We start from the raw sequence: 288,358 nt of genomic DNA on the forward strand, positions 1-288,358 counted from the left end.
CTCCAAAACTTCCAAAATACTTATCCCATGTTAAAGACCAAAGTACAAATCCCAATAGAGGTAGAAAATGGTATAAATGAAAGTTTATTCTCCATGGTGGTATGTACTTTTAAATAGTAGCTTTCTGTAGGGAAAATAACCATTTATCTAACCTCAGTTGAATCACTGTGATAATTGGAGCATCAGGTCATGTGGGAAGAAATTTTTGAGAGGAAGGAAGAGTGAGAGATAGTCCTTAAGAGTGGGTATATCTTCGTGTTACCTTCAAAATCACACATATACTGTTTTCCAGTGCCAAACAGAATAGTAACTAAATTGAGAGCATACCAATCTTGATCTCAGATGACTAATACATTGGCCATGCCCTATTGTATAACATTCATTTTTTTTTCTCTTTCTCATTCTCTGCATAACTTTCTTATTTCCCTCTGAGCAACTTTGGTATTTCCTTAATCTCCAAACAGCGACTCATGTGTGCTATGTAACACAAAGGAAATACATGATCGAAATGAAATGAACATAGCAACTATGGTGTTATTTCCTGACCCATGTTTGGGAAACAAAAATTGTAAGTAGACAGTGATATTCACCCAAGCATCAATTTCACCTCCAAATCCAACTTGTCATACCTTTTGGAAGAAGCAACTTAAGAGATGACAAAGAATATTAGAAAACACTGTAGGTGAAGAGAAGTACCGATGCCTTTTTGTTTAATTCTCTCTCAATGTGCTGATGAGGAAACTGGAATCTGAAAAGTTTGCTAATTTGTTTGCTGTTAGTGGATGAGTCAGGATTACAGTTTCAAATATTGGATTGCCGAATCTTTCTGCCACATCATGCTTCCATAGGTTGGCAACAATAAAACTAGGCCATAAGATTGTTTTAAAGCATCATAGTGAGGCCTGGACAGTACAGTACAGTACAGCATTGAAAAAAGCTCCAAATAAGTTCTTCCAATGAAATATTATTCATGGCCCAGGAGATTCATAATTTTCAAACTCCTGAGGTAATTGCCTTCTGCATCTCCCAGCCGTCTCAAGTTGTGTCTATTCAGCTAAAACAAATCAAACTGAAATCCAATTGAACTTGTCTCTTTGATGACTTCAGTGACTGCAGGGGTTCAGTCTGTCTTATCAAGAATTGCTCAAAGCCAGGCTTTTTGCCTGAGGAATGGGTTGACTTGTAGATGTGGTCATGACAAAAAGACAGTAGCTTTGAAAAGTCTGTTCAGACTTCCCAGAAACTTTGTGAAGTGAGTGCTCACCACTTAATATAGAATCAATCTTGTACATCTCCTCATAAAGTATGCCCTTGCAATCAATTTGTGCTTGGCAGTGGTTAGGGTATTAAGCCGGCTATCTGTCTATCTGTAGTTATCTATCTTGTATATATTTCTATTTTTGTCTTGCCATTAAAATAAGACAATTTTTAAAAATTCCATTAAGTCTCAATTAAGTGCTCTTTCTATATATTTTACTATTTTTTGTTTCTTTTTCATAAATACTGTCATTAATGAGGTGAGAGAAAAATATTGTATCGGTAATCTATCCGTCTGTCTCCACATGGTATCTCATTCAAAAGAAATGACAACCTAATAATCAAAATGACTGAGCAACTATTTAAATTTTAATTGGAATTTTAAAAAATCTCCAGAGTCCTATTTACGGATAGTACAACCCTCCTGAACTCTCCTTATTACCTCCAAAGCTTCATTCCTTAGAGTTCAGTTATCACCTGCCCTATAAAGACCTTCATCTCTCTCTTAAACCATCCCTCACTTTAAAACCCAGCTACAGAGACTTTGGTCCTTCTCATCTTTTGTCTTCAGGTGCTTTCTTCTGCAGAGAGTTGTTTGCCTTTCTCAGTATAAATCAATTCAGTCTGTCTACCCCTCTTGCTAACTTGCACAAGTTCAGGAACCACTGTAAAGTGAACAGGTGTTTTTTTTTATTGTTTGTGTTTGCAAAGAAAATAGACAAGATTCTTGCATTATTCAATATTAATGTCTTTTTCTATTACCTATCTTTTGATACTTCAAGTTCTTTTTCTAGAATAAAGCAAGATATACATCCACACATCAATTACATGATTCTGTATTTTATTCACTATTTCTATGTTTCCATGTCTCTGTTTGGGTCTGGGCATTCTGCAGTATCTATACATCATCCAGTAAATGTCATATGAGGAAAGGAAAGCTTGAATGAGTTCTGTAGAATAAGGTAAAATGTGAATTAATATAATTTTACATATGAGTTTCTGTGTCTCATTCTCAATTCTGTGTAGCTACATCTGAGTCTAGATTCTCTGATTAAATAAAAGAACAGAATGAAGTTGGACCCTTGCCTTCTGTGATCAATATCCAAACAATTAACCCAAACAGATAATCAAACATAAACAAAGGAGTTAAAATGATAAAATTAGAAGAAAGTTCAAGGGTAACAAGAAAAACACGTGATGGCAAAAAATGTATGAATTGGACTTCATCAAAAACTTGTGCAATCTGTATTTGGGGTAAAAATGGGAGTTCATAACCCACTTGAATCTAATGTATGAAATATGATATGTCAAGAGCTTTGTAATGTTTTGAACAATCAATAAAAAAATAAAATAAAAAAATAAACTTGTGCATCAAATATAACCAAAAAAGGGAAAAGACAACCTTCGAAATAAGAGAAAGTATCTGAAAAATCCATATCTAATAAGTTTTTAATATTCAGAATAACTAAAGAAGTCCTATAACTCAATAACAAAAATACTAACAACTCAATTAAAAAAAACAGGTATTGACTTGAATATATATCTCTTCAAAGAAGATACACAAATGGTTGATAAATACAAGGAAAGATGCTCAATATTATAAGTAACAGGAATGTGAATGAGTTACATTTTATAATGATGTACCACTAATATCTATGGCATTGATCATAATTTAAAAATATGGAAGATAAGAAATGTTGGCAAAGATATAGAAAAATTGGAACCATTGTATGTTGCTAACAGAAATGTAAAATGGTGCAATTATTGTGGAAGTTTCTCAGAAACACAAACAGAATTACTATATGCAAGCAATTTCAATCCTTGATATACATTCAAGAGAATTAAAAAGAGGAAGATGAGTAAGTTCAAGAGACCTTCTGTATGGCATTGTACCTATTTTTAACAATGCTGTACTGTGCATTAAAAAAATTCATTAAGAAGGTAGATGTTAAGTGTTCTCATAATAGTAAATAAATAAATAAATAAACCAAGGGGCACGAATAGATATCTGTACACCAGTGTTCAATTGTGTCATTAGCTGCAACAGATAAAAGGTACAAATGGTTCACGTGTCCATCAGCAGGGGAACATATGAACAAAATGCGACATAAACATACAATGAAACCGTGTTCAGATAGAAAAAAGGAATGAGGTTCTGATACATGATACAAGATAAATGAATCTTGGAAAAATTATGCTAAGTGAAATTAGCAAGGAAGGACAAACACCACATGGTTCTGACTATGTGAATGATCTAAAATAGGCAAATGCATAGAAACAGAATATAGGTTAGAGAATTCCAGGGACTAGTGGGAAATGAGAAGAGAAAGTTTTAGAAACAGACTGTGGTAATGGTTGCACAACATTGTGAATGTGGTCAGTGCTACTGCATTATACACTACGGTGGTTTGAATGGCTTATTTTATGCTATATACATTTTAAGATAAAATACAATTTTTAAAAAACTGCTTGCAACGCAGTTAGTGTAGTTTTTCCTTTCAAGAAGATAACATTAATTCTTTCATCTTATCAGTCTATCAAGACAAAGGTGGGCAGTTTTAATAATAAGTAAATAATTGTATTATGATGCTGACAAAACATTAAAATTATTAGAAAAAATAATAGAAATGAAATGATTCACATTACATATATAATTACAATAATATAAATATTATAATAATAGGAAACATTAGGGTCATTACCAAGGTATTGAAAATGAAAGTTGGCTGAAATCCCTTGATGGGTCAAGCAAGGCCATCTGCTAATAATGAAGAAGAAGAGTTGCTGATTAACTTGTACAGAAAAGTGTGGAACCATAGGAAGTCAATAAGCAATAAATAGAATTGAAAGCATCAGCAATTTCCTGTTGTTAGATAACTTGAATTTTGCCTCAAATTTAATTGACAATGTAATGTTTAAAAAAAAATACTCAGGACATGAGGTGCTTGGTACTCAAAGGCAAGTCAGATAGCCTTCACGTTGAGGATGAAGGAAGGAAGGTGAGGGGATATATTTAGGAATTTCTGTCTGCTAGTGATTATCAGGCTGGACTGAGCATCAGAAATTGTCTCACAGACTTGTTCAAACACAAATTACTGGGTCCCACCTTAGAGTTCCTGATTCAGTTGGTCTGGGCAGAGTCCAAGCATTTTCATTTCTAAGAAATGCCCCAGGACTGCTGTGGCTTGTTTTCTGAGGAACCACCCTTAGAGAACCACTACTTTCAAAACCTGCCAGGAGTTGCTTCTGCTTGTGACCTCTAGCTCCTCTTCCTCCATCTTCTCTGCCCTGGTCTTGAGCAGTGTCTTCTTCTTCCTCATGGCACATTGTTTGCTTGAAATGCAGGGCCTTCTATTCTTCACCAATAACCTATGCAGACTTGATGCCGTCTCCTTTGTAGGAAAGACAATTGTTTTCCACAGTTGAGAAATAAGGAAAACCTCGGTCACATTAACTGCTTGACTACAACTGCATACTCTGCCTATTGACATGGATGGGATTTAGGTCTCTTTACTCTCAGTCTCAAGTCCTTGTGAGTAGCATACACAGAGCTTAAAGAGGTCTTATCTAGAAAAAGCAGTGAGTAGGAGCAGAAAACATAGAAAATTAATTACTGAAGAGTAGAAATGAGACTTTTTTTTTTTACACTCTCTTCTGATTTTCTTCTTTCTGGCAAAAAATGAATAAGTTATGACACTTGAGTGCAGGTGGAATGTGTCTCATAAAATCAGGCTGACTTCTGGATGGTGATGTGTCTGAATAACATTCCATGAGTTGATCTCTCTGAGCTTCCAATGAAACACAGTTGCACCTTCATATCCATGAGTTCTGCATCCACAAATTCAATAAGCCAGGGATCTAAAATATTTTTTTAAAAATTGCCTCTGTGCTGAACATGAAGCATAGTTCCCTTTACCTTCTATTGTTTTTTCCTAACCACTACAGCACACCAACTATTTGCATAGGGTTTGCTTTGTACTAGGCATCATAATTCATCTAGAGAAGATTTAAAGTATACAGATTAAATGCATAGGCTATGCCTTTTTATTTAAGGAACTTGAACATCCTTATATTTTAGTATCCATAGAGAATCCTGGGACCAAGTCCCAGTGGTTATAAGAGATAATTCTACCTGAAGATTGAAAACCAAACCAAACCAAAACAAACCTGGAACATCAAAAACTGAAATAAAAAACAAGTGATTGGTAGTATCCAAGAAAAATTTCCACTAATTTAAGACTTATAAACTGAAATAAGAAAAAATCCATCTGCAGTTGATATTAACAGCAACACTGCTCAAGGGCAAAGCTTCTGATGGGCATGGTGGGCTTCCAAGGATATCTCTTCCCATGGCTGTGGTTTTCCATCTAGATTTTAAGTCTAGAGCTTTTCCAACCAGAAGTCCAACTGGTCTCTTTCTGCCTCATTAGTTCCTGGGCTCATTTTGCCCTCCATTTACTGTCCTTCCATTATCTTCTGTCCCCACATTCGTTCCAAGATGAAAATCCTCACTATTGAAATTCAGGTGTGAGTTGTATCACCACCCCTGAAGTTGAAAGCAGAAAGGGTCAGGGCCAGAGAAGCTGAACAAGTAGGACCCTATTGGAGGTTGTGGCCAACAAGTTTCTAGAAATGAAACACACACACACACACACACACACACACACACACACTGTTTTAGATGATTCATGAGGAAATTCTCTCTACATTAAAAAAAAAAAACCAACAACCTTGCGCCAAGAATACTGATTTGGAAGTCTTCACTTAAGTCAATTTACTTAGGAGTGTTTATCTACTATTTTTCTAGTTTGATATCTGACAACAGGATTTTAAAAAATAATTGAGATAATAATTAAGAAGAAAATACTCACTTTTTTTCTCTCTCTCTCTCAATAAATATAGTGATTTTCTGGAAGGTAGCTTTTATTTCAAGGATGACTAATAAAATAGGTAACTGTAATAATATGCAGCATAAAAGGAAAATCAGTATCCAGAATTAAAGCATATTTGGGGAAAGTACTATAAGCAACAGACATAAAATTTTCAAATGCATTGGTTTTGGTGTTCTCAATAACATTTGAGAAACGATGACCTCTAAGAAATGAGAAATGAATAATGAATTGATAAAACTACAGTTTGAGATGAGAAAGAGCTATATGAGAGGTAGATATAAATAAAAAGCTGATGAAAATGATACACTCTGCTTGTAATAAAATTAAAACTAAAAAGGCAGAAGTAAAATATGGATGAGAACAAATAAGGACACAGAAGCACTACAGAAAATTAAATGAGTGATGTGCAAGATGAACTTGAAATACTCCTCATGGAAATGTGGAGGAAATGAAGGAGGTGAGACACAGAGAAAAGGTGAAAGACTCTGTAAACTTTAACTGGAACCTGAGGCTCTGACAACCTTCCCCTCTCTCTACTCCTCACCAAAAAGATGCAGAAGGAGAAGTAGAAAGAGGAGCAATGGTAGAAAAAGGAGAAGAAGGCAAGACAAGGTTTTAAATCTGGATAGGATGCATTTTAAAAAATATATTTTTGTGTTCAGAATTCTATTCACCCTCCAAATTGTTGAATGATTGTGTAAGAAATGGTGAACCATAGAAATTCTAAGAGCCAGGTTTGTGCTGAGGACAATGGCCTATGGCAACTGACCATTAGTTTCTGAACCTTGAGCCACCTGAAAGGTGCAGGCTTGGGCACAGCAGCACTGTGTAGGGCCCAGAGTTTCCCATCTTAACTCTGGCTCTTGGTGAAAGTCTAAGTGAAGATCCCTGGGAGTGAGCATCTTGAATTCAGACCTTCAGGAGTTGTACAGAGTTCAAAAGCACAGAGACAGAATATAATTAGACAGAATCAGCAACAGATATATATTCCGAGAACTGAAGATCCTAGAATTTTCAGATGTAAACTATAGATTAATGATACATGAGACTTTGAAAGAGATAAAGGGCAGAAACAAAAGTGTACAAATAATAAGAGAATAACTAGACTTTTGAAAATGGAACTTTGATCAGTGATATCCAATCGTGATATTTAAAACTCAATGGATGATTTAAACATTAGTCATACACACGTCTAAAACTTAAAACAAAAGACTTACATAGATCTTGACGAAATAAGTAGCAATAAAGAGAGGAAGAAGATCTTAAAAGTAGGCAAAGAGAAATGATAGCTTTATAAAGAATGCAAATCAGACTGAAGACAGACCCAAAAGCCACAATAGAAGGCAGATGACAGTGAATTGACAGGCTCACAATGTTTGAAGAAAACGCCTGTCAAGTAAAATTGCATACCTCCCAAATAATCTTTCACAAACAAGAGAGAAATGAAGACGTTTTAAGTGCTTCAAAAGTGATGGAGCTTATTCAGTAATGAATTCTCTCTATAGGAACTTCTACATATGAATAGAAAAACAATACAACAGAAAAAGTGGGCCTCAGGTGCTTGTTGGGAGAAGGGGAGACATTTTTATGTGCTTTTATGTATTTCTAAATATTCCATAACATCCATGCATTTTTAGCATAAATCAATGTCAGTTTCAAATGTATGTCTTCTTCAGATTGGTCTCTGATTTCTACCTCTCAAGGGGAATGCATTAGAGGAAACAAAAGCCAGAGAAATAATGTTTTGCTCTTGGATGGAACCAACAGAGAGGAAAGCATCCTGTGGAGAAAAGATTTTATTCCTCTGATACAAAAAGGCAATAGAAATAATTTAAGAACAACAGCAAAACTGTTGGCTTCCCCACTATACACCATCCTGAGCCCAAGGATGGTCCATTGTGACACATACATTTGTAGATGTTTGCTACTTTTCAAAGCATTTTCTTCTATTATCTTCTCTATGACTTGGGGAGTCATGCAGGGCAAAAAAATATCATTATTTCTGGTTTGCAGAGCCATCAGAGGTTAAGAGAGGTTACATCTTTCCTTCGCTTGCACACTTTAAAAATGGCACAACCCAGACAGCAGCCTTTGTTTTCTTCCTTCATGTAATTCTCTCTCCACCACATGCATGCACCGTGTAGAGGGACTGGCCTTTGTTATCATTCATCCTGATTATATGACTTTGGGGAAAATTACAGTTACAGTGTTAAGAATTATATTCCAGTGAGTTCTTAGGCTTCATACTGGCCCTCCAAATCAGATGTTTGGGGGGAATAGAACAGCTAGTACATTGAAAGAGCAGATTTTCAATGGGGAGCAGCATAATAGAACTTTATTCTTTCTGTCATTGTTCTTCGAAACCCACTCTTTGAGCTCAATATATCTCTTTTTTGTTTCCATTTTCCTTGGGCGGGTCAACTAAGTCTTACTCTTTTTTGGATATTAAAAAAAATCTGTAGACTCATTGATTACAAGAATAGACTCCATTTTTATAATCAAAGTGCCCAATCCAGTTTAAATATCAGAACTCTAAACTTGATCTCTGTCAAATATTTGCCCCTCCTGTTTGATCTGCTTCCAGCAAGGCAGCCTTCAGTGGTGAAAGAGCATATGTGCCAAAAGGGCTATAACTGCCTGTTCCTACATCTTACCTGTCCCCCATCCCAGTGCAGAAGTTTACACTGACTCTTGGCTAGAGGTCTAAGTGGGGCCATGTGGAGTAAATGGGGACAGAGTCTTTGCTGTCATACCATCGTCTGAGGTTGATTTTCTCTAGTTTTATTAGACATTTATTTATTTATTTGTTTTTAGGTTGATTTTCTCTAGTTTTATCAGATATTTATTTATTTGTTTGTTTGTTTATCTATTCATTGGTACAAGGGATTGAACCCAAGGGTACTGTAGCATTGAGCCACACATAGGTCCATCCCTTTTTTATTTTTAAATTTTGAGGCAGGACCTAAGTTGCTGAGGATCCTCTTAAATTGCTGAGACTGGCCTGGAATTGACCATCCTCCTTTCTCGGCCTCCCTCCTGAGCCACTGGGATTACAGGTGTGCCTGGGTTTAGCAGGTGTTCAAAGCTGACTCTCTGGATGGTGTTCAGTGGGTACTGCAGAGGCTCCTCCCTGGGACAGTGGGGCTGCATCTCTCTCAATGTGGACAACAGCCCTTCCTTCGGCTGGTCGCTGGGGATGGTCTTCTTTGCATCTGGATCTGAGAATCCACCTTCCGCTTTTTCTGCTAGGATGGCTTCACTTCAAAAAGAAGTGCTTTGGGATGAGGTTTCTTCTAAAATAACCCACAGACCAGCTTCCTCCTCTGCGGCTCTCACCTCCACCAAGGCAGAGACATTTCTGCCCTGTGGCCACAGGAGGCTCAGATGATTTGCCTACAGACTTCTCCTTCCCTCGCCCATCAAGCATTCAGCTCCAGCCTCCACTTCTGCCTTCATAGTTTCTGAGACACAGGACAAAAATCTGTCCCTTACGTCCTCCCAATTTGTAAGGGATGTAGCTCAAGGTCTAGAAGGGACCCTCTTTAAAAACCCTCTCATTCTTTTGAAGTGGGGCAAAGAGGGAAAATACCACAATTGTCTTAAAATTTGAGTTTGAGAAACCCCTCTCTAAGAAGAATCATAATTTCTTTTTTCTAGCCCAGAGGTGGGAAACATGTGTCCCTAAACCATTTTTTGTAGATCCCTCTTGCAAGTCCTGGATAAGTGCCCCCTGGGAATACTGTAATTAGTTGGCCTTTATTGTTTTCTTTTTCTTTTTTACTTGGGAGCCACAATAAAACCTAGACAGAAAAAAACAATCCTCCTTCTTTTCTTGATATTGAAGTCTAACTGAAGATTTAACACTTGTGGGTTTTAATCCTAGATTTTTAGAAGCACAGCTTTCAACCAAGTTGAAACATAAGTAAACATCTACAATAACCTGGCTCCTTTTACATAAGTTTGCCAAAATGTTACTATACTATTTAATTTTCATTATTAGATGCTTCAACAATATACTGAGTAACTTTTTTTTTTTTTACCATGTAGCTACATTTCCAGCACTTTCTATCTTAGGAATTGGTCTAACTAAATTGCAGAAACTGTCCTGGGACTTGAGAGCTTCCTGCCCCAGCCTCCCATGTTGCTGGGAATACAGGAATGCGCCACTTTGCACTGAAAGAATATCTTTTCAAAACCTAAATAGACACCTCAAACCCTTCACAAGTACCACTGATAGCTTCTCTACACATTTGTGTCTGCTCATTGTCATCTATCTAGGAATATAACTGTCAGCTACCCATGAACCAGTGGTTTTCAATGTGTCACCTTGAGAGATTTCAAACTGAATTAATGCCTGGGCTTCACACCAGCCCGATGGAATCATAATCTCTGGGGACTGGAGCCTTTGGGCATTTTTTAAAACTCCCCCCAGCTCATGTTAATACTCATGCAGAGTGGAGAATTGCTACTGTGAGTTCTCAAAGCTGGGATGTAATTTAAAGCTCATCTACAATCTTCTTTATATCCACATATTAAAAAGGATCCACTATTTTTTTTTTCTTGAGTGATTCTGGTTTTTCTCTTGACCGCTTCATCCCAGACAGGATTATGGATCAGTGAATCACAGAGTGTGTGGGAGACCCAGTAGGAAGGGGCTCAGCTACCTGGGCTCCGAGGCCCAGGCTTTTCTCTTGGTGATTTATTTTGACTCATGTGGCAAGGAGGAAGAATGGAAAATAGATTCACTTCTCTGAATTTTTACCTATGGGAAGAAAAATCCCTCTTAAATATGACTGTGAAAAGATGATGATGGTAACTCAGAAGAGATAACCATTAAATCTTCAGGAATTTTGAGAGCTAGTTGATATTATATTGTTAACTTGACATTGACCATGATGGGAATATTTGGACCACCGAAATCAATAAAATCTACAAATAAGGTTTCCTCTTCAACCCCACAGAGCTAGCCATGGAAACTTCCCCAGCGATCATTAGCTTTAGGTGTTAAAAAAATGATTTTCACACTATTCTTAGTTTCAAAGTTTGAGGCAAATAATAGGAAGCTTTACAGTTGGTGATTCCCTTTTCTCACTAAATCTGCTAGAAATCTACGGATAAGATTTGGTGTTGTTTTGTTTTGTTTTAACCAGGGATTGAACCCAGAGGCACTTAACCACTGAGCCACACCCGCAGCCCCTTTAATTTTTTTTTTTTTTGAAACAGGGTTTCACTAAGTTGCTTAGTGCCTTGATAATTTGCTGAGGCTGGCTTTGAACTTGCAGTCCTTCTGCCTCAACCTCCTGAGCTTCAGACATTACAGGTGCGTGCCACAGCACCCAGTTTATGCAAACATTTTTTAAAAAGATTTATTTTTAAATTGTAGCTGCACACAATACCTTTATTTTATTTATTTTTATGTGGTGTTGAGGATCAAATCCAGGGCCTTGTACATGCTAGATGAGCGCTGTACCTCTGAGTCACAACCTCAGCCCCCACATAAGATTTTTATAAGACAGGAAAAGAAGATAAATCAGTTGTCATTGTAGTAAATTATGTTCTTGCACATATGATTTACCCAAGTGTATTTACCATAAGAAGGTACTATACCATAGATGCTTCCTGACTTATGAATCTCAAGTAATGCCCTTGAAAAAATCCTGCTTTCTTAATTAATACCCACCTTCTGTGTTTTTCCAAACTATGCATGAGCAAGCATTGTTTCCATTTTCTAAATGTCATGTTTATTTGTTTTGTTGTTAATATGAGGATATATTTAGGTAATTAAAAATGTCTCAGTAAAGTATGGATAAGCAGCATTTCTCCTCTGTAGGCTAGGAATTCATTATAAGTGAGACTATATTATGCAGAATTGCAATATTGTATAAGAACATGTTGACTGTCATAAACAGAAAGTTGCACCTGATGAAGGCTCTGGTGGAAGCATTCTGAGATATCTGATACCTCATCTACCACCCTCCTCAGAATTGTCTCTTCTGCCAGATAAACTTAAAATATGAAATTGGTTTATGTAACATTCAACAAGACCAAAAAGTCAGATAGTGTCCGCTGTTTAATATGTAAGTAATAACTATGCTACATTCCAGTGGCAGATTAAAATAAACAAAGAAAAAAACAAAGCTTAAAAATATCTTGACCTTGACTTTATTAAACTCGAATGCTTCATAACTCCTAAGATTCCTCATTTCCAGCAAGTTTCAAGTACCTGCTGGCCCAAGTCTTCCTGCCTAAACCCCTTTTTTCTTTTTATCACATACCTACTCCCTCCATCTCTACAAGTCCCTTGAGTCAGTTTTCAAATGACTTCCCAGTGATCACCACCATTCTAGTCCCCTTTTGCTGCCTGCTACTCCATGTCTAGAGCTCCATTATGATCTGTTCATCCATGCCCTTTATCCCACCTCCTGGGCCATTTCAGATGCATTACAAGGACTTTTGTAATGCATGGTCATTAGCCATCACTTGAGATGCTCAGTGCTTCACTCCTTGTGCCATGGTATTGACATAGTTCCTTAGAGTAGCCAATAACTGATCAGATACTCATACAAGCTGATAATTTTAAATAATATCATCCAGGACAACATTGAAATAATTTGGAGACATAACAGTCATCTGGTATCACCCAAATGCATCCAAAGTATAGAATTTCTCTTTGGCTGTAAGGGAGGTCCTTGGCAAATTCACAGATGGATGGTGAGATCTCTGGCGAAGTTAATTCTTCCCAGATAATGACTGTGCCGGTTTCTAAAAACTGCTTCAGGCAGTCATATTCTCAGTTTATGACCCTGGCATGTGGTAGGAGACACAACCATATATGGAGGTCTTTTTAGATAACCTCACCCAATATACACATCCAGATTATGTTTGGAAATCTCTTAAAGGTTTGAGTCCTATTTTTAATGATTTTTTAAATAAATTTTCCTATTATTTTTTTAGCTGTTGAACTATTGCATACCATTTTATTTGGGAGAAACCATTAGTAATAAGAGAAAATTCTTAGGATATAGCAAATAAATAGGAAAAACCAGTGTTTTTCATTGTTCTTAATGATTATAATTATTAAAAAGATCCATGGTGCAGGCATGATCTCTGGGTGGTAGGTTAGTTATGTTTATTCTCTCAACTTTCTAAACATGAACATAAAATGGTGCATGAATGGCCTTTTATTATAAAAGAACTGTTGGTTTCAGATAAATTCCTGCACTTCATTATCCATTCAATGAGCAGTTCTTGTATATATGAGTCAACACAACTCATGTATGAAACTAGCTGAGTCTTAAGTATCTATTGTGTGTTGGCCATGAGATAAGAGAACACTCATTACCTGGAATTCTTCCTGTCAATTTCTTAATACCTGAGAGTCTTTTAATACAGGACTAATGTTGTTCTATATTTTGGGTTAATAATGCCCAAAAACAATCCCATAGAGAAGCAAATAATAAATAACACATCCAGACCAAGGGTCTATATCAAGTATCCGATGGACTTGAATTCCTCTTATCACTCCCCTATCCCCCAGATGGAACACTGGACACTGCAGGAAATTGAATCAACATAAGGATTCCATTCTCAGGTAGTCAGTGACGAGGAGGACTTTATACCTGACACCAAAAGTTCACATCCCTTCTACCCACATTCTCTTATCTCTCACCTGGGTATAGGTTTTAATTCTAAATATAAATTTTTTTCTAGCTATATTCCCCCCCTGTCTAACTAACTGCCATCTTATTACCTCTCCAGAACTTATTCCACTGTCTCTTTTTAAAATTTTTACTATGATATTCCATCTGCTGTCACTGAACTGGAATGTCCCCAAAATGTAAAGCAAGTCCCACAGGGGTTTGCCTCAAAGAATCATTTACCTGATAAACAGTAACTCACAAACTGGATTTGAATGCCTCTCCATTAACAATAAAAAGTAAAAAGCAGAAGAAGAAAGAAAAGAAATAAAGAGAGACAGAAGCTTCCCTGGCTGGCACTGTAGGCTGGTGAGAATCCTCTCATTCTTTATCTAGTGAGTGAAAGTTACTGTTGAAGGAGCTGGAAGATCTCACCCTACATGACAGAGCTGCCTGAAATTTTTCTGGAGTGAGAGATTGGACAGAGAGGAACTGGGAGGTGCTTTCTTTAAATGATTTCCCTATACAATGTTTATAACTGGGATATTTTGCATGCCAACATGCTTGATAGAGAAGCAGCCCCTCTTCCTTCTGTGGGCAAGTGGAAGAACAATTTCAGATAGGTGAAGAAACAACATTATTTATTAAACTAGCATTGAGTGGCTACACTATGTCAGAGTTTGTGCTAAGCACTGGGTAAACTGAACTGTGGATAGTCCCTGACAATACAGTTTACCGTGTGGTAGAAAAGACAAGGATTAATAAATACTCACACAGAGACATTGCAGCTGGGTCTAGGGCTATGGAGGAGTGGTCCTTGACACATGAGAACTTACACCTCAAGAATTTGTTCTAGCAAAAGTAAGAGATTCTTCATTGGAGATCTGCAGAGCAAATCAGGGATTATTATTATAGAATAGGACATCAAGGATTGAATTAAGGCCAGAGGAAGAACTTGTGAGTCCTGTGTAAAATCCCTGGGGTAGGAGGAAGCATCCCTAGCACTAGAGATTGAAGGAACACCATGCTGATCGAAGCAGGAAGACTGAGAGCGACAGAGGTAGCTTCTGCTATGCAGGCAAGTGTTAGGGAAGTTCGTTTTTGTAAATTTTTTTTTCTTGTATGTGTGTGTAAGTGCTGGAGATGCAGTCTACCAACTGAGCTCTATCCCCAGCCCCCATTTTTGTAATTTTTATTTAGAAACAATTTGAGGCTTATAGAAAAGATTTAAACATAATACAGAAATCTCCTATTTTCTTTCACTCAAGACCCCCTAATGTCCCATGCTATAGAATCATGATGCATTGATTAAAAATAGAAAATGAGGACCTTGGGCTGTAGCTCAGTGGTAAAGTGCTTGCCTCACATGTGTGAGGCACTGGATTTGATCCTCAGCACCATATAAAAATAAATGGAGATGCTTTGTGTTCATCTGCAACTAAATATATATTTTTAAAAATCTAGAGACTAGGATCAACATTATTTTAAAAATTAAGAAATGAACATCAGCACAATATGATTGACTTAACTGGAGGACTTTTTTAGATTTGAATAATTTTCCCACCAATGCTTTTTGTATACTTCAAAATCCAAACCAGGATGCCTTGGTTTTTTAATCATAGGGTATTATTGATCTCTGGTCTGTGAGAGTTTGTGAGTTTTTGTTTTCCTTTATGACCTCGGCTCTTTTGAAGACAGCTGATCAGGTATTTTGTAGAGTGTTTCCTCTATTTAATTTGTGGGTGTTTTCTTCCCACTAGAATGAGGTTATGGATTTGGGGAAAATATTCTACAAAGCAGTCTTTTTAACCTGGCATCATACGAAGAGATACATGATACCAGTATGACAACACTGATGATATTAAGTTTGATCACTTTATTAATGTAGTAGCATACATTAAACCTTCTTGGAGAAAGAAACATCAAATATTTTTTGGACAATGTTTAAAATATCCACAGAAGTGAATGGATATTTGGAGGAAAGCTTTGAACCTGCAGAATGATCTTGATTCTTGAAGTGTTATCAATGCATTTTAGTGTGTATTAGTAAACTTCATTTGGAGTACTTATTTTTGTGGCAAATATTTATTTTCCTATCCCTTTTATAATTATTCTTCTGAATTCTTCTATAAAAATGTGTTCCTTCTCCCCCAGTTATTTACTTATTCAGCCATTTGCTTAAATAAGCATAGACACAGGGAATATTTGTCTTATCTTGAAGTTATAATCAACACTATCTTTATCTACTTTCTGGCTCAGGTTGTATCAGGATTTAGCTCTTGTGAACTCTTCTAGATTGTTTCCTAGGTCTATATTTGTTTCCTAGAGGATGTTTTCTTTTTACTTTACTTTTTATTTTAATTGAAAATTAATGATTGTACATATTTATGGGATGATATAATTCAATACATGTTATTTTATTTAATTGACAAGTAAAGATTGTATATCTTTATGGGATGTTATAAAATACATGTTTGTGACTTGTAATGATAAAATCATGGTGATTAGCATTTCCATTTCCTTAAACATTTATCAGTTCTCTGGGTTGGGAGCCTTTGAACTCCTTTCTACAGTTCTTTACAAAACGTATATATTCCTGTGTCTTTGGAGGGCACTGTCATTTTTTTTTTTAAGCAATTCTTTGTTCTCTGGATTACAAATGTTGAACTAAGCATTTACGTCAAGGGCAAATCCCACTTTTTTGTTGTATATCAACCATTTTATATATATTGCTGAATTTAACTTGCTATTTTGTTTAGGACATTTTAAAATATATGTTCATGAGACATATTGGTCGAATTTTCTTTTTTGTAATTTATTTGTCTAGTTTGGGTTTGGGGGTAATATAGATCTCATTATATGAGTTGGAAAGTGTCCAATTCTCTGCTATTATCTGAGGGAAATTGTGTAGAATTAGAATTAATGAATATAGTAATTAATATAGTAACAGGGACTTAATTTACTCTCTATCAAGCAACTACAAAATTGGACATATATACATATTTGTAAATATGTATATATATATTCAATATTTCAGTTTCAGATAGCGAACATGAGGCAACCCAATTATCCCAGAGAGAGTAAAATAAACCAGGTGAGCCTTATGATTGCCCCCAAATACTTTCTAAAGAGTACTCAGATAACAACACATTGTAGGGAAACCCAATCAGAACTCAGTGGCCTCTTGTACGATTAAACAGAACTCAGAGTTCATAAGGGACATGATTAGTAGAAATCGTAGTGTGTATGTGTGTGTGTGTGTGTGTGTGTGTGTGTGTGTGTGTGAGAGAGAGAGAGAGAGAGAGAGAGAGAGAGAGAGAGAGAGAGAGAGCCCTACAGATACATTCATCTGATACCATCCTGTTTTCTGTTAAGATCTCATAAGAGAAGACCCGTGAGGAAATTTTAGCACAGAGAGAAAGCCACTAGAAGAAAAGAAGCAGTCACAGTGTAATGACTCCATAATGCTTGGGATATCAAATGGAAACTTCAGCAGATTTAGTCTTATATAGTGGAGAGAAATTAACCATAATCCAAGGATTCTTCCAGAGACCCAGGGAACAAAGCTTAGAAAAACAACTGTGAAGTGGGTTAAACTGTTTCCATTTAACTTAAACTTATCCCAGAACTAAGTGAGTTTAACAAGGCTGCAGGATGCAAGAAAATAAAGTAAAAGATCAATTTTGATTCTACATACTAAAAATGAACATATGGACATGCACTTTTAAATGCAATATCCTTTATAATTGCTCTGAAAATAAAAACACATGTAAGTTTTAAAATGAAAGGTAGACATTTGTGTGGTAAAAACAATATAAAATGCTAATAGAAGGCCTAAATAATCAGCTAAATGCACCGTGTTCTTTATTTGGAAGGCTCAAAACAGTAAAGGTGCCAATTCTCCCCCAAATGTATATACATGTTTAATACAATTTACTTCAAAGCCCCAAAATGACTTGTGTGAATATAAGCAAAATTATTATAAAGTTTAAACGGAAAAAATAGCTAAAATTATTTTTAAAAAAATGAGTAGGAGGAAACAGTCTATTCAGGGTCAGTACTCATTGCATATGTGCAGTGTGTAAAGATCAATGAAAAAGAGTTGAGCACTTTGATATATGCCTATCTAATGTAAGAAAGTTTTTGCAACAAATGGTACTTTAGCAATTGTGCATACATAGGCAAAACATATATTTCAACCTCAGTCTCACAACTTATACAAAAACTAAATATGAATGGATCACAGACTTAAATGTAAAGTGTAAAATTGTCAAACTATAAAAGCTTTAGATAAAGAATATAAGAGAAAATTAACCTGTATCTAGTGTTAGGTGGAGTTTTTAGATTCATACTCAAAATTTTATCCATAAAAAGAGTAATTAATGAATTGGTGTTAATCCAGGCTTTAAAAATTGATCTTCAAAATATCCTCTCATGGATGAAAAGATAAGCTATAGGCTAGAAGAAAATATTTACAAACTCATATACAACAAAGTACTAATATCTATACTACAAAAGACTTATCAAACTTAAACAGTAAAAAAATATGCAATACTATTAGAAAATTGTCAAAATGCACAAAAATCATTCCACCAAAAATGAAATGTCACATAGCAAACATGCACATGAAAATTTGTTAACATCATCATCATTGGGGAACATTCAATGAGGTATGACTACATGCCTATAAAAATGTCTAAATGAAAATTTATAAGGAGAGCAAGTGCTGATGAAGATGCAGAGAAACTGGTTCATCCATGTTTTGGTGAAAAGGTACAATGCTATAATCATTTGGAGACTGTTTGTAAAACAATTGCTTGACAATGTCTTTGAAAGATGACATACAACCACCATATGACCTAACAATAGCACTTCTGGCATCTATCCCAGAAAAGTGAAGACCTGTTCATCCAATGCAAATGTATATAGTAACTGTATTTGTAATATATAGAAGCTTAAAACAACCCAGATGTCCTTCAGTGGTTTAATGCTTAACTGAACTGTGCTAACTGAGCTAAGCTAGCTTAATTAACTGTGCTAACTGTGCTAGCTATGCTATCTACTATCCAAATACACAAGAACAGTCTGGTAAATTTCCAGAGAACTACAATGAGTAAAAAAAAAAAAATCCAATCCCAAATGATCACATATTATATGATTAATTTATATATCATCCTTGAAATGGCAAAATTATAGAAACAAAGAATAGATTAACAATTGCTAGGGATTAAAGAGGGAACCAAAAATGGGAGGAAAATGAGTGAGGCTATGAGGGCAACATGAGGGACCTGGTGGTGATGAAGTGTTTTGTGTCTTGAGTGTATCCATGTCAGTGTTCTGCTTGTGATATTGTACTATAATATTTCAAAATAGTGCTATTGGGGGAAACTATATATGTTACACAGGGTCTCTCTGTAGTGTTTCTGATAAATATATGTAAGTATAACATTATTTAACAAAAAATTATTTTTTACATAATATGTGACAATTGTGCAATGACAGATAGAGAAACATGTAAGTGTAGGATCCTTACACTATACCTGAGTTGGTATACATTAGAGCAGTATATTGTAAACCTGGAAGTACCTGTTAGGAAAATTAAATAGTGAGGTATATATAATAAGATAATACAGACTATGAAATTCAATCATGAAAGTCAATCAATGTAAAGGTCTAAAAAGAAAAAGAAGAAACAAGAAACAGATGAAAAGAACTATTAAGTTGGTAGAATTAACCTTACTATAACAGTGAACAATTGTCAGTAGTCTAAATTAAACAATAAAAGGCAAGGATGTTCAAATGGATAAATAAGCTAGACCTCATTAGAATCTATTGCAAAAATCACTTAAATATAAATAGCATCTTGTACAGCTACATGTGTATATAAACCCATTTAGATATAAATAAATGTAAATACACATTTTATTTAAAAAATGATGAAAATACATGTTATGCTAATATAAAGAATTTATATTAGTTTTGCTTAATCTAATAAGATAGTCTAGTTTTGCTACTATCAATATATAACACGGAGTAAGGAATATTACTGGTGATGAAGACTGTGATTTCAAAATAAAAGTTCATCAGAAAGACATAATTCAAAATTTTTATGAACCTAATAATATGCCTTCAAAATATATCCAGCAAAACAGATAGATCTGAAAGGAGAAATGAACATATTTATAACTATATTTGGAGATTTCAACAATTTTCTTTCAATAACTGATAAATCAAGAAAATAATTGAGAAACTATAGAGAATACAAATTATCAAGCAAACTGACTTAAGAGAATAGCATATTTATATTCTTTTCAGAACATTTACCAAGAAAGACAATGAGCTTGCCCATGAAACAGGGTTCAATAAATCTGAAGTGATTGAATCCATGCAAAATGTGTCCTTTGACCATAAAAGTATTGAATTATAAATTAATAATATTTGGAATGTTCAAATATTTAGAAATAACATAATGTATTTTTGCATAATTTATGGGTAATAGATGAAATAAAAATGTAAATTAAAATATTTTGAATCAACTAAAAATGAAAATAAAATTGTAAAATCAAAAACTGTGTTGGATGCAGCTTAAGTAATATTTCTATTCAGTAAAACATTGTATGCACTAGCGTACTCCTCACATTAAGCACATGGTAACACTAAAGGATTTTGATGTCAGTAAAAGTAATAATGAAAACAAAATCCCAAAGTACTCACACTTGCCCAGACTTTCAACCTTCCACCATGAATGTTCAACAATAGAAAAATGCTCATTTCAGTTATTTAATTATTTCAGCTCCACTCTTCTGAAAACTATTCTTAATACTCAATGAAAACTTATGAGACTCCTGAAAATTGCAAACAGAAAAGAAAAACATGGTCAAGAGACAAAGCAATCAACAAAACTGGACTTAGAGATGGAGTTGAACTTTCAGGTAGGTGTTTTAAATAATAATGTTTGATATGTTCAAGACTCTAGTAGACAAAGCTGATAAAATATAATAATGCACACAGAATTTAAACAGAGCAGCCAAACCATAAGAAAAAAATCAAAAAGAAATGCTAGAAATAAAAACCAAAGAAATAGATATAAAGACTTGGGACAGAGTCAATCCAGACCCCAAAACTCAGAGAAGATCTTTGAATTTATGGATTTATCAATTGAAATTACCCAAATGGAAACACAGGAGAAAGAGAGAGTGAAAAATCAAAAGACCAAAAACAGAGCAACTGAAGTTGTGAGACAATGTCAAAAGAAAACATGCAATTCTTCCAAAAAAAAAAAAAGAAAAGAAAAAAGAAAAAGAAAAAGAAAAGAGAACAGGGTAGAGGAAATAGTTTAAGAGAAAATGGCTGATAATTTTCCAAAAAGAAAATAAACCCAAAACAACAACAACCACAAAACATGATAACTTTAACTAGATATACAAGAAACTTTTGTTAAAACCAAGAAGGTTATAAACAAAGGAAATAAAATGCTCACATACTTACCAATATACTTCATGTTCCATTAGTTCAAAATAAAAAATAAACCCTATATCCTGAAGATAGTGAGAAGTCAGAATGATACATATTTACAGAGTAAGGAGAGAAATATAGCAGGATTCTTGTCAGAAATTATGCAAGTCCATAGAAAAGTGATCATCATGTCTACAGCACTGAAAGTAAAATGTTGTCAACCCAAAATTTATACACAGTGAAAATACTTATGTAAGTGCAAGAGACATGACATTCTTTAGACAAACAAAAATAAGGAGTTCACCGTCAGCAGACTTGTGCCACAGAAATGCTTTGTAATATGGTTTTCAGGAAAGCCTGAATGTAACAGATAAAAACTTAGATCTACACACATACAAAAAAATTCCTGGAAATGGTTAATATGAATATAAATATAAATATGTTTTAAAATGCTTTAGTTGCTATAAAAGATATTTTCTTGCATAATATATAGATAATAGTAATACTTTTAGAGTTTAAAATTATGAAGAAATAACATGACAATAGGATAAAAATAGAATGAAGGAATCCATAGACATCAGTAAGATTCTTATACATACAAAACCACATAGTATTATTTGAAAATGTTGATAGGTTATTTGAAAGAAGCTATATTATAATTAATTAAAGCTGCATATTGTAAACCTTAAGGTAACCATTAATTGCTTAAAGAAGTATTAATAATGCCCGGTGACAGAGATTATGTGAAATCTTATGAACAGCGAATTAATCCAAAAGCTTTCAGGAACAAAAAAGATAAATAAAGAAATAAGAAAAGGAGCACATAGCATATTTATAGAAATTCAACTCTGGTAAAAGGAAATTGATCAAAGTTATGTTTTCATGTATCGACTAATGTGCCACAGTGAAAATCATCATTCTGTATAATTAATATGCACCCAAAATAATGATTAATTAATTAAAATCTAACTACCATGAAAGGGAGAGAGAGAACCATTTCATGTAATTCAACATATAAACATAAATAGAAAAAAGTTTAATCATCTCAGTAAATGCAGAAAAGACATTTAACATTTTTAACATTCATCAAAAGTAAAACTCAATAAACTTGGAAGAGAATTTCCTCAACTTGATAAATGTGTGTGTGTGTATATACACACACACACAAATATACAATAAGTAAATAAAATTCTATTATGAGAGACTGAATGTGTTCCACCTACTATCCAATGCAATCAGAGAAGAAAAAGAAGTAAATGCATGAAAATTTTAGATAAAAAATAAAATTTCTTTTGAATGTAAATTGCAGTTTTTATAACATAATTTTATATTCTGCATCAAAAATTCTAGAACTACTAATTTAAGGTGGCAAAGACACAGTATACAGGGTCTATAAACTATAATTATAAATCGAGGTGGTGAAAAAAACATACAATAGCATTCAGAAACATGAAACTTTATGTATAGGTTAACAAAATACTTGCATACGCTGAAAACTTAAAATCACTGATTAAAAGATTCAAAAAAGATTTTAAAAATGATGAGTCAAAGAAATCAGACCTAAAGACATATGTGTATAATGTCATATTTTAAAAATTCTAGATAACAAAACTATTTTAGTGATGGAAAATAGATAAATGGATGCCTAGGAACAGAGATGTAGATTGAAATATATTACAGAGACATGAGAAAACTTTAGGAGTAATAAAAATATTATTTTAATTGTGGTAATGGTTTTAAAGTGTATAAAGATTTCAAAATTAAATAAATTTTATACTTTAAACATATATGATGCAGTTTATTAAGCATCAATTATCCCTCAATAATCTTTTTTTAAAATAATAAAAAATAATAATTTTTTAAAAAGCTGTGTTCCTTTACAGGTCAATTTGCAAATGAAATCTGTATTGATTGATTCTTAGCCAGCAAATATTATAAATGCTGCATTTGTTAATGGACTTTGAAGTGCAAAATTAAGGAAACAAAAATCTAATCTAAATTTTCAAATACACAAAATACTTCTTGATTCTGCTGTTTGTAAGGTGTGAAAGTAAAATTGTTATAAATGAGAGATTCAATTACGTGAAAATAAAAGATCAAAAAAGTCTGATTTGAGAAAAGGTCAATTCCCAAGAAATGCTTTTGCTGATGTAAATATGCTATGAGGAAAATTAATCTTCTTTTAGCTTCTACCTATGAATTGAAGTTGCCAGGAATTCACTGCTCAATTTTTAGCTGATTTAGAATTAAAGCAATGTAACTTATTGTCTTTTATTTGATTTTATTTCTTGTTCAGAGCAGCTTTCCATGACTGGAGCAATGGAATTTATCCTAGCTATCCATTCACATGCAGTATGGAATTAAGTTTTAAAAAGAAGACAATTCAGAAATGCACCAAAAGAGGTTCTGAAGCAGTAAGACTCACATCCTGTCCAGATACCTGGATTTTTAAAAAACTCTATTGGAGATGTTGATTCCCCATAATGATTGGCAGCTATTATTTTTGAAAAATTAATAACCCTGTGTCAAGTTGTCTGTGATTTTTATTCAAAGTTAGGAAACCAAGATGGAGTCTTTAAGGAGTTCTTTAAAAGTTTTGATTCAGTGAAGGGACAAAAGCTAGTCACATTTGGGTGGAAAACTTAGAATATAAAAATAATAGCTGATCCATAAAGATCTGGAAAAGGGGGAAATATTTTGCCTGAGAATACTTATTCATATGTAATTGCTTCATCATAATGTCTATGCTTTGTTGATAATTAAAGCAGAATCCCACCACCTTCGTGTAATCTGCTCTTTAACTGATTCTTCACACTCCTGTTCTTCAGTAAACCTAACAGTGGGGAATGTGGACACATGAACCATGAGGTCAATAGAGAGGCATCACATATTGCCTGTTTATACTGAATTCTGATCTCAGACAATAAGAACGATCAGTCTTGCCTTTTTAAAAACTAGTTTCATCGTTTATTACTTTTTCTTACAATCAAAAGAAAAAATAATCACATATTTCTTTTTGTACACTAATTCTTTACACTTCCATTCTAATAATGTTGAAATTAACTATAATAAAAAAGACATCCCCAATATGCCACAACAAAATAATAATCACAGTCACCATTTAGAATGGAACTTTTTAAAGAAATGTTCCCATACAATTATGAAAACACACATGAGCATTTATAAAAATAAAGTCAAATACCTTTGTCATTATTTTTTTTCCTTTTAATACTATGATAGTTATTTTAATTGATTCTATTAACAGTTTTAAATTTTTACTGTTCACCTTGTTTCCTTAGTCAGTTGTTGTTTGCATTTATTTTAGGGTTATTATTGAGGATATTTTTGTTACATAGAACAGATATGTTAAAAATGGTCCTCTCCTTATGTCAAATATGCCACAAATAAAAAATTTATTCTCATTTACCTGGATATTTTTGCTCAAAATTTTACTCAGGGTATTAGATAAAACTCTTAGTGTATGTTGCTAAGCATATGTCTTTTTATTGTTAAGTCAAAGTCAATTGTTGGATATACCATATTTTTATCCTCTTTTAAAATCTTGATAGCTATTTTTCAAAGATGGCGAGGAAGGTGGAAGAACAGTCATTACTAGTTACTGGACATTGGTTAGCCAAGCACAATGCTTGGCAGTTTATATGCATTATGTTCACAGGTCCCCATGAGGAACCTCTGAGAGAGAAACTGCTTTTGCTCTGAATTTAAAATTGAAATAACTGTGACACAGAACACATAAGAGACTCACCCAACTAATGAGTGGTTGATCCCAAGCGTTAACATTCACTGTATTAATACGGTGCCCCAGATTTGAAGAACCATGAAATACTCCTCCTTTACCGACCTCCAAAAGCCTGAAACCATTTGCTTCTATAGTTTTTCACCACTATGGTGACAAATGATAAAAGGATATTCCTAACTGCTACATTTATAAAACCAAATCCTTCAATGACATCAAAAAAATCATAATTTCATAATTTCAACCTATGATTTTTAGCATATCCAAGAAACACTTTGAAATTGTTATCATTTCCATAGTATTTTGGCATTATTCGCTTTTTTTCTCCCCCTTTCCCTTTTCACTCTATCTAACAATTCCTGTAACTTCAGACTTCTCTATAATTGCGGAGGCAGAAATATCCACAGTTGGCTCAATACTGAAATCTTAAATAGGGTTGCCATATTTAGCAAAGAAAAATGCAAGGATGCATTTTTAAACTTGTATTTTAATTGAAAAACAAAGACATTTTTAGTGTATTTATGCATCATGAAATATTTGGGGCAACTAATACTAAAAAAATATTTAGTGTTCATTTGAAATTAAAATTTAACTGGCTGTCCTGTATTGGATCTAGTAACTCAAACCTAAACTGAAGCAGTGTAGTTTCAGAGACTTCTCCCAGATGAGAAATAATCCAGTGTGTCCCAGGCAAATAAAAACATAAGACATTATTACAAATAATGCTTACTGGGTTTGTTTGTATAAAAAGAACATCTAAAGTCTGCAATTAAAAATGTTTTCTTTCCTCCTCCAGGAGCCCATTTTACTAATCCCCCCTCCCAAATACTTCAAAGGGGAAAAGAACAAAATATCAAGGCACCAATCCTAGAATGTATAACATAGAAAGAAGGACTCATAAATATGGACCATGCCTCCTGAAGTGCATAAAACAGTGTGTTGGGGGCATTATTTTTTCCACAACTGCCTTCTCCCCTTTTCCTACAGTCAATTATGTCAATTTTGACATAAATCTGGAGATAGCAACTTTGCAAAGACAACAACATTGTTTGCAAAAAACCAGCATGACCTACCCAGGGTGAGGAGTTCCTTCTCCTTTCTCTAAGCATAAAACTGATAAAGGTATCAAGAGAAGATAACTGGAGATTCTATTGCTTTTTTCTTTGGATTACCCTGAGCATCATTAACTCCCTTCTGGTACTAGGGCCAAGTCTCTGCCTCCCAGAATGAGGACGAGGCTCTCCAGGATAGCACCGTTATTCAAAGTTAGCATGCCGCTCGATGCAGTCTATTTAAAACTTTATTAGGAGCTTGGATTCTTCCTCCCCTATAATTTAGAAGGCAGATCAGAGAGGCAGTTTGCTCTTAAAACAATGCAATTGTGAGTTCCCGAGCTGTTGTCAGACTGACTTCCCTTCCATGGAAAGTAACTCCCTTGATGTATGCCAGAGATCTGTACCCCTAGATTAATGAGAGAGGGTTTACATAGCTGGTACTTAATTCTGGAACTTTAAAAATGGTGAAGTGGTGGTAATGGAAAGGGTAGAGGAAGGAACCCAAGTAGCAAACAGAAGCCTTGGGTATGGTTCCCTTTTCTCAATCTTGCTGCCCATTAGAGGTGTGGCCTTCTGTAAATTACTCACCATCTTTGAAAGTCAGTATGCTCTTCTATAAGGTACTGAGGCTTGACTAGAATATTGCCAGGATTCATTTGAAACTAGAGGTCTATGGCATTTTACATTAGCTTTCTGTTTCCCTCTGGATCCCTGTGTTTTGCTCAATTCTTCCAGCTATGCTACTGCTTGAGCAATACTCATAAATCACAGGGATCACTGGCTCCCTAACAACTCTTTTAGAAATCCTTATGAAACAAACCAGCCTAAGAAATAGCAAGGGCTGCTTCCTTAAAGGGCCTCTGGGAAGAAAGGTAAGGATGTATAATTCAGAAACAAAAAAGGATGTATAATACAGAAACAAAAACCAGACCCAAGGCACTGAAGTGAGAAAATGAAGAAAGAGGAACTTGATCAAAGCAAAATATGCAGATAGTTGGGGAAAAAAAGAGATGAGTAAGAGAAAAATACAGACAAATGTTACAGTAAGACAGGATATGTATGACAGGCTACTCTTTCATGCAGTGGTAAAGATGTGACACAGGAAAAGAGTGAAAGAGATACAACAAGGAGAGAAGAACAGGTTCAGGCAGCAGAAGTAAAACTGAGTTCACTCTGGCAACAGAAGGGCTATAAAGTTTCCTGAAATATTCTTGATAAATAAATAAAGCATGGAGATTCACACCTACCAATTTCCATCCATGGATTGTTGGGCTATAAAACAGAAAAGAGACAGGAAGGCAAGGTAATGAGTGGGGTGGAGTAATTAGGCAGCGGTTCATATTATGGAATGGCAGAAATTAGTCATGTTGCAGTGGGGATGTAGAAGAAATTATGGAGGGGAAGCGCAGTGATGTGTGTCTATACTCCCTGGGAAGACGGTGAGAGAGCAAGTTACTTAGGTGCCCTTGAGAGTGTTGGAGTGTTCCAAATGTCTGATAGTTGAAAGATAGAACTCTTTCCAAGATCTTTACATACTTTCCATTGACAAAACAGAAAGAATATTCAATTTGAAAGAATAATATTCAATGCTTGGGTAAGATTTGATGGATTTTTTTCCCCCATTGGACAGCTGATGGGTAGCTGCTTCCTCAATCTGTACGAAGAAGTGAGTTTACTCGAGCTACAGGGACATTTGGCACTACGAGAGAAAGTCCCTTCCCGAGTGAGATGCAAGCATCACATGGTCATGAAGAGGATTCATGCCGCAGTCCAGCTGCAGCAAAATAACTGGGGGGTGACGAGCAACTTGTGTAGATTGATACAGCAGGAGAGGGAGCCGTTTATTGTAGGACAGGAGGGGTATATATACATTACACACAGCTTATCTTAATTAACATAAACTAGATACAGCAGTCAACCAATAAGGAATCTCCACACTTAATGGCCCGCTGGCTTTACTTCACAAACCACTCCCTCTGGCAAAATGCCAGGCACCATCTTGACTTGTTCACAGACCCTAACAGATTCAGATCATGCATGTTTCCCTCCTTTCTTTCTACTCAATAAGAATATTTTATTACTATATTTTCATTCTCCTAGAGGTAAAGATTGGGACATATTTTCATTTGATCAGAAGGAAAGGAAGTAAACCAGGCATGTAACTTTGATTCTTATTGATACCAAGTGCTAAAGAATTGTTTGAAAACATGATATAAACCTAAAATATGAGGACAGGATAGGAGCCTTGAATGTACATGAATATGAGGTAGAGAGCGGAATGTGTGGTAGAATAAAAACTATGAAGATTATCATTTTCTATGTGGCACCATCTCACAGATCAGTAAAGGAGATAAGTATGCTTAACTCTGTAGCCCATTTTGCATATAGATATCACGTTCAAGATCTCTGGCTTTACTGATACCTGTTAGATTGGGGAAAAAAGTGCATCAAAGTCAGCCAATACTCTGAAGCCCATAATGCAAATACATCTGGCTTAATTAGCCCTTATCTCTGTTTAAGTTAACTTTTAAGATCGATAGCTAGACAACCTGCTATAGAGAATCCAAACTCTAAGCACTTAATGAATTATTGGTCCTAGAAAATTCTGTGTTGAAAACTTATGAAGAAACAAAGCTGGAAAGAAAGTCTTGGCCTTAAGTTCTCATTGACTTTTAAACAAGAAAAAAGACATTTAGCAAAATGAAATCATGGCAAATTAAATAAAAGAAAGAAGAGAGAAGAAATATTGAAATGGGAAATAGGAAACTTCAGAAAAAAACTTCTAAAAGTAACTGAAAAGATAAGCAAATACACATATACATATATATATTCATATTGTAATAACATGCTAGCATTTTTTTAATCCATCAAATAAATAAAAAGTGGAAACATATTGAGTGCTGAGGATGAGGAAAATAAACTTTTATATCCAGTTGATGAATTTTTGAAGGCCGTATATCTAGTTCCCTTCAAAAAATGCATACATATGGAAACTTAGAAAATTTTAAGTGCATGTGCATTTGAAATAGCAATTTATTTTTGATAAATTTCGTACATAATTATTATTTGTGCTCTATATGAGTACATGCTCTCTCTGTCTCTCTTTTTCTCTCTCAGAATCTTATCCAGTTGTCAAAAGGAGGGAAAAGAAGCTGAAAAGTACAACCTTAATTCTGAAATTAGTGGGTAAACCACTTTCTCCCCAGAGTAAAAGTTGAATAGAGATGAATTATGCGGAACATGTCTGAGAAGGTGGGTCTGAATCACACTGCAGATGGCTTTGAGTGTCAGTCTAAACAGGACGAACATCACCCAACAAGAAGCCACTTATGAGTTTAGAGCAGAAGACACATTGCCAAAGTGAAGCTCTAAAGAACAGCAATTTGGAAGCGATATGAAGGAAGAAGGGACTAGAAGCCTTTGGGGTTCTATTTGGAGGTCTTGTCAACATGTACAAGTGAAGTAAAAGTACCCTATAATATATATTAGTCATAGGAATAGGAAAAAAACCCTCTAAGACCTAGTTTTAGAATAGATCGTAGATGCCTGGAGATGACTGGAGGCTGGATGATTTTTTCCCTGATATTTCAGTTTGTGTAATAAAAAACCCATCCATCAGAAACATAAATGTCACTAAAGAACCTTGTTGTGGGAATTAAAAGGGATTCAATTATATGCTGTGTATAAAGTTTATTTGTGTCTTGGTCATTGATTAATAAACTTTATGAGTTACATTAAAAAATCTATATTTCCTGCCTATAAGTGGAAATAGGATGATTTACCCAACATTAGCCAATACCATTCCACTGCATTAAGAGGTGAAAACCAAACCACAAATGACAGCAATACACGGGAAAGTTCACAGGAAGCGCCTCCATTCTTCATACTTACATTGTATGATTTTGGTTCTAACAAGTGAAAGAATACAGCAGAGCTAAAATTCTGAAAAATTTACAGTAAAGACTTCTATTTTAAAGAAAAATAATATGTTTTATTGTTGTATATTCTTTCCTATTTACAAAGTCCTTCTAGACATGTTGACTCCTTTGAATATGCACAATCCTTTGAGCTGAGGATACAGGGGTTGACAACATTGTTGCCCATCAGGAGGCTTTAACTCAGAGCCCAGTGTCTCATGGCTGGTTACTGGCAGATCTGGTGGGGCCCAGGTCTCTTTCTGTGTATTTACTAAATATGTACCAATATGTAATGACTATCAAGTTATAGTACCTCATAAATCATTTCATAGCACATAGCACATTAACACATATGCTTTCCAGAAAAAATTATGATTGCATTATGAAGTTTATGTAACTAACTACATATCATAGCTGCTATGTGTGTGTGTCTCTGCATATTCTGGCTCATAGACGATGTGTTGCTCCCTTGGGCATGCCCAGCAAGGATAGCTGTCTATGGTACTCACTGCTTTCCTAGGCTGTAATGGCAGGCATAGTGTCATCATTCTCCCATACCTTATTTCATTTATTTATATTTTGTCCATTTTGATGTATATCTGAGAACAATTTCTAGAAACTCAACCATAGCACAGCAATTTTTCACATGATGTCAAAACTAATCATGAAACTTTGTCACATCTATACCTCCAGAGAATGGATGAAGCTGTGTGATGGTTGATATTTCTAGATGTCTCCTGGAAACTTAATGAGGAATAGTTACTCTGTTGTTTGCTTTCATTTTCTGCAGTTCTGGGGACCAAACCCAGGTTCTCCTACATGCTAGGCAAAGGAGTCATTACTTTGGAAGTTATGCTAAATGTTGTCTTTCAGTTTAGGAAGTGGTGAAGTTGGGTGGAACATCTCAGGGTGCACATAATCTTTTTCATTTGCATTAGACTAGATCTGCCAAGAAGCAGATACTTAAATGTATTTGGATGAATTTGTAAAATTTATTGGGGGAGGAAGTGGGGGAGATTAGAAATGCCTTCTTTTAGACAGGAATGAACATGCAACGTTTCTGGAAGGTGAGAGGTGAAAGATAGGAAAAATTAGGTAAAAAGAATCTTGGACTGTATCACAGTTGTACAAATGGTTCTTCCAGTTTAATTTGGAGTCCTTAAACCAATGCCACCTGCTGGAGCAGTCTGTCATTTCACCAGCATGGTCCTACTTGGCACCTTTTGCTGTTCATCAGGAACAGTCTATGTGAACCATGGACTGCATGGATCCAGACAGACAGAGCAGCTAAGGTAAAAAGAATCTAGTCAATGTGTGCAGCAGAGAAGAACATATTTGTGGGTCCAACAGTGGTGGTGTTCTTCATTCCCCTAAAAGAAGTTGCTCTGAAATATTTGAAATTTTTATATTCTTAGTTGTTCTCATCTTACTGGCCATGAAGTTCAAGTGGACCATATATTAAATCTAATGTGCCATTTTTAAAGCAATTAGCTGGAATTATTATGCATGTCAATTAAAATCTACTATTCATTTTTGGTATCTATACATGGGTACATAAGACAAATCTCTATAAAAACATCAAATATATCCTAGTATATTAAATACATTGTGCCTATCATTTGTTAAAACTCAGACTTTATAAAATAAAGTTATCTTGACAAGCCATATTGACATCTCTATAGTAACAGGACTAGTCAGTGGCTCTTGGAAGACTTCTTAAGATCAATGGCATAATGATTATCATTTCCCGCAGTGTTTATTAAGAGCTTCACAAATAAAATTTAAAAGCAATAGTTTCTTTTTACTTATTTTTTTTCTTGTTTCAACATTACAGAGGAACCTCTGAGTCATAATCAAAGAAGGATATCTAGTCTTTTAAAGAACAAAATCAAAATAATGCTTGGGTAAACTAGGAGGTGTGTGTGTGTGTGTGTGTGTGTGTGTGTGTGTGTGTGTATGTGTGTGTGTGTGTGCATACGCACGCACACACGCACGCATGCATGAGCACACACACATGCACATGTGTGTAAAAATTATACTTACATAAAATTTAAGCTTAGTTATTAGTAGCCAGACTTGTTCTTGAATGAAAATGAACACAGCAAAGGTCTAGGGGCTAGCTCTGTTGAGGTCTAGTAACAGGTGGTCTTAAGTGAGTCATTTTAACTGTTTTAATCTTCAGTTTCTTCACTTAGAAAAGAAAGAATTACTCATATGGTTTCTTCATGTTTCAAAAAAGGTCAAATGAGCTGTGAGGTCACCTTGGAGTGCCTGTGAATGTCCATGAGAAGACAATAACTAGAAATGGTGATAGGCAAGATACACCATCCTTAGCGGTTATTCATGATGTGGTAGCATTTTTCCTTCAAGGAGTTGAGCAACCTCCTGAAAGCAGATCTGAATTGTCTTCAAGTAAAACATACATAGAATTCACCTATGTGTACACATGAACTTCCAAGAGGAGAGATGACCCTTCAGGTACTGTTCTTGACCTCCGGTGCACAAGAGTGAATAAAAATGGATCTGCTAGGCAGAGTCTTTGTTCTCATGAAATGTACACTCCAGATAATACTACATTGGTGGGTTAGCTTGTGTTCGCAGGAAATGCATTTTTAAATAAAAATTTTTGTATAGGAAGTTTTATTGAGAATCATCAGTGTGAAGGAGACAGTGGAACAAGAAAGTGCAGAAGGAAAGGTTAAATGGAGACTTAATTGTAACAAAGACCTCTGCAAAACCCAGAGGTGATTCTGGAGCAGGAAAGTACTTTCCACTGACCAGGTATTTGATGTAGGCTGCAGCTTCTCATAGCCAGGGAAATTTCTGGAGGAGTGAATTTGTAAACTGTGATGGTGGGCAAGAAACCTTCCTCACAGGTTGGAGAATTAATGTCTCAGTCTTGCAGGGTTTTCTGAGTGGTGGATCACAGCATCCAGTAGGGAAAATGAATATATGCTATGTCTCATGGTGTATGCCATGAAACAAACAATGCAAATCCAAGCATTAGAAAGTCTGAGGTATGGAGGGGGATTTCATAGAGAAAAGGCAATATTATATGTTGAGAAGACACTTGAAATAATAGCAAGGAGACCTGTAAGAGCTGAGTCACATGAATAGAAGGTTAATTTGTGAGACATCAGGGAGCTGGTAACGGCAAAGATTGTGTTATGTAGTCATACCTACCAAATACTGTGATTTCCGCCTGAAGCCAGGCCTTGGTGAGCTAGCAAGAGAGAGTGTCTAAACTCCTGAACTCCTGGGTTTATATTCCAGTAGGGGTGTGGGTGGAATATATGGGGCAGTAAAGAGTGAAAACAAATATAAAGAATTATTTTCAATAATGCTCAGCACTAAAATGATAATTTCTGAAAGGATAAAAATAGAAAATGAATGGGGTAAATAGGTATCTTTAGTTTGCATTATCAGGGAGATATATTTGAAAAGGCCATAAGACTGAGACTGGTGTCACCTAAAAATGACATCATGACTGCATGTAGATTATTGAACAATGTAGAAATTTCATTCCATTCACACCTATGAACTTTTGTCTCAATTAGTAGAAAGTAGCCTGTGGGAAAATTTGATCAGTAATTGTTACAACCTCATTAGCTGGCTACAAGATCCTACTGGCATGACTCTTGAAGAAAGCCCAACAAATTCTGGGGTGTACATTTTTCAGGGGATGAGACCAGAGTCTTAATGTATCCCAATTAATTACATTCACTCTAGGAATGCAAGGCCAGTGAATGTCCAGCAAACAAGACAGATGGAATAGGTCTAATTGAGCCACCATTTGTCAATTTTTCATTAGTTTACTTAATTAGAACTTGGTGAGTGAGACTAAGGCAATCTCCTATGTGAGTCAATTAACTTCACAAAGTTCCAGAGTCACTGAGAAAATTGATAATCCAAACTAACATTCCAATTCAATTCATCTCGAAAATGCTTATTAATGATGTATCATGTTTAAAACACAATGCTGTACAACAAGTATACTAAGATGATTAATATATGGTTCTTGTTCCCAAGAACATTATCAGAAGATTAGAGAAGGTAAGTATATTTTAGAAAGAATAGGGCACCAGATTGACTATGATAAATATTATGGAAGTACAGTGACTAGTCTTTAATTATTAGACACTGCTTTTGATCATGAAGAAGATAAGACAATGAATTTAAGATGACCCATTAGCAATACTAAACTTTAAAGAGGATTCCTTTGGCAGAAACTATCAGTAGGTGGAAAATAGGACATTTATGAATTTACTTTCTAATTCTTTTTGCACAGATGCCAACTATTGTGGATTAAATTATGTTCCCCTTTCCCCCAAAATTCATATATTGAAGATTTAATGCCCCGTATTTCAGATTGTGACCTCTTCTAGGGTTGGGTTTTTTACCAAGATAAAATGAGGTCAATAAGGGAAGCCCCAAACCAATGATTGGCATTCTCATTAAAAAAAAAAGGGAAAAAATTGGAGAGAGACTCTCATACAGTGAACCTGAAGACGACCGTGGATATAAGCCAAGGCAGAAACCTGGAGTGGACCCTTCTCTCACAGTCCTCAAGAGGAACCAATCCTGCCAACACCTTAATTTTTGGAGTTTGGACTCTAGTACTATAAGACAATATGTTTCTGCTGTTTGGGTCACCCATTTGTGTTTTGTAGGTACAGCATCCCCCCAAAACTAATATTCTTGTGTAAATATGTTCTCAGCTAATGTCTTAAGGAAGAAAAGAACTAATTGGCTAGTGCAATGGTTAATTCAAACTCTTACATTTATCTAGCTCACACAGAAATGAGAGGTTTGGCAAACTTTATTTCAAGATCACTGAAGTTGATCCCCTCAAGTGCTGTATTTTTTTTAATTAAAGAAATTAATATTAAAGATGTATTCGAAATTTAATTAATATAATTCAAACTTGGGATTATTAGCATGACCCAAAGTGTTTCACCATCTTGAAATACAGCCAAGGGCTTTAGGGCCATGGGGCTGAGAAAGTGTGTGTTTGGGTTATGGCCTCAGACATCTCTGCTTCCTGAGTTGCTTAGGGTAACTTTTAATCATTGTTGTTGTTTTGTTTTTTTATTCCCTCTCGCCAGGATTCTAGTCATCTATTAACCTCAGTGTCTGCATGCCTGCTTCCAGAAGCTCCTTAGTCCTTATCACCAGACACAGTTAATTGTCTGTTGGTTGGGGAACAGTAGAATTGGTAAAAGTTTTATATAAAAAGAAGAAAAAAATGGGTCTGTGTTAATACCTGAAGAATTCCCCCCCAACAAAACATATATTTTATTATTTTTAAGCATCTATTTTTAATGCTCAGCAGATGTCTGCTTGCTTATTTGCTCTTCTGGGTTTATAGTTATGCTCCAAGTCTTGCATTTGTTGGGAGTCTGTCTTCTGATGAAGAAAACAACTGCTTTCCTTTAGTCCTAGCACATACGGGTAGCCAGTGTCCTGTTCCCACAGAATGTAAATCATCTGCTGCATGTCTATGTGCCCTGCAGATTTAAGATGTGTCTGTGGAATGTGCCTCTTGTTTATGAACATGCAGATTTGGAATAACTTAAGGGGAAAAGAGCAGTAGCTGATTTTGGAGAACTGCTCTTTCTTATCTAATTCTGTGAACGTTTAATTCATATAGAAAAGTCTCTTGTAAAGAATTTCTATCTTGGGGTACAAAGTCTTTAAAGCCTTATCTCTGGATTGGATTGCGGTAGGGGCAACTCCACATTTCCTGATGTTTGTCCTGATCCAGCTCTAGCTCCAGCCCTGCACCTGCTATGTCCTCCCTGCTTGCTCTGTTGATCCGCCATTTGTCTCCCGGGCTTCCTGCCCTTTGCTCCTCCTCTTCTATGATTGCTCCCTAGGCAGTCGCAGCCTTGCCCACGGCTTCAATTACTACCTAGGAGCAAATGACTCACAAGGTTATATATCTAGCTTAGACCTTTACTTCGAGTTCCAGATCTGTATTTTCAACTGTCTTCTTGTCACCCCTCCTTGTTTGTCTCAGAGGCCCTTCATATTCAATACGTCCAACATGAAACCTCCTCTTGAGAGTTTTATTCTCTTCCTGTGTTGTAGCTCCATAGAATGACATCACCACTGTATGGTGTCATCCTCAAAATCTCCCTCTTCTGCCAATCATATCCAAGCTTCACCGAATTTCATAAAATCCACCTCATCAACCACCGTGAAGTTTGCTGCCTTCTTTCCACCATTATGCTCTGGGTCAGAGTCGACATGACCTGTCAGTTGGACTTGAACAATGCCACATTTATCTATCCACATGTGCTTATGAATTCTTCCAGCCCTTTCCTTCTCACCGAAGGCCAGGCAATATTTTTGAAATGCACTTGATTATAGTCATCCTTCCCACACCCACTTTCATCCTGCAGTGGATTCCCACTATCTTCATTGATGAGACAGAATTCCTATTTCTGGCAATAGAGTCACGCAGGGCCTCCCTCATCCAAGCCTACCTGACCCATCTTCTTTCATGAAGAATCATTTAAATCTCATTCCTTCACTGCATCTCTCAGTTGTCCTTGCCTTTTCTACTGTCCATGTGTTCTGCCACTACAGCAACATTTATTTCTATTCTTTACTCAATCGATTCCTACCCATCTTTGAGATTTAATTGAAGCCTCATTCATTCAAGCAAATCTTCCATGACTCCCCTGGCAGGTTCAAATCACCTTGCTGTGTACACCCAGAGCAAAATAACAATTCTATCACATTCACTGCATTTTTAATTTTTCTTTGAATCAGTGTGATTACTAGCTAATATTTTATCTTCCTTTCCAATTCAATTTCTATCTTTGATTGCCATTTTATCCTGGGTGTTTATTGTCCCAAGATCAGGAATATTGTAGTTGTTGAATAAATATTTATTGGGAAAAAAATGCAACAAGATGAGATTTCAATGAATGAGAGGTCCCTAAGCATTGGCTTCAATATTGCGAAGAGAATCATGGAAACTTCAGTTAGGGTATAAAGATAGTGCCAAGAACCTGAAAAAAAAATTGTAGAGTTAAGAAATAAGGTGGGTCCTTTGTTGGATGTTTAGGGTTGGATTTGTAGGATATCAGAACTGCTTCCAACATGTACTTTGACTTTCAAAATTAATATCAGGATTTGAAGAAACAGAAATCATTATGCAAGAAATAGGACAGGGAAAACACTCCTTGTCAGAGCAATTCTTCATGCGCAGACTGGGTTCAAGTTGTGTGGCACTATCTTAGGGCCTGAATGGCACCTACCTCAAGCTTCTCACCAGCTCTTTCCTGTGTCTGAAACATTACTTCTCTGGACTTGACCTCTCTCACTTATTATCATCCTCCAGTCTTTGCCTGAGAGTCAGTTCTTGAGAGTCATGACTTCCCTGCCTAATCTTTACCAGTCAGAATAGAATAATCTGTAAGGAAAAAAACTATTTGTGGAATAAGATGAGAAGGCTTCCAGGAGCTTCATGTAGTAATCAGTGCAGAGTCAAAGATCAGCTCACAGGGTGTCTCCAAGTGGCTTCAGCAAACCTCAATTGGGGGGATTTGATGTTGGGGGAAGAGCTACTTATAAATGGAGGGAGATTTGTATTTTCTCCTCAGTTTCTAATTAGCACAATCACTCCCCAAATCTCAGAGATGTTGGCAGAGGCTGACATCATAGAATAATTGACCAGCTGAACTTATCCTGATAATCTGCTGTGGAGGACTATGTCCTAATCTCTCTCCAAGGTTCTGACTCAAAGCTGGGAAATATAACCTGAACTGTCCCTAGTGCTGAATGTTTAGTATCAGCAAATTTCTTTCCTTCTGTATCCTTCTTGCTCTGCTAGGTGGTTATTGTAGTCACCATAATTGACTGAGAGTTTTGGACAAAATATTTGGCACAATTATAGTACCATTAATATACCTGGAAATTTGTAGTACTGAAATCATTCCTTTGACATGAGTCTCATGTGCTAGTTTCCTATGGTTTCTGCAACAACATTTATGGCCATAAACTTGGTGACTCAAAGCAATGCAAATTTACTTAGCTCAGTAGTTCAGAAGTCCTACATAAATGTCACTAGGCTAAAATCAAGGTTTCACTAAGACTATGTTCCTTTTGCAGGCTGTAGGAGAAAAAAAACCAGTTTTCTTATATTTTCTAACTTCTAGAGGCTGCAGGAATTCTTGGGTCACAAGCCCCCTCCATTTTCAAGGTTATGGATGGCCAGGCTTCTCACCTCACATAACTCCAATATTCAGCTGTCTGCTTGGATGCCCACTTTTAAGGTTTCTTAGGACTGCATAGCACCCCCTTCAATAATGTGAAATAATCTCTCTAACTTAAGGTTAGCTGGTTAGCAGGCTTTATTAGAATTGTCACCTAAATTTCTTGTTTGCTATTTTTGAGAGAAGCTGGAAACATATTCAGTTTTGTGGACATCTTAGGGATTCATTATTCTGCCTCCCAAAACTGATGAACAGCCGTGAAGGATAGGGAACACCTGTAATCCCAGTGGCTCAGGAGGCTGAGGCAGGAGGATCACAAGTTCAAAGACAGCCTCAGCAAAAGCAACTCAGTAAGAGCCTGCCACTAAATAAAATACAAAATAGTGCTGGGGATGTGGCTCAGTGGTGGAGTGCCCCTGGTATCTGCCCCCCAATTAGCTGATGAATAGAAATATTGCAGATTATAAAATCTATGATAAAAATGGTCAAAGAAGCAAATGAATAGCTTCTCTCTGTTCTCAGATATTTCTGAACATCTAGAATTACTTAGGATATTAGGATGAACATCATGTCTTTTTACAGATTAAAAATAAGTGAGGCAGGAATGAGTTAAATGACTTATCCATTGCTATATAATATCGAAGAATTGAAACTGGGATCCAGGGCATTTGAGATTCTTGTTGCATTCCATTTAGGAAGAGAATTTATTTTAAAAACAATCACCACAAGCCTATCAAGTAGTACTTTTTGTTTTAATTCATAAAGGTTTAAGTTAGCCAGGTGCGGTGATACACACCTGTAATCCTAGTGACTCAGGAGGCTGAGGCAGGAGGATCACATGTTCAAAGCCAGCCTCAGCAACTTAGCAAGACCCTGTCCCAAAATAAAAAGATAAAAATGACTAGGAATGTGGCTCATTGGTTAAGCACCTCCACTTTCAATCCTCAGTGCCAAAAAAAGGAAAAAAGTCTTAAAGCTATAAATTTACATTACAAAGGTAATTTGACAGTGTAGAATAAGTTCATTCTTTGATGCTGGCCAAAAGAGCATTCCTACAAATATGTAATGTAAGATGTAATATAAGGAGTATCCCAATGCTCCGGGTGGCCTAGTTACAAGAACTTCATGTTCCCAGGTGTGGGTAAGTATATAGTCGCCACTGTAGCGGGGCAGTACTGTACGCAAAGTACATCCTTTCTATGAGAAGCCAAAGCTCACCATTTGAAGTGCGTCTCCTTCCCAGGAGAGGACATAAATAGACACATGTTTGAGGAGTTATTTTTAAAGGATTCCAGATGATAACTATTGAGGAAAAATATCAACATTTGTGAGGATGGAGGCAAATACAGGAGCAGGGGAATGGAGGCTTGAGATCTACTTCTGAATATCATTCATCTTCAAATCTGTGTTGTTTGAAATTGTATTACGGAATATTATCTATGCTAGAGAGCCACGTTTATTCTTTGGGGCTAACTGAAAGCTAAACAAATACTTTGCGTGTTTATATACAGTCACATAAAATTGCTTAAAATATGCTGTCTCCCTAGCACTGTTGTGCTTTGTAAAACAGGCATGGGAGATGCTATTTATATCTTTAATAAAGCATTTAGATTAATTTTTACGGTTCACCACGGATCCATTTTGAGAGAGATTGGGGTGCACTGGTCTGAGGTATTAGTCTGACCCTCATCCTCAGTGCTGTGCATTCCAATCCTCTCTTCCACTGTGTCTCAACACCCCCAGATTACTTTGGGTACATTCTTTTTGACTGTATCATCAGGTTTCTAAAGAGGCTGTGTTGTCACTACACCAGGGAGACAGTGAGCAAAAGAAAAGAAAGAACTAGAAGATTTTATGGACTATTTTTGTTTTTAATACTTCCCTTCCTTAAGAGCTGTATGCAAGAGGTTTACAATCTGCATCTTGAGGAGCTGATGTCCGTGCTGTAGTTTAATGAAGGAACACAAAACAGCAATGGCTCCTTGTCTTTCTCTGGCTGTTCTTCATCTACTTTCCCATCTCCCATGGAGCACTTGGGTGGCCATGATGAACTGGTTCTTTGGTATCTCTCTTAGATCATGAACATCAGCTCCATTAGGACATCCACTTTCACTCAGTAGATGCCTTTCCATAATTTCTTCCCATGTTCCTCTCTCTACTCCAATCTCTTTCCATCAGATGCAATCATGCTTAGAATTTATTCCTATTTTACAGTTTTCACTAGTTTTTAATTCAATGCTTTCCTCTGAGTTCACAGGTTACACTCACTAAGGATTACAAACAAAATCGTCAATCAGCAGTTCTGTAAAAAGGAAAGAATAAAACAAGACGACATAGCAACTCTCACATTCCTAAAGTGACATCTTCCCTAAGAAGTCATAGTAAAGGAAAAAGAAAAGTTTTTAATGTGGTGGGATTTTTAAAAATAATATGTGAATAATGTATTTTATGTTAATATGTATATCGGTGTCTGGTCTAAATTAATGAACTCGATGATGAACACTACTCATATTTTAGCAAGGCATCGGGATTTGACACAGGTGAAAGAAATCAGCCACAGGCCAATTTAGTCACATGCTTATCATCAATAATAATGCATATCAATAATAATGTGTCAATAATTCATTTACAAATGCTTTGACAAACAGGATTTTATTTAATCAACATTACAATGCTGGGACAAGATTTATATGTTATTTACCTTTTATGGAACTAAGACATAAAGTGGGTAAACATTTTCTCTAAAGTCACGTGCATAGTGATTGGTGAAATTTGAGCCTAAACATGGCTTTGCTGTATGCAGAGTTTTGAATCACATCTTTCCCACGTTTGGGCCCTAAAAGCAAGTCTACTATTTAAACCTTTGCAGTCTTCTACCTCCTGCCCCTTGCCAAGACGACCCTGCTTTTGAGATGATGACACAGATTCTTTCTCCCCAGCACTGTTTGTAGGATCTGGGTGGCTTATTTTCCATGTTCACCTTGAAATTTGCATCCCTTCGCTTTCCTCATTTTTTTTCACTTATTACTATGGGCAAATTCTGATGCAAGATGCATAGAAACCTGAGAGAGCACCACTAGGGATTACCCAGCAAACTAAAGGCATCTACTATGGCTCATTTCTTAGGTTCATCCTGTCCTCAGAGACCACATTCCAGTTCTTAGTTACATTACCCCCACCTCCCAAAGCCATTACATAATTAGAACAAGCTCTAAGGACCATAGCCAAGAGTTTTCTCAAGAAATTACAATGTCCATGTGCCAGAGACACTCACTGGTAAGCAAGTTGGCTTATCACTTCTAAAACATACAATTTTAAAAGTAATAATAAAAGAAAAGAAAGAGCTACAAAGAGGTTGGAAGACTGGAAATACAGCCTAAAACATAGCACCCTGCACAAAGAGCTTGTAGGAATGTTGCAATCCTGTTCTAGACTTCTCCATTAACTGACTGCAGAAAGTAGACATGGTACTCAGTGATCTGAGATTCTATGTGTGCTATAAAGGGTGGGCCCAACCTTTTGAAATATGGTCATTGATAATATCTTCAATATTGGAGGTATTTTCCTGATAAAAAGCTTTAAGTATTTTAAGGATCACTTCATCATCCAGAGATTTTACCCACACAATCCAACTTGTTGTAGCTTTCAAAGGTAGAGTGTAAGTCAGCTAGAATCCACCTCTGGTATCAGCCCCCTAATGTGGAAGTATCAAGGCCCTTTCCTGAACCCTCCATGGGTTACATCAAGGATTTTATAAAAGATACCTAAAAGCAACATCTTTGTTTACGTTTTTCTCCTCAGTTGGATCTTTAGCTTCTGAGTGGCAGGGAATCTTCCTTATTGCTTTTGTAGCCCTAGTGTCAAAGGGAATATTAAGCAATATATAAATATCTGTCAAACTAATCCCAATGCTTCAGATTTAGGGTAGGCTCCTGAGCAATACTCATTCTCAGAGACTGGAACTGGTATTCTCAGAACCTCACTTTGCAATTCATACCACAAGTAAAGGAAAGTAAAGCAATGGCTGCTTCTTGACACCAAGAGTTGTTCAAGAAAGAAGTACTTCCAGGGTGCTACCATCCAGCAGGAGAAACTGTCTACCCGATATCCTGGCATCAATGAAAGGAGAGTGCATTACGTCATCCGTGGAGCCCTAAGGATAGGTTTTTCAGTTGCTATTGAAAGCATTTAATGATTACCAATGCAAGCTTTTGTTGCGACCTTTTAAAACAAACTCACTGTCTAAGAAAATATTTGTCAATAAAAGCCTTGTAGGAATGGCACACATATTTTAATTGTGACTAGGGCCTGGCCTTGTCCCCTTCTGTGGTGATACATAGACTACTGCCTTTGAGGTTTTGTAAATGAGGTCCTTAAGCCCAACACCTAGTCACCTTGCTGATTAAATGAGGAAGAAAGGACAAAATATCCAGGCTGGGTCTTATTAGGCACAGTAAATCAGCGAATTCTTTAGAGGCCACTTCCTTTGGCATGATTAGAGGAAAGAGTCTGTTTTAAAAGCGAAACAATCTATATGAATTGATATTAGCAGTCCCCCTCAGTTGAGTCTTGGCAAAATGCTACTTTCTGTATCACAATGATCACAGTCACTTTCAATAAATAGATTGGATCACATTTAGTAAGAGAGCTGTCATGTACTATGATGGCTCACAGGACACATTCTTTGGCATAGCCATTTTAAGACTAACTAGTATGCTATATGATCTAAGCCATTACAGGAATTCTCATGAGTGATTAGTTCACTCTCAACTCTAAGTAAAGCAGGTTTCCCTACAGACTAAGATTTTAAGTATTCCTGGATGACTCCTTCCTGCACAAAGAAGGACTAAATCAAATAATTTGGAGGCTCATGCATATAAAAGAGTCTGATGGGACCTTCACTTTGAACTTGCTAGAACGTTATCTCCATCTGGGATTCCAGCCTCTATCTGAGATTGCGAAAAGGAGAAATTTAAGCCTTTTGTGAAAATATACCCAGAGATAGATGTTGGAACTTTTCAGTTCATCCTATCTTAGGGCTTTACCTCAGAAGGAGACCTGAGCTTTACCTCATGGTAGGGGAAACTCATTCACATTCAATGCTTCTCTAAGAAAATCTGCATACCATATAGCCTTTCCTTTTTTGTATTCTTAACACAGATTTATGACCATTGCAATTGCTTCATATTTTGCAGGGTGGTGCCCCTGGTCCCCTGTCCTTTTCTGCCTTCCCAATATTCCCTGTTTGAAAAAAAGAGTTTCATATTTTAAATATTTTAGACTCAGCAGCAATAAATGTTTTCAGGCTTTGGATAACAGTACCACTGCTAAGACAGGAAGAGTTTAAAACATCTGTGATGCCAAACTTCAAGAAAAAGGAAAAGAAAAAAAAATAGCAAAGCATTGTTTGTCAGACTGTCACTAAACATTGTCACTCAGAATCAGTCCCATTTGTAAATGAAAATCTCTATTGCAGGGTCTGAAAAAGAAAAGCTTAGGATTTTCTAGGAGAAAAAAAAAGAGAGAGAGAGAGAGAGATCATCTTTTCTAGCTAAAGAATAGAAGCTTTTAGATTATTCCCCGGAAAGGTTTATAGGGAAAATAAATAACTCTAAGAAGAATGGCATGTCTATTATGCGGCTGTTATTAAGATTTCAAAAAACAAGGAGGGATACTGCAGAACCCATTTTAAGTGGTGATTGTCATCTAGTGGAGATCCACTTTTAACCCAAGATAGTTTTATTTCAAACCGAGGTCAAGGAAATGAAAGGTTCTTTTGGCATGCGTCTGATAAATCAGGCTGCTTTTGCCAAACCTCCTGCTGATAAATCCTGTGTTTCCCTGGTTCAACTCTTAAACAGTTTGTGAGAGTGGGAGATGGAGGACAAGGCAAGATCTCCTACTCTAGGCTCAATTTCCCCATCTAGCCGTCACCTTCATTTCTTAGTTCCTTGAAAATAGAAAAACATAAAAGGCATCCCTGCCATACCTGGTGGGAAAGCACTGGAGTTGAACTTGTCACCCTCTTAATCCTCTTAAGATGACAGAGCACTGATTTCTACATCTAATTACCGAAGCCTAATTATTGCTGCACCGAAATCAACTTGGCACAAGAAAATGTGTGCCACATTCCCAGGAATAAGACCCACTGGTCTCCTTCTCTTCGTGTTAGTGGTGACCTTATTTACAGTCTTGTTCAAAAGCAAACTTTGTCAGAGATTCAAAGTCATCCCTTACAGGCATCTTAAGCGCAAGCCTAAAATGGGTGTTGTGAGAAGGTGGGTAATGAAGTTAGGCTTCACAAGTGGAAATTACTAATTTATTAGAGTTCTTTGAGATGGAAAATAGGCATGTAGATAAAGGAAAACCCATAGATGCATTCTACAAAATCTTTAAAAAGCACTTTTGAAAATGTTCCACACTGAGAGTTACTAATAAATGTAAATGCTAATTCCTAGGGTGAAGGAGAACTCTTTTATCTCAGAAACTAAAGTTGCTTAAGATATGAATATAAAACGTTCCAGAACATGCATGATTATGATTATTTCTTGTATAGGAAGAAACCAGAAAGGAAAAGAATGAGGGTCCCTGGAGTCAAGTTGTGATGAATTATGTTTAATACACCTAGTTCATGATGTTAATGAGTGGCATGGTTCCAGGGGCATGACTCACTACTAAATACTTTGTGTCAGTAGATCATGACCATGACCCAGATAGCTTTCTTTTAAAATCTTAAATCCCTGTTTGAAAAAAGAGCTCCGTATTTTAAATATTTTAGACTCAGCAGCAATAAATGTTTTTCACATATTTTCATGTGTGTGTGTGTGTGTGTGTGTGTGTGTATGTATTGAGCTAGGGATAGAAACACTCTATCACTGAGCCACATCCCCAATTGCCTGACATTTTAGAACTAATTTGTTCTTTGCCAGGCACTCTGCTGAGAACTTTATGTGAATTAATTATATTATCATCATTTATAAAACCATACAGATATCACTGTATCCATTTTACAGGTTAAGTAACTGAGATACCAAGCAGTTAAATGATTTTTCCAAAATCATGAAGTAAGTGGCAGAGATCCAAGTACGTAAAGTAAAATTGTTCTTAATGAGGATGTAGGAGAAGAAAATGAGCAGTATTGATGATTCAGTCTGCAGTGCTTCCCCAAAGACCTTAGGTATAGTCACTTCTATTGAACATTGTACTTCAGCTAGGAACATATTTATTAGCCTTCATCGGCTATTAATTTTTTGGAATAGGTACCACCTGTTATTAATATGGCATTAATTATGAGAAAGAACATAATAGCAACAAATCACTGGATTTTCCTCTCTATTTACTGATCGGGAATCAGTTCCTTTTGTTTTGCTTTTGCTTTGGGATGTGTGTGTGTGTGTGTGTGTGTGTGTGTGTGTGTGTGTGTTTTCAGATTCAGGCAATGACATAGGTTTATGGAGGCTTAGTAAATAGAAACAGTGAAATAAGAAGTGAAATCATGGATTTATTTTCAAAAGTGAATCAAGTGTGTGTGTGTGTGTGTGTGTGCGTGAGAGAGAGAGAGAGAGAGAGAGAGAGAGAGAGAATCAGATTATGCTGTGGACCTGCACTGGGAGAGGCTGGGGATAAGATTGATCAGAGTTGTCCTTGCTTTTTCATATGACTCTTAACATCTTCCTGTTATGGTAGGATATGAGTGTGGACATTGATAGTAGGTATAACGTGATATTTTATTTCAGGATAGCATTAACTAAGCAAAATCAAGAGTCTGTCAGATTCTTCTTGGGTGATAGCCATGAGTTAACAGAAAGAGCCAAACATTTTAGTGTTGAATTTCCATGAATCATTGAATCTGTATTACTGTATAACTCCATCTATGTAGGTGTTTCATATGCATGTCTTCTCTCACTGATAAGATTAGAAGCCTCTAGAAAACAAAAACAGTGGCTCCCACTATTCTGTGCCCTTTAACATCCAGCAAAGCATGGACATCAATAATTAAATTGAATTCAATTGTAATATGTTAAATCATTAATTGCTCCTTGTCTGTTTTTGTGATCTGAAAGGTGATGTGTCCCTGTCCGTGTTATTCAATTTAAGGTTTCAATCCCTTTTCATTTAATTTAAGTTGAATGAGAGAAAATGCAAACTACATGGCACATCATGTATTAATATTAACTTCATATACAAAATATTTTCACAAAAGCAAGACTTCCTCTTGGCTATACTTTAGAAAAATCATATCATTGTACCTTTATCAGATTGGTTAGTAACTAAAGATAATGGGTAAAATTTCTGGAAGGAATTTCTCATTAAAATAAATAAAAACCTAAGGCTAGTCCTAATACAAAAAGTTTGCATACTATTTTTTTCATGGACATTATAAATTCACCAAAGCATCTTACACATTTTGTAGGCTACTTCTCATTAAATGAAAAAAAAGGGGGGGGGAAGCATTTACCAATGTCCCAAAGAAATAACAATCTAAGTCAGCATGATTATATATTTACTACAAAGTACAGTGCATTTATTCTAACATTTCCCCACCTGGAAAAACTGGGCTTAAGTATCTTCTGTAATCAACAAGCAACACTTGCATTCGTCCCAAAATGCCATGTCACCTTTGTAGCAATCAGACACTTGCTGGAATGGGACTTGGAAGTGGTGGTGGTGATTGCAAAGGTTCTGATGTAGAAACTGCAGATGGAGAGCGGGGCTCTGGGGATGGACATGGAAAGAAGCAGAAAAGAGCCTGGAGAAAAGGCTGTCATATTTGCTTGGAAGAACCGCCAAATCAGAGAGCAGAGAAGATTTCATTGGAGGAGCTCCGTCAACGGCAACTAATCCTGTCATATTGAAAGCAAATTGTAAATGTTCTCTCCAGAAATTGTCCGTCCATTGCAGCTAATCGAACACAAACACATGAATACAGACACGCTCCTGCTGTACCCAAGCCGAAGACCGGCACAGAGACCTACTACAGTGAGCGCGCGCGCAGACACACACACACACACACACACACACACACACACACACACACACACACACACACACCAGCTTGCGGGTTGGCCAGAGCCTTGGAGTCTCAGATTCCACTAGGAACTCCAGAGGGATTGGAATAAGTGTTGCTCTCCCCACACTAATTACTACTTCCCCAGGCACTTTAGTGAAGAAATGAATCCCGCCCAGCTCGCCGGCACATCCAGGTCTCGGTTCTATTTTGGTCTCCAGACTTATCTTCGTGAAGTCCAGGTTTGAAAGTCTCATTTGCTTCTTTTTTGGTGGTTTGGTGTGGAGGGTGGGGGCAGCATCAATTTAACTCCAGTGTAAATCGCGAACCTGTCCCACACTGTCCAAGTGATTGGGACCGGTGTGGGGTGCGCGACTGTGCTTGCGCGCGCGCAAGCCCCGCAGCTCCTGCCAGAGCCTTTGGGTCCGTAGTCTCCCCGCCTCCCCCGCCCCACCCCTCCAGTGTCGCGGCGCCAACTAATCTTTGCCTTTTCTCTTTCAAGATCAAGGGAGAAAGCAAGGCGGAGGCTGGCTTTGGACTCTAAGCGGTGGGCAGCTCGCGCCAGAGCGGCCGACCCAGAACCCGCGAAGGGCTCCTTGCTCCAGCTAGCCAAATCGCAGCCAGGGGTGACCACAGGAGCTAAACCAACAGCAGGTAAGAGCGCCCCAATTCTCCGCTTGCTCACACCAGGGACCCTGGTGCGAGGGGTTTCCTCCCAATCTCCCTACCCTGGACACTGAGAGGTCGCGGTTTTCGGGGAAATGGAGGGGGGTCCCTGACACTTGCATATTTTCCAAAGGAAACTTTAGCCCCTGAGGCTTGGAGTTATGAGGGCAGCGAGGGTCGGTCTAGAAAGAAGGGGGAAATGAGGCACAGCGCAGGGTGGGGGCGCGATTACGCGGGTCACGGAGTCCGGAGGAATGTGGCGAAAGCAGCGTGGGAGACCCGCTGCCCCGCAGCATCACTCCTTAGAGCATGTCATTCTCTCCACTGTCACTGAACCTTCTCCCAGTCAACCCCTCAGCCCAGATGCCTTCATGGAAAAGACTAGAGAGCTTTGCTTCTTCCGCCCTCAAGCTCCTTTCTGCTCGGGGTCTGACCATGTCGTCCGTGCGTTAGGGTGGAGGCCCTGCTGCTCCTCTCTCGGTGTTGTCCCTGACTCCGCCTTCGGAGCAGCCCCTCCAACGCAGGAGAGAGGGTTGGCATTGCGGTCCCTGTATCAAGGCAAAGGGGCAGGTGAATAAGAATGGGGGACGGTTTCCAGGACAAAAGAGAAGGAAGCCTTCAGCCACCCAGTCCAATTTGTGAGGGGCGCACGAGGTTGGCCACTGTAAGACGGGGTCCCAGCTCCGAACCGGTGAGGTTCAAGACAGTGCCTGGGCTTTGCCACCCAACTCGCGGTGTGGACTGGATCAGCCCACAGGGCCATGAGGTCGTAGATAGGGAACTGCGCCCCTGAATGTTCCTCGCTGGACCTGGGCAATCCCCGGTAACTTGTAGCTTTCGGAACCCGCGAGGTGCGGACGGTCCAAGCGCAGTGGCGCGTAGAACACGCAGAAATTCCACCTGCGCTCTCTGCCCCGCGCCCCTGGTGTGACCCCGGTGGAGTAGGTGGAGGTTTGCCTAGGAGAGAGCTCCCGTAGTGAAAATTCACCCAAGTTATTGACTCAGAGTGGGCACACACCCTGAGCTTCCGTGCTCCTTCAGCACCGCAGACCTTTCTCTACTTCCTGCGAGTCGCTGTCCTCGAGGCTGCTCTGAGCCATCAAATCATCCAAGGGAGGGTCGACCGACCCGCCAGCCCCTGACTGTGATCCCAAGACTCTGGCATATATGGAAATATCCGCGGAGAGAATCGCTTGAGAGGAGGGAGGAGAGCAAAAAAAATGGAGGTAAACGCTGAAGGCAAATAGAACTGCCCGCTGACATGTCACCCAAGCCGCCCTCTTGTGTCCTTATGTCAGTTCACGGCCACGGCATGTCTGTGACTGCAGCTATCCAGGGCTCCAAGTGCCCGCCCAGGAGCGGGGAGCCCTGCCAGAGAGTGGCGCCTCCGGTTCTCAAGCTTGAAATGGAATCCCCCCACCTTGACTTTCTCTTTCCATTAGCTTCTGTTTCTTTCTTTCTTTTCTTTTCCTTTTGTTTTGTTTTGTTTTTCTTGCTTTTTTCTTTGCATTGGGTGTCTGTGAGTACTTTGGCAGGCTTGTGGTGTGTCTGTCCCCTAGTACACTCAACCAGAGACAAAAACACACGTCCCGATCCCCACGCTCTGCCTCATACACGCCAGCGCTCTGTGCACAGTCTGGACAGCCCGGGGCATCTGTGGCCAGGGCACCCGCACGGTTTCAGACTCAGCCCCGCACAGCAGAGGGGAGCCAGCTGACTCCAGAAAGTAACTCTGGAACGACTAGAAAGGCCTGCAGTAAAACTATATTTGGATGGGGAGTGTGGTGGGGGAGGCTCTGGGAGGAACAACTCTGCGCTTCCCCTATGTAGAGCTTTGAGTGCTCCAGAGGCTGCTGTACCTCAGGCCTCTGTCCCTACTGCACAGGCCACTGGTTGTCCCCTCAGAAGCCCACCCGAGGGGGCAGCAACCTTACTCTAGCCTGCCCAGGGAAATCCAATGGCCTAGTGCTGGGGTGCGCCAGAACCTCTCTTTACTCTTTGCAATCCTGTGTCCCTGGATTGAAGAAGCTCTAAAAATAAAGCAGGTCATAAACTCCAGGTTAACTAATTCTGGATTGTAAGGTGAAGCCCTTCATATTGTAGTTTGCTTTTAATGGGGATATGTGTATAAACAGTCATGATAAGGATATGGTAGAAGATGGGCATGTGTGTGTATAAAATAAGAATTTTCCTTTTTAAGTAAATAATAGGGATGATGATACTAGGAACCAGTACAAACCAGTAACAGGCATTGGGCATGTGTGTATCATCATTGTTGGGGAATGATAACCAAGGCACTGATGATTGTAGAAGTAAAACCACTTGATTTGGCCAAGAAACAGTTTCATGCTGAGAACTCCATTAGGCTGCAATTCAGAGAGTGGACTTTTGAGACTCTGGTCAAAAGGATGGTAAAATTCTGTGCCAGCAATATCACAGCTTTGCAGGCTGGGCAATTAAGGTCTCAAGAAGTAATGCTAATGCCATAATAGTTTTCTATTGTTATTAAGAATATTAATAGTGGTGCTTCAGTTGTGGAAATATAAAAGATAAGCAGCTTCCCATTTACTCTGTTTGCTTTACTGTACTAAATAACAGTTCCAGCTACACTTAAAATTAAAACTTCTCCTTAAAAGATATAGGGACTCCAGCCAGGTTGGTTTGTTTGAAAGCTCCGTGAATGAGGTGAGGTGGGCATGGTTGAAAGTCCTCGGACTCAAAATTCAGAGTAGACTGCCTGACAGATGCTTTGTCTTCTGATAAAAGCAAAAGGCAATGTTTGTTTATATACGTGTGCCTGAGGGTGCCTGGAGGGGAAATGGAATGAGAGAGTAAGTGGATTTGAATATCCCTATCATAGTTCAAGTACAAGAGAACTCAAAGAACATGTTTGCAGCTCTTAACTGACTTCAGAGACAGATGTGGAAGAAATGAGCAGTTCAAACCCAGGTAAAATTCCTTTTGGAATGATTTCCCAGATTCTCTCAATTTGGGATGACAGAGATGGCTATCATCACATTAAAAACAACAACAGGCTGGGGATATAGCTCAGTTGGTAGAGTGATTGCATTGCATGCACAAGGCCCTGGGTTCAATATCCAGCACTAAAAAACAAACAAACAAACAAACAAACAAACACCCACCAACAACCAACAGGCTACATTGCTCTAAATGTGATGTTGGCATCTTCTAGACAATCTCCAAAGTCAGGCAGCTGTATGCATGTTCACTGGGCAGTTTCCCATTTCCAATCCTCAGCAGCCAGCCACCAGGACCAAGGGCACAAGAGGGATGGATGGGCAGCTTCAGAGGTAGGAAGAAAATAGCACAGTCACCAGCCTGCTGGCAGAGAGGGAAGACACGGAAGGCATAAATGGCACAACCATCAGTGGAGAATAAGCTGGCTAATTAGAAGTCACTCTCTGACCCTTGGCAATGAATAAAGTTAAAACAACTACAAAGGAGGAGGAAGAAGAGAATACAGAATAGAATGAGAGAGAAAAGAGGAGGGAACAAACGGGAAATAGGGGGAGGAGAGCAGGAATCTGTGGGTGTGCTGTTTATTCACAGTGCAGGGATCATCTTCTGTCCCTAACGTTGGCCTTCTTTAGGTTATTGTGTGAAGATCCATTGTTTTCATATTTATTTTTTAGTTATAGGTGAACACAATGTCTTTATTTTACTTTATGTGGTGCTGAGGATCTAGCCCAATGCCTCACACATGTTAGACAGGCGCTCTTCCGCTGAGCCACCACCCCAGCCACCCCCATTCTTAATCTTAACATTTCTTCCTTTTACTAAGCAACATAGAGATAGATAAACATTTTATTACACAGTTTGCTTGAAGGGCTGATCTTCTTCATTAAAAGTGATACTGGAGTTGATCCAGTATTTTATGATGCGGGGTCTCTGTCACACGCCTCCTTGTGTTGAACACTGTCAATATCTTCCTTGTGGCTATTAACAACTGGCTTTTGTTTCCTATCATCTGTTCCCATTCTGTTTCCCTTTGGCTCACAGAGAAAATGTTAGGACTCCTTTCATTAAGGGTCATCAATTCAAGTGTGAGGACTACATCCCCAAGCTTCTCTGCATTCCCAAGCTTAACTGACTGGGTTGGGTTGTGGTGTTGGTGGTGTTTGTTTTATGAGGGCGTGGGAAACAGGTCATCTTTCATTGGGCAGGTATCTTCAGAGTATGTCATAAGTCTCTGGTACCATCCCAATCAGCTTACATGAATTATATTATGTGTTTTGTTAGTGCTCTATATTTCTTTATCTTCACAACTTAAGATTGTGCCAGGCACATCCTAGGGACTTATTTTATCTTTGTTCACTGAGTAAATTGATTGTTTGATTTGCTCATTTCATCATTGCAACAAAATTAGAAGCAGCTGCTATTTTTCTGATTTTATAGGAAAGGAAACCAGCATTCAAAGGGTCCTAGATCATACAGCCTGTATGATGCAGCCCCTGCATGCAAACACAAGCCTGTCAGACTCCAGTCTTCACTCTTGTACTGTGCTGATTGGCTCTCTATACATAGCTGTATCATTTGTTTCCCCCTATGTTTAGGGAATGCAAACTGTTGTATTCAGAGTTCAATGACGTTCTACCCATCTGTTTAATTCAACTTTGCATGTTCTTGTTGGATCCCCTAAACCCTAAGCAAAGAAGATTCAGTGCCAACAAGATTCTTAGTTGGCACAACATGCTTATTCTATTTAGTCAGTGATTGCCTCCGGCAGGGGAAAACAAAGGCACCCAAATTACCTGACATTTTGGCAGATGCCATTTCCACTTCTCAGCTATACTGAGATATTACTGAATGGATTTTGTTTTGTCTGAAGAAAAAAAAAAAGAGGAATTTTGGTATCATCCAGTCGAACTCATGACAAGTGTTGAAGTGGACAAATAGAGTTTCCCAAGGTGACACAGCTAACCAAGAACTGCGCAAGAACACCACATGCCAGCTTCTAGTCTACTGCCTCTTCATTTGGCCATGCTGAATGAGCATCTCTTTCTTTTGGGGGCATTTAAAGTTCTGAATTTCAGTGGCTTCATTTACTTTTAATTAGACATTCTTGTCCACCTTTCCTTTGAAAGGCATAACATGACTTTGTGAATTGCTACTAACAAAAGATGAGGTGGGTTCCAGTTAGTTTGCCTCCTTCTACTCCTTATATATTTTTGTCTTACTTTATTTCATTTTCTTCTTTCGTTATTCACATGTTCAAGCTCCTTTTATACTATGACCTAAATATACAATCATCTTAACTGGTGCTGTTACCATGGTAATGTTTCATGGTAGATAAGGGTATACACTAAAAAACCAGTTTCTTTCATTAGTAATGGAATTCTTTCTCACCCCACCCCTTCCCCCTACAGTCACGCTTTCGCTGACTGATGCCCTCTGGTGTTCAGTAACAGGAAGCACATTGATTTGGACAGGATAAGGACATTATTTTTAAAGCTTTGTGTGTGATGGGGGTTGCCGGGTGAGGGGGTGCGGATTCCAATTTCAATTACAATTTGAAGTGGAAAGATTTTTAATTAATATAAGATTTTTAATTAATATAATTGAAGCAAGGAGATTACCATAAATTATTTGTTTTTGCATTGTTTAGTGTTATATAGTGTGTAGCATTCTAGACAGTTATTGCAAAGGGAGGGATATTTGTATCCTTTCATACCTAACATTGTGAAAATGTGTCTATGGGAGAAATAAGAGATTCCACTGAGATATCTCTTAGAGGACCCAATAGAATACTATATATGTTTCAGTCTTTAAGACTTCAAAATGTAAGTCTTCTCTCTTTAGAATGGAAACCTTTTTCTTGCGGGAAATATTTGGAAGCTTTATTCTTTCTACGATTATATGAACAATATGAACTCTAATTTTAATTTCACATTATTTTTAACTACTAAAGATATAATAAACTGGAAATGAGGCAGATGTACTACCAACAGCTTTTCATTCTTCCTCACACCAAAGTGTACATTCCTCTAATCCAGTAAGTCTATCCCTGAGATCTCTATAGGATCTATCCTTCCACTCCATTGGCACATCTTTTCAGACCTTTAGCACCTCTTGCATGGACTATTACCAGAGCCATATGTTTCTAACTGGTCTCCCACCCTTCTGTCTTTCTCTAGTACAATCTAGTCTCTCAATGCTAGAGTGACCTTTCTAAAATGCAAATCTGAAGATGTAATTTTCTTGGGAAAAACTTCAGGGTTTCTTGACTGTTTTGGATAAACCCTGGTGTAACTCACTCAAGATCTGCCATAATTGAGTAAAGCTATTTGCCTGATGGGTCTCACCTACCATTTCTTCATTCTTCAACTGCACAGGAGGTAATACTCATAAAATAGCTACACTAGTATAATGACTGGTACATGTGTCAAAATATTTCTTTTTATTCTCCTCCTCTTCTCCTTCTTCTTTTTCATGTAACTTTGTGTGTTCACTGTATCAGTAAGCAATGGTGAACTGCATACTTGCTATTATATATAACCTGTATAATGATAATGTAGCTTTGCTGGCATTTAATATCCACAGAAATCTTTTGGAAAGTGAAAATGTGGGTTTCTTTTTTTATTTTAATGAGCTCTGGGGATTTGGGTGAATCATATTCCTGGATTAAACTAAATTATTCACAAAATACCAATTCTAGGCAACTTAGATGATTTTATCTGGTGCTCATAACAGATAACAACTAGAAGTTGTGAGGGATATAGAGGAGGTCTCAAGTGAAAGCAGAGGCCACATGTTTTACAAATGATAGCACTATTCATTTAAATATATCAGCAGTAGGGAGAATTGACTTTTTTTAACATTTCACTGTCTTTTACCCAATTTTTGTCACAGTTTATAATTCCATTAGTATTCATATTTCTTTTTTTTGTATCAGAGAAGGTATAAACTTCTTCATGGGTTAAATACTAGTTTAAGGTCAGATTTCCAGCTCATAAAAAATGGAATAGCAACAACAAAACTGAAGACCTAAATCTTTCAGATAAATAAAAATAAATAATAAAAGCATGGCAACAGGGCAATGTTTTGAAGCTATCTGTATTTATTTGGCTCAAAAAAGCAAGACCTCTCTTGCTACATACCCTTGAGTGGTGACACCTTGCAGAAATGAAGATTCTCTTTAACAGTCAATATTCATAGTAGTTTAAATGACAAGATTTTGAATTAGTGAAGTCTTCACTATCTTCTAAGAAGTCTTTAAAAAACAGATTAATTCACAGGTTAAGGAGCTAAAATACTTTATTGCTCTTGCAGAGATTATGAGTCAGCAAGTTGAAGATGACTCCCAGGAATCTAGATTTTTTAACAAGCACCTGACATGATCGTGAAGTGGATAGTCATATTTTACATAATTGTAGAATGATAAATTGGAAGCTAAGGGCCATTGAAGAGGAAAACAGAAAGCTCAGCTCCATGCTGGTTCTCCATCCCTAGGTGCACCAAGGCCCAGAGAGAGAGTACTGAGTTGTGGCCGGAGACTCTTTGATTCCCTAGGCAGATTCTAATGTCAGTGATGAATCACAGTTCAGGAGGGCAGCCATAAATAAAGATGCTTCTCTTCCATTTTCTATGGAACCTACATACCTATTTGTTTGACTGGAGCACAATGCCACCTGCATATCTTATGTCCTTAGTCCTAACTGCTTAAGAAATAAGTATGCCGTTTTCTTTTCTAAGACTTGATTCATCTTTTCTCTTCCACAGTCCTCTTCTTTGTGTATCTTCTCAGATAATAAATATCTTCATGACTCTGAAGCTCCTCTGTGTTCTCTTCTATACAATGTTCTGTCTAGATTTTCTGGGAGACCTAGTTGAATGGAGCACCTGGCCTTCTTCCTCGTTCTCTCTCTCAGCCTCAGATAGGGGAGGGACAGTGTATCTGAGACAACTGTCATAAAGGTGAACAGGGATGCATTTGGCTGTTAATATTGCAAAATGTTGGAGCACCATGATTATCCTGAATAACACATTGATATAATATCAAATCTCCTCTATGAATCAGAACATTGTAATAACTTTTCTTGATGTTATTGTTTACTCTTAATCATCAGGATGATTCTTCTGTTTTAATAAAGCAAAGAATCTTTTTCCTACCTCACCATCCATGCATGCCAATAAACAAGATGAAATTCTGTAGGAAGGCAAGCTTCTTGTTTCTTGATTATTTAATTAACTACTAAGGAACTCTTTACAAGGGTCAAGACGGGGAGCTAAAGAATTACCTGAAGGATAATTTCCCTCACTTTTCACAAAAGCTAAGCACAGAACAATTTGATTGATAGGAGAAATTAAATAAATTTCATACACAATTTCATGTTGTTGAACTTGTACCTTCCTCAGCACTGTTACCGTGGGAAGAGTTTCTAAACCAGCATGAAACAGGGAAAGAGAGGAATTACACTTAATTGTATTCTTTGGAGGACTTCTGGTTTCATTTTAGGGAGAAGATACAGAGCAACCCTGAGACCAAAACATGTTTCCCAGGTAGGTCTGCTGCTTTCTTGCTTTATCCTCAAAATTACTTTTCTACCAGATTTTATCAGTGGAGTGTGCAGTTGTGTCTTCACATGTAAGTCGAAATATTAGAACTTTTCCTTTTTTTTTTTTTTTTTGGTCCTTAGTACTGAGTACTGAGGTGCTGAAGGAAAGGAGAGTTCTGGCTGATGCAGGTTGAACTTCTCTTGTCTCTGGTGAATAGGTGTCACTCAAAGGTAAACAAAGAGGTCCAAGTTTGCCTTTAGTTTAAAGGGAGCATGGATGGATATTTTGTGTGACTAGATATTTCCATATAAAGGGAAATTTCAGAATTTTGAACAAGATAATCTTCTGTGACAATAACAAGGACCAAAGAAAGATGAAATGGCATCTACTGTTTCTCATGTCGACAAAATTTAGGGTCATGGCCAATTCTTTACACGTATTTCCCCTGTCCCTCCCACCCAGTCTCTGTGATGTCTGTTTGTTTATTTTGTTTCTGGAATCTGGACTTTGGGGCTCTTTCACAGTAAATATCTGGGTCTCAGTTTTAGAGTGAGTTTGTAACTTGGGCATCAGACCCACATCTAATGTTAAACATCAGTTTTTAAATAGTATTGGTTTACTTTACTTATCACAAACAGCTTCTTTAAGAGGCTAATGTCATTATATTGTTTGATATTTAATTTTGATAAAGTCAAGGAAAAACAGGGAATGAAATGAAATGAAGGTAAGTCTCACTCTCCATCAGTGTTCAGAGAAAGGAATTGGGAAAAGCAGAGTTTGTTTGAGAGGGATGTGTCTCAGGTGAGGTTTAAAACCACCATCTTGGCCACACACCTCTTTACAGACTTCACATTTGAAAGTTTGACAGGCTTCAGGGTCTCCTGGGAGCTCTTTCTGGGCATGGAGATGAGACGAGTCTCATATATATAGGATGTTTCTGTTGAATAGAAAACCACCAAGTGTGGGTAAAATGTTATTGTTTAATCTCTTTCTATTTCATATTGCTTTATCAGTGCTGTTGTTGTCTAAATTAATCTCTCTTACTTAAAGCTAACCTCTGCATGGCAGACACACGAAGAGAAGACTAAAGGACCTAATTGTTCTAAGGGCTAAACCATCAGCAGACAAATTCTGCCCCTGTTTACATGTCCCTTGTCAACTCCATTTGTTTGTATACCCCAGATCTCCTGAGAATCATTAGTGTCTATTGGTAAATGATAATACCAGCTAATTTTTTACAATTAATTGAAATTTCACACTCTTACACTTCAATATCAGTCAATATTTTTACATACTGACACTTTTAATCAAGGATTATCTTTCACAAGGGAGCTACAACAGGGCCCTAATTAATTAAAGTGATAATTGCTTCTCTCTCCCTCGCAGTTTGTTAGTTACATAACACATTCTGAAGGAAATTCACATCTTTAACATTCCTCTTTAAAATTTACCCATTTTCAAAAAGATTCTTCAGCTTCTACCTCCTTAAGAATTTACTGAAAATTCAAATTATTTGGGTTTTTTTGTTTGTTTGTTTGTTTTAATTTTCTACCAGTGGTACAGAAAGGAGGTCATATTTATTTTCCAGTGAGTTTCCACATTCAAACAAAATAAAATGACATCTTTCTATCACTGAAGTGTTCTGATTGAATCCCAAGAGTCATTTTCATAGAAGAGAGAGTGGTAGTCAGTGTCTCCCACTTTGATGTTCTCTAGCTTCTTTTTGGTTCTTTATTACAGTGCAAGTTCCCATGGCCCATTTCTTCTGGGTGTTTTTCCGTATCCCAGTCCTCAGCTCCTTAATTGGCCCTGCCTCTTTTTAGCTTTTTCAGTGTGTACGTAAGGTTTTCTTAAATTTTCCTCTCTGTGTTGTTCTCATCAATTTAGGAGACACCAAATCTAGATGCTGTCTCTCATTGGCAGCCCTGCCCTCTTCTCCCTTAATAGATATTGCTCTCACTCCCATCTTTTGGCACCTCTTGGTATCTGACATGCATTTTCAGAAATAACGGATGGCACTGCCAATATATGAGCTGATTTCCCTAAGTCTGGGAATTCCAGAGCCTTGAAATCCCTGCACTATATATTGGTCAGATTTTCTAAAGGTCATCCCTGTTTGCTTCTTTTAATTAAATTAGTGCGACTTTTTCGTTTCCCTCGTAGCAAGCATTTGACCACATTCTAAAATTATTATTTCTCCCAAACTCATGTGTTCTTACTTCACATTTCTAATACAATTGAAATGAGACTTGATACTGAGAGGTCAGTTACCTTTTCAAAAATTTCCCCTTCTATGTAATTATGGAAAGACATCTTTTGGCACTTTCTTTTTACAAAAATAGACTTAATTTTTTTTTTGGAGCAGTTTTAAATTTACAGAAAAATACAGTGAAAGACACAGACTTTCATAGACTGCCTGTTCCCATGCATGCAAAAGTGTCCCCTATGATCACTATGCCCTAGTATATTTGTTCACAGTCCCTGAACCCACATTGATATGTCATCATGTTTACTTGAGGGCTCATTCTTCCTGATTCTTTTTCTCTCTTTTTGGTTGGAGATGGGACTTCACCCCAGGCTGGTCTTCTGCCTTTAAGTGGTCCTCCTGCTTCAGCTTCATGAGTACCTGGCACGACAGGCGTATGCCACTGAGTCCACCCAGGGTTCACTCTTGGTGTTGTACATTGTATGCATTTGAACAATGTGTAATGGCATTTGTTTATCCACATGATGATGTGGATAAGTGTCTTTCCACTTCCCTAACTCCTGACATCCCTTATTAAATCCTTTTACCTTCTCCACAGGTTAGTCTTCTCTAGAAAGTCTTAGATGTCAGACTGGCTTCTTGCACTTACTAATAAGCATTTAAGTCTGTTCTGTGTCTTTTCATGGCTTCATAGTTCATCTCTTTTTAGAACTGAATAGTATTCTGTTACACTAGTTTTTCCTTTTTTAAAAATCAGTAACGGTTTTCCTTGTTCCTTGAGGATATATTTTAGCTGTATATTAGAAAATGTATTTCCTTTCACCATGCATATTATTTCATTCTTGTACTAGATTTTCCTCTAATCTTTAATTTCCATGTTCTTAAAATATGTAACTTTCCAACAATAATCACATAACTTGTGTCCTGAATATTTTAATTCTCTCTCTTCTTCCTCTTCCTTTAATATACCCTCTGCCTAATTCAGTACTTAGAGGGAGCACTCTCATTTGGAATTACATAGTGTTCATTAAACTAGCTTTATTTCCTCATGAGGATGTTGTTGTTATTGTTGTTGTTTTTATAAGTTTTTAGAGTAAATCAGGCAATAAAATTCTTTACCTTTGTAGGATTGAAGGATTTAAATGGTTTGTTTACCCAATTTGGACAAACTATTCTGCTTCCCTTGAATCTAAATTCGAGAGGAGGGGAGGAGAGGATGTCAAGGAGCTATTTCTTTTCCATTTCTCCTCCTCAGTTGATCTCCCAAGACTCAGCAGTCATGGTCATGATGAGGATAGGATAAAAATGCTGGAGACCTAGAGGCCAAGACCACTGCATGAAACAGCACACTGACCCCTAAATGAGAACACATAAATCTTAATTCACTTTACCATTAACAGATAGGGAACTCTGCTTTCTATTTGAGAAGTAAGAGAAATCCTACTAGCTCACTAGTGTCCCCTGGGGTGTGCCCTTTTCTCTTCCCTCTACCTTTAGGAAAATTGATGTTATTTAGTGTGTTGATCTAGTCATCCCAGCTGTTTAGACACGGGGTGTGCACAGGATAGCTAATGACACCCCCTATTTAACTTGACTTTAACATCTTCACTTGGGCCTGTTCTTTGTCTTACACATGTACTTGATATTTCAGCTCCTTCACACAGCAAAGTTCTCCTGATAGACTCTGATTTCATTAGGAGAAGCCTATTTCATGAGAGCTGGATTTCAATGTCAATTATTTTTCTTTTTCTCCTTTTATTTCTCCTTCTCATTTTCTTTTTCTTTATTTTTATTTCAGTTTTGAGTCTTATTCCTAACTTTATTCTTGGCACAATAAACATTATTTAATGATGATTTTAAATGATGTTCTGCTAAGAGTTTCAAGTTTCCTACTATTCCAATCTGCCTCTGTTAATTTCCTAAGTTGATGTTTTCTGAAATAATTCAAAGAAACTCTTTCTAGGTAAAATTTACCTTTCAGAATTAATCTTTCTTTCTGACATATTTTCTCACTTTTGAAAGCATCACTGCATCTAAACCTCAGCAGAGTTTCCTCAGCCTGCCCTTGTAGCGTTATTCTGGTTAAGCTGAATCCGATTAATCTCAAACACATGAACTTCCAAAGACACCAAACTCTAGTTTTTATATATAACATATATTGAAAAAAAATCTAGCCAGAAACTAAACTAATCACATATGATTTAAATAGATCTTTCCACATATTGGGGATAAATTTACTACATTTTCTCTTCTTACATGATCCTATCTAAGAGATATGTGACAAACGATGAAAAGAGGTTTACATTATGAAACTACGTACCATTCTGAATAACTTGCCATGTGTAGCCTTAAGAATAAAACCTGGAGTATGGATTTATTTGTCCTTTTATTTACTCATTCACTCAGTATTTTCTGAACATTTTCTTCCTAACAGTGTTTGTGTCCCACCTTGTCCCTCGTGCTGGGGCTGCTTGCTATCTTCCTATCACTAGGGAAGAGAAGGCCCACTAACTCCTGCAAACACAGACTTAGCACTACTTGATAACAGCACTACTGCTGTCCCATAGCTATGGTGGCCCTGTGCTCTCTTGCAGGGTGACTTCCATTGGCCACCACTTTTTAGGAGCCTAGAGAGAGAAGGTTTCCACAACCCCTTTCCCAGGCTACTTCAAAGAGAATTTGATCACTGTTAGTTTATCTTTTCCCTCTGCCCTCACAGACTCAATGGTTTAGTGGAGTGTTCATCATTTTATTGTTTGAGACCTCTGCTTTACAGCTAAGGAGATGTTGACCAAGAAACAGTGGTGGGTTGTCAGGAAGGTTACCACGATTCAAGGTGATGGAGTCAGGAGCTGAGCCTGAACATCCTGATGCCTAACCTTAATTTCATCATCCACCATGACTAAGCTAATCTTAGAATTTAATTCCTCCTGAGCAAGACGTGATTCTATAAATCCTCCTTATTTTCTTTCTCATTTGTCTGGGATTTTTTTATTCTTTTTCTAACTCCTATGTTATTTTTTTCCCACTGATATTTCATCAAGGTATTCCATGATTCAGAGCTAATATATATATATATATATTTTTGGAAAAGCTGGGATTCAAAACTAAGAGATTTTCAAAACTTTAATGACAGCTTTGAAATGGTGCTGATCCCTTGGAACATGTGTTAGCCACTAAGCCAGCCCTGGTTCAGCAAGCAAAACTCTATGGTTTTGGAGATATCATGTAGTCATTTTTTTTGTTATTGATTTACATGTAAATAATTAGAGTTTTTATTAATCTGTATAGTATTTGGACCAATAATTTAAAAAATAATATTGGTGCTCAAAAAAAACCCACAAGACCTTTTAGTTCATCTTAGTTTCATGAAATCAAGAATAATTGAAAACTATTCCCTGTAGATGTATTACTGCTTCAGAAATCCTAAGGAAGGATAATAGACTAACTCTTATAAAACTATATCAAATTCAACTTCTTTCTTCTACTTTCTCATTTCAAAAATTGTTAGGAAGCTGTTATCACTGCTACTGGCCCATTTGTAAAAATTGTCCATGCACTATCTTTGCAGTGAGCAAAGGAGACAAACTGGAATGCAGTATTTTGATGTCATCTCTCTTAATTCTTTCAATGTATGTTTTCTTTCGAATAGCAGATGATTTCTTTCATGAGTCCTGTAACCATACATATAGTTAGTTTTGCCATTAATCTTTTCAAAATGAAATGTTTGTACTTTGGGTCATCTTTTTGCTTTGCTTTTGATCTGGGGAATGGGAAAGGAGAAGCAGTTGGTGATGAGTTGAAGACCTGGTGTTGTCTGAGACACTGAGTATTTCATGGTTCACAGACATTCACGGTGAGGTGATAGATGGCTCTCCCAGCCCCCTGTCACTTACACTGGGAACGTGATGTGCTTCTGGGGAATGTTGGGAAGGCACTTGTAAAGCTATTTTAAGAGGCATGTGGAACTGTGAGAGGATAGGGAAGTATGGGAGAATATGCCAGAAACCTTGTTTGTAAATACCGTATTCTCTTTAAGGGCTACTCTGTAGCAAAATCAAAAGGGACAGCTTGCCAGGAAGTAAAGCTGCTTATCTTGACTCACTAGGAGAGAATTCCACACTCAATGAAGCCTGAAAATTAAAATTGAAACATTTCAACGAATGACAGGAAATTTGTTTTTCTGTTTATTTGTTTTCTGTGTTTCTTACATGCGCTCCCAAATTATAGACTGGCTTGTGACATTAACGGGTACCAGTAATCCACCAAAAGACATATAGGACTTTGTTTTCAGAGAAACTGCATTTGAAGAGACTGAAAGTTAATTTGCTGCCATCTTTTTTAAGGAAAATGTTTCATTCATCTTAATGTAAGTCCACAGGAAAGAGGATTTGGACAGGAATGGCAGTTTTTCCTTGGAAGATTGAGCCTCTTCAACTATGGAGCAAAAGAAACAAATATAACTCAAAGTTAACCTTTTTTTTTTTTGTCTATGAAAGCACAAGGATCCAAAGACAATTGGGGTACAGCTTTCTTGCAAAGGGGAGCAGGTCTTGGAAGACCAATTCCATCTCTGCCTGGAAAAATAGCTTCCAATTCAGAGGTGTTTTATGTGAATATAGATAAGGAGGATATCATCTATACTTAAACCTAAAAAGATTATCTTTCATGTATGTATCATTTTCAATCATTTTAAAGCTTATTTTCCTTTTTCTTGCTATATTCAGTCAGTCCATTACAGTATGGAAAGCACAAGGTTTTGTAAGGGATAGATACTGCTGCATTAGAAATATTTGGTTATTCACTTGTTCTCCAACGTTTATCGCTACAAAATTGGGTGCATCCAGGTACTCTTGCTAGACATCTAGAATTCAAGATGAGGGATCGTAATTCTATGCCTTATAGTCTATCCTAGAAGATAAGGAGAAAAATAAATGAAACATAACATATGGATGCTAGAGGGAACTACGAAATCACCGAGGAGAGGGTGGGACTAACCCAGCTGAAGCGTGGTTTAATAAAGCAGTAAAGCCAGAGTAGGGTCTTACTGAACTGACAGGAAGCAAGAAGGACCTCTCAGAAGAGGCTGATGCATGGTGCCAAAGCATCAGATTGGAACATTGCAAGTCCTGCACATTTTTCTCACAGCCTAGGGTCATCAGGAGGAGAGCAGAACATTAGGATGGTCAGATCATAAGACAGTAAACAATTCCAGAAGTTTGGAGTTGCCCTGTCAGTTACTATGTGCAAATTCTTTCATCTAAAGGAAACATTTTACCTAAGTGTTATGCCCTGCACTCTTCTATTTCATTTGACACTCACCTAAGAAAGTCATAGAAAATCTGAAAAGAATCATGACAGAGAGGATTAGTTAGACTGGTAAATAGCAACACCTAGCCTGATGTCTGCCAACCGCACAGTGAAACACATGAAAACACAATGCAAGTTTTCTATTCCTATGATTTCACCACTCATAGCGTCAAATGATCTGACGTCAAGTGATCTGGCTAGATCACTGGGACCATTCCTATGTGTATCCTAAAGCAAGTGGCCAAGGTATTGAAGGAAGCAGAAAATGTATCCCATTGTTTCTGATCCCTTTGGAGAAGTAGGTGCACAGATAACTGCCTCTGGTGCACTTTGAGGAATAATTTCAAAATTGGGAAGCAATGTGCCCTGACATCATGTGGTATGGATAAAGAGAACTTGCTTTACTTTGGTGGTTCTAATAAAAAAAATCTTGCCTCCTATTGTCCTGCAAGCATCCCTCCTCAATCAGGTGTCTCAGCTGGGTGTCAGAATACATGCCCATTATTCCATTCTTGTGCTGGATTCCCACTTTCTTGAAAAAGTGATATTTGTGGGTTAAATACGGGTTAAAATAAGACTTCATTTTTTAAAAAGCTATAATTTACTATGGAACAATACACTCATCTCCTCTTTTCATTTTTACAAAAAACCCAAAGGGTGGTATAAAGAATTGAGGAAAATCAAAATTACTAACATCTTATGACTTGTCCAAGGTGACACAGCCTAGATGCGGTCTCATCGACACTGTCATTGACAGAAATGCCCTGAATGTATAACAAAATTAACTGGCCACTCATCTGTGATAAATCCTGTAGATGAATTTTGGAGAAGTTAATTAAGAGAAATGACTCTGAGCTTTTCTCTTGAACCGCCCCCAAACTTTTCTCTAACCCCTCAAAAAAAAAAAAAAAACCAGAGAATTTCATGGTAAAATTCAAACCTCAAGGCAACTATTTTGCCTTCCCTCCTGAGGAGAAAGAGGATCTACCTGAAGAGAAGAGAAAGTCTCTGGTGCTTGATCTCTGTGAAGCGATTCCCTTGTGAGGGATACATAAAGCATTTTGTTTTATTTTACTTGAAAATAACTTGTGATCTGATACGTCCAGCTTTACACTAGAAGAAGCAGATGTGGGGAGGAAATGTTCTTTGTCTTGGGAGTGTTCTGATGGCTACTCCTGATTTACAAAGACAACTCCAACTTGGGGATCCTTGGGACAATCCACCAGATGCCTCTTTTCTCGAGGCCATGGTAAACTTTCCAGATCTTTCTTACTTGCTCTGGCTCTGTTAGGTGTGTTTCTTTATTCTACAAAATTTAAACAGAATTTTATCAATGAGCTGTCATTCCTCACAGATAAGCATAGAGTCAAGTCACAGCTTTGTCTATGAGTCCCTTATATGAAACCTAAGAAAGGTCTTAGTCTCTTAAAATAGAGAGAGGCCAAATTACCCCTCTTCCCTCTGCTTCGGCTATCAGTACACATCCTAGTCCCTGCTCTTTTCTGCATGGTGGGATAGGATTTGGAAAACTTCCTGGATCAATCCGTTCTTCAGCCTAAAGTGAGCAGTTGACCTGTGATGTTGGGAGTTGTGAGAATTCATTGAGAAATGTTATAGCAGTTTTCCAGAATATAATTATGTATATGAGTAGCAAGAACATTTTTCAACTCAAATAATCTGCATTCGACATTCCACATAAAAGGTCTCTGGAGTAGGGTATGAATTTTGAGAAATGAGATATTAGCATTTCCTGCTCAGACTCTGTTGACAATAACTACGCTACAGTTTCCTTTTATTTAGCATGGGTTATGACTTCTTTTATTTCCTCCAGCAGGAAAATCACAAGAAAGGTTACTCTTGTTTAAAAAAAAATGGCTCATAAATTGCAAAGGAATGTTGATATGCCAATATCAATTGAAAGTAATTATTTATTAAAAAACAACCATTCAGTCTTATAACCCAGTTTGCAGTGTCCCCATTTCCTTCAAAATTATTGTTCTCCAATATGAATGCAATACTCCAGATTGAAGGAGAGGTGTTTTATGTTGGTGTGAGAGGTGGCATGCTCAGCTTTCAGTGAGTGGCTTTCAGTGTTCTGGGGACATGTACAAAAGATTTCAAGCTCCTGTTGAGCTGAGGAAGAGAACAATGCTCTTATATTTCTTAACATTTATGACTTTCACATTTTTGCATCTGTTTTGTCTTGATAATCTTGGAAGATAAGGATTATGTCTGATTTCCAGGGGAGGGACAAGAGTAATTAAGAGTTTGCCCAATCTCACCTCCAACTCAGTTTTCCCAACTCAAGTGAGGTACAGTTCTCCAAAAAAAGAGCAAGTTTCAGGCCAACACTCATCCTGAAGCTTCCTCATTTCTATATGGACTGTATTATTATCTGTACCTCTTACTTTGAGATTTTTCATGGATAAAAGACATTGAAAACATTTTGTAAATACCTACGTGCTACGTGGTGCATGAAGCATACTACAATTGTAATTGCTACTTACAGTGATTCAGCTTTGGATGAAACCTCTGGTGATGTTTATTTGGTTTGTTTAGATAATAGCACCATTATAAGCATGCCATTTTCAGAACCTTTACAATTAATTTTTCTGTATCTTTTCTAACTCAGGGTCGTAGGTTAAAGTTGTTTCCAAATTATCAAGAAAATCCCTTCAAAACTGAGATAACATGCTCCTAATCTTGAAGAGAATTAATAAATGTCTAGTTTGCATTTAAATATGATTTTTGGTAAGTGCCGACTTATATCTTGCTGATCAGGGTTAGAAAGGAGGCAACTGAAATGTGATCTAGGGAAAGGTGTGGGCACAGGCGTCAGAACTATGATATCTCCTTGACAGTGCTTCATGTCACTGCCCTGACACAGGAACATGCTTCTGTGTGTGTGCGACTAAGAATAACCAATATATTGATCAGGTATTCTGGGGATAACAAAGTGTCTGGACAAAGAGTATTCTGTGACCGTTGGCTACATTTCAAATTAAGTAGTTTTCCTTTGCAGAATCCCCAAAGAATGCCAGTGCTCAAAAGAAAATTGCCATGTTCTGCAGTTGTGAGAACTTGTGACTCAGAGGCAGAAAGATCATGAATAGAAACGGTCTATTTACCGGGGTGTTCTAAGGAGAAGCCCCAGAAGGCTGCCTTCATTCTGGTAGCCAGAAACCTCAGGTTCTGCTCCGGTGAGTAACAGAACCGTATGGTGGTGGCTTCTGGCCCCTAAAAGAAGCCGGGTCATCACCCCAGCTTTATGCACATGAGAGAGGCTCTGACCCCTGGTTTTATGCAAAGACAGTTTAGAGCAATTAAAACTGCCCTTTACTGAGTACATATGAAAATACCACTGTGCTGTGGGTGTGTGTGCATATCCTCAAAGTAGCCCTTCCTCTGCATTTGTCCCCACTCTGTCTCCTTATCTCTCTCATGTCAAGAAATGGCACCACCATCTACTAATTTTCTAGAAAACTTAGAACCCATTTCTTGGAAAAAAAAACTTTCTCATTTTAGTAAAATTTTGAAATTACAGCAAAGATAGTACAAAGGCTTCCCATGCACCCATCACCTGGTTTCCTCTGTTAAGCTCTTGTTATACTATGATATAGTTAACACTCATGAATCCATATTGAAACATTGTTAGAGGCTCTACTTCATTCAGATTTTTAGTTGCTACTCAATATTCTCTTTCGGTTTGGGATCCTATCCAGATACTACAATAAGTTTAGTTCTTGTATCTCTCTCCTCAGGCTTCTAGATACTATGACTGTTTCACCATGACTGACCTTCTTTGTTTTGGATAACCTTGACAGCTTTGAGGTGTACTGGACTGGAATTTTGTAGGATGTCCTTCAATTTTGGTTTGTCTGATGATTTTCTCATGGTTAGACTGGGAGGAGGAAGCTTCAGGAAAGAAGATCAGGGGTACCTGCTCTCCATGGGATTTATCACTTGATAATGTTTAAGCCTGACCCCTGAATGCAGTGTTCACTGTGATTCATATTTGACTCTGCCACCCTGCTCCTTATTGTGGCCTTTAGTGCATGACTGAGAACTTCTCACCTCTCCTATCTTATCTTGGGCTGTTGCTGCTTTAACCAGATTTCAGCCACGCTTATTTATCTCTGAGCTTCTTGGGCACGATTTTCCCTTTTCTGCATTAAGGCTTCTATTTAGAGTATATGGTTTATGTTGTTCCTCCGGTGGAACACTCCATCTTGCCACCTCTGCATGAGTGCCATGGCAAGCATCTTAATTTTCAGTTGGATCATCTGCCACTCATAAAAAAGCCTTTCTAATGAATCTGGTATAAAATCATAATCTTGGTTTAGGAGCCTTTAGCACCTTGTCTGTTTACTTTCTAGAATTTAATACAGGTATTTACCTAACTTTCACTTTATGTTTTTAAATCTCAGTAGGAGACAGGCACAATAGCTGTCTAATTTACCAATGTGTTCTAAAATCATGTCTGATACATTAGGTATTAATATCACTTGACTAAAGGAATCAATTGCAGTATCTTAGATTAAAATAAACAACAAACTTGCAATTGAAAAATGAAGGAGGGGCTGGGGATGTGGCTCAAGCGGTAGCAGGCTCACCTGGCATGCGTGTGGCCCGGGTTCGATCCTCAGCACCACATACAAACAAAGATGTTGTGTCTGCCGAAAACTAAAAAATAAATATTAAAAAATTCTCTCTCTCTCTCTCTCTCTCTCTCTCTAAAAGAAAGAAAAGAAAAATGAAGGAAAAGCCACTTGTACTGGGTATTTCTGATGATACCTTCTACTTAGGAAAATCTCTTTGTGGCCTCAATTATTAACATTTGGTAAATTGTGCTTCATTTAATACATTTAATGCTATCTCTCCTCCTTGCTTTATTGGATAAATGAATTGAGAGTATATTTTAAGAAGATAGAGAAAACAAGATTTACTTTCTGTGAAAAATAAAGGAAAATCATCCTATAACTCTTCCATAAGGTGGTATTGAGGTCAGATGCGTTCGCCCATGCCTGTAATCCCAGTAGCTCAGGAGGTTGAGGCAGGAAGATCATAATTTCAAAGCCAGCCTCAGCAAAAGCAAGGTGCTAAGCAACTCAGTGAGACCCTGTCTCTAAATAAGATACACAATAGGGCTGAGGATGTGGCTCAGTGGTCAAGTGCCCCTGAGTTCCATCCCTTGTGCTGGAAATAAAAAAAGATGGTATTGGTCTCTAGAGACCCCCTCTGGGTTGTCATACTTGATGATCCCTGAACAGAAAAAAAAAATCATACAAATGGATGAAGTTCAAGGGGAAGAAAATAAAGGTGCCTGGCATAAGAACAAGGAGGAAGTCAGACCTACATACCAAACAAACAGAGCAAATAAGCAGGTGCCCTTGAGGTCATCTGGACTCAGATATGATAAGGACCCAAATACCAAGAAAGGGAAAAGTTGAACATACTTAAAAATGTCTAAGGGTCTCCTCTGCTCATTGCCATTTAGGTTCTGACTGCTGTCCTTCCCGACTCTACCAACAGTGTAGCTATATTTTTCTTAATTCAGTGATCTTGGGCTGCTTCATTTTTGATTGAGGAGGGGAGCAGGAATCCTGCAGTGACTTATCTGAAGAGGCAGGAAGCAGGTATCCTACTTCACCTATCCCTCAGCATATCTTCAGAGACTCGTTGGAATAGTCAGTGGCCTGAGTTAAAATCATGTTATCATCAGTAGTTGATCAAAATGACATGGAGTTGAGAGGAGGCTGTCAATCCATGTCCTTCTGCCACTGGTTCATAGGGAGGCCATGGAGTCCGCCTTCATGGTTACCCAAGCTAATTGCTGCCTGAGAGGTTGCCCTGTGTAGGATTTTTACTTCATCAAGAACTTCACTAAGATCACTAAGGATCTTGACTCCTGGATCCAACCTTGAATCCAGGTCTGTAGAAGACTGCTTTCCTGCAGTCCTCCATGAATGGAAGTGTAAGCATTTTAAGGAAGCCTTTCACCTGATCACATAACCACTTCTGCTTAGTTTCCATGTGTTGTGCTCAGCTTAGTTTCCACCACCTTCTGAGCAGAGGGAAACAGGAGGTGGGCAGATGGGGTTGTGTATTTATGGGCTCTCTATCTTCCATGAAATGATTATAATCAGTCCCTGGTCCCAAACTACTCATCCCTACAAATAGTCCTTATTATTTTTTTCCTGATTTTTTTTTCTTTTCATTCTACATTTTCAAATTTTCTTTTTTTCCCCAACTATGTATGTTCTTCCCCTTATCTTGGCCTTTAAGTCAAGGGTCAGCCCATAATAGCTTTGCTTTTACCCTAGGACAATAATCTTATTTATAGAGGGCTTTTGGCTTTTCTTTGTTCTATAATAACCAAACTGTCCTTAGCTTGGAGGTGACATCCCTTCATATGAATCATTGGCTAAAACCATAGGCAAATGCAAAACATTTTAGAAAGTTAAAAAGAAAAGCATCTGGGGCTGGGATTGTGGCTCAGCGGTGGAGTGCTCGCCTAGCACGGGCAGAACAGGGGTTCCATCCTCAGCACCACATAAAAATAAAGGCATTGTGTTGCGTCCACCTACATCTAAAAATATAATAAATATATGTATATATAAAAAGAAAAGGATCTAATCTCTAAAGATCCTTTGTGACTATTGTCTATATGAAATAATATCAATGATAAATCAACATCATAAGAAGTATCTAAAGGGTGGCATGTGAATAAAATCAATCCCAAATAGTATATAGGAAATGTAATATTAGATTTACATTTACCCTCAGAGTTAAACATAATGAACTTGCTCTTTATACATTTTTTAGAATTCTGTATTTATTTTTAAACATGTATAACATGTATGGACTTATTTTTCAATCAGAAAAATTAGTGATCATAACTTTTTAAAACTCTAAATATTATGTATTCTACTATATCATGTAAATCTTCAAAACTTATATGGATATTCACTTATCTTTAGACATTTTTCAGAAAAGACTTTACTTTTTCAGTAAGCATTGATGTCATTATTGTTCATTGGGAACACACCAAATTAACAATGTGAAGGTTATTGAATGCGTTTGTTATGCATTTAAGCTTGCTTAAAATTTTTTTTCTGTTGTTCCCTTTTCCCCAGATAACTATTCCACACTTTGGGGTATCCATTTATCTCTTTGATTGTTGAGATTAGAAGATTTTTCTAGGACTAGTAAAGAAAATTGGGGAAGATTACGTTATCTTTATGGATTCAAATGTAGAAACTCAAATTTCTATCTGTGATTAGAAATCTAATACTTTGTTCTTAAATAGGTCTCATCTCAAATTTGATAAAATTTATGTGTTCTACAATGCATAATTTTGAATATGCTTAATAAGAATCTAAGTCCTGATAACTTTGCAAAGTGCTCTTAAAATAAAATATATTTTAAAATCCTCCAGTTGCTAGCAATCCAGGACCTAAGTTTTCTTCTTGATACACACTTTGAGTTGTACATTCCAGATCATTCCATTCCTACTTCCATTAGCCCAGGAGTTCTATTTAGTGTAGAGAATTGATGATTTTATGAATCTTTTTAATATTTCCACCGGACTAGCCACGTTGTTTCTATCTAAGTTTAGTTTACAGCTCTTCACATGGATTCTCTGGAATTAAATGTAAGAATTCAGTTAGTTAAAAACAAATGGGGTTCTAGTCTTGGCTTGCCCATTCTCCTTTCTCTTCCTTGATTGCAATAGCAAGATTTAACCCATTCAAGTATTTCTTCTGCTATATGCTCCTTACCTCTCATCCCTAAAATGATATTCCCTTGGGAAATCCCTTTTTCCTTAGTGTGGTTACTACCATAGGAAATATAGATCTGATGCCAGAAAGTCGGGGAATATGGAGGAGTGCTTCTGCCCATGCAAGTCTTGAAGTTGTGAACCACCACTGAGATGATTAATTGGATAATTTTTCAGAGAGCTGGAGGGATGGGTGATGTAACTTTGGTTGGGGGTTGGGAGAGGAGGACTTCCTGAACAATGTTTCTGTGAGGAATTCTTGAACATGTCATTTCTGGGACATAGCCTATGCTTCCTATATGCAAGGGCTTCCGTGGTGTAATGAAAACAGCTTTGTTTCCCTTTGAAGTTAGTATAAGAAAATGAAAACATTTGAGCAATGAGAAAATTTTCCTTTATGTCTTTCTAAAAAGAAAATAACAACAACAGTAGACTTCTGCAGAGAGACAACACATTCATCTTGGTTTCAGTCTCCTTCACCAAAAATAAGGGGGCTGAATAGGTAACTTTCAAAAGATCTATGAGATGATGTCCTTCAGAGGCATTTGGAAAGTCAGTTTCGGTTTTCTATTGCTAAGAAAAGCCCTGCCTACAATTATTTGAGAGATAGAACCTAATTTTTCAGTTGCTGTCAGAGGTTATGGTAAATATTTTTTTCCCTAAATTTTATGGGTCAAGAAAGCATTCTAGAAAAGTTTTCCTGTGCATCCAAAAGCAATGCCTTCATCATTCTGATGGATTATTTTGTTTTAGGTAGAAAATGGTACGTTCCAAGCTAGAATCTCATTGACTAAACTGTGAGCCCCCTCAACCCAAAGAGAAATGAGATCTTGGCCCTGTTATGTGTAGTGAGTCTACCTTGTGTAGTGTGTGAACAGGGTATGTGTGCAGGCTAACAGGTGAACTCAGAGTGATTCTAGCTAAAAATAAAAGAATTCAAGAGCACTGTGAGAGTCCTACAGTCTCAAAAGAGACTGAAGAATCATTCAGAGGAACTTGAAGTGTTTGCCAAATTAAAGTAGCCGAGTGTGACCAGACAAGGATGGTAGGGGAGGCATGGTGAAGCAGGGCCATGTGGCTGGGCAGGTGGGCCATGGCAGATTACCAAGAGACTTGGATAAAACTTAACAAGGTCAAGTTTTGGGAAGTGGAACATCATTAAAGGGCTAATCAAGGAAGAAAAAAGATTGACTTATGTGCATGAGAAATGATTCTGTTTGGGGAATGCAATATCATTTGTAAAGATTGAAAAGAGCAAAGCAAAATGAAGAACTGAGGTTAAACTGGGTGATGGCTTCCAAGCTAAATTAATGCCAATGCAGTTGGCAAGGTGCGGGCAGATTAGAGAAATATTAAACAGCAGAACTGACTGGCTGCAGCTATTAAGTATGTGTGGTCATAGTGTTAGATTGGTCCTGAGGAACAGTTAGATTTCTACAATAGGTAACTGTGCAGATGGAGATAGTTCAGGTCTCTTAAGAAGGATCATTAGGTTACTTGTAAATGTGGAGTTGAGTAAACTAAAGCATATCTAAGAGGAGAGTAGTGTAAGTTATTGGATGTTCAAATCTCAGTAGAGAGATCTGGATGGAGGACATACATGTACTAATTGCCAGTAAAATCAGCTCTCAGTATCTGCAAAGGATTGGTCCCAGACACCCAAACCCTCAAATGGCTAAGTCCCTTCTATAAAATGGCATGAAACCTACACACATTCTTTCACATTTTAAATCATCTCTAGACTACTGATAATATCTAACACTATGTAAGTCATATGAAAATAGTTGTTGTACTGTATTATTTAGAAAGTAATGGTAAGGAAAAAGTCTATGCATGTTCAGTACAGACAGAATTTAATTTTATATTCAATCTGTGCATGGTCACATCATGGATATGGAGGGCCAACTATACACAAAGAGCAAATTGCTATTGAATTTGTATATTCATATGTAAGCAATTTATTTTCAACTCATGCTTGTTACCAACTCGACAACTCTCTTGCTGGATCTCTTTAAGAAGTAAAATTGCCAAGTAGTGATGAACAAAGGCAGATTTGCAATAAATGAGGTCCTGAAGTAGAAAGCAGTGTTAGGCCATTTTTCTTAATTGAAAACAGTTTATCTTTTATTCATTTCCTTGCTTTTTGTTTTATGTCTTTGCCTTTTGAATACTATAGGTATAACCCAAAGTATAATTAAAGAGCAGTGGATCACACCATTATTAGAGCCATTTTTAGCAAGCATTAATAACAGTCATGAGAAGTAAAAACAGACACTGCCTTTGTGGTGTTTCTCAGGGGAGAGCTTATATTTGCATATCTGCTCGTCTTCATTTTTACTTCTGTGTAAACTGAATCAATATTTTTCTTCACTTTGGGTCCTTTGTTTATGTCTCTCCTATTGTGTTTTTTAACTTTTTTAAAAAATAAGAATGCTGATCAAAAGAAAGTAAATGTCATCTGTAACTAAGCTCAACATGCACTCTTAAGTTTTATGTCCACTTGCATTATGTCTAATGCAGTCATGGGCCAGCTTACCTGGAGGTATGTATTTCTCTCCAATACTTTGGTATAGCTACTGATGTCAGCAATGGCCACTCTGTATTAGCAATAAATGAATTCTAAGTAATTTTATTTCTGGTTATTATATGGTATAGCAGAAGGGTTGAAAGTGAAATTTAACAGAAAAACAAGACTCACTTAGAGTTAACAATGAATTTTATGAAATAATTTTCTCAAAATTTGCATATTTATTATGGTCCATACCAATGGTTATGAAAATTTTTATCTGATAATCTCATGTTAGCATTACTTGGATTTCAAATTAAAAACAAAGATTTATCAATGCCCTCTTATTAAAGTGTCACATCTTGATAACAGATTATCTCCAAAGTCAAGTACTAAATACAAGCATTTATAAGATTGTATAGGCCATATCAATAACTGATTTTTATTACATTGATTTTAATGCATTCGGTTAATTATTTTGCCTTGTTAATTCTCTAAAATTGTGGGTTGAACTGTGAATTGTTTTGCATTGTTAATTCTCTAAAATTTATGTGTGTGTATGTGTGTGTGTGTGTGTGTGTGTGTGAGTGTGTGTGTGTGTGTCACTAAGTATGTGTGGTATTCTGTCTGTGACTCTGTTAGGGAGAGAGGAGACTAACATGCAGTGACCAGTTCATTTTCAAGGTTGGAGAAAGGAGTAGCTGACTAGAAAAGAATAGCTGACTAGAAAGGAGTAGCTGACTAGAAAGGGTTAGCCCAATCTTGATACATAATAAATAGAAAGTTGGATAAAGGATTCACTCAATACATATTGAGTGAAGTGGGTTCTGAAGGTACAGAAATGATGCTATGATGACCACACAAAGTAGTAAATTAAAAGACTAAACATCATTTATTTTAATTGTTAAAGAAACTATCAAGACAGACATAATGAAAGATTTCAAAGAGGTTCAAATTTGTCTGCTAAAATAAAAACATACATAAAACAATTATGGAAGAATAGAAAATGTGAAAGAGTTAATAAGCTTATAAAAATATTGTATATGAAGCTAATTTTATGTGACATAAGTTAATTTGCCTGATTTGTGATTTATGTTTAATTTATGGTTCTATACAAATTCAGATTGTGACAGTCATAATTCTCAGCAAACTTATACTAAAGAATATTAGATAATTAGAATTTCAGTGTTGTGATTTTATTTCTCGTGATCCCTCATAATTTAAAAATCTGTGTCATTTCAATAGCGTCTTAGTGGGCATGGTCCACTGTTCCCAACAAGAGGACAATTTCATTTCAGAAATTTTATTATATAAGTATGTTGTTCTTATAAATTGTTTAAATAGTGCTTTAGTCAGCTTTTCATCTGTGACCACAAGACCTGAAGAGAACAACTTGGAGGAGGAAAAGTTTGTTTGGGCTCATGGCTTCAGTCCATGATTAGCCGACTCCTTAATTCTGAGCATGAAGTGAGACAGAACATCATGGCAGAAGGGTATGACAGAGGGAAGCAGCTCAGAACAAAATATGAACCCTAAGCCATACTTGCAGTGACCTTCTTTCTCCAGCCACATACCTCCTGCCAACAGTTCCCACCCAGTTAGTTCATAGCAGTGGATAAATCTGCTGATTGGGTGGTAGTTCTCATAATCTGATTACTTCACCTCTGAACAGTGTCTCACACATGAGCTTTTGAGGAATACCTCATCAACCATAACAAAAGTAAACTGATTTTGTGTTGAAATCTCATCATTTAGCAAACTAAAAATTACCCCACAATTGGGCATCATGAGGTCTTCCTGTTGTAATACAGCACTAACCCTGGAGCATGTTTAGCACCGTAATAATGTGAATAATAGATTTAATGTCAGAAGACTCTCAGTCATTAATTTCAAATCCAATGGTTTTTTTTGTAGAGAAGCTATCAGGGAATCCATATTGATCTACATCATTTCTAATATCTGAATGAGATGCATAATATGGAAGATTTTCTAGCTATACTGCATCTTTGTATAATTGTTAGAATCAGAATATTCATAACTCAATTAAATCTAAGAAATTAAAGATATAAATTTGATGTAAATTTATTTATATCAATAAAAGTGGTTTGAGTATATTCCATTACTGCCTTAGGAAACACTAAAGCAGACTTTTATATAGAATATTAGATTCTGTGTCTTTTTCCCTAGTGATTTTATATACAGAATATTACAATTTATCTTTAGCCATATTCCTTTCTTTGACTCAACAATCTGTTTTTAAGAAAGTCAGGACCTTTTTCTAAGTTAATATATGGAAGGGAAGATTCAGAGTGTTATGGATTAGGTGACAAGCAGTAGATATGGGTACATTTCTTTGTTGCTTAAAAAGCTTGTTTTCATGCAAATATCTCTAGCAAATTCCTGAGGCAAAATAAATAAGTGAAAATTATCTGATCAAGAAGAATAATCTCCTCTAAACAGGAATGTTTAGTTTTTATTATTGTCATTATTTTTCCTTTTAGTTTCCCAGGAGGCACTGAAGACTGTTTAAAATAAACACAAACTCAGAATCCTAGGGAGCAGAATTTTGTGTGCATGAATGAAGAGAAGAAAAGCAATTCTAAAACAAAAAGGCAGGGTTCTTTCTGGTACTATCATTGCCAGGGACATTAGTATCCCCCTATTCCTTGACTCTGAGGACCTGAGAGCAGTCAGGGCTTCACAGCGGTAATATGTAGAAGGAAACAAGGATCCCTGAACAACTCTTAAGACCAACCTATGTGATTCGACTCCTTCATAACACACAACCCTTCTAATGTAAGCCAAGAGAGGAGTCAAACCAGAATGGCGCTGCTCTTATCAGTGATTACAAACAGGTTGGCCTGAAAAGCAATAAAATGGGGGTCACAGTGTGGAGTAGTAGCATCAAATGACTTTGGCCCCCCACTTTCCTTTACCTTGGGTTCTCCCAGAAGCAAGATCCCACTTTAATTTGGGAAATGTGAGAAGCCAACTAGAGAAAAGAGAACACCAACAGGAAAAGGGAGGCAGCCAGAAAAAGGTTTTTTAATGAAAGCTGGGTACCTTAGAGGGTGACGGAGCTACAGACTGGAGAAACTCTATGAAATGGTTTCAAATCACTCATAATCATCTTGCCAACTGCGGAAACGATTATTATTTGAAATAATCATTATTTAAAGATTGCTCCTAAGGGTTATAAATTTGGGGGATATTTACAGCTTTGATTAGCAGAAGGCAGACAAGGCTTCCTAGGTTTCTGAGAAAGCTCTCAGATGTGGAGAACTTGTACTGGCATATGGAAGTCAAGCATGATGAAAGATCTGGAAGATACAGGGCTGTGGGCTACTGAGAACATTAGCTACATACTTCTAATCATAACAATAATTTTTCGGTTTTGTTTCATTTTGTTTGTGTGATATTGGGGATCAAACCCAGAGCTCACTCATGTTAGGCAAGCCCTCAACCAGTGAGTGACATCCCTAGTCCCTCACAAATATAATTTGAGCTGCGATCAATATGTAGGTATTTATTGCTTTATTGTATAGATAGAACCAGATATTTCTTGGTTTCATGTGTCATAGTATATAACAGGTCTTTCCAACCCCTGGCTGGAGTCTGGTATCTTAATATGAAGCTGGTGCATGGAGAGAGTGAAAATGCCCCTTTCAAGAACCAGGCACTACAGATTTGCATGAAATAAAAGACATAGCATGGTGGCCCTGATTCTTGGAAAAGTAAAAGGTATGGGATTTACACCTGCATTCAGGTGGAAGAAGATTAAGGTGATTCAGATCCACAGGGTCTTGAGGGGCAGGTTATCAAAATCCATGTGGCTTTGTCATCCAGGGAGGTTTGAAAACAGACAGACAAATGCTGACCAAAAGTGAAGAAAAATATTCCATTATTCATCTTACACATACTTATGTAGCATTCCTCACGTGCTGGGCCCTGCACTGCAGTGGATCAAACAAGCCAGCTGGCTGCTCACATGTCATGTAGTGACACAAATATCTCTGATCCTTGGATCCCTCCAAACCCAACTTTGGCCATTTCTCTTTCATCATTTTCTCCTTCTTTAGAAACATCCAAATACTTTTTGATCCATTTGTTATAAGAACCTAGCCCTTTGGCTTTTTGATCAGTTCTATTCACTAAAATAATATTCATAATTTCTTAAAACTATAAGCTTTAAAAACTTACGAAGATGTGCACATCATCATATATATACCTCACAAAAAATATTGTCATTTCCAAATAATACATGGAGCAGCATGGGCTCAGAAGCTAAATGATTTGCCAAGACAATGCTGTTTATCAATTGCGAGAGCCTCACGATGTGACTTTTAGTCCAAGTTTTTTGGTGTAGGGTGTGTGCTCATCTCTAACTATGTTAAGTTGTAACCCAACCAGGTGAGGAGGACTCCAGATAGATTATGATTAATTTCTCTTTAATAAAATGCTATTTTGGTTACAATGAATCAGATAAACAAAAAATTGTCTTTAATACTTCAATTTCCACTTCTCAGATCATTCTTTCCATGGCTTTTATCAGACTTCATGATTTCCCTGTACCAAAGCCTATTCTCAGCTCAAAATAGGAAGTTCTAACATTCATACTATGACTTATCTATCATCTTTTTAAACTTGGTCTGTTTGTCTATCTTTCTATGGTTTATATTTTTCTCATATTCCTATATACATTATCGTCTATCTAATTTTGCAGTGAATTATCATTTATTAAAATAATCAGAATTAATAATTGAAATGAATTTCAAGAGTTTCAATTTAGGTAGCAACTTCATAAGAAGTAAGAAAGAAAGCTGTGATATCTTCTAAGGATATTCCTTGGCTTTTTTGTTTGTAGGTTGGCTGGTTTTTTGCAATGGTTGGGATTGAACCCAGGGCCTCATTCATGCTAGGCAAATGCTCTACCACTGAGATATTCCCTCAGATCAGGACATACACGTTTTGTTTTAATTTTTTCTCTCTTTCATTAATTGAAAACTAACAGATAGTTAAACACACCTAGAAATTGGAAGTAGGTGGGAAGCAAGTATTAAATGCAATCCTTTTCAGATCTTAAGAATTCACACCATATATGCAGGTACTTTCCATATGTAATGTGGAAGGGTAAATTGTAAACGATTAGATCCTTAAAAATTGGGTTGAGTCCCATTCTTAGCTAGGCATCCTTTCTCTATCGTGAAAGTATGATAAGTGCAATGAGATCTATAGATGTTGGATTTTGAAATTCCATAGCAAGATGTAAATGTTTGGCCACCTAGTGCAATTTCCTGTTTGTTGTACACCAGCCATATGGAAAACAATTTTGTACTCTTTAAACCATTACAGTAAGATAGACACTACTTGTAAATTTTTGCCAGTTTTCTTGTTCATTCTTCTTAACCAAAAGCAAACTGTCCAAGCCTGGGATTAATCTGGAGTCTGCAAAATAAATTTCATAGCCAGAAGCCTAAACAACAGGCCTGAAATGGCCAACGGCTGGAGGAAGTTCTGACAGAGAAGACAAATGGCAGAAACTCATTTGGGTTTTAGACTAGGTGCAGGCTGTGTGTTCTTCAACCAACGATGGTGAAGAGGAAACCCCCTCACTTTATGGAGGCCTGGCCTGTTTGGAAAGTTCATTGTTCGACACCATGGATCTCCAGGTGGGTCACGTTTAGAGATACACCAACCTGGAGGACTCCATGCTGTTGAGCTGTTCACAAGCAGCGGATACTTCCAACTCCATCTCCCCAGGAACTAAATTGGCATCATCCATAGTGTGTAAGCACACCTCCTTCAAAAGAAAGCTTACTCCTCCCTCTTTCAAAACTGGGGACAAACAAACTTCACACCTGTGCATCAAAATAATAAATGCTATTTTTGTGGATATGATTAAAACTCATGTCACACTGTACTCTATTAAGATGAAAATAAGTGTAAAATGATTTATCTGTTTAAGAGCTGATTAGAAATAATAGAAGTATAATTGGAATATTAACTTGTGAATTTTAATTACTAATAGAATGAATTTTAGTAATAGGTGAGTAATAAGCATATAAAATAATTTATTTTTTTCTAGAATTTCAATGTATTGGACTTCTAAAGTTGGTATGTCAGCATATTGTTCATAAATAAATATGTCTTTTTATTTTCATTTAACATCTATTTAAATAAGTTTTGCTATATATGGTTGATAATACAGTAGTCCCCTCTTTCCCACAGAGATTAGAATGTTCTATAATGCCTGAAATGGCAGATAAGTACCAAATCCCATATACACTATGATTTTTCCTATTTAAATCTTGCAATGATGAATTTTAATTTAAAAATCTGGCACAGTAAGAGATAAACAAAAATAACTAATAATAAAATAAAATAGCTATAACAATGTGTTGGTTATTTAAGACATATGAATTATTTATTTCTATAATTTTTCTAGTTAATATGTTCAGACCATGGTTACCCTGGAGTTAGTGTGGGTAACTGGGACAGTGGAAAGTGAAATCCTGGACAGGGGGGACGACTGTGACATTTAATAAGTTGAAACAATCATTTTTGTGATGATTTAATAAGAATTCTATTTGTCTTTCAACAGTAATATGGCATTGATATTTGGTTTAAGGTAGGTGTTATATGTTAGAATGACTTTTGTCAAAAGTCTGGGGGTTAATGTTTGGGGATTGTCTTATATATAAGATATTTTTCTTATTGGGATTGTTGTGTGATCTGATATTAATTTCCCTAATATTAACACATTTCTTAATTCCATGGTTTAATTTTCTTGTTATGTTACTTCTTTAATGTACTGTTGAATTCCATTTGCTGCTACTTTATTATAGCTTTGTGCATCTACATTTACCAGTGGGATTGAGATAAAGTGTTTGTTTTAATTTTGTGTTATGTTTGACTTATATCTCTATCAGAGTCACATATGTAAAAATTAATCGGTGGCTCCTCCTTTTTCCTTATGCTGTTGAAGAGTTTCTTGCCATAAAATGAAATTGATCATAAATATTTGAATGCCCCATCCTATAAACATTAGGGGAAAAAGTGCAAACTCATTCTTACAGAGATTTTAAAAGAGAATCCTTCCATTTTTCTAAGTCATTTCCTTATTCAAATTTTGTGTTTATTTGTTAATTTTGGCAAATAATAGATTTACAATTTTCTCAAATAATTGTGCATATGACCGTTAAATTGATTATTCTCCATCTTCCTTTTTATTTTCCTAATTTTCTGGTTTTCTCATGCTTTTTAGTAAGGTTTTCAAAATTATGTGACTTTTTAAGTTCCTTTATTATAATTCCATTGGGATTTTTTTCTCCTCTTTTTGTAACTTTTTTTTTTCAATAGAATGCTTACTTCCTCTTCCTTCTGTTGCCTTTCTTCTTCCTTTATTCTTTGTTTAATATTGAAAACATTCAATATTTGTTTTTGACAATTACTTTGGTCTCAACCAAAACTTTAAATGTAGCCTGATTAATAAAAACATAGTCTTAGAATGAAATGGGATTAGGTTTGAATTCTGACTCTGTCAGACATAACGTGCAAGGAAATTTTGCTACCATTTCTTCATTTATGATTTAGAGTAATCACACCTACCTGATAGTTCTTGGTAAGATTAAATGAGATAATATCTTCAAAAGTGTGTAATACACTTGCAGCAAAATCAAATGTTCAACACAAATAGCAATATTTATGGTTTGTTTTTTCTTTTGCCCTGTTAATTATTTTAATTATTAAAATTTCAAATTCCAGGGGTTTGTTGCTTAGATGATCCTCATTTAAAATTTTATTTATTTATTTATTTTTATTTATTTATTTTTTTATTGTTGGTAGTTCAAAACATTACACAGTTCTTAATATATCATATTTCACAGTTTGATTCAAGTGGGTTATGAACTCCCATTTTTACCCCGTATACAGATTGCTGTATCACATCAGTTACACTTCCACTGATTTACATATTGCCATTCTAGTGTCTGATGTATTCTGCTGTCTATCCTATTCTCTACTATCCCCCCTCCCCTCCCCTCTACTCTCTCTACCCTCTCTACTGTAAATCATTTCTTCCACTTGTATTATTCTTCTCTTACCCCTCCTTTCCTCTTATAAGTAATTGGGTATAACCCTGAGGATCAACTTCCATTTTCATGCAATTTCCCTTCTCTCTCCCTTTCCCTCCCACCTCTCATCCCTGTTTAATGTTAATCTTCTTCTCTAGCTCTTCGTCCCTACCCTGTCCTTTGTTGCTCCCCTTATATCAATGGAGTCATTTGGCATTTGTTTTTTAAGGATTGGCTAGCTTCACTTAGCATAATCTGCTCTAATGCCATCCATTTCCCTCCAAATTCTATGATTTTGTCATTTCTTAATGCAGAGTAATACTCCATTGTGTATAAATGCCACATTTTTTTATCCATTCATCTATTGAAGGGCATCTAGATTGGTAATTTCGTCCAGAGAATGTGTTCTTATGACATCTATTGTTTTGAGATCGTCTCTGTTTCGGTCTTAGTTGGATAATTGAAAATTCTTTTCTTTATTGTGGACCAGCAAGTTATGCACACACATGAACATACATACATGTGCAGCCACAAAAGTACACATATGTCATGCATATTCATTTCTCATATGCATTATAGTATTCATTTCTTTTAGTTCTTGGTTTTTCAAAATAAATGTGCCTGCATGGTTGCTATATTTTTGGTCCTTGCAGTTACTGTATTTGAGTCAAATTCTGTTTTTTAAGCATATTTTGAATTTTATACATAATTATTGCCATTTTTATGTTCTCTTTAATGCATATTGCTTATAACTCCCATTTATTTAAACTATATTTGAATCTCCTATTTCTTCCATTTCATTTGCCTGGCAAAAATTTACTACTTTTTCATTTTAAAAATTTTTAAATCTTTGCTTTTAGATTGATAGCTTCTCTCTCTCTCTCTCTCTCTCTCTCTCTCTCTCTCTCTCTCTCTCTCTCTCTCTTGCTTTGCTTTCATTTTGTACGTCTTTTATGTTTCATTTCCTCTCCATTATTGTGTAATGAATTCTCTTTCTCTTCCTCAAAATAGTGGTTTGAAAATTATATATCCATTTGAAAATTTAATTTGTTCTTAATTTTACTTAGAAAAACTATATTTCATCATTATTTTCCTGGCAACTATCTAAAACATCCTTGGGTAAATTTTTTAATTAGAATTCATTTATTTCACATTCAATTTTATGTTTTTGGTGATAGAATATCAAAGAATGAAACTATTGCTGTTAATTTTTAATACTTCATTATTTATATATACATGTGATTTCCTTTATTCCAATATTTTCAAGCAATTCTTAATACTGTACGATGATTTTTACTTCTTGTCTCATTGGTTTCTGTGATCACAAGTCTTTATATAGCAGGATTGAATTCTAAATTCTTTTTCTCTGATTCAACTTCTTGTAAATGATTTCAACATTTAGTTTAATTTTCACGAACTTAGTACTTCCTGAGCCAAGGCATGTGTATATATCTTTTTCTTGTTCTCACCCATGAATGCTTAGATGACTACAAAAATCTTGAATCCAAAGTTTTCTATCTTGAGGACAACAAGGGTTTCATCACCAGTTTGTGAAAGTGGAGGCAGAACATCAATTGCTTCACTGTCTCTCTGGCCACAAAGTAGGATAAATGGTCTTGAAAGAAGGTGGGAATGGGTCATTCAATCTAGTGGGTGTCTGTACAAAGCATCCCAAGCGCTCCCCTTCACCTGTCCGTCGAGTTACCAAGAAGTAACAATGAAGGAGGTTCTGACTTTGGGAAAGTGTTTTCATTTCCACTTTCACCCTAAATCTCTGATTCTTTTATATCCAGGAAAGAGTACTACTAAAAAAAAATGAAACTGAAAGTTTCCCATTGTTTCTCTCTTGAGCCTAGACCCAGCCTGTGCAATATGTTTGTGCAATAAACTCTATTTCACCCAAGACACTTAAAAATAGGCATTACCAGGCTAGTGAAAAAGAAGACAACAAAAAATCTAAAGTTCCAATAAAACCAACCAACAAACAAAAAAAACACCTCATTTCTATTTTCCATTCTGGGAGTTCAATCTCCCCAGACTAAGCAGATGCCCCTTGAGAGGGAAACAGAAGTCCCCAAGCTCTGGTGCAGGGCTGGGTCATTCCATCCCTCACCCAGTTCTTGTTTCTACTACCCCAACCACCTTCTGCCTTTCTTTGGGTGCTTCTCCATCTCTCCCCATGGGAGATTTGCTCCACTTCCTTGGAGATGACAAGAAGGATTTATAAAATAATTACTTGAGTTTATGATTGAAGCATGCTTATCATCTTACTAGTTGGGAGATAGTAAAAGAGTCTTATAGACATAGAGAATCATAAAAATAATAGCTATTACATGTTTGAAGAGTTCATATATTCTAGGTCATTTACATTTACTATCTTAGTATTTACTGTGGGAGATGACTGTTAGAATCATCATCCTTTTTGGGGGGAGACAAGAAAATTGTCTCCAGTGGTTTGCTCGAGACCACACACCTGTGAAGTGATAGCCACAGTTGCAGGGTGCTTACATGCAAGTACTATGCCATACATCCTCAACAGGTTAACACTTTTGGACTAAGGACAGAGCAAGATGGGACATAAGTACCAGGGTTTATTCATAAATGAATTCATATTCATACCCTATGATTGTGATAGAATTTATAAATTGGGTTTTTAGTTATAGAGGGTGGGAAAAATTTTACAAGTTTGTAAAGTGGGTAGCTGAAGCAGATGACTGGTAGGGGTGAGGCCACTCTCCCTTACACAGCTGGCAGAAAGGAGCATCCTAAGACTTGTTAAAAAGTTTTCTCTTTTCTCTTTAACCCTGGCAGTCTGCTTCTGTGCATTAGCTGTTTTGAATGATCAGGTGTTATGACTTGTTCAAAATGAATGGAACTGTTCTGACATTCAAGGTTGAATTTCTAACAAAATCCATCTCTTTATCTGGAAATTGAAGTTATCTTATTTATGAATATCTTCTAAAAATATAACCAGAACATTGATTCTCAAGATCTACAAATCTTTCACATGTTAGTGAAAGAAAGAGGTGAAATAAATATGAGAGAATAAACTTGCAGGATCTAAGATAAGCCTGCATCTAAAATATAGGCGAGAGTGTATTAGTAGACTCAGAACTAAAAATGCTTTATCACCTACTTACAACAGCATGGAACAACAGAGAGAATTTTAAATTCTTTTGAATTATAAATTTTCGAGTTTGTTTTCCCAAGGAGTTGACAAGTCTTTGCCTTGATTTTTCTGCTCCATATTTTTGTGTGCTAATTGTGTAATAACATGCTTAACATGCTGATCAGCCAGCAGCACACAGGAATCCCACTGGAATTTCATCTCATTGACTCAGGCATGTTTCTGGGCTCAATAATTGCTTCCAACTATTATTATTTTATTCATATGGCATACATGTCAGCCTTTGTAGGAAGAGAAAAGGAGACGATAACACACACACAGGGACACAATCTTGTTTTATGAATCATTCACAATACATCCAGTTATCTTGTACAGATATGTACTCCTTTTAGAGGACAGAATAATAGATAATAATATTTACTGATTACATTTTTAAAAATGTGCCAGGTCCCAGCTTTCTAAAAAGTTACCGTACTTAACCCTCAATATAACTCAATGAAACAGGTACAATTTTATGCCCTCTTTATAGATGATTAAACTAAACAAAAAGAGTTCAAATGACTTGCTCAAGGTCACACTACTTATAAATGTTGGTCCAAGGATTTGAATGCAGAAAATTCACCTGCAGAGGTCAGCTTCTTATTTATGATAAACTTTATCCCAAGAAGAACCACAATGTGTGTATCCATTCATGAACATGCACATACAGACATACCCTGGCACAGTAAATATATCCTTGACTTCTCTGGCCCTTTGAGCATGTTTACATGGAGGCTCATGTGCAAACCTATCCAAGCACATTCTTTTAGAGATACTTCCTCCTTCAAGTCAAGCATACATTACTGTGACCCTTTGCTTTCTTCCAGTCTTCTCACTGAATCTCTTCATCCCACCTCACAGAACTGTCACTCCGTGACGATGGGAATTAATTTTAATACATGAAAAAAGTCTCTTCTTTTTCCTCCCAGTGGGAATGGAGTTGCTATTTAAGCCCTTGTATGTAGCTGACACAAATTACATACACTCATGGAAAACTACATTATAGCATGCAATTTTTGTCAGAGAAGGGGTGACTTTAAGATATTAAAATCATCATGTAGAGAAAAAAAAATCTGTCCAAGATAAAATTATATAGAGAGATATATACACACAATATGTAAAAATACGTAATACATTTTATATATGCAAATGTATCCCTGCACACACTAAAATTCATGTATGTTCAGTATGTGGGTGAATACTGGCAAATGTTTGGGGTTTTTTTGGTTTTGTTTTTGTTTTTTTTAAACCAAGTCAAGAGGTCGAGTTGGTGCTATGGTCAGAGAAGTTTTAGTACAAAAGAGCAAAGACAACATTGTATTTAGTTTGTTGAGATAATTAGAACACACAAAAACATATCTGTATAATAATTTTGTTCTTAATATCTAAAGTGTTGTCCCTTCCTGGTGTATAGTGTTATTACTTGATAACTACTCAGCAGATATTGATCACTTATGGTTTTGATTAACAGAGTAAATTAGTAACATTCTCTGTGCATGTGAGCTTAGTGCTGCCTTTTTTTCCCTGGGAGTTTGAACTGAAGCCAAATAATTATTGTTGCAATAAGATAGATTTTTCTGTCAGGATTTTGAATCATCTCTCAGAACTTTAAGGTCCTCATATGAAAGCATTGATTGTTTATTGGCTCAGCTAGTACATCTGTCACCTGTCAGTTCTGTAAGATGTGAGAACTGTGACTCTCTTTTCACCATTGAGATTCCCAGAATAAAGCCTTCCATGTTTACTAAAGTGGGACATGAAAAGGAGCATGACTGGAGGTGTGTGGAGGCTCACGCACAGCCAAAACTACTGTCACATCCTCTCTTGTGTCTGTCTTGTCATTGTTACTATTTTTCAAGGCCACTAATGTTCTGTGAGTGATGAGTAGTTTCTAACTCCAGATTGCATCGTTCTTAAGTTTTGGTGTAATTAATTAAATTTAAGTGGTGTGTGTGTATAGGAGAGAGAGAGAGCATTTTGGTGCCAAATGAAATCATTGAAATTATTGTCACTCCATGGTCATTTGAACTGGCATCTGAAATTTACTTGCTACTTCATAATTTAGTGGATCCAATATGTAAATTGTTACTTTATAATTTAGTTGACTCAATAGAGAAATTCTGTTCTTGAGTAGTGGAGCTGACCTGTATTATTTCTGTCACTTCTAGAGAAAACTGGTTCTTTCTCATCAATTCCATTCAAATAGCCTTAAATAAGGAATAAAACAAGAACAACAAAAAACTTTATTTATAATGATCCTAAGTTATTTATGTGAGGAGAAAATTGATTTTTACAGCAAATTAAGAATTAGATTTTAGCAATGATGTGGATGAATGTAGTGTTGTGTTAGTTCACAGAACTAACTCCATAGCAAATATAAAATCTAATATATCTTATATAATAATATCTTTAATAATATCTTAGCAAAATAAACAAAGAGACAGGGATATTTAGTGCTTGCTGTATACTTACACTTGGCTACGTATTCTAGAGATAAAAGTATTCTAGAAATTAGATACTATTATCGTACTCATTTGTATTTGAGGAACTAAGGATCTGAATCTGAGCTAAATAACTTGCCCAAAGTTATATGACTAGTCTCTGTCAAGGCCAGAACTCAAACCCATACTCCTTTCTACCACAATGAGCTGAGTCTGATTTATTTGAATCCCCAGGCAATATCTTCATGTACAAAGCAGTTGAAAGAAGAGAAGTAAGTGGCAAGTTGTATTGGGTTTCAGAAAGCACTTAGCAAGTAGTTGCTCTCTAACTATAACATGTCTCAGTGTAGTCAATTTTCTTTCGTTTCTTTTTTTTTTAAAGACGTATTTTATGTGTTCAATTTTCTTTTCCTTTTTGCATAGTACTTAGGACTTTATTTGTTTATATTTTCTTATTTATATAGTCTATAATATTCTCATCAATATGGATTAGCAAAAGCCTTAAGGAAACTTAGTAGACACTGTGCACAAGAGTAGAAAATGTTTTTCAATAGATTGCACTGAATTCCTAAGTGGTCATCCATAATATTCTCCCATATTTCTAAATACAATACAATCATATTAAAATAACTACCCTTATGGGATAATATTTTAAAAATAAAGTTATAAATAATTGGCTAATAGTGAATACTCATTTTTGTTGTAGTATTTTCTGTTACAATTTTGTCCTCACAATAGGAATGTGATTAAAGACAGATATTAATTTTTTATACCTTTCTAAGGGAATGCTGATAAGGCAGTCATTTTAATGGGAAAATATTTTTAATATTACAAAAAATATAACTGAAAGTTTTTAACCTCTTCTCCTTCAATAATTTTTATGGTTTTCTTTAAGCAAGATGTGTCTAAATATTTACTTCTCAATATTGGATGTGGTCAAGGAAAGAGTGGTAATTTGACTTGTTTCCATCCTTCTCCGTTGGCCAATACAAAAAAATTTATTGATATATATAATCAGTTATCTTAGATTCTCTTTTGTAGTTCCATTGATTTGACATGTTTTACAAGTAATTTATTGACAATAATATTTAAAGGATAAAAATCTATGAATGGTTTTCTTCTTCGGTAAGTTACAGCATTTAATGTGTATTTTAATCATAGTGGCTAGAAATTTAGCCTAAAGAAAAAAGTGTAATTATATCTATTGCTCATTAATTTCCAACTAGACCCAAGTGATCCTTTACCCATCTCAATGCATCAGGCAGGAACAGAAGTGTTGCTTGGAGAGATATGAAGGTAGTAAATCCTGCTCCCTGTCCTGAGAGTACTGTGACCCACTGCCTTCTTCCAGTCTCCTCACTGAACTCTCTTTATCCCACCTCACAGAACTGTCACTCTGTGTCGGTGGGAATTAATTATAATACATGTAAAAGGTCTCTTCTTTTTTCCTCCCAGTAGGAATGCAGTTGCTATTTAAGCCCAGAATGTCTGGCTCTTGGTATAGCTCATTAGGTGGCTAAAACAATAAGAATAAGACCAAAACCTAAAGCATTCCATGGATACAACTCATGAAAAGTTAACTAAAACACATGAATGTGTATCATTACTACCAGGACATTGCTAATAGATCTTAAATAAATGTAATACTAACATACATATTATTAAATTTATTTAAAAAGTTTTAATATATCCTCTGTGAAATGGGCAATAAATGATGCCTGTCTCATAGAGTTGTGCTGTGAAATGAACTAATCTGACAAGTTCAATGTGAGACTTAAGGCACAATAAATGTTAGTGTAATTTTTATAGTTTATTTAGCTCATGTCTATTATGTAGAAGAGAAAAGAGAGGGTAAAACCTAGAATTTAAATGTGAAACTGCTTTTTATATCTTATAGAAAATAAACTTATAAGTAATACATTTATAATATATGAAATTCCTGAGAAAATGTCAAACTTAATGAATATTCAATATTTATCCAAATAATTCCATAATACAAAGCAGAATATTCTATTAATCTGGATGATAAATGTTTTTAAACATCTCCCTTGTAGCTGGCATCTTCCTGATTGAAAATTTCAGACTAAAAATAAAATAAATAATGTATTAGCTTGGTTATTATTCAAGGTGGCAGTATATCGGTTTTCTATTTCTACAGAAAAAAAAAGTTATTCAAAGAAATCCATTTTCAGAAGAGAAAACTTCTTTGGAAACCTTGCAAAAGTAATCTCTCAGTTTCTCTAGGAGGTCTCAACAGCACATTTCGCTGGTTTTGAGGAGAGATTCTGTCTCAGCTGATATCCACAGCAAATACAGCTGAGCTATCTCTGTCCCCAAAGATTGGAGACCTATAAAAAGTCACTTTGTTGAACACATAAGAACCAGCTCCCATTTCTGTGTGCCTCCTAGTGCTTATCACCTTGGTGGCATTTACTTGTCAAAACAATGCTATGAAGCTGGTATTATGAACAAAACTGAAGTCTAGAGAAATGATAAAATATGTAAATGTAGATCTGGGGTTCTGACTGTTAACACCTTTCATTTCCTTTCATAGTTAAATGCCCCCCACATCAGGTTTATTTCTCAAAACTAAATCTCCAAATATAGGTATTATAGTTACTATTGAGACTAGTAGGGTGTTATATCAAAACAGGGCTGGTTATCATTAATTATTATGTTATTGTACTGAATGAAAAGTCTTTCTGTTATTGCAAAAAATCCACAAATATAACAGGTGAAATCTGAGATTAACTCCTTTTCCCTTCCTCATAACTCCTTCTCCTGTTTTGCATCAGGATTCCAAAAATACACATAAAATTGCTTACCACCTCTTCCTTTTATTTCACTTCATTATTGTTCCAATTGTTCATCTCCTTTCCTGGTTTTCATACCATTTTTCTCCATTGATTATGCAATCACTGAAATGGCAATTTCCAGCTCACCTACTCTCCAGTTGATTGCAAAAGATTCATAAAACAGCATCTAAGGAAAGGTTATAGCTGAACAAAAAACAATTATAGTTTTTATTTATTATTGCATATTAGAGTGGTTAGTGAGGGAATAAACACTGTCAGCCTGCTTACTTCAAAAAGGCAGAGTGGGTCTCTTTGGGGGTACTGTCCGGCTTTCATGCTGGTGCACACCTGGAAAGACTTTATCCCCCTCACGTTCAAAAGGGGCATCATGACCTGCACCTGGAGCAGCCCATGAACAGAATCAGAAAGAGCCCTTTAAAAATAAAGGAAATGAGACAGAGTTAATAAAGAAAGGGAACAGGATGTTTCCTGATTCAAGTGCTACCTTGAAGATATGTTGAATACTTTTTAAGAAGCAATGGGATTTTTCAGCCTGTTTCCTCATTTATAAAATCGAAATATTAATCAAACATACCTTTTTAAGGGGAACAAAGGAAAAATTCAAATAATAGCTTTTGGTAATTTGTAAATTATATACAAACATTTGTTATTATAAAAGAAGTAGCTGTTGCTAAGTGAATGGCAGACTAGTTCTTCAAGAAGGACATTTAGTTCTTCAAGAAGGACATTGGTTCTTTTAGATAACTGGATGATTTCTGGGCATAGAAAGAGCTGTGGTCCTATAATTTTTGAGGACTAGAGAGAGAGATTGATGTACTCACTCCTGTATCCACACTATATGTAGAGTATGACTTCCAAACCCTCTGGGAGTTGCTGGCACCATTAATTCACATACAGGCGTCTACTACAATATTGACTCCATTCATACAAAAATTAGTTTGAGAGAAAAGGAATATATTCAGTAAGAGGTATGTCTAGCTAAGGCAAGGTCCATTTCTATAATGTAGGGAAAGAAAAATACCAGGAGAAATGGTAAAGTCAAGTAACTGGCTTAGAGTCACACATTTCAGTTATGCATTCAGTCTCAGGTTGAATGGGATTAATGAACCAAGGCTGTACATGCATACCATCAGATTAATTTACTGAATAATTCACTGAGAAAAGTCTGGCCAATTTTCAAATGCTGAGACTCTAATGAAACATTGATGTGACTAATTTACCTCCCCTGAATTGACTGATTGGTTTTAAATCGAAATGATCACTAATTTGAGCATATTGATCTCACTTTATGTCATGGACATTATTTAAACAATCTCAAGACTTCTGAAGGACTGGATCATGTTTTTCTCTATGGGGAAACTGAAAAATCTTATAACCTCTAAACCAGAATTTCTCCTCTAAACCCACACACATCAATTAGCTTCAACTTCCAACTTCCGGTCACAAGGAAATCGAGAAAGGATTATGTTGGTAGAAATATGCAAAAGTCTCAGGGATTCTGGGAGGAAGGTTGATAGAGGAGTGCTTATCATTGTTATTCATGGTGGAACTCCTGTCCACACTGTAGGTGTGCTGGCCTCAGTGAATTCTGTATAGCCTGACAGCAAACAATACAGCAAACAAGGGTTAGGATTTCCATATGGAGACACATTTTGAAAAGAAGAATCGAAATTTTTCATTTAATTTAATTTTGTCTTCTGTGACAGATTAAAAAGTATCGTAGAGAATCATACTTTCTTACACAGAAACAAGAGCCAGCAAAATTAGACATCGCCTGGATTATCACATTCCTCTCATGCCAAATTACGCCATTATACATGAGCGCTCTTATTGATTGTTTTTGCATTGCAATTCTTAATACACCTTTATACCACAATTTATCATATCTCTGTTTATAAGGTATGTTGACACCAAATTCACCTCTTCATGCATGTATTTTGTATAATGATGACCGTCTCCTTCCACCATCCTTGCTCTTCCCCTTCTCCCTCCCTTTCCCTCCCACCCCTCTTTCCTATCTAGAAATAATCTTCCTCTCATGCTCTCCCTCCCTACCCCACTTTGAGTCACCCACCTTATATCAGAGAAAACAAGTTCAATATTCTTGTATTACTTCAAATCATTGTCCCAACTGCGTTCTATACACTGCCATTTAAAAGTCCCCCTTTTTTTTTTTTTAAATAAAAACCAGTCTCTCTTCTCAGATGCTGCTCCTGCTCTGCCAAGTGGTTCCCATCCATGCAAATCAGAGCCATTGCAGTCATGTCCTCCAGCCTCTCCTGAGCCCTGGGAGGTATCCCGGGGTCAGAATTGCTGTCTCTTCTCTCCAAAATCTCATTTGCTCAAGCAGCAACTTTGGTGTCTTTTTGATTGACTTTTTGATTTTTTTCACGCAACGCAGAAGTCCTGGTAAATTTTGCCTCACCAACATTTCTCAAATTCCTCTGCATTGATACTGCCACTGCCTTGATCTGGCCCCACACCATATTTCCCCTACATGACATATTTCCAGGCTATCTCCTGGACCTGCTCTTTTCCACAGAGTAACTAGCATGATCTTTTGAAAATGAAAATCTGTTCACCAGCTTAAAGACATTCTTCTGTACTTCTTAGAAAAAGATCTGAGACTCCTTTATGTAACATTCAACCTTCTGAAGGCTCTTCTGCCACATCTTACTCTCCTCATCTGTGTCTTTCCACACTCTGTCCATCCACACCCACTCTCTACAGTTTACCTTACTCTTTCCTTTGTGGAATCTACCCCTACCGTGTCCTGGCTTTCCTCTGCAACCTGGCTTTCCCTTACACTCTCTCCAGCTGGCCTAGATATCCACAGTTTATCTTTCAATCATTCAATTTGATGTGACTCTCCTGAGAATCAATCCCTAGCCCTGACCTCAGTCACTGGGAGCAATTAGAAAGTTGTGTGGGCACTCAGATATTATTACCAAAGGCTCCGTCTGTTGAGTTGATTCTTCTTTCCTTGCACCTTTATCCTGATAGATAGCCTAATAAAAGACTGTTTGGGGTTTTATACTTTACAAAGGGATAAGGGAAAGTGACTCTTTTATATATTTTCTGAATCACTTGAGCCTCAATGTACTTATCTATCAAATAGGGATTACAATAGGATGTGTCTCAGAGAAATGTTATGATTAAATGAGCTATCACATGCTAACTGCCTGGCATATATCACCCTTGTGAACCTTAATTACAATGTCATTTGGTACATCTAGTAGAGCAGAGGGTCATTAGATCATTATTAGAAGTCTGAAATTGGGTTTAATGAAAGATGCTTTCTTTGTTATCAACCTATGCATCTGGCAACTACATAAAAACAGAGGTCATAAGTGAACAAATAAAAAAATAAAAGCTAATAGCCAAACAAATTGCCATTTTTTTTCCTGATAATGTCAGGAGAAAGGTGAAATCCCTACCAAATTTCAAGTTCCGTTAACCAAAATAGCATGGTATGGACTATTCACTCTCCTCTGTTCCAGGAAGATGCTCCCTGCTCCCTCTGCACAAACTGATTGGAAGATCCGGGTGGAGAATTTCCTTGTTGGTCATGTACTTGATGAGATTTTCAGTATAACCAGTTGCTCAGCCAATGTTAGGCACAGAAAAATTAGTGGATACTTAGGAAGAACTGGCCCCAAACACAAACTGATTGGCACTGAATTAAGGAACAGAAGCTACAGAGTAGGATGTGTGCTCTAGCATTCAACTGGAATGTGCCTGTGACAGGTGTCCCAATGACATCTTTATGAGTGTTGACAATGACTTGTATTCTTACACAAAAGACTTTCGTAAATTCAAACACTGAAATTCTCGCCTCCTGTCAATAGACAAGTTGTAAATAATTTCTAATCCATTCCACCTAAATACAAGTTTCCTAAGAAAAGACATTTATGTATTTGTGTGTCTATGTATTTGTGTATTTATGTATTTCTCTATGAAATCCCCCCCCACCCCCAGTGATATTTTAGCATGAGGTTTTATGTTTACATTTACTCTTATACCTTGTGGTTGATTATCATAAATTCATAGATTTATCAGTGGAAAAAACCCTAAGCATTTATGTAGGTAGAGTTCCCATACAGCATGATCACCCCTCTGTCAGCTCTGAGCCCTGGACCTTCCCTGCTGGCCACCTCCAGGGCAATTTCACTAGTGCTCACATTCAGCTCCAGACAGTTCTAATGGTTGTGAAACTCTTTTTTATGGTGAGGTGTATCTTGTTTGTGACTATTTTTCACCTAAATGCCATGGTTTCACTTTATGGAATAATGCACAGTATTTCTGGGAAATAAAAACTATTAATATTTTAGTTTTTATTCCCCAACTCAGCCTCTGTATTTGGACCTACTCTGCCATCATTTTGTAATCGTTTGTGCACTCATCCACCCAGCAAACATTTATCAAGCTTTTACTAAATACAGAGTATTGTGTATGAAGTTGTAAGGGATAAAGGCACATTAGACCTGATGATCTCTTCCTGTAAGAGGCTAATATGCAGCCATTTATTAAAGTCCCTCTTAAAATGTGTGAGTCTGAGTGAAATGTATCACTCCTCTGTGCTCCGAGCAATGCTGACTACAGTAAGACCACTGTTCCTAGGGACCTGGCATCTTTATTTCTATTAACAAGGGCTGTGTTTGTGTGGGCATTATCCTTGCCTTTTAGACATCAGGCTGCTGGTCAAATAAAACTCACGCCTCTCTTTATCTCAGATGAACTAGATTCTGTCCTTAAAGTATGTCTAACTATACAGGTGTTATTAATTCCATGTAACTTTGGGAATTTATGGCACAATAAAGTATCACAGACATAATATCTTAGAATGAATTTAGTGGTTAGTAAAAGGTAATCTCATATCTCATGATATGTCAGTTGATGATTCTTTTATTTTGTTCAAAAAAGTACAACAATTTAAAAAGTCTAAACAGCTTCTCAACATAATAATAATAAAAAGTTGTGTTTTCACATAGCCACTCATGAACCTCCAATATCTACTAAGAATGGCAAGATCCCATTCATGGACTGAATGCTGGGAAACTAACCATTGTCACCCCTTGTAGCAGCAAAACATTCAGGACTTTGGACTTTTTTTTAAGTTGTAGTTGGACACAATACCTTTATTTTATCCATTTTTTTTAAAATGTGGTGCTGAGGATCGAACCCAAGGCCTTGCATGTGCTAGGCAAGCACTGTACCGCTGAATCACAACCCCAGCCCATTGACTTTCGACTTTTAAAAGGCATTTTTGCCTTACTTTCAGGTCTGACTTCAGCTCCTAACATCTCTTTTTTTCTCTCCTGATGTCATGCCGACTTTTAATATTCCCTTGTTTTCTCTTAAAACTTTCAGTGAGGGCTTGCCACAGGTGAATGCCCCTTTTCCTTGTCTCCTAGAAGGAAAGTGCCTGCAATTTTTAAATCCTGGTTCCAGGCTTTGATCTAGTTCCCCTATTCCTTATTTATAAACTAACTCAGACTAATTTTCTTAACGCACATATTTTAGTTAAAGTCTAAAAGTGTGGAGATGCTGTTCATGAACTGATGCTGTTCATGAACCTGTAAAATCAGACAATATTTTGGTGTCAGTGCATGGGATGAAACTAATGACCAATATCTGTCCCAAGGTAGAAATCCATACATTCTGTCAGACAAATCGGTCTTTATAACTCTCAGCTCTTGGACTCTGCACCTTTGAGTTCTTCTCTCCACACATGACAGTAAATAAGCTGGGAGCCCATAGTTTCCTGTCTTATAACTAGGCAGTGGGGTTGGAGCTATCGTGAAAGCTGTAGCATGAAAAGGAGGTGATGGGACTGGGTTATGTTCAGGGAATGAACTATCTGTGGAAGAGAAGAGCGCTCCAGGAGACTGTGGCATCTGTCCCTGTTCCTTTGCACTGGTTAGATTGTACTCTGCTGTGAGCATCCAGGAAAAAGGCAGTTATTGCGCTTGCAATGCCTCCTGATGGTGCTCCTGCCGCAGCTGTCAGATGTATGGAGACGTAATTGATGAAATTCTATTTATATCCAAGGATAAATTTAGAAAACCAAGCCATGCTCCCAACTAGCATATTTAGTGGATCCCCTAATTGCAATCTCTACCAACCAGGGACCAAAGTATTGTTTGCCTTGACATTTGTTATTAGTTGTTTCACACCTTGGCATGTGCTTGCTTACAGTGGTGCAGGAGTCTAACTTTTCAGGTCCAACAACCTGGGTTCCAAGTTTGACTTTATTGAGGAATAGGATCTTAAACAGGTTAATCAACTGCTTCGTCGGTTAAATGAAAATAAAAAGACTCTACTTACAATGTTAAGAATGAGGATTACAAATTCTATATTACGTAAAACTTTTAAAACTGCCTGCATACAGCTCTCTGGAACAGAAGCCTTAACATCTAGATTACAATATCAGGTATGGCATTAAACTATGGGGAAAATAGAGGGACTTCTCTGAGCTTTCGTTTCCTGGTGTATAAAATGGGGGGGTGTGCATGTGTTATTATTTTAAATGCTATAGTTTCTTTTAGCTCCAAAGGTTATCTCCATCAGTTGATGGGTCCCTAGAGGAAAAGAAAAAAAAAAAAAAGAACAAATGCAGTCTTATGGAAATTGTATTTTAAAAGATTGCTCAAGGAAACATTAAGGTCATAGAAAGTTCTAATGTCAAAATATACAAATTATAAAATAAGTAACCTAGAACGAGGCATCTGTGGATAGCATTTCCAAGATAATATTTTACTCAAGTGACAAGCCATTTGAAGTGGTCTGGGATCAAGTTCTCTTGCTTGGAGGAAGCAGGTATACCCTTGAAGCTTCCATTAATAGTAGCAAATTTAAAGAAAACTATTGGACTGGGAATTCCAAAAATCTGTGCAGAGAATTTTGCCACGTCACAAAGACGATACCTTTTTACATGGTGTTATTCAGGTGACAGTGATCTTTAAATTATTTACTTCTAGGCTTATAAAATGAGCCTGGTAAACAGAATGATGAAATTTAGGCTATTTTTTGATGTACTCTACGTAGTCTGTGATACGAACGATTCTCAGTAGTCTGAGTAGCGATCTGGCTCTTCATTTTATATCTCAGTTCTTTTTCCAGAAACAAAGCTGTTTCTTATTCTATGGTGTTGCTGGAAAGAGCTTTGCACACAGTGGAAGAAGAAGGAGAAGAAAAAGAAAGAGGAACAAGTTTCTATAATGGTCGAACCTGGTATCAAATCCCAACTTTTGGCCTGTGTGACCTTGGATAATTTAGTTAACCTCCCTGAGTCTTATAGTTCCCATAAGGATGTTGAGAATACAATATCTTCTTTAAGAGACTCTAAAGCAAATGAAATACTGGAAATATCTGACATAAAGACGTGAAGGATGTGGATTATCAGCAATTTATAGTGAATATTTCCTGAATGTGAGGGGGTGAGGTTTGCATGCTGGATACTATGTTGATCCTGGAGCATGGACACGTGCTTCAGAGCACTTCGAAACAGCAGAGGAAACAATGTTTTTAATATTCAGCCACTTTACTTGTATTCACTGTAAATAATGAAAGTGATTGAGTTAGTAGCATGCTAATCCAGCTGCTATTTTTTCTCAGTGAGATTATTTAGTAAATATTCTTTGGAGGAGAATTCACTCATGATTTCAAGACTGTACTGCAAATGGTCTGCAGCTCCACCATGCTTGACGGTATTCTATGTTGGAAAGAGCTCATGGTTTTAAACCAGATATCTCATTGGAATACTAAGTGAACAATTTATTGGCCTCTTGGGGTAAAACATTTAACCGTTGAGAATGTGTAACTTGAGATGGGAATAAAAAACAAAAGTAGTTCCAATCCAAAGCACTGCTGAGAGGCTGAAATGAGAGGATTTATTAGGAAGCATTTCATGAGGAGGCAAGGCTTTGAAACATTGATAGTGATCATTGCCATGGAGGGAGGACCTCAAGGAAAGGGCTGTTCCCCCTCCTAGGTTCCCTGTGTTCATAAATCATGAGATGAAGGACACCTCGCTTTACCCTCCCTTCACTAACTTGCTCTCTGGAAGCAGCTCCAGACTTACTCATTGAATCAGCCAGACATCTAATGGGTATTTTGCTGCACAATTTTTGTGGACACAGCTATACACTGGAAAAGGAGGTGATATGTTCTGCCTGACCCACCAAACTTGCCAACCCATGGAAGCTGGAGGAGACAAAGACATACAGCAGTTGCCTCTTACCCTATCCTAGGATTAGGCCTCTGAAGAAGAGGGAGACCCACTTTGACCACTCTTCCTTTTTTTAACTCCCTTTATTTCTTCCTTCTTGCCATTATGATCTACATTCTTGTCAAATCAGAGCTGCCAATCAGATGTCAGCATGAAACAGATGGGTCTAGTAGGTGGGAGATGTTAATTTGTGGATTAATTGAACAAATTGGGGGCATAAGTAGAATATTTGGTAATTTTTTTCAAATAATAGAAAAATGAGAAACATAAGAGAAACATTTATTAATGAGAGTGAGGTAATGAAATTCCAAGTTAGCCAGGAGAAATTTCATGATTAAAATCATGACCATGTCAGTGAAAAGTGAGAAAGGAATAAAGAAAAAATCAAAAAGAAGAATAAATAATCATCAAATAAAATGGAAGGATTAATATCAAGTTTGTTAGTCATTATACGAAGTATGAGTAGACTGAATAGCTCATTAAAATCAGAGATTGTCAGATTGTATTTGAAAGAGAGGTTAATACCTGCTTGTATGATAAACAAAGGTAAAGCTTGATAATAAAGAATGGGCACCAGTGGCAGCCATAATCCAGTTGAATTTCAGTTTCTTAAAAAATGATTCTGTTCTTATAATGTATATTGGAAGGAACACAGCCCTGGGGTATCTGGCCTATAGAATTTCTGATCTGTATGCTTCATGTTTTACATTGATGCATTTATAATTATATTGAATAAGTATAGTGGAACTCACTTTCCAGAGACAAAATTATATAATGTGGTTAAGTGAGAACTAATCGTAGATACAACTGTGATTCTTTTAGATTCTTATCACAGCCTTTCTTTATTCACTCTTCTGCCTCAGAGGTGTAGTTAGAATCTATTTGAGCTGAAGTTATATCTCAATATGCTCTGCTTACTGACTTTTACTTTTTTTTAAAGAGAAAAGAGAGAATTTTTAAAGAGAGAGAAAGAGAGAATTTTTAATATTTATTTTTTAGTTTTCAGTGGACATAACATCTTTATTTTATTTTATTTTATGCCCTGACTTTTACTTTTGTACAAACCATGTAAAAAAAAATTTACGACAAATATATATTTAGAACCTAAAATAGATTTTTGAATGAAAAGGGTATTATTAACTCAGAAATTAAAATTCCAGATTATTTTCTGGCTACTTTTTATTATCTTTAGTCTTACAGCTAAAATTTTCTCTTAATATTGAAAAAAATACATTTGGTATTGTACATTGCTGAATTGCCATATTGATAGTTGGCAGTAAAGATTCCAAAAGTTGTGTGTCCACTGCTTCTGGAATCTAGTTGGCAATGTAGAGGATCAGGTCCCAGACTCTCTGAATCATACTCTGCAGGGTAATATGTTCCTCTGCTGATTTATTTCTACATTACAATTTGAGAAACTCTTCTCTGGAAAGTTTTACTTTAGCTGATATATTAATGGTGCAACTAAAGTAGTCAGTGCTTTATTTGTAAATAAAATAAAATAAAATAAAAAGACAAACAAACAAATACAATAAAAAGTAATCAAAAATGACTTTTCCCATATTCCAGATCTCTGGGCATTTAATAGGGTGTCAGTTACAGGAATTATCCTAGTTTGTTACTAAGATCATTTAAATTTATTTTGTTTTGTTTCTCAATGGCGTAGACATGTACATGGTTAATATAACAAATATATAAATAAATATACAAATATAAATAATATAACAAATATACAAACAACCAAAAATTTCAAAAATGGGTTTCTTTTGGTAAGACAATTTAGGATATGGAGAAGCAGCATTACTTTAGATTTTTATTCCACACTACTCTGGGTTAAACTACTTTAGGCACAAAGACAAAAAAAGATCTTTGTTCCAGCAAATGCACAGTGGGAACAGTTGAAACCAGGGAGAGATAAGACAGTAAGCACAGCAGTTAGGTGATAAGGAGTTGGATTCCTTGAGCCAGCCCCAGGCCTCTTGAGCAGCAGGCACAGCTTAAGGCAGCAAACAGAAATGGCAGACCTCCCTGAGATGTGAAGATCCTTTGGGGACTGCCAAAGAAGAGGCTAGGTGCATCCTATAGAAACAGCTGACCAGTGACATTTGATTATAGATCATACCAAGCACCATAGGGCACTAAGACAGTTCCCAGCACCTCCACTGAATCCGAAGATCCTTCCACAATCGCTCACTGTTCCCTCTGGAGTGCCCTCTGCTCCTGGACAAGCCTCTGCTTTCCCCTTTGGCTCACATAGTCTACACTTACCTCCTGGATCTGATCGTGGAAGACTGTGTTTTTCTTCTTAACCACTTTGTTGAGCTGCTTCCATTTTCACACCTGAAGAGGTGACTAAAAGTCAGCTCACAAGTCCAGATGCCTGACTCCCAAGAAAATAGCCAGGACACAACTAAAATTCCGTAGGTTGGTCAGATACAAACTCCCTCTCAACGCTCAGCCCTAACTTGGAATTTGTGTTCAGTGGTGTCTCAGCTTCCTTATTGTTGGTCTCAGGACCCTCTATGGAGGCGCCACAGAGGACAAGGGACCAAACTCTAGGAGTTTTTTTTTTTTCCAGGAGCTTCCTTTTCATCTATTTTATATATTGGCAATCTATGGAGATTGCATTTGGTAAAATACCAATAATAATAGTAATAACAACAGATATAGTAATCTGGTCCCAAATTAAGAAAGCTATAGAAATAAAAAAGGATTATAAATATACACTAAACAAGATAAATAACAGACCAAAGGGAACAGATCCTAGAAAGATAAATTAATGAAACTGATTAAATAAGAACTAGAAAATTTGAACAGATACGTGATAAGTAAAGAGATTTAATGGTAATTAAAATTTTCCATAAAAAAAATCCCTGACCCAGATAGCTTCACAGTTAAATTCCATCAAATCCTTAAAGAATCAATACCATTTTTTTTAAACCAAGTCTTAAAAATTGGAAGTGGAGAGTATATTATCTAACCCTTTCTCTGAGGCCAGAATAAACCTTTATATTTATGTTATATTGGTTTTGACAACGATGCCAGGAGAGTTCACTGGGGAAAGAATGTTCTACTTACCAAATGTGCTGGGACAACTGGACATTCACACACAAAACACTGTATTCATGTCATTCCTCACACCACCTACAAAAAATTAAACTGGTCATAGACTAAATATGAAAGTTATAACTCTAAAACCCAGAGGAAAACATTATAGTACTGTGAGTTAAGCAACAATTTCTTAGATATAACACAAAAAAACACAAAAAACCCAGAAAATCTCTTTTCTTTAAATTGAAAAGCAATATTTATTTCAAAACAAAAAATATATACATAAAATGAGAGGAAATATTATAGATCATATGTTTCCCAAAGGAAGTTATATCGAGGCTATATAAGTAATTCTTACAATTTATTGATGAAAAGATAAATAGCCTAATGAAAAGACAGGCAAAGGATCTGAAGAGATATTTCTCTAAAGAAGGAATACAATGGTCAATAAACTGACTGTCATAATTATAAGTAATAATGATGGTCAATGTCATCAAACACCAGAGAAATAGAAATCAAAACCACAAGAAGATACTGTTACACACATGCTGAATGTAGAGAAATTTGAGCCATCATATGTTGTTGGTGGGAATGAAAAATTTACAGCAGCTTTGTAAAACATTTTGGTATTTCCTCAAAAACTTAAATAGAGAGTCACCATATGACTCAGTAATTCTATCCTAGTGAAGTGAAGATGCATGTCCAAACCGAAGATGATCCATGAATATTCATGACAGTTTTGTTCATTGCTAAAAAGTGGAAATTACCCAACTGCCCATCAACTAATAAATAAAATAAAGCCTGACACGTCCATGCAGTGGAATATTATTCATCAGGATAAACAAACACAGTGCTGATGCATGCTGCAGCCTGGATTAATCTTGAAAACAGTGAGCTTAGTGCAAGAAGCCCAACACAAAGGGACCACTTCAATGTAATTCTATTTATGTTAAATTCCAGGGCAGTCATAGCCATAGAGACAGAAAGCAGAGTAATGGTTGAATAGACTGGTTGGTTTGAAAAAAAAATACATTTAAATCATTTCCTACAGCTTTTTATATTTCTCTGTCAGTATCATTATTCTAGTCATCAAACCTTAAATTTTAGGTCCTTTTATATCCCTCTTCTCCTTTCCTTTCTTCTCTTAGTACTAAAGTAAGTCAATCTTTTTGAATAATACTTTAAACCCATTTCTTACTTTTCATTTATATGTCCACAGTAATGTTTAATGCCATTATCACTCCTTTTTTATAACTCTTTTTTTATAATTTTATTGGTGCTTTACAGTTATACATAATGATGGCATTTGTTGTTACATATTTGTACATGCACACAATAGAAAAGTATAGTTTGGCCATTATAATTTCCTAGTATTTCCTCTCTCCTCTCTTCCCTTCTTTTCTTTTAGTATACTTATCTCCCTTGGATTTTCATGTCAACTTGCTTTTCCTTTTTTTTCTCTTTAACTTCCATGTATGAAAGGACTCATATGACATGATATTCTGAGTTCGGCTTTTTTTTTGCTTTACATAATGTTTTCAAGTTTCATCCATGTTCTGCAAATGACATAATTTTATTTTTCTTTAAGGCTGAATAAAACTCCATTGTGTATATATCCCCCATTGTCTTTATCCATTTAACCATTGACAGACATCTAGGCAGGTTCCATGGTTTGGCTATTGTAAGTTGTGTTGCTATAAACATGGCTATGCATGTATCCCTGTAATACAATTACTTTAATTCTTTAGAATAAATACTGACGAATGGTACAGCTAGATCATATGAAGGTTCCATGCGTAGTCTTTTAAGAAACTTCCATACTCATTTACAAAGTGGTTGTACTAATTTATAATCCTACCAACAGTACATCTCCTATATCCCCTATATCCTTTCCAGCATTTATTGTTGTTTGTACTCTTGATGGCTGCCATTATAACTAGAGTGAGATGAAATCTCATTGTAGTTTTGATTTGTATTTCCCTAATTGCTAATGATGTTGAGTATTTTTTTATATATTGGTTGACCATTTGTATTTCTTATTTTGTGAAGTGTTTATAAAACATACACTCTCATTTGCCCATTTCTTAACTGGGTTATTTGGGGTGTTTGAGGTGTTAAGCTTTTTGAGTTCTTTATATTTTCTGGATATTAATCTTATGTCAGAAAATTAGATTACAAAGATTTTCTCCTATTCAGTAGGTTGTCTCTTCATATTCTTATTTGTTTTGTTTGTTGTACAGAAGCTTTTTGATTAGATGGCATCCTATTTATTAACTCTTGGCATTATTTCTGAGCTTTAGGAGTTCCTAGTGAGAAAGTCATTGCCTCTACTTATAAGTTGGAGTGTTGTGGCCCCTGTTTTCTTCAAGAAGTTGCATAGTTTCTGATCCTAGGTCTTTGATCCACTTTTATTTGATTTTTGTGCAAGGTGAGAGAGAATGATATAGTTTCATTATTCTACATATGGATAACCAGTTTTCTCAGCATTATTTGTTAAAAAGGCTGTCTTTTGTCTGATGTATGTTGTTGACACCTTTGTCAAGGATCATATGATTGTATATGTGTAAGTTTGTCCCTGTGTCTTCTATTCTGTACCACTGGGCCATGCAGCTTTTGTTACTGTAGCTCTGTAATATAATTTGAAGTCTGGTATGATGATGTCTTAAGCATTGCTTTCCTGGCTTAGAATTGCTTTGGGTGTTTTGGATTTTTTATTTTTCCAAATAAATTGTATTCACTTATTACATGATTACTTCTTAAATTGATGACAGAGTTGTTTTCTAACTACCTTCTATAGTTTTCCTCTTTTTAATTAGCCTCATCCTCCTAAGGACTTTTCCAGCATCTAATCACTTTTCAAAAATCTTAAGCATATCCACATTGGAATAAGATTCAAATTTGTATTTTTGCCTATCTTTGGCCTTCTATCAGCTATCTTAAATTATATTTATTTCTAGCCACATCCAATTTTTTCCTATTTAAACAATTCAGTCCTACCATTTTTCATCTCCACCATCCCCTGGCATGTTAATTATGCAGTCTAGAGTTGATAAATGCCATGTGTTGATATGCCCAAACTCCCTAGCTTGGTGGTTCTGAACCTTGTTTGGACCTTGAAATAATTAGTCTCCTCCCAAAGTGCTTTATAAGCCTGAGATTCAAAGCTTCTGATGTCATCAGTATGGAGTACATACTGGGCATCGAAATATTTCTGAAAGTTCTCCAGATGATTTTAATGTGCAATCAAGTTTTAAGAACCTTACCCTAATAGTGAATTCTTTGCAACTTAGACTCACTCTGTGATTCATCAGACACTTAGCACTCTGCACAATACCTAAAATGAAACCAACTGTACTTAATAATAGTTGAACAACCATTCCTTTATTATAAATCTTTGTCCTTCATTATCCCTTTGATTTTATTTTGAAGAAATAAAAATGATTAGATTTGAAATTTTGAAAAACGTAATGTTGACATAAAAGTAAGGTCACAGGATTTGGCTTTGTAGTACTTTGCCAAATCTCTTTCACAAGAAGAAGGGAATCGTCACATTTCAATTGATATTGACATTATTTACCAGGGATACTTTCTGGAGACAGAGTCATCTCTTGGGGGCATCGGTTCCTAGTTCTATCAACATTTCCCCCCTATGTTATGCAATGTAGAAATAAGAACATACAAGCAACAGCTCTTGTCTTAAACGGGGCTACAGTTTGGTAGCTGAAGTACAATTTAATGAGCCAGGTTTCTGCCAGCATCCTGTTTTATTAGTGATATCTCTGACACTGGAAGTGTCCTATTCAGTATTAGGAATGCCCATTACCATCACAATCCCTTTGACAGTGTGGGAGGGCCAGCAAAATGAAACACAAAATCATACTTGAAAGATCAGGCTTGGAAAAGTATAAGTAAAATTGTCATTATTTGTAGATAATGTGATCCTTTACAGAAAAACAGAATATAATCTCCAGATAAATTATTAGAAATAATAAGGAATTCTGAAAGGTGCCTAAGCCAAAAATTAAAATCCCAAAGTCAAATTGCCTTTCTATTCCTTAGAAACAAATAACCAAAAGTTTAATTGCCAAGAAGACATTCATTGCTATCATGTCAAATATATCAATAAATTGGAAATAAGTTGTTAAAAATTGGAAGGACATGAATAGGCAAAATTATAAAACTGTGAGAGGCATTAATGAAGACCAAAATAAATGGGAATCAGATTGCATTCCTGGCTAGGGAGACAGTATTTTAAACATACCATTTCTCCCTTAGTTGTGCTTTACATCCAGTACAACTCTAATTAAAACCTCTGTTCTGGAGAAAAAAATAGTTTCAGCTATGAGAAGCGGCTGTGAGGGGTTGAGAGATGAAAGAGTGAGACAGATGCATGCGGGTTTGCCAAGAGGGAACTTATTGGGGACCTTACACAGAAGTGTAGCTTGGGTGGCAGCAAGACAAGGTGGATCCCCAAGATGTGGGTCAGAGGGAGGGGGCTTACATAATGTCAGGGCAAAAGTGACTTCATCCCAGCCAGAACGTACCTGGTCTATCTCAAATTAATATCATGACGTCAGGCACATTCCTGGCAAGGATGGTGCCAGGGTCTGCTCATAAAGCTCCACATACCACTCTGATGATTTTGTTTATTTAAGCATGACGGGAAACTGTGTGGGGGAAAACTGACCAGGGTTGCTTTGGGGCAAGCGTGGCAGTTATGACTCAAGATGGCTGCAACCAGGTCAACTCGGAGGCCTCCAATATCTCATAGGAATTTTTATGGACTTAATAAAGAAAAATCTAAAACTTCATGGAAGAATAAAGGGCCAGAGAAACCAAAGACTTTTGCTCTACCATATATTAAGACTTACTATGAAGCTATGTGAATTAAGGCACTGGACTCCTATGTAAACATAAACAAATCAGTGAAAAAGAAAGAAACTGACACCTCAGAGACAGAACTGTACATATTTGGATAGCTTTTTTTCTTATAGATGGTGTGCATCAATTATGAAAGAAGCTGCCTAACTCAGGGGCTGGATGAGGTACTAAAATTGGGGAAGTATGTAGAGCTCTGGTGGGAACCAGTAAATTAGACAATTTAAAATTCAGCTGAGTTTGATTAAATAGTAGGTAGTAACAGGCACTTGGACACCTGATGGCAAAATTGAAATGACAATAAAATGTATGCAAATTGTCAGTCTTCGCTCTTGGGTTGTTCTCTCAGGGAGCAGGTGTTAGACGGCAGCCTTGGTTGTACTGTTGGCTTGCCTGGATCACCCCACCTTGCAATTCTCATATTCTGATGGGAGATAAGTTACATTGGAGGCAGAGAGATTTCCTCAAGTTCTTAGCATGTATTATTATTATTTTTTTATTATATAGGAGCTGGACTTGGTACAAGTATCCACATGTGTGTTCTTGTCCTTAGAGAGTATGAGAGATTCATCTAGTTAATTCTACAGAAAGAATGGATTTAACCCAAAGTCAGACTTCACAAGGCTAATCCTCACTGATATTCACATTGACCTACAACCAAGGTATTCCCACTGTCCCTCCCACCTGCTCTCTAGCCTTGGGAAAGTAGTGATTAATTCCATCTTATATTACAGCTTCACAATAATTGGGTAGGGTGAGGATTTTCCATTGATAGTTTAGCCACACAATACAAATTGCTATTCAATACACCTACATATATGAACTAGTACACCTTTCCATGACTGCATGCTATCCTAACATGAAGTGATTGCTATTGTAGATCATTTAAATGTACTGTAGATTAAAATAAGCTTCTACTCAAATTGAGAAAAGGAGAGCAAAGGGAATAATAAAATGTCTCCCATGTTCAGGTCTAGCTTCTGCATATGAGAGGAAACATCTGACTCTTACATTTTTTAGTCTGGCTTATTTCATACAGCATGATGTTTTCTAGTTCCATCCATTTACCAAAAAGTCATAATTTTATTCTTCTTTATGGCTGAGTAAACTCCATTGTGTATATATACAATATGTTCTTTATTCATTCATCTACTTTGGGTATCTGGGATGGTTTCATAACTTGGCTGTTGTGGGTTGTGATGCTGTAAATATTGATGTGCATTGTATTGCTAAAGTATGGTGATTTTAGTTATTTTGGATAAATGCCAAGGAGTGGTATAGCTGGATGGTTCCATCCCTAGGCTTTTTAGTTACTGGCATACTGCTTTTCAGAGTGGTGGCACTAATTTGCAATCCCAACAACAAGAACAAAAAGTAAAAACTACATGTGTCACATCACCTGGTTCTGTAATTAAATGTATTAACGTGGTTAATAGTCGTCTACTAAAAGGTCTGTTGATTGACCAATGTAGAAATTGTCTTTAAATGAATGGTAATTCTAACTAGGAATCAGAAATAGCAGATTATACATCAGTCATAGGTAAATAGTTTAAGACCATCCTCTGTGTGTGTGTGTGTGTGTGTGTGTGTGTGTGTGCGTATGTGTGTGTGTGTGTGTGTGTGTGTGTGTGTGTGTGTGTGTGTTTGAGTGGAATGTTGGAAAGATATGTCTGTGCCTGAGTTCCACCTATACACAGAAATAAAGGGTGAGATAATATAGACTTTAAATACAGTCTCATTTTCTTTGTTTTGCTTTTCTGAATTTTCTAGATTTTCTTCAATTATTTGGCACTCCTGGTAATCAGAAACAAAAACCAATGATAGTTTTCAATGTTTTACAAATGTTTTATCAGCACAAATTAGCATTTTTCTTCCATATCATCCTTTACCCTCTGTTTGCTTTCTCTTTAAGTGAAAAGGCTCTGAAGGCATCTAGGTAAAGCTGCAGACTTTGCACTGCTGTCCTCCTGTAATCTGCTCTGTTTCAAAGAGATCAAGGTCACACATGCCTTCAAGTCTCAAGATCACACCATTCCTATCCAACCATTCACATAAATAGAGTTTCTTATAAGCACAGAGTTTTAAACCAGGAGGCATTGCATTTCATCACATCCTGAATACTAATGTACTTGAGCTTTTCTTATTATCTCTAGGCCCAACGACATAAGTTTTGACTAGAATAAAAATAGATAGCTTTCAATACTTTTTCTGATTTACCTAGGATCTACAGAAAGAGTGATCACAGTTTTCCATGGTCACATAAGTGAAGTTATCATCCTTAGTGACTTGAACATATGGGCTTAGGATGGTTAAAATAACTTACAAAATTAGGAAGGATTCTGGGTCCTATAAAAAATTATTTTATCCTCACTCTTAATTCTTACATGTGAACAAGAAGCCAAACGGAATGGAAAAATACGCTTCAGAATTTAATGATTCTAATATGCAAGCCACCTTTTCTCAATTGATTTCATTGAATATCAGGGATTTTTTCTCTGATCTCTCTTGCATAAAGCTTCATTATGTTATGGTACATTCTCCACTTGGTCACCCTTTCAATTGAATAAGCTAAAAATAAAAGAGATGAAGCAATGACTGAGACTGCACTGGAATCCAGCCCCCAGGATAGATTGTAAGCAATTTGAATTGACATTTGTGTCATTGTCAAAAACCAACTGCTTGCTTCAATATAATTAGGTTTTCAAGTTGGTTGATGAGAAGACGAGCCCTGTGCACTTATCCAAATGGAGAAGTGTAAAGAATTTTCTTTTGATTGACATAAATATATGTAATAGGCTTGAAAAAACAGACAATCAAGTCTGGAGATAAGAGTTTCATGGTTTTGACATCAAACATGACCGTTACATCTCACTTAGAAAGGGGAAGTGGAGCCCATTTTCTTTCATCACATGGTCCATGACATTTTGAGCTTAGATTTAATAGGAAAGGGTCTCCTGCAGTTACTTCTAATTGAGTTTTTCCTAGTAAAGAAGAGGAATCAAGCCTGATGGCTCTCCAAAAGCAAGTGCTTTAGCATAATTGGATCCTTGGGCTTCACTCTTCTTCATGAGGGATAGGTGGGTGTTTCCAGGGTTGGGAACAGGCCAGCTAGGTGGGATGGAGTCAGGTGACCTGGCCCAAGCCTCCTCTTCCTGTCCAAATCTGAATACTATCTCTGCACACTACTCTAGAAAAGCCAATTACAGAGGTGGTTCTCTTGCAGGTTGTTGTAAAGTTAATGGCTTCAGAAACTTTTAGAAGGAGAGTGCTCAGGAAGCAATCCAAAATTTAAATAATTCCTATTTGAAGAGGTAGAGTAATTAAAGACAAGGATTTTAGCTTAGGAACTCTGCCTGTTTCCATTCACAGCCACATTCAGAGGACACCTCCTAATATGGGTTCCACTTAGCCATCACAGATGGCAACCTCCTTGTCCCCATGAGGATGTAGCACAGGAGGAAAACTGCCAAGAGGTCTCTTACAGGACAATGATGTCCCCATGTTTCCTCTAACAGTAGTTGTGTTTGGTTTTAGAAAGAATTGCTTTTTATCTCTGCTTTTATAGGCTTATCCAGGTGTGGCTTCATTAACTTGCAGCTTCATTCAGGGTTTTACTGGTCTTAAGAACAATAATATGAACTTGAGTTAAACAGGTTCTAGTTCCAATGTTCCAATCAACTCAAGAGAATTTAGGGAAAATGCTTCTTAAGCTTCAGTGCTTTTTATGTGTGAAGCAAGACAATGTTATTTACTGAACTCATGTGAGATTGTGAAAGGTAGAGGAGAAAAATTACACAATCTATGCAAATATTATTTATTTTCCCTTTTAAAATAAGATTGGAATGGAAATATCAAGTAATTAATTTTAAATGTTCAATAATTTGACTCTAACAAAAATAATTAAAATACGACTAAAAGGGCTTACTATCTATAGTTTTCAAATGAGAAGAAAGTGCTTCATGAAAATCAAATAAGTTAAGAAAGGTCATATCACTGCTATGGTGGGAGAAATAAAACACATTTTTAAATATATTTTAACAGAGCATTTGATGAAGTTTCACAGGAGAAAGTCTACTTAAAATAAAAATTAAATGTTGTGAAATGTAAGAGAATTCATATAAAGAAATGAATAGCCAGTTAAATAAGTATATCAGATAAATATTGGTTGTCTATCAGTGTTGCTCTAGCCAGAGGTTACAAGTTGTGATTTTATGTTGTACTTGGTTCTTGCACTTTTTAATACATTTTTTTAAATTTCCCAGATGAAATCTGTAAAATAATAACAGTTGAATAGGCTAGTTTTAAAAATTTGAATCCAGTTGGATTGGGCACATAGCTCAGTTATAAAGAACTTGCCTAGCATGCTCAAAGCCCTGAGTTTTATAGCCAGTACCAGAAAAAAATAATTAATAAATAAATTTTAGAATAATAAATGTAAGTCACATCAGTAGGTTTACTAACGAGCCAAAAATAACCAGGTGAGGGCTGGGGTTGTGGATCAGTGGGAGAGAATTTGCTTAGCACATGCGAGGCAATGGCTCAATTCTCAGCACCATATCAAAAAATATATACAAATAAAATAAAGATATTATGTCCAACTACAACTAAAAATATTTTTTAAAAATAACCAGGTAATATTTAAGTTAGCAAGTACAATATTATACACTGTTTCAAAAATTAAACCAAATAGGAAAATATTATATAGTAATTTTTATTGAAAGAATCAATGCAGGTGACAGCAAAATTAACAAGTCAGTACTGTGAATGAATTTTTTTTTAAGACAGGGTTTTTCTGCATTGCCAAGTCTGGACTTTAATTTGAAGTCCTCTTGCCTCACCCCCCCACCCCCAAGTTGCTGGGATTATAGGTGTGCGATTAGCCACTGTACCTGGCTGACTCACATGCTTTAAAACATAAATACAATCTCAGGAGGTAGCCTGAGTAGGGAGCAGTAGCAGTAATGTCTATCTCTTTGATGGAGAGCCCCTCAGAGGAAATTTTATGGAGAAATTAAGCACATGGACATTAGAATTAGATCACCTGGCTAAATACTAGCTTTGCAACTGTCTGCTAGTTTGGTGACTTTAGAAAAGTAACTTAATCATCTTCTACCTTCATCTCTTCAACTATAAAATGGAGTTACCATTAGTTCATAGCTGACTGAGGCATTATAAGGCTTAAGATTCTACCCCAGGTGTGCAATACTGGCCCTGCCTGGCACAAGGTCAGGCTTTATGGTTATCAGTGTGAAAATCTGGAATCACAAACCAAGAATGGGGCATGGTGTCTGCACCCTGGAACATGTCCAAAGAGGCAAGAAGGATGGCATTAAGATGATAATAAATTGCTATTTATTGAACATTTAGTAAGCTCTAAAGCAAGAAGTAACATTTATATTTAACCTCTTAAAAACTCTTGAAGTTAGGTCTAATATTTTGATTTTGCATATGGAGAAACTGAATTAGATAGATAGATATAATACAACTAAGTGATAGAAACCTAGTTGGTTTTGAAATACAATTTTCTATTAATTTAAATAACGCTTATTTGAGGGCAGGCTGACAAAACTGAAGTTAAACCTGGACAAGCAATGGCCAAATAAAAGCACATTGTCTCCTAACATTTGAAGGACTGTCAAGTACAACAGGGCTTTGACCTTGCCTGGCTAATAATATAGTCCTACAGAAAGTTTCCAGGCCAGGGCTCCAGTTCATCCCCTTATCTGTTCAGGCCTGAGTTTACTGCATTAACCTCTTATCTGAACCTCATTCCACTAAGCTTTTCTTAGTACAATGCATCCTGCATCCCATTACAAGATTAATCTTTCCAAAGTGCTGCCACCATTATATCAGCCCTCTGCTTAAGACTCTGCAGTGGTTTCTCCATAGTTTTCAGGATAAAGTTAACTTGGTATTCAAGCTCTTCTATGACCTGATGGCAACCAACATTTAGAATCACTGCTTTTAGGATCAAAAGGTACCTCAGACATGACGTAGAGCTCTCATTATCAACTGGGGAAAAAAAGGCTCTATAATGTTTCATGATTTATCAAAAACCTCTAAGTAGACAAGAGAGGACCATGGATTATTATCCGAGTCTCTCTACCACGATTGTGGACAAGACATCCACAACTAAAGCAAAGCAAAGCGAAGTGCATTGTCCTGGATCACAGGGTAGGCCATGATTTCTTCCATGCAGCCCACTATAAATAATGCCTTCTGTAGTTTCCTTCAAACCTATTAATATATTCAAACTGATGTGCTGAAACATACATACATCACAGTGGGCAAAGTCAAGTGAGGAGTGAGGTAGACTGAGGCTCTTGATGTTACTGAGATTTTTTGGCTTCTTGTTTGATTATTTGCCATTGCTAATTTTGAGACCGTTGTAAGGAAGAAGAGAAACCCCAGTTTTAATGAAGAAGTTCATGATTTAGAGGGTTAAGTTCAAATTCTACAGTCAGAAGTCTATGTCCAGCTCTGTGACCTAGGGGTAGTAAGAACACCTCTCTGAGCCTTGGTTTCCTAGGTCTAAACAGGGACTTTCTTATCCTTGTGGATCTCTCAGGGAAATAATTGAACAACTGCTTAGCCTTTGGAATCAGAACTGAGTCTCAGAGGAGGGGGGCCATTATTAGAATCAATCCTATGAAAACCCAGTGTTGGTTTTCCGCACATTTAAAGGATGAAGACATTAAATATGGAGTATTTGAGCTCTGTTGTCTTTCTCTTATTGGAACCCACTGTCATCTCCTGGAAGGTCCCCAACCTCTGCAGCAGCTGGGAAGCTCCATGAGAAGGATCCAGTTCCAGAAAACCTCAGCAAGCATTTTCCTAACTTCTGCTTCATGGACTGGGGAGAGCAAGACTTTGGGTTCCAGCAGTTTCTGCAAGCTCACCCTCTTCTTTCCCTTGGGAAGTGCTCGGTCCTCAGGACCCATGTCAGTCCTATTACTAAAACTCAATAACAAACAGGGCGCCCCTGCAGGACTCAATTTTTAGCGTGCCTATTTTGAAAGATAAAACACAGTTTTGTCAGGAAGCCCAAAGTGCTGTTCTCTCATTCTTCCAGAATTGGCATCCTTTCTCTGTGATGTCTGGCGTTTTTTAGTTCTCCTCTTGTCCTTTTGCCCTTTCGTTTAACACATCACTCCTTGACAGAGGCTCACCTTCACTGTCGGGGAAGAATAACCCCAGGGCAGGCTGCTTTCTCATCAGCCTCTGCGGTGCAGAGGATGCAGAGAAATAATTTCGTTTTTCCCAAACGTCTTTATCCTCTTTGATTTTGCACATGCTTTGCTGGTTTTCAGGCACGCACTGGGTGACCATGGACGATGCACAAAAGAGTTTGTTTTTAATTTAGCTCTTTTCTTCTCCTTCTTTGTCCCCTTGATAATGTGTCTTTGTCCTTCACATCCTTTCCTAACCTCTGACTGTCAGAATTTTCATCCTTGACTAGGAGTTGCATGTTCGCTCACATTTCCATTTTAATCGTGACCTGCACAGGTTGGAAGGGAACTTAGAGGTCGCCAAGCCCAGCTCACACAGGGACTACTCCATCTTCAGCTCATGCAACAGGCAGCCTTGACCCTTCCTTTAGAGTGTTCCAGTGTCAGGAGTCTCTGACACTACAGCCCATCCCATTACAGGAACACAGCATCATCAGGGCTCTCTCTTTTACTTTTTATTTTATTTAATTTTTTTAGCTGTCATCTGTCTCTTGGTGACATCTAACCATTACTGAGGTTGTCTCTGGAGATGTACCAAAGAAATCTATCATCTCTTAGACAAGCTATCTCTTCTCATGTGTTCCTTTTATTTCATGCCTTTAACCTTTCCTGGTATATTTGCTTTCCTTGCTGTTTCTTTGATTTCTGTTGGAAACTGAACTCTCCATCATATTTTTCCCCAAAATTGAGAATGGAAGCATAGCTTTCTGTCACTGAAATAGCACTTTTGTTTCTATCACTATTACCTTTTGCATTACAATATGAATTCTAAGATTGCATTAATTTATGCATCCACGATACATCATGTTCTTATTAGGGTTATAAGAGTTGATATCTCATCCACCAAAAGTTGTTCTTTTTTCTGAACTAGTGGTTCTTTAACTTGATATTATCTTCTGGAAATATTTTAGAGCAAGAGTAGAAGAGGTTCTCTCAAAGACCAAAAACTGGGGACTAGCATCAATCACACTTTCAAGGTAGGATCATGCTTCTACCTGAAATAGTGTTATGTGGCCTGATAGGAACTTGGTAGGATTAATGGAACAGAGGTTTCGATGTCCATAAGCTTCTTATGGAGAGCACAAAATATCTTAAAATAAATACCACAGCAGAAGAGAACATGCATATTCATGAACACTAGCCAAAACGTTGGCTGACAGACTTCTCTCAGTTAATACATGGAGATACCACCTGTCCATGTGCACAAAAGGGGAAACCTGGGCACATATTCAGACAGCAGTGCAGGACAAATTTGAACATGACTCACAGCCCTGTGGCAGCTAGCAGGACTATCAGATATGTGGCTGTGCAGTTACTGAACGCAGCTGCAGAAACAGGACCAACATGGCCCTTCAAGTAAGTTTTCTACCTTGAAACAGGGTCTTCTGTCAGTAGGGAATGGGAGAAGCAAGTAGAGAAGCAGTTACAATTGACAGGCTGTTGAGCAGGCTCTGCATTGACAGCTGTCTTGGCATGAATATCTAGGTTCAGATGCGTAAAGGGGAGGTATAAGAGGAAGATGCAGACCATAGGGTGTCAAGTGTGAGGGGTGGTGTGTGATTGGGCAGGAAAGGCTGACTAAGAGATATTTACAATAGGAATATTAGGGGGAAATCAAGACTTGACATCGGCTATTCTCAGACACATATGTAATGTGGGAAATCTTCCAGAAGACTTTCTCACCTCAACTTACTATTTGCCTGGCCAAATACTAAACAATTTATATAGTTTCTCAGTTAATCCTCACAATTGAATAAGATAAATATTATAATTTTGTTGTTTGTGAGGAGAAAGATAAGATCAGAATGATGAAATAATAATCAAGATTATACTACTACTAATTCAAGATTTGAACCCAGCTAGAAATAAGATCAAAAGATGTGAACACTGTCCCATGAGGGTGTCCAGCTATTCCACAGTGGCCCAAATAACCTCCAACAGTTGGCTCAATTATTTTTTATCTTGCATAGATTGTATGATCATGGAATGAAAAATACAAGCTTGTTGAGACGGAATGAGAACCAGCCTGGAGATTTTGAGGCAGAAATATCTGTTCCAGCTTTGATTCTAGATAAATTTGCAACATGCAAATCATTCAACTCTATTTAAACTCATTGGCCTTGAATGACAAATGGGAAGACCAGCCTAATTCGGGTGTCATTCTGCATATCAAGTTACATAATATATATCAAACTTCTGTAAGATTTCGAGAAATGTATGAATGTAAAAAAATACTTGGAATATATAAACAGAAAAATTTAGGGAGTCTGATGTTGGAAAAAGTATTAAAATAGATGATATAAGTTGATAAAAAAATTAAAATTTGCAAATCAAATCAATACACTGTACAGAGTAGCAGGAGGTCCAAGGGTACCTATGAGGACAAAGCCCTTCCCTCAAAAGGTTTATAGTCTTAAAAGCTACATTGGTGTTATTGCTAAGTGTCAGAAAATTTAACTTTATTTTCAGCATGTATTTATTTGTGAAAAACTGTCCCATTCTTAGATTTCTTGTGATTAAAAGTACAGCGGAGGAAGCCAAGTGTTTTGTTTTCATTCACTCCCAATACAGAATATGTGCTGTGGCTTGCTACCTGTATTCTCCACGCTGTATTATATTCGAACTTACTGCAGGTAGAATGTTGCTGCCCACTTCCAAATCACTTGAATGCGGAAAGGCAAAAGACTTTTATACTTAGTGTAGGATCTAGGCCTGCACTAAGGCAGAAGTAGGAAAACCTTTCAGGAGGGAGCATTTTCCTCCACAGAGAAAGGAAACAACCTCAAAGGCCACTTTCTAGTTCACTCTGTCAGATTCTGGGTCCTCAGTTCCAGACCCAGAGAATGGCAACCAAAGGACTCTTATAATTACTTTCCCTGGTAGCCTATATGCCTGAAGAAGCGATTCCTGGACTCCTTCTATTGAAATTTCTGCCCAAATAAAATCTTCCATTTTATATTAACAAAATCATTTTTCTTCTCATCCCCAGTAATATGTCAATCAAACCATCATTGTCTCCAGCAAACTGAGGATGGATTTGACTATTCTCATGTCCAAGGCCAGCAAGTAATTTGGAGCATCATGCAAAAAAATGCAGCTGTGGGTTTTTGGTCATATATGTGTGTGTGTGTGTGTGTGTGTGTGTGTGTGTACGCGTGCGTGTGCATATGTGTGTGTGTGTGTGTGCATATGTGTGTGTGTGTGTGTGTGTGAATTAGGAAGAAAAAAATAAAAATAGAGAAATATATGATGTACATAAAAAGTATCTAGTGCCTCTTTTCCTTATATCTTCTCGTTTCCTTAAGACCTAGGGATGGAGAGTCAATTTGAAAGACAGAAATAATGTCACAGTCAAAAGGTGAAATTGTGGGGAAGAATACAGTAGCTGAAATATATGAGTTTGTTTCTTAATTTCATAACAGAGGTTAATGTAGACATGCTGTAAAATAATTATTACAGGTTTTTCTCTAAGGGATAACAGAGTTTTCACCATGGAAAAATTATTATGTTCCTTTCATCATTGCTGGTTTGGCCATCTGCCCAGGAGGCCTCTTCCACTATATCATGTACCTGTTAACCTGATAGGAATTCCTCCGGCTTGGGACTTCTGCTAAGAAGCTCTGCTTCTTTGAAGAAAGTGATTATCTCCATTAATAGTAGTATTATTTATAACTTAAAGGTCAGGATACAGGGATTAAGGAACTAGAAGCAGGTGGAATTGATGGGACCAGGTGGTGGGGTTAAGTGTTGCTAAGTTGCCTTCCACAGAGCCAAGAGAAAAAGTTGGGTTCAATTAGAGGGACGTCATCGGTGTCATGAAAGGATGATCAGGACGTTCTCTCTTGATAACCTCAATTCCTAATAATACAGGAGTCACGAAACACTTGTGAGAACTACAAAAACATGAGGCAAATAGTGAAGGTTTGAAACAGCTGCTAAGAACACTTGGGTGGAGAGATGACTGAGGAGGATTCTTCTTATCTTAATCCTGGCTCCAGTCCTGAGGCTAGATAACTCTCCACAGCAGCAGGCTGGGTTAATCCTGCACTGAAGCATCTACAATGATATTGTGTGCAGAACACATTCTATATGACTGTGAGGAGCAAGTGATCCAAGCCCACTGATGGGTAAGAAAACAAGCTTTAGAGTATTGTCTCGGTGGAGACAGAGATAATTGAAAGAGCTCGTGGGAAAATTACTAAGTGGATGGCTTAGCAATAAGGTCTTTCTATAGTTAAGAAGTCAGTATAGCGGAATAAGGAAAATGGGGAACCAGAACTCTAAATTGGAGACAGAAAGGGGAATATTAAGGATCTCAAAGAGAGAATAATTTTGATTTATAAGTAGGTAAGACTAGTACCAGTGAGAGAGGTTCACCGAAAGTGAGTGGGAATGAAGATAAATGGAGTTGAAGAGTCCAAGAAATGCTAGTTTAGCCATTCATGGGATCTGCTCTGTGGATCATTAGATCAACCGTGTGCTTAGCGGTAGCAGAAGCACAAGTCAAAGCCAATAGATTCTGAGAAAGTGAGTGAGGGACCAGAGACTTGGTGAAAGGGCAGAGAGGGAAGGATTCAATGGCCAGAATGTCACATTATTTTTATTTGGCTAAGAGGGAATGGTTTGAACAATTACAGAGAAGTGTGTCTTCTCTGTACCACAACTTGGGGATGCAGAGAACGAGAGAGTGAGCAGTCTCCAACTGGTGACGCAGAGGCAAGTCCACCCACAGTGGCCCCACAGAGGTCTCAGCACAAGAAGGGAAGGAAAGCAGCTGTGGAAGGCAAGCAAGAGATGAAGGACATCAAGGACAGGGAGCAAAACAGAAGGACCTTCTAGAACAATGGTTGTCTGTGCTTAGTCCATGGAGACAAGAGATAATTTCTCGGGCAAGATGGAATTTGTCACCTATGTCTTATTGCAAAGAGGCTTGTATTAATATGACAAGAAAAAGAAGTCAGAACTAATATTTATCACAGTGTAGGTATCTCATTTAGTCATCAGAATGACTCCAGAATGTGGACATATAAGTATCCTCACTTTTATAAGAGAGCAAGATAGAACCTCAGAGATGCTGTAATTCTTCAGTTATTAATACAAAGTTGCTTAAAACAAATTCCAAACCCATATCTGTCCAATCATTCTTTCTCTTCTATCAACTAGAAATAATTAATATCTAGTTCCATATTCATAACTTCTGGATTAATTGGTGAGTCAGTTAGTTTTTGAGTCTAGTTCTTTATCTCAAAAAAAGAAAGAAGCAAAAATATTCACTTTACCTAACATTCTTTGACATTTTAAATGACCAAGCAAGATATTTGTAAAACAACCTAAAATAAATATAGAAAACTGTACATGCACATATTGATTCCTTTTTTTTACATGACTCCTAATTTTTAGACCCTTCAAGCCTTACCAATATAGGTAAATACACTTACACATTCATCCACGATCTTTAAATGTAATGGTTTTCTGTTATGTAAGTTTATACAATGAGGAATAAGATGCAGGAAATAGAAATATTTCCCTTTATTAGACCACATTGTTTTATATAATGGAAAATTTCTCTGGTAATTTTTTTTTTAATTTTTAACCACTGAGCCACATCCCATCTCACTCTCTGTTTTTTTTTTTTTTTTTTTTTTTTTTTTTGAGAAAGTATCTTGCTAAGTTGCCTAGGGCCTCACTAAGTTTCTAAGGCTGGCACTGAACTTGTGATCCTCCTGCCCAGCCTTCCACGTTGCTGGAATTTACAGTTCTCCAGGAATTTCTGTAGTAAAAGTTATCATGTTCGTTCATCTTATTTTCAGCACCTGGTATTGTGATATTTATTTGTTGTCACATATCTAGTGCAATGAAAATGATTTATGGTGATCCTCACTTGCATTTATCTGATTACTAGTATAATTAGTAATGATGCTTATAATTACTAGTATAATTAGTAATGGTGCTGAGATTATTTATTTACTTACTTAAATATGTCCTGTGAAATATTTATTCATGTCATTTTTGCATATTTTTCTATTGGGATGATTGCACTTTTCTTCTAGACCACTTCATTTGATAAGTGTAGACTTTGTATCAATAACATGAAGTAAGGTGCTCAAATTGACACAAGGATTTGATGGAAAAGACTGTGCTAGAACTGAGCAAGCCTGACACTCAGACAGAACAATTGAGAGTCCTCATCCTCTCAAGTGGGTGCCTGGGTGAAGCTTTTTGCCCAGGACTACACAGAGTATCTGTCTAGAAATGTTCTTGTTACTTCAGCTTCTTTCTTCCAATAGAAATGAAACAGAAATGCACCACGCACATCAAATGTAAGGGAACCCTGTCAACCGTGATGATACATGAACTTTGTTGTCAAGCTACTACTGGCATAGAAAAGGTAATCAGAAGAAAGGAGGGAGAATGTAGATTTGAATTGAAACTTTGTGTTTGATACACGACAGGCACTAGAGAGGGGACACTTGGAGCAGAAAGTAATAAAAAGTGACTGGCTCCAGAGGCTGGCTGGCTGGCAGGCCAGCGAGAGGAGGTTATATTACTGAAGCTTCTCCCTTTGGTTTCACTCTATGTATAACACACTTGACAGTTTGCTATTCTTCCCGACTCTGATTGCATATGAGAAAAGAGGGAGTTAGGGGTTGGCATAAGAGCAGAGGACAGAAGATGACTTGCTGTCATTCCTAATAATGGCTTCAAAGGATCACTGGGACCTGGGATCAGAGAAACCTATAAAGTGTAATGTTTCCCTGAATTTATTCCTTCCCTCATTTCCTCACTCTGCTCATTCATCCTGTGAACACCAGATCATTTTCCTTGAACAACAGGCTGAGTGGAACTGGGGAAGAAAATCCTATTCTTTAATTGAAATGGCCTCCTATGGTCTATATGCATTCTTCCCCTTTCTTCTTGTTATTAGCTTCCCAGGTTCTGCTGCCCATTTTTCCTTCTTGCTCTCTCCTATTTCTCTTTTCTTCAGTGTTTCTCAGATGGAGGAGACTTTGGTGTCCCTGGAGTGGCCCTCATGTCCATGCAGGCTTGTCTCACTCCCAGGTCAGATGCACAGGGTCCAGCCCTGCAGATTCCTATGCACTGAACTGAAACCATAGATCCTCAGTGTGGAAAGAAGCAGGGATAGCTCAGGAGAAGGACCCTGTGGTGTGTGGACAGATTGCCAGGACAGGGCAGGAATATATGGGAAGGATTAGGGGGACTGGGGAAGAGAAAAGGGCAAACAGACCATAGGGAAATTTTGAAGGCATCACTGATCCTTTTCCAATATTTAGCACAGGACAAATAGCTCTGCAATTCTCATGTGACAATATAAAATATAACTGTGACATGTCCTATCACTACAAGTAACAAAATATTCTGCTAAAAGCAATCGTTTAATTTCTTCTTTACCTTTGTTCATTTTTTGCCTCTCCTTATTTTTGCTATTGTTCATGTGTTTACTTTATTGATTTATAGACTTAATTGCGCCATTGCCAGAGATGTTATGATTCAGCCCTATTGCTTTACACAGGAGGAACTGAGTGCCAAGGGTAGTTTTCAGCTTGCTTATGTTCTTAAACCATTTTCAATATTGAAGTCTGGTCTTCTGGGTCTAACTTGATATTCTCCACTCTCTGTGACCAGAGTGCAACTCCAGTAAACTACCTCCCAGAATCTTCCATAGCATCTATATTAACATCACAAATCCTAATCTGTTACATGCGATTACTTTTCTTGATAAATATTAAGATAAGTACTTAATCACAATTATGTCAAATATCAATTATTATCTATGTTTTCTATTTCACTTCAGTAAAGCTAAGTACAGTTTGGATGTTCAGAGACTGAGCATCTAAATACCCACATTCTCCAAAATCAGTTGCCTATATCAATACCACTGACTCTGTGGTATTGCCAAGTGGACCTGGAAGACTCTTCAATAGAGTAGTTGCCCTCTGTAACAACCTACCAAAATGCAGTTACATACAGATAGCTTTTCTGGTGCATTTTTTAATGATTTTTTCCCCAAGGTCACAAATATCTCACCTATATGCATAGTGAATATATTTTACTTATCCTTGGGAACACGTACTTAGTAAAATATCACATCCATGGAACATTTAATTATTGCACAACATTCACCCAACATCCATTTGTTGAATACCTGCCACGTGTATTCTGATAGGCAATGAAAATATACAAGACAGACCTATTTTTCCCTCAGAAAGATAGAGGCAGTGGCTGAAATAGACAGGGAAATCAAAAGTTTGAATCTTTAAGATTTAGAGGATGAGTCAAGTCTTTTTAGGCAGACAAAGCAAACCAAGAGGAGGAAAAAATAAGTAATACGTAAATAAATAGAGATACAGTGCCTGCATCTCTGGCCCTGGGTTGTACTCCTACTTCCTCTCTAGAGGAAGTCCATCAACAATGTTGACTGACAGTGGGGACTAGAAGATTAATCGGAGGAGAAGGACAAGTCTCACACAAGCACATGCATTCTGACATCTCCCTACCAGTGTCTTCCATGCCTTCCCCATCCTGGTGACAGTGGAGCGTGGAACTGACCTGGACTAGTCAACTAAATAATGAGGATTGACTCAGTGGAGAAATGGACTTAGCACAAGGAGAACACCCAGAGCTCAGCTGCAAATACCAGTCAGAAACTTGGTGCCAAAACAGACTCTGAGCTGGCACCCTGATGAGCTGGAGAGGAGAAGAGCAAGGGATCCGAGGCCACCCAGGTCCGGGTCTCCATGTGGGAAGTCTCCGAATCTTGCCACGCCTTTCTTCCCCATCCCCTGTCTTTCCTTAAGGTTCCAGGGACTTGTTCATTTTCATCTAAATCCATTATAAATTCTCATTTTATTTTATTTCTTTTAAACTTTAAGGCTTACATGTTTTTCTTTTTTGTGATCAGCGGATTTCCTGTTTTGAAGTATCTTTGAAAAAAAAAATTTTTTCCCTGCCATGAACAGTGAGTTCATGGGACAATTAAAACCATAGACCAGAAACAAGGGGAAACATGTAAGTCTTGAAAAGGTGGGTAAATAAACAATGGAAATATACAAGACAGACATTTTGGGTGAGCCGGACACGTCTCATTCTCCACTCTCACCACGCTTCAGCTCTGGACTACATTCTGGATTCGCCTACCCTCCAGCAGCCAATGAGAGGCACCAGGAGATGATCTGAAAACAAAAGAAGAGTTAGTATTGCTCATTCTGAAAGGTCTCTCCAGATGGCTGCATCCCTCTGCGGAAGCCTGCAGCGCCTGTCAGAGGGCTTCATCATAGCACGGTGCTTACCTTCCCGGTCACCTTCAGTCCTGCACGTGGTAATGACCCTCCTGGCACTGTACCCTAGGATGGGCACCTTTCTTTCTGGGGTCCTTTGTGGTAGTATCCTAGAGCTCTGTGGTCGGAGTAGGATATACAGGTCTACCCTAGGAATAGAAGTTCTAGGAAAAAGGAAAGGTTTCTAACTGAACTGTACAAATCAAGAAAGGGAAAAGGCTGGGGAGAGAGGGCTAAGCATGCTACAAGAAGACCCCGAGGAACATTCTCTGAGTATGCTTGTCACACTGATCCCTTTCCTTGACCTCTGTCCATGAGAATTTCCTTCATTAAGGAATATTTAAAGGCTAAGTAGTAGCCAGGAAAAAAAAAAAAGAGGTTATTCCTTAATCAGCAAAACCATAAATGAAATACTTTTTAAAACCGTAGTATGTCACAGTGAGTCATGGTGTATCAGAATCTGCATAACAACAAGTTTTATAAATTCTTTAACATATGCCATGTATTTATTACAAAGGGAAAAAATACTTCAGCTAGAATCCCTTTTCAATAAGAACAGGTCTCACAGCTGCTTCAAGTGCTTTTCTCCCCTTTCCAGCACATTAATTGAAATGGAGCAGGCCTTGGTCCCTGTGATAATTTTCATTTAGTTGGATGTTAATTATTTTCACGGGTAGGGGAACCCCAGGACAAGCCATTTTTCACAGTTACCCTTCTCACTCTACTAGTCTCCATTTCCATTTAGCCACAAAAGATCTCAGGGTCTTCTTGTAGCATTCTTAGCCCTCTCTCCCCAGCCATTTCCCTATGTTTTTCTTTAACATTAGACCAATCCTTTTGAGAAAAACATTCACCTTTCTGGTTATTTTCTCATGGCCAAATTCTAAAATATGTCCTGACTACTTCCTTCAAGAGTCAAGGCATTATATAATCCCTTAATACCAGTGCATTAATTAATTCAGTTTTTATAAATAACATGACTGACATAAATAATAATAATGTGAGTGAAAATGGCACTGTAAGTAACTATTCCATTGAGGTTTCTACTTGATATTTGTTTACTTCTTTGGAATATTCCTGTCTTCAGTCTCCTACTTGGCTCTTTATTATTTCCCTAATGGCAAAGTCTGAATTCCAGTGACAGAATAAAATGGAATATCTTATACCTCAGGCTTTGTCAGCATATTGTGCCACAAAGTCCAACCACGAACTGAATGTATTATCCATCCATGGACATGACAAGCATGTTTCTTAGTCCACTCTGTGCTGCTATAACAAAACACCTGAGACTGTGGTAAATTACAATCCACAGAAAGTTATTTCCTACAGTTCTGGAGGCTGGGAAGTACAAGATCAAGGTGTTTAGTGAGAGATTTCTTGTTGCATTGTCATTTGGTAGAAGGTAAACAGGTCAAACAAGAACTCACTTCAGTGAGCCCATTAAGTGATGGTATTAATTCATTCATGAGAGTTCTGCCTTGTGACTTAAGTACCTCTGAAAAACCCCACCTCCCTCCCAGCACTGTCACACTGGGGATGAAGTTTCCACCCATGAATACTGGAGAGAAGATAAGCACTCACACCATCCCTACTCAATTCAGCTCTACCATCCATCACCATGAGTGTTCTGGCCTTGTTCTATCTTCTCAAGGAGACACACTTCATCCTGTTAAGCAGCTGGAGTCCTAGAAAAGGGTCATTAGTCTGAGCAGTTGGTTTTGCATAATTTCAGATGAAATACCCTCGTACACTGAAGATTGAACATTTCCTGTATCATTTGGTTCCAATTTTGAAAAATATTATTGTAAAGCTCAGTTGATATCAACTAATGCAGTGCTATTCTCCTGATACCTGATCCCCCAGTTGGCCTGTTTCACAGGTGTATAAAGTGTTAAACACATCACGATCTCAACATTCACTGCACCCGTTGACTGCATGTGTGAAGAATGTATTTGAGATTCTTCTTTATTTTATTTTACCTGAATAAATTTGTGTAGATGCACTAACTGTTAATTATTTTTAAAAAAACCCTCTCTTATCCTTATACTTCTCCTGATGTTAGAAATGATTCAAAAGTAAACTCTCTAAATTCCAGTCCACCCTGATGTGTATTTTGGGTGGTGAAATGAAAGGGACTATAATTGTCACCATTTTACTATTGCAACACAGAGAGTAGAATTTAAAAATAATTCTGAACAAGAAAAGGGAGGATGATCTCGAGAAAGGAGAGAGTCTATTTCAGGACTCTGGATTGGCACAGACTATAACATATGGTCTTTATGAGAGAAGAAAAGGAAAGGATTGTTAGCCAGTGGCCTTTTTGTTTTGATTCTTCTTTGGGTTTTGCACTTTCTTTTTATATATACTGTTTCTTTTCTGTTGGAGCTGTTTTTTAGATGATCTTTAATATAAATATACTGTTTAATGGGAAATGCCAACTCTTAGTCATCTAGGAAAACAACAACAACAATACAAAAACCCACTCCATTCTGACCTAAGATTAACACATATAGATAAGTATAGATAGCAACAGGAAGCCCAGATTGAAAATAGAACTCGTTTCTGAATCCTCCATCATGGAACACCAATATATAACATAGTTGGCATGGGGCTTAGCCATTGCAAAGGAAGACAGGGAGTCTCCCCCACATAACCCACGTTCCCACTCCCCTCTGCCAACAGCATTTGAACATGGTTAGACTTGTTCTTCTGTTGTTAAGCATCTTAATATTATCTGTTATTATTCAAGAAATGGGGGCTGCCAATACATGACCTTTAATTCAAATCCCTTTGCCTACATCTGTACAGTCAGTTGCCGAGAGAATTTTTAAACGTAAACCAAAGCAATGAAACAGCACACACAGGGGACAGGAGAAGGGAATGGGATCATAGGAAGGTTCTTTTTTCATGTTGGTATTATTATGACACTTGTTTTGCCAGAGGCAGAAGGATGACCTCTTTGTGCCCTGACCCCTCAGCAGACAATAGGCATGCCTGACTTGAGGCCCAGTTGTGATGTGACTCTCCTGCTTCCAACTCCCCTCAGGAACACCTAGTGGAAGAAGCAGTTTCTTTGGCCTCGGTTGGCAACCATGTAAGCTGACCCTATAGGGTGAAAGGCAGAATCCTACTTTGATTTGTGCTAGTTCAGTTCACAGGAAGTCAGGCACTCACCCCAAGCAGGAGGCCAGGGATATGAATGGCCATTTCTGTTCCTTGCCCAGCATGTCTTTTGGAGATAGCTCACACCCCTGCTGGTACAAAACTTGTCACAATGTTTTCATTGTCATTGTTTTGTTTATTTTCCTAAGATAGATCTAGTAACTGAGGAATCAGGTAGTTTCATTATTGGTAAAGTGTTCGGCGGGTTCCAGTTTTCAAGTTATTACTTAGTGATCTGATGCCTTTGCAAATGAATTGGAAATATCCAGCTAATGGACGCATAAATCGGAGAAAGAAAATGAGCTTATTTGTTTGCTGTGCAATGACATCCTTAATATTCTGAACCATATTAGATTATTCTTTTTTGGCTATTGCTTAGGGATACCTGAGAAATGAGTTAGGATCACTGACAAGTGGAGAGCCACCAGGGGAGGACATAGGTACCTAAAAAAGCCACAAGGCAAATGCCAGCACTTCTGTTCCTCTGTGTGGTATTAAAGCATCTGGAGTCCATTCATTTCTCAGTCAACTTAAAAATTTTGTTTGGTTTTATTACTGAGTGGACTAGATGTGATGTAGAATTCTGCAAGCAAGATTAAAATATTATGACTTCTCAGTAACTTCATTTACTAAATAAAAAAAATCTTCATATTTAGAATATAAGGGGAGTATTTTATTGAAGGCACATCTCTAATCAGTTAAAACATTTTGTCAGCTTAGGAATTCCTAAAAATCAATTCACTGCTGGGCACCGTGGTGCACACCTGTAATCCCAGCCACTCGGAAGGCTGAGGCAGGAGAAGGAGATCGTGAGTTCAAAGCCAGCCTCAGCAAAAGCAAGGCATTAAGCAATTCAGTGAGATCCTGTCTCTAAATAAAATACAAAATAGGGCTGGGGACATGGTTCAGTGGTCTAGTGCCCCTGAGTAACCCCACTCCTCCAATCAATGTACTAAGAAAATACAACTGAAATTTTAACTTTTTATAAACCAACATAGTTTAATGGCTGAATATTTACCATTTAATGTACTAAGAAAATACAACTGAAATTTTAACTTTTTATAAACCAACATAGTTTAATGGCTGAATATTTACCATTTAATCTTCTGATTTAGAAAAACAGCAATCACTCACTGTGGCTACTTGAAATTATCGAATCTATTCAATTTTGGGATTCATTGTGTGGCTGGTTACCCTGACATCATTTTACAAATTTCAATATTTCAAATTTCAAATGAGAATTTGGCAAATTCTTAATGTACTGCACACCTGTGTGCTGATGGGAAGGAGCAGTTGAGAGGGGAGAGGACCCTGGCCAGATGCATGGGAGGACGACAACTGTGAGTAGGCGAGAGAGGAAGGCATCCGGTGGATAGGCCGAATTGCTGCCAGGTGTGAAGACTTCCAGCCAGCAGCAGCCAGCAGTCTGTGGGCTCTGGGACCCATCGCTCTGTACCAGAGTCCACATGGAGAGCATGTGAGCTTTCCTTTCTTCATTTCTATGTTTCTTTGGAAGAGGAGGGATCAAGGTCATCTGTCCAGGGTGAGACTTGGGTAAGGAACTGTGGGGACTGCAAGAGATCTCAGACCCGTCAGTGGAGGTAGGAAGTAATCAGGCCACCAGCTCTGTCCTCAACACAATGGGTCACCAAAGTTCTAAAACTTGACCCGATGACCCTCCATATCATCTGTCTGAGGCCGACCAGTTGACCTCCTGCCTTTACAGATATCTGGAAAGGTGGCTGAGAGACCATGTGCTTGTGGTGGGCCCTGGAGACTTTGAATGCCTTCTGAGATAGGCTCTGGTATCCTGGGAACAATGACAAGGGTACCTCTGCCATTGCCACTGGTCCTAGTCTTATTGCCTGCCCCCGCCCCCAGCCCTTCTGGTCTCTCCTCTCTTCTCCACGTGGAATGACCCTCTCCTTTCCCACACTCCTTTCCTCTTTCTTCTCTCCATACTCTCTTTCTTCTACTTTCCTTTCCCCCTTGCTTTCCAGACCTCTTTCACTGCCTCTTTCCTTTCGTAATAGTCTCTGGATACCTCCCTCAGTTTAAAAAAAAGAAGTTGGAGAATATAGTCATCAATAAGTTTATACGTTACAACTAAATGTGCAGGTGCTACTGTATTCGTTTTCACACTATATTTCAAAGTATATTTTTAAAGGAGGTTTTGTCCTTCTGCCCCAAATCAAATAAAGCGATTGCAGCAGAAGAATAAGGAGAAATTTTCTTACAGGGACAGAGTGCCTGATAGACGTTCAGAGCAGCATGTAGCTGCAGTATGTAGATGCAGCAGCTCCCTGACAGGTGAAAAATGGAAAGGTTGATGAGACAGTTATTGGGAGAGATTAATAATATTCTCAGAATGGGAAGGATGTGCTTCAATGTGAAGGCAGAAACCAGTGTCCATGTTTTCTAGGCTGGATATTTATGCAGTGCATGATAAGGGGATAGAGTGTACATTAAGAACTGTATTCAAGGCCTTCTCCTGGTTTCCAGAAGCTTCACACAGCGTAGTTGCTACCCAGGGCTCCCTGAGGCTGTAGGTGGAGGGCAGATAGCAAAGCAGAGCAGGACCTGGGTTCTACTCTCTTCTCTCATTCCTCCACATAGCATCACAAATCCACCCCTATTAATTTTGGTTAGCATTCTTTATTTTTTCAAATTCAAATATTAAACTGTCCCTTTAATTCAAAGTGGAAAAAATAAAGAAATGTAATTTTTTGAAAAAGCAAGAATTTCATTTACTTTACATCAGTTTGGAAAATATCCAATACAAATTTAAAAGATATGTTTCACCTGCCAGAGAATGACATTATATTTGGAATAAACAGCCAACAGCCCTATTGTACAAATCCAAAAAGTTCTAATGAAAATAGAACTTGAAAATAGAACTACTGAAAAAGCTCAGTGTGACTCAGGTTCACTCACAGAAAAATAATACCCCAAAGGCAACAAATGTTTATTAAGGGCTTGAAATATGATCATATGGTCTCTAGGGTAGTAGGAATTATGGCAGATATAGTCTTGATTTGAAAAAAAAATCATGCACTTGTAGATAAATTGAAAACAGAAATTATAAAGAAGATTTGATACAGTTGTGATTAAGTATTTAATATTTACAAAGAAGGAAAGCTATTAAAATATAAGATCTGGATTTGTGTTGTGTATGTAGAAAAATGAGAAAGGCACAAACCTGAGTGGGGGGAAGATATATATATACACACATACACACACTAATACACATATGTGTCACTCAAGTGAGACTTGGACAAAGGCATTGATTATAAGACTTCTCCAGATGACTCCAACATGCTTTCAGAGTCATCTAGGCCCACTAGTTCATACACGGAGTTTTGCACTGACTTCTGCTATAGCAGAGGCCCAGCTAAGGTTTCTGGTTGGTTCCAAATGGGACAGAAGCAGCTTTTCTTTTGTTGACACTTAGGTCTTCTTATTGTACTTGCCATTTTCACACTGTACTGAGAATTTATTTTTTATTTTTACTGGGTTGAATTTATATGGCATTCGGTCACTGATGATGTCTATTTTATTCACAGGACATTCTTGGTTTGAAAATGTGGCAATTTGCTGCTGAGTCATATGTTTTTGTGAAACGGCCAGCAAGTAATTCTTTCCTAAGTTGTGCCAGAGGGGAAAAAGTAAATTCTGAGAGTATAACATTTTTATTAATATTTAATTTTTAAAAAGTAGTATTAGCTAATTTCATTAAGCAAAAGTTAAATATGTCTATATCTATAAATACATACATATATATTATTTTATATATGTATGTATTTGTTGATATTGGGGATTGAACACAGGGGCACTTTACCATTGAGCTACATCTCTACCTCTTTTTACTTTTTTTTTTATTTTTTATTTTGAGATAGGGTCTTGCTAATTTGCCCAGACTGGTCTTGAACTTGATATTCTCCTGCCTTAGCCTCCTCAGTTGCTGGGATTACAGGCATGCGATGTAGTCTTTAAAAATTAAGAGATAAATTGAAACCTTTTTCTAAATGTATTATTGCCAGTTAGCAGAATACTTTTACTTCAACTTGTTCCAATGCTTACAGATTTTGTAAGTAATGAAGAATAGCCAAAATCTTAACATTCTATGACCTCTGGATGCCTCTTGAATGGTGTCTGGAACCTTTGTGTTAAGGTCCTCAGTCAGCTTTGGCAGTTTAAGGGCTGGGAGCAAAACAGTTCTTAGTTGCTGGCCAGCAAAATATCAGAAAATATTACAAGACTAGTCAGCATTGCCAAAGCACTTTCTTCTTTCTTTGTGTCCAGTCTCCCAAAGGAAATAATGGATTCCTACCTCCTTTTCCTTTGCAGACAGAAAAACAGAAGCTGCAAAGTCCAGTGAGCCAGAATCAGCTCTGCCTTTGCAGGCTGTTAAGGACAGCACACTGTCCCCAGATGTCTGTGACACATGCAGCAAGGACCTATTCTCTTTCCACTATATGACATCATCTCAGTTTCCTTCCTTTGACTCCCTTTTCTGACCAGTGGAACAACTATATTTAATATGATAATTGAAAACAGTCTATTTAAAGTAAATAAAACTATCAAGTTCCTATCTTAACACTTTTTCCCTTCTGAGTTTTTAAACATGATTTTAATAGATGACCTTCTAGTTACTACAAAGCCTTAGAAATAATGAAAAATTTGTTGAGACGGACTCATGATGGACATAATGCCATGGAAGTTATACTCTGTTTAAATAATGCATTTATAATATAAATAGTGGAATGTCTGTGTAAAGAATTAACTACAGCAATGAATGAACTAATACATAAAATATTGTGGTGGGCCTTTACATTATAATAAAATATTAGAGAAAAAGAAGAAATGGTGTTTAGGGTGATTTTTTTTTCCCTTTGCAGTGCTGGGAGTGGAACCCAGGGCCTTGTACATGCAAGGCAAGCACTCTACCAACTGAGCTGTATTCCCATCCTTATAGACTTCCTGGTAAAAGCCTCTTTTAATTCTGATATTCAAGTTGATGCAGAAAAAAACCCCACATTAATGGTTAGAGAATTCAGATCTTCATATATTGGTTAGAAGGCAATGTTTTCTAAATAGAGATCATCTGAAATCTAAAAGGCAATATTTTGTTTTAGTGTAACTTCCATAGTTCAGAAGTCAAGAAATTAGTGAGTACTATGATTGATGAAAACAAATTAGTGAAATTAAAGCAAAAGGAAGTTGTCAGAGAGAATGGGCAGCCCATTTTATTTTGCATAATAACCCTAACATCTTGCAAAAGAAATTTCAAAACCCAATAGGCATACACAAGACTTCAGGTCCATGTAATCTGAAAGGGAAAATAACTCAAAATAAATGGAGGGAATTCAAAAATAAATTGCTGATAGTATAATTGCTAACAATTTTGAAGAAAGAGAAAGAGAAGTTCCTATAGACACAAAAATAAGTGCAAAAAGTATTTTCACTGGAGTTGATATCACAATATAGTCCTTGAAACCCAGCTTCCAGGTAGTGAACTGCAAAAACCATGGTATGATGAGGACATGTATCAAAGGGCTACAAATACAAATTTGGGTATGGAACACATAGAAAAAAATCCATACAGATGACAGATTAATGAAAAATAAATGGATGACACGTGGGGTTGGCAGAAAAATATTTGAGAGGAAATATATCTAAATAAAAGAGACTAAAGAGTGTGTCAAAGTAATACTCAGCCTTTACTTGGAGAAAGGGCAGAAAGAAACCCTTTTTCCCTCCCTTTAGAATATGCTACAATGTTGACAGAGTACCAAAGGGAACTCAGATAACTTTGTTTTGCTGCTACATTTTTCCATGAAGTAGGGTGTACTTTAAACTAGAAAGGGCAGAATAATCATTGATGCCAAAAAAGGAAAAGTTAGCATAGAAGAACTTGGGTGGTTTGAATCACTGGCTTATAAATGTTCATAATTTACAAAATAAGAAAAATAAGAATAATGCAGTGATTTTATTTCATAAAAGTGTATTTAATTTAAAAGTGTTCTTTCTTCTGCCATCATTTATTTCATTTGTTTTTGTAGATTTCACATATTTTTCTGTTTTTTATACCTTATTTTATTTATTTACTTCTATGTGGGGCTGAGGATTGAACCCAGTGCCTCATGAATACTATGCAAGCCCTCTACCATGGGCTATAATACCATCTGTTGTTTGTTTTGTTTTTGGTGAAATGATGACAGTGGTAGAAGAGAGCTATTTGTGATATCATTATACGATGAAATAAAAAAACTGGTAACGTTATATTGCTTACAAATATTGTTTTATTGGTTCATAAAAATCCAAAATCCCAAGTAACTAGAATTTTCTTTTGAATTTTTAAAATTCTTTTTGAATACCAGAAGGACATGACATAAAGTAGAAAAGGTGCATATAGTGGCAGAGTATTTTGTTTGTCCCTGTCTTTTAGCTTCTTGTCCTTTCAGTTTCTCTACAGAAAGATAAGCATTATAATTTTACTGAATTGTCTATAGAATTCTGCACAAATTCTGCAATTTGCAAAAGGATGTCTTTTTTTTTTTTTACAAATGTTAACGAACACAATTGCTTTTACCTCAAAACATTCTCGTGTGTGTGTGTGTGTGTGTGTGTGTGTGTGTATTTTGTGTGTTTATCCATCTATCTCTCAGGAATTGAGAACCATTATCTTGATTGTCTTTTAAATTAAACTTACATATAGATATTAAAATGATTAATTGTTGTATTTATAGAATCGATATGGAAATTTCTTGAAAAGTCTTGGAGTATGAGATCTTATAGAATGAAACAGGAAAATGTTGATTCAATATTTTACAAAGCAAAAAGAGAATGATTTGAAACCTGTATACTGGTGAGCTTGATACCAGGCACAAGTTCTATGTTGAGATCAATGGCTTAGGGACAGGTTGAAAATTAGGATGTGGTAATGACCAGGTATATCCAAGAGTTCCTAAGAATAAACCAATAAAAACCTCATCTAGTTTTCTAAATGGCTACAGCAGAAGAATATCATAGGTCCTATACATTTTGATTGTAACTTGTCAGGTGGCAACATATTTTAGGATATGTGTTTGTGCAACATACGGATAGTAGTAGGATAAAGAGCAGCTCAAACCGTATTGAACAATTTCGTCTATATTTAAGATTAATTAATTACCTCTTAGAGATTTCTTACCCAATTTTAAGGGTAAGTTTTTACGTGTTAGCATTTTATCAATGCATTGAGGGCAAAGAGGTTACGATTGGCAAGTTTCCAAATAATGCAAAAAGGAGACGGAAAACATAGGAGTCCAAATTTGAGAAGATCTTGGCATTATAAGACAATAAGCAAATTAAAACAAAATTGAATTTTAAAGAGATCCAAACCATTGACTATCCAAGTATATGAGAGTGGATCTAAGTTAATGATTCAGATAGAGAAAAGTCAAGTATTGTTCAAGTTAATCACAAATATATTCTTTGAAACACATTAAGCCCTTCTGGTTTGAATATTGAGACTTTAGAGATAAAAGTTCTCTTTTTTTCTTCTAGTATGTCTGCCCTTGTTTTTCATTTGCTGTCATTTCTATTAAACCTTATACCTTTTAGTTCCTTTGCCCCTGATCACCTCCACGTCCATATCCAGTGCTTAGTGTTTCTATGAAACTATAGTTATTCTGAGTGATCTTCTATGATGTTCTTTCATGATATAATCCCATACATGTCTATCTTTTTAAATAACTTCTGTACCATTCTTTTTCTGTTGAAAATTTTCTTCACACACACGTGCATGAGACATTGTGGTAATTTGAGAAGGAAGAAAAGTACACATTGGATTTAATGTTTTATCTTTCTTTCAATTAATAATTTATTATTAAAAATGTTAATTCTTTATATTTATGATACATATGATTCTTATATGTATGTATGTATGTATTATGGGGTTATTAAATCAAACTAACATATCTTTCACATCACAAACTTATCATTTTTTTTCTGCAACGGATCTCGGAAATTAATTTCTCCTATTTAACTGGAAGTTTATTGCCTTTCACCACAGATCTCCCTGCCCATCCAGTCTCATCAAAATCTATCAAATAACATTGCTGGTGGGACTGCAAATTGGTGCGGCCAATTTGGAAAGCAGTTTGGAGATTCCTGGGAAAGCTGGGAATGTAACCACCATTTGACCCTGCTATTGCCCTTCTGGGACTATCCCCTGAAGACCTTAAAAGAGCATGCTACAGGGAGGCTGCCACATCGATGTTCATAGCAGCACAATTCACAATAGCTAGACTGTGGAAACAACCCAGATGCCCTTCAATAGATGAATGGATAAAAAAAATGTGGCATCTATACACAATGGAGTACTATCCAGCAATAAAAAATGACAAAATCATAGAATTTGCAGGGAAATGGATGGCACTAGAGCAGATTATGCTTAGTGAAGCTAGTCAATCCCTAAAAAACAAATACCAAATGTCTTCTTTGATATAATGAGAGCAACTATGAACAGAGCAGGGAGGAAGAGCAGGAAGAAAAGATTAACATTATACAGAGACATGAGATGGGAGGGAAAGGGAGAGAAAAGGGAAATTGCATGGAAATGAAGGGAGACCCTCATTGCTATACAAAATTACATATAAGAGGTTGTGAGGGTAATGGGAAAATAAACAAGGAGAGAAATGAATTACAGTAGATGGGGTAGAGAGAGAAGATGGGAGGGGAGGGGGGGAAAGTAGGGGATAGGAAAGGTAGCAGAATACAACAATTACTAATTGGGCATTATGTAAAATTGTGGATGTGTAACCCGACGTGATTCTGCAATCTGCATTTGGGGTAAAATTGGGAGTTCATAACCCAATTCAATCTAATGTATGAAATATGATATGTCAAGAGCTTTGTAATGTTGTGAACAACCATTAAAAAAAGTCATAAAAAATAGGAATTGGGTTCTAAACAATTAATCCTAATGCATGTGAATAAACTATATGAATATCATGTGCTATGAGCTTCAATAAAAAAGCAATTAGTTTTGACTTGTGAAAAAAAACCTATCAAATAGCCAACAGAATAGGAAAAAGTGTACACTACTGATCATCAGGAAAATAAAAATTTAAAAGGGACAGCACCTCAGAATATCTCTTATGAAAAGGACTAGATAACAAGTTTCGCTTAAGTTATGAACCCCTTCCTCCCACACTGTTGGCAAGAATATAAATTGGAATAGGGACATTGGAAAACAGTATTGAGTTTCTCCAAAATAAAACCTGAAAATAGAATCACCATATGATCCAGAATCCCTGGATTTGGTGCATATATCCAAAGGAACTAAAATCAATATGTTGAAGACAGATCTGCATTCCCATGTTTATTGTAGAACTAGTCACAACAGTCAAGATATGGAATCAACCTAAGTTTCCACTAGTAGATTAGAGGAAATAACAAATGTACCATACATACACAATGGAATACCACTCGACCTTTAAAAAGAAGAATAGCCTATCCTTTGCAACAATACAGATGAAACTGGAGGATATTATGCTAAGTGAAATAAACCAGGAACTAAAAGACAAACGATACCTATTTTGATCCAATATCCACTAACATAAACTACCAAACATTAAGTGTGTTACATAATCATGAGTGATAATGGCAATTTTGCGCTCAGGAAAAGAGCATCAGTAGTTCTACTCAACAGAGCCTATTTGAATATTATATTCATTCTATGCATAATAATGTAAAAACAAAGTCATATGAAAAATGCATAAAGAAAGATGTTTTGCTTGGAAAGAGGCAGCCATAGTCATCTTCAGTTGTTCAAGAAATGTTACGTGAAAGTTAATCATATCTTAAATAGCTACAAGAAGAAGACCTAGGATCAAGTTTTAAAAAGACACCATTGTTTCATAATTAATAATAATTTGTTAATAAATAAAATAAGGCCTACTGAAAGGATGAAGGAACTATTTCATAGTTGGAAGTTTCCCAGCACTAGAATTATGCAGAGAAAAAAAAGGATGACTTATTATGAATATTTTCAAGAATCCGACATTTATTTATCAACAGTACCCTGTAAATTTACACTCTTTTTCTGTTTCTTTGGGTTTCATAGATTTTACCTGGCATTCGATTAAAATTCGCTTTCTCTTATTTGGATCCACCTGGTTCATGGTTATCTACTTGGTATGACCCATGACCTTGATCTGAAATCTTGGTTCCATGCATCTCCCAATTCTTGACTACTTTTCCAATGTTGACGTTGTGCCTTGATAGCCTCCTGTTACTAACATCATCCCACTTTGAATTTCTTACATGATTCCAAACTTCATCCCCCAATCACCACCAGGTCCATGGATGGTTCGGACTGTGCCTGGCTCTCCTGGTTGTCTTCTGCTTGGTGTTTTCTACCGTGTCTTGGTTCTGAGAAGAGCTACCTCTGCATACTTACTGTCTTAAGAACCTGTGACCGGGCTCTGCTTTCCTTCCATTTTCCTGTGGTTTTATGCCTTTTCATTCCTCCTAAACTAACACAGGTCCCCCTCGTACACTAACCTTCCATACTGCTACTTTAATGATTGCTTGTCTTCTCTCAAAATCACTGTCTCAAAACCAATGTTTGCCAATAGTTATGGGATGCAGTGAGGATTCGTCAACTCTGGCTGCCACCACAAAATACCCCAGGCTGTGTGGTTCAAACAACCAAAATTTATATGCTTACATTTCTAGAGTCTGGCTGGTTTTGATCAAGGTTTTGGCCAATAGGGGTGCTGGTGAGGGTTCTCTTCCTGGCTGGCGGAAGACTGCCTTTTAGCCCTGTCTTCAGATGGAAAACAGACCAAGTCTTTGGTGTCTTTCCTTAGAGAGGCACTGATTCCTTCAAGTGGTCCTCTCCATCATGAAATCCTAAACCAAGTCACCTCTCAAAGACACTATCTCAAATACCATCTCATAGGAGGTAAAGCTTCAATGTATAAATTTTGGGGAGACATAAACATTCATTCAACCTATAACAAACTGTTATATATAACCACATGATGATGTGGTTCCAAATCGTATTTCTAGCTTCATTTCTTTGTGTTCCCTTAAAAAGCCTCTCTGCTTCAACTGCATCTGTATTCCTTCCTGAGACTCTTTTAGCTCTCATTTTATCTCTCTTAAAGATCTGCCCCCTCCCTTTTATTCAAAGTCTACCCATCATTAGTTTATTGTATTATATTTCTCATTTTACTTAACTTTCCACATGGAGTGCCAACAGCACTAATCATGGTTGTGTTGATGTTTCCACAATTACATTGCCATTCTTTTTCATTCTAAAACCATATCTTGGATTTCTTGGTACTGAGCATACAGGTTTCTAAAAAAGTAATTGCCGATGTGATTCATCTTCAGACTTTTCTTCATTCAACAGCATTTAATGAGCACCTACATGTACTAGCAGGTTAAATAGAACTCTCCAATGATTTGATTTTTAAATTGGTCATTTGATTCTTAAAATTTCAACTTTCCCTAAAACTTCTATGTGAATACCTTAGAGGAAAAAGTCCATCTCTCTTTTCTTCTTTTTCTTTTTAACTTTACACAAACTCTGCTTCACTCTGGCTCACTGGAGACTGTCGGGCGATGTTCTTCGTGCCCAAGCCTGTCAACATTTTTCTCTTCAAGTTCCACTGAGAAAAACGTAAATAGAGAGATTAAGGTGTCCTTTTAACTTCCCCAAATTTCAAAACATCTAAAGGAAATAGTTGGTAAAATAAGACAAAATAAGTTACTTACTTCTTTTTATCCTCTGACTTCAGTTTCTGGCAATCATATGCACTGAATAATTAGCTCAAATGCAGAATGAAATAATTCTCAAAGACAATTGCTGATATCTGCCCGCACAGAAACTGAAAATGGTAGAATTAGAAACATATCTCAGATCTCAGATACTGCCTCGATCAATTTACCCATTTGTTCTGTTTCCCAGTGATGGCTTAGAAGTCTATAGTAGAGGTTAACATGGTTGCTCTCAAGTAATAAAGTGACCATAAGTTAGATAGTACCTACTGATCCTATACCACCCACCTCAGACTTACCTACATGCCATATTTTAGACACACAGCTTTAGTGAGTTGAGGGGGATAACTTAAAGACACGCTTAAGGAGTTTAGGAAAATCATAACAAAAAAGGTAGTAATAAAAAAAACAGAAAGAAAAACATTAAGGAGAAGAGGATAGATTTACTTAATAGCTAAAAGGAGGAGGAAAGAAGTATAGAGGGTTTCCTACCTTGCTTTCATGGATTTGGTAAAGATCTGAATACAAACTACAAGACAAACTAAAAAGCATCTTGAATTTCTCACAGGCTAGAGGATCTTTTCACATCCACCACTTGCACCTGTATTTTCGGTGTTAATCTTTGAAGGGAGCAGTCAAGTGGTAAAATCTCTGAACCCTCTGACTGATGTTGAACCAAAATAACTATGTGAAAACGGCTGCTTTGTTTACATGATTCTGAAAAGGGCAAAATGGTTTGACGGTCTTTTTCCTGATTGATCTGATATTTGGACATCATGCACACTGAGCCTTGGAGGAATAGCCAGGCAGCCCAGCCATTTGGGGGATTGTCAGCATGACTTTTTTTATATTCTCTGGCTTTTCTCCTGAAGTTCAATAAAGGCCATCTTTCAGAATCACATAAATCCACTTACAGACAACAACACAACAAAAGGATTTATGCTCTTTAGGTGAGAGTGAAATGTTTATTCATTTTTTTTTTAAAAAAAAATCTCCTTTGCCTTTTGCCTTGGGCAAAGTTTTGGTCCCTGTGTTCATTTTAAGCTTCCCTTGAATCTGTCCACCTTCTTTGAATCTCTACCTCGTTTTGTCCAAACTAGAGGATAACAGCGTCTATTACTTTATATATCTTGTTTCCAGAAACAATAGCCTCTGGCACTTCCATTATTTATTCTCTCTCCTTCTGTCAGTGACACAACGGTCTGCTGCTTGCCAAGAACTCTGCTTTTCCAGACCAGTGATTCCGTTCCCTCCAGCATTTTCTCGGATTTAATTTCTTGCAAAGAAAAAAAAAAAAGGATATGGTTGATAGTTCTGTCAAAAAAGGAACTCAGCTTTGAATACATTAGGCTGGACCTTGGAAAAATCCTGTGTCTGACATCGAAACTGTTGATGAAGATGTTAGTGTGGTCATGATGGTTGCAGGTAATGGTGATGGCGATGATGGTGGCCGTGGTGGTGGTATTGATGGTATTGATGGTGGTGCTACTGGTAATGGTGATGGCGGTGGTGTTGATGGTGATGGTGATGATGAGGATGGGGATGGGGATGGGGATGGGGATGGTGGTGGTGATGGTGAGGGGACATGATGCTTATGATCCCTATTTGTTGGTCTGTGTGCTTTTCCTTCTGAAGAGTCAGGAGTTTGGGGGATAATTTGATCCAATTGTAGAGTAATGGAGAAAAATATAGCAAAAATGTAGTAGGCTAAAGTGACATCAAATAAGTACAGTCAGTGTTCTATTATTTGACTGATAATCTTAAGACTGGAAAATAATTCAGTTGCCCGTGCTGAGAATAAAACATTCAACAGTATTTCACTTTTACTTCTGCCCTGGCTGCAGTTTCATGTTTGCATCACTCTCTTTTATATGAGAGCTATTTGCAAATATAATTAAATTAGATAGTATCTAATGTTTATGCCACCTGAGTAAATTAGTCTATTTGCCAGAAATTGCTTACTGAACATTCTCCCAAAACTTCTCTCAAGCATTCAGAGCTTATTTTGGCACTGGGAAGTTACTGGACAGATTCAAGGGAAGCTGGTCTTGCCTATAGGTTGAAGTATTTTAGTGAGAACTTATAGTATTCACTTATCCTGAATGTTTATTGAACGCCTTTTTATGTGGTAGATGCTGAATCAAACAGAGGAGAAACAATGCTTATCTCGAATACTAATGGATGACATAGAATTGCAAACTTCACAGCACAGTAAGAAATTTATTAAAATAGACTTCCGTGAGGTACAGAAAAACAAGAGGAAAGAACATCTAAGTGCCACTTAGTGGGCAGGCAAGGTTTTACTTGTGAAGAGATCATTTTAGCTATGACTTCAAGGGAAAATTTAAGCAGAAAAACCTTTTCAAATATAAGAAACAGAATCCATATGAGTATATTGGCGTGAGTGCATATGGCTATTTTACAATAACTGCAGCCATTCCAGCATTGCTCTGGAGCAGTGGAGTGTGGGAGAAAAATCTTTCTGATTTCAGACAGCACTGGGAGTCAGTCACACCACATCACATGGAAGTTCTTATAGGCCTTTCTATGTGAAGGTTTTATCTTCTATCAACTAAGTTCAATGACATGTTTAGCTGTTAGAAAGCTCTTGGAGAAGTCAAGGTAGGAGAGAGATTAGAGTGAGTGGGTGGACTTTGAAGGTGAGAGCAGATTGAAACATTCAACTAATACAAGGATAGTAGCAAAGCGAATGAGGGGATTGATGTATAAAACAGAAAAGAAATAGTATCTTAGTGGGTAAAAAACATTTTAAAATATGGGAAGGAATAGGATGATTTCCAAGTTATTTGTTTACTACATGGGAATGAAAAATGCCAAATAATGTGTAATTTTTTGCTAAATTTTTCAGTTTCAAAAATAATTAAGTTCAAGTTCATAGAAGGGAAATGTAATTAGAAAGGACTACTTGCAGAAGTATTAAGGTAGAAGTGAGGTATCCACGAAATGGTACATACAACACTCTGTAAGAAAATACAATTTTCCTAAATGACTTAGAACTCATTTTCTATATCCTATTATGTTCCAGAGTCTCTGGACCCATACCTTTCTCCAAACAAAATTATATTTCTAACTGGAGAAATATATAAAATTATCCGTCACAAATCTTAGTAAAGAAGGACAGAAGAAGAGGAAAGAAGAAAATGGGGGATAACTTATAATTATTCTCATGAACATGGGAAAGTAGAGAGTAAGATTTTACTTTTCAGGCTGGAAAATCTGACCTGACATGTCCAATAAAACAAAATAAAATTCAACAGTAAAGTCATCATGCTGACATTTTCAAATATTAAGATGTCATTTTTCATTGCCCTCAAGCAAGGTCTATAATATCAAGGGACAGATATTTGCTCTTTTATTAGGAAGGCTATAATATTTCTATTTGTTTCATCCCCTCTTATTGGCTTCTTTGTGTGCAAGTTGGTAGGAACTTGGAACAAAGCCTATAAGATTAGTGCCCATAATAAAAGAATCAAATGACAGAAACAAAACAAGAAAATAAAGTAGGAGAGTTTATCGTCTTCTGCAATCACATTGTTAGTGTATCAGGGTAATTCCAATACTTTCAAGAATAATAGGGTTCTTGATCATATTTTCATGAAAAATGTTCTGGATGATATCCTCATGAAATTCTCATCAATGCCCTTATGTGACACATGCCAAGTGTTGTTAGGGACGGAAGAGGAAGTTCCGCAGAGGAGCATGATCTCTTCAGTGAAGTTAGATTGGAACAAGATCTTGAGGGATGATTAGAAATCAGTTCATCAGAAGGAAAGAATGGTTTTTTTTGCATTATGAAAAGTGAACCACATGTACAAAACCTCAATGCAGGGCTTTGGGCTGAGCAGGTTTGGGGTATATGTAGTAGGTCTCCAGGATGAATTTTAGAATTGCTATTGAGAAACAGTGACCTAGGAAGTATTATATGATATAGAAGCCTTCCAAGTTTAGAAGTTTAGACTTGGGAAGATGTTAGTAGATTTTGAATGGAAGGAGGAGTTGTAAAATTACTGCTTTATAAATGATAACATTAATATTATTAATACTAATAAAATGAACAAACAGCTAACACTTTCTGAGTGCTTATTACAAGTGCCAGACAATACCTACTATGATCCTAATAATATCCTTGGTTGTAGGTAAGATTTTCATCTCCCCGTCTTCCAGACTTATAAACTGAGGAGTGAAATGTGTAGGCACCTTGTATAAAGAAAGCCATCAGTGTCACATGATAGAGCAGATGTGTGAACCTGGCCCAGGATAGGACCTCAGCCTCTCCATCAAGTTTACTGTCGGCATGTCAAAATGCAGGGGGAAGAAAAGCGGAAGAATTGTTCAGGAATCTGATCTCATGGATTACGTCAGAAACTCTAGGGAGTGAACAATCCTCAGGACAGAAGAGGTTGCAGGTGAGCCTGTGGTTGTACTGTCACTCAGAGCAAGATGTCTACACTGTCACGCTTGTTTAGAGAGAGCCACTCTTACCCTTGTAGTAGAGACTGTTCTCTCAGCCAGGCCCCTGTCAACTGGGTTCCTGAAACAATGCCCCTAGTTCTCTGCCTAGTTCACAACTGGTATTTGCTTTCCTTCAAGGATATTTATTTCCTTCCTTCCATTCATAGGGTTTTGTTTCTGAAAATGTTGCAGTCTATTGACTATGTAAATGATGTAGTTGCCTTTCCATGAAAATGCATAAAATTCCTATTGCGCTGTGTGTACTACTATTGGCTTTCTGTGGTGGTTGGGGTGGGGGGATGTAAGTAGCTTAGCACCATTGTGGGAGAAAGAACATCTGTTTGCTTTGGAATCCAAAAGAAGCTCTTCACATGGCTTCCTTCTAAAGCAGATTAGTAAGCAACTTGTGAATAAATTATCTTAAGGATCTTTCTTACCCATAAGAGTAGGAGTTAAATGTCCCTTACAACTGATTCCATCATTTTAGCAGTTACATGGGATCCACACTCTCTGGGATAGATTTTTATAGTACAAGGTAGTTTCCTCTGATTCCCTAAAGCCTTTTGCTTAGGATTTTAGATCTCTTTCTGATCCGTCAAAACGACCTAAGAATATGCTTCCCTGGATCTTTTTTTCCTTTCATCCCATGCCTGCATTTATCAAGTATTTGCTCTTCACTTCCTATATGCAGGGTCTTTTCAGAGACACAAGGTTTACAATATGGAGTGAGACATAGCCAATCCCTTTAAGTAAGAGAGGAGACACAAGAGTTCTATGTGCTGTGAGAAGGCTAGCACACTTTTTTTAGGAAAAGTGAGGTGAGACAACCAAGGCAGATGTGAGTTTATCAGGAAAAATATCATAACAATTACTTCTCATCTAGGACTTGAATGATCTAATCCAATATGGGAAAGTCTTGGGAATGGGTGGGTGGCTAAAGTTAGTCTCTCATTGCAGAAAGAAGAACCAGTGTGCACAAATGTAAGATGGTAAAAGAATCACCATCCAGGAAACCTTACTTATTTCAGTTCATATGCCAGATCAATTTCTGGATTCTTTTAGCATAGTGTGTTCCATGGTATAATTTTTTCTATAAGATGTTGATACATATCCCATGAGAAGATACTATTCTCTAATAAAATAATTTTGAGATATACTGAAATAATTGAAGATAAATTGGTTGCTTTGTTTTGAAATACACATATTTCAACTATGTTACTTTTTACCAGCTTCCAGTATTCTGCAGATTGCTAGAATTACATTTGAAAGCCACCTCTGATATCCAAAATAACCTGAACCATGACACTGAAGAAACTAATGGAGTTTGTACCAATATAAGGCAGGATTATATTTCAATATTCCAAGAGTGCTTATAAGAATTGTCCTAGAATAGCATCTTAGTTATTTCTAGTGTTGTCCAGATGTGTTTGTCTTATGTTGAGACCTATTATAACTTGAACATTTCCTTCAGTTTCCTATGTAGTGTTCCACTGCACAAAACCAATGTGTAGGTATGTTTAATGAGTTATATAAACTTGATTGCTAAGCAGGCAGACCTTCATGGGAAATTGACATCTATGATCGCCATTGATTTTTCATATTTATTTTGCAATGATCAGCTTTCACATTGAGAAAATTTCTTGACAAGCAAGTAAGACACACACAATCTCCTACTGCTTTTCCATATCACAAAGGGTTAAAAGCAGAGGGGAGGTGAATTTTGAGGACAATGATACTCTTTCTCATTCTCTTTGATATAAATGGATAAGTTCTCAATAACTAAATCCAGTGTTGCTTTCTTCTGTCGTCCTAGAAATATATGAAAATCCAATCAGCTGATTTATGACTCATATTTCAGCATGGATAAAACTGAAAATGATTGCTCTTTTCATTGGCTCCTGAACCCACTCCATAACTATGTCTTATATTAAAACCTTGAGTAGGAAGCACCGAAGTATTCTTTTATTTTGGTAGTTTTTTTTTTCAGTAAGTATTAATCGTCCCAATACCTTTACTTATTGAGATATGTTTTTCCCCAAGATGAGACTATTTACATTAATACTTTCCTGCTTCTTAAATCATTGTTTAAAAAAATGTAAGCAATATACCCTGTATACTTATGGGACCAATTCCATTACCCATAGATTCTGAGCTAGAAGTCCTCACTCTAGCCTGAGAGCAAAGGAATGCAGTGTATGCACTGATCCCACGTGGTCATGAGAACTCACAGTTCACCGTGAACTGCTAACTGCTCTCTGGAAAGAATTCTCCTTCCTTCTCACATCTGTGTTTTATCCATTGAGATGTGTTTGCCCAATTAGGATCAGCCATTTTTCTTCATCCATAATTTTCCTAGTTATAATTTTAAAAATATTTTAAAAATTGGTTTAAATATCTTTTTTTTACAAAGAGCTCATAAAACATTCCCCTCAAGCCCAAGGGCAGGCCCATACTTGTGCGTATTCAACCAGGAGCACCTGCATAATATATACCTTAGCTAGACCTCCCTTATCTATGGGGACCCTTCCTGGTTCTAGGTTGAGTAGAGGTTGTATGTTAGTTGAAATTTATTCTGACTATAGGTGAAATATTCCCCACCTATACTAGACTCAGTTGGTTTATATATGCATGCATGCATGCATTCCTTCATTCCTTCATTTACTTATTAGCTGAATTTCTACCTGTAATCCGATGCAGAATGTTTTACACCTTTGTATTTGGTAAAATTGGAACAAACTGACAAAACCAATATAACCAACAAGAACTCTTCTAAATGAGAAACTGAATGCATCTTCAATGTCATTGACATAGTCAGGTACTGCTCCCAGGTACACTTCTTTATTTCTGTTTCTTTTTTCTCCTCCTTTCTCCATTTCTCTCTTCCCTCAAGTCCAGGCTCGGAGTCACCTTTCCTCAGTGGCTGATACAGCAGCAGCAAGGTGTGGGAGAGCAGCGACCACCTCCAGACCTTCTCCCTCGTGTGCCAAGGAGCCTTCAGAGGTGCCCTATCTTCCCAGAGACAGGGCTGCACTAATGGGCTGCCTACTACTGGGCCTTCATTGGCACCTTCCAAAACCAGGGTTTCCCCTTGCTCTTCAGATTAGAGGTCAGAAGGTGGATCTGTAATGTGCTTCTCTCAAAGATTTGCCTAGAGCCCCTCTTGTCATTTAACGGTATTTATCGCACAGCTGATTTTTACTTATGTGGTCCTGGCATGAGAATACAAATTCTCGAAGCAGCTCTAGGGACCACATTTGTCTCTTCCCTTCACACGGACCACAGCAGTTCCAATGGCCCCAGGTAGGGCAAACAGGTAAATTTACACAGGTGAGCATGCATAAATCAGAGCTACCAAGGGCTATCTCCAGGAGCACATCCTCCTAAATTAATATCCCTCCTTTTTCAGTCATTGCTCTCTCTAGGGCCACTTAAATATTCTTGCAAACACATTCAGATCTTAATCAAGTCCTTCTGTCTTTCAGAAGAGCGTGTAGGACACTCTTTATTAATCACAAGAGTTCCAACATTTTCTCATTTCATTAGATATTCTTACAAGCAAAAGAGAGGGTTCATGGATTGGCATTAGTAGGCTCTCTTCTAGGATGAGAAGGAATATTGTGTGTCTAAACTCTGCTTACACAATTAATTTCATGGGGATCTCACCACTGCCCTCAAATTTACACACACACACACACACACACACACACACACACACACACATTGGATTATCTTCCAGGAAGTTATAATATATCTAGAAAATGTACTAAAAAGGAAATTAAGGGAAAGGGGGGAAAAGGAAAAGGATTTAAAAAGGGAAGACAGGGAGGGAAAGAAAAGGGGTGACAAAGAAAGGGAAAAGAAAAGGGAAGAGAAGAAAAAGGAAAGAAGTTGAAGGACAGAAAATATAATGTGGTCACCTGCAAAAAACGGGATTTAAGTAAATAATTAATGATTCATGCATTAAGAGCTAACATATTTAAATATTTGTTATCTACTGGCTTATTTGCTATGCACACCACATATGTTATCTCCTTTAATATTTCTAATAAATTTCTATTCTTTTCATTGTAGAGAGGAGGTGAGAGGCTTAGAGAGGTCAAGTAACTTGTCCAAGGTTACACAGCTCTGATTTGGAATCCAGAAATCCACTCTGCCCTAGAATGTAATCTTTATTGCTTACCTAAGAAAATTATCAGAAAACCAGATAATTAAATTAGTATATTATCTATTTATCTATCTATCTATCTACACACACACACATGCACACATATGCATACACACACATATATTCAAACTATAGGACATTGCCATTTTTGTGAGTCAAAATGCTTGAAAATGAGCAATTATATAATTCAGCCTAATAAGTATGTTTGCATACATACATGCACTTTATATTTATGCAAATAAGTTTACATGTTCATACTAGTAATTAATATTTCTTCTAAACATATTGAGTTTAAGGAAATACTCTAAATACTTTACATTCATAGTTTTACACAGTCTTTCCACCAAACTTATGAGGTTGGTGACTTTATTTTACCCATCTTATGAAAGGAAACTAAGGCATGGAGATATTATATTTCTTCTTAAATGTCACCAGTTATGACAGGGCTCAAATCTGTCCTTCACTAGTCTGATTTTAGGCCTCATTCTCTTGACCCCACGTTGTATTGATTCCATATTTTTTGTATCCATCTCTATATATGTTAGGAGGAAATACATGCTGGGGTAAATATTATCACCCTTATGGTTTTCAATTTTTGCATTTTGCCTTCATATATCTCCTCCCACTTCATAGCTTTTCATTATTTTTATTTAATATTTAAATATTTAAATGGATGAGGATTAAGGTGTTTAAGTAGCTAATTCAAGGTTACACAATAATTAATGACTAAAGGAGGACTCACACTTTAAAGTCATCCGGCCCCATGGATTTTCTGTTTCAGTGCTATGCCCTAAACTATGTAAATTCAGATGCTCATTTGAGAAGCAGATTACTTAATGGGGATAAAATTTATATTGTCTTGCAAGCTCATTGTAATAGCCAACACAGTGGATATTTCTGATGCACATATTTTATAAGGAGTATGAGCCCCTCCGCTCTTTGGAGTTAACACTTCACGACAGAAATGTGTATGTCATCTTCAATCCCTCCTCCCTAGTCCCCACATGCAATCATACATTCCAACGTGTGTATTTTCCACCCTTATTATTTTTAGAAATGTTCAGGGTCATAAATCCCTGTCCTGACCTAGGTATTAATCTTCTTGTCATTGGTCTTGTCTTTTCAAATTCATCTCCTTCACAGCGATCGAAGAGATCTACTTAAACTACAAATTTATTTGGAGTACTTCCTTTTTAGAACTCTTCATCAGATTCCAATTATGGGATCAGGTTTGAGTTTCTTAAGCACAATATATGAATATTTCACAACTCCCCTCTCTTAGCCACCTTCTTTCAATTCTCCCAGAAAATTCATACTAGTAATTTACTTATGTAAATTACTATGTGCACTGAAATGTCTTGCTTCTCTACATTTTCTCAGACTGCTCTACCACATCATCGTGATCATGTTTATTGCCTAAGTCTTTTCTTCAGAACAGTTTTAGGTGCACAGAAAAATTAACAGGAAGTTGGAGAGACTCCCCATAGACTTCTTAACGCAGCCTATGCATTGCTACCCCACTAGACCTACCATAACCACCCAAAGTACTCAGTTTACATTAGGAGTTACTCTTTGTGTTCTGTATTCTGTGGGTTTGAACAAATGTGTGTTGGGATATGTCTTGTCATTGCAGTGGCAAACCGGTTTATTTCATTGCCCTAAAAGTCCTCCTGCTTTGCCTATTCAAAATCTTCCAACTTTTGGCAACCATTAATCTTTTATTCTCTCCACAGTTTTGCCTTTTCTGAAATGTCGTGTAGTAGGAATCATACTTCACGTTCACTTCTTTTACTTAAGAACATGCATTTAAGGTTATTCCGTGCCTTTTTATGGTTTGTTAGCTCCGTTCTTTATGGTGCTGAATGATAGTTCATTGTTTGGATGTACCACTGTTTATTTATCCACTCACCTCCTAAAAGACATCTCGGTTGCTTCCCAGTTTGGAGAAGCTGTTATGAACAAAGCTGCTACAAACATTTATGTTCAAAGTATTTTATGAACATAAGTTTTCAACTCCTTTGAAAAATACGAAGAAACACGATTGCTTGATCATATGGTAAGAACATGTTTAGTTTATAGGAAAATGCCAAACTATCTTCAAAAACTGCTGTGCCATGTTGAATTCTCAACAGCAGAGTACAAGAGGTAGTGCTGCCCTCCATCCTTCACGGGTTTTGGTGTTCCAGAGTTTGGTCACTTTAATAGGTGTGTAATGGTCTTCTTGATGTTTTAATTTGCATTTCTCTGGGAACATGTGATATGCAGCATCTTTCCATATGTTAATTTTCCACCTGGTTATCTTCTTTGATGAGGTATCTGGTTCATGCTTTTGGCTGGTTTTTAAATCAGGTTGTTTGTTTTCTTAGTATTGAGTTTTGAGAGCTCTTTGCAAATTGAGGATAACAATTCTTTATCGGAGATGTCATTTAAAAATATTTTCTCCCCATTTGTGACTTGTCTTCTGATTGTCTCAATTCTTCCCTTCAGACGTAGATTTTTTTTTTAATTTTAATGACACCCATCTTATCAATTATCTTTCACGGATTATGCTTTGGTGTTGCATGTAAACATCCTTGCCATTCTAAAAGTCCTGCAGATTTTCTCCTGTGTTATCTTCAAGGAGTTTCACAGTTTAGATCTATCATACACTTTGAGATAATTTTCAGAAAGGTGGAATGTCAGTGTCTAGATTCAAGTTTTGCACGTGGGTGTGTAGCTCCCACTCCATTTGTTGAAGGCCATCTTCATCCTATTCTGTTGGTCTCTTTCCGGGATTCCTCGTCTTTTTCATTGACTTATTTGACTTGTCTCTTGCCAATGCCATATTATCGCAATTAGTTGTATCTCATCTTTACCAACAGTTTGAAGTAGGTACCCTAGTATTCCATTTCAGAGACTTGCCAGGTTTGCAGTAATTTTCTTGGGTGACACATCTGGGGTTCTCTGTTTCTCTGATGAAAATCCTTCTTCCATGTCTGCCTGATAGAATCATACGCATAATATGTTTTCAATCATTCTGTGTGTGGGAACTCAGCACACATGCCGTGTCCTGGGAGCACAGCATGGTCACGGATTCCCATTTATTGATGGCAGCCAGGTTTTACTACCCCTATTACCACTTGTAGGCTGCAGCCTTTGCTCAGGCCGTGTTTCGCAGAGACATGCCCTTTAGTACCTGGGATTCTATTCTCAGGCCTGGAGGACATGCCAATACCCCACATTCCTGGAAAAGTGGAGTTTTGGCTTGATCAATTCCAGGGTGCACAAACGTACTTGAAGCTTTGGTTCTAACTTGTGTATCCTCAACCTTCTCTCCCAAGGGTTCTAGTGCAAGCTCTGTTCTTATGAAGACAGATATGCAGCATTTTCCTGTCTGGGGGCAAGTTTGTAATTCTTTTTACTGTTTTCCATACATTGTTTGTCTCTCTTTCCTACCAGGTTGTTAGCAACATGAGAGCAGGGTCTGGATCTTACCTGTTCAAGAGTGTATCTCCAGCGCCCAATGCCTGGCATATAGTAAGTGCTCAGTAAACCTTTAAATGGATTAATACATTTTATGGGCATAATATAATTTGCTATGAAGTCAAAATAGACTTTTGGAAAGGTAGATACATCAGGTCAAATTGGATATCTGATACTTTTGTTAAAAGGTAATTAATCTAGATGGTCAAGTTAGAATATTTTTTGAACTCTAGCTTTAAGTTCAACCACAGACAAAAGTCAAATTATTAGTTAAGATATGTCTGCTATTCCAAAATCTGTAGATTTAAGTTACCAGAAAGAAGAGGCATACTCTACCTTAAGCACATAGCTTAATATGTCAAATTTTTCTTAGTTTAATTTTTTAAAAAAATATCAGACTTTTTTGAACCTAGCCCTATATTTCTCCTAGCAGCAATGATTTAGGATTTTCAGTCAGTTCCTTGGAGTTGTATAGTTCCCTGGTAGAACATGTTCTTAGCATGTTCCAAGGCCCTGGACTCAATCCCAGCACCAAAATATGAGTAAACAAACAAAAAACTGAATGTAGTATTTTTCAAGTTTGGTGTTCATACTGATTTCATGGAACAATCCTTGTGAATAACAAGAACTGACTCTATTGAGACTCACAGTAAGGGGCTGGGTTGTGCAATCACAGAGACTGGCAAGTCTGAAATCTGCTGACCAGGCCAATAGGTGAGATACTCAGGCAGAAATGAATGCTGCAGCCTTAGGGCAAAAAAAAAAAAAAAAAAAAAATCTTACCAGAAAACCTTAGTGTCTGCTTTAGGGCTTCAACAGATTAGATGAGGCCCACCTGCATGATTACCAAAAATCTTGTTTACTTAAATTCAACTGATGGTAGATGCTAACCATGTCGACAGAATAACTTCAGAGCAACACTTAGATTCATGTTTGGACAAATGACTGAATACCATGGCCTAACTAAGTTGACTCATAAAATCAATTGTCATAGTCACATAATCATGACAGATATTCAGGTACTTACAGTAAGGCCAGTTTACTGAGTGGTATTTTTATTTATAGGACTGAGTCCTAACTGTATCTACACAGGGAGAAAAATAAAGCGAGATCCAACATGTTCCTGCTCCAAGTGAGATGTCCACATAATTGGGAACAAAATTTCTCTCTGACACCCCCATAACTTCAAGACTGAGCATCAACCCGTTCACTCGCTGGCACGGGAAAATCTTACCCATTTACCCAACTAATGTGCCTTATCTATAAATGTGAGGATGAAAATAGCACCACCCTTGACATCCGGACTTTTAAAATAGATATTCCAACAATGTTAGCTCCTCCCAGCTCTGACTCCTGGCGATTGTGGAGACAGATGCAGGGGAGTACCCAGGCACAAACTCCCCTAATGCAGAGCAGGCAGACAAGTGCCAGGCTGTCTGCAGGAAAGGGCCTACTGAATCCCAAAGATTTTCTGTGTGTCAGAAAGATCAGCTCAGGCTAGAAAGAACATGGGAATGGGGCAGGTGCATGGTTTTGTCCCTGTATCATCAAGAAAGAAAAGATTTCAAATACATTAGCCTTGGCACTCATTTCTACGTTCTATGGTCAAAGAAAGCCGATCCCACAGCAGAAAGAAAAAAGTATGCTGTGGACAAAATACAGATTCCCAGTGCCTTTGATATCATTTTTTTTTCCCAAAGCAGAAACCACTCACAAATTCAGTCACATAGAGATCACAGCCACCCAGTGAAAAGCTTTAGTTAATTAGCTCCTATATACAATACTAAAAGAAAAAGCCGTGTGACCGTGTTTCCACTGTTTTGTTTAAAGGTTGCTGGCTGGTGTGTGAGTGTAGCCATACCCGCCACAGACAGGAGACTAATTGTGGAAGGTGAAATCAAGATCTTGCTCTTGCAAACGCTCTCTGCCTGAGTGTACCTGCTCCCTTGATCCAACCCTGTCCCTGACCTCTGCATCATAAAGTGACAGACCTTGGGAAGAATCAGGGGACATTCTAAAGCAAGAATAAAGCTGTCATTTTTATAGTCAAAAGTGTCAGAGCTCAGACATCAATGGTAATTCAGAAAAGTCAGTAATGTATTTTGGACCCATGCTTACTGACATTTAGCAGCTATTCCACATAAGAGTTATTTTTGAGTCGTTCTGGCTTTGTAACAGAATCATCAATATTATGTCTTTGCCTTAAAAGTATTATTTCCACCTCACAGCTTCCTCTCACTGGGCCACACAACATAAGCCACATCAATTTTAACATAGAGTTATTTATTTTATTTTTTTTTTAAATTTTGTATTTGTATTTACTTTGTTGTAAAATATTTACTTTCTAAAGTTCCTTCTCTGCTTCATAACAACAATAACAACAAAAAACACACTCAGCATTGTTGCCTTAATTCAAATAACTGCCAATTGTTAAGTTATTTTTCAGGTTGAAAATGATTAAAGCAATATATTAGATATGTATTTTTAATTTGTAAGTATATTAAATTATGAGATAAAACCTAACTTATGAGTGAGAGTAGAACCCATGTGTTTCAATTGAGTATAGATTGGGTCTGTTTAATAGGAAATGGGGTATCCAGATTTATGTTTTATATTTTTTGTTTTGGAAAACTTTTAGTTCTATACAGGATAAATTTAGAAGCAAGAGAGTGGCCACCAATCCTTATTCAGAGGTGAGAAGACTGTGAAATAAGATAAAGTTCATCTGAGCATACTTTTATATAAGCATAATTTTAATTAATATATCATTTATTTACATGTGGAAAAGAGTCATTTGTAAAATAATAACTTTCATATACTAATATGCCCTATACTACTATATAGAGGTGTCCAAACATAAAATTGATGATTTTAGTTTTTTTGATATATTCCCTGTAGTGTATTTGAATTATACACATATGCTATATCACAATTAGAAATACCGGGACAAAAATACTCCTTTACTGTGTATCTAAAACTAAACAAGGTCTAACTTAGCAAAATGCAAACAAATATAATATTAAGTCCCAAATGTATAAAAATTATATATATATAAGATCATGCACACACACACAAACACACACACACACACACACACACACACACACGACTATAAGACATCACAGTCATCAAGAGAGAAAACCTCAACTAGAGAAAACCATTCCTCCATGTGAATATACTATAGAGATGTTAAGTGTCCTGAGATTAAAACAATTCAATAGAATCTCTCAGGTTAAATGGATTCACAAAATATTCTAAAGTCTATGAAAATAGAATAAAGATAATTCCAAACAGAACCTAATAATTATATATATATATATATATATATATATATATATATATATATATATACACACACACACACACATATACAATTAAAACTTTAAAATATGTCATAAAATTACAATAAGAAAAAATGGGTTTTTGCTGGTGCAAGAAGAGACAGGTAAAGGAATAGAATAGAATAGACAAGCCACAAATAGGTAAACTATTATGCAGAGACAACTTATTGGAAAAGAAGTATAAATGGCCAATATTTTAAATATGTTCAATCCCTAGGTTAAGAGAAAAATACTATATATATCTATATATATTTGATGAACAAAAAAGACTAGAAGATACAGAGAACTGTGATCTGTGATAGTCTCTAGGAAGGGAAATTTAAAATAGGGATAAGGATAAAATAAAATTCCCACAGGTGTGGCTCATATCTGTAATCCCAGTGTCTGGGGATGCTGAGACAGGAGAATCACATGTTCAAAGCCGGCCTTAGCAAAAGTGAGGTGTTAAGCAATTTGGTGATATCCTGTCTCTAAATAAAATACAAAATAGGGCTGGGGATGTGGCTAAGTGGTTGAGTGCCCATGAGTTCAATGCCCAGTACCAAAAAAAAAAAACAGAAAATTCCCTTTTTGTTTGAATTGTTTACCACATGTTTGCATATTACTTATTTTCCGAGTAATTTATTAAATATTTTTCACTCAAGAAAAAAATTGAAAAAAACAGAAAGCCCATGAATAGGCCCAGGGTACAAAAATATTCATTAGATGGTAGAGCAAATTATTGCAAAAGATGTAAATTATACCATAAATGTTTCTGAGGTGATTTTTAAATTATTTGGAAGAAAGTCAATATTAGATGTATTCATATCTTATTCTATATATGGTTCATATAAATTACAGGTTTGAGTATAAAATATATACAATAGTTAAAGAAAATTATCATGAAATATTTGTTTCTTTGGGATAGACAAATTGTTTTTCAATAACATTATAAGGTTAAATATCAACAGATAAAGCACATGTATGAAAAGTCCCTGTCCAAAGAAAAAAGACAAATTAAAAAAATGCCAATGAGCTCAGCTAGCTCAGTCAGTAGAGCATGAAACTTTTAAAAATATCAGTGATCAACAGCATGAAAAATAAAAAAATTTTCAAAGCAATAAAATGATAACTAAAACTATTCTTACTGATAAGCTCATATATTGATTTGTGAAGTATTTTAAAAATATTTATTATTTTTGTTATGAGTTATAGGAATATATAAGAACTATCAATTGCTTTTGCAATTTTACTATCACAAAGAGCAATTTATATAACCTTGGTTAATGAGCCAACTTACAGAAATTTCTTCTCAGAAAGCATACCCAAATCTATAAACAGAATACATGTGTGAAGAAGTTTGCTGCACCATTATTTGTTAAAGTGTAAAATTGTAAATGCCACAAAGAGAGAATTATTTGATGAATTCATTGTATGTCCACAAAACTCAATATTGTACCCATTAAAATGATGTCCTAGAAGATTACCTAATATCCATGATTATCTTTACTTGGAAATGTTGTAACCTAGTAAATACCACAGTTCATAAAGTATGGGCCTACAGACCCAGTCCGTCTATATGATATTTTGTTCCTTTGTCAGTATTTTATAGCTTTGAGCTGAAGTATATAACAATTGAGGGAAAATGCATACAAATCAGGATTATCAGTACTGTTTTATAATTCCAAATGTCTGTCAACTCTGTGACCAGAGCTGAAAGCTATGAGGTTCTCTGCAGGTCTAAGGCCTACCCACCATCCAAAGTGTATACTGTCTTTCATTTTCTGGCCTGGCCCTAGGGAAGCAGTGCATTGACATGCTGCGTGATCTAAAACTTTTAAAATATTGTATGTGTCTGAGAATGAGGGCCTTGCATGCTCCTGCTTGTGCCTGGGAAGAGAGACAACAAAATTCCGAAAGTCCACAGGTGCTCTCAATCATGATATAAGTTATTTGACAACAAATAGGTACTGCTCATGGTTTTGCCTCCTGAAATTAACTAAAAACAAAACAAAACAAAGCAAAACCACAAAACTATGTGTTATATAGGCATGAAAGAGAGAGCTCTTGTTTATGGGTCAGGTATGAATGATTCTACCTCTTTCCCCCTTTGGCTTGCTTCTCTCAAGTTCTAATTTGAAAATTAGAAAAAGACATTTGCAATCATTTCTACATTTTAATGTCTAAAGGCGAAGAACAGTTTGCGAGCAGAACAAAAATCATATCACAAATAAGCCTCATTTTTTTTTAATTTAAAAGAAAAAATACACCATTTTTAGTTGAGACTTAATATAGATAATCCTTGGCAATGAGTTCTGCTCCATAACTCAAAACATAATACATGAGCCAATTTATTTTTGTCCGATCTTTGGAATTTTGTTCAAATTTCAGGCTTCCAGTAGAAATTGTCAAAATACCCTTCCTTACCCTTTGCAAATTATTGCATCACTTAAACACACTCTTTCCAGGAGACTTCTCTTCACTTCCCTCCCTCTTTGCAGGGCTACTTAGGCAGTGATTATAGTGATGCTATAAAAGAGGATGTAAGTCATTGGATGACTATTTCTAGTCTGTCCACTAAGTATGTCCAGAATGAAATCACTGGCCCAGAGGTGTCAGTTAATTGAGGAATCAGACAGCCGGAGAGATGAGACGGGGGGAGAGAACACTCTTATTCCAAGGACAAGCCTTTGCTCTGACATTCCAGAGAATGCACAAATGAACTTGCTGACGAAATTGCTTTCCTTCTGTAATATATGATCTCCTGCCCCCGCGCTGAAGCCACTGTGTAATGAGTTGGTAGGTAAATATGGAGCCCGATTGAGAGAATTATTTTGCGCTTGTACATTTTCAATATTGAGAGCGAAATGAAGATACAGATAGCAATTTGAATCTAATTTCCAAGCTTGCATGGATGAAGGATCACAGAAGGAAGCTGAGATGTACCAGGATATTGGGGGTGGGAGGAGTGGAGACCATGACAAAGAGACTTAGCTGACATGGAGCCCAGGGCTCTGCAGTGAGGCCAGCAAGGCCCGGGGAAGAGTAGATTCACCAGAGAGGCAACTGTTTTCTCACCATAAGTAAGTGAGATATTGTATTTAGAAAAATGCAGATCTGAGGGAGACGTGAGTGACATCGTCTCTGACCTCTCAGTCAGCACCATGGAGGTCCTAAGAGAATTAAAGTAAAATTAGAAATTTTAGAACAAAAGGGGATATCAGTTCAGAAGTCCTCCCTGCCGCAGAGGACAAAGACCAAACACAGAGAGGTTAAATAGCACCTCCCAGATGAGAAGGCAAATATTCCACCATCGCAGACCCCTGCTCTTTCCAGGAGCTTAGAACAACACTACTGTTTAAAAACAGATAGATCCACGTAAGAACTGGAGAGGTGGTGTGGGTGAGCCAGGAGCCTACATAGGAGTTCAACATGCTTGAACTCCTCAGGAAGATGTTCTCAAAGTTAAACAACTTATTTTTGAGATAAAAGAAATTCAAATCAAAATCCTCTCTCTGATAGTGCTCGAGAAGTCTTAAATTAAAACAGACACACACACACACACACACACACACACACACATTCTCAGGAGGAGAAAAAAATAAGAGCAGCTACCATTCAGGCAAGACAGTTCAGTGGACGGCTTGCACAAAATTAAAGACAGCAAGGAGATATTCTCTCGAATTCATTCGATTGTTTTCATCAGAAAATCCTCACCTGGATAATTTAATAATTTGAGACTGATGCCCATTCGCATGGAAGGTCTATTAATAATTGGCCCAGGGACACTATTTACAATTCATACCTCCCTTTTTTACCTATTTATTTGTTTTTCATCATGTAACCTAAAGATGGAAATCACTGGAGTCACTAAATGATGTCATTATAATGATTCAAAATGTATTGACAATGTATAACTAATTAAAACAAATTAAAATTTTTTTAAAAAAATCTATTGATAAACCAGGCACAGTGGTGCATGCCTGTAATCCCAGTGGCTCAGGAGGTAGGAGGATTACAAGTTCAAAGCCAGCCTCAGCAACTCACAGAGGCCCTAAGCAACTCAGCAAGACTCTGTCTCTAAATATAAAATTAAAAAAGGGTTGGGAATGTATCTCAGTGCTTAAGTGCCCCTGGGTGCCATCCCTTGTAGAAAAAAAAATGGATTAATAGTTAAGCAGAAGTCACGATGCATGCTCTGATTACATCCATAATCTGTTGCAGTTTGTTCTACACATAATACAAGTAAACAGAAGGAACAGTGTTTGCCAACCTCCCCATACCCATGTTGCTGTTATGTGACAAGAAAGGATCCAATTCTGGATAACATTAATGATAGGAAACAATTATTAGCAAATTGATCTATTATAGACTTACACAGAGTTCAATAATAAATAGTGATTATTTGAATGTGAGAGGTTATGACTTCAGGTCAAGGATTATTGATCAGAATAAGTAAGACAAAGCTTTATCATTCTTCCAATATTAAAATATCCAAGAATCTGCTTCATAAATAACAGAAAGTATTAGAACAACATCTCAAACAGATCTAGCATACATTTGGCCATTCTGCAAATTGTACAAATGATTCTCTTCTTACTTCTCCTCCTGACCTAGCCAGAGTCAATTTTAAGCCTTTGCTTAAGTCTATGAATAAAGAATTCAGAGCCTAAACTGGGTTTAAATACCTTTGTGAGCATCATTTCATTTATGAAATTAACAACCAGCTTAGCAGTGGTCATCTCAGCATGAACTTATTCTTGAAGGATTAGGAGACAACAAAAGTTTTAGGAGAGTGCTCATGTGCACAGACTGGAATGGGGCATTTCCAAAGTGCTGCTGAGATCCTTCACAAAATCACAGATGAGGGACCAGGTCACAGGGACTCCAACCCAGAGAGGGGCAACAATCTAAGCAATGAAGATGGGCCCATTGAAACTGAAACCTGAGCAAAGACTCTGCTGAGAGAGCTCTTACTGCCAGTTTGGTTGATGACAAAGAGCTTTTGATAGTTTCTGACTCAAGTGGCCTTCATTGCCCTGGGGATCCCAGACTCCATTTCTCTTTAAGTCCTCTGACTACTACCCTCTTCATCCTCAATAAAGAGTTCAAGGAAATTGTCCTAAACATGCAATTCATTGGCATCTCTGTGATCTTTCTCCCCTTCCCTTCTGTTTGTGAGATTAATTCTGGGGTTCTTCTCTCTCAGTGTCTCCAGATCCATTCTCTTTTGCTTTCTTTAGGTCTTGCCTAACCAGAGATGACTATTGCTCTTAAGTGTTTGGATGCTTTTTCTCTCCACTATCTTTAATAATTCATACTTACTTTTTTAAAAGGCAACTAAACAAAATATTTCTTATTTTATGTATCCATTGTCATTTGTGGAAAGTGAACTCCAATCCTTACACATGCTAGGCAAGTGTTCTACCACTGAGCTACATCCTCAGCCCTAAACCAGATATAAAGGCCTCACTTAACCTACTTTTATTTTAAATGACTTCACTTTTCTGATTTGCTTTATTCTCAAGGCACAAATCATGGATCAGTCTGTTCACATTTTTATTTTGTTACTGATCCAACTTTGCATACTCCTATTAATGTAACCAGAACTATTTACCATTTAAAAAATTTTTCTTTTATATCTTTGTGTATTTTGTTGACAGTAATTCACAATTTTCCAATTCATTTAACCTCAGTGTATGAAAATATTGTTTGAGGTATGTAAATCCATTGAGTCTTTTAAGGTAAACCACTCAAGGGTTTATGTTTGCTTGAGAAAGAATGTGCAATTCATTTTAAGAAAACAGAAGTTAGTTATGGTTCAGTGACTCCCAAATCTTTATTTTAAAGCACAGTTTGGAAATTTGAGGATGTACTGGACATTCTGGCAAGCGTAATGAAATCTTTTCCCACCATCCCTGCCCCTCACAGTGTGTTTTTAGTTTTTTTGTAGTCCGGTTACTTCTTCAACCCCTAGACAGGGCCATCCCACTCTGACTTACTATTTAGTCCCTGTTGAAAGAGGTCAACTTTGTTCACAGTGTCATTTTTAAAATTTTAATGACAACACTAAAAGGAAAAGAAGGAAAACATCAGGCTGGGTTTCAGTTTTACAATGGACTTTGAAAGCAACCACACAAGAGCAAAGACGAAGGCAGCTGCCCCCAAGTTACATTTCTAAATGGTCACACAGACCAGAGGTTGTTTTATCATGAAGAACTAGGACTATGAGGAAGTCTGCAAATGAATCCATCCTTGGAACACTTCAACTAAACATGCCTATCCCACTAGCCACCCATAAACTGGAGTGAAGATCAACTGAGGGATGCATAGACCTGCTCTCCCAGGCGACCATGAGAACTGGGTGTGGCCTATCAGATAGGGTCCAGCTAGTGGCTATGGACCATTTTACCCCCAAAGGGTTGATTCCTATCTTGCTATTGGAACTCAGCTCTGAACTAGTTTCGACTCCTGGGTTCTAGGATGGTGAGGCTATCTCCATTGTCTAGTGGAATACCATTTCCAGATCATGTTTTTTAGCCTCCACATACATAAATGAAGTTCCTTTCTTCCTTCTATACAGTCGTACCAGAATAGTAACATGGCATGAAAGATTAGGTAGTCATCCCTCTTTCAGTGGTTCTCAAACAGCTGATGCCATCTCATACATGCTACACTTGTTGAAGTTAGGGTAGGTAAGGGAGAAATTGAATAAATATTTGAAAGATAGGACTTGGATAAAGGAAATGAAATTGTCAAGAGAAATTCTCATGAGTAAGTGACAAAAGGCTTGAGGTAAGCCACTCAGGTCCACAGGCCTTTGGATAAAAGGAGGTCCTTGACTTCTATTTGTCACAGGCGTCTTCTTTCAATTAGTAAAACTACTAAAATGAGACTCTAAATTCAGTTGTTTCTTTGAAGGCAGCACCCGGAGTAATCTGTAAAGTGGAAGTCACAAATTCATTGCATGCCTACTCATACAGCATGCACTAAGCATTTGCAATATTCAGTCAATTTTTCTTTTATCTTTATCTTTGTCAGTAAGAAATCTTCATTTCAGGATTGGTTCTGTGTTTGTGAACAGCTAAAGTTTTTTTTTTCTTCAGAAAAACCTCAGAAAGATTATCTTTTCCAAAATTCACTACTTTGAGCTAATATATCAGTTTAGAATTACGAAATAATTGTTCATGAATCTTTAGCAAGAATTGTGATTGGAGGCTCAATTGACTGTGTCCCTTTGTTTAGGAAAAGTAGTTGCAAATTTTCACAGAACTGTTGTTGAAATTTAGATTGATGATTCCACTTTAGCATGGGCACCTGGATACCACAGAATAATAGTGCAATTTCTGGAATCCTTAAGATGAATGGAATTAAATAATAAAATTCATATAAAATTGACTCATATAAAATAAAAATTAGTCAAATTGCCTTCTCATATTTTGGGAGAAATATGAAGAGTGTGATTTGTTCCTTTCTGTTATTTTTTTTTCCTTCATGCTCTACTTGCTTGTAAGAACCACCCACCTGTCAATTATAATGAACTCCCTCATAGCAAGTGCTTATAGAGCACCTGCAAAGAGCCCAGTGTATTGAGTTCATATAGGAGAATTTGTGAATGGCACATGTTATTTTCCATGTCTGTTAGATCTTGCACAAATGGAAAAGGTTTCAACATATTTAAGTTCACACAACCAGAAAACAGCAGAGATAGGCCTCATTTTCAGGTTGATTGATTCCACTGACATTTCACAGTTATGTGTGTGTGAAAGTTACAGGAAGGAGAGCTGGCTCACTCTTACAGAGCAAGAAGCCAACTTTCTGCTGGTCCATCTCTCAGATGTGTATCCAGGACCTTCGCTACTCTCTCCCTCCACAAGTGTCAACAAGACAATTGCCATTCTTCATGTTTGGACAATTGTGTACACCAGTCCAGTTTTGAACTTGCAAGTCTCTCTGTGTAACATATTATCACTTTGTACTAATACTTCATCAGAAATTCTCCTTAACCTGCCTACCTTTAGCAGAAGAAATATTGTCTTTCTTATCTTCTCATATGTGTTATCATTCCTTCCTCCTCAACTGACACGCTTGACTGACACAGTGAAGAATCCAGGGCAAAATCCCTCAGCTTCCTGCTTCCTTCCAACTTGAGATCTTCCAGTGATTTGATAATTACTCAGAACCCTACATCCTCTTAGAGGTCCAGCTATGCATACCCTTCTCCCAGCAAACAATACATACTAAAATTGCTTTGCTAATAGGAACACAGTGGTGTTTCTGGGCAAACATCCTACCTACCAGATTTGTGCACAAGTCGCAATCTGTTGGTCACCTCTCCACTGGAAGATCTTCCCTTCTCATGCATGATTTAGGAATGGAAACTGTATGTAAGCATCCCCATGTATGAACTGCTCAAACTTTAGGTACTTTTTATTAGATGACATGGTGAAGATGGAGGCAGATAAAGTAGGATGAGGCCATTTCCAAACCAAGATGGTACAACTGAGGATGAGAAGGTCACTTTTGTCAGACCTATCACTCAGTCTGCATGAGAGATATGCTTTTCCTGTGTGGAGAGGCTGTGACTGAAGGAGAGTAAGGATGTTTGAATATTTAAATAGATTTTAAAGGTGATGGGACCCAAAAGGGAAGGGGCTGGAGGAAGTGAAGTCTGGGCAGCATGAAATGACATGTATCACATAATTATGTTGTGATGCACCTGAGGTTATCAACAAGAAGTGGTTTATTTCAAGTAGGTAAAGTTGACTGTTCTGATTTTCCACATAAATCTCTTCATTCTTTCTGACCAACTTGCTTTATTTTAACTCTAAATCAGTTGCCTCAGATACACAAATCTTTGATGAGTTGATGCAGATTTTTATGTCCCCTCATCTCAGTTGCCATCACATCATTTAGTGAAGACTTTCATCTTCTCCCTTCCCTGATTTTTAAAGTTTTAGTGAGATAACACTGTGGTCATTTTGCTCAGTTCTAGAAATAGTCTGCAATCAGACTCTGGGCAAACAATCATTCTGTTTCGATTGGAAACAATAAAAATAGTTTGCTGCCCATTACTTTCTACACTTCCTTACTATTTTTTATAGCTTTGTTGAATCTGCTATGAATCATAAGTATATGAGCCTGTATCATTTCTGTCATTGAAAACTGAGGGGATTCAAAGTTCATGGAGGTAAATTTGCTTCCCTGGGTTCTAGGTACCTACGTTACAGATTTTACTACCAGATTAGGGAGTAACTATTAAGCTTACCCTTATAGGTATATGTGCCTTAATGGTTGGTAGCCAGTAAACTTATATCTATAAAATAAAATAATTATATTTATTTTTCAAGAAAATGTGATTTTAATGAAGAGTAACATCTGCATTGATGATGATCTTTTTCTTTCTTTTCTTCAGCAATGCAGCCTAAATTAGAGAACAGATTAAAATAAATGTCTATCTCAATCATACACAATATCTCATGCCTGAAATCACAGTAACTCCAGAGGATGAGGCAGGAAGATCTCAAGTTTCAAGTTCAAGGTCATCCTGGGCAACCCAGTGAGCACTTCAGCAAGCTCCAGTTCCAAAATTTAAAAAATAACGAGTGGGGAACTGGGGATGTCAGCTTAGTGGTTAAGCGCCCCTGGGTTCAATCCCCAGTATCATAAATAAACAATTGTACATTGCTACATACAACTAAGTGTTCTTGGCTCTGGTTAACTATTATTAAGTGCATTATCTGAATGTTTATTTTCTTTATACTTGGTAGAAGAAATTTCACATTTGTGTGCACCTCCCACTTCTGATCCATTTATTTTACTCTGGGCATCCTGGTCTACCCGTCAGAGGAAACAGTAACTTCCTCTTTGAACTCTCTTCTCCTAAACTGCTTTTTCTTCCTTTCTCCCAAGCTGTCCTTGACCTGCTGTACCCAACTTGTGTTGTCATGTGCTCAGCTTCCAAGGGAAAGCACGTGTACCATTGAAAAGACTCCCTAGCGGGATGCATTGTTTGGATTGATCAGCTTCTCCAGAGAACAACAGCTTTCATTCTAGAATATTCCATCAGAGTCATAACAAGCCTCAATGCCTTTGAAAATTTGATTCACATTTTTAATTCAAAGCAATGAATTAACTAATTTAGAGTTATTAAACCAGCAGTCTGCCAACTTCATGGGGAAAAAAAAAATAAAACAAAAACAAAAAAGCCGACTATACATTTTCAGCTCCTCAAGATGGTAGAAGGATGCAGACTTTGATTCAAATACAGCTGCCTAATCAAACGCAACTTTCAGCAGCTCTGTGGGAACTGTTTCCACTCCCTTTCACTACTCTTCCCTGAGAGGACAGAACAACCTTTGGACAGAGAGCTTCCTCAGCTGAAGGGCTGTGTGCTCTGGAGCGCACTGATTAGCCTGCACCCTCTCCTTCGACGCATTCATCATCTGTCTTGAGTTCTGTCAAATTCCTGGCACAGGGAAGGGTAGGTGCCGCAGGGCTTACTCGGATGGAATTTGACTTTTAAAAGTCAAAAGTTTGGGTGTTTCCAGGTTTTGTCTTGTTTCAAATTGTCCAGATCTCTTTTCCTTTCCAGCAGGAGGTGTGTTGTGCCAGCCGATGACTAAAATGTGCCATGGTTGTCACAAGAAAGACAGGATCCTAGTTAAATCGTGTTTACGACTCTTTCCCCATTAGTCATGATATTATTTAGGGTAAGTGGTGTTGTGTTCGCAAGAAGGGAAAGGATGGCTTGGCTGTCATGGAGTGGAGATTTGTCCCAGAATCACTAAGCATAGTGTTATAGTTGACAGGCAGCCAAAGCCGCACAGCACACGTGTTTGCACTATATAACAAGGCCTTGCATAATCCTGATGTTTTTCACACTGTGAAAATTCATGAATTCTCTTCCATGTGTACTACTGTGAGGATCGGAGTGCTGTTTCAGCTATTTTTCACTCTTCTATCATTTGCTTTTGCATTTTCTTCTTCTTTTTTTTTTTTTTTTTTGTCAAAGTGCAGCCTCTGCATAGTCATGCGCAGACCCCGTAAATGTGCCCCTTGGAAAATGCAAAGTGTTTGCAGTGTGGCTATTTTGTCCCCTAATATTTTACTTACTGCACATTTAGTAAAGTCTGCTGTTCTGTGCCACAGTTTCCAAAATGGAAAAAACTCACGGGTTGCTTCCAAAATACTTTTGACACGTCATTTTGGATAACATAAAAAACTCAGTGTAAGTGAGTAAGCCTTGTACTGTGTTCTTGTTCCATGTTTCTGAATCTAATGGTTCAAATCTTAGGAAAGATTTCCAGGGAACTTTCTGTATCTATCTATTTATTTCATCCCACTCTGAGCAGACCTCCTCCATAGATTCCTAGCCCCGGCACCTGTCATTAAATTGATCCAGAATTGATTTAGAAAACAGGAAGTTTCTCAGCAATTTGTGTCTGCCCACATTATGAATTCCTTGTGGACAAGAATGTGTCTCTGGGCACCCGTTCCTCTTCACTTCCACCCCAGCAGCTCTTGATCTCATAGGAAGATCAGGTCATCAGTTCACAAGGGCACTTCAATAGCAATTTTGTAATGAAAACAACCCTAATTTCTTAGCAAGGATCCTACTCCTCCCTAGAGACACCACCCCCTACCAGAACTGCTATTGCACTGAGATCCAGGAGCCCACAAAGAAGCACTAGAAATGTTGACTAAGTCATCACATGCAGCTCAGCTCAACTCAAAGGAAACCCTGATTAAAGGGGAAAAAATGTAAAGACTCAGTCCATTTCTGTGAGGCTGTCAAAGCAGTCAGAAGGTAGAATGTCAATATTGTCATCTGAGAATGCAGGATTGTCTCCTGAGTTCCAGGCAAGGACTCCTCTTTCCCTGTCAGTAAAATTTAAAGAAATTCACGATTTGCAAGGCCCATTGTAATACAAGCAATCTATATTATCATCTGTATCAACATTAAAATCTGCACACAACAAAATCTTCCTTTAGAGAAAGGGGTTTTGCTCCTAAAAACTTCCTTGAAAAACCCTCTTCCCATATTTTTTTCTAAATGTTCTCTCCCAAATTATTGATAGAAGGAGTGATTGATTATTAATCATCTCAAATCCTACTTAATACCTGTACCAATGTGGTTTACAGATTACTGGGATTAACTGAATATTAAAAGTATCAAAAGCAGATTATATATACCTCAAAAGTCACATCTTCTGTGAAAAAAAAACTACACTCAGAATCTCACTTATCAGATGAATTATACCACATTTATTTATAAATATTATGTGCAATTACAAATAAATGTGCTTAATTTGCTTCCTAATCAAGGATAACATAGCACAAGATCACCACAAGTCATTCTAAAAAAAAGAAAGAGAATGTTTGCATTCCCTCCACCAATATCTGCTACTCCCTGAGTAGGTAGAGTTTTATTTTCTACGATACTCTGATATTTCCCTGTATTGCCATATTGTGGCGATCAAATTTATATCTTTCTTGTTTCTTATGATGCTATTTTACATACATATTGAAAGCTACATACCTAAGTATAATATAATTGAAACAAAATTTTAATTGTCTCAGAACATAGGATGGTGTTTAGTCCTAATATCCATAAATTAAAGGCTAACATGACCTTATTACTGCCTTGTCATTTGTGAGAATTTCAGGCAACTCTGGCAAGGCTTATGATTCTGTTACTGTGTTCGCTCAGTGAATATGCTGCTTTTTAGATCTCAATAGCTGAAAGAGATGGAGGAAGATCATCCAGAACATCTTGCTACTATTAATAATGTGCTCAAATGGCAGCAAAAACTAGAAGTGTATTCAGTAAGATTACATTTTAAAAACAAAAGTTAAAGAAATATAAGCAATTATAAATTCAACTTTATGTAAGTCCCTCTTGATTTCCAAACTCCCTTCTTGTTCTAAATTTTATTTTACGATCACATATCATCTCCCTCCAGATTTAATGGTTTCCTATCACAGATTCATTTTTCCCCTTGACTTTCTAATTCCTCTAGAACACATTTTTTTTTTGTGATTTGCTTTCTATTACATGGTAGGACATTAGTGGAAATAATGTATTCCTAGGAGTCACACAGACCTAAATTTGAATCATGGCCCCAGAAGTTGCTGGCTCTCTGATTATAATCATCTATAAAACAGGAAAAGAGAATAATAATCATGTTAGGGTTATTGTGAGAATTAAATGAAATGACATGCAAAAAAAAATCTAGCACTTAGGCTACTCATCGTTAGCTTACTATACACAGATGCACCTATGAAAGTGTTCTTCATATGTTCATTAGGCATGCTGCGTGAGCTGGGAAGGGTTTGAAGAAAATCCCATTTATTTTATTTAATTATCAACTTGTGAATGTATTTCAGAATATTTTTAAAAATTAATTAGTATTCTCTCTTTAACAATTCAGAAAAAAATCCATTATTGTTAGTATTTAGAAAATGTATGCCATCAGTATGAGTGTTTTTGTGAGGGGCTATTTATCAGCTCACATGGTGATATATGCATATAGCTATCTTTCCAGTGCTGGGATCAAAACCAGGGTATTGTGCATATCTTGCTCATCTCATTGAACTCCTTTCCCAGCTCTCTTACAAATCAAAAATTTTAGTTTTTGATGGTTGTTTCAGTAAAATTTTTTGAATCTCAAATATCACATATTTTCTTGTGCAGAACTCCACTTACTGATTTTTTTATCTTGCTGTGAATATCTCCACCCAAAGCTGCAATATTGACCTAGATATGATGACCTTTACTTAGTTTTCCTCATTGAGATACTAACTTGATGTTTGAGCATAGGGTTCAGGTATGGCAGGTCACTGTGTTTGTGAGTGATTTTAACTATTGAGACCAGTCCTCAGACGGTGCTTGTAGCATAGTCTACAGTTGGGTGACTTCGGTTTGAGTGTCAAGTAACCTAATTCTTTGATCTTTAACATTTATAAAGGTGTATAATAAAAATACCACTCACCTTATGAGGTGCTTTGAAGAGTTACTATCCTTTAAATGTGTTATCATCATAATTTTTGTTGGTACTAATGTTATTGGTAATTTATATCGTCGATAATGATAATTTAGTATTACTTCAGCCTCTACACCCTGCACCTTCCCACTCTTAACATGGTTCAAAGACACATACACACACATGACTTTCTGTTAGCTATTAGGAAAAGTGAATAATTTATACCCATTTGACAGTTTTGAAAATTACTAGCATTTCTTTAATAGTTAACATGTGTAGATCATGGTTCAAAGACATTATGTCACTATGATCCTTGCCACCACTCTGAAATAAAAGGAGGATTATTATTACTCCTGTTTGAGAGAAAAAAAAAATAAGGTTTTGGAATTTAATTTAGAGGCTCAGTGTCACCTAGCTAATAAATGAGAGCAGAGTTTAGCACCCATAACTTTGTGAAGAAAATATTGAATCACAGTTGCATTCCTCTCTGATATGTGTAGGGACTCAAGTTGCAAAGAAACTAAGGGCAGAAAAATTTTCTTCTCAGTCAGTTTCCATAGCCCTTCCAGAAATTAGTCAGAAACCAAACTGTAAAATACCAGATGGACGGTTATTACACACTTGCCATATTAAGATGCAGAGCCCTTTGAAGGTCATCTTCATCATTTAGTCTGTTGTGATTATGTTGTTTCATCGATGATGTAACTATTGTTGCCTTAATGACACCCTATGGTGCCACACTAGAAGTAAAAGCTTTTATAGAAATTTAAACAGCAGAAGCAGCAAGGGGTTGATGGACTTGATGAACGGAAGCTTTCTTTCATGGAGCAGGAACATGCATAACTACTCTGTGCTTACGCTAGAAGACAGGAAGGCCACCCTTCAAATACTTGTTTCTGCTTCTAAGCAGAATGTTTTCCATTTTTATACAGAGCATTAGCAGAACTAAGAAAATAATACAACTAAAACTTTAGGGGATGTAATAGTAGCTAACTCTGTTAGTGCAATGTGTTCTACCTCAATAAGCATCCCAAGTTCCCCATAACAGTCCATCAGCTAGAAATCTTTGGGTATAGTTCATCTTCATGCTGCTGCCTAACAGTTTTCTTTGTTACTGGATGAATTACAATTTTTTTCAAGGGGAAAGAGTAACCTGCCGGGAAGGATGGTAGGTTTAGTTGTAAATCATTTGTTCACCAGCCTTGGGCTGAAAGGACAGGTTTCTTAACCTTTTTTTTATAATTTCACTTTTCTTCACATAAAGGAGGTGATAGAATCTGCCCTGTGTATTTGTATAGCTGTTAGCATTTCTATAAAGTGTACATGTTTGGGAGACCTAAGGCTACATTTTCCTTTAATTATTTTTCTATTGAAAAAAAATGCATGCTACTGGTAAACAGAAGAAGGATGAGTGAGAAGAGAGGAAATAAAAAAATAAAAAAATAAGTAGAGGGCAGAGTGAGGATTATATGACTGTGTTAATATCAATTCTACAATAATAATAATTATAATTAATTAATTAGCAGTAATTATGATAAGAATCAAAAAATCAAGGAAAAATCTTCTATTTACTCTTCCAGGGCTTTCTGTAATCTTTCAAATAAAGAATCAAATCAGTCAATTTCAAAAGCCTGCTTTTAAAAGTAAATGTTATACATTATTCTCCAATGGAAATCGCCAAATATTTTCATAAAACTAGACTGTAGCCTTATATATTTGGGGTTTTATTTTTAAATTATGAAGTTGAATATCTCTTTTATATGTAAAAGTCACTTATATTAATTTATTTTTTAACCTAACTTTCATTTCAGTGTTTTAGGTTGTTAGTCTTTTATCTTTCCTCTTTTTTCCCCCAAATTATTTTGTATTAAGGGAAATAGGCGATTTTCTATTATGTGCTTACAAATATTTTTTCTATATTAATTTATTTTTCTCTGCAAAAATGATGCATGCAGTACTTACTGAATATTTTTATGGCTATTGAATTTATGGTCTGATCTATTAGGGTCAAAATCCTACTCTATTATTAAGGTTTTTTATTATTAAAATGCTTGAAGATAATTTCCTCTCTTAAGCAGAATAAACCATTTGTTCAAATGCTATTTCTGCTGTGAAGTACTTAACAAAGAATTTTCTACATGGATTTCAAGAGCAAACCACTGCCCCCATTGAATCTCATACCATTACTTAGAAATAAGTGGTTTTAGAATCAATAGATATTTCTGCATTTTGAAGTGACACCAAATAATTTCTCAGTATTCTTATTTTCTGACACACAGCTCGCGGCAATTTTCTTTTTCAAAAAGAGGCAGAAGTTGGATTACATTTTCTCTTAGATGCTTTTCCCCGGAAACATATTTCTTGATGAATTCTTAACTTTCTGTCCTACAGGCCACCATATGTTCTCCCTTATGAAGGATCACTCGGTGGTCATCAGACTTTGGCAGAATTGGGTGGAAAAAAATGGCAATGATGTATTTACTTTAGTGCAACAGGGTTAGGCAGCAGAGAGTGCACACAGCTTGTATAATCAATTCTCTATCCAAGCTATCTTAGCCACCAGAGCTCATGCCTCTCACAAGCAGGAACCCTGTCCTCATCATCACAGAATGCTCAGACTATATTGCAATGCCTAATGGAGTGAAGCTGCTCCACAGGATGAGGACGAGGTAAACAAATGAAGGATTGTGCAAACAGGTTCACAGTCTCATCCCTGTCACTGATTCTATATGTGACCTGATACCAGTCTCTCAGCTTTCTGGACCAAAAAGCAAAAGGTTTAGCAGAAAGCACAGTAAAAAACAGAGTTCATAGAGGTTTGAAAGAAAAAAAAAGCATTCTGAAAATTGGTACAATTCTATCAATATGCATTTAATAAGCAATATGGAATATTGGAAATTTTAATGCTAGGTGATAATTCCCTTCAATGAACAATTTTTTTCTGACCTCATAAAACAGAGGTCAAAGAAAATTGTTCTTTGGGGGGAATTATATTGATTAAGAAAATATCATTATGTTGTCTTTACTATCCCTCTCCTTAATATAATTATGAAAAAGGCTTGGAGCTACCAGGAAGGCAGGTGCTATTGGCTGGAGAAGCCACACATGCAGTTTCATGCTTTCTCCCATAATATTGTCCTCCCACTGGATTATTAATCTGTATGTACATTCTAGAAGTCCCTTGATGCTTTGGTAGCTTTGGTGTATTTAGTTCAATTTACCAGAATGATGCTCTGTTTACTTGATTCAGGAGATGAAAAGATGATACATAGATAGGTACTCATATCCCTATATGGAAACATTCAAAATGTTCTTGGCCTTCAAGTTAATGGCCACCCTGAGAGGACCTCTTGAATCCCCCTTATGAAGTTTGTGACCTTTTTGTGGGGAACTCACACAGGCAGGCACAATGATCATGCAGGAGAAGCAAGATGGCAGTAGGGGGAAGTAAAACTCAAAAGAGAGAAATCTAATGTAGTTTAAAGCATATTCATGTTATAATTCTTAATTTTATCCTATTTCCCCGCAGGCTTAAATGTTGATTTGGCTACTTGGCTACTGAACACAAAATGAATAACTCAACAAACTCCTCTAATAATGGCCTGGCAATCACCAGTCCTTATAAGACATTTGAAGTGGTTTTTATTGTCCTTGTGGCTGGATCCCTCAGCTTGGTGACTATTATCGGAAATATCCTGGTCATGGTTTCCATTAAAGTCAACCGCCACCTCCAGACAGTCAACAACTATTTTTTGTTCAGTTTGGCCTGTGCTGACCTCATCATAGGTGTTTTCTCCATGAACTTGTACACCCTCTACACTGTGATCGGCTACTGGCCTCTAGGACCTGTGGTGTGTGACCTTTGGCTAGCCTTGGACTATGTGGTCAGCAATGCCTCTGTCATGAATCTGCTCATCATCAGCTTTGACAGGTACTTCTGTGTCACCAAACCTCTGACCTACCCCGTTAAGCGGACCACGAAAATGGCAGGGATGATGATCGCAGCCGCTTGGGTCCTGTCCTTTATCCTCTGGGCTCCGGCCATTCTCTTCTGGCAGTTCATTGTAGGGGTGAGAACTGTGGAGGATGGGGAATGCTACATTCAGTTTTTCTCCAATGCTGCTGTCACCTTTGGTACTGCCATTGCAGCCTTCTATCTGCCAGTGATCATCATGACTGTGCTGTATTGGCATATATCCCGAGCCAGCAAGAGCAGGATAAAGAAGGAGAAGAAGGAGCCCGTGGCCAACCAAGATCCAGTTTCTCCAAGTCTGGTGCAAGGAAGAATAGTGAAGCCAAATAATAACAACATGCCCGGCAATGACGGTGGCCTGGAGCACAACAAAATCCAGAATGGCAAGGCCACCAGAGATGCTGTGACCGAGAACTGCGTCCAGGGGGAAGAGAAAGAGAGCTCCAACGATTCCACCTCAGTCAGTGCTGTGGCCTCCAATATGAGAGATGATGAAATAACCCAGGATGAAAACACAGTTTCCACTTCCTTGGGCCATTCCAAAGATGAGAACTCGAAGCAAACATGCATCAAAATTGTCACCAAGACCCAAAAAGGTGACTCCTGTACGCCAACTAATACCACCGTGGAGCTAGTTGGGTCTTCTGGTCAGAACGGAGAAGAAAAACAGAACATTGTAGCCCGTAAGATTGTGAAGATGACCAAGCAGCCTGCAAAGAAGAAGCCTCCTCCTTCCCGGGAAAAGAAAGTGACCAGGACAATCTTGGCTATCCTGTTGGCTTTCATCATCACCTGGGCCCCATACAATGTCATGGTGCTCATTAACACCTTCTGTGCACCATGCATCCCCAACACAGTGTGGACCATTGGTTATTGGCTCTGTTACATCAACAGTACTATCAACCCTGCCTGCTATGCACTGTGTAATGCCACCTTCAAGAAGACCTTTAAACACCTTCTCATGTGTCATTACAAGAACATAGGTGCAACAAGGTAAAACAACTTTGAAAAGAAGGGAAATGGTCAGGGGAGCTTGGGAAGCATAAAGAGGATAAAAGAGCTCCTACTACTAAATTCTCTGCCCTTGCACTTTATGGTCTTATTATGGAATGGAAAATAAGGAGCTCCACAGTGACCCTCTTTTCATGCCATAGCTCCAGTTTGGAAAAAAAAAAAAAACTTTCACCTTATAAACACTGTCAGTTTAGGAGCAACGAGACAATAAAAGAGACATGTTGGAATTGTGCATTTAAGGAACAATCTAGGCTGCCGTACTCTCTTGAAGAAGGGCTTCTGAATCTACAAATCTGTCAGTCTCTGCACAAGAAGAAAAAACTATTCTTTTTTGTTGTTTCTCTTTCCTTTTGTTCTCATGTGTCCCTGTGAGGACGAAATGCCAGAATACACACTAATGTGGAGACTTCAGTATAGAGAAATGGACATTATACAACGCGCAAGTGAAGAAAAGAAATCCAAAAGGCTGCAGAAACGGTCTCCAGAATGTCAAGCAGATTCTCTTCTTTAGGTATGATATGATTTGGAGGACCGCAATACAATCAGCGCTTTTTTTTCCCACCTGTCCCTTTTTCCATCCATGAAAAGCAAGCAAACAAAAACCCATCTAGATGACACCATTTATTTTTGTTATGGTCTAGGTTTGCACTTGTCCATTCTACATGGCATATGGTAGTACCTTTGGACTTTCATCCAGTCCATCCAGAGACAGCTGGAACACTGGCACTTCACTCCTCTCACTGCATCTTTGGCCTTCCTGGGAGTCAGAAATTCTATAAGGCTTTAATTCACTTATGATTCTACGTGTAGAACATTTCCTTCTACTCTAGCCTCTTATTTTAACAGAATAGTCTCCCCAACACATAAACATGCTTGAGAAATCAGAGTCATCCTAAAGTTTAGATTTCCTCAAATTAAAAAATGGACAGTCCAGCTGGAGAAAGTGTACAGATGCCAGATGAATTTTGAGATGAGAAGATAGAAGGTTAGAGTTGTTTTCTGTTTGAACCTGAATCTGCCTGACCCAAGTATGAAATGTTAACTTGTATAATACAACTCCTGATATTTTCATCAGCTTTTTTCATTGGGATTTCTAAACAAGGTTAGTTTACTTAGTCTCAGAAGAGTCAGATCTTCAATTCATTGCCCAATCATGGTGGATATTCAAATTATTATCAAATTAGGTTGCATAACTATACTAGTACCTGTTGGAAGGAGAAAAAAATAATAGAAATACTTAACTGAAAGTACATATTTCATATTCCTCAACTTGCCAACTTTCCCTAAGATTACTTAACACAAAATTCTCTGGTTTTAGTAGAATTGTAGTACTCTTTGTGATCCAAATGTTAACCAACAAATTCTCTAAATATAACAGAAGAATATAGGTGAATATTCCCTTGTCTCTTCTCACTGATTCTAGACCATAAAAAATCAGGTCAGGAATAATTATACTGGTATTACATGAAACTTGCCCATGTACAAACATGTTATTTTGTAGCACAAAAAGTGTAGTATAAATTGATTCACATTTCATTAGTTATTTTAAACCTTCATATATTTTCTTACATTATTCTCTATAGTCTTCCAATTATATTTTATACAGATGACCCAATGGATAGAAATTAAATTTGTAAATTTTATGTCAAATGTCATAAATTGCATTTATGATTCATGACTACACAATATCTTGCCCCAATATGATGTGGTAGGTCATGTGAGTTACATGACAAATTTGTCAGCCTTAAACCCTAGAACTTACTACTGTTATTTTATATAACTTTTCTCATCAATTTGGAGAGTTGAAGAAGGCGAACAAGAAGAAGAAAAAGAAGAAGAAGAAGCACAAAGGCAACAACAAAAGTTGTGAATTAATAAGAAGAAAATTGCCCACAATATTGTAGGTAACTTATTATTTATAAAAATAACTCTTTGGTTGAACAATTCCATTTGTCTACCCCCACCCAATATTTCATGTGTAACCTCATATTATCCATTCATATGGGCTCTTTTAGTCTATAAATAATTATTTTTAGTCTATAAATAATTCAGTGTAAACTTTTTGATTTTAAGTTCACATAGTTTTTTACATAGCATCTCTTCACGTTGGCTAAAATCAATTGAGTGGAAAGAACATCAAGTCAATGGGCTCCTTGTTTCCTGTAAACAAAATGACCCCTTGGCCTACTAGTTCGCTTTTTCATTGGTTGTATCACCATGATGTAGACTTAGTTTAGATGGGATGAACCCTTTGGATCCCAAGATTTATGAGGGGCTTCTGTTTTGTTTGCTCTAACAACCCAAAGTATGTGAGTCAAACTGTCTCTGACTATCCATTGCCATTGTATGCATCTTTCTTTTGTTCTTGATACACACCGCAGCCACCACAACTTCGTTGAAAAAGAAACTGCCAAATTAAAGAAAAGAATCCAAGTGAGACTGCCATACCATGGAAACTAGAATCAGAAAAATGGAAGGAACACTGAAGGTGATTGGAGAAATATGGAAACCGTATTAAAAATTTATGTTAACTATTGTTGGATTTGCCTATTTTGGTGACTCCCCACCAGGGACCTTTTTTCCCTAGGGAAACATTTAGCATTGTATAGAGACATTTTTCTGCTGCTATAAGTTGGAGGAAGACACTTGTATTTAATGGGTAGAGCCAGGAATATGGCTGAACCGGTCACCGTGCACAGGACAGGCTCCCATCCCCTCCAAACTAAATTTATTTATTTTGAAATGTACATAGTGCCATGGCTAAGAAACTCAATTTTTTTTAAATAAAGGAATTCCTAGAATTAACTTTCTGTGAGTGGAGAAATAACTCACTTTTAGAAAATTATTGCAAATTGCTCCCCTGTTGGAAAATAAAAGTAATATCAATCAACAACATATAAGAAACATTTCTCTATTGACTCTGGAGTATTTGTGATTCAAAGACTGGGAACACAGGTCCTATGTATGTATTCAAAGTCACCAATCCATGCCTATTATTTCTAACATCTTAATGTTTGATCGTGATTGTCATGGAGTCTAGTCAGAAGGTTGCAGTTGTTAACCACCAAAAATGTTTGTAGTTCATATGGTCAATTTGTATCAAAGCTACCATTTTTCTTTTCAGAATAATGAGAAAATACAATTCAATGTCTCCTTAGCTTTTGCTGGGAACATCTGTATCTGTTAAGTCTTTATTGCTTCTTTCCTCGTAGCAATAATGTAAATATCCCAGAGTGGTCTTATAAGAAGATGAGATAAAGAATATTAAAAGGACCAGTACATTTCCTGAAAAAAGAAATAATTGACTTTTCACCAGTTCATCCTTAATTTAATCCCAGATCCCAATTGTAAGACAAAAGTTGTCAATATAATAAGTCACAAGAAATAAACTCTCTGGGTTGACATGTGGAAGCTGGAGGTCCCACGTACTCTGCCCTTTGTCCACTCACTGCTTTTTGGTCTTGAAGAGATGACATTTTTGACAGATGGGCGTTCAACATGATGGCAACAGTTACTTAGTAATGCAGTCTAACTTGTTTTCTTCTACTGAGTTCATTGATAGTTGCCTCCCCTATCCAGATTAATAATATCCTTTCCAACAACCATAGTACTGGTGTTGCAAATAGATTAGGAAAGCACCTACAGCTGGATGAACCTGTGTACTTTCAGCATGTATATACAATACCATGCCCCTTCAATAAAAGCTTCTCTTAAAAGGGTGCACGCTGTAGCATGAACTGTGTGCATATTTAATATATCTATCTGGTATATGCTGTATGCTTATATATATACATACTATAAATACAATAATAAAATGTACCATAGAAATACATATTTCTGTATGCAAATAAATATATTATACACAAAATCTTGGTTTGTGGTATGGTGTATGTTTTTTTTTTTCAGAAAAATAGTAGATTTTATGTGCCCCATTTTCAAGAAAAGCAGTGTTTGCATTTGAAGAAAGAAATTTTAGGACAGCCCAAATCCTGCTTATATTAAAATTCAGTGCTTTATAATCTTCAAGAAGCCTGGCAGTGATTTTAAATATCTCTTAGAGGAGTAAATTAATAAATCTTGCTGGTATCACCCCCACATGACAACCATGCTTTCTTCTCCTGCACTCTGACGGGCTTGTGATGAGAACCTTCCAGCTGGTGCAGTCCCAACAGCTGTGTTGATCTTGTGTCTGATTGCCTGATGAGGCTGCACCCAACTCGTTCTCAGAAAGTTTCACTCTCTTCCAAATTAACTGATTTTAGTGAAATAAAAAATAATCATACTGGGAGAAAAGGATGACCTTCAGAACATCTTTTTTATTCTGACAAACAAGGTAAAAAAAATTGTACAAGCACTGTATTTTATAAACCACTCTTTCCACTGGGCTCCAATACAGCCTCCCATACATTAAACACCAAAAATTTTTAATGAAGTATAAAATTGCAAGTTTCCCCATGAAATTATGAAACAGATGGCTTGTTCTCAAGTGTCCTACATTTTCTCCACACAGTCTCTTCCTCTCCCTGTTACACTCAACTGCCCACTCTCCTAGGAATATTTCCCTTGGTCCACACTCTCCTAGGAACATTTCCTTTGGTCCATTAGCACAATCTTGTTGTAATTAGTTGAGGTCAGGCAAGCCGTCCCAGGAGATGCTTACATTTTAATACAAAAAGCATTAACACTGAGCCTTTGAAAGATTATTATTATAGTCCCTAGGTACTAAGGCATATAATGGTAGAGAAATTTTTCAGTTAATTCTAGTTTTTTTTATATTACTTGTGACATACTTGATGTCTATCTCCTTCTTATGTTCTACCCCCTATGATGCCATTCACCCATTGGTGAACTGGGGTCCTAAACACTCTGAGGATTCTATCAAGTCCCATTGGTTTCATTTTGTTCCAGTGAACAAGTCCCATTTCATTTTCGAGAATGAAACCTGTATCAATAAAGTGTTAAATGCTCTTTTGGACAGGATGTTTGCTAACACTGAAACAAAAAGCATCTTATCATTATTCCTTAATAATCTTCTACCATATAACTTGTATCAGTTTTTTTCTTTCAGCCCCAAATGGAGGAAACACAGTGTGATAAGTTGTGGAACTCCAAGGTATTTATTAAATAGGTCACATTACATAAAATCTAAAACACACTCACATGGTCATGGGAAATTGCACAGAAAAAAAAAGGTATCCATCATCTGTACTTGTATCACATACCCAGAAAGTTATATAAATGCATCAACTATTCACTTGTTGAAAATGGGTATACTTCTGAGGCCTTAGTACAAGATTTTTAAAAATTATGTATCTTTTTAAAAATCATTATAAAGTAATGGAAAACATTAGTGAATCACAGTATGCAAGTGCCTGGAAGTACAATGGATTGCAGAGGTGGCTAATTCAAATCTAGATAATAGCTTCACTCTTTGTATGAAAAGCAAACATCATAATTCACTCTAATTTCTTCAACATTGTCTTTGTCTCCTGACTGCCTCTGTGTAGGAAGCAGGAGCTTGCATTTGGGTTGGTGTAAGTTCATTAAGGGTACATTCTATGACACTACATGTCAGTGATTCTACAACAATAGTACGTAAAAGAATCACCTGGGGCCTTACTGAAACACACATTGTGGAGCCTTTCTCCCAGGCCTCCAGTAGTTTGGAGGTGGGGTCTGGGAACTTGTGTTTCTAGCGACTTCTCAGGCCATCTTATGCAGACCACATTTTGACTGACTTAATAGTCCCATGAAGAATTCCACCAAGCATCCTGGTAATTAGCAAGACCTCTACTCTTGATGGAAAAGAAAACTCTTTACATGTAAAACTTAATCCAGAGGAAAGGGAAGATTTTCTTAGACATAAAATTTGAGGCCTGCCGACTATGTTAATCAGCTTTGAGTAGCTATAACTACAAAACCTGACAAAACAATTTAGAGGAGGAAGACTCTATTTTGGTTCATGATTCAGAGGTTTAGTTCATAGTCCTTGGTGGAGTCCATTGCTCTAAGCCCAAGATGAGGCAGTACATCATGAGAGAAGGACATGGCAAAGGAGAGCAGCTTGCTTCTGGTGGCCAGGAAATCCAGCAGGCATGAACACTTCCGGGGCACACCCCCAGGGACCCACCTCCTCCAGCCACGCTGCACCTGCCTATAGTTTCCATCCAGTCTGTCCATTTGAACCAGGATAGACTGATTGACAGCTCCCACAGTTCAATCACTTCACTTCTGAATATTCCTGTGTCACACAGGAGCTTTGCGGGGACACTTCATATCCAAACCATAACACTGACAAATAAGCTCCTCATATCGTCTTTCTTGGAAAACTTTGGGTCTCATACTGTCAACACCAGCTATTCAAAATAGCTGTGGGATAAATGTACTTGAAGAGTTACTTGAATTTCATCTATAATATCCCCACTAAAAAGATACTTAAATATAGATTTTTCTATCATGACCTTCATGATACATTTTTCCATAGATGGTGTATGCCACATATTTTCTTCATATGCATATAGAAAGTGAATCATTTCATTATTTTTGTATTTGAAATTATGATAGAATAAAAATATTTGTACTTAAAAAGCAATTCATCAACCTGATCTTATACACACTCACAGACACATATATAAAACACATGCTCGGGCACATAAACACACATGTACACATTAAAATGCACACAGACACAAACATACATATAAACATACAAGCCTCACCTTGTGTCTCTTGATAATCCCCAGAAGCGTAACCCTTTTACAACTTTCAAAAACACTGGGAATTTTACTACAGAATTCTAGGTTTCAATGGAGCAATGTAATAAAAAGCAATGTTAAAAATAATAATAAAAACAAAAAAAAATTCCACTCTCTCCTCTTTGCATATGGTCAGTTTACTACAAATTTTCTTACACTTGTTAGGGTCACAGGAGTTTTAGCCACATGTCTTCCACCAACATCCTTCCAGCCTCTCAGGCCATCTCTTCACTGAATGCCAGTGATTACAGCAGGTCATGGAGAGAGAACATGCCTACATCAGAGAAATATGTCATACCACACAGAGGACCAGTGCATAGATGCACACCCTCATAGTGGCTTCAACACCAGGCAGCTATACACTATGGTGCTTTTCATATCAGATCAACCATCTTGAGAGCAGAGGGGAAGGGAAAGAGGGATGACGCCTCAACCTATTTCTTTCAAAATCCCTCTCAGACACGTTTTTGGCTCATAATCCCTTATACCCATGGATGGTAGAGGAATTTAGAAATAATATGTACCCTGAATATGCAATGGTCAAAATGTCTGGCGTCCTGAGGAAGCCAGGCATGGATCTGCGATTTTGCAGAACACCTGAGATTACTGGTCAGATTATTTTGTTTTTTGTTTCTTTGAATCTCATTATTTTGGATTTTTAATAAAGAAATAAAGAATATCATTTAAAGGTCAGCTACTAAGTGGTTGAATAAAGTTATCTTATTTTTCTCAACAGTATTTGTTAACTTACAGAAAAACTCTAATTTGAATGATTTTACGTTTAAACAGGACCAAACCTATAAGGAATAAAATAAAGAATGAAACATGAATAATAAAAATATGAAGTCTCTTAGCACCTCAAAATCCAAAACCCAAAACCAAAAATATATAGTCCAAGTGGAGAGAAGAATAACATTATCCTGAAATTTTTTTCAAAGAAATGATGAAAAAGGTTTAATAGAGCTCTTTTTCTAAATTGGTTTTATTTTTTTCTATATTCACTTAATTCTTCTCCTTCAGGGATTTTTGCAGAAGTCTTACTAATGGTACTTAAAAGTAATTTTTATAAATATTTTGAAAGGAAAATACAGACACTGTTGTTCTCTTGGATTTGTTTATAACTTTTGTTCTAGTTCCTATTGCCATTCCATAAAGCAAAAGTGATTTTTAAAACTACACCAGAAAACCTAAGAATAATGACACAATATGCTTTAATATCAAAACAAAATGTAGCAAAAATACAACTTTAATTTCAAAAGTGATTCTGTGAACATGATGGCTTCCATATTCAATTGTTTCTGAATAACATACAGTGATTTCCTCTGTGATCTTGTGGGCTCTCTCACAGCGTGCTTACAGTGTGGAGGACTCTGGTCCATGGTCACCCAATGAAGATTGGACATATTACAGTGGTATTAAACAAGGCCTTAGGGGGATGTGAGCATGCACGGTTATCAGTCAAGAACTTGTCATAAGTAATTACTGAACCAAAATCAAAAGCTGAAAGTTTGCCACACCTTTGTTGAACACAGAGTGTGTAAGAAAACTCTGCTGTATCATAAGCTTGAGAGAACAAAAGAATGACAAAATTATTGAAAATTTTGGGCATGATAAAAAGCTAATATTTACATTTAGTGTACATACAGCTGTTAGGAAGAAAATTGTAACAGATAAATAATACTTCTTGGCCATGTATAGATTAGATGTTTTATGTAACTGACAAATGAGGGTTATCAAATTATACTGGCTGTAATGATTTCTAGAAACCTGTTATGACAAAGGAATCTTGTGTTTTTATTTGCTTCCACAACACTGATTTCTTAGAAGCAAAAAGATTTATTGGAAAGAAACTTACATAATATTAAAAAAAAAACACATAGGATCCTAATGATAATGCTCCAATAAAAAAGAAAGTATCCTAATAAAAAGTACACTGAAAAAAAATCTTAGAAGGCAATATTAAGTGGATATGAATTCCAAATCACATAGAGAGATTATCTAATAAGTGGAATGTACACACTAGAATGAATTAAGAATGCATATTCTTAAGGAAGCAATGTCTTATATTTCATAAAATCCCCAAGTGTAATTTTTGATAAGGTCTTTAAAGATAATCCAAATTTACACTTAAATTTGATTAGATATATACAGTGTTCCTATAAATCACATATATTTATACAAGTTTGTATAAATACATTCATATGACACATTTTATGTATACAAAGACAGGAACATTTTTAAAAGGATGGTACTAGAATTTAATGGAAAATAATTTACAAAAACAAGGAATGAGGTACGGACCAGTGGAAAGTACTCAACATACCAAAGGAGTGTGGGCTGCAGTGTTGAGGGAGCATGTATGTGTGCAAAGACATTCCAGATCCGGGGCGGAGGTCCTGGTGGTGCCAGTCCTAGAGAGAGCTGGAAAGTAACAATCACATGCCATGTCCATAGATGTATCTTTACCCAACTAAATTCCTTAAAGAAGCATTACAGCACTAAGGAAATACAACAAATACACAAAAATAAAAGATTTTGGTTTTTTTAAACAATGGTTCATCATGTTTAGAACATATTGGTGAATATCTTGGAAATCAGCCTCAGGGTGGTACTGGGCACTCTAGGAAAGAACGCCAACAAGGTGCAGGTAAATACAAGTTTCAGGCAAATAAGTGGATACTCCAGTTCTACCCTCTGGATCCTTCCATATCACTTTCTGTGTCTTTCAGATGGAGAATGTGCAGGCTATGCTTTCTGCCCTCTGGTCTGCATTTCTAAAATCCCTAAAGTGCTGGGTAGAAGGAAGCCAAGCTTGCTGTTTCTAGAGCAATACTTGATGGGCTGGGTGTGGAGGGAAACTTTCCAGTTTTTGAAAACTTTCCTTCAGTGAACGGACGGACTTTGGAACACAAATATGGAATTCTTTTTCTCCTTCCATGAAATACTTTTAAAAAAGTAATTTAGGCTGAGCATGGTGGTGCACACCTGTAATCCCAGTGATTCTGGAGGCTGAGGCAGGCAATCGCAAGTTCAAACCAGCCTCAGCAACTTAGGCCCTAAGGAACTTAATGAGACTTTGTCTCCAAAAATAAATAAATAAATAAATAAAATAAAAGGGCTGGGGTTGTGGTTCAGTGGTTGAGTGCCCCTGGTTAAATCCCCAGTACCAAGAAAAAAAAAGTAATTTAAGATTCCACCTATTAAACAATTGGGTTAAAACAAATGAGAATTTTGGGAGCTGGAGTTGTGGCTCAGTGACAGAGCAGCTTGCTTAGTCAATCCATTTCTTCTTTAGAGACATGGGCTAATTTGATGGGATACCCAGACAAAACAGGAGGCAGTTATTCATTGTTCCAGTTGTGCACAATATCAGTTATTCATCAAATTATTTATAGAGTAAAAATGATATACCTGGATCTGTGCTAGATGCTTAAGAGACTTCACAGGAAAGAGGCAAAGAGGGTTCCCCATTGAGAGCAGGAGATGAACATGGCCAGTTTAAGTGCCCCTTCCCCTGCAGGAGTGGTAAGTGCCAGAACCCTAAGTCAGCCTCTGAAGTGAAATGGGGCGTGATCAACTTCCTGATTGGACAGAGGGCACATGGACACCAGATGCCCTGGTGCACTGGACTCAACCACTTCTTCAAAATCTCGAGCCAGTTAGGCACCTGACTCCCCTCTAGCATTATCATATGGACCCCTAGACAATAGATAGCCTCCTAGAGACTCCTCCCCTCTGAAGGAGCTCTGCTTTTTATTACTCTAATAAACTCTTACTTTGCTCTCACCCTTCATGTCTGTGGATTTCAGTCTTTGAATTCACAAAACAAAGAACCAATAATCCTCATGTCTCACTATCACATAATCCATGTGACTTAGGCAGAGTGATGGAAGTTTGGAAGGTGGTTATGGACAAGGCTGTACAAAAGATGCTCAATATAACCCCAAGCTGTTAATGGCTTTTGAAGATGGATGGCATATGTTCAGAACTGAGATTTTAAAGTACTGTTCTCATAACAAAGTAGAGAAGGGGGTAGAAGGAGACACAGAGTGATGGGATTCGTGCACTAGTCAAGATTTCTGACTATTTACTGACATAATTAATGTATTTTCTTAGGACTGATGCTCAAAGAGACATCTATAACATAATCACCAACCATGATGGCTTCAGCTCTCTTTGGCTTCTATGAAAAATGTATTATTGAAAAGAAATAAAGACTTAATTTTTAAGTTAAGTATCATTCTGAATGTTATCCTCTATGAACAATCTTTAAGGAAATACAAAAAGAATTTTTAAACAAAGTGTAAGGGTGATTTTTTATAGAACTATTATGAAATATTCACTCACTGTTAGAACTTGAAATCACATGAGATTAACATATTTTCCAACAACAGATGATAAAGAATACACTAGGCTGTACATAAATAATGAATAACAATGAATAAAAAGAAATCGTAGGCCATTCCTAAAATATTTACTGGTGATCTATTACCAGCCGTTTTCACTGGAATGTTGAATAGATCAATGAAAACCATTAGATGAAATCATCAAGAAATCTGGGTTTTGAGAATTTGAGGGTATTATCTTATACAGGTAATAAGCTAGTTTCTACATACAGGCATGTTTATTTTCTTTATCTAAAACGGGGATGATAATTTTATTGCTTTGGGATTTGGAAGTATTTTCCTAACTTTGGAAAAATGTTTTTCATAATTAGATGCCAAACAATTTGTGATAAAAATTTAACTGTTCTAGTATTTCTGGGGTTTCCTAACCTCTTGTTTCTACTATTTCTGGCACCATTGCCAGAGCTTTCAAAAAAAAAATGAAATTTTAATTTTAATATATTCCTTGCTAAATTTGTTTAATTTTTTTACCTTATTTCATTGTGTTTAAAATGCACTAGATTAGAGGCTTTAAAACATATTATAATGTCCACTTCAAAGAAGATACTTCTTTACCTCAAAAAAAATATATTCTTTACAGAAAATGCCAATTGAATGAACTCTGCAAATTGAATGGCTTTGTTTTCTTTCCCCTGTTTTGTATGTCACATATCTGAAAAAGATACTTTATGAAACTTAAGGTTTTGATACCATAAACTGAAATCATAAAAGAAACATTTTAATATATCTTTGAAATAAATGTTTAAAATATCTAAATTTCAAAAATTCCCTTCAACAAAGATTGAAGCAAAAATATACTTTTTAATTGCAATAAATATGAAGGTATATATACATATATATATGTATATATATACTTAAATACATATATGTAATCTGAAAAATAGTGATATCCTTAGTATAAAAAGAGATTTTCCAAAAAGAAGAGATTGACAAAAGATTGGCCAAAGAAATGAAAAACTGGCCCCTACAAAAACAGAAATACAAATTGAACACTATTCAATATGTAATAGTTCACATTATCATTATTAATAAAAAAGGAAATTAAAGCAATAATAAGATTTCTTCTCTATATGATAATGATTCAGTGCTTTTAAAAATATGACATTTATCTCAATAGAAGTCTGAGTTTTCCTTCCAGACTGCTTGTAAGCTTGTTAGTAGATTTTTGCTTTTAAGAGAAATTTGACAATGTATAGTAAAACTCTGCAAATGAGTATTAGTCTATCCCAGAGAAAACCAGGGAAACAACTGACTGGTTGTTTGGAAACTCCAATAAAATTGATAAACCTTAAAAATATGGGCAAATAAAAAGAGAAGATATAAATTACCAATGTGAGGAACTAAAAGGAGGTATACATCTATGCAGTCTGCAGGTATCTCCAAGAATGACTAGAAAATGCAATGAAATCTCTACATCTGCCAAATTGACAACTTAGGTAAGATGGACTACCTTCTTGGAAAGCACAAAAAACCACACTTCACTCAATATGAGTTACTGTCAATAGCTGTACAACTATTAAGGAAACTGAATTAGTAATTTTAACACATCTATCCCCCCAAAAGGTAAAAAAATCTCTAGGCCAGATCATTTCACTGGAAAAATCCTACCAATCATTTTAAAATAATGGTTGCCAATTCTATATAATCTCCTCCAGAAAATAAATAAATAGATAGATAAATAAATAAGAGGTGGGTGCCAGGTATGGTGTTGCATACCTGTAATTCCAGTGGCTGGAGAGGCTGAGGCAGGGGGACTACAAGTTCAAAGCCAGACTCAGCAATTTAGCAAGGCTTTAAGCTACTCAATGAAAATTTCTCTCAAAATAAAAAAATAAAAAGGCTATGGATGTGGCTCAGTGGTTAAGTGCCTTAGTAGTAATAATAATAATAATAATAATAATAATAATAATAATATCTTGAAGAGGATACTCTTCAAGAATACAGGAGCACAGATCCTTAGCAATGTATTCAGCAATAAATTAAGACAATTACATACTATGATAATTTGGCCTTTATTTCAGGGATACAAAACTGGTTTGATATTTGAAAAATGTACCATGTAATCCACCATGGCAAAAAAAAAAACAAAGAAAAAAATCATGTGATGATGTGACACTAGAAAAAGAATTTGACACAAGGGAAAAAGGGAAAAATTTGTTCAGGGAAAAAGCATTGAGAAAAAACAAAAATAGTGTGAACTTTCTCAACATGATAAAGAAGATCTACAAAACCATATAGCTAATGTTATTTTTCATGCTGAAAGACCTCATGTTTTGTCTATGTTGTCAAGACCAACCCAAGTGTGCCCTCCACACTGAGTCACTTATTGCTTGAGGTACCATTTAGTGCATAAGGCAAGAAAGGAAAGAAAAGTACACACATTCCAAAGGAAGAGATGAAAATATTCCCTTCCAGGGATGCACATCACATAGCAAATCCCAAGAAATTTACAAACAAACAAACAAAAAATCCTAAAAATTCCTCCACTAAGTGAGTTCAGTAAGTAACAGGATAAAATATAAATACACAGAGATCAGTTGTATTTCTGTAGAATACCAATAAACTTAAGGACCACAACATAGAAATACAATACCTATGACAGTTGCTCAAAAATTATAGTGAGGTGTAAATCTAGTAAACATGCATAGGGTTTATGCTGGAAAGTAAACAATGATGAAGAAACATTTTCCTTAAAAAATATTTAAATATAGAGAAATAAAATTTTCATGGCCTGGAGGATTAAACATTGCAAAGATGTCAGTTTTGCTTATGTTATATAAAGTATTAACATAATTCTTATGAAAATCCCAGCAAGACATCTTAAGGTGCATATAAGTTTATTCTAAAATGATATGAAAACAAAAGAAACTAGAATAGCTAATTTTGAAAAAGGAGAATAAATTGTGAGGAATCAATTCTACCTGATTTCAGGACTTGCACAGCTACAGTAACCAAAACCCTGTGGTATTGGCATTAGTCACTTTGCTTCCATGTTTGTATTTTTGCTTTGAACAAAGACTTTTGTGTCTGGTATTAAAAACTTTTCTTTAAAACTGCAATTGCTTCTGCACAGAGTTTCTGCTCTGTTGGATTATCATTTCTATGTTACAGTAACTACACCTAGCATTCTTTGGGGGCTTCAAGGACAAACCTATTCTGTTTTTTAATTTTTTTTTCTTTCTCCACTCTAACCCCATGGTCTTTGCTTTCTCTACTAAATAGCAGCTTATTTTAAACTCTTTGGAAAAATGGGTGAAAAGATCACATCTTATATTTGTTCTAAGTCACTGTACACAGGTGAGACATTCTGGGATTTCACCACTCAGAGCTCTTAAAAATGTTATTTCTTTCCATTTGAGGTTCTAACATCAGACAGCTTTTTCAGCCTGCCATGTCCTGAATTGCCACTTGGCTTCCCTTGCATTCTTGCTTACACGCTAGCTATTGAGAAATTTTCTGTTTCTCAAAAGTAAATAATAATCTACAACTAGGATATTGTTCTTTTCTATAAACTGCTCCTTATTTAACCAGAGAGCTTTAACAACTGTCTGTGTCAAGGAAATCCATCAAGGTTTTAATGGGACAGAACTGCCTTTTATGCAGCACTTAAAAAAAAAAAACAAAAAAAAAACATTTTGTTTTCTAGAAATGCATCACAATAATTGTCAACATGTTTTAATTCTCTGCAGATTTCCCCGGGAGCTGTGAGTTGTTCGCCTCCCAGCTTACTGCAAGTATCCCTCTCTCTTTCCTGCCCTTGCTGTCAGGGTTTTCACTAACCAAAGTCACATTGTGTAGGTGATGGTTTTGGTTTGCTCTACAAGATGTAAATATCTCTACCAGTGGCATGAATTGCTGTAGATCTCAGTTACATGGAAGAGCAAAGGCAAGGCGGGGGACTTCTCTTAGTTCATTTCTAGAGTGACTCAAGTAGTGATTCCTTAGCTCTGTGATATTACTAATCCAGAATTTTAAGTCTTAGGTCATGTGGCTAGGTGGACGAGGGTTCACTCTAAGAGGGCTTGGGAGTTTAGCTTTCTGTGTTTCTAGTACTAAGGACCCAGATGGGTGAAGAACTGGCAATTCTCTGACACACAGACTCTGTGTAACATCAAGGTGCATTGGAAAGTATTAAAGTAAAAATGCACTTACTTTAAATGACCCTTGTATAAGTGTATGAAGAGGCATGCACAAGAAATTTCATTAATGCATTGTTTATAATTGTGGGTATTGTTTAATATCTAAACATTTATCAGTGGAAAAGGCATAATTTACTACAAATATGAAATTCGAGGAAATTCTTTTAAAGAAATAAACTAAATAACTATATATGAAAAAAACATTGCCAAATACTATGTACAGGATAACAAAACATTTATAGATATGCTACTCAGGCCCACAAGTCGTATTTTATAATTTTATTTGCCATGTTTAAATGTATGGGAGACATACTGTGAAGTTGTATAAACAACAAAAAAACAGTCTTCCAATGACGGAACAGTCGGATTGGGAATGATTATCACGGGAGACTTTGGTGTTTTGGGCAATTTCTTTTTTTCAGAGACACCTTTATTTAGAAAAGCAAATCAACATTCAAGGGAAAATATAGATTCTCTTAAGGGAGAGATATCTTTGGAGTAAAATAAGAAATATACATTAAAGGGAGAAGGCTGGCCATCTCCAGAGGGAGACACAGTCACCGATGTTTGATTTCTTAAGCAAAATATATATATTTTGCTTAAGAAATCAAACATCGATATATATATCTTGAGGGGCTTTAAAGAAATGAGACAACTAACAACAATAACAGCTGGACTAGAAATACATTGACAAGTTAATAATGGACCCTGGGTGGTCAAATTGTGGCTGTGTTTTTATTTTCTTTGCTCTACTTAGTATTTCTCTGTGTTTTTCAGGAATATATTTGCATATTTAAAGTTTTCAATTGCACAAAACATTTTAAGGAAAATAAATTACAGTGCTGCATGAAAGGTAGTTCTATCCCATTAAAACCTTGATGAATTTCCTTGACACAGACAGTTGTTAAAGCCCTCTGGTTAAATAAGGAGCAGTTTACAGAAAAGAACAATATCCTAGTTGTAGATTATTATTTTCTTTTGAGAAACAGAAAACTTCTTAGGCTGTCTTAAGGGATGGAGAATTTATCCTAAGGACTCAGATGTCACCGATACTTTAAAAAGCAGAAGTAAGTCTTTTGGGAGACAGAGCAAACACCTTGAAGTTTATGAGGAATTGAAGAAGCCAAGATCTTTTTGGTTCTCCTCTTCTCTCATAAAATTGAGAGAAACAGGAATGAAAGTAAATATAAACAGGGTAAAGTAAGATCATTTTATTTGTAATTATTAGTTTGCTAATCATTTTACATTAGTCATTTACTCATTCATGTGTAAAATATGAAAGGAAGATTTAAAACTGAAAGGATCACAGGTTTTAAACAGGGATCCGTTACTAGCCATTGCAATCTGTCTTCACAGATGAAAAATCCCCTAACTTATTTCAAGAACATGCGATCCTAGAGTAATAATATGCTATCATTTTTGCTGAGTTTTTTTTTAAATGAAATTATTTTTGTGGATTCATTGCCTCTTTGGGAGGGAGCAAAGTGTTTCAGGAAATAACCTCAGGTTTGTATCTATTTCCTATTGTTAAGGTTTGGACCTAAAAATGCCATCCAAAGAACTCTTGTGTTAGGCAATGCTGCAGCATTCAGAAGTGAAAAGATTGGATTATGAGAGTTACAACCTCATCAGTGGATTAATCCATACTAATGGATTAACAATTTGAGTGGTTTCATGGGTGGTACCTGTAGGTATGTGCAACATGGATGGAGGGAATGGGTCACTGGGTGTGTATCCTGAAACTACATATATTGTTCCTGGCGATGAGGAGCTGAGCATCTTTCTTCCACCCCCCTTTTAGGCCATGACATTCTGCCTAGTCTCAGGCCCAGGAAAATAGATCCAGCCAACCATTGACAGGACCTCTGAAACTGTGAGCCAAAATAAATCTTTTATCCTCTACATTGTTCTTGTCAGGCATTTTGTTCACAGTGACAAAAAGCTAAGAAACATAGGCTGTGTAGTTTCCCTGAAAATCACAAGCTCCATAAAGTACAAAGATTCCACCTGAGAATTAAAACTCTAAATCAGGGGATAGAACCTGATTGCCTTCTTCATGGCTTTTGGGGCTGAAGGAGTGGGTGGGTCAAATGTACTAGAACAAGGACATGTAGAAGACACCATCTGGATACAATGCTTAACCACTGAGGGAGAGTTGATTGGCATGTTCAAGTTCATCTCTCCCTGTCTTTTAGTACTTCATGACTCCCGGGGCTATTGTCCCATGAATTTATTTTATGACATCCTGACCCACCATTTTCAGGGATATTGTAGAATTTAGGACACATCATTCACATCAAAATCCTCTGTAGCTCTTTAGTAATAGAGAATACAGAATATAATTTTATTCAAATAACCTCAAATGCTCAGTTTTCAACAATAATTTAGAAACTTAATCCCCTGGTAAGAGAATTATGTAATTAAAAATGAAGACTTCAGTTGTGTTTGGATTTAATAATAAATGTCCTCAATAACCTTATTGAGAGAGGTTCGATCCTCAAAGGCACTATAATTTTAATATGAAGGAGTTTACTTCAAACAGAAAAGTGGAAAGTACTGTTACATTTCTCCCCAAATATTTTGCAATGATATGTGGAAATAATCTAAAAATACCCAATTCCCTCTGTCCTCCCCACTCTAAAACCATAGCATTTATATCATCTGTAAAGGAAGGCTACTTTTCCTGTAGTTTTCAGGAAATAAATTCTGCTCACAATTTCAAACGATTGCCTCAGATATAAGGAATAAACCTACATTAAAAAATTATTTAGACCCTTATGATAAACTTCCTATAATTATTAGTAAGTTAAAACTAACTAATTAACATATCAATATTAATTATTCCATTTGAAAATGATTTTACTCTTTAAAGAGAAGAAGGAAGAAGAAGAAGAAGACAATGATACTGTAATTCAAATTAGGCTAAGTGTCTGTTCCCTTACCTCTCCATTAGGGGCCAAAGGTAGTATTGTTCCTACCTTTAAATTCTAGAAAAAAATTAACTAATGAAATGATGGCTTTATCTCAGAGTTCTGCATATTTCTTTTTGCTGCAGTCTGGCTGGGCACAAATAACCGGGAGGTCACGATCCACTTGTAGATTCAAGCAGAAACGAACTTTATTCCAGAACCCACACAAACTCAACTGGAACTCAATGGGAACTCCGTGGGAACTCAAAAGTAGCAGGCACCCAAGGTAACAGGAGCCGCCTTATTGCCGGACAGCAGAGGTTTATATACACAACTGAATACGCAGCTTGTTTCAATTTAGCATCATCCAGTTACAGCAATCAGTCATTATCTTAATAATTTTACACAGCTTAACTTAATTATCCTCATCTTAATGGCTCACTGGCACTACTTCTCAACCACTCCTTCTGGCAAAATGCCAGGCACCATCTTGACTTGGTTGTGGCTCTCAACATCTTTTCAAAGACCATGTGTACAGAATTTAATTTAAACACAGATTTAAATGATATTTAAAATAAAATCTCAGGGGAAAACTACAATTACAAACAAAGCACAATAAAAATGTATTATGAGACTCATAATATAAAACTACAAGTAATTTGATTTTTAAATTCTCACTAAATCAATCTCAATCATTTTCATGATTGCAGAATTTCAGGGAATACCCTGGAAGTATATTTACAGATAATACTCCAGAAAAAAAATAATATATTTTAAAGGATGGATATAAATACTGATGTGGAGATGAGATTCAAAACATAAAAATTTGTTTAAGGTCAGAAGCCCAGACTGCTGATGGAGATGGTCCAGAGCCTGTTTTCATATTGATTAATTCAATATACAGCACACGTTCAATCTTTTCACATTTGTTTAGCATATAGCAATATATAAACATGTGCCAGATGGTAGAAAGAAAACTAGAGCATACCCCATGCCCTCATCGAACCCTCATGCTCTGGCAGAAGTTCTGTAAATGTTTGGTGACACAGATTATCCAGGAAGAAATTAATAACTAAATGAGGAAGTCAATAACTAGGAACCTTTTATATAGAAAGTGATAACTGAGACAGTCATTTTAAAGAAAAACAAAGTTATTATTCTGAAATTATCAATAACTATTAGGTGAGTTGAATGTCTTGTTTTTATTTGGTTTTGATTATAAACTAACCATTGATAACAATTTGTCTATTTAGTACATTTCCAACTCCATGAACTTGCAGTGGGCCTGACACATAGCAGTTCCTCAATAAAGATATGTTGGGTGATATCTTTGTTCAGGCTGCTTAAATAAACTACAGTAGACTGAGTGGCTAATATAGAGCAGCTATCTGTTTCTTAAAGTTCTGAAAGCTGGGGACCCTAGACCAAAGCACTGGGACCCTAGACCACAAGCCACTTGTGGCTGGGAGGTTCTGCTTCCTGATTCATACTGGGGTCTGTGGTAGAAATCAGGGTGTGTTTTGAGCTGTGAGGATTCCCAGTCCCTGTGGCCAAGTAATAAATTCTGAACTGTAAAATACAAAGAGGGGACGAGGGTGGGGGTAGTTGCCCTTCTATTAAGAATCTATTCAGGCTGATTAAGAAGCACTGCAGAGGAGAACTCTGACTCTACCCCCAACCTCCGTAAAAATCTTTTTTCTCTTCCCTCTCTCTCTTTCACTCTGTCTCCCTCATTTTCAATTGCTGTAGCTTGCCTTCCCTCCCTCTCCTACTCTTCCCCCTCCCGCACTCTGGTCCTTGACATTCAGAAGTGCCATGAAGTCGGCTGAAAATGGCAGAAACTCAAGTGTGAATTCTTTCTGACATTAGCACTCTTCCATGGGTCTCAATTAGTATGCATAATAGCTAATATGCTATGAAAGTCACTTACCAATAACAATGCAATCTATGAATACTAATGGGAAGGGATGCCAGCCATAAAGGAAAGCCAGCCACTCTGATTACACAAGGCTAATAAGAGAGCCTTGAACAAAATCAGTGACAGATCTTTATTTTCCTTCTCCTTCACCCTGCTGTGCCTCACCTCTTCCCTTTCTTTATCTTCCATTCAAGATAGAAAAAGCATGCACTTATGAGACAGTTCCATGTTCAATCCTGATATCTTTGCTTTTTTCCTTATCTATCCCACAATCATGATATATGGATGATTAGTCTACTAGTGGAATCCTATTTAACTTGTTTCCCCATGAAATTATCCAATGGCCCTTTTAGAGATTTAAGATAATATTTATGTTCATTCTCTCTCTCTCTCTCTCTCTCTCTCTCTCTCTCTCTCTCTCTCTCTCTCTTAATTTCTTTTTTGAATCTCAATGCCTACATGTCTCAATAGGTTAGATACAATGGGTCTCAAAACTAGCTGCATCATTTAGGAAGATCTGACATAACAAAGATATTTTGGTTTCACCTAACAACAATGGATTCTGGACTTCTGAAGATGTGGCCCCAGCCTGTTTTTTTTTTTTTTAAAAAACAAAACAAAACAAAACAAAACAAAAAAACACCAGGGGGGCTTAACACACAGCAAGAATTAATGATCATTTGCTACAGTCACAGGTTCAGCCCATGTAGACCTAATTGTATTTATGATTCTTTCTAATGCTATAAACATCAGTCTTATCCTTAAAACACATTTTTAGGACATGACATGGGTAGGATTATAAGTTACTGGATGGAGTGAATATTTTTTCATCTTATAGGAGATGCTGTTATTTTAATATTGGAACCACAGTATAATATTTTATATAAGAACACTACCTTAAAGTTTTTTAGCTTCTGATTTTGAATAATTTTAGATGAACAGACAGTTTTAGAGTTTCTATAAAGTATTATGGTTAAATAAGATGCTAAAAAACACTTGTTCCAAATGTTAGCATCTTATTTAACCATAATACTTTGCCAAAATAAAAAAAAATGTTAATGTTGTTACAATCCTAGTAATTAAAACAACAGACTTAATTTAGACTTTTTTCAGATATTACATTACTGTCCCTCTTCTGTTCCAGGAAGAAATTCAGGATACAATATTCTGTCCCAGTGTTTCCTTAGTCTCCTGAAGCTTGCATGGTTTTGTCTTCTTGACATCGGCACTTGTGAAGATTACTCGCAACGTTTGCTTTGTAGACTACACCTCATTGGGGTTTGCATGAAGTTTCCTTGTGATTAGACTAATGTCAGTGCATTGAAGCTGCTGTAGCCAAATATCATGAGCTGAAATAACAGAGATGTATTTCTCACAGTTCCACAGGCTGAAAAATGCACAATCAAGATACTCTAAGACTAAGTGTCTGGGGTCTGGTGAGGAGGGCCCATCTCCTGGTTCCTGAAGGGAACCTTCTCACTGCATCCTCATGGTGGGAGGGACGATGGCCTAGGCAGCTCTCTGCAGCCTCTTTATAAGGGAATTCATTCCATTCATGAGGTGTTCATCCCCAAAACCTCATCTTCACCCCAAGCCCAGTTCAGAACCATCACCTCAGGTGGTTAAATTTCAACATAAGAATTGGAGATGGATACAACCAACCAGACCATAGCACTAGGGTTATAGGATTTGAAGAAAAGTATCACAAATATAAGAAATCCTCTTGATGCATCAATTATTTTTTATACCTTTTATTTTATTTATTTATTTTTATGTGGTGCTGAGGATCGAACCCAACACCTTGCACGTGCTAGGTGAGTGCTCTACCTCTGAGCCACAACCCCAGCCCCTTGATGCATCAACTATTAAGAGGACATATGATATGGACATGACTGACCACTGACATATGATATGGACATGACATGACCTTTGATCACATGGCAAAGGTCATGTCTGTCAAATTTGCACACCAGGAACTTCCCGTGTTTCTTACTTTCTGTATTCTGTGGAAATGAATCACAAACTCTGGTCCATAGTAGAAGGGAGAGAAATTAAATGTTATTTGGAATTCTTCTTTAAGAATAATATGTCCTTTCTTTGTTTTTTACCTATTTATTGAGTTAGCTTCTATATGTCTATGTTTTAGATGTTCACTAACATAAATACCTAAAAATTATTTATTTAAATCAATAATAATTATATCAATGTTACTTATTTTTATATGCTCTGGGATATTTATTCTTTGCAATATTATTCAGTACTATCATTCTTATTTAGCTTTGGCTAAATATCGCGTGCTCTTTGTAGTTGGTTCCTGTGTCAGTTTGACTTCCCCTTTATTTGTTTTGTTTTGTTTTGTTTGAGGATACTCTTTCTTTCTAACACTACAAGATGTTCCAGGTCTATCTTATATTCTCAATATCATATCCCTAGACTCTTCTGTTTCTCCAATGAGTCCTGGTCTTTTCTTGGAAAATGGCATGGAGAAATTTAAATCTAGGTATTGAGTGTGTTCAATACTACTGAGGTGTCAATCTGGTAAGCTCTTAAAAATTGTTTTCCTTTTTACTCAGCATTCATATCTACATTATCCTTCTTAGTGAACTATAGAATCCTTCAGAACCTACACATTAAATTAGAAATAAGAATCATGCTAAATGGGGAATGCAAAATCTCTATCTGAATCTGGTCTTGGGGTATTGTTAAGATCCTGGCTATCTTTTCCATAAATTTTTATTACTGGTTTAATAAAGTTATTTGACCTCCATGGTTTCCTTGCATCCCAGATTTTTGCCAGGCACAGGATAGATTTATATGTTTGCTTGGGCATGAAATTCAACTATCTATCCCCAGAAAAACATTTTATATGTAAAGATCTTCTTTAACTCCTTGTCTTCTTATAGTTGAATATCTAAAGAGCTAAAGGTTGAATTACCCCACCTCTAGAACCCACTCTCAAGAGCATCACATTTTAGAGATTAGATTTTATAATAAAATCATGTATGTATCATTTCTTATTTCAAAAAACCTTTACTCACTCAGCATGAAGTGGCTGTTTCTGGTTGGGGCTGTCCTGAGACTGCATGGATTTGAGTGTGGGTCCCTTTAGTTACTATAGCATTTGGAGCTGCCACTCCAACAGTACTCAATGCAAAAATTCAGTCCTGACCATTAAATCGCAACATAGTGCCAGAAGGTACTTCCTAGAAAAGGAAAACGAAGGCTTTGCTGGGGATTTAGGTCCAGGACAGGTGTGCTATCAGAGCACCTCAATAAGTGTCTGCAGCAATTCAAAGGTAAGAACACCCAAGGGAGAAGTGGTGAGCCCTGCTACAGAGCCATTGTACCCACTTCCCTTTTCCCCATGACACTGTGTGGAAGGAAGACAGGTTGTGTAGGAATGTGAGCTAAAAGGCTCTGAAGAAAGAAAATTGCTCAAAAATATATCATATTTCTTAGAGTAAAAAAATAGTAACTATGATTAACAGCTTACAAGTTCTTCTGTGATCTTTATTTCAATTGTTCAGCAGAAAACAAAATTATTACAAGATGCCATGAAATGATCTATTAAAATCATTTACATGGATTTTTATAACTGTGAGATGAAGATGCATAAATCTGTTTTAAAAATTCCTCAAGCAACAAAAGTATTTCTTAAAGAGGGAAATGAATGTTGAAAGAAAATAATAAAAACTATCTCAAAAGAGTAAAGTTCATAATTCATCTTCGGACACACACAAGAAACTGTAAAAGTGAGAAAATGTATTTTGTGGTTTGTTTTCTTTTTCTTTCCCAGAAGTTGATTCTTTTTTTCCAGTCTCTTATTCAACTTGGTGTGACAGGTGCTCTCAAAACACTTGTTCGCTAATGGACAGACATAGCGCTTTCTAATTGTTTAATGATATGGCTACAAAGCTTTCTTTATGATTTTAAAATCTTTACTGGACATGAGAACCAGGAACAGTTTACACACATCTGCACACACACACACACCCTTTGGAAAGTGGGTCTATCTTCTCATGTTAAGGAGCCAACTGGCAAAGCAAGAATCTTTTAGTCTAAATGTATTCTAAATAAATACAGAAAAAGAATCAATAAGAGGAGGAAACAGAGAAAGAGAATACAAACGAGAGGGAGGGTGAGGAAGGTGCTCATCTAATCTTTTTATGATATTAGTAGGAAGATCAGTTCATTTCTAGTCCTTCTTTTCTGTTTATCACCTTCCCTTTGCCATGAAGAAATGGGTTTCGCTTGAAGAAAAACCTGATAAGTAAAAATACAAAATAATCAAGATAAAACAGGAGCTTGTTACTTCTCTCAAAGAGTTCCCAGGAGCCTCCAGGAAAGTTCAACTCCAAGAGTTGAACTGTCCTAGTACTCTTGGCATAAAACTTGATGTTCCCAATTAATTAATAGTAATCTTTTGGGGAATGTTTCCATTGGCAAAATGCTAAGAAATTTCCTTGGGCCTTTTGATATTCTTATCCTATGTTTCCACTGTGTGATCCACTTTCTATTAATGGATCACTTATGGTAGTGGATTAATTTCAATGACTACATCAGTTGATCAGCATTGCTATTATTTTTCTATTCTGTGTTAAGAAAGATATACAAGAAATGGAAAGCCAAGGTTTCTAATGAAGATTTCCCCAGACTCATGGGTATACCAAGCCCTTCAAACACATCAGTATGGAAGAAAAAATGGAACTCAAAAGTTTATAACAGAAAAAAAAAGTGAGGGGAAAATAAGAAAGACTGAATTGCTTTCTAGCAGAAATTCTCAAACGAGTTTGTGAAGGTGAAGATTAGAATTCAGTAATGCTTAGGAAGTCGTTATCCTTTTTATTTCTTGGTGAGTCACAAATGAAATCCATAAAGATATCGTAACGTCACACAGCCTAGGGGAATGTACTGTAAGGAAAAGAACAGTGGAATCTATAAGTAGGCCAGTTAGGAAAGTATACTGGAAGAACTTCTTAGATTCATATTAAGGCAGATTTCCAAAAAGGGAAATATTTGAACCAAAGGGGTCTTCAGAAAAGAGATCAATTTACAGTAAATCAGTCAGTTCCCCGGGACTCTAAGAGCCATCTCCCAATAAGTATAGAAATCTATTTGCAAAAAATTCTCCTCATAATGATACTGTTGAATCCTTGCTGAGGGTGAACCAAGGAACATGGTGGACACTTGACTCTAATCAGCCAAACAAAACCTTGGTCAGTTTTAAACATTTTAAGTGAGAACCATTTATAAGATAATAACATTTATTGCCTCTTCACAATAAATGTGAACATCAATGGACAGAATGGCTTTAATTCCATTCTAAATGTTATCTCCATCAAATAAAACCAGAATTGCAACAGGCTACTTTGACAAGAATTTCTGCAATCTATCCTGGTCTGATGCTAGAACATTTACTATTTTATATATTTATTATGTTTAGTCATCTTTATCCAGATGTATATTTTAAAAACAATGTTTGTGATGTATAAAACAGCAAAAATTTACTCATATTTTGACAGTGAAATATTTATCTCCTGCATAAAGGAGATAATTTTGCTCTTTTTTGGGAAAATGATTTTCTTTTGAGGATTCTGAAATATTATTTAAATAGTTTCAAATATTTTCAATCACAGGGTAAGGGCTTGAATTTTGAAGGAAGGCCCAGGTGCAAAAATCTTTTCTTAAGTCATTGATAATTATTTCCCACATGATTAGACTAAAGGAGCACAAATTTTGAAAAATTGTCTTCAGCAAAAATATACTATAACTAATAACTGTGCTCTCTATTGTATTCTATGTACTATAATTAATAATCACACATTTGTAACTAACTAATACAGAACAGGTGCCTTTTTTAAGTATGTTCTGCTTACTGTTAGGGTCCTGGACAAATCCAAGGGTTTTAAGGAGTAAAAGATTATTATGGTAAACCATTAGGATGGAGTTTAAAAGTGATATGGGTTTATTTACTAATGGCTTCTTAAAGTGTGTTAGTATGCAGAGTGAGTCCCAAGAGGAAAACAAAGTAAATTGCTTAGGGAAATATTTCTTTTAAGGATTATCTCCTGGGATTACTCTTCTGCAATATAGTTTTGGAGAATCACTCACCTAGATATTTTCTCCATTTTAAAAGTGTAACTATGTTAAACACACATGTATATGCTGCAGAATTGAGAGAATACCTTCAGGAAAATTTATTAGTTGATTCACTAGAATAAGAAGTCTATTGTTCAGAATGATAAATTCTAAATTGTCTAAAAATTTGATGTTATTTTAAGAATAACATGTCATGTAAGAATAACCTGTTTTAATGGATAGATCAATTTACCCCTAAATTGAGATTTTTTCAAAATAATTTGTATTTTAACTTCTCAAAACTGTAAACTATAGATCTGCTGAAAATTAAAGTATGATTTAATAGTATCTCTGATATTCCATTTGGCCCTGAGAGTTCATGATCTTAAACATTGCTGTCTTTACATAAATCTAAGAAAAGGAATTTCCAGCCCTGTGCATCATTAAATAAAGATAAGAGGAGCAGACAGAGTGGGAAGAGAAGCTCTCTATTCAAGAGGCATTGACTGGTTCTTTGCCTCATTCTAGGAAATGAATGATGAATGATTGATAGAAAATGACAGACATCAGAGTAATGCAAGAACATGGACAGAAAGAAGCAGCTAAGAAAACAGGGAAAAGGAAAAAAAAGAAAAAAAAAGAAAAACATAAAGGAACCATAGATAATTTAGGAAACAAAGAAAAATTTAAGTACACATATAATTACTTCCTTCCAAATAATTTAGAGATATTTTTTCCCTATATCATGAGAATTTCTGTGTCTTCAAATCTGATGAGTCCGTCCAAATGCAGCTATGACATACTTGACCTGGTCCCCTTTCCATTCATTCCATGGATGGAGAGTAGTGGCTTCCTCAGAGACCCTCTTCCTGCACTGTGAGGCAGCTGCCTGCAAAGATATCTGCTCTGTCTACAAACTAGGCCTTCTCACCACGTCTCCATCTGTCAGTTTCATTCTAATAAGGTGTGATTTCTGACTGGTGGGTAATTCAACCTCTGGTGTCCTGTGAAAACTGTGTAGAAAGCCCACTCGCCCCGTGTATACCATGATCTGAGCTTAAGTCCATTAATAAAATAGGCAATATGTTTTTCCATCGACTCCTTCTTTGTGTATATTTATTTTAATTTTGTTTAAATTTGCTTAGAACCCAGATGCAAAAAAATTACTGTATAATATTAGAGAGTTACTAGAAATTTCTAAATCCATTGAAAAGAATAAAATGACATTGAAAATGGAAACGACAACAGTTGTATATAGAAGAGAGGGAAGAAGTCTAAACACCCAAGATACAATTATTCCAGTCTGCTTGGTGGGACCTAAAGACCCAATGAGAAACAACACAGAAGAGAAGTTTATTTGGGATTCACAGTGTCAGAGGTCTCAGTCCATAGACAGCAGGCTCCATTGTTCTAGGCCTACAGTCATGCATGACATCATGGCCAAAGACTGTGGTGGAGGAAAGGAGCACAGAACATGGTCCTTGGGAAGCAGAGAGTGTTTCACTCATCAGAGACAAAATATACATCCCCAATGATCCATGCCCCCCAATGACATGTCTTCTCCAGCCTCACCCTCACTGCCAACATTTACTGCCCAGGTAATCTCTATCAGCAGATAAATGCGCTGATGAGGTTAAAACTCTCATAACCCTATTATTTCAACTCTGAACTTTCTTACATAACTTCACACTTGAGTATGTAATAATATTTAATGAGATATATTGAATCTGTGAATATGATAAATTGCATAGATTGACACTGAAATATTAAACCTGCTCAGTACTCCTTGAATATGTTCTACTTTACATGAAGTATCGTTGTTTTCACCCACTGCTGAATTTTTGTTATCTATCTACTTAATATTTTTTTTACTTATTTTAATTAGTTATACATGACAGTAGAATGCATTTACGCACTTTGATATAACATACATACCTAGATGGGGTATAATATCTCATTTTTCTGATTGTACAAGTTGAAGAATCACATTGGTCATGCAGTCATATGTTACATAAAGTAATAGTGTCTTGTTTCATTCTACTATCCTTCTTATCCCCATACACCCTCCTTACCCTCCCTTCACTCCCCTCTACCTAATCTCTACCTAATTCTTCCCTAGTGCCCCCCTCCTTATTGTGGATTAGCATCCACATATTAGAGAAAACATTGAGCCTTTGCTTTGGGGGGACTGGCTTATTTAACTTAGCTTGATATTCTTCAGTTCTATCCATTTACTGGCAAATGCCGTAATTTCATTTTTCTTTAAAGCTGAGTAATATTCCATTGAATACCTACTTAATATGCCATTATGTAAAAATGTGAGTATGTTAACAGAAGTGAGTCTGCAATATGTATTTGGGGAGTTCAAAACCCAATTGAGTCAAATGTATGAAAGATGATATATCATGAGCTCTGTAATGTTTTGAACAATCAATTAAAAAAATGAAAAAAAATATTTTAAAGGTTGTTTCATGTATTGTCTTGAGAGTTATTGCTCTATGGGTTCCTAGTGATATCTTTGTCTGGTTTGGGAATCAGCATAACTGCCTCATAGAATCATTTAGGAATGTTCAATGTCACTGAATTGTCAGTTCTGCCAAAATTAATCTAAAGATTTAATGCAATCAAAATCACAATCCTAGTAGGTTTTTCTTTCCAAATTTAGTGTGTAAAGGCAAATGACCTAAAATAACAAAATAGCTTTAAACACTAAGAAAATGTCAAAGTATGGGCTGGGGTTGTAGCTCAGTGGCAGAGCGCTTGCCTAGCATTTGTGAGGTGCTGGATTCGATCCCCAGTACCACACAAAAATAAATAAAATGAAGGTATTGTGTCCATTTACAACTAAAAAAAAATTAAAAAAACAAATAAAAGTAAGTAAAATGTGAATTTATGAGCAAGAATGTAGAAACTAGAAATTAATTCTTATATGTGGATAGTATGTATGTACGTATGTATTTATTTATTTGTTTATTGGTACTGGGGAATGAAGTCAGGACCATTTAACTACTGAACCACATCCCCATTTTAACATTTTATTTAGAAACAGAGTCTTCCTAAGTTGTTTAGGGCTTCACTAAGTTGCTGAGATTGGCTTTGAAGTTGTGATCCTCCTCCTTCAGCCTGCCAGTATTTTTAAAATCAAATTTGCTTTAACTGACACACAGATAAATAAAAATTATCCATATTATTGGTGTACCATTTGATATTTCAATTTGGCACATAAACATTGTGGAATGTTTAAATCAGGTTAAATGGATCTCTCTCTTATTTATCACTTCTTATGGTGAAAACTACCCAAAATACTTTGTTGCAACATTATATAACTGTTGTTCATAGTGACCTGGTGTGCAGTACCAACCTGAACATCTTACTCTCCTAACTGTAACTTAGCACCCGTGATCAACCTTCCCCATCTCTCGCCCTTCCGGAGTCTCCCCAGCCTCTGGTAACCACTGTTCTACTCTCAACTTCTGTGAGAGCCGTATTTTTATATTCTACACATGAGTGACAATACAGGTGGCTTGTCTTTCTGTGCCTGACTTATTTCACTTAATAGAGTAATCTCCGGTCCCATCCATGTTCTTGCCAATGGCAAGATTTCATTTTTTTTCCTGCCTGAATATTCTTTCATGGTATAAATGTCTCACATTTTTTAAAAAATATGTTCATCAGTTAATATGGACTCCTCTTTTCTCATCCCAATTAACATGGGCATGTGGGTGTCTCTTCAATAGACCCATTTCCTTTCTTTTGAATGTGCACCCAGTCCTGGATGGCTGAATCAAATGGTAGCTCTATTTTTAATTTATTTTTTGAGGAATCTCCCTCCAAGCTGGGTTCCCAAAAGGCTGAACTAATTTACATGGGTATCCACAGTGTATGAGGGTCTCTTTTCTTCCACATTTTCTTATTAGCACTTGTTCGATTTGTCTCTTTTGTAGTAGACATTCTTATTGGAGTAAGGTTACATCTCAGTGTGAATTCAATTTTCCTGATGGTTATTGATATTTAGCATTTTAATACACCTGTTGGTATGACCACTGCATTTTAAAGCAATTTTATTGTGATATATTTTACTTATCATAAAACTCATCTGTTTGGAGTGCTTTTAGTAACTTTCCTGAGTGATACAACCATCAAATCTCTTTAGAGCATTTTAATTTCCCTCCTCACCAAAAAGAAAAAAAAAAGTAGCTTATACCACTTACAATAATTCCCATTTTCATTGGAGTCCTCAGTTAACCGCTAATGTACTTTTCATCTTTCTCATTTTGTCTTTTTGGGACATCTCATGTAAATGTATTCATATAGGTGGTCTCTTGTGTCTGACTTTTTCAGGTTACTACACCATAGTTCAAATTACTACACCATTTTCATTTTCAAGAAATGAGTGTTGCTTTTCTGTGCACATCCTTGCCAACATTTGTTATTGTGTCTTATTTACTATAATATTCAATTCCACGTAAAATGCATGGGAGTCTGTGTGTAGCATATATGTTCCCCTAATTTATGGTTTGTTTTTCCATTTCTCAAAGTGCAAAAATTTTGAATTTGGATGAGGTTAAATTCATCAGTTATTTTTCATTCATGGGTCATGCTTTGTCACTGTATTTGCCTAACCCAAGTTCTCAAAAATTTCTCCTGTTCTCTTCTAGCAGTGTGACTGTGTTCATTCTTATAGTTAAATCTATGACCCATTTTGAATTCATATTTGTGTATGGAATGTGTTGAGGAAAGTACATATTTTGTCTTGTGGCTATCTAGTGGTCCCAGAAACAAAGTATCCTCTGAATTGCCTGTGTATTTGACAAAAATCAATTGACTACAAATACGAAGATTCACTTTTGGAGTCTCCATTTTGTTACATTGATTTGTATGACTCTTATGACTGGACAATTCTGTCTTAATAATTGTAGATTTAAAGTAATTTTTGAAATAAAATTTATGAATTTTTTCCCTTTCAATTTTTTTTTTTGGCTAAATGTTTTGCCTTCTCCTTATATTTTTGAACTTCTTTGTTAGTATAAGTTAAAATGTCTGCTGCAATGTTGATATTGTATTTAATCTAATGGTCCAGTGGGCAAAAGCTGCCATATTAAAAGCATTGAGTCTATTAACCTATGCCCATGGATTGGCTCAATTTGTTTATATTTTTCTTCATTTGTGAAAAATGAGGCATGGAATTTAAATAGAGGCTTACTGAACGGTTTTCCATTGTGTACCAAAAGAATAAAGTAGCATGATCCATTAAGGTTTATTCAAGCAATGTAAAAATAATTTATCATCAAGAAACATTCACTGTAATCTCTTATATCAATAAACCATGGTAGAAAAATAAATATGATTACATTGATAAATGCCTTAAAACGTTTAATATAGTTTGACAGTCATTCTAAATAAACACTCCCAAAAAATGAGAAAAAAAGTTACTTAAATGTGATAAACTTTTTTAAAAAAAATTTGAAACCTAAAGTAAATATCATAATACTTATTTGATTACTTGTTTGAAATGTTTTACAAATAAGATTAGTGATTAGATAGGAATACTTACTGGCATGATTATCATTTAATACTGTTTTGAATGGATTATCAAAGTTCAAAAATATGAATATTAATAAGGAAGAGTAAATGTCAGTAAAGAAGAGATAAGAATCCTTATGGATGATAAGATTGAAATCCTAGGAAATCCCAAAGTTCTGACACAAAATATATAAATAGTATTTAATTTGTTAAAGAGTCTACAAAAAGCAGCTTTGCCCTTTGTTACGTATTGAATATAATATACAACTGTAATAATGGCAAATATTTGTCTATATAAACACACCTAAAATAGAAAATATAAGCATAATGAACCCAAACTGATATGTTTGTATTTGACACTTATATGAGTGGGTCTTGTAGGTCTGAAAGTATCCCTGGAAGAGTGAATGAGCAAGTACTGAGTGAACGTCAAAGCCTTGGACACTCAGGTACACAACTGTAGGCTTTATAAACTATACCCTTAAACTGCACTTGATTGATTGATTTAAATTTTCATCAATGAATTAACCTTAGTTTAACTGTAACCTTTGTCTTCATAACTTTGTACTTTTTTAACCTTTTCAACTACTGGTGATAATACTTATGAGAAATCGGAAACAATTTACAGCCATACAAAAATATTTTCTTTCCTCATGTGTTTATTCTATATGGGTTTTTTTTTCTATTTAGAGATTTTTTTTCTCTCTTAATAACTTCTTAAGCTTCTCTGTCAAAACAACACAAACATACACAGTATTCTTGGCCTGCACAGTGTCAGGAACAGCATCTCTGCATCCTCCTGCTTGTCTTTCCACTGAAGGTCCTCAGGGATAGTGTCATCTATGGGGCTGTTATGATATACATAAAAAGTTAATTTATATTAAATGTGGTAGCTCAGTTCAGTAGGTAATACATCAATATTATATAAATGGAGCTAACATGCAAAAATTGAAATGACAGTTTGTGAAGATTTTGAAAAATAAATTTCAAATGCATCAGGCAGTTAATTTAAAAAGTAAAAAAAAAAGTTTTTAGAAAAATATGATAGCACCATTAGGGCATTGATGGCACACCTTAAACAATAAAAGAAATTCAGAAATCAAAAAAGGACAAAAGCACAATGAAGTAGATAAAAATTATTTTTTAATTTTTTCTTTGATTAAAAAAAGGCAATATCAGTAAGAGAATACTGAATCAGAACACAGATTTACAGTGGAGATAGAAATTGTAAAATGTTAATTTTTAAAATCTTAAGAATCATTTTATGTATTTTAAAGATAAAAGCAAATAGTTTAGAAGGAAAAAAGTGCAAAGTTATGGAGAAAGATTTCAGAGACGAGGAAAAAAATATTTTTAACTTTTAAAAAAATTATTAAAAAGTAGTTTTTTAATCTAGATGGATTAAGTTATATGCTTCTTTTCTGAAGAGAAATACCACAAACCAAACAAAAATCTTAAAACAAGCATGGGAAGTGGGAAAATGATCAAATACAGGCAACCAAATGAGAAGGGTTTGCTTATTAAGAAAATTAACCAACTGCTGCTAACAATGCGATTTTGTGACCTCTTCGCTTCAGGGTGTTGCCTTCAGCTCTAGCTTTAACTGAAGTTGGCAGGCTAAGTTTATTGCAGATGTCACCGGAGCTGTTAATATAGGGGGAAGATTTTGAAAGCTGAGATAACAGCTATTCCACATTTCTGGCTACTGATAAAACTATGTTCATATGCAGTGGACCCCACGGAGGCTGGAATAAATTAAAAGTCTAGGGAATCTTACAAAACTTTCTATGTCTTTGAATTTATTCCTTATTCAGGCAGCAGAAGATGAAAACATTATTTCCATCAGATGTCTGAGAAACAAAGTCATAGGAAAATTACTTTTTAAAAAATGACAGGTATCCGCTACACACTGTGCTAGATACAGATCTCACAAATTATTCAGACAGGTTGTCTATTAACACAACAAAAAATATAATCTTCAGAAAAACAAAACCATAATGAAGTTCAATAAAACACTTCACATACAATAACTTGCTTCCAATCAAAATTTACTGCACATGAAAAAAATGACAATTGTGGCTTATACTAAGAAAAAAGTCAAATAATTTTGGGAAAATACACTAATTAAATAATATAATGAAACATTTTAATAAATAATATTATATTATATAATATAATGAAATATTATCAGTTTCATTGTCAGTGTGACTTTCCTAAATACAGAAGTATCTTAAGAGATAAATTAATGTCATAAAGAAGAAAGAGTCTAAATCGTAAACCTTAAAATACAATAACAAAAATAGAGACTGCTAAATGGAATCATTAGCAGATTTCAGACATTATAAGGCATCAGTAAACATCATGGTATATCAATAGAAATGACCCATGCATACAATGAATTGGGAAAGGTTGATGAGGAAAAAAATTTAAATGCTTCAAATTTATGAGTCAATATCAAGTGTATCAATATATGTAAATGACATTTCCAGAAGCTCACACAGGACAGGATTATTTTTGGAAATGATACCTAAAATGTTTCCAAATATATATATATATTAGTTGTAGTTGGACACAATATTTTTTATTTTATTTATTTATTTTTATGAGATGAACCCAGAGCCTTGCTTGGCGAATGTTCTACCACTGAGGCACAACCCCAGCCCTCCAATATTTTTAAAAATTTTAATTCAAAGACTAAGGAATTGAGACAAACTACTAGTAGGATAAGCCTAAAGATAAGCCCTGTGTAAACAGCATAGGAAAATACATTAACAGAGAATAAACAGAAAATTTTATAAGAAATAAGCGGAAACAATAACATACCACCTCTAAGGGAACCATAATATGTTCAACAGCTGACTTGTCATCAGATATAATAGACCTAAAAGACAATGGAATAATACCAGCAGGGACCCAATTATAATTGTTCAACTTGAGTTTTCAACTTTACAATATTATAAAACTTATACACATTCAGTAGAAATCATACATTGACTTTTGAATTTTGATATCTCACTTATGTTAGTGATGTATAGTATGATCTTCTCCTGAAGTGCTGGGCAATAGCAATGAGTCACAGTGCTCATTAGCCACATGATCCTGACAATAAACAATCCATACTCTATAGTGTGTGGTGTTATTAGACTATGATGTCTAGAGGGTCTCGTGTGTTAGATGTGTTGTCAATTCACACATTTTTGACTTATGATTTGTGTTTTTAGTTAGCTTTTTCACTGCTATGACTAAAAGACCCAACCATAACAATTGTACAGGAGGAAAAGTTTATTTGAGGTCTCACGGGTTCAGAGTTCTTAGTCCATAGAAGGCCAGCCTCATTCCTTGGGGCTTATGGTGAGTCAGGACATCATGACGGAAGAGTGCAGCAGAGGGAAACATCTCACATGATGACTTGAAAGCAGAGAGAGTGAATTTCTACTCTCCATATATAAAATATATATCTCAAAGCCATGCCCTTCAGCCCCACCTCCTCCAGCCACACCCTACCACTTCAGTTACCACTCATTTAATGCCTATCAGGGGATTAATTCACTGGTTAAGTTAAGACTCTTATAACCCAATCATTTCTCCTCTGAATATTCTTGCATTGTCTCAGATGTGAATTTTGGGGGAACACCTCACATGCAAACTATAATGTGTTTATCAAGACTTCACCCCATCATAAGACAAGAGGCATCTGTGTACTCCAAGTACTGAGAAAAAGAAATAGTTATTATACTTCAAACATTAAGGTGACATAGACATTTCTACATGTATGAACAACATGAGATGCAAATTCTAGCAATCATGTCCTCCAATACCTATATTGTAGTAAATGTTCAAAAAAGACTGAAGGAAAAGAGAGCAAACAGAAGCATGAGAAAAAGTGAAAATTGTCAGAGCTAATTACTATGTTAGGAGATATCAAAAAATTATGAAAGTTTTAATGCTATTTTAATAATTTATTAAAAAGACGTTTTATATAAAAAATTATAACATTGTATTTTGGGGTTTATCATGTCTTTAGATATATAAATATAATATATGTATATATTACAATTACATACAATGTTCCAGACAGATTACAGTGTGACAAACGAAAGGCAGTAGAGCTCTTTTGGTGCAAATTCCCCCTGTTTTATCAAAAATAAGTCAGACAATATGAAGTATGTCTTGAAAAGTTAAAGGAGCATATTGTAATCACCAGAGTGATCATTTAAAAATAACACAAAGATATGTCACTAATATACCAAAAGATTTAAAAACATGTATGTGTTTAACACAAAGTTAGGCAATAGAAGAAATAAGTCAAATCAAACAATAATAGCTTAGTAAAAATATAGCCATAATAATACTAAAAAAATGGTATTAATACAAAAGGAATCTTTTTGAGATAGAAGTAGAGTCAGTTTCACTGATGTTTGACCTGTGCTATCCCTGAAGCCCTATGTTCACAAGGACCCTGAATTTCATCGAATGCTCTGCAGTCTCTTCTTAGAAAGTCTTAAAATATTATTAAGCATTATTATGAATATGACTTAACATTATGTAATATTAATAATACTAGATACAATTATATTTGAACAAAAAGACCCCCATTTATATTGCCCTGGGCACTGGAAATTATGTAGACTTTGTTTTTGTAGTGGTCTTAATTTAGCAAATCCATCAAACTGTGCTCTTAAAAATAAGTGGTTTTATTGCTCAAATTATATGTAACTAAATCTTCAAAATATAAAAAGAGTGATAAGATATTGCTTTTCACTTAATGTAATAACAAAAGTTAAACAAATAGCTTTCATACATATTAGCAAGAAATTTGTGTGATAATCAGTACTTTCATTTGTTGCTGAATATATGAATGCCCATCTATTAAAATCAATACCACGCAGATATTTTGACCCAGCAGTTCCATTTTTGAGACTCCATAAAAGATAAAAGTAATAATTTTCAAGTTAAGAATAATTATAGTAAAGGGAGTCAAGCCTGGACTCCTCCTAGACAAATAACCAAAAAAAAAACAACAACAACAAAAAAAACAGGTGTATAACTGCATGGTAAGGTGAATGAATATGGGAGAACACGGAAAAGTACCAGGAGAGACTGGAACGTTGTAAGAGCAAAAGACCTAGGACAGCAGGATAGTAAGCAAAACAAAACACCCCAGACAAAAATCAACTCCAAATGGACCAAATATTGATCTAAGTCCTGACACTTTAAAACCACCAGAAGAAGAAATAGGGCAAGCAATTCAAGACATTGGTATAGGTAATGATTTTTTGGATAGGACCCTAAAGGTACAGGAAACAAAAGCAAAAATTGACAAATGGAATGTCATCAAAGTAAACGACTTCTGCACAGCAAAGCAAGCAATCAAGAAAGTGAAGACAGCAGATGGAACAGGGGAGACTATTTGCCAAGCATTCATTTGACAGAGGGGTAATATCCAGAATATGATAACAACAAAAATAAATAACACCATGAAAATACAGGAATGTGATCTGAATAGACACTTCTCAAAAGAAGAAATGCAAATGACCAACAAATATATGGTAAAATGCTCAATATCATGAGCCAGGAGGGAAATACAACCAAAACTACAAGGAGATACTATCTCACCCGGGTTAGAATGTCTATTATTTTTAAAATTAGCAAATGGTGGACAGAATGTGGAGGAAAAAAAAAGGAACCCTTATGCAGTGTTAGTGGGAGAATAATTGGTATTGCCATATGGAAAACAGTGTGGAGGTTCCTCAAAATATTAAAATAGAACTACCATCTGATCCAGCAATCCCACTTCTGGGTTTATAGCTACGAAAATGAACCAGTATGTTGAAGGAGTTTTGCACTCCCATGCCCATTATAGCACGAGCCACAATAGCCCAGATATGGAATCAACCTCAAGATTTATTTATCAGTAGATGAATGAGTAGAGAAAATGAGATCTATGCACACAACAGAACACTTTTCAACCTTCACAAAAAGAAGCAACACTATAATTTATGACAACATAAATGAGCCCAAGTGATATTATGTGACCTTAAATAAAACAGGCACAGACAGACAAATACCTGGTCATCTCACTTGTACAAGGAATCTAAAAAAAAGTCAGAAAGTAGGACTTGGTTATCAGAGGCTAAGGGATGGGAGGATTATGAAGATATTGGTCAGAGGATGTAACACTTCAGTTACACAAGAGGAATAAATTCATGAGATCTATTGTTCATCATGATGATTATTGTTAATAAGATATATTGCAACCTGAAAATTGTTAGGAAAGTAAATTTTAAGTGTTCTTGCTTTGAAGACATGATAAATATGTAAAGGAGGACATACATTGATTATCCTAGCTTTGGTATTCTACAATGTGTACGTATCAAACTGTAATGTATTACAACATAGATGCAGTTTTCATATGCCAATTAAAATTGTTTAAATAAAAAAACTTAAATGACAGAGATTGTCACTTTTAATAATGATTCCATAAGCAAAGCAACTCTAGGATTCTGTTCATAATCAGCTAAGGGAGAGTAACAAGTACGTGGATTAGGTTTAAGTCTGCAAGAGTTCCAAAGTAGGGAGAATTGGTAGCCTGGGATGGGAACATGAGTGGAGAATGCAAGCAAAAATATTAGCAACCTGCCAGAAAATTTGGTGCAAGAAAAGATCAACTTCTTATTCAGAGACCTCAGAGGAAGTACAAGACATTAATAGAGGAAAGGAAAATTGATGTTCAACTGAAAAGTCTGTGAACCAGAATTTTCCTCTCCATCCAAGGTCAGATGATCTAAACATGGATATTCAGAATAACCTATGGACTAAAATTTGAAAGATAAAAAGTTAAAAAGCAACATCACTCATGACACAGGTCTGTACAATCTATATTTCCTGGCTGAAAACTCAATTTCCTAGCATCCTTTGCCCTTGGAAATTTACAATTCTCCAAGTGTCCTATCATTCTCCAGTTTTAATGTAAATTTGATATAATGAAATTCAAAACGTGAATTCTTGAAATTGTGTGCCTTACAAGCCTGCCTCTGGCCAGCTCACTCTAAAAAGAAGAGGCCAAGTGAACATGACTCCCATGTCCCTCTGGGACTGGCCTCTTTTTTGGAAGATAATCAGAGAGCAGAAGTGGATGCCATCAAGTCCTCTGAAAGCTTTTAAATAAAGATCTCATGATTCCCTTCCTTCTTTGGAAGCGTGTTCCTGAATTCCTTATAAATGCAGATTTATTCAAAATCAGATTCAGTGGTGTCTCCTGGACTTAGGCCAACACTGCTTTCATCTATTCTACCTAGAAGCCCTGGTTTGGTGTCTCTGGTTTGCATTGGAGGAAAGCTTATTGCCCATTTGGAAATGATAGTAAGTTGGTCTTCCTAATAAGACTAGTCTGATGACTATTGTGGACGGGGATAACAATCCATTCTCTGAACAGAGTTATGAAGGATTTTTTTCTTTATGGCAGCCACAAAATACATTCACTTACAGGAAGTGACTTGTCATTAAAGAATAACATGCAGGGCTGGGGTTGTGGCTCAGTGGTAGAGCAATTGCCTAGCATGTTTGAGGCACCGGGTGTGATCCTCAGCACCACATAAAAATGGTGAAATAAATAAAAATAAGGATTTGGGGTCAATATACAACTAGATTAAAGAATAACATGCAAATAGTTCAAACTGGGAGCATTATTTGAAAGCATAAATTCCATTTCATATTCTTAGTAATTGTTTTGAATTCTGGTAACACACACACACACACACAAACAAACCCAATAATGTACAGGTAAATGCCATTATTTTCTTTCAGTGTAGCACTTACATGTGTTTTTCCTTTTACAATACTAATATTTGCCATTTTAAGAATTTAGTGACCAAGATCAGAAATAAACTTTTTAAAATTCACCTAAATTCAATATGGACAATTTCTATCAGTACAATTATGACTTGTGTACTTTCCATACATTTTCTGTGTATATATAAGTAAACCATTAAAAACTAGGATTACTAAATATCAGCTTTTAAAAACAAAAATTTGCAAACATACATGTGCACGTGCTCGCGCACGCGCACACACACACACACACACACACACACACAAACACAAACTTATCTTCAATGTTTTCTTATATCCACATATATTTTTGGGAAACTTGGTTGCGATTGAGGAGTTACAGACACACCTATATTCTTGCTTATCTCCAAAATTCTGCTAAAATGCATGAAAAGATTTTCAGGAAAAGCAATCAGGAATCTACAGCAATAAAAAAAAAAAGGCAAATGCAGCAAACTTTTGGAAGCTGAAAGCATATGATGAGTGGTAACCGAAATAGCAAATACAAGAAAACTGGTGAGACAATGGGGAATCCCAAATAGTCACACACCTCGACAATGCCAAGTGCCTCTGAACAGAAGTAAGGGCGGAACTCAAGCCACAGGCGTGTGTCAAGAAGGTCTGCTTCAGCCCCTTGTCTGCTCTGCCTCACAGTTAAACACAACTGTCTCTTCATTTGTTGAGAATAAATTAGAAGGTCTGTCTCTGCACTAGGGTGCTGGAAGAATGGCATACAAAAGTGGAAATTTAGAATTTGATGTAGGTTTATAGCTCCTTTCCTTGCTAGAACCCATATCACCTTCAGGGTATTTTTTCTTTTTCTTTCAATGGTGGGGATTGAAACCAGGGTTTCATGTATGATAGGCAAGGGCTCTACCTCTAAGTAAATACCCAGCCCCAGAGAACAGGTTGAAAAACAATTCTCTAAATTGGAGAATATCATGCTAAGTGAAGTAAGCCAATCCCCAAAAAACAAAGGCCAATGTTGTCTCTGATAAGTGGATGCTAATACATAATGGGGCAGGGGTGGGGGCATGGGATGAGTGGAGGAACTTTGGACTGGGGGAGGGGGAGAAGGCATGATGTTAGGAAAGATAGTGGAATGAGATGGACACCATTACCCTAGGTGCATGTATGATTGCACAAATGGAGTAACCTTACTTCATGTATAACCAGAGAAGTGAAAAATTATGTTATATTTGTGTACAATGAACCAAAGAGCAGTCTACTGTCATGTATAACTGATTAGAACAAATAAAGGAATCAATAAAAACAATTCTCTAGAGAATTGGTCCTGCCCAGGAGAAAATACAGGACAGTATTTACAGTAGAGATCTTTACAAAAAAATCACCAGACAGTTAAACCACGTGAGCAAGCCTCACCCACATTCAAACCTTAGGATCAGCCTTTTATTTCTCTTACAGCTGAGCAGATAAAGAATCTGCAGAAATCCTCTAAACATGAAAGGAAATAGAGAAAGAAATAATTTTGGAGTAATAAACTCTATAGGGGGGAAAAGCTCCTTTACACATTTTGAAAATGATTTACCTTAAAGAAGATGAATGGAATGCTGAATGGTCACTGTCCCACAATGATCTCCCTCTCAAACGCAGCATCATTCCTAAATAACTCAATATATATCTCTTAAAAATAAAGGTTTTCCCTATATAATGCCATTTTCACCGCTAATGAAATCAATAGCAGTTCTATGTGTTATCATTTGCTTTCTAAAGTTTAATTGTCTGTTCCCCAAGTGATTTTTTTACTGGCCCTTCATTTTTATTCCTTAATACAATCAGATTTCATACACATACATTTTTGTGTGTCTCTTTTAATTCTTAATATATATTTTTAAATATAGATTATGTCTTTTGTTTTCCCTGGCATTAATATTGCAAGGAGTCAGGCCAGTTGTCTTTATCTAACATAACTTGACACATTCTGGATTTCATCATTATGTCATTTGACTTATTTAGATATTTCTTGTGTTTTGTAAATACAGGTCTCTTCTGTAGGTTATATTGTTTTGGGTGCATATTGCATCCTATTGGGATTATAAATCTGGATTGACCACTTTTAATAATAATTCATGAGTCAAATTCGACCACTGAAGGTGATAAGCACCAGGTCCAAGAGGAGCAATATTAGGAAGGCAAGCCATTGTTAACACCACCATTGTTTCAATAGGGGCAGAGAGATTTCACAAGCACTGAAGGTGATTTTAAAAATCACGTGATAAGGGGCTGAGGTTGTGGCTCAGCAGTAGAGCACTCGCCTAGCACAGGTGAGGTCCTGGGTTCAATCCTCAGCACCACATAAAAATTAATTAGTTAATTAATTATATTGTATCCAACCACAACTAAAAAAATAAATATAAGGAATAAAGTCATGTGATAGCTCTTGAAAATTACATACATAAAATAAAATAAAATGTAGATATTTAAAAGTCAGCAAGAATATTGGGAAATAAAATCACAATGACCTGACCTAGATATCCATCTAAATAGGAAGATGGAAGAGAAAATATTATACAGATAACTGAATAATCTAAAAGATCTAACTCATAAGTAGGATGTCCCATTTTGTTCACATAAGAAACTTGGACACCTGCATTGAAAAAATACAGGTGAAGAGCTTTGCATGAGGCAGAAGATCTAGCATCAGACTCCTTTGTTTGTCACCTTAAGTTAGGCATTTAACTTTTCTACATCCTCTGTTTCCTCATATGTGAAACTGCAGATGATAATAACAACTGGTTTAGAGTTTTGTGAATATTCGATGATACTCCATGTTAACAATGTACTAAACTATAAGCAGATTAGAAGTTCAATAATGTTTAACTATAGGTACTATTGTAATTATAATAATAATTTTTTTATTTAAATATTGTTGAAGCGCCTACCTCAAGAAAGTGATTTTGGGGAAAACAATCTCAAAATTACTGTATCAGTTCGGCTCAGTGGTACACACCTGTGATCCCAGCAGCTCAGCTTGGGAGAGTGATGCAGGAGGATTACAAGTTCAAAGCCAGCCTCAGCAACTTAGTGAGGGAGGCCCTAAGCAACTTAGCAAGATTCTGTCTCAAAATAACATATAGAAGGGCTGGGGATGTTGCTCAGTGGTTAAGTGCCCCTGGGTTCAATCTCTAGTACCATTTGTTGGCTCACAGCTTGGGCTGAGAAAGGATGATTTTCCTCTTGTTTGGCAAATGAAGGTCGTCCTGAGCTTCTCTACCACATAACTTCACTTTTACAGGACAGTCTCTGAGTCTCCTTGGACTGACCCGGTTTTCTCCCCTTTTCTCACTTGCGGTTTTCAAGAGCAGATGTACACTGCGCTGGGGGTGCAACATCATAAGGTAAGTGGGAGCCACTAAAAGTCCCCGGCCTGTTTCAGCGCCCCCAACACAGAAGGTGTCCTTCAATACTTCAGGTCGGGGCCACCCACAACCCTAGGATACAAAACAAAGGATGATCTGTCTGTGGGAAAACTAGATATTCATGTGTAAAAGAATGATGATAGATTCCTATATCCATGCACAAAAGTCAAATCAGAGTGGACAGAATACCTAGGAATTACCCAGAAACTTCATAACTGCTAGGAGAAAACATAAGCTCAACACTCTCACCTATTGGTGCAAGCATTAACTTCCTTAATAAGACTCCTGAAACTCAAGAAATAAAATCAAGAATGAATAAGTAGAACAGCATCAAATTTAAAAGCTTCTACACAGCAAAAGAAAGAAGAGCATGAAGAGAAAACCTACAAGAATGGTAATCTTTGCCAGCTATTCCTCTAACAGGTGATTCATATTCAGAATATATGAAGAACTGAAAAAAAAACAAGACAAAAATTCAATCAATAAATGGGTAAAAGAACTAATCAGATATTTCTCAAAAGAAGAAATACAAATAGCCAATAAGTGCATGAAAAACTGGTCATCATTCCTAGCAATCAAGAACATGCAAATTAAAATTACATGGAGATATCATCTGATTCCAGGTAGAATGAAAATCCATCAAGAATACAAATAACGAGGGCTGGGGATGTGGCTCAAGCTGTAGCGCACTCGCCTGGCATGCCTGCAGCCTGGGTTCGATCCTCAGCATCACATACAAACAAAGATGTTGTGTCTGCCGAAAACTAAAAAATAAATATTAAAAATCCTCTCTCTGTCTCTCTAATAAAAAAGAATACAAATAATGATAAATGTTGGCAAAGAGATTTGGGAAGTCCCCCATTATTTGTGGGACTGAAAATTGGTTCAATCAATTTGGGAAGCAGTATGGAGAGCCCCCAAAAGGTTAGGAATGAAACTATCATAAGACCAAGCCATGTCACTTCTTGGTATTTATGTGAAAGAACAAAACCTTAGTGGTACAGCCACATCAATGTTTATAGTAGCACAATTCATAATAGCTAAGTTATGGAACCAACTCAGGTGCCTACCAACAGGTGAGTGGATAAAGAAAATGTGGTGTGTATATACAATAGATTTTTACTCCTCCATAAAGAATGAAATGTGGCATTTGCTAATAAATGGTTGAAACTGGAGAACATCATTCTGAGAAAAAAAAAAAAAAGCCAGACTCAGAAATTCAAGGTTTGGATGTTTTGTCATATGCAGAAGCTAGAATAAAATAAGGGGGGGGGAAATGGGGTATCTGTGAAAATAGAAGGGAGATTAGTGAAGTAGAGGAAAGATATATAGCAGGAGGGAGGAGAGATGAGACAAGGGAAGAACAGCAGAATGAAATTAACCAAATTATACTATGTACATATATGAATATACCCCGAATATCACCATTCATATATGTGTGTGTGTGTGTGTGTATGATGCATTATTTTTAAAACCTATAAATAAATAGATGAGAGATCAGTAGAATAGTGAAAATGGGAGAAGGAAAACTGGGGACTGAATTAGAGTAAATTGTATTCCATGCTTGCATAAATATGTCAAAATGAACCACAATATTTTGTATAACTATAATTCACTATTAAAATTAAATAAACAAATAAATAGAAAGAAGACCAGTAGAGTCAAGGAAAGGGAAAGAAGGAAGGAGAGAGGAAGGACTGGAGAATAAAATGGAGCAAATATATTCCATGCATGCATGATTATGTCAAAATGAATATCACTATTAAGTATAATGCACTAATAAAAAGACTCTTGCTTTTAAAAAATTCTTACTTTTGGTTACCTCAATTGCTCTTGTTTTTTCAAATATCTTTGTGGCTAAAACCTGGTTTCCGAAATTCCAGAATCCTAAGAGCCTCCTTGTACATAGCATTGAATTTACTGCATCACAATTCTGTGTGAATAATTTCCACTTCCCGCAAGATAGTCCTGGCAGGAAGTCTATTCTGCATAGTATTCTTAATCATAACCTCCTTTTCAATCTTTTGTATGAAATTGATCCATTTAAGGCTTCCTGTTTTCTATCTGTATCAATTTTGGCAAAGCTATTTTCTTAGAATAAGTATTCATTTCTGCTAGATTTTCTTTAGTATTACAGTAGATTTCCATATAATATTTTGTGTGCAAGAAATCCATAACTTCTGTGCCTGTGTCTATGTATCTTTTCTTCTTACTAATGGTCAATATTTTTGTGTCAGTTTTGCTCATCAGACTTGTTGGGATTTAAACAGAGAAGGGCCCTATCACCAGAAGAGCAACACTAGAGATCTGTGAGAATTACAGCTTTCCTGCAAAGCAGCAGGTATCAGTGCAAAACAAGGCAGACTACAGGCTTTTCAGGGTGAACAAGAATTTTCCGCCTTGGCAAGTTGCTATTCACATGACACAACTCAGAAATGTGGTGCACACAGGTGTGCTTTCTTCTCCTATTGCTACTGTGGGAAGTGAGACAGTGAGAAGCAGGGATAGAACTTATCAAATATTGAATGAAAACAATGATAATACAATGAAATCTCACCATTTTTCTGGGAGTAAGATAATTCATGCTCATATATATTCTTGAAAAGTTGAGTAAAATGACATCAACATGAATGACACTGCGATAGGCAGATTAGGAACATCTGTAACTTTGAGTGTGTACCTAAAGTCCTAAGCACTGAAGATTGACATGCTCAAGAACATTCAGCTAAGATGCTTCCCTGCCTGATCCCTGATAGATACGTACTAGTGGGGGGGAAGTGATCCCCAGACTGCTTCAAGTCACACAGGTGTCTTTCTAAATCCCTATCATTATCTGGACCCAGGATATGTGAATACGGAGGAAGGAGGAAGGAAATAAGGAGAAGGAAAAGGAAAAGGAGAAGATAAGGAAAAGGGAGAGGAGGGGCAAGAGAGAAGGAGAGAGACACTAGAGGAGTAAAAATATTCAAGATGGCATATGAAGATGGAAACCAACATCAAAAACTGAAAAATTTAAAGAAAACTCAAGCATGACATAGGCAACTTGTTGCAAACTAATTTGAAACCAAAGAAAAAGGATATTTTTATCAAAATAAGTATTTACAAAACAAACTCAAAGCAAAAAAACACAAAAGAATATTAAAACCATAAAAGGCTTATAAAACAAGATGTAGATATCTATCAACGAAGGAATCACAAATAGAATGTTTCTGAGACCATAGATAACCAAGAGTAAATGAGTAATTCTAATAAATGTAGACCATAAGAAAGATGGCAATCTTTATTATCTACTAGGAGCATCACATTTTTAATTAAAACTTGGTAAAGATGGTATAAAATACTTTTCAGAAAATTCTCATATGCAAATATATAATAACAGAAAGAATCTAGTGCAAATAAAATTTATGTGCCTCAATATCTAGGTAATTCATACTCCAGGAATAATAGAATAATTTTTTTTAAAAACTATACATCTGAAAAAATATATGACTAGAAGAGTAGTTTAATAGATATAGAAATCTTAATGTTTTAATATAAATCAATTTATAGTTGGGTCAGTTATTGGTTCATATTATGTTCAACCTACATTAGTTGGTGGATACATGAATATGTGTTTTTATGAATATGGTCATTTTCTGATTGTTCTTTGTACTAATAAGGAAGAGCCTTCTTTGTTATTTAAGATATTTGCTAATAATTTTTATTTTTTAGAGATTAATATTGCCACTTAAGATTTCCTCTGGTTTATTCTTGCTTGGTAAATATTTTCTCATCTTTTTATTTTTAACGTGTGTGTGTGTGTGTGTGTGTGTGTGTGTGTGTGTGTGTGTTTACATGCAGGTATGTGTATTGAGGTGTCTCATAGAAAACATTTTGTTTTGGCATTTTTGTTTGTTGTAATAAGTTCTTAGTCTATTGATTATTGAGAGAATCCAGTTATACCCACTATATTTATAGCTATTAGAAGGTCATATTTCTTATGTCTTTCAATAAATTTGATTTTCTTATTTTTGCTGAATAAATAAAAATTTACTCCACTCTTTTAAATATTATATCATCATTACATCTGCTGTATAGTTAATTTTGATCCCCCAAAACTCATCCAATTAAGCTCTAACCTACAAACTATTTGGCATTAAGGTTTTCAAAATAAAATCAAGGCTAAATGCAGTCATAAGGGATGAAGAAATGATGTCCACACATACATCCCAAGAAAAGGCCCTCTGAGGACACGGCATGCAGCAAGAAGAAAGCAAGAGCCCTCACCAGAGCGTGACCATGCTGGCATGCTGATCTCTGATTTCCAGGCTCCAGCCCTATAAATTTCTGATCAAGCAATCTACTCCAGGGTTTTGTTATAGCATCTCAAGCTAACTAATACAATATCTTTCTTCCACTGTTTTTTCACAAGTATATATTCCACTCAGGAGGAAAAGCTCGGATAAAACAGACATACAAAATTTCCCTAAGATCCCTTAGAAGTATTGCCATTAGTAAGCCTTCTTTCAGTTTCTACTGTACTGTTTCTGAAAGAGTGACTGATATTTTTCTGACATTTTTGTTATTTAGTGTGATTTCAAGCTTTTATATTTTCCCTATCATCTATGTTATTATGCCAGGCTGACTAGAGTTGTGTGTGTGTGTGTGTGTGTGTGTGTTTGTGTGTGTGTGTGTGTTTGTGTGTGTGTGTTTGTGTGTGTGTGTTTGTGTGTGTGTGTTTGTGTGTGTGTGTGTTTGTGTGTGTGTGTTTGTGTGTGTGTGTGTGTTTGTGTGTGTGTGTGTTTGTGTGTGTGTGTTTGTGTGTGTGTGTGTTTGTGTGTGTGTGTGTGTTTGTGTGTGTGTGTTTGTGTGTGTGTGTGTGTTTGTGTGTGTGTGTTTGTGTGTGTGTGTGTGTTTGTGTGTGTGTGTTTGTGTGTGTGTGTGTTTGTGTGTGTGTGTGTGTTTGTGTGTGTGTGTGTGTGTGTGTGTGTGTGTGTGTGTGTGTGTGTGTGTGTGTGTCTGGGTGCAGACATGAAGCAGCCATCATAGAGATACCGTTTCTCCTAGGATAGGAGCCAAGCTTCAGGAATGAGCCAAGAAACTCTTCAGTACACATGACTTATGTAGTAACCTAAGGTTATTAAGACATTACAGACTTCTGTGTTTCTAGGAACTCCAAATCAGAATGTTTTCCTACCTTAGTTGTGAGAGTACAAAATCTGTCTTTGTGTTCAGGCAAAACATTCATCTTTGCCACCTTGTAATCTTTGCTCCTTTCTACCCTGAATTTCAGAAAATGGCAACATTCAATTTAAAATCAGATGATGCCTACTCTGTCTCAGGGCCCATATATTTCAATGAGTTCCCCCACTTCAGTTTGGAATCCCCAGTGACTGCCAGATAATTCATGGGTCCTTACTCTTCCAACTGAAAGAGGGCAAACCCAGGGAGCCTTGTACTTACTTCCATCTCATACAAGGAGCATTGAGTATGTGAATATGAAGCCTCGGAGGCTTTTCTACCTAGCATGCTACTATCTGTAGTCAGTTTTGAATATTTGTTAGGTGGAAGTACTCCATCTCAAAAACACTAATTGGAGAGTCAAGCTTTGTGCATGCAAAATGCTATGTGAATAATAAATTAGTATTTCCTGATAAAACTACAATTATAATCTGTTTTAAAATCAATCTAAGGATGAAATTAAAACTACCTTTGTGCTTAGCAGATTTTATTTGGCCAATTATCTTCATGCTATAATTACCACTTCATCATCACACAACTCTCTATTTTGAAAATGTACAGTTGAATGCAAAAAGGAAAGGACATACTGAAAATTTTGGAAGGTGTTTTCTCCATTTATCTTTCTTTTACTTGATGATAATTGTTATAATCTCATGGTGATTTTTGTGAACATGTTATTGTAAATCTGAGCAAGAAACTTAAAAAACATTAGAAGTATTCTATTTGTTTCCAGGCTTAAGAAAAACATCTCCCCACTGTATGATTTGGACATTTGTCATAAGGAATTCTTGAGAAATGTCTTGAGATTGGCTCATAGCCTCTGAGTGTTACAGATTTTGATGTCTGACTCATTAAAACTAAATTCACTTTACTTAACAATGTTTTCTTAATTCAGTATTTACCTTCACACTAGATGGGATTCTGCAGTTGCGGAATTCAGCAATAGTGCTAAATGGCTCCAGATTTCCTTTTATTGGATAGATATCAGCTCTCACGTGCAGTCTATGTACTCTTTTGCCACCTTTATACCATCTAAACCCAGGCTCCAAAAGGATGTTCCAAGAGGAAGAAAGAGTGGCACCAAGACTGGTGCCACTTTGTTCTTTTCCTTCTTTCCAAGGATTGCAAAGTTATAAACCTAGGACAGGACCTTCACCTGAAGAAAGAAGTTGGTGGTGATGTGAAGGCATGGGATGATCATGCTATGTATGGTGTTATAGAAACTTTGGGGATCCTGTAGGAAACCATTCCAGTTGGGTAATGAAGGCACATTTAAGGGTAAGAGGGTTTTTTTTTCTGTCTTTGTTTTGCTTTAATCAGAGTCTTGAGTTGTGTAGGGTTAAAATAAAACAAACACAAACAAGGAAAGGATCCTGAATTTGAAGTTTCAAGCTGCCATAGCTGGTGGTAGGATAGGTTATATTTGATATATCCATCCCCATCCAAGTTTCTCAGAAGGACTTAACTGAATAATATTAAATAGTGGGCATGTCACATATGTCCCTCTCAGGAAATCAAGCTTGGAATACAAGAAGGTGAGCAATGTTTCTTCCATGCCTGCTCAGGAATATGATAGATGAACACAACTTTAGAGTTGACTTTCACCAATAAAAATAGCTTCCCCTGCTTCTGCAATGACTCAAGGCAAATAATTGATATTGTCGCATCCTCATGTCAACTTTGATGGTGGCTGTTGGATTAGAAAGGAAGTTTCAATAAATTGCACATTTCTGAGGATACAAAGAGTTATTAACTAGTTGGTTAACCAATAATAGCCTAGGTCTTTCTGGGAAAATTCATGAATAATTCTTTATTATCTAATCTACTAGATAAGGTTAGATAATATATCAGTGCATAAAAGAAAAGGGTGGCTTCATATTCACCCACCATGGGGAAGAAATACAGCGTTGCTTAGAGAAAAATTTATTCAGTGAAATGAAATACAGAGTCCCCATCTCATGTGGAATGCAGAAATTTCTTGGATATAATTTGCTTTATTTAAACAATGGAATTAACTCTTGGCATCAATGAGTTGATATCATATATTATCTAATGTCTGTGAATATCTGAGGCTCAAATCAGAGTAATGACCAACTCTATAACTGCCTTTCAAATAGCATCTTCTTCTCAGCAATAAAATAAGTCAATTACTTTAAATTACATATTTTTTAAATCTAATTTTTCTTATCTTTTATTATAAGTAACTTTATCCATTAGCACGATTCAGTTTAGATGCCAGTATTTTGATTTTTTTTTCAGTTTTTGGTGATTTTAAATTCACCAGTTTGAACATTCCATTGAAAATATATTTAAACTGTATTTAAGCAGGGTCTTGAACTTATTTTAAAAGAAAGGTAGTTTAGGGCTCAAATTAAGTTATTACTTTTTATATTACTTTTTTTAAGGTAACAGACATCAAACTAATTATACCAGGATGCTACAGCTAATGCTTTAGGTCTAATAATACATTAAAACAAACAAAAAAAGATCAAAAAGAAGTTCACAGAATAAGATTACCAGGATACAAGTGAAGAAGAAAACTGTTCCACCTAATTTTGGAGCTATTTCAAAATTGCTTCAGGCTGATTTTCTGCAAAGAGTAAATTTGTTTCAAAATTGTGGGGGTTTGCTGGAGATAATTGCTCACTCTAATGGAAAGTTACCATCTTCTGATAGGTTGAAATTCTCTGAGCAAAAGGAAAGGCATCAGGACAAGACAGAATGTACATCATAGCTTCTTGAAAGTCAGAACACTGGAAATCATTCCCTATGTGTACAACAAGAGTCCCACTTTGGGCCAAGAATGCATGGGGACACAAGGAAAGGACCAGCACAGAAAAGAAGCTTAAGGAATGAAGGGACGGCATTCTATATGCACCTCGCGGTTATTCAAGCAGACTTCACTCCCCAAAGACCAGTGTGCCCCTCATTGGGTCTGATGGGGAAAGGGTCCAGGCCAGAGAACAGATTCTGTTCCAATGTAAGAGGACCAAGTTGATGAAGAAAACCGTTAATGAAAGTGGAAATTATTCACCCACACAATGACAGGAACAAGTCTCTTTCTGTCTTATTCACCAGTAGACACCAGAGAGTTTGGCTATCCTTTCCAATAATATTTCTTTACATCCTGAATCTAAAAGAAAGTGTTCTAAGTCTTTTTTTTTCTGCACCCTTTTCTATAATGTCCATAAACTCTCTTCAACTGAATGGGTAGCAACTACCTTTCAGGTACTTGAGATAATCACATCAAAATTCTTTCATTTTCCCAATTATCCTTCATTCTTTCTATTCCTTCAAATGATGGGGATGCCACACCTTAGCAATCATTGTAAGACACCTAACCAGGTGAAATCTGTAAGCACCCTGAAAGATCTGGCTAATGGGGACACACTTATATTTACACTTATAAAGTCTATGCATTCTTTGCTCAAAATATCTCCATACAGTTTTCTTACCTGCCTTATATCTATTTCTACCTGACCGATCTTTCTTCAAACCTGGTCCATCTAGTATTTGAAATATAGTAAGGTCATTTTCATTTCTCAATAAGCAATGTAAAAGTGCATTCTTGGATATAAAGCAGCTATCAATCAGTTTAAGTTTATATTTACTCTAACTCCCCATTCCAACTCTTGATCTTATGCTTGGTGAGTTTGATTTATAATTTATGATTCAAACAATTTTTCACTGCTGTTATTATTAAATGATTATTTTCCTGTAAGAAGATTTAAAGGATAAAAAGAGGCTGCTAGAAACAAGAGGAATAATTAGATGTGGAGTATGGATATATCAATATTGATGTCATAGCTATCTGCATTGAGGGGATCCAAGTGGGAGATCTTCTCACTTTCTGTTATGAATGCTCACAATAAACATCTGTCTACATATATATTTAGGATCTATCTACATCTGGAGAGAGTGAGGTTTATGACCACAGAAAAAGGTTACACAGATATGAGGGAAGTGTTCATCTTGCATGTTTCTTTACTGTTGTGATGGTTAGTGCTGCTCATCTGAATTTAAACTTAACTTCCTATTTCTCCCACTAAAATAGACTGCAGCAGATTGGGCTTTCAATATTCACTGCCCTCAAGGTGTCTCAATCAAAAAGACTAGTTCTCCTCCTCTGTGAGTCCAAGGAAAAGGGATGTGAGTAGTGAGAGTGGAACACCAGTGGTTCTCTGAAAGATAGAGGGGTTCCCAGAGAAGAAAAGCCTTGGCCTAGATTCTCAGGCCAGAGCAAAGGATATTGAAAGGCAAAGCTGCCCTGCATCTAACAAAAAGTCTGAGAAGTAAAGCATAAATATCTTCAACTACAATGATCCTCAGATTGCCCCACAATTATATGATGGAGATGTGGCAAACAGGAGTTCGTAGACAATCCTAGGCCTCAGAACCATGAATCAGAACCAAAGGAGTTTTAGATTTTTTTATAGAGCACAATGAGAGATTCTGATGAGCAATCTGAATTGAAACATGAAATCAGACAGATTTGGTTGGTTTCTGTTTGGAATTATCAAGAAAAGCGATCGGATGAAGATCAAGAGAAATGTACATTACAACATCCAAAGGAGCGCCCATGATAAGGGAAATGCACCACACACACACACACACACACACACACACACACACACAGCTAAGAGTTAGAAGAACTCTAATGAATGACTTCACCTCAGATGTAGACAGCAAGGGAGAAGCAGAGGTGAGAGCCAAGAAGAGCCTGGGCCATTCTGCCAGTGGTGGGATCTATGAGGAAATCATGGAGAAATAGGTCCAGATGGATAGAGATCTTCCAAGTGAGAAAAGGAAACCGTGAGGGTTTCCATGGAGGATTCAGCATATGGACAACCACTTTCTAGGACTACCCTGTGGCAGTCCATGTCGGGCCAAGTGTTGGCAAGAATGTCATCTCTCCTCCCTGTAGGAGTCCTGTGTTTGGGATTGGGTCTCTGATACTCGTCGTGACTGTGGCATGCGTGGTGGCTTGGAAGTTTCTGTGCAAAGGTGCAGAATGCCTGGATACTGGGAAACTGCCCTGTCAAAGACACGGGATGCCTGGCCACTGCAGCTGCGCTCTTCTCCAGGGTTTCAACCTTGATCTGAGGCACATTGCTCCTGGGAATAGAATAATTTGTTTGATAGATAACTGCAATGTTTCGTCAAGCTCTGGTGCTGCCCACCTAACAGTAACTTCAGACAATGGACTTTCTTGAGAACTGCAGAAAGCTCCTCACATTGCATATTGTAACTATGAAATGTAACTGCAGAATAAGCAACCTTACTGCTACTCTAAACAATAATGTGGCTGTGGTGCTAATGACCTAATGTAACTTATTGATGTAAATAAAGGTGGCCGCTTGGACAAAGAGCCACTCTGCCACCTTCCCTGCCCCTGCACCTTGTCTGTGTCTCCTCTTTGTTATAATTCTTTACATCCCCCCTCAACTCCCCATCACAGTTCTAAACACCAGAGGCATTAGACACTGATGTAGGTGGATAATTAGGAGCCAAAGCTGGACCAAACCATCACAGTACTACCTCCATGCCCCGTCCCTGTCCGGGGACTAAGGAATAGCAAAGGAGTGTCCTGCCCACTCCAAGTCCTGGGACAGAGGTCCACCTGGCACCAATGACAGCAGAGGAGGTGGCATTTAAGTAAGGGTGAACGGTGCTTTCAATTGAATGCATATTAATTTAAAATGACTGGAAAGACTATAAAAGATTGCCAATGAGGTTGTTCAGGAGAAGGGAATAGGAATTTGTTAGAGTAAGTTCACAAAAAAAAAGAGAAAAAAAGGGAAAATTTCTCCCTATTATTATCTCCATTCAATATCCTGGTTATACACACAATATAGTTAGAAATGACTATTGCTACCATGTTTGGATAATATATAAATTTCAGATTCCCCAGCTACATAGGAATATTTAGGGCATACAAAGATTATCCAGAATAAGACCTATCTATAACATAGATAGATTCTGAAAAATTTTTATTAGATTTATCATATGTTCCTTCCATCAAGTATTTGGCAAAAATTAATTATAATGAGCTAAAAATCACATTAAATGGAAATCTTCAGACACTTTAGAGCACACGTGTAACTCTAATTCTTAGCAACACAAGTAAGGTCCGTGTCTCTGTTAAACGTTAATTCAATCCTAGGCCAGACCAATGGAAATACTGTGCAGATTCCTCACAGGAACTCCACATTCCCCCACAGCCTAAACTGACCAGCTCCTATCTGGAGAATTACATTTCAGGGAGAAGAGAAACAAGTTGGTTCTCTGCAGAGAAGAGGGATGAGATAAGTGAAACTTCTGGAAGTCATGTATGGAGCAGACAAGGAAAATGCATGGGTCTGAGTCAGGATCACAGTGCGGCTCTCAGCAAGCCTCTCCCCTTTGTAGGACTGTCCTGTAGTAGGAAGAATGTGCCTGTCCTTTGATACTCCAAGGAGCAAGCACACAAAAAGAGAGCTCAGTAAAGGTGCATGTAGGGTAAAAGGAGCCTCCTCCCAGGCAGAGGGGGCAGTAGTGGGTGAGTGCTGAGCTTCTCAGGACCAGGGTTTCCCAGCAGATGCTCCATGGCCATCTGTCAGAGTTGACACAGAGGCACCGAGTGAGTGGGAGAATCTAGGAAATGATCCCCAGGTTTCCCACCAGCTGCCATCTCTGTTTCTAATTGGTCATCTACACATGGCCTTGCTTTAGCTTCTTTTCCCAGAAATATGAAAAAAAAAACAACTCCTTTTGAAAAATAAAAAGATGGAATGTTTCTTATGTTAAAACCAGAAGGAAAGCTAAAAAACAATGATTCTTGAGGTTATCCAATCTGCGATGGCATTGTTCCTGTGGTCGTTTGGGCTTCTCCACAGATTTTATTTCTTTTTCCTTTGTCCTGTTCTTAAAGGGAGGAGGAGCAGAAAATTGATCTGGAAATTTTCAAGTTTCTATAATTACAACCACAGAAATCACATTTTGGTACATCTCAGAATACTGTCATTATTTTCTTTGAATCTGAGTATTTTGAAGAGAATTAGTACAATAGCATGTTAACATGTTTTGATTTTTAGGATTTTATATTTACTTGTGTTTATATACATCTGCTACTAAGGACATGTCCAGCCCAATTCCAAAGCCTTAAATCTAGGATTCCTCAGTGCAGCATCCTTGGTTGGAAAAAAAAAATTGAAATCAGCTTTATAAATGTATGTTTTCTCTTTTTTAGTAATAAAAGTCTACAGATGTCTCAAAACATTTCATTCATGCCTAAATGGCAGCAATTATTTTTTATTCCTGTTGGCAAATATCCTTCTCACTGGGATTTGTACAAAACTAATGCCAAACTTACTCAGTGTGGTTAGCTTGTGTTTGTGCAACAAGCTTATCATTCACAAAGAACACATGGCTTTTAGGCACAGGAATTAATCAGTGCTGGAGAGACACGATGCTGGCACAGATTCCAGGTCACATGCTGGCATCAGACTGCTTTGGGATCTATTCTACAAAGTGGGATCCAGGGCTACAGGGCACAGAATTCCAAATATGGTTCTCTGCCAGTCTCAAATTTTGCATAAAACATCTAGCAGTTTGGGGGAAAATAGTGAAATATATGGATGGATAGTTAAAATTGGTTTAGTAATATCTCTTTGGCACAGGGCTTATATAAGAATCAAATGGAATATTATATGTGAAAACACTTTAATAATATATGCCCTGCCTTATTTAAAAAGGACTTGAAGTGGTTTATGGTGTCACATAAATATGGCAAGATACTATACATTTGAAACAGATGAGAAATAAAGAAATCATGGAGACATGTAAGGTGGCCAAGAATGAGGCTCAGTTCTGTGCCCTAATTATTGGTTTTCAATAAAATCATATTTAATCATTTTTTCAATTGACACATAACAAAGGCATCAAATCAGTTCCTGTCCTAGTATGCAATGTCGTTATGATCGATACCCTAAAGACAAGCACCGTCATTCCCTAGATGATGGTTGTAGGAAATTTGTTCTGTGTTGGTAAATTTTCTAATGGTGTCTTGTTGTGGTGCATTCTAAGAAACTCTGAAAGGATAATTTTGGAATTCTACTGGTTTGTTTTCATCCAGGGTAGAAGGTGCAGGAGAAATGAATTGGCTATTGTTGAAAACAGATTGTAAATGACAAAGCAGTATACAAATTCAAGGTGCTATAATTTTTATTATCATCATGGCTTTGGAAGCCAGATGGTGAATCTGAGATTTAATGTAATAACCAATAGGAAATCAAAAATACTGACAAGAAATGCTATGGGAAATGCTATTTTTTCTTTTATTTCTCTTTTGATTGGAAAAAAATTTCCTCCCAAACAGGTACGATTGTCCACAGTTGTATATAATTACTGATTTACAAAGCACCTTCAAGGTAATGACTCACAGATTCAGGATTTCTTGCCTAGGGTGGACAAGCAGATTCTCGTGTTAAGAAGAAGTAATTGATTCATGAAGATAGAAAATCTAAAATACTAGATATTCTAAAATGATACAGAATATTTGAATCTGGATATATTGTTATTGTGAAACCATCAGTAATTCAAACGAAATAAGATATTGGACTATTGATATATAAAAACCTGCCTATGCCACCAGAGTTCTTGGTTATAGTTTTTTTCCTGGAAAAGATCTTTGCTGCATTGAGGATTTTGCAAGATTTATCTGAAGTAAGTATCTTACCTCTATAAAGATACAATCTATTTTACTATCACATTTACTAAGAGCAGAAGTGAAAGGTTTTGTTTGTTTTCCTATTTCTAGTTCTTTTTTTAATTTAAAATGACTTTTAAAAAATAAAACAACTTTCATAGTTACTGAATGGGAAATAGGAAATAAATGTTTCTTATTTATGCAATATGTTTCTACTCCTACTACGAATCAGATAATAGATAGAAAGCATATCCTTGCCATGGAAAATAACAGTGACAGGAGTAAAAACCTTTCAGGCTGTTTCTCTGCCAAGCACCTTCTAAGTTCTTTATATGCATTACCAAACTATATCATCATGGCAAAACTGCAAAACAATCATTACTATCATTTCCATTCAGCAGATGAAGAATTAACGCACAAAGGGGTTCAATCATCTACCCAAGGCCACGAAGCTCGCTGTAAAGCTAATAATGCAGTATTATATATTAGCTGTGGAACTGAAGCTTTTAACTACAACAACACAGAGCTTTGTAGCTTCCTGGTAGAAACTCAGAAACAAATCAAGGGGCACAGATCCTCAAGTGGTATGTCACGAAGGAACACAAGGGGTTGTGGTATTTTTGAGAAAGTACCATAATGCCAGTGTTCCTGGACCATGAAGAGACTTAGTGGAGGAGATTTAAGTTGAATCATAAAAAGCATGCAAGGGTTAGTCTGGTGAAGGAGCATAGAGGAAAGAGGAATGGGTGTTCCAGAGAGAGCAGAGAGAGTATTTCTTCCCTGTCTATGGGCTAGGTCAAATTCAGCAGAAATACAGTACAGAGAGTGGTCATGTGTGAAAGAAAGAAGCTAAACATTTCACTGTCTCTAAAGAAATGCAATGCATCATCAACATGATCTTTGGAAACAAAACACAAGTCCATTAGTGAGAAAATCCGATGACATCTGATTACACAGAGATCTTGAGGTATAAATTATATCTAATTGTTGTCTCCTCTATGATGTATAGCACACATTTCCTCCTTCTCCACGGAGCTTGAAGTGCCTTCAAGGACTTTCTCACCTCCATCAGCTTATCCTTCGGCTTTATTTAGTAGTCTTATCCACTGACACTTGAAATATTGTTCTAATTAAAGTGTTGGCACTTTAGGGGTGCTGTGAAATTTCTCCTGGAAAAATGCCTTCTTGTCTTTCTCATCATGAAATGAGGAAAAAGGTTTAGGGACTCATCACGTTGCAAGTCTTTTGAAAGCCTCTAGCAATTCATACCATAATCTTCCCCATGAGTGATTGTCAGGTCTGAGGTCAGAGATCACCACGCTAGACCTGAAGGTCAGCCTATTTGGCATTTTTATGCTTTGCAAAATTTCCATAAGAAGATAAATGCTGAAGGATCAGTAAGCTAAACAGCTTGGACACCCACTGCTGCCTCACAGGCGTGTGAAATGCCTCCATCTGACTCATGATTAGAGATGTAAAATTGTCATCTAGCTCAGGATTAGAGCTTGACATTAAAAGTATTTATAACGTGTGTGAGCAGAAACTGTGGGCTTGGAAAAAATCATTGCTGGAAAACTGGAATTCTTAAAAGAATTTCCATCAGGGTTCTGGGTGAAATATGTAAATATGGAGAAAATTGAGTCTATGATGCTATGTCTTCCAATTATTTAAGTACAGGAAGAGCCGTATATTTCAGTCGAGGGTAAATGATGCCTGGTATTCTATTTACGTGGAGAAATAATCCTATAATCTCACCCCTTCCGATTTTACACTGCCATTCTTTAAAATGCCATTCTTACTTTTTCTCTGATCCATTTGCTAGCTGGTATATTGGCACATACCAAAAATTCAATTATTCATTTAAGAAAGATCTATAATTTGTCTACCAGGAAAGAGGCAAGCTGCTAAAGGAGTCTATACGATTTAAAAAATATATACTTCATGTAAACGGAAGGACCTCAAATGGGACAGATATTACTGTACTCAAATATGTGAAAGCAATCCTACATCATTGTTGTTTCACTAATTTGCTAAAGATTCATGTGAAATAAACCTGATGAACAGGTGAACAGGCAGAGCCCGATACTGACAGCTGGATGTCTCTCTGGTTCCGTCTCCATGCATCTAACTAATGAGATAAAATACAACCTGATAATTAAGATAAAAACTTTCACAGACATTATAAAGAGAAACAATGAGAAGTTCCAACAAAATTTTAGTTGTTTCATATATACTTTTTTTATTCAATTAAATATCCAATATTGATGCATATTTAGAATTAATTTATGTGGTTTTGAAAGTTACAGTGAAGTCTGCCTTGTAATATACTGAGAGAAATGACTTTTCCTGTCACAATGATTTAAATCAATTGTCAGCAGTGTTTTCATTTCAATATTTGCAAAATGATAATGGTGACTAATTGGCTTTTTTTCTTTTTTAGGAGTAGAAACTAATTTGGCCAAATAAGATCTGTTCAGTAAAATTATCAACTACTACTTCTATCATTTCATAAAACAAAGGAAAACATGACAAAATATTATGAATAATTATTTAGAATCTTTAAATCAGATACATTTAATTTTCTGGGAAACTAGTTAAATATACTCGTTTTTCTTTCTTATTTCCCTTGAAACCTTTGACCAGGAAGCCAGAAATTAGTAGCCATTACCATATAAGTCATAAATGAGAATCTAGGCACAAGTTTATGAGTTATATATCCCAAATTCTGAAATATAACTGTTGGTATCAACAGTTCACATAAAATTCTAGCAATGAGTCTGAGCCAATTTCTGAAATAACCTGTGTTAATAATATGCTCTAAGATTTGGGAGGGGTCTGATTCACTGGGCATGGTGATAAGTGTTCCAAAAGGCTGCAGGGGATACCAATTGGGAAATTAGTCTGAAAGAATATCACCCCACAGAAGATATTCTAAGATTGGAATCAATCTAGGTACTGACTTTGAAATGCATGGATTTCAGTGGGTGGCTGGAATCCTAGGAAACATGAGGCTAATGAAGAGCAATGGCTTATGAGACATCGAGATCAAAAGCAAGAGGTCCTGATGCACTTATGTAAGAGTCCCTGCATCTCTACCTGCTGGAGATTGGTCTATAGTTTACTTTATTTCTGTGTTTGATAGCTGTGGCCAGTCTTGTATGACCAGTGCCGCACAGATCATGACTCGGATATTTCATTTGTTCTCTAGACTTTGTATCTTTTGGGCCAAGTATGAAGTTATGGCTCTTTGGAGTTTTAAGAAGTTGCATTAATTGATAAAATGTTATATTTCTATCATTCATAAATTTCTTATACACAAATCTCCCTGTCTGTGTAGAGGATGTGAAGTCTTGAACATTAATGTGATCTGTGGTTGCTTTCTTCTGTAGTTCAAAGATTTCTTCCTTTCAATTTTCTCTGTTCTCTCTCTAAAAAAATTACATTGTTTAGAAATCCTCACTTAAATATCTAATTTTTTATATCCTATTTTTTCTGTCTTTTTGTTCCATTCAATTAGAGAGTTTCACATCAAAAATTCATAAACTTACATTAAATTATAAAGATCTGCCATAACATTTAAATTTTTCTGAGGTTTTTTTATTTTTCACAAATTCTTTGATGAGTTTTCTATTACAGTTCTCACTAACTGTTTGTGACAACTGAATACTGAAATGTGGCTTAGGGCCAAATTTAGATGTCCTTTAAGAGTAGGTTCACACCAGTTTCAAAGAGAGCATGAATAAGTTTTTTGAATTTATTTTTTTTTTTTACATTGTGATCTTGTTTCATGGATCCAGTCTTTTGTTTTCCTTTATCTCTGTGTGCCCATGGTAGGTGTTTGCTGTCAATTAAGCTAAACTGAGATTATGTTTCCCAGAATTCCCTTCCTCTCTTGTCTTGGGCAAGAGGCGGCGTCAATGTAGGGTATCAAATGCAACTGCAGCTCACATGTTTCCACTGATCTCTGGGCGTCTCTTGTTAGCTGGGCCACAGAAACTCCAGTTTGTATAGAATCTCCTCTTTAAAGTTCCAAGTCCTGGGCTGGGCCTATCTGCAAGGTGATAGGTCATTGAGTAGGGAGATGATTAGAACCAGATACAAGTTTAAGGTTGTCTCCATGAGATCCACTTTGTCCTTGTAGGTTACAATTTTTCCTCATGAGTTCTAGTTAGTCCCAGACATCTCATACTTCTCACCCAGCTTTCTCCCAGGGTTTCTGCACACCTTTCTGTCCCACAGTGATTCAGCACCACCATGAACTCCAAACACCACAGCCCTTCATAGATATCTTGATCAACTCCTACAATGGCAGAAGACCAAATCTCCATGATATATGCTTTCCTCCATATCACTAGTTATGGTTCTGCTGCCCTGCTGTTTGGGAAGTTAGGAAGGAAAATTTTAAAAATATAAGAGTTCAACCAGGACTGGCGTAATTGACGAAAGAATCTGTGAAAAAAAAAAAGAACATATAGTACAATTCAGTAGTAACTAGTGTCTATAGGACATAATAAAAAATAAACAATTGATTTGGGGTACAATTTTGATAATAGAAGTATGAGTTGGCTTGCATATGCTTTGAAGATACTCAGTACATGCCAAAAAAATAGTTAAATAATGTATGGTAGTATAAGAATTGAAATTAGTGAGTTTAAATTAGTACCAAAAAAAATAATGGGAAAAGCACAGGATCATGCAGATAGCAGACTAACACTAAGGGAAATCAATAAGGGGAATAATGGGACAAAGGAAGGAGCTTGTTACTGCTGTGGTTTTGAAAAAGATGGAAATCTAAGCATGCAGATTTGGGTGTGACTAGGATGTTCTGGTCTCTTATTTTTTTGTAAGTCAGTGTATTGCATTTTTTAAACAAGTCAGAGTAAGCATATTTGTTACTTGGCATCTTATATTAACAAATATCTCCATGGGAGCCAGCACTTTAACTGGAAGTTGCTGCAGTTCATTCTCTTGGTTATGCCTGATCACCATCATGAGCACAGCAATCCTGTTCTAACTGAAGTGCTTCCCCTGTTTCTCATGGACACAAAGGTCTCCTGAGGCTGTCCAGTGTGAGAATATTTCTATAAATATTAGTAAAAAGCAAGTAACAGCATTGGAAGTAGCTGACTGTGGAGAATAGGAATTGAGCTGACAGGAATGGAGAGGAGGGAGACTCTTTTTTGCTAGCACCATTAAAATTAAAATTATATATTTTAAACTATTATTCAAAAATAGTATTTTGTATATATATATATATGATTTTAAAAATAATGTAAAATATAAAACAAACATGCCAACTGATCATATCTGAAACAATAATAGAATTGTACTTTAAACATTCTGGGAGAAATCTACTTTCCATCTAGATTCCTATATCCAAACAAACTACTAATTAAGTGTGAGGAGAAAAAAAATGACACTTTGAAATATAAGTATTTATAAAATTGAATCTTTTAATAAATGCTTTCATAGGAAAATACTAAAAAAACTATTTACAAAGTCAGAGGAGATACATAAATGATGTCTAAAAAAGATGAACTTAATTCTAGTGAGTGGTGAAAAGATGTCTGAAGATGGCAGTTATAAGAACAGATCTGAGATAGAACAGACCTGAGATAAAACAGCCCAGATAGGAACAGGGAGACAGAGGACATAATAGAAGTATTGACACAGGCATGGCCTCTTGATGCTCTGCATTTAGCACAGTGGAAGCGCTCCCACGAATTTCCAACCACAGTGCACAGGGCATATTAAAAATCAGCCCTGCCCTGGAGAAATTGGCACCATTAGAAAGCATTTGCATTATTGATCAGCCTTGGAAAGGTTGTCTGGAAAGTAAAAAGAATTCATCTGGCTGGCTGCCCATGCTGCAGGTGTACAATGGAGAACTAAATGGCCCTTAAAAAGAGCAAGGTCTATCTCTATTTACTGATATGAAATAATAACCTTTATGAATTAGAAATAACAGTAACAGTAATAAAGAGCCCTGGGGAAATATAATTTGGATAACTTGATTGGCAATCAATTTACCAACTGCCCTCCTTCTGCCAGCCCAAATGCAGACAGACTAAAGTTCTTATTTGGGGAAGGAAAATGTGAAAAGAAAGTTTCCTGGTACAGAAATGGTAGTCAACTCGAATCAGGGAACACAGGGGATATGAGTAGGTACCCACAGCCTCTGTGTTTTCTCAGCTAAACAGGTGAAACCATGTGGGCAAAATGGAAGCCAGAGAGATGGAAGGAGTACTGGCTGCTTTAGTAAATATTTTTGCTAGCCAGTAGACCAAGAATCTTCTTTTAGACATTTCAGTGGAAACTGAAAACTGCCACCAAGACAGTGAAAAACCTCAATATGGACCAAGGAATGTTAACCTCCTGCTCTCTGAAGGCTTATCAGTATCATTTTGCTCATAGTATTAATCCTGCTATGGTTTGGAGGTGAGGTGTCCCCCTCATGTGTGTGACAGTGCAGGAAGGTTTGGACAAGGAATGATTCGGTTGTGAAAGCCTTAGTCCAATTAGTGAATTAATCCCCTGATAGGGATTAACTGAGTGGTAACTGAAGGCAAGTAGCCTGTGGCTAAAGAGGTGAATCACTGGGTGCAGGGAGCCATCCATGAAAAACACATAGATGCAAAAATTTTCAATAAAATTCTGGAAAATCACATACAAAAACATATTAAAAAGATAGTGCACCATGATCAAGTGGAGTTCATCCCAGGGATGCAAGGTTAGTTCAACATACGGAAATCAATGAACATAACTCATCATATTAATAGACCTAAAAACAAAAAGCATATGATCATCTCAATAGATGCAGAAAAAGCATTTGACAAAATACAGATACCTTCATGTTCAAAACACTAGAAAAACTATGGATAGTAGAAACATACCTCAACATTGTAAAAGCTATCTGTGCTAAACCCAAGGCCAGCATTATTCTAAACAGGGGAAAAAAAAATGAAAGAATTCCCTCTAAGAACTAGAATAAGACAAGGATGTCCTCTTTCACCACTTCTATTCAACATCATTCTTGAAACTGTTGCCAGAGCAATAAGACAAAAGAAAGAAATTAAAGGGATACAAATATGAAAAGAAGAACTCAAACTATCGCTATTTGCTGTGACATGATTCTATAACTAGAAGATCCAAAAAATTCCACCAGAATACTTCTAGAACTAATAAATGAATTCAGCAAAGTAGCAGGATATAAAATCAACACCCATAACTCAAATACATCCCTATACATTAGCGATGAATCCACTGAAAGAGAAATTAGGAAAACTACCTCATTCACAAGAGACTCAAAAAATAAAACAAAATACCTGGTACTTAATCTAACAAAAGATGTGAAATACGACTACAATGAAAACCATAGAACACTGAAGAAATAAGTTGATGAAAACCTCAGAAGATGAAAAGATCTCCCATGCTCCTGGATAGGCAGAATTAATATTGTCAAAATGGTCATACTACCAAAGTGTTATACAGATTTAATGCAATTCCAATTCCCTATGACATTCTTCACAGATATAGAAAAAGCAACCATAAAATTTATTTGGGAAAATAAGAGACACACAACAGCTAAAGCAACCCTGAGCAAAAAAAAAAAGTGAAGCAGGAGGCATAAAAATACCAGACCTCAAATATACTACAGAGCTGTAGTAATAAAAACTGTAGGGTATTGGCATAAAAATACACTTGTACACTAATGGTACAGAACAGAGGACACAGAGAAAAACCCACATAAATGCAGTTATGTCATACTAGACAAAGGTGCCAAAATCATTTGCTGGAGAAAAGAGAGCCTATTCAATAAATGGTGCTGGCAAAACGGGAAATCCATATGTAGCAAAATGAAATTAAAATTTAAATCTCTCTCACCCTGCACAAAAATTAACTCAAAGTGGGTCAAAGACTTAGGCACTAGATCGGAGACCCTGCACTTAACAGAAGAAAAAGTAGGCCCAAATCTTCACCATGTTGGCTTAGAATCTGACTTCTTTAAAAAGAGTCCTAAAGCACAAGAAGTAAAATCAAGAATCAATAAATGGGATAGATTCAAATTTAAAAAGCTTCTTCTTAGCAAATGAAACAATCAATAATGTGAGGAGACAGCCTACAAGTTGGGAGAAAATTTTTACCATATTCACCTCCAAGAAAGTATTAATCTCTAGGATATACAAAGAATTCAAAAAACTTAACACCAAAAAAAAAAACACACAAAGGAATCAATAAATGGTCTAACGAACTTAGCAGACACTTCACAGAAGAAGAAATACAATTGATCAACAAATATATGAAAAAGTGTTCAACATCTCTAGCGATTAGAAAAATGCAAATCAAAACTAAACAAAGATTTCACCTCAATCCTGTCAGAATGGCAACCATCAAGAATACAGGCAACAATAAATGTTGGTGAGGATGTGGAGGGAAAGGTGCACTCCATACATTGCTGGTGGGACTGCAAATTGGTGTAAATACTATGGAAAGTGGTATGGTGATTCCTCAGAAAACTTGAAATGGAACCACCATTTGACCCAGCTATCCCACTCTTCCATTTATACCCAAAGAAGTTAAAATCAGCATACTACAGTAATGCAGACACATCAATGTTTATAGCAGTTCAATTCACAGTAGCTAAACTATGGAAACAACCTAGGTGTTCTTTAATAGGTGAATGGATAAAGAAAATGTGGTATATATAGTCAATCGACTATTACTCAATCTTAAAGAAGAATGAAATTATGGCATTTGCCAATAAATGGATGGAGTTGGAGAATATCATGCCAAAAAAATAAGCCAATCCTAAAAAACCAAAGGCAGAATGTTTTCTCCAATATGCAGATGCTAATTCACAATAAGGTGAGGGAACGGGACTAGAGAAGAATAATGTTACCTTAGATTAATAGAGGGAAGTGAAGGGAGGGGAGGGGAGTGGATGTGTGGATAGGAAAGATAGTTGAATGAAGCAGACATTATTAGTTTTTGTGTATATGTGAATACATGACCAATAGGATTCTGCAAAATGTATACTCAGAAAAATGAGAAATTATATCTCATCTATGTATTATATATCAAAGTGCATAAATGCATTCTACTGTCATGTATAACTAATTAAAACAAAATAAAAAACCCAAAACAAACAAACAAAAAACACATGAGAATCTTCTCTCTCTGCATGAAGCCAGGAAGACTTCAGGTTTAACCTTGGGAACTATCCATGGTTCTCCTATACAACAGGTTTCCCAGAGCACATGACCTTTATCTTTGCTCTGCTAGGAAGACCTCTTATGTTGGCCCCGGAGATGGGCATAACATATTGGGAACTGGACACATTTGACCTTTTTTGGTGAACTATATTCCATGGGAGGCCTGTGATGTTTCCAGATATAGATAAAGCACACATGGGCTCCATTTTTCCATTAGTCTAGAAGCTTGATCCATATAATTGGCTAGCCCATCCCACCTCTGCTTTTTGAAAATATTCTCTGTGTCCTTTGGTTTTTTCGTCGTTCTGTTTTTCTTAGCTTTTATTTCTCAGCCAGCCCATTCCACTGAGGGGAACCCCATTACTGGGGATGCACCTTTTGGGTCTATACTTTGTATCTGGCAAGTGGAACCTCTCTGTGCTGTCTGGTCCTCAAGTGAGCTGCTTCCTTCTACCACACTCTCCTGCCGTGATGTCCTGCCTCACAGGGAGCCTCAGGGAATGCAGCCTGTTGCCTATGAATCAAGACCTTTGAGACTGTGAGCCCCCAAATAAACTTTTCCTCCCCTAAACTTGTTCTTGTCAGGTCTTTTAGTTACAGCAGAAAAAGAAAAAAAAAAGACTAAAACAAACTCCAATGATGCAACCCTGAATTTCAGTTGATTAAGTGTTTTATTGTGCTCCCTATGTCACGATGAGATTTATACACACAGGCGTGAGCACACACACACACACACACACACACACACAGGCGTATAAACATATAGTTGAAAAATGAAATTGTATATATTTACACTGCCGGTGGGACTGCAAATTGGTGCAGCCAATATGGAAAGCAGTATGGAGATTTCTTAGAAAACTGACCCATTTGACCCAGCTATCCCTCTCCTAAGTCTATACCCAAAAGACTTAAAAACAGCATTCTACAGGGACACATCACATCAATGTTTATAGAAGCACAATTCGCAATAGCTAAACTGTGGAACCAACCTAGATTCCCTTCAATAGATGAATGGATAAAAAATGTGGCATATATAAACAATGTAATATTACTCAGCAATAAAAGAGAATAAACTCATGGCATTTGCAGATAAATGGATGAAGTTAGAGAAGATAATGCTAAGTGAAGTTAGCCAATCCCAAAAAACCAAATGCTGAATGTTTTCCTTGATATAAGGAGGCTGATTCATAGCTGGACAGGGAGCAGGAACATAGGAGAAATAGATGAACTCTAGATAGGTCAGAGGGTTTGGAGGGGAAAGGAGAGAACATGGGGTTATTAATGATGGTGGAATGTGATGATCATTATTATCCCAAAGCACATGTATGAAGACATGAATTGGTGTGAATATACTATGTATACAACCAGATATGAAAAATTGTGCTCTATATATGTAATAAGAATTGTAATGTATTCTGCTATCATATATAAATAAAAAATTTTAAAAACATCTACACTACAAAATAGAAATTGTATATATTTACTGTGAAATTTCTATATATGTATACATTATGAAATTGTTGTGAAATGGTTAAATCAAGCTAATTTCACATCACTTGAAAACCTGTATGAGCTACACTGAGCAATTTAAAAGTACATAAATACATTATTCACTATAGTCACCCTGTTCTACAATAGCATCTCCCAAACTTATCCATCCTGCATACCTATAACGTTGTAATTTGAGCTACATCTCCCCATCCCCCACCTCCACCTGAATAATGCCAAACATTATATATTTGTATCCTGTTGCTTGTGTTATTAATAGGACTGTTTATGTTCATTCACACATATAAATTTCTCTCTCTCTCTCTCTCTCTCTCACACACACACACACACACACACACACACACACACACACACACACCTAGCCACATATATGTTCCAAGCTGATTTGGGAAAGGATAACAAGAAAATAATAACAGCCACTGCCTCAAAGAGTAAAATTAAAGCCTGAAAATAGGAACACATTTTTGTTATTTTTGCTCTTAGTTGTCAGTTTTCTATAATACTTATTCAAGTAGGCTTACAAATAAAAGGAAAAAAGGACATCACAAAATGACATTTAATTAAGAGTCAATATTAAGGGAGAGCTGATGCAGGATGCCCACAGAACACCTGCAGAGAGAAGGGTTGGGGAGAGGAAGGTGGGAAGATGTGAAGAATAACACTGTGTATTTGCATGATCTACACATTTGGTATTTTTTTAAAAAATAGCATGTCAAATTAATCTAATGGAAAGATGTAGACTTCTAGGTGAATGCTAAGAAAATCAAACTTGTATTTTTTAAAATATTATTTTATTTGGAACTTTTCTCTAATTCTATGACATTGCAGTAGTGAACGCACTTTTTAACGGTGTATGATTATTTCTCATGTTCTTTTTCTGATCAAATTTTTTCCTATACTTCGCTCATGACATCCACCGAATGACCCAGGCTTCAGCTGATCATTCTGTCTTAATTTCATTGACTAAAAAGAATGGCTCTCACCTTCCAGCTCTTCAAGGTAGAGGTCTCAACTGGACCTTCACCCATCTTCTGCACATGCTCTGGCTTAATGCCTGAGCCTTTTTGAAGAATCCATGAAGAGCCACAGTAGCTTCTTTAGAGGACTCTCATCAGCCTGCTCAAGAGCTAATCTCTCTCTTATCTGCAGATACAATCTGTAAAAACCAAACACTCTTCCCAGTCTTTCTCTCCCCCTTTCCACTTTATCCTGTGAATTCTTTGTTGACTTAGTTTTATTGAGAGCGGTCAAACTTCCTTCACATACATAAGTAAATTAATCACATTCATTAAATAACTCAATATTTCTGTTCCCTCAATATTTCTGAGTTGATAAATCATGTCTGAAATTTCCCCTGAAAAATGATCCACCTGAATCATACAATTGTAGCCAATGAAGTTGTGGACCCTGAAGTCTAATCTGTACACTTTGCGGGGCTCAGTCTCCCTTGACTGTCACCTTGGTAATGCTTCAATACTTCAGCTGTAACATGCCACATAGATTTCTTAGTTAAGTTTGTTTCTGATTATGGCCTTATTGGTGTACAGTAGATTGTTTATTTCCCCAGATGGCAAAAGCAAGTAACCTGGGCTTTGATTCTATAGTCTGACCATCTGGAGATCTCTAACAGGTGGCGACAGCAGGGGTTTATTCTCTGTCAGCTGACAGATGCCTGGGAATCTGGTTGATAAAAATGTATTGTCTCTGTGTGTTTATACTGATGCTTCTAATAATGTTGACATTTGGAAACATAGGGGTGAAAGTCATTCGTCTTTGTCCTTCCATTCATAAAATGGAAATCTCCTATTTTTGCTGTGTTTATGCCAATGTGGATTTCTCTAATTTGAAAGATCAAAACTTCTTTTTATTCTTGTCCTCTGCAAAATAAAGCTGAGTTTTTTTTTTTTAATGTTTTCTCATTACGGCCATGACAGTTGTCAAAATCTACAAAAGAAGGAATTTTAATGACCAAGATGATGTTAATTAAAATGGCCTCTTTAGGAAGTTTTGATTTTGGTAAAGTGTTAAATCTAAGTGGAACTTTTTAAAATAGAAGAATCCCTAGAATAAAAAAAAATTAATTCATTCATTGATATGTAGAAGTCTGTAAATTACAGAATAATTTCAAATTGGAAGTCCCATCAGATTTCTACTAAGGCTATAAGAAAGAGAAAAGAAACTTATTTAATCAGAAATGACTCAGTTTAAAAACTGAGGCTTTTTGTAGCCATATAAATAGTTAACAGTTTTATTAAGGTGTAGTTGACATATAATAAATTACATGTATTTAAATTTACAAACTAATGTTTTGAAATATGAGTGTACCTGTGAAACTATCACCGAATCAGGACAGTGAACATATACATTAACCTGCAAAGTTTCTCCTGGCTACTTTGCAGCACCTCCTTCTTTTACTCCTTCAGTCCCCTACCCCCCAAAGCCTTTGATCTTTGTATGACATTGCATTCTCCAGATTTTATACAAATAAAAACAAACAGTATGGCCAGTTTTTGTTCAGCTTCTTTTATCATAAAATAATCATCTTAAGTCTATCTATGTTGCAGTATGTATCAATAAACAATTTTTAGTGCTGAGTGATATTTCACTGTATGGACATACAATCGTTTGCTCATCCATTCACATGTTGATAGGCATTTGTATTATTTCTAGTATTGGCTAGTCCACTTAAAGCAGCTAACAACATTTGTGTTTAAAACTTTGTACGAACACGTGTTTTTATTTATCTTAGTAATTATCTAGGAAGGGAACAGATTGATATGGTAGGCATGTTTAACTTTTTAAACAAATAAATTATTTTTCAAAGTGGTTTTTGTTATTTTATTTCACCATAACCAATGTATGAGAGTTACAAGTTCTCTACTTCCTTGTCAATATTAAGTATGGTCACTTCTTATTCATTTTTAGTTATAAAATTCCTACTTAGTTTTCCTTTACTTCTTCTGTTTATTTCCTGAGACTATCTATTTTTTCATTTGTTTCCAAAATATTTGTAATTGTTTAAGTAAACATTTTTGTGTTGGTCACTTTAAAACCCTTGTTAGACAAACCTAACATCTCTGAAACTTCAGTATTGGGATCTGTGATTGATTGTCTTCCCTTATTCAATTTGATTATCTTGCTTCTTTGGACAAACAGGTGATTTTCACTTGAAACCTGAATTATTGGAGTTTGATATTATAAGACTGCTGGTCTTCACTTGAGTTTATTTATTTTATGCATCAAATCTCCTGTGTTTTCATCCCTCCTATAACAACTTCCTGCCAGATTGGGATGGACATCAGCAGTCTCCTCAGCCTCTGTGAACACTTAGGGTGGAGGGGTTTCTTGTCCCTGTGGAGTGCTGGTGTGGGACCAGTCTGCACTCTACATTCCTGCTGATACCAATCTGCCTAAGAAAGGAGCCTTATCAGTATTCTCACCTACCCTCCCCAACACAGAGGATGTCCTTATGGCTGCCCCCAAGTCTCAAGTCTCCACTAGGTGTCTTCTAACGTCCCCTTTTCCAAGTCCACCCTTCCTCATGTGGTCTCTACTGATGCCTGATGGATGATGTGCCCTTGATCCTGCTGAGTAGACACAAACATTTACTCTCCACTAGTTCTGCATTGATGGCATCCTGGGGAGAAGTTATTTCAGCTGGGTGCAGGTAGAAGTTTTCTTTCCAGAAGTTCTCTGTAAGAGCACAGTGAAAAGGCAGGGGCGGGTGTTTGTTACTGTCTACCAACACTTGTTGAAATGATCATTTTCTTTGCTGAATTGTCTTGGATTTTTTTAAAAAAAAAATCAGTTATTCAGTTTAAGTATGGGCGTACTAATCAAGGCAAAAAGAAAACCCAAGGAATTAAACTGTGTTGCTTCTTAGATCCCAAGATACCCAGCTCCTGTGCCTCATTATTTCCAGTTCAGAGTCTTCTGATGTTGGTTTTAGACATAGCATCTAGGGTTAGGGTTGTACATAATGGGAAGAAAAGGAAAATCTTACCCATCTTCCCCAAACTGGAAGTCTATTTTTGAATTTTGAGCCATCTTCCTATATTCCAAATACAGCTCTGTTATAAAATGCATGATTGTAAACATTCCCTCCCACTCAGTGAATGAATTTTTATTTTCTTAAGTGTACCTTGAAAAGCATTGGTGCTTAAATTTTATGAAGTCCACTGAATTTGTCCTATCACATATTGTGATTTGGGGGTTATATCTAATGAAAATATTTCCTAATGTTAATAAGGTTTTTCCCCCTTATGCCTTATTATTTTTCAATTTTACATTTAGTTCCATGATCTCATTTGAATTGATTTTGTATATGGCAAGAGCGAGGGATAGAAGCCATTTCTCTTTCAGGTATGAGTATCTAATTGCCCTCAAAACACTTATTGAAAAGAATAATCTTTCTTTACTGAATTGCTTTGGCATCATTTTTGTAAATCAGTTACACATGTTCACGTGGGTGTATTTCTTGGCTCCCTACTTTGTTCTATTTTTCTATTTTTCTATGTTTGTACCAATAACACATGTTCTTGTTGTCTACAGCTTTAAAATAAGCCTTGAAATAAGATACTATTATATCCCCTAACTTATTCTCTTTTTTTTGAAGGTTTTTGTTTTTGTTTTTTGCTGTTACTATTCTAAATGCTTTGTATGTCCATGTGAATTTTAGAATGTTTCTCAACTGCACAAACAACAAAATGCCTGCTGGGGTTTGGTTCCTTCTGTGATAAATCTATAGATACATAGGAAGATAACTAATATGTTAATAATGCATGAATCTCCTGACCCATGGGCCAAGGTATCTTTCCATTTCATAAAGTCCTCTTTAGTTTCTCAGCTGTACATTGTAATGTTGTATGCATAGACATCTCATGTTTTTTGTTACATTGTCCCCTATGTCTATTATATTTTTTCTGTTATTTTGAAGGTTATATTTTTATTAAATTCCAAGTTTGTTCACAGTCAATATAAATGCTATTGATGTTTACATATTGATTTTCCAAACTCTTTTATTAGTGTAGCAAGTTTTTCATTATATTTCATCATACTTCTCTACTAAATAACCATGGACAATGGAAAAGAGAGATTTTTTCCTTGTTCCTAGGTGCAATTTATTTCTTTTTCTAGCCTGGATTCACTAGCAAGAAACTTCACCATAAGATGAAATATAAATAGTGAGAATGGCCATTTTGTCTTGTTCTTTATCTTAAAGGGAAAATATTTGTTTTTTATGCACCAATAATATTAGGAATAGAATTTTCATAGATTATTTTTATCAGGGGGAGGACGTTTCCTTCTGCCTCTAGTTGTTTTAGTTGTTGCCACTGTTTTTGTTTTGTTTTGTTTCTGAGAGTTTTTATCAAAAAGAGACGTTAGGTCTTCTCACCAATATTTATTATAATAATGATAATTTTAACTCCATTTAGTTTTAGCTTAATATTTTGAATTATAATGTTTGAATTTTGCATATTAAAGCAAACACATTACTGAAATAAGACTTACATGGCCATGTGCTATAGTATTTTACATGTGATTGGACTTAATTTGGTAAAAGCTTGTTCACAATCTATGTTCAGAAGCATACTGCTTTAAGGTTTTCTGTTTTTATAACGACTTTGTCTGGTTTGGTATCTCCTCCTATAGCAGGAGTAATAGTATGAGTTGGGAAGGCTTGCTGCTTTTTCTGTTTTTCTAGAAACAGTTGACTAGAAATGCTATTTGTGTTCTTAAATGTTTGGTAATATTTACTAGTTAAGCTATCTTTGCCTCGAGATTTCTTGTGGGAAAATTTTTAGCTACAAACTCAAATTTATTTAAGAGATGTGAGACTATTCAGTACAATCATCATCAGTTTGTTTCTTTAAATTCTATAGTGCATTTAGAAGCAACTAAGAAACCCCAGAGATTTTAAATACTTATTTTTCCTTTACTGAAAATTCTATGGCATTAACTACTTGGTTACACAAAGCCTTGCCATTTATAGGCCCTTGATGGTAGGTGACTATAAGTAGCTATTTTATGACTTTGTGCCAAGGGCTGTCAGTGTCCCACATCTTATTAGCAACAGGGTCATGCATGACTAAACTGTCAGTCAGAAACCCAGCCCAGATGTCCTTCCTGAAGTTATGTTCCCCTGGAAACACTTCTAGTGCCAGTAATGGAGGTTTAATCCAGGAACAGAGAAGTTAAGAGTGTTATGGGTTTTATTATATAAATTAGACCTTGCCCAATTATGGGACTAGTTAGACAATTAAACTCTGAAATTTCTTTAAGAAAAAAATGATTTGGAGTAGGGCAAGGATATATTGCATTAAATTTCTTCTACTTCAATACAATATTAGTTTAAAATAACTCTGCATCACAAGGACATAATTTTAGCAGCATTCTGAAAAAAAACTATTTAAAATTAATTGCTTAAAAATTTGACATAAATCAGTTATTGAAAAGGTAATCGCCATGTATAATGGTGGTGTACATCTGAATTCCAATCCACAAAGCACTGAGGATAATTCTTTACAGAGAAATGCACTAGATATAAAGAATATTTACTTTCCTGACATAATGGACATTCACGCTTTACAATGTATTCAAATAAATCTTACAAATGGGCTCATGCATATTCACAATAGATCAGAACTACAGATTGAAAAGAAAAAGTGCTCAATAATCATGATGCAGGAAAATACAAATGATGTTCTTTTTATGCACAAATATGTTTACTTAATTTTTAGTCATGAAAATTTGGAGGCAAGGTCAAGTGATTTTTCTGCTGATGTCACTTTTTCATGAGAAGTTAAAAATATGAAAAAAAGGAAGAAGAACATTATAAATATCTACCCAAACATTAACCAGTCTAGAAATACATCTATAAATTCCACTGAAACCTGTTGTGAATTCCCCAGGGTTGTTTCTCCCTCAATACCTAACCATGTTGTAATTCATCTTTATATCCATGCACACCTTTATACCATGAATAAATATGTGTTTTTATAAAACCATTTAGATTCGTCTGGATATTTTAAATTGCAAATTTTTGCATAATGAGAAATTTTTTGTTACCCAAATTTTCATATGTCTCTCATTAAGTGTGAAATTGAAATATTTTCATACAATCATTAAACAAAGTGTTGTTTTCCTTTGAAGTACCAATTCACATTTTACACACTCTCTGTTGTTTTGTTCATCTTTTCCTTATTGATCTATGTGAACTATTTTAATCATATTTAAATGCTAGCCGTTTGGGGTGATACATGAATACAAATGTCATCTCCAAGTCTGTGATGACTTACCATTGTTTTGTAATTTTATTCTGCTTTAGTTTTGTGTCAATTCAGTGTAAACACTAATATTGCTACATGAGGCATCTAATTCGCTTATGTTTACTTCAATAGTGCTAAAGCTTCAGAACTAAACAGATTGTAGCTCATATATATATATCATGAACCATGAAATTTATGATATAATTTGTTACATTAATGTATCTGTCATGTAATTTATGTTGCAATTTTTTGTTACTTTTGATGGTTCCTGTTCATGTTTAAAATTTTAATGTTTTTGTGTTTTATTTTTATATTCATGTAGTTCTCTGAATTCTTCTACTATTTCTGATGAGACTTCATAGATTATCTCTGGTTTCCTATAGTGATAATGGTACTTCTATTATTTGAAAATAATGGCAATATTCTTAAACTGTCTTATGCTTCACAATTAATATTATACTAGCATCATAAAATCAGATAGAGCTTTTTCTCTCCATTCTATTCATTTTCCATTCTTCAAAACAAACTATCATTTCAATCATTTTTACTTTTAATGTTCTACTGAACTGAAGTCCCAGGTGAGCTCAGAAATCTCACTCAGTTCTCTCATGTCTAAGAAATTCCTGTTATACATTGTGTACTTGAGCTGAAAATTTAATGTATGAACACTGAGACAAATGTATAAACAGACAGATACATGTATATGAACATGTAACTTTCTTTCATATTTTAACCTGGTATAACCAAAATCATCAAGTTACATTATAAGAATTTGGGGGCCAGTTCAAGTGATTTTGTGCTGGTGTGACTTTTTGTGCATTCTTAATTTACTTTTCTTGATTTACTTTGTGAATGAGCATCACCTATCCTGTTTCATGTCTGTTATTAATATTATTTATGAAAATAATGTGATTATTAAGTTTATTTAATAGATTTCACCATTACTTCCACTTTCTTGTTATGCAAAATATGGCCTTCCAAGGAAAGAGGGTTTACTCTGTGTGTTGGCGTTCAGGAGATCCCACAGGGAAAAGGTAAACCTAACTGCTGATTGGTGAAACGTGTATACTAAGCAAGAGCAACTGAATATTGAGTCAGGTCTCCGAAAGAAGGTTCTAATTCAAAATATAAATTGGAAGACATCAGCATATATATGAACTTTAAATTCATTAAACTAGATGAGGTCTTCAATGCAGTGAAAGTAGAAAAGAAAAAGTTTTAACAGGCTCCCAATCCAATACCAAGAGGCCAGACAACCCATAGTGGAGTAGCTATTTGTTCAAAACAAACAAACGTAATAACAAATGTGTGATTCTAACATCTAGAAGTCAGATTAAAATAAGCTCCAATGAGGGATTAATAGCCAGCTAAATGCTAATAATGACTCAATAAGATGAGGCTGAGGCTGGAGCTTAGCATGTGGCAAAGTGATGGTGTTCACAACATGGACAGTGGCAGAGTATTAAGAGGAAAGGTTGACTGGGGTGTGTTTTTAAAACTAGAAGAAAAGAATTGGCAGTTTTTGAGGTATAAAACTGTTTACAACCATGGTATGTGGGATATGCTGTGAAGAAGATGAATTTGGTCCACCTGTACGTATGGTAACTACTAGTATATTTAGATTTCTATGCTTTTGTGTGGTTTTATATTATATATATATATATATATATATGTGTGTGTGTGTGTGTGTGTGTGTGTGTAATTATACATATGTATATATATACATATATATTATATATATATGTGAATAATTTTTTCTTTCTTTCTTTTTTCTTTCTTGCTTTCAGAATTGGTCTTTAGGTTGCACAATCATCATTTCCTTGATTAAAATTTTATTTTCTTTGCTTAAGTATTTTTTCCACTGATTATATGATCTTTTTCTTGTCAGTATACTACAGATATTACTTCATCCTACTTTCTTCAGACTTTTACTTTTATTTAAAATTAGCATTCAAATTGATGACTATTCTTTTAAATGTTCTTTATAACTATATTTAATTCTTACATCAACCATTTGCTTTCAATGTACTTTCTAGTTTAATTTTTATATGGCTTGAGATTTATCTTGAGCCTTCATTGTGTGATTTGGTATCTTTCCTAAGTTGTAGAAAATGTTTGATTTTCAGATAAATGCCTCAGCAAATTCTTTCTCTCCCTTTCCTGCAACTCTAATGAAAAGGCATATTAGACCTTACTCTATACCCATTGTCACATATTATTTTCTTTTTTGTTTCCATTTCTTTGTCTTTGGGGACCATATCTTCAAACTTATCTTCCATTTTATTATTCCTCTCTTTAGTTGTGTCTGACATGTTTTTAAAACCTATCTTCCATTCTGTTTAGTTATTCTGTATTTTTAATTCTAGAAGTTTGTTCTTAATCTATTTCTTTCTTTATTTTACAATCTCTTAATTCTGAGATTTTGAAATTATTTGCATTTCATTAACTACTTTAAGCATACATCTTCATTATTCCATGTCTACTTATTTCAGTTTGCAAGTTTGATTTCTCAAGCTTTTTTTTTGGGGGGGGGGGGAGTGTTGTGCTTCTTTATGCTACAGTTCCCTTATATGTTCAATAATAGTTTTACTATATCAACATATTTTTCAAAAGTGATGTATGGCAGTTTTTTTGACACTGGTGGATAATTTCATTCAGAGAATATTTACCCAAACTGAATTCATGACTTATGTCTTACTTGTAGCTGTAAACCTTTATGGCTGTGAATATGCACAAATGATTTTTTTTTTCTTCTCCACTAACTGTCTAATTTGGGGCATTAATTTTCACTGCAGCACTCTCAGGAATCAGTTTTGCTTACTCTTTTCCTGAGGGTATAGTAGTTTGAAGTTCCAATTCTAATTAGGAGTTTTAACTAGGACACCCACCTAAGTATACTATATTTTGTCCTTCATTCTCCATTAATTTGGAATCATGAAAACTAAAGTTCACTAGGTGTGGCATACACTACAAGACAAATGCAAACTTCTGTTCCTCACTTACCTAATAGGTTTTTATTCTTCTTAGTTTGGGGCTTCTCACCAGTATTCTAGATCATTGATGCATTTTAAAGTTATATCTAGTATAGTTTTGGTCAGGGCACTCAAGGACATCCCAAAAGACAGAAGTTCTGACTAGATCATAAAGTACTGCTAGAAGTTATTTAAGAATATTGGTTGATTATTTAGACTATTAAATCAATTGTGATGGAATTATCTTTCATGAAATGTTTACTTCCTGAATTCCATTTGTGTGTGTGTGTGTGTGTGTGTGTGTGTGTGTGTGTGTGTGTGTGTGTGGTGTATGGTTCTGGGGACTGAACCCAGGACTTTGAGCATGCTAGACAAGTGCTCTACCATTGAACCACATTCCTAGCCCTCAATTTTTTATTTCTTCATACAGCTGGAAGGAAAGGAAACAAAGAGAAATTCTTCCTCTAAAAGCGAGAGAGGAACAATTTTTGAACTGCCTGATAAATTATTGCAATAAAAACAATCTATGTATGTGGGTGAGAGAGAAAGAGAGAGAAACAGAGAGATAATGATTCATTGATGATTCTCTAATACAAACATTATTAGTTCATTTCAGTTATACATAACATTAGAGCTCATGTGGACATAATTATACTAACATGGAATACAGTTTACTCTAATTCAGTCCCCAGTACTTGTGTTTTCTCTACCCTTTGACTCATTAAAGTAGATTTAATTAAATTAGACAACGCATAAAATAGAATAAATTGAAGTGTTAACTGCATTGTTTCCGAAGAATCTGGAGAAAAGAAATAAATTCATGTGATTTTGTGTTTATATGCTTATCTTTTCATTACTTTTTCCAAATTCATGCTGTTTCTTTGGCTTGGAAGTCTTTCCTAAATTATTTTTGGTAAAGCCCTGTACTTCACTAAAGTCTTAATATAAATTCCTTAAACTTTCAAACAAATACACAGTCTCTCATAATATCTTGAACTTCCCCCTAATGGGGGAATTGTGTGTTCTTGATGTCTGAGTGACAGGAACGTGTTATCATTGACCTGAAATATTTTCAGACTGAAGATCTCAATGTTATAGATAATAACATTTCATTCCTAGGGAAATGAAAACTTATATTTAACCATTGATTAATAAGTATTAGTATACTTTCCCTCATTTCTAAATTTATAGACTTAAAAAAATGTTAAGATTTAAGACAAAGATGAAAATTCAAGTTTAATTTGAAAATATCTACATTGGTGGTTTAAATACTGCATTCATTCAACAGGCTTTCAGTCAGTTGAGGAAGCTCTTAATAAGCAAGTTCTAGATATCACAAAACTTAAACTGACTGAGCAAATAAGCCCTTAATTCAATGTGATTGAACCCATAAACTTCAAGAGTCCTTTAAATCTAAAGCACTGGACGAGGCACTGAGGAGATTCCACATCTCAGACCCACACCCTGTCCTCTGCCATTGACAAGGAACAGAATGGCAGCGAAGTCAGTTGCAGAGTTGTTGCAGTTCACAGCAAGGACACACAAGTGCAGTAAAGATTAGTAAAAGGAATGTGGCAGGGAGCTGGGAACCTTGCACCTGGGTTTTGAAGGTTTCCATGGCAACAGTGAGACTTGAATGCATGGGTGCATACTGCAGTCTTACCAGGTGCCTGTTATTGGTTTGAAGGAGGGAGAAATTACATTTCCATGACAGTTACAGATTAGCTGAGCAAGTAGCTTTCCAAAATGATGTACTTGCAAAAAATAGATAAGCACTGTCCAGAGTAAAAATGTTTGTATTCTCCGGTGCCAGCTGGGTAATTAGATCTCCCCTTAGAAAGGACCAGATTGCAGCTTGTACTTTCTGACCGTTTTGCCCAAGATAGCAGGATCTTGTACACAGAAGCAATTTTCTGGAGGGGAAAAAAAAATCTCATAATATGTAGGTAAACAGTAGGAGAGAAAATTGAAAATGGGAGGAAAATTGCCCCAAAGAGAACCATGTAGATATTTTAGAGGTTACTAAAAAAGGCAAGGAGTAGAAATGTATGTACACATCGGAAGTTATGAAATATTTATAATGGCATTGACACATTGAGCCATTTGGCCATGTAGTGAGGCAATCCTTTCTGTTGTGGTTTGGGATTTAAGGCAGCAAAACCCAGCCATCCGTCACAGATCAAGAGGTAACGTAAAAAGGAAAGAAAGGCAAGATTGTAGAAGGAATCTAACAGTCTGGATATAGTCTAAGTTAAAACACACACACACACACACACACATGAATAAATATGTATATACTATTTATCATATATGGACTATTCTATACACATAAATATATAACACTTTTTCTGAAATGTATGTGATTCATATATGCATGTACACACATATCTGTGTGTATATATACATATAAATAAATTTCTGCAGTGATTAAATTGTTTGCTGAATTCTAGTAATATAGATAATATTAATAAAAGGCAAAAGAAAGCCTCAAGAAAACAAAACAAAATCAGTAAGCATTTTGATGTCAACAATATAAAAGATTATTTCTTAAATCCTGGGTCATGCTAAATAAAGGATTCAGAAGGGGTTGGTTGCTTGGAGAAATATTTTGGAAGGAGGTAAGTTTTGACTCAGACTTCAAAGATAGGGTGACTACTGGTTGGTAATAACCACATAGTAAAGACCATGTCAATGTTTGAAAATCTTTTGTGCTAACAAAAGCCATATACTTTTGCAAAGTTTGATGATAAGTAGATGGAGGATCTGCTGGCAAACTTGCCAGTCAACAACAGCAACTTGTGAGTGATATCTTGTCCCTACCATGGACACAGTTTGATTTTGACACCACCTTTATATGGTCTGCCTCCTCTCTAGCATTGTATTCTCTCCTATCTGGTCTTTCCACATCAAAATTATGCTGCATAACTCAAAAGTGAGAGATTCAGAATAGATACAGGAAGACTGATGCTTTGCAAAGGTATAGTGAGCCCTCAACTTTTTGATTCAAACAAACAACTAAGTTGCAAAAGGAATGTAACAATCTTGCTACAAACATAAAAAAAAAAGTAAGAAATATAGGGGGAAAAATAAGTATCCAACTGCTTAATATCATTTCTGTACTTTTTCATATACTCTCCTTTCTCCTCCATAATTTTTAAGACCCACTCAGTAACTTTTATTGAATGGATGTGCAGAAAACAAACCAACCTAACTAAAAGCATAGTAACCTAAGGTCCTTGTAAGAACTAAGATGTAGTAAGGTGCAATGGAGCACACCTGTAATACCAGCAGCTTGGGAGGCTGAGGCAGGAGGATTACAGTTTCAAAGCCAATCTCAGCAATTTAGTGAGGCCCTAAGCAACTTAGTAAGACCCTGTCTTATAATATAATACATTAAAAGGGCTGGAATGTGGCTCAGTGGTGAAGCATCCATGGTTTCCAAAAATAATTAAAAAAAAAAAAAAAAAAAAAAAAAACAAGATGTAGAAGCTCAAGGTTAAGAACCAGAAGGTCAAGGGATGATAATTCAATCCTCTCTGAAGATAAACAGAGATGGAACTGATTGCCTACTCTATGTTTACTAAATAAGAGAAATTGGCCTAGCTATTTAATATTCATGAGCCCCAGTTTTCTTAAATATAAAGTGAGGATAATGCTACCAAATCAAAAAGATTGTTATGAGGATAAACTAATGTTATACAAATCACTTGGTCGTTTAGCTCATCACTGGATAAATACTAAGCAATCAATAATTGTTATTAGGTATTTCAAAAAATTAGATCCAGGATATAAAAAAGAAGCTGAATCATTTCCTGTCTTAATAGTATAAATCAAGGACTCCCACCCCCACTGCAGCCACTCCAGACCCCCACACCAGACTCCCCAGCTACTAACGCAGGGCTCCCCTGGCTACCTCCATCTCAGGACACTGCAGCCGCTGCCATAGTCCCCTCAATGTGGTAGCCTCCACCTTGGGACATGGGACAGGGCCTGGAGGCAGCTGCCTCCACAGCACCACTCACCACAGTGCTACATCTGTGAACAGACTGCCCAATACCACAGCCCGCCCAGCCCTCACTGGCCCTTCTCTGAAAGTGGTCCCCTCCATCTTGAGACACCTCACCACCATCTTGGATTACCTCTGCTGCTACCATTGCCATGGTTAGTTGGGGCAGCTTCCATTTGGGGACATCAGCGAGGCCCGGAAGCCCCACATCAAGTTATCTTCAGGTTAGCAGCTGCCACCATCACCAACTAGGGCCATGGCCACTTCCATCTAGGGACAAAAGCCAGGGCCTGGTAGACCATCACCAAGGTCCCTGCAGGCTTGATTGCATCTGAGGTTGCCCTGTAGGTGTACTAATAGCCACCATCTTACTGCAGAGGCAGGAGAGAGTCTTGCACAGAGTCAGTGGGTTGGAAGAGGGAGTGAGGACATCTTGATCCAGGCTTGCCTAGCCACCCAGCTCAGCATCAACTGGGTGCCTAGGGACAACTCGGGCAGCAGTTGCTGGGACCTGACACCAGCCTGGTCTCCATCTCCCTCTCCTACCTGCATTCATCAATCACCTGATCTCACTGGTTTGGTAATCCACAAGGCCCTCTGGCCCAATTTCCAATTTCCCAACTCACTCCCTAGCCACCAACCTGACCTGGTGCTTGCAGCTCCATGGCTGGCCCACAGGTCCCAACGACTGGTCCTAATCTGCCCAATATAGAACAGCTTTCCATGACAGGCAGTAAGTCCCAGCACTCAACCCTCAGGACCTCCAGAGAGAGAGGTTCCTGATTAGGAAGTTGAAAGGTTGGGAGCAAGAGAGATACAGTTTAGAGACTAAATTAGAAACCAGGTATTGTGGGGTCCACAGGCGATGTAAGGGGCTAAGACTCTTATATCACATGAGTGGACCCCAAAGGAAATTCCTGGGGTCATTCTTTCATTGAGGACCAGAAATTGCTATACCCTGGAGTTCCACTACCAGGATTAACCCTCTCACCCTATAAACCTTCACCATCCTGAGGGTGGAGATACCACCTTTAGACAACACTGCATATTGGAGGAAAAGAGAAGCAGGGAAGATATTGAACTCCAACAAAAATAACCATTCAATTTTCCTTCAAGATTTTTCTTTCTTTCTTTTCCCACCTCACATCCTCAACATTTCTGAACCCAAGTACTTTCCCCGCACCAGGCTACTAAAAACTGAGATGTCTGAATAGTATAATGTGATTTTATTGTATATTCTTTTATTTTTACATTTTTCTTTTTAATTTTTTTTTAAAAATCTCTCTATATATATTTTCCTTTCACTTATCTGTCTCCCTGGATTATCTTTCTCTCTTTTCTTCCCCATACCTCCATGTTCTCCTACCTCATAAACATCTCATCTTAACATCTCCCATTCTCTCTTTGCTCACCATTAGAAACTATAGGCCCTTTCACAAATCTACTGTTTTCATTGTAGATAATCATTGAAAACATTCTTCTGTTTATTGTGACAAAACTGTAAGTGTCTTCATAGGAACTATCTGGTTTAAGGCTGCATATTGTTCACACTAGGTGCTTTTAATATTGATCTCCCCCTTAAATGCAAGGTTTTGGAAACCTGCAGGGATACTATAAGTCAATAGGGCAGAAACTGTAGACATTAGTATTGCTGTATATATATACGTGACTGCATGACCAATGTGATTCTGCAACCTGTACACTCAGAAAAAATGGTAAATTATATCCCATTTGATTCAAATGTATGATATTTCAAGATCATTGTACTGTCATGTGTAACTAATAATAATTTTTAAAAGGTAGGATCTGCACGGCTAGAGGGGAAGACACATGACAACATGAAATAACAAAGGAAGAAAGTGCCCAAACCAACCAACATGCTATGATAATAGAATCCATTGATAGCACAGCAGAAGAAGTGTCAGTGAAGAAGTTCAGAATGTACACAATTAAAAAGATCTACAAAGTAAAGAGTGATATGGACAGAGCAAGTGTAGGCAGCGAGAGATCACTTCAATAAAGAGATAAAAGCAACTGCAGGCAGTAAAAGATACCTTCAATAAAGAGATAGAGATTCTGAAAAATAAAATAGAATAAAAATAAACAGAAATCCTTGAAATGAAGGAAATAAACCAAATTAAAAACTCATTAGAAACATCACCAACAGACTACATCACTCAGAAGAAAGAACCCCAAACAATGAAGACAAAATATGTAATCTTGAAAATAAAGTTATAAAGTTGACCACATGGTGAAGATGGTAAGAAACCATGAATAGAACTTCCAAGAATTATGGGATCACTTGAAAAGACCAAATTTAAGAATTATCAGGATAGAGTAAGGCATAGAGATAGAAATCAAAGGAATGAACAATCTATTCAATGAAATAATATCATAAAATTTTCCAAACCTGAAGAATGAAATGGTAAATAAAATACAACTTGTTTACATGACACCAAATGTAGAAAATCACAAAAGATCTACACCAAGTCACATAATAATGAAAATGCCTAGCATATAGAATAAGCATAGAATATTAAAGAGCAAAGTATAAAACCAATTTAGATAAGAGCAGATTTCTCAACTCAGACCCTTAAAGCTAGGAGGTTCTGGAACAACATACACCAAGCTCTGAAAGAAAACAAATAAGAACCAAGAATTTTTTTTTGAGAGAGAGAGAATTTTTTAATATTTATTTTTAGTTTTCAGTGGACACAACATCTTTATTTTATTTGTATGTGGTGCTAAGGATCGAACCCAGCATCCCATGCATGCCAGGTGAGTGCGCTACCACTTGAGCCACATCCCTAGCCCAAGAACCAAGAATCTTATATCCAAAAAATTAAGCTTCAGATTTGATGACAAAATAAAAACCTTCCATAATAAACTAAAGTTAAAAGAATTTACAGCCAGAAACACTGCACTCTAGAACATCCACAGCAAAAAAATTCCATGAGGAGAAAATGAAAAACAACAATGGAAATCATCAAAGGGAGGAACTACAGTAAAGGAAAAACCAATCAAAGGAGAAACCAAGTCAAACAAAAAATAAACCAAAGTGACGGGGAATAAACCATGTCTTAATAATAGCTTTGAATGTTAATAGCCTAAATGTGTCAATCAAAATAATAGACTGGCAGACTGGATTTTTTTTAAAAAAGACCTCAAAATATGGTGCCATCAATAGACGAATCTCATAGAAAAGACATGCACATACTGAAAATGGAAGAATGGGAAAAAACATAAATGAATTGCATAAACAAGCAGGGGTTTCCATCCTCATATAAGATAAAGTGGATTCAAGCCAAAGTTAGTTACAAAGGATAAAAAAATAATTTCATAATAATTAAGGGAATCATAACATCAAGAAGACATAATAATCATAAATATTTGCCCCAAACAACCCTTCTCAATTTCAAAAGTCAAATAGACCACAACACAATAAAACTGGTGACTTTCACACACCTCTCTCACCACTGGATAGATCTCCCAAACAAAAACTAAACAAAGAAATGATAGAACTCAATCATTTAATCAATAACTTATACTTAATAGACTTATATTCAGTCATCAATGATCAAATACATTTTCTTCTCAGCAGCAAAAGGATCCTTCTTTAGAATAGACCATATGTTATGCCACAAAGAAATTCTTAGCAAATACAAAAAAGTAGAGATTCTACCTTGCATTCTATTAGATCATAATGGAATGAAATTAGAAATCAATGATAAAATTTTTAAAAAGGAAGATACTCTAACACCTGGAGACTAAATAATTCTATTGAATGAAAGATAGATAGCAGAAGACATAAAGGAGGAGATAAAAAAAATTACAGGTAAATGAGAACACCAGTACAACAAAACAAAATCTCTGGGACACTATGAAAGCAGTGCAAAGAGGAAAGTTCATTTCATTGTGTTCATTTATTAAAAGAAGAAAAAGTCAACTAGTAAATGACCTAACATCGCATCTTAAGGACCTCAAAAAGAATAACAAACCAACACCAAAATTAGTAGAAGGAAATAAATCATTATAATAGAACTGAAATCAATGAAACTGAAACAAAAATGAACAACTGGAAAAAATGACAAAATGAAAACCTGGTTCTTTGAAATAAATAAAATAAAATTGATAAATCTTTAGCTATGATAATGAAGAGAAGGAGAGAGAAAACTCAAATTACTAAAATTTGGGATGAAAAAAGAAATATCAAGACAGACACTATTGAAATACAGAAGATAGAAAATATTTTGAAAATTGGTACTCTAATAAAATAGAAAATATGAAAGATATCGACAAATTTCTAGAGTCATATGATTTACCCAAACTGAATCAGGATGATATACACCAGTTAAACACATCAATTTCAAGCAAGGTAATAGAAGATGCCATCAGAAACCTACCAACCAAGAAAACCCCAGGACCAGATGAATATACACCTGAGTTCTACAAAACCTTCAAAGAAGAATTAATACCAATACTCCTCAAATTATTCCATGAAACAGAAAAAGAGCAAACACTTCCAAGCTCATTCTATGTGGTCAATATCACCCTGATTCCAAAACCAGACAAAGACATATCAAAGAAAGAAAACTTCAGCCCAATATCTCTAATAAATAGATGGAAAAATTCTCAATAAAATTCTGGAAAATCAAATACAAAAGCATACTAAACACATAGTGCACCATGATCAAGTGGTGTTCATCCAAGGATGCAAGTTTGGTTCAACATATAGAAATTAATAGATGTAATTAGTAGAAGGATGGTCTTAAAGATAAGAATAATATGATCATCTCAATAGATGTGGGAAAAGCATTTGACAAAATACAACACCCTTTTATGTTCAAAAGACTAAAAACTATGGATAACAGGAACATATCTCAACATTGTAAAAGCTATCCATGCTAAACCCAAGGCCAACGTCATTCCAAATGGAGAAAAATTGAAAGTATTCCCTCTAAAACCTAGAACAAGACAGGGATGCCCTCTGTCACAACTTCTATTTAACATAGTTCCTGAAACTCTAGCCAGAGCAAGTAGACAGATGAAAGAAATTAAAAGATACGGATAGGAAATGAAGAACTCAAACTGTCACTATTTGCTAACGACATGATTCTATACTTAGAGGATTCAAAAAAGTCTACCAAAAGACTTCTAGAACTAATAAATGAACTCAGCAAAGTAGCAGGATATAAAATCCATACCCATGAATCAAGTACATTTCTTTACATCAGCAAGGAATCCACTGAATGAGAAATTAGAAAATCTACCCTATTCACAATAGCCTCAAAAAACAAAGCAAAACAAAACAAACAAACAAACAAAAATCTTGGAATCAATCTAATAAATGAGGTAAAAGACCTCTACAATGAAAACTCAAAACACTAAAGTCAAAAATTGAAGAAAACCTCAGAAGATGGAAAGATCTCCCATGCTCCTGGATAGGCAGAATTAATATTGTCAAAATGGACATACTACCAAAAGCATTATAGAGATTTAATGCAATTCCAACTAAAATCCCAATGACACTCTTCATAGATATAGAAAAAGTAATCATAAAATTTATTTGGAAAAACAAGAGACCCAGAATAGCTAAAGCAATCCTTAACAAGAAAAGTGAAGCAAGTGGAATCACTATACTAGACCTTAAACTATACTGTAGAGCTATAGTAACAAAAACCGCATGGTATTGGCACCAAAATGGACTTGTTGATATAGAAAAGAGGACACAGAGGCAAATCCACATAAATGCACTCATGTCATACTAGACAAAGGAGCCAAAAATATTCACTGGAGGAAAAAGTAAGTTATTCAAAAAATGGTACTGACAAAACTGAAAATAATATTTAGTAAAATGAAATTAAATCTCTCTCACCCTGAACAAAATTTAATTCACAAAAATCAAAGTGGATCAAAGACTTAGGCACTAGAACAGAGTCCCTGCTCCTAATATAAGAAAAAGTAGGCCCAAATCTTCACCATGTTGGCCTAGGATTTGACTTCCTTAATAAGACTCCTAACATATAAGAAGTAAAATCAAGAATCAATAAATGGAATAGATTCAAACTAAAAAGTTTCTTCTCTGAAAATGAAACAATCAATAAGGTGAGGACAGAGCCTACGATTGGGAGAAAATCTTCACCATGTGCACCTCCGATAAAGCATTAATCTCTAAGATATATAAAGAACTCAAAAAACTTAACACCAAAAAAAAAACTCAGTCAATAAATAGGCTAAGGAACTGAACAGACACTTCACAGAAGAAGAAATACAATCAATCAACAAATATATGAAAAAGCGGTCAACATCTCTAGCAATTAGAGAAATGCTAATCAAAACAATATTTCATCTCACTCTTTTCAGAATGCCAATCATCAAGAATACAAGTAACAATAAATGTTAGCAAGGATGTGGGGGAAAAGGGATATTCCATATATTGCAGGTGAAACTGCAAATTGGTGCAACCACTGAGGAAAGTAGTATGGAGATTCCTCAGAAAATTTGGAATGGAACCACCATTTGACCCAGCTATTCCACTCCTCCATTTATACCCAAAGAACTTAAAATCAGCATGCTACAGTAATATAGCCATATCAATGTTTAGAGCAGTTCAATTCACAATATCTAAACTATGGAACCACCCTAGGTGTCCTTCAATAGATACATGGATAAACAAACAGTGGTATATTTGCACAATGGAATATTACTCAGCCTTAAGGAAGAATGAATTTATAGCATTTGACAGTAAATGGATGAAGTTGAAGAATATCATTCTAAGCAAAATAAGCTAATCCCAAAAAACCAAAAGCAGAATGTATTCTTTTATTAGTGGATGTTTATCTATAATGGGAGGGGGGGCATGGGAAGAATGGAGGAACATTTGATTAGGCAGAGGGGAGTGAGGGGAACGGATGGGGGTGTAGTGGTCGGAAAGTTGGTGGAATGAGACAGACATTATGACACTATACACATGTATGATTGCATGAATAGTGTGACTCTGCATCATTTACAACCAGAGAAATGAAAACCTGTACTCTATTTATGTACAATGAATTTAAATGCATTCTGTTGCCATGTATAACTAATTAGAACAATTAATTTAAAGTAGTTTAAATTGTTTTAAAATCAAATAGTTTAAATTGTTTTAAAATCCACACTCCATGTTTATCGCAGCACTGTTCATAAGTGCCAAGATATGGAAATAGCCAAGCATCTGTGAACGGATGAATAGATAAAGGAAATGTGGTACAAATACACATTGGAATGCTCTTCAGCCATGGGCATGAGATCCTGTCAATCGCTCCAACATGGATAGAACATGGGATCCTCGGGTTAAGTGACATAAGCCCGGAATAGAAAAATCAAGTAAGTACCTTTTGATCTCACTCTTATGTGAATAGAATGCAGCTTACCAGAGGCTGGAAATACAGGAGAGAGGGAAGTATGAGGAAGCTTGATCAATGGGTACTAAGTTACAGTTAGATAAAAACAAGATTTTCTGGTGTGCTATTGCACAGTAGGGGGACTACAGGTAACAATATTGACTGTGTATTTCAAAAAACTAGAATAAAGGATTTTGAATGCTTTTTCCATAATGAACTGATTTTTTTAAGGGCCAAGGATTGAAACTAGGACCTTGTGCATGCTAGGTGAGCACTCTGCCACTGAGCTAAATCACCAACCCCAAGAAATGATGAATGTTTGAGGAAACAGATATATTTAATCTCGTTTGACATTCTACAATGTGTATAAGTATCATTATGTCATATGGTACCCCGTTAATGTGTACAATCTTCTGTTTTAACATATCAGTTTAAAAATACATTCAATTAATAAAATAATCAAATGTCATTAGGCTCCAAACCCTTCTTTCTTGCTCTCCTGCTGTTGTTCTGGTCCCCACAAACAGCCCAAAGGAACCACTGACTGGCTTCCTCTCACTGTGAATGTGTTTTGTCTCTTCAATTATTTCATGCCAATGCAAACAATTTGAGCTATTTTATGTCTAGCTTCTTTAATGAAGCATCATTTTAAGACTCTTCCAAAAAATTATTCCAATCAAGAATTTCTTCCATTTCTTGGTTTCAATATTACTCATGATTGAATAATGTGAAATATTATTGAATTATTCACTATTCATTAATATTACATTATAACTTAATAATTATTTAGCTCTTTATGGAAATTTGTTCCCAGTTTTGGTCCATTATGATTATAGGTGCTATGAATACTTGTGTGCAAGTCTTTGTGTAGGTATGATTTATTCCACTGAGATAAATATCTCCAAGTAGGATTTTTGGGTTCTGTGCAAGTATGTGGTTAAATTTTAAGAACAAGCCTGTCTTTCACGTAGCCACAACACTTTGCATTTCACTAGTGATCTGAGAGTTTCAAGAGCACCAGCTTCTCTCCAACACTAGACTTTGTTAGATTTTTAATAATAATCATTTTACTGAGTGTGTAAACTTATTGTGCTATAGTTTTAATTAACATTTACCTAATGACTGAGATATTAAGCATCTTGCACCTGTTGTCTCTTTATATCTTGTGAATCAAGAAATATTTGTCCAACTTTGTTGTTGTTGTTGAATATGTGGATTCTACTTAGAAAGTTTTAAAAATTATTTATTCTGGTTTCAAATTAAATGTAAATGTGATGGATATGTTCTCTAAGTCTGTAGTTTGCCTTTTCAATTTCTTAATGCTTCTGGAATTTTAGTGGCCTTAACTTTATTTTTTTTAAGTTTTTTATTTGTTTTAATTAGTATTACATGACAGTAGAATGCATTTATGCACTTTGATATACATAGATGGGATATAACTTCTAATTTTTCTGAGTCTACATGTTGCAGAATCATATTTGTCATACAGTCACATATATACATACAGTAATAATGGCTGTTTCATTCTACTATCTATTCTATCCCCACACCCCATCCCCTCCCCTCCTATCACTCCTTTACACTAATCTAAGGTAACAATATCCTTCCCTAGTGCCCCTCGCCTTATTGTGAAGTAGTATCTGTATATTAGAGAAAACATTCCATCTTTAGTGTTGTGGGATTGGCTTATTTTGCTTAGCATGATATTCTCCAACTCCAACCATTTACTGGCAAATGCCATAACTTTACTCTTCTTTAAAGCTGAGTAATATTCCATTGTCTTTATAATACACATTTTCTTTATGCATTCATCTATTGAGGGACACCTAGATTGGTTCCATAGTCTAGCTATTGTGAATTGAGCTGCTATAATTAATGATGTGGCTGTGTCCCTATAGTATACTGATTTTAAGTCATTTGGATATAAACCAAGAAGTGGGATAGCTGGGTCAAATGATGGTTCCATTCACAATTTTCCGCCTCTGATTCAACTGCTGCCAGCCTGAGGTCACCTGAAGGTCATCTTTTTGGGCTGCCACAGAAGTCACTGCTGTGCCAGGAGGTCTCCTCTGGGCATGGCCTCGGTTACCTTAACTTTATTGAAGTATAATTAATCTTTCTTTTTTTAATGACTTGTACATTGGAACTTAGTAGCTAAGAAATTTCCTCACCCAAAGTGGCATGGTTTTCCTTACTATCTTCACGTAATTTGATAGTGTTGTCTTTCACAGTTGTGTTATGATCTGCTCAACTCTGTATATGACACACACATGACATATTGTTCCCATTGCACATTTTACTTCATGGATGTTCCATACCTGCAGCATGATTTGTTGAAACATTGTGGAAGTTAACTGAAAGTATAGGAGTGGGTCTATTTGGGGGATACCAGTTCTGTTTTATTGACTTGTGTTTCTTGATTAAGGTGAATCTTGAAGTCATGTGGTGTAAGTTCTCAAACTTTGTTCTTTGTAAGAATGTCCTCTCTATTCTTTGTACTTTGAATTCCCATATTGTAAAACTTTTATTATCAATTAAAAATTGATAATAAATAATAAATTAAATAATAAATTAAAAATTTATTATCAATTAAAAATTCAGCTGAGATTTGGTTGAGATTGTGCTAAGTCCTGTGCATGTTCACATTTTTTCTGCCCTCCAATTTCTGGTAAACTGTCAGTTAGATTCAAGAGTTGGCCACTCTCCTTTGTAGTAACATTACCCAAACTGTGCATGTTGTGTTCTTTGGGTCACAGTGTGTCTGATTGTTCACTGTTCATGATAGCAGCAGTTACTGAGGCTCAATACTATGTCCAATGATTCACTGGGGTTGAAAAATTGTGATCACGCAATCTTATGATTAGTTCTTATAATTAAAATAATTTTACAAAGAAATGTTTCCTTTAATCTACAGTTTAGTCACACAACACAACAGTTCAGATAACAAAGGAAGATAAATACTTTACTATTTTGCTTTATTTACAATTTTCAAGATAATGAGTTATTTTCCCACTATCCACTAGAAGCGGTCAATCAAGCTTTTAAAAATTATATTATGAATTCATGTATTTAAACATATTTGGTGGGCTTTAACAAGTTGAAATTACCATCTTTGGATAATGAGAGACTATCAAGAGAAAATTAATTTGTAAAGCAAAATAATTTGCATTTCACAATGTGAAGATTGAATGAAGTAGACATAATTAACCAGACGGAGATTTTCAGTTACATACGGAACCACTGAATTAAATGGTTAAAAATGTTGAGTAATAAGGAGGTTTGAAATAGTGAAGACAATCCCATAAATAATATTTCTGTGGTAATTTTATTTTTCTTAAATAGTTGGCAAACTTGAAATAGTTCCTCCATGTACATAGAATTGTTTCCTGCTATCAGCACACATTTCTTTGCTATTTGAATATCTAACTGTCTAATATTCTTAACCCCTTCTAAAATATTATGACAACCAAAATTGCTTCCACAGAATATCCTCCAAGAGTTGACATTGAAAACTGCTGGTTTAGGTCAATTCCACTTCAAATACTATGGATTAAGAGACAAAGTACAACCATTATCGGGAGCCTGCAGAACAGAACTGTGGATGCAGGATTTATTTCTGTGTGTTCGGGTTTGTCAGCCCCATTGTGTACACTGGGCCATGTCTATATCACAGATGATTGCAGATATTCTCTGTCAAGAGAGCAAAAGAATGAAAAAGGAGCAATGTACTGATGTGCCAGTGAGAGGGCACTGTAAATAACCACCAAGAAAGGTGGACCCTGGAGCTTTCTGATGATGTCTGCCTTGAACCTCACATTCCAGGCTTAGACCTTCGAGGCCTGCAAATTCACACTTTGGTTTTGCAAAGTTCTACACGGTTAGCTTGATTCCTTTGAAGGAAATCCCAGGCTGGACTACACCAGACTGATGCCAAGTATCGTTGCAGAAATGATGATTGTTATTTCACAACTTCCTAGATTGGGGGTCACATGTTTTTATAAGCTGAAAAAGTCAATAGAGATAGAGAAAAAAAAAGAATATATTAATATCTGTACAGATGAAAGGCAATTTTGTACACAGAACAATTCTAATTTCTGAGGTTACCCTGAAAATCTTAAAACACACTGTTTTCTGTACCTCTTACTGATTTCACTCCCTCCTGCCCTACTGCTCTTTGGTGGAGATTTTTCCTCATTTCATCTATTGATCATTCACCCCATGCCTACTTATCATTCCACATCCATAAGTATTCATAATTTAGTGATTTTGAAGGCAAAACACAATTCTCTATTTCTGTATTTGTGTGTATGCACATGTGTGTGTGAGAGCATGTGTGTATATGTGTGTGTGTGTGTGTGTGTATTAGCCTCATGGCATTCATACATATATTTTGTTGTATATGGAAGTTAAAAATTAATGTCTGTCCATCTGTCCACATCTCTGAATACAACTCCAAATTGATATGCAATGCGAAGTCTGTTTTCCCCATCATATTTGACCACCAGTGCACATAAAACATGCATATATTTGTATGTGGGGACTATGCAGACTCCTATGAGTGTAGATATTTGTGAATAGAAATGGTCCTCTTTGTATGTGTATGCATGTTCATTGTGTGTGAATTTCTGATATGTAAATATAGATAAAATAAGTCCTTTATGGTTTTTAAGCTTATTTTTAAAGTTTACTGTATATCTGTTAAGTAATGTGCAGTTAAACACAAAATAATGAGTCAAAGAGCAAGGTTTTCTAACATTCACTTGTTTACATTGTATTGCACATGGGTCTATTTCTCTGTATCCATGCAGGTTTGTTATATCTGAAGTTATTTGGGGCTTATTTCTGGTTCTGTTTCCACATCCTCTTCATGTGGAAAAAACTATCTTACAACCACCTCTCATTGCTCCTTGTTCTCAGTTGGCCAGTCAATAGCCATTAACTTTAGATTCAGGAAGTAAAGGCATGAGCCCTGCAGTCAGCATGTTGGGCAAGTGTGAGAGTTTTGCAAAACCTTGAAAATGAAAACTTCCTGAGAGCAAAGTCTCTAAAAGAGACTCTGGCTTGCAAGCTGTGGCAAGACACAGTGGAGGTTTTACTAAAGTAAGTACATAAACAAATTGGGCACTAAACTGTTTTGTTTTTCCAGGGCCTTCCTCACATGTCAGGTATTCTGCATCTCTTTTTACTGCTGTGTCGTCATCCTGTCTGACAGTGGGATTTGTTGTTATGTATTCCTACATGTGCACATACCCCCATCCAGTCAACTTCACCCCATGGTACCTCCCTCTCCCTGCCCTGGTCCCCTTCCTGTACTTTACTGGTCTCCCTTCCATTTTCATGAGATATTCTCTCCACCCCATTTTTCTTCCTCTGTCCTCTCTAGTTTCCACACATGAGAGAACACATGGTACTCTTGACTTTCTGGGTCTGATGAATTTCACTTAACCTAATGCTCTCAAATATTCTTTTTCTTGAGAGAGCTTACAGAAACTTTTAGTATCTATACCCTTATCTTTAAATAACCCACAAGACTGTAATGATTTTTCATTTTTCTCCTATAATGAAATATGAGAACTTATCTCTTCATTTCAACCACTAAATCCACACTAACGATGATTCCACTTAAAAAATACGCTTACATCAAAGTACTCTGTTTATAAGCCTTCAATATTAATGACCTTATAACCACAGTAATAGTCTTTGTAATTGAGCCAGGAAGTTTATTATCCCAGGCTTCTTTTTATTGTATAGCTTTCTGTTCCCATATTTATTTGTTTAGCATTCATGTGCATATAAAATTTAATGCATCTTCAAATCTGACAGAATTATTCACTCTTCTGAATACGTTGAAAATGCATCCGATACTACATTGGTTTATATATGTGTGTGTGTGTATTAGCCTCATGGCATTCATACATATATTTTATAGATTATATAGGTTATATATAAATGTGTAATTTTGCAGTGTAAATGCAAAATTAACCTATATTAACCTGCCATTTATATTTTAAAAACATGTACACGATAAGAAAAGTCTATTAAAGATGTATTCTAAGCTCCTTAAAAGCAGGGATTGGCTTGGTATTTCCTAAACATGAATTCGATATACATGGTTGAAAACATAGAAAAGAGGTAGAAACTTAATTCACTTTCTGAAAAGACCAACAAAAGGATAGTAGAAGAACTTTAAAAAAAATAGTGCTAACCCATAAGGACAAACAGAATGGAAGCGAAAATGAACAAGAGGAGAGAATCTAGCACAATTTTGTAAGGAGAGAGAAAGATGGATAATGGGGAAGAGACGTGGTAAAAAGAAAATGGATACTACTTTTGGTGCCTTGGGCAATAGGAAAGGGAGGGAAGGAAATTGGAAAGAATCCTACTGTTTAAACCTTGTAGGAACTGACTATTTTATGTTGATTATAAATATTTTACATAAGACGTTCTGTATAATATGTTGTTACTTGTTAAACAGATACACAGAATTAAATCAAATAGTTCTTGCTCATTGTGTATTGTCCGTGGTCCATGAAGAGTCAGTCTTCTTTATTTTATTTGTACAAATTTACTTTTTTATTTGTTAGTCATAATATCTAAAAATGCACTGTCTACATCAAGGACTAAAGTGTCATCTGTAGTGTTTCAGATGCACTGTCTAGTGGCTGGGGATATAGTTCAGTTGGTGGAGTGCTTGCTTTGTGCATGCACAAGGCCCTGAGTTCAATCCCCAGCACCACAAAAAAAAGAAAAAAAAAATCTCAAATGCACTGTCTTCACCAAGGACTAAAGTGTCATCCGTAGTGTTTATCTACTTATCAGCTCCTGCCATCGCTCATCTCCTTATCTCTCTTTCAACCTGGATTTTGAGTTCATCAGCTTTTAGTATTTTTGTGTATTATAATTTACACACACACGTTGTTTTGTGACAAGGTTGGCAAGTTGACATAAAGGACCTCATATGATGTCTTCGACAGCTTATTTTCTTCGCTCAGCATAAAACAGGTGAAACTCATCCGTGTCATTGTTCATTCATTTCCAGTGCTATGCACTATTCCATTAGGATAAAAAATCACCCTTATTTTCTTTGACCTGTTTTTATTAGGTTTTTGCTACTCCGTGCAAGGCAGCTACGAGTTCTTATACACATACCCCACTGCATATAATCTAAAATTCTCCTGGGCAGGTAAAGCAGAGCACAGGGGGATATGTGTGTTTTGCTTTAAAAGTGAGACACAGTTTTTCCAGGTGGATCATAATAACAACTGACAGTCTCACCATGAACATCCAAGGAGATCTCATTGATGATCTTTGTAACCTGATATTTTCAGACTTCTTAATTTTGATGACAACTTGTACAGTAGTTATTGTTAAGGTTGTGATTTGTATTTCTAGATCATTGAATCTCCTGAAGATAAGTTTCCTGTCTTGAGTTTATTGATTGTATAAGTGTTCTTTTTCTTTTCATTTCATTCACTCCTATCTGTTGCCATATTTCTAGGATCACTTATTTTTTTAGCACATCAGCACTTCTTGCACCTAACTATATTGTTAGTATTCTTGATACTAATTTATTGTTACCATTGATAATAATTCTTCATGAACTTTATTCATGAGAATAGTTTCCAATCTGTAACTTGCATTTTCACCTTTTTTAAAGATGCTTTTTGATTGAGAGAATTCCTTCCTTAATTAATGTGGTCTGATTTACAATTTAGTTTCACTTATAGTTAACAATTTTTATACATTATTTAATTGGCTCTAGCATTTTTTATAGAAGTACTACATTAAGTTTTTTAAAGTTTTTTTTTAGTTGTCAATGGATCTTTATTTTGTTTATTTATATGTGGTGATGATAGTGGAACCCAATGTCTCCCACGTACTAGGCAAGTGCTCTGACACTGAGCCCCAGCCCCAGCCCCTTAAATTACATTTTTGATCTTAGATGGTTTTGACCTTTGAGACTAATCTTCAGTATGCCACTCAACAGTATCTAGTTTCATTTTTTTCCCATTTGGATAGCCATTGGACCAATCAGGACTCCATTTCTCTTTTGCTTTATAACGTTCCTCTGAAATGTATCTCATTTCCATTTATGGGTATATCTGATATTAAATTTACACTTACATTCATTAATTACCCATGTTCCAATAGTTCACTTTCCTCCTTATTGTTCTATAATGTCTGTGTTACAGTCTGTCTCTCTGTCTTCAAACTTTTGCTGCCTATTTTGACTATGGAGGTCCCAATGGACACCCATAAATATTTCATAATCAAATGAGAAATTTTCAAAAAATGTTCTTGCTAAGTTCTAATTGAAGCTAAATTTAACCTGTAGATCAATTTTGGGGATATTCTCATCATCACAATACCAGGTCTTATTATTCACTAACACATGCTGCCTCTCCTCCTCTTTAAATATGTTAGCATTCTTTCATTAAGTTTTATAATTTTAAATTGTACATCTCAAATACAATTTGGTAAATTTATTCATAGTTCATAATTGTTATTGCTATTATAAATGGTCATATTCTTTTTGAAATTTACTTTAATACACAAAACATAAAAACTGTACATGTTGGTAATATCTTTTTATTGTTGCTATGCTTATTAAAAATTGTTTGCTGCTGGTAACTAAATTGATATTTGTCTGGCAACCTTGCTGAACTTTCCTGAATTACCTCTACATACTTTTAAATTTCTTATGAAAATAACTATATGTGCAAATAAAATGCTTACTTTTTCTTCATAATCTTTATACTCTAAATTACTTATTCAACCATCTAGGGCTTCTAATAGAGTGATAAATAGAAGTGTTAAAAATAAGAATCTCTATGTTATTTCTAATTCTAAACATCTATAATTTCAGTGTTTCCCATTTATAATTCTGCATATTGTAGGGATTCTTTGCTGTTTTATCAAGTTATACAGATATATTTCTATTTCCAGTTTATTGAGAGTTTTGCTGTGAAACAATATTATCAATTTTTGGCATCTACTGATATGAACATATGGCTTTTTCTTTAATTTCTTAATGCAATGAATTACATTTATGTTTCCTTTTACTAAAGCATCACTGAATTCCTTGAATGCATTAAGCTTCTTTATGATACATCTTTGGTGAATATTGAGCTTCTTTTGCTAATATTTTGTTTAGGATTTAGAAATCATGAGGAAAATGGACTGTACTATTTATTTTGTGTTATTTTATCAGTTTGGGGCTGTATCATTCAGGGAGATTATATTGCTACCATAGCAAAAACACTCCCAATATTTCAGTGACTGAAATATCATAGTTTTCTTTATTGCTCATTATACATTTTCATCTCACATCAGTCACACAGGGACTCACATTAAAAGAGCTTTGACCATCTGGGACATTGCCAGTCACCAGGGAGGGAGGAAAATAACAAAGCATACACTGGCTCTTAAAGACTTTTCTTCTGACAGTCACACTTATCATATCTACTGTATTTCACCAGCAAAAGCAAAGCTGAATGGCCATTGCTAACATCAAAAGACAGAAGAATTACATCAGTCTCAGGTTAGCAGATGGAGAATAAGTGAAAGATTGTGAGTAGTTCTCATGTTACCCCAGTCCACATTTCTGGTAAGAAAGCATTTAGTTCTCTCTCCTATCCCCATGCAAAGTTCGACCTTCCCTTCTGTCAGGGGAAGCAGTTCAAAAGTCCAATCCTGTCATAGCATCCATTTCAAAACCCAAGATATCTAAGGAAGGTGGATGGGTTTGCTCAGTATCTTGATATCACACCTAGATGTAAATCTTCCTAACTTGAAGACCTGCAAAATCTTCCAAAATTCAATATATAATAGTGAATCCAGGACAGAAAACTGCAGCAGATATTCTGAAAGAGGACAAATGGGAATTGCACAACATGCTCCGGTCCCACATAACAAAGACTTATCTGCAGCAATTCTGAAAAGTTTCTGAAAATACATTTTGAAAAATCTCCCCTGGCAAAATTTGGGGGGAATGATTTTGGAACAGGCCCTGATGCTTCTTGGGAATAACTAACTTGTCCAATTTTTCTCTGAATCCACGCCTCACATGGTTCTTCTTTTTTTACACGAGCCTCCTTGGCTATATCTGAATTGGACATCAGCAAGATGTTCTTCTTGGAACTTGAGCATCTCTCGGCTCACTTCTTGCCTAGAGATGGTTGAGAGCCCCAGGATCTTTTTAAGACTCAGATAGTCATAGTCTATTTTAATCCAGGCTGTTGATTTTTTTGACAGCACAATTCTCTCCAACACATTTTTGCTTCTCTATTTTATTGCAACCAGCTCTATGAGCAATGGCCACACCTAGGTTTCTTTTGAGTCACATTTTTTTTTCATCTCAAATATTTCTTTGCTATCTTTCTTTTTTCCCCCATCTCTCTCTCTCTCTCTCTCTCTCTCTCTCTCTCTCTCTCTCTCTCTCTGCTTACCTATGAATACCTTGATCCTGTACGAGGGGCTCATCTTGCCTGCTAACTTGCTGAAGTGGTCCCTTTTACCAAGTATTGAGCCACTGTGTAGCAGACCCACATCTTCTCAGTCTATATGCGATGTTTCTTGCTGCCTACCATTGTTACCATTTGGATAGGAAATGTCCTCCAAAGGCTCATGTAATGAAGCTTTGATCCTCAAAGCAGCCAAGTTTAGAGCTAGGGCTTTGGGGAAGTGATTGTGTCATGAGGGCTGTGACCCCATCAGTGGGCTGATCGAGGGACAGATCAATAATTTGATGGCATTATTGGGAGGTGGTAGAGAATGTGAAAGTAGGACATATTGGAAGAAGTAGATCACTGGGGACCTGCACCGGACCCCTTCCTCTCTCTCCCTCCTGACTGCCAAGAGGTGAACGATTTTGCTCCTCCACACCCTTCTGCCACACTGCTCTCCTTTACCACAGCTCCCTACCGGCTGGCTGAAATGTCTTGAACCAAATACACAGTTCCCTCTAAGTTGGTTTTCTCAGGTATTTTGCCACAGTAATAAAATGTTGACTAACACAGCCACGTAACTCTTTGTCCAATTCAGATATAGCCAAGGAGGCTCATGTAAAAGAAGACTAGTGTTTCATAGTGCCCCATGTCAAAAGTAAGAGTCTGCATGAGCCAGCTTTGCCACAGTAGCCAATAATCTCCAAATGTTAGTGGTTTAAACAAAAAAACAAACAAAAGAATTTCTACATTGTGCTTATGATTTGGGGTTGGCAGAAGCTTTTCTCCAAACTGTGTTCACTTAGACACACAGGCTCATGGAGTCCTCTCTAATCAATTTGGTAGGATAAAGAGAACACTGTAGTCCACATGCTGGCTCTTAATGACTTCCACTCTCAAGTATTCCGCCAAAGTAAGGGGTGTGATAATACCTAACTTCAACAGGGTGGGGAAGAATAATCTTGTCATGTGCCTAGAAGAAAGGAAGGAAGGAAGGAAGGAAGGGAAGCAGGGAAGGAGGGAGGGAGGAGGGAGGGTAAAACCAAGGCTAAAATTTCAGGGATCTTTGTAATAGGAACAGAATATAAATATTATAAATCATAACAGAAATATGAGGGAGAAAAGAATCTTGTTACTTTGACCATAAGTCAATAGATTTACAACAAATCATTTTTAAAGCATAGTTTTAATATTTTAAATTTAACAAATATATATGCAGTTAGGGAGGGAGGGAGGGAGGGAAAGAAAGAAATTATAATGATGTTTATGGTGTGTGCTAAATTTTAAAATGTGTTGTTCCTTTTGACCTGCTGAAACATAGGGAAACAAAGAATTGGATGTGATCAATGACTGAGATTGTTCCACTTCTGTGTTTGCTGGAGCCCCCACTCTATTATAGATTCCCTCCTCCTGATAGATGGGTTTGGTTGTAGAGATGGAAGCATCAAGGTCTTAGTCTTGAACCAGTAAACCTTCTCAACATCACAATAGTCCCATTTTATTCCAATTCAGGCTCACCAAATTATCTTCTAATCAATTACTTGCAAGGAAAAATTCACCAGCTTGGGAGATACCAACACTGTGTCCCTTCAAGTCATAATTCCCAATAGAATTTACTAAGTCAGCATTCAGCTTTCACATTGTGTGTGACATTCCTTAGCATGAGTCAGCAAGACCAGGTCTGAACAGCTCTGCCACTCTGATGAAAGCAAACCCAGAAAAGCAGTAGATTTTGAGATAAACAACCACTAAAAGCTCTAGAGGCAAGGACATCAACCTGAGATTTTTGTTTTCTTTGTTTTTTTTTTTTTTATTGTTGGTCGTTCAAAACCTTACACAGTTCTTAATACATCATATTTCACAGTTTGATTCAAGCGGGTTATGAACTCCCAACTTTACCCCGTATACAGATTGCTGTATCACATCAGTTACACTTCCCTTGATTGACATATTGCCTTTCTAGTGTCTGATGTATTCTACTGTCAGTCCTATGAGATTTTTGTTTTCATCTGAGGAATACATGAAACTATTTTCCTGGAAAGAAAAAAAACAACAACAAATAGGCATCTTGCATTTCTTTTTTCCTTCAAAGGATGTAGAGGGGAAATTATGATACTTATTAAATGTTAGGGGTCTACAGGGTTAAATCTTTCATTCTTTAGAGAAGCAGAACAGTTATTGAGTCATTATTGACATAATGCATAGGCAAAGAAAGCAGAGAAACACAGAAACTTACTGCTATCACATCTTTATAAAGGAATTATATATATGTGTGTGTGTGTGTGTGTGTGTGTGTGTGTGTATGCTAATACTGAAACCATATGTAGAAAAAAATAGTGATTCCAGAAAGTCTGAGTTTGCTATATTGGTCCACTGATGATAAATCAATTCTAAATATTCACATGAAATACCTGTCGTAGAAAGATTCACTGCGAGTCAGGAGGAATTCTCTCCAGCTTGTAGCAGGGCATTCATCTGGTACAATATTAATGAAAATGTGTCCAGAGACAATATAGGAAGATCTAAAATGCCTACATTTCCCTTTTCTCTACGCTGAACTTCTGTGTCTGTTTTCTTCAAAGAGTGGTCTCCACTTAAAGACATAAAAAGTTAAAATATGATATCTTGGCCCCACCGGGCTCACAAGAAAAAAAAATATGCTACCCAAATTAAATATGTCTCTCTTCCCCTGAAAAATAAAGACTAGGAGTTTTTTTGTAAGTTAAAACATTTTGAGATATTGAAATAGGAGGAAAAGTTTAGAATTAAGAAATAAAAGAATTTAAGAAGTATGTACAAACTCTCAAATTTAAAAAAAAATAACTTCTAAAGATCTAAGCGGAAAAAATGAAATAGATTACTGTAGTTTGGGTCTTGAATGTTCCTCACAGACCCATGTGCTAAAAGTGGTCCCCAGCCTGTGGTGCTATTGACAGATGATGGAAACTTTAGGAGATGGGGGATAATGGAGGAAGTTAGGTCATTGGGCATGTACCTGTGAAGGGGATATTGAAACCTGGACCCTCTTCTTCCTTTCATTTGCTTCCAAGCTGCTATGAGATGGAGAGTCCTTCTCTGCCACACACTCCCACCATGATGTACTCTGACCATGGACTAAAACCTATGAAATTTTCAGCCAAGATTATTTTTTCTTCTTTTAAGAGTTTATTTATCTTAGGTATCTTGTCACAGTAACAGAAGGCACAGAGATTTAAAATCCTTGTTATGGAAATGGAATCACATTAGTAGAGGGAATAAGAAAAAAAAGACATTACTTAAGGACCAGTTAAGAATATGGAAAATAGCATAATGAAAATAAAATAGAAAAGAAATATAAAAGGAGAGAAATGGAGGTCATATAAAGAAAGGGCAAAAGAAAGTATACATGGTTTTACTGAAGAGAACGGAACCACTTAAAAGGAGAAAGAGTATAGTGATTAATTTCTTGAAATAAAAGGAAGCTTGCTTATTAAATGAAAGGTCCTATGAAGTACCAGGAATACCTCAATAGAGAAAGCACCTTAAAAAGACATCATCCAGAAACAGTACTAAGTTCCTCAAAGAAAGAAACTCTAATAGGTGCCCTGACGAAATGTCAATCATTTCCAAAGAGGGAAAGGTCAGGACAGCAAACGTTCCTCAGCCAAAAAACAGTGGGTCCAAGTGTTCCATCTTCAACTACCCTGTCACTAAAGAAGAGCAGCAGTAGTAGGCAGTTCTGTAAATGCAAGTTCTAAAAAAATGCACTTCCATGAACCAAAAACAAAGAAACCCCAAACCAGCAACAGCTGTTTAAGAATTAACTGCAGGTAACTTTAAGATGAATGTAGAAACTATGCTAAGAAGATCAGTGGTGAAGGTCAAACGTACGCAAAGGAAAACCAAGGATAGCATTGCAGGGATCTTTGTAACTGGAACAGAAAGTAAATATTATAAATTATAACAGAAATGTGAGGCAGAAAAGAATCTTGTTACTTTGACTATACGTCAATAGAGTTACAACAAATCATTTTAAAAGCATAACTTTAATATTTTAAACAATACAAATACACATGAAGTTGATGTTATTCAACTTTCTATCTTCCTTCTATTTTCAGATGGCAAACATTCTCTGGGTGACTGCTGGGTTTTATGAATTCAAGCACTGCCTAGATAGAAAATGGCCAGTTCTCCAGTCTGTAATGAATGTTGGCTTCTTCCTGAGCTTTTGATCCATAGCTCATTCCCCTATTAGAAACTTCTCTTGGATATTCAGTGTCAAATTATGATCTGCGCTTCAAAATCTATGCCTTGCCAGGTGTGGTGGCACATACCTGTGATCCCAGTGACTTGAGGGGCCAATGCAGGAGGATCTCAGATTGAAGCCAGCCTCAGCAACTAGGGAGGCCCTAAGCAACTTAGCAAGACCACATCTTAAAATAAAAAAACAAAACAAAAAATGGTTAGGGATGTGGCTCAGTGGTTTAGAGTCCCTAGGTCACTTCCCTGCTACCAAAACAAAACAAACACAACCCCCCTACACACACACACACACACACACACACACACACACACACACATACACACACACACACAATAAAACAACAAAAAAGAGTAAATCCAAAAACAAACAAACAAAAAAAGTATTCCTTCTCTTTTCTCTCATGCTATTAAGGTCCCATATATTATCTTTTATCAATTGCCAAAATAGAAACCCACAATTGGAAACCTCTCATTAACCTATATGAAGTGTAAATTTATTTTAGATATTGATATTATAAATGTATGGTCTAGAATTTCCACATGGAAATTCCTTTTCATCTGGTTTGAATTTCATTGTTGATATTGCAATTTACTTATGCATTAATACCATTTTCAGTTTTATGTCCTTGCACTGTCTATAATATGTGCATCAAAATCCTTGTCAGCTGTTCTAATACCTGTGTGTTCTCATCTTTGATTACTACCATCTATGTTTTTTTTTCTGAAATATAAGTTACATTTTGTCTTCTAATTGGCATATTTAGCAATATTTTACAGACTACTGAACATTCCAGATATACATGCAGTTAGTGTTATGAATTGTAGAGAGAGCCCAGATTTTTTTTTTCAATCTTTGAAGTATCCGCTTTTGTTCTAGCTGGCAGTTAAGTTGGCTGGAGACATCTCCTGGCTGATTCCCTTGAGGTCATCAGCAACTGAAATCTCTATTTTGTCATGTAGACTTATGTTGCTTTTTCTGAGCTTGTTGGCGTCTGTCTCCCTCATGTGTGCACTAAAGTCTTGGATGAGGAGTTTACCTGCATTTTAACATGGCTCCTTACTTTTCCAGATTTTCCTCCTTATTTCCCAGTTACTCTGGGAGCCACAAACTACATCTTCTGTCCAGGCAGTGAGATAATGGTCTTCTCTTGCAGTTCTAATTAATCCCATTCTAAGGCAATTGGGAGGATGCTCAAGCAAAAAGCAATGACCTGTGAAGATCATGTGACACACTACATCTCCTTCAAGGTGACCCCCCCTCTGGTTTCTGCCTGCTTTTATTCTGTGCTTGCCTTTAAAAAGTTGAATAAAATATTTAGATCAGAGTGTATATTCATTTTTCTATAGGAATGTTAATATGATGCAAGCTACTTCACCATGACTGGAAAGGAATACTTAGCTATACATTTTTTTTGAATCAATGTCATATTACTATCATGCTAAAATGATTGAATAATTCATCATCGTCTTGTTTCCCAAAACATGGTTCCAAAATCATTATATAAAGGAATGCAAAACTAAAACAAACAAAAAAGTCCTGAACTAAATTGTTTTTAAATTATTCTATAACATGAAATTAACAGTTGTTTGCAATCTAGTTATTTTCAATAGTTATTCCTTTGACATGCAAAATATCATACAGGCTCTAAACTAGTTCTCTAAAGTAGCCCTAATTTTGGTAATAGGGTACTTTACCTTTTGGAATTATTATTCTGTGGAATTCTTTTGGGAAATTAGTAGCCTGGAAAGTAATTTAATCAGGTTTTGTTGTTGTTGTTGTTGTTGTTTGCTTGCTTTCTATTTCATCCACTAACAGAAGCACATTCTAATATTTTATATATTTTATAAACACTTGTGTTCTAAAGATACATGTAAAATAGAAATTGATGGTACTATTTTTTAAATATTTTATGTATGCTTTTGTGTATGTTGAAATAAATATAAATAAAATTATCATTTATATCGTTAATCTTTTTTATTTTTTAGTTGTAGATGGGCACAATACCTTTAGTTTATTCATTTTTATATGGTGCTGAACCCAGTGCCTCACATGTGCAAGGCAAATGCTCTACGATTGAGCCTCGACTCCAGCCCTATGTTATTAATCTTTTAATGATTAGTAACAAAGCTGGTCCAAATGGGTATGATAAAATTAAACAATGCTACTTCCTTAGTTAAATTCTAAACAGGTTCATCTTGTAGGAGGAAAGTCTTTATCTTTAGACTTATCTTTTTTCTGAAAAAAAAAAAACATTGTATTTAATCAGTTTCTATAAATTAACACCTAATTTTAAAGAGTTGTGAAATGCTTGCTCTAATCAGTGGTAAGTCAAGTGAAATTATATATACCTAGAGTCAGAGGTCCTGACATAGGTTCATTAGCACAGCACAATCATGAAAGTCAGATTATAATCTTTTTCCTTATCTCCAAGTTTACAATAATTTTTCTTAAGAGTTCTTATTTGTGATAAAAAGTAATCACTATTATTTGATTTTTCCTTTTCATTAATTGTACTAGAATATGAGTCATTGGATTCATTTATTCTTCTCATTTAATGTTACCTTTTTGACATAAATGGATGGAAGGATGAGTGGGTAGATAGATGGATAAATAATCATTCATTGTTCCTTACCATTGCATGGCATTCCATAGTGTGATTTCACCAAGCCCAGAACTATATAAAGACTAGTGAAGAGTCTGATGAGAGAAGAATATGAGGTCAAAGGAGAGATATCCAGAAGATGAGGCTGGGAAGGTCAACTGCATGGGTATTTATAAGGGTCACATGTAAAATGTAATACAAAGGATCTTTGTTCTTATAGTTTATGTTACACTAAGCTATTAGAAAAAGACTAGGAAATCAAAGGACAGGAAATAATAGAAATAAATCTTAAAGAATTCAGTGACATGAAGACACTCACTCTAACATTATATGCAACCTTTAAGATTTGAAAAAACAACTCAAGTGCTGGGGATGTGACTCAAGCGGTAACACGCTGGCCTGGCATGTGTGGGGCACTGGGTTCGATCCTCAGCACCACATACAAATAAAATAAAGATGTTGTGTCCACTGAAAACTAAAAAATAAATATTAAAAAATTTCTCTCTCTCTCTCTTTCTCTCTCTCTTAAAAAAAGTTTAAAAAAAGAAAAAACAACCCAATGCTAAATATTAGGAGATAGCCATGTCAATAACAGTATATCAACAACAGACCTCTATTCACTAAAAATTACAAGGAGTTGCAACAATATGTAACAGCATGGGAAATATATAATGATAAGAGAAAAAAGCTAAAAGTTTATATTCATGAGATTATTAATTACATAAAAATGCACAAGGTTGGGGTTGTGGCTCAGTGGTAGAGTGCTCGACTAGCATGTGTGAGGCACTGAATTTGATTCTCAATACCACATAAAAATAAGCAAATAAAACAAAGTCATTGTGTCCATCTACAACTAAAGAAAAATATTTTTTAAATGCACAATTGGACTTGACAGTATATATAAAACTTAAATCAAGTGCTGATAAGATCAAATATCTTAACTTTGCTTTTCTGTTTATGTTAAGTCATACTCCAATTACTTATGCTTAAGAAGCTAACACAGTCTGTACTCCTCTGAGAAACAGAAGTCACTAAATAAAGTTTTAAGTGCAAATTATTATTGGATATATATATACATTTTTTCTCTTTTATTGTACCAGGGATTGAACTCAGGGGCACTCAACCACTAACCCACATCCCTAGCCCTATTTTGTATTTTATTTAGAGACATGGTCTCACTGAGTTGCTTAGCACCTTGCCATTGCTGAGACTGGCTTTGGACTCGAGTTCCTCCTGCCTCAGCCTCCTGAGCTGCTGGGATTACAGGCATGTGCCATTGCACCCAGTGGAAATATGTCACGTTTTAGTTGAACTTTAAATGCAAAATTTTATTTTTCAAAAAATTAAAATTAGCCATATTATCCTTCTTAATATTTTTGGCCATGATCTTTTGAGTAAAGTCACTAATAAATTATGATTGAAAGGACAGTGGGCATGATTAATATGGAACCTAGGAGGTGGCTGATTACCATATCAGGGTATCCCTATAATTGGAAAGATTTTCCAGGTTTGGTTCTTTTCCCCATATTTGCCCTAGATTTATGTTCAATTAAAACTAAAATATAAAGAGAAGAAAGTCCCTCACTCTGCTTACATGAACTCATACATAGTTGAGTTTCAATTCTGATGGTTAAGTCCAGTTAGGACTCAAATTGCACTGTTTTGGTCATTACAAACTCATAACCAAACAGTTTCAACTGTTCATCACAACTATATTTAAATCTTGCACACTAGCTAGTGCATCATCAATAGAAATAAATACATTCTCAATCACATGGCAAGTAAAGGGCACCTTATGTTACTTCCAAGTTATAGAAAGCCAAGATATACAAGCTATTGGATAATTAGTCATCAGATTTGTCCCTTCCAACCACCCTGCACATATACTTAGAACTGAATGAACTAGCCCTACCCCTCTATGAAGAGCTTTTCAAAAGATTGACATATCAGGAGTCAATGTAAGTTCCCTACTTTGTGCTATTTCCACATTGCAAATGCCTTGATGTCTTTACTCACCAAAGTAAAGCAGAAATTATTTTTCTTGATTGCAATTCATATTTGTGATTTCTTTTCTATGGAAAACAAATGTCACCAAATGCTTAATTAAAATACATACACATTACAAGAACACATCTCGAGTTCTGTTTGTGACATTGTATCATGCATCTCAAGATCTTAATATCCTTGTGTCTTTCTACTTCAATACATGGAATTCCTGGTCCCCTATCCTTTTCTTATAGTTAACATCAGATCCTGACCCATTCAAAAAGTCTTAATAATTTGAGCCTATCCAATCAGAAATTCATCAAAATTCAGAGTATGAAGGTCAAGTTGGAGTAAAAGGTTTGGATTCTAACCTCTCACTTTGCAAGATCCTGCACACCAGGTAATAAAAGGCAGTGTTCCTGGGGAGATCAAACATATAAAGTGAGCCCACTGATTGTCACACAGTATTACCTTTAGAGACTCCCATGCTTTGGCACAGTTAGGAGAGCACAGGAAAATCCTAGTTGACGTGCTGAGCTGAGCTGAGCAGGCAAATCTGAGTCCCAAGAAAATTTTCAGGACATAGAACCACAGAAAGGAGAGCTATAGTGTGTCCCCTTCACTCTTCAATGGGCACTGACCAGAGCATGCATGTGAGTCAACTTTACTGTGGCCAGGAAAAGAACCACTGAAAACCATTGAAAAGGCTAAGAGTTAAGAGTGTCCCATCTCATACAGAGCAAGGAATGCCTGTCCCTCCAAACCAGACTGGAAAATCTGATGATTTATGAGACTCTGGGTGAAATTTTCTCATAAATGAGGGGAACTTACACTGAGTTGATGAAAATTATAAATTATAGATTCGAGACACTCAAACACTCCCAACCACAAGAGAATTTAGGAAGACATTTTAAAACTCTTCACAAGGAGCTGGAGCTGTGGCTCAGTGGTAGAGCACTTGCCTAGCATATGTGAGGAAACTGGGTTTGATTATGAGCACCATACATAAATAAATAAAATAAAGGTCCATTGACAACTAAAAAAATGGTTTTTAAAAAATATAATTTCTTAAAAAGAAAAGAAAATAATAGCAGATGTGCCATTGGAAATAACGTAAGTGAAAAGATAAAACATTTTTAATATACTGGAAAAAAATCAATTAAAATTCCATCCTCAGCCAAAATATATTTTAAAATTTAATATAAAATAAATATTTTTATAGTTAAAATATTTAAAATAATTCATCATAGCAGGTCCAAGCCACAGGAGCATTGAAGGAAAATTGGGGGCAAAAAAATGAATTATAAATGAGAGCAGAAAAAACTATGGATCTGCAAAAGAAAAGGGTCAGAAAGACAACTGCATGATCAGAAGGCAAGATTTTTTAAATAATTTTTAAAATATTATCTTTAAAATAATAGTCTTTACAAAAAGAATAATAATACAGTTTGGGTTTTATATCACATGTCAATGTAAAATAAATGACTTTATAAGAGTACAAAGAACAGGTATGGAGAAATATAAACATATTATTGTGAGATCCTTATACAGAAATGAATGTCATTTGAAGACAGGTTGTGGCAAGTCCATGATATAAACTAAACACTAATATAACAAACTAAATTATAGTTAACAAACCAATTAAAGAGAAAATGAATAATAAAAATATTAATGAAGTCCAATAAAAATCCATTAAAGAGAAAAAATAAAATTTACTTGAGATAAATTTTTAAAATGCAAATTGTAAAAAAAATGTATTTATAATATGATTTTATAAATAATCACCTTAGCTATGTAGCCTTAACCATGTCAATTTTTTAGAGATTGTTAGAACAGAATAAAAAGCAAGGCTAAATAATATGATTCTTGCAAAAGGTACACTTCAAATAAAGGACAAAAACAGGTTATAAGTAAGAGTATGAAAATGCTGAGCCACGCTCACCCTAATCAAGTGAAAGTCAAAAGGCTATAAATATCAGATAAAACATATTTCAGATCAAAGATTATTAGGGGTAAAAAGGAAGATTCTGAGCTAATATAATGAGTTGAAACTAACAGTTTTAAGAATTTATGCACCTCATAACAGCTTCAAAATATATGATGCAAATACTGATAGAACTTCAAAGAAAAATAAACAAATCTACAATTATCAGCAGATATTTTAATGTGTCCCATTACAATTGACATAAATGCAACAGAAAGTAAGTAATGACATAGAAGACTTGAGCAATGCAAACAACTAATTCAATTGACAGTTATGAAACCCTCGGGTAGTTCATTTTCTGTTGCTATAACAAAATACCTGAGCCTGAGTAAATTATAAGAAAAAGTTTATTAACTCAAGGTTCTGGAGGTTCCAGGGTATGGCAACGGCTTTGGCTCAACTCTGGAGAAGACCTCATGACGGATGGCTTCATGGTGAGAACATATGCAAGAAGAAGAGATGACATGGCAAGACAGGAAGTTAGATGACTCAAGGTCAGGCTCACTTTTTTATAAGTATCCTCTCTGGAGAACTATCCAGAGTCCCAGGAGAAGCCTGTTAGTTTTGAGGGCATCTTCCTGGAGGACCTCCCACAAGGGCCTATCTCTTAAAGGTCCAACCACCTTTTAACAATGACATGCCAAAGACTAGGCCACCTTGAGGGACAAACTAAAGCCACATTAAAATCATAGCAAACATAACACCCAATAACAGCCTCAAAATATATGATGCAAAAACTGATAGAATAAAATATTTTTAATATACTGGAAAAAAACATCAATTAAAATTCCATCCTCAGCCAAAATACATTTTAAAATTAAAGACAAAATAAAGATTTTATTTTCTCTTAAATTTATTTTATCTTAAATATAAAAAGATCTCAAAAAACTTAACAGCAAATAAAACAAATAGCCCAATCAATATATGAGCTAAGGAACTGAACTGACATTTCACAGAAAAAGAAATAGAATCAATCAACAAATATATGAAAAAGTGTTCAACATCTCTAGCAATTAGAGAAATGAAAGTCAAAACTACACACGAAGATTTCATCTCACTCCTGTCAGAATGGCAATCATCAAGAATACAGGCAGCAATCAATGTTGGCAAGGATGTGCTGAAAAGGTACACTGATACATCGCTGGTGGGACTGCAAATTGGTGCATCCACTATGGAAAGCAATATGGAGATGCCTCAGAAAACTGGGAACAGAACAACCATTTGACCCACTCCTTGGTTTATACCCAAAGGACTTAAAATCAGCATACCATAGTGAGGCAGCCACATCAATGTTTATACCAGCTCAATTCACAATAGCTAGACTATGGAATCAACTTAGGTGTCCTTCAATAAATGAACGGATAAAGAAAATGTGGCATATACACACAATGGAATATTACTCAGCTTTAAAGAAGAGTGAAATTATGGCATTTGCCAGTGGATATCATGCTAACAGGAATAAGTAAAACCAAAGGCTGAATGTTTTCTCTAATATGTGGATGGTAATTCACAATAAGGCATGGGGCACTGGGGAAGTATAGGGTTACCTTAGATTAGATAGAGGGAAGTGATGAGAGGGGAGGGGAGGGGATGTGAGGATAGGAAAGATAATAGAGTGAAACAAACATTACCACTGTATATATCTATGTGACTACATGACCAGTATGATTCTGCAACATGGACACTCAGAAAAGTTAAGAAATTATATCCCATCTATGTATGTTATACCAAAGTGCATAAATACATTCTACTGTCATGTGTAACTAATTAAAACAAATTAAAAATTAAGAAAAAAAGAAACAGGGAAAAAGAAAATAATCAAAAGAAAAACTAGAGGAATACTTTGAAAGAAACAAAAATTAAAACATAAATGCTGAAATTTCTGAGATACCACTAACGTCATACTTACTGATGGGGAGGATTTATGTCACTGAGTACCTGAAGGAGATTAGAAGGAAGATGGAAAATCAGTAACCTCACCTCTATCTTGAGAAACTCAAAAAAGGAGAGTAAATTAAGCCCATCAAGAGGTAAAAAGAAAATAAAATCCAGAGTGGCAATGATAAAATAGAAACCAGGAAAAAAAGCAAGAAAAATCAATGGAGCCAAAAGCAATTTCTTAGAGAGAGTAATAAATCTGATAAGCCTCCAGCCATACTTATCAGAAGAAAATGAGGGGAAACCAATTGTATGCATCATGAATGAGGGAGATGATGTCACTGCAGATTTGGCAAATGTTAGAAGGAAGCTAATGAATATCACACTTTTACAACTTTAAGACCATAAAATCATCCATTTAGATGAAATGGATAAATTTCTTGTGAGACATAAACTTCAAATATTCATTTATAAATTAATAATATCCCAATGTCTATTAAAGATGTTAAATTTGTAGTAAAAAAGCCTTCTTACAAGGGAAACTCCAAACCTAGAAAGCTTTAGTAGGGAATTCAACCAAACACTTCAGGACGAAACAGTACCCACTCTACATGGATTCTTAGAGATGGAAATAGAAAGAATTCTTTCTCCTTAGCTTGGTTTGGCTGCCACAACAAACTAGCATAGTCAGGTTGCTTAAACAACAGACATTTATTTCTCACAGTTCTGGAGGGTAGGAATGCAAGATCCAGGTGCCAGAAAGACAGGCTTCTTTCTGAACTCTCTTCTCAATTGTTGGTCACCACCATCTGTCTTTGTGCTTATAGGGAACCCTTTGTGCATTTTTCAGAGAAAAGAAAGAAAATAAGCCAGCTCTCTTCTGTCTCTTGTTATGAGGTCACTGATTTATGAGCACCCCAACCCTCATGACCTCATCTAGCCCTAGTTACCTTGCAAAGGTCCATTTCTAAATATTGACAAATTCAGAATCAGGACCTCAGTAGATGGTTTTTGTGGGAACCAAACATTCAATCCTTACCTAGCAAGTCATTTATAAACACAAGATTACCTTGATTCCAAAACTAAATAAAGATATTATAAGAATAGGAAAGAGCAAATCCCTTATTAGTATAAATGTCAAAATTCTAAAGAAAATTTAAACAAATTAAATCTAACAATGTATAAAACTTATATATACCTATACACACAAACACAAACACACACTCCCAATGGATGAAGAAATGCATTTGACCAATTTCAACTTTTATTTCTTCCATGAAATCTTCAGCAAACTAGGATAGCAAGATAACTTCTGTCACCTGGTAAAAGGTATCCATGAAATTCCTATGATACCACCCATTATCGGTGACGATTTCTGTTCCCTCACATGTTGAAATATAACATTAGAGAAGCATGCTGAGGCAAACATATAAAGCAGGGTTTATTTAAAAAGAAGTAACACAGACTTCTGCCTGGAGGGAAAAGGGGGCCATTGCTGGTATTGTCGCATCCCAAGAAGTGAGAGGGTTTGCCTTTTTCTATGTCCTAGCCTTCCTTTGTTCTTCTCCTCTCTTCCCCCTTATCTTTCTCCTTCCCAAGTATATGACTAGGCCCAGGAAATGCTTGGTGGGATGGCCAAAAGGTGGGAAATAGATGGGCTATAAGGGCCCCAGGGGGAGTGATCCGAGCAGAAGGGGGTACAATTAACAACTCCCTATAGGGAGGGACAGCCCCTGGAACAGGTTACCTTAGGAAACAGGCTGGAGCAGGGGCAAGTTATCTTGATAATGCTGGAATAAGGTTTCGGAAGGAAGTAACATTTTAATTCTCCCATTCTCTGGATCTGACCCTTGCTTATCTGCCTGTCTATTTCGGGCTTCACCTGCACCAAATAGCTCTATATTCTGATGTAAGATTTTAATTATAGGATTGTCTTCCTTTACTGAAATGAAGCTCATCTAACTGCATACCTAACATGGGAGAATTTCATTTTATATGAATGATATTTCAATAAAACTATGGAATCATCAAGATATTAAATTTATTTTATTATTAAATGTTTCTAACCATTATATTGTCAACAACTTTATATTTTCCTTGAAAAAGACTTCACATACCCCCCCCACACACAAAATAATATTTAATTTTCACCAACACCAATTATGGAAAATATGTCTTTCCAGCAAGAAAAATAGGTATCCATGTAACTTTTCCTAAGAATTTTGTTCTACTTTTTTCAGTGAGATTTTTCCTCAATAATTCACTATTTTAGAGGGAAATGTTAGTGACTGATTTTGATTATACTGTGATTTAGTGTGTATGTATGGATATGTAATAATAAATCATGTCAACAAGTACAAATATAATGCACCAATTAAAAGTGAAATAAAAGAAAAAATAATTCATCATTTTGTTAGTTTTAGATATTTCATATGTCATAAATTTATGCACATCAACAGTATTATAGCAACCTATCTCTTGCCATACTTCAATCTTTTCCTCCTAATGATTTTGTTTCTTGCATTTAAAATATATGCCCCTGGTTACTTCAAATTGCTTTTCTCTTGAAGAATTTCATATATTTTAATTGCACTGCCTCACCAAAATGATTAGCAAGAATGTGTTAGCACAATTCTGTGATCATATCCCCAGGAAGAATCCAAGTCTTGTTTAAACTAAAGCTGGGGGAAGCTACTAATAATGTCCTTCTCAATTCTGTGTAACAACTGAGAGATCAGTATGGAGTGGACTGAAGCATGAGCTGGACGGGTGTGCAACACACATGTCAAGAATGTAGGATTTTCAATGGCAGAATAGAAGAGGTTGCTTTCCTGGTTTCTCCATGGTGTGAAACCAAGAAAGCAAAGAGGTAGCTTCTCAGGAATTGAGGTACTGGAAACCATTCAGGACACTGTAAGTCCACAGGATAGAAATTATACTGCCTCAGATCCATACTGTTAGATGGGTAGACACACAAACAGCAAGAAAAAGCAAGGGAAAATTGCCCCAAACAAACCAAAATACTCCAATAACAGAACCCATTAACACTACAGTGGAAGAAATGTCAGATACTTTGGGGAGAAGATGGCAGCGAATAGAGTGCATCACCCCCATGTACCTCGTCACTGTGCAGGTGAATAACAACTTAGAGTGGCCAAAAGCTATCTTGTTAGGAATTTCCAGCAAAATTGGGGTGCACTGAAACCTAGAGGAAGGATTTCCATCACCCGAGGATCAGTTACTGGGGCTCAATCGAGAGTGAACCATGCACCTGGAGATTCAGGCTGATTGATTGGCAGCCGACCCCACTGCTAGTGACTGTGGCGCGTGGG

At 36.2% G+C, this 288,358-nt stretch overlaps 1 protein-coding gene across 2 annotated transcripts; it reads left to right on the forward strand.

Annotated features, from left to right (window-relative positions):
- The first annotated feature begins 47,051 nt into the window (after positions 1–47,051).
- Chrm2 (cholinergic receptor muscarinic 2) lies at positions 47,052–176,563 on the forward strand. 2 transcript variants are annotated; one of them, XM_005332409.5, is made up of 4 exons: positions 47,052–47,444; positions 47,705–47,856; positions 150,380–150,457; positions 171,238–176,563. In XM_005332409.5, exon 4 carries the CDS (start codon positions 171,278–171,280, stop codon positions 172,676–172,678), a length of 1,401 nt encoding a protein of 466 aa, XP_005332466.2. In that variant the 5' UTR covers positions 47,052–47,444; positions 47,705–47,856; positions 150,380–150,457; positions 171,238–171,277; the 3' UTR covers positions 172,679–176,563. The 2 variants fall into 2 exon arrangements, with proteins under 2 accessions (XP_005332466.2, XP_021586782.2); XM_021731107.3 differs by lacking the exon at positions 150,380–150,457.
- Positions 176,564–288,358: the final 111,795 nt, after the last annotated feature.

Source organism: Ictidomys tridecemlineatus, chromosome 2 (assembly GCF_052094955.1).
Source record: "Ictidomys tridecemlineatus isolate mIctTri1 chromosome 2, mIctTri1.hap1, whole genome shotgun sequence".
NCBI classification, from domain to species: domain Eukaryota; kingdom Metazoa; phylum Chordata; class Mammalia; order Rodentia; family Sciuridae; genus Ictidomys; species Ictidomys tridecemlineatus.

Bases quoted from the DNA above. Each gene is read 5' to 3' on its own strand.
- Chrm2 (XM_005332409.5), top strand. From the start codon at position 171,278: ATGAATAACTCAACAAACTCCTCTAATAATGGCCTGGCAATCACCAGT.